We start from the raw sequence: 265,011 nt of genomic DNA, 5'->3' as shown, positions 1-265,011 counted from the left end.
AGCTGCTCCTCTGGGAATGCAGTGGGCAAAGGCTGCTGTGGTGTCCCAAAACCTCAGATTGTATCCAGGTAGGAATGCTTGGCTCCTCCCCTGGAGCATCTCTCAGTGGGATGATGGAATTTTCTCAGCCATGCAGGGACACCCACTGGCCCATGAACAGCAGATAATTAATAATTAATGGCCCATGAACAGCAGATAATTAATAATCAATGGCCCATGAACAGAAGAGATCTCCTGGAGGGAGGATGGGTTGTGGAAGAGATAAAGAAAATGAACAGAAGAGAACTGCCCCACCTCTGACAGATGGAAATAGAACACACACCCCCAATTCCCACCTGAGACAAAAACTCACAGTTTGGGGTTTTAGAACACAGTAATGTACACGGAGCAAGATGGAGGTTTTAGAGCAGAGGCTGATCCTTCACCTTCTTCTCCGTGGGTTTGGGTGGTATTTTGTTACTGGACAGAGAAGTTCACAACCTCCCCCTGTCCCGGGCTGTTCCAGCCCCTCCAGCCTGGCTGTGGGAGAGGGAGGATGAGGAGCAGCTCCCTGCAGGAGAAGGCTCCAGTGTCCCAGGGCATCCCCAGCCCTCAGCCAGGGCAGAATTTCTGCTGGGGCTGAAGGTGAACAAAGATCTGGGTTGAATAAAGGACTGAGGTGAATAAAGGGCTGAGGTGAATGAAGGAATGAAGGTGAATAAAGGGCTGAAGGTAAATGAAGAGCTGGAGGTGAATAAAGAAATGAAGGGGAATAAGGAGCTGAGGTGAATAAAGGACTGAGGTGAATAAAGGGATGAAGGTGAATAAAAAGGGCTGAAGGTGAATTAAGGGCTGAATGTGAATTAAGGGCTGAAGGTGAGTAAGGAGCTGAGGTGAATAAAGGGCTGAAGGTGAATAAAGAGCTGAAGGTGAATTAAGGACTGAGGTGAATTAAGGACTGAGGTGAATAAAGGGCTGAATGTGAATAAAGGGCTGAAGGTGAGTAAGGAGCTGAGGTGAATAAAAAGGGCTGAAGGTGAATAAAGGGCTGAAGTGAATTAAGGACTGAAGGCGAATAAAAAGGGCTGAAGGTGAATTAAGGACTGAAGTGAATTAAGGACTGAAGGCGAATAAAAAGGGCTGAAGGTGAATTAAGGACTGAAGTGAATTAAGGGCTGAAGGTGAATAAAGGGCTGAAGGTGAATAAAGGGCTGAAGGTGAATAAAGGACTGAAGTGAATTAAGGACTGAAGTGAATTAAGGACTGAAGTGAATTAAGGGCTGAAGGTGAATAAAGAGTTGAAGGTGAATAAAAAGGGCTGAAGGTGAGTAAGGAGCTGAGGTGAATAAAGGGCTGAAGGTGAATTAAGGGCTGAAGTGAATTAAGGACTGAAGTGAATTAAGGGCTGAAGGTGAATTAAGGACTGAACTGAATTAAGGGCTGAAGGTGAATAAAGCAGAGCGCTCAGGGTCAGGCCCAGCAGCACATCACCAGCAGCAGTGATCCCAAAATCCACACAAATCCTTTTGGGATTTTTTCCCTCTGCTCTCCCCGCCCTGCCGGGGCTGCAGCCCCCGTTCTGCCTGGCTCAGAGGTTCAGGGCAGGCTGGAGGGAATTTACATCGGGGAGGGGCACGGCGTCTGCTCCCGGCGGCTGCAGGGAGGTGCAGTCATTGATGGGCTCTTGTTTTAAAGATGAGCTGTGTAAAGGTAAAAGTTTTTATTGTTCACTTTTAAAATTATTTTTCATTTTTGGGAATATAATTTTTTTGGGGGGGGTATAGTATTTTTTTGTTGTTGTTTAAATTTTTATGGGATTATAGTTATTTTATTAGGGAGGTTTTTCTTTTATATTAATTTGATTTTTAATGGTTTTTATGTGTTATAGGGAAATAGAGGTTTTTTTATAGATTTATAAGGGGATTTTAGTTTTAAGATTTAGGTATATTTTTATTTTTTTTTTTGGGATTTAAATTATTTTTATTGATTTTGAGGATTTTATGTTGTTTTTTATATGTTTGTATTTTGTTTTTTTTATTTGAGGGAGGATTGAAGTACTGAAAGAGTTAATATTTTGTTTGAGGTTTATATTTTTATGGGTATTTTTATGTTTGTATTTTGGTTTTTTAATTTGAAGGAGGATTGAAGCACTGGAAGAGTTCATATTTTGTTTGGGGTTTGTGGTTGGTTATTGGGTGTTTGTGGTGGGAATTGTGCTTGGGGCTGTGTTGGGATCGGTTGTAGGGTTGGGTTTGGGTTTTTTGTATTTAATTTTACCTGCAGGGTTGTTTTGTGTGGGTTGCAGGTTGGTTTTGGGTTTTTTGTGTTTAATTTTACCTGCAGGGTTGTTTTGTGTGGGTTGCAGGTTGGTTTTGGGGTTTTTGTATTTAATTTTACCTGCAGGGTTGTTTTGTGTGGGTTGCAGGTTGGTTTTGGGGTTTTTTGTAATTAATTTTACCTGCAGGGTTGTTTTGTGTGGGTTGCAGGTTGGTTTTGGGGTTTTTTGTAATTAATTTTACCTGCAGGGTTGTTTTGTGTGGGTTGCAGGTTGGTTTGGGGTTTAGTTGGATGATTTTGGGTGCTGGCCGTGCTGGGGGAAGGGGATTTGGTGCCCCATGCTCAGAGCTGATCTCCCAGCGAGGCTTGGGCAGGTTCTGTTCTGTCCTGGAGGAGCAGGGCCTGGAGTGATGTCACAGCCCTGGAGTGATGTCATAGCCCTGGTGTGATGTCACAGCCCTGATGTGATGTCACAGCCTGAGAGGAACAGAGCCTGGAATGATGTCACAGCCCTGGAGTGATGTCACAGCCCTGGTGTGATGTCACAGCCTGGTGTGATGTCACAGCCCTGGAGTGATGTCACAGCCTGAGAGGAACAGAGCCTGGAATGATGTCACAGCCCTGGTGTGATGTCATAGCCCTGGTGTGATGTCACAGCCCTGGTGTGATGTCACAGCCCCAGTGTGATGTCACAGCTCCGGTGTGATGTCACAGCCCCGGTGTGACGTCACAGGATTTGTGTGATGTCACAGCCCCGGTGTGACGTCACAGGATTTGTGTGATGTCACAGCCCTGGTGTGATGTCACAGCTCCGGTGTGATGTCACAGCCCCGGTGTGACGTCACAGGATTTGTGTGATGTCACAGCCCCGGTGTGACGTCACAGGATTTGTGTGATGTCGCAGCCCCGGTGTGATGTCACAGCCCTGGTGTGATGTCACAGCCCTGGAGTGACGTCCCAGCATTTGTGTGATGTCACAGCCCCTGTGTGATGTCACAGCCCTGCAGGAGCAGGGCCCGTTCTGGAGGTGCCGTTCCGGTGCCACGTGCTGTTCCTGGCCCACCTCGCTGTTCCCAGCCCTGCTGGCCCTGCTGTGGCCCAGGCAGTAAAATGCAGCAGTGCCATAAAATGCAGCAATGCTGTAAGATGCAGTAATGCCGTAACATGCAGCAATGCTGTCGAATGCAGCAATTTGGTAAAATGATGTAAAATGCCATTCAAGTGCAGCAATGCAGCAATGCAGGAAAATGCAACAGTGCCGTAAAATGCAGCAATGCGGTAAAATGCAGTAATGCTGTAAAATGCAGCAATTCCGTAAAATTATGTTAAATGCCATTAAAGTGCAGCAATGCAGCAATGCGGGAAAATGCGGGGGAATGTGGTAAAATGCAGCAATGCAGTTACAGGCAGTAATGTGGCAAAATGCAGTAAAATGTGGTAATGTGCAGTAAGATGCAGTAAGATGCAGTAAGATGCAGTAAAATGCGGCAATGTGGTAACATGCAGCAGTGCAGTAAAAGGCAGTCATGTGGTAACATGCTGTGCAATGCAGCAATGCAGTAGCATGCAGCAATGCCACAGAAGGCAGTGGTGCAGTAAAATGTGGCCAGATGCAGTAAAATGCAGCAAATTGTGGCAATGTGGTAACATGCAGCAATGCAGTAAAGGGCAGTGATATGGTAAAATGCAATAAAATGCGGTGCATTGCAGCAATGCCGTGCAATGCAGCAATGCAGTAGCATGCAGCAATGCCACAGAAGGCAGCGGTGCAGTAAAATGTGGTCAGATGCAGTAAAATGCAGCAAATTGTGGCAATGTGATAACATGCAGCAATGCAGTAAAGGGCAGTGATATGGTAAAATGCAATAAAATGCGGTGCATTGCAGCAATGCCGTGCAATGCAGCAATGCAGTAGCATGCAGCAATGCCACTGAAGGCAGTGGTGCAGTAAAATGTGGTCAGATGCAGTGCAATGCAGCACATTGTGGCAATGTGGTGACATGCAGCAATGCGGTAAAGGGCAGTGACGCGGTGAAATGCAGTGCAATGCCGTGCAGTGCAGCAATGCAGCAAAACGCCAGTTTCCCCCAGCCCCTCTCCTGTCCCAGCTGTGAGGGGCTCGGCAGGGCTGGGAAACGTTAACCCTTTCTGTTCTGCAGCCCGAGCAGCAGCCCCGGAGCTGTCGGGGCCCAGAGCAGCGCCGCAGGACTGCCGAGGGCGCGCATCGCTGCCACGCTGGTCCCCGAACCCTCCCAGAGCTGCAGCAGCAGGGAACGGCCCCGGTGCCAAACGGGCTGTTCAGAGGGGCTGAAAGCTGGCACGGAACCCTCGGGAAGGCACGGGCGGAGCGGAGCACAGGGCTCGCAGCTGCAGGCTCGCGTTGGCCAGCAGAAGCGGGCGTGTGGCCACCCAGCCAGCCCCGGGCGGCCCTGGGGAGCTTTCTCCTCACCCCCGTGGGGAGGCAGGCAGCAGCTCCCGTTCTGCCCCCACGGGTCAGATTGTTCTGTGTGAGCCAGGGACGGGTCGGGTTTTATTCGGTGTGATTTGGGGGTTGTTCCGGGGGTTCAGTGTGATTCAGGGGTTGTTCAGGGGGTTCAGTGTGATTCAGGGGTTGTTCAGGGGGTTCAGTGTGATTGAGGGATTGTGCAGGGTGTTCAGTGTGATTCGGGGGTTGTTCAGGGTGTTCAGTGTGATTCAGGGGTTGTTCAGGGTGTTCAGTGTGATTCGGGGGTTGTTCAGGGGGTTCAGTGTGATTCGGGGGTTGTGCAGGGGGTTCAGTGTGATTCGGGGGTTGTGCAGGGTGTTCAGTGTGATTCAGGGGTTGTTCAGGGGGTTCAGTGTGATTCAGGGGTTGTGCAGGGTGTTCAGTGTGATTCAGGGGTTGTTCAGGGGGTTCAGTGTGATTCAGGGGTTGTTCCGGGGGTTCAGTGTGATTCAGGGGTTGTTCAGGGGGTTCAGATTCAGGGATGGTTCAGATTGTTCAGTGTTTCAGGGATTGTTCAGATAGTTCAGTGTGATTCAGGGGTTGTTCAGGGTGTTCAGTGTGATTCAGGGGTTGTTCAGGGGGTTCAGTGTGATTCAGGAATTATTCAGGGTGTTCAGTTTCAGGGATGGTTCAGATTGTTCAGTGTTTCAGGGATTGTTCAGGCTGTGTTCAGTTTCAGGGATTGTTCAGGGTGTTCAGTGTTTCAGGGATGGTTCCAGCTGTGTTCAGTTTCAGGGGTTGTTCAGGTTGTGTTCAGTGTGAGTCAGGGATGGGTCAGATTTTGTTCAGTGTTTCAGGGTTTGTTCACATTTTGTTCGGTGTTTCAAGGATGGTTCAGGTTGTGTTCAGTTTCAGGGATTGTTCAGATTGTGCAGTGTGTTTCAGGATTGTTCAGGTTGTGTTCAGTTTCAGGGATTGTTCAGATTGTTCAGTGTGATTCAGGGGTTGTTCAGGGTGTTTTCATTGTGTTTCAGGGGTTGTTCAGGGTGTGTTCAGTGTTTCCAGGGTTGTTCACATTTTGTTCAGTGTTTCAAGGATGGTTCAGGTTGTGTTCAGTTTCAGGGATTGTTCAGATTGTGCAGTGTGTTTCAGGATTGTTCAGGTTGTGTTCAGTTTCAGGGATTGTTCAGATTGTTCAGTGTGATTCAGGGGTTGTTCAGGGTGTTTTCATTGTGTTTCAGGGGTTGTTCAGGGTGTGTTCAGTGTTTCCAGGGTTGTTCACATTTTGTTCAGTGTTTCAGGGATGGTTCCGGCTGTGTCCAGTTTCAGGGGTTGTTCAGGGTGTTTTCATTGTGTTGCAGGGGTTGTTCACATTTTGTTCAGAGTTTCAGGAGTTGTTTGGGGTGTTCAGTGTGAGTCAGGGATTGTTCAGGTTGTGTTCAGTGTGATTCAGGGATTGTTTAGGCTGTGTTCAGTTTCAGGGATGGTTCAGATTGTTCAGTGTTTCAGGGATTGTTCAGTGTAATTCAGGGATTGTTCAGGGTGTTCAGTGTTTCAGGGGTTGTTCAGGCTGTGTTCAGTTTCAGGGGTTGTGCAGGGTGTTCAGTCTGTGTCAGGATTGTTCAGGCTGCGTTCAGTGTTTCAGGGGTTGTTCAGGTTGTGTTCAGTTTCAGGGATTGTGCAGGGTGTACACTGTGAGTCAGGGATGGTTCAGGTTGTGTTCAATGTGTTTCAGGGGTTGTTCAGGGTGTTTTCAGTGTTTCAGGGGTTGTTCACGTTTTGTTCAGAGTTTCAGGGGTTGTTCAGGGTGTTCAGTTTCAGGGATTGTGCAGGGTGTTCGGTGTTTCAGGGGTTGTTCAGGGTGTTCAGTGTGATTCAAGGATTGTTCATGTTGTGTTCAGTTTCAGGGATTGTGCAGGGTGTTCAGTGTGAGTCAGGGACGGTTCAGGTTGTGTTCACTGTGATTCAGGGTTTGGTTCAGATTTTGTTCTGTGTTTCAGGGGTTTTCACATTTTGTTCTGTTTCAGGTGTTTTTTCACATTTTGTTCAGAGTTTCAGGGGTTTTTTTTCACATTTTGTTCAGAGTTTCAGGGTGTTTCAGGGGTTGTTCACATTTTGTTCAGAGTTTCAGGGTGTTTCAGGGTTTTTTTTCACATTTTGTTCAGAGTTTCAGGGTGTTTCAGGGGTTGTTCACATTTTGTTCAGAGTTTCAGGGTGTTTCAGGGTTTTTTTTCACATTTTGTTCAGAGTTTCGGGGATGGTTTAGGGTGTTTTCATTGTGTTTCAGGGGTTGTTCACATTTTGTTCAGTGTTTCAGGGTGTTTCAGGGGTTTTTTTTTCACATTTTGTTCAGAGTTTCAGGGTGTTTCAGGGGTTGTTCACATTTTGTTCAGTGTTTCAGGGTTTTTTTCCACATTTTGTTCAGAGTTTCAGGGTGTTTCAGGGTTTTTTGTCACATTTTGTTCAGTTTCAGGGTGTTTCAGGGGTTTTTTTTTCACATTTTGTTCAGTGTTTCAGGGTGTTTCAGGGTTTTTTTTTTTCACATTTTGTTCAGTGTTTCAGGGTGTTTCAGGGTTTTTTTCACATTTTGTTCAGTGTTTCAGGGTGTTTCAGGGTTTTTTTTTCACATTTTGTTCAGTGTTTCAGGGTGTTTCAGGGTTTTTTTCACATTTTGTTCAGTGTTTCAGGGTGTTTCAGGGTTTTTTTCACATTTTGTTCAGTTTCAGGGTGTTTCAGGGTGTTTCAGGGTTTTTTTTTTCACATTTTGTTCAGTGTTTCAGGGTGTTTCAGGGTTTTTTTTCACATTTTGTTCAGAGTTTCAGGGTGTTTCAGGGTTTTTTTTCACATTTTGTTCAGAGTTTCAGGGTGTTTCAGGGTTTTTTTTTTCACATTTTGTTCAGTGTTTCAGGGTGTTTCAGGGGTTTTTTTTTCACATTTTGTTCAGAGTTTCAGGGTGTTTCAGGGTGTTTCAGGGGTTTTTTTTCACATTTTGTTCAGAGTTTCAGGGTGTTTCAGGGGTTTTTTTTCACATTTTGTTCAGAGTTTCAGGGTGTTTCAGGGTTTTTTGTCACATTTTGTTCAGAGTTTCAGGGTGTTTCAGGGTTTTTTGTCACATTTTGTTCAGTTTCAGGGTGTTTCAGGGTGTTTCAGGGTTTTTTTTTCACATTTTGTTCAGTGTTTCAGGGTGTTTCAGGGTTTTTTTCACATTTTGTTCAGAGTTTCAGGGTGTTTCAGGGTTTTTTTCACATTTTGTTCAGTTTCAGGGTGTTTCAGGGGTTTTTTTTTCACATTTTGTTCAGAGTTTCAGGGTGTTTCAGGGGGATGCCCTGCAGCAGTGCCCGGGCACAGCCCCTTCAGTGAGCTGAACCACTCAGCCCTGGCTCAGCACAGCCCAAACCTCCGAGCAGCCCTGTCCTTCCCGAGGGCTGCAGAGCCCTGGCAGAGAATTCCCAACCTTCCAGAGCCCTGGGAGAGGAGAATTCAGAATTCCCAACCTTCCAGAGCCCTGGGAGAGAATTCCCAACCTTCCAGAGCCCTGGGAGAGGAGAATTCAGAATTCCCAACCTTCCAGAGCCCTGGGAGAGAATTCCCAACCTTCCAGAGCCCTGGGAGAGGAGAATTCAGAATTCCCAACCTTCCAGAGCCCTGGCAGAGAATTCCCAACCTCCCAGAGCCCTGGCAGAGGAGAATTCAGAATTCCCAACCTTCCAGAGTCTTGGGAAAGGAGAATTCCCAACCTCCCAGAGCCCTGGGAGAGGAGAATTCCCAACCTTCCAGGGCCCTGGGAGAGGAGAATTCAGAATTCCCAACCTTCCAGAGCCCGGGAGAGGAGAATTCCCAACCCTCCCAGAGCCCTGGGAGAGAATTCCCAACCTTCCAGAGCTCTGTAACAGGGACATTCCCTGGGGTTCTGGGATCCTGGAATTCTGGGGTTCTGGGATTCTAGGGTCCTGGGGTTCTGGGATCCTGGAATTCTGGGGTTCTGGGATCCTGGTGTCCCGGGATCCTGTGATTCTGGGGTTCTGGGATCCTGGGGTTCTGAGGTTCTGGGATCCTGGGATCCTGGAATTCTGGGGTTCTGAGATCCTGTGATTCTGGGATTCTGGGATCCCGGGGTTCTGTGATTCTGGGGTTCTGGGATCCTGGTGTCCTGAAATTCTGGGATCCTGGTGTCCTGGGATTCCGGGGTTCTGGGATCCTGGTGTCCTGGGACTCCCCAGCCTCCCAGAGCTGTGCTGGCTGTTGGGAGTGCCCTGTGCTACCGGAGCTGTGTCCCAGCAGGGAGATTCCAGCTCCTGGCTCCTGAGAAGAGCCTTGTCCCAGCTCCAGGGACTCTCCTGAGCACAGCCCAGCCCGGGTGGGGCCGGGCCGAGCTCTGGGGCTGCTGCTCCACCCCCAGCCCATGTCCAGGGGTCTCCTGGAGGGAACCCCAGAGGGACCTGGGGGGGAAGGGACCCTCCAGCTCATCCAGCCTCACTCCTGCCATGGGCAGGGACAGTTCCACTCACCCAGGATGCCCAACCCGCAGCTGGAAGGGCTCCTGAAGGAATTTCTCTGGGCTCAGGGAGCCGTGCCCAGCCCCTTCTGCCCTCTGTGCCCAGCTGGGCAGGGCTGAGAGGGTTTGGGGAGGGACTGGGGACAAGGCCTGGAGGGACAGGAGCCAGGGAATGGCTCCCAGTGCCAGAGGGCAGGGCTAGATGGGAGATTGGGAATTGGGAATTGTTCCCTGTGAGGGTGGGCAGGCCCTGGCACAGGGTGCCCAGAGCAGCTGTGGCTGCCCCTGCATCCCTGGCAGTGCCCAAGGCCAGGCTGGACACTGGGGTTGGACACTGGGACAGTGGCAGTGTCCCTGCCACGGCAGGGGTGGCACTGGGTGGGCTCTGAGGTCCCTTCAGCCCAAACCATGCTGGGATGCTCGACTGGGGATGGGGTCCCTGCTGGTCCAGAGGGGCTCTCGTGCCCTGTTCCCATTGTCACACGGGGTTGGGGGGCACTGGGACACAGCTTGGGACAGTAGGGAGCCCAGGATGGGGTTAGTCCTGCCCTGGAGTAAGGAGAGAGTTCTGGGATGGGGTTAGTCCTGCTCTGGGTTGGGGTTAGTCCTGCTCTGGGATGGGGTTAGTCCTGCTCTGGAGCAGCAGAGAGCCCTTGGGTTGATTTAGTCCTGCTCTGGAATAAGGAGAGAGCCCTTGGGTAGATTTAGTCCTGTTCTGGAGCAGCAGAGAGCCCTTGGGTAGATTTAGTCCTGCTCTGGAATAAGGAGAGAGCCCTTGGGTAGATTTAGTCCTGCTCTGGAGCAGCAGGGAGCCCTTGGATAGATTTAGTCCTGCTCTGGAGCAGCAGGGAGCCCTTGGATAGATTTAGTCCTGCTCTGGAGTGAGCAGAGAGCCCTTGGGTAGATTTAGTCCTGCTCTGGAGTGAGCAGAGAGCCCTTGGATAGATTTAGTCCTGCTCTGGAGTGAGCAGAGAGCTCTGGGTTGGGGTTAGTCCTGCTCTGGAGTGAGCAGGGAGCCCTTGGGTAGATTTAGTCCTGCTCTGGAACAGCAGGGAGCCCTTGGGTAGATTTAGTCCTGCTCTGGAGTGAGCAGAGAGCCCTTGGGTAGATTTAGTCCTGCTCTGGAATAAGGAGAGAGCCCTTGGGTAGATTTAGTCCTGCTCTGGAGCAGCAGGAAGCCCTTGGGTAGATTTAGTCCTGCTCTGGAGTGAGCAGGGAGCCCTTGGATAGATTTAGTCCTGCTCTGGAGCAGCAGAGGTGGTTTCCAGCCCGGGCAGAGCTGTCAGGGCCCTGTGGTTTCTCCAGGCTGGGGAGCAGCCAGCAGGCAGCCCGGCCCCTGCTCCATTCATGCCTTCCCTGAATCACATTCCTGCGCCCTTACTCACCCTCTGGATCCTCCCTACACACAGGCAGGAGTTTGTTCCCGTCCCTGTCTCCCAAGCCCTGCCTCGCTGCGGGCCCCGGAGCCCGAGGCACGGAGCAGAGCCCGCTCTGCCTGCCCGGGCAGGGGGTGCCCTGGGGGGATTTCAGACCGAGCTGATCGTTAAAAGCGCGCCGAGGATGGGCTGGGCTCCATTTCCTGAGCGGGCCCTGCCTGCAAAGGGCCCCGCTGCACCCTCTGCAGCTTTTCTGTTTCCTTTGGGACTGTTTGAGGTGTGCGAGCTGTGTGTTATCAGTTATCTGTGTGTTATCTGTGTGTTATCAGTGTGTTATCTGTGTGTTACCTGTGTGTTATCAGTTACCTGTGTGTTACCTGTGTGTTATCTCTGTGTTATCTCTGTGTTATCAGTTATCTGTGTGATATCTGTGTGTTATCAGTGTGTTATCTGTGTGTTACCAGTTACCTGTGTGTTATCAGTGTGTTACCTGTGTGTTATCAGTTACCTGTGTGTTACCTGTGTGTTATCTGTGTGCGAGCTGTGTGTTATCAGTTATCTGTGTGATATCTGTGTGATAGCTGTGTGTTATCAGTGTGTTATCTGTGTGTTACCTGTGTGTTATCAGTTATCTGTGTGTTATCAGTGTGTGAGCTGTGTGCTATCTGTGTGTTATCAGTGTGTTACCAGTGTGTTATCAGTGTGTTATTTGTGTGTTACCAGTTACCTGTGTGTTACCTGTGTGTTATCTGTGTGTTATCTGTGTGCGAGCTGTGTGTTATCAGTTATCTGTGTGTTACCTGTGTGTTACCTGCGTGTTACCTGTGTGTTATCAGTGTGTTACCTGTGTGTTATCAGTTACCTGTGTGTTATCAGTTATCTCTGTGTTATCAGTGTGTTACCTGTGTGTTTTCAGTTACCTGTGTGTTATCTGTGTGTTATCAGTTATCTGTGTGTTATCTGTGTGTTACCTGTGTGCTCTCAGTGTGCTCTCAGTGTGCTCTCAGTGTGCTATCAGTGTGTTATATGTGTGTTATCTGTGTGCTATCAGTGTGTTATCAGTGTGTTATATGTGTGCTATCTATGTGTTATCTGTGTGCTATCAGTGTGTTATCAGTGTGTTATCAGTGTGTTATCTGTGTGCTATCAGTGTGTTATCAGTGTGTTATCTGTGTGCTATCAGTGTGTTATCAGTGTGTTATCAGTGTGTTATCTGTGTGCTATCAGTGTGTTATCAGTGTGTTATCTGTGTGCTATCAGTGTGTTATCAGTGTGTTATCAGTGTGCTATCAGTGTGTTAGCAGGAATGTCCCGGAGCAGCAGGAATGTCCCAGAGCAGCAGGAATGTCCAGGGGCAGAGCAGCAGGAATGTCCTAAAGCAGCAGGAATGTCCAGGAATGGGAGGAAGGTCCCAGAGCAGCAGGAATGTCCAGGAACAGCAGGAATGTCCCAGAGCAGCAGGAATGTCCAGGGGCAGAGCAGCAGGAATGTCCAGGAACAGCAGGAATGTCCCAGAGCAGCAGGAATGTCCCAGAGCAGCAGGAATGTCCTGGAGCAGCAGGAATGTCCCAGAGCAGCAGGAATGCCCCAAAGGCTGAGCAGCAGGAATGTCCCGGAGCAGCAGGAATGTCCAGGAACAGCAGGAATGTCCCAGAGCAGCAGGAATGTCCTGGAGCAGCAGGAATGTCCAGGAACAGCAGGAATGCCCCAAAGGCTGAGCAGCAGTGTCCCTGCAGAGCCACCGAGTGTGCAGAACCATGAATTCACTGCTCAGGATTTTCTTGTAGGAATCAGCAAATCCCACACTGGCTTGGCTTGGGAGGGACCTCAGAGCCCAGCCAGTGCCACCCCTGCCATGGCAGGGACACTGCCACTGTCCCAGGGTGTCCCAGTGCCCAGCCAGTGCCACCCCTGCCATGGCAGGGACACTGCCATTGTCCCAGGGTGTCCCAGTGCCCAGCCAGTGCCACCCCTGCCATGGCAGGGACACTGCCATTGTCCCAGGGTGTCCCAGTGCCCAGCCAGTGCCACCGCTGCCATGGCAGGGACACTGCCACTGTCCCAGGCTGTCCCAGCCCCATGCAGCCTGGCCCTGGGTATTTTATCAATCCCATTAAGACCTCATTGGCGAGATCAGTGGGGTTTTCAGGGCAGGCCCTGTCCCACTCCGTGGGTGCTGCCACCCGTGGTGCCCTGCTCCCGAGGACCGCCGGGACGCGTTGGTGCCGTTTCTCACGTCCCTTCCACGTTGCCACGGGCGGTTTTGCTGCCACAGAGACGCGTTTGTCTGGGGACGGAGATCCCTGAGCGCGGGGCAGTTGTGTTCCCGTCGCGGGGAGGGCGCTGCCGTGGCTGCAGAGATGCTGTGCGAGGATTTGCCTTTGCCTTGGCAGGCTCTGACTTTGCTCGCTGTTTGTTCGGTCCCTGGCAGACGCGACGCTGCTGCTGCTGCACTCTGGAATGCTCTCCTCTGACGTGTTTTCTTTGGGCACGGGCTCTAAGTGGTTAAAGCGATGGTCCTTGCGGAGTCCAGGATGTGAAATATTTATTGCTTCCCTGCTGAATCTCACGGGCTCTTGTGAAGCCATGCTCTCTCCACTCTGCAGTCAAGCGCTCCCAGAGCCGGAGGAAGCGCGGGCAGCGCGCTCCCCCTCCCTCGGCCGGGACCCAGCACGCCCTGCTGACCTCCCTCCATCCCTCCCTGCGCCCCTGCCTCCTGCTGCTGGCCTGCAGCACCAGCCTGGCACCCAGACACGCCTGGCTGCTGCCAGGACGGTGCCCGGCAGCCGCGGCGTTTGAACGACCCGAGCCCAGGGCTGAGCGTTCTCCCGCTGCTCGCCGGGGAACTGCTCAGGCACAGGGAGAGCCGAGGCTTCTTCAGGTGCTCAGGAGCATCCGCCAGGATGTAAATAAAATCCAGGTGAGAGGCACTGCTGGCATCTTGGCTGTCACCCGGAGAAGGGATTGCTTACAGGGCCACAGGGATGCTTTGGGTAGGAAGGACCTTAAAGGGCATCCAGTGCCACGGCAGGGACACCTGGCACTGTCCCAGGCTGCTCCCAGTGTCCAGCACTGCCAGGGATGGCGAGTCCACAAAAACTTCCCATTTGGTGGGCTTTAGAAGGAGTTGACAAAATTCCTTCCATCCACAGTCATGGGAAATCCAGCAGAAGGCAGTTCCATCCCCCAGCGCTCCTTGCAGGAGAACATCCATGGAGCTGAGCCGTGCCCACCCCGTGGGCTGGGGGTGAAGAATGCTCCCAAAGCCCAGTGATCCACTTGCAGAGAATTAATGCTCACCCTGTTTCCCTGGGTGCATCTGCAGCACTTTCCCTGGGATCATTATCCAGCCTGGAAGGGTAATCAAAGCCACGTGAAGGACATCTGGATCCACTGGTGGTTTATGTAGCACCTGGCCCTTATTAATAGTAATGAGGAAATGGCAGTTTGGGATTTCTTGACCTCACATGAAATTCATTTCTCTGGGCAAAGGTTGCTAACAGATGGCAGCAATTTGGGGCTCCGTTCATCATCTGTTGCACAGGCTTTATTGCTCTGGTTTGGCCCTCGCCTCTGCTGGGAACCGTCCCTTTTTCCACCTCGTCTCTTTATAGGGGTTGTCTTTTTCAAAGGAAGCCCTGAAACATCTTGTTGAGGCATGTTCTGTGCAGCTCCGGGGTTTAGGTACGGCCTGACACAACCAAGCCATCCTGTGGGGCATAAATCACTCTTTTACTAACTGTGCTGTAAACTTTTGTCTTTTTGAAGTCGCTGGTTCCTCCGGCGCTCTTGGCCCCCCTCCAGTTCGTTCTTTCACAAATACACTCCTGCACTCGGGCATGGAGCAGAGGGAAGAGCTGCAGGGGGACACAGCCTCGTGCCACGAGGGGCTGCAAACCTGGGGGCTGCTCAGCTGGAGGAGAGAAGGTTCTGTGGAGACTTCCCAGGAGGTGGACAGGGACACTTCGCTGGGGACTGTAGTGACAGGGCAAGAAGTGGTGGGCCCAGCCTGAAAGAGGGGAAATTTGGGTTAGATACTGGGAATCGGGATTTGTTCCCTGGCACAGGGTGCCCAGAGCAGCTGGGGCTGCCCCTGGATCCCTGGCAGTGCCCAAGGCCAGGCTGGGCACTGGGGCTGGGAGCACCTGGGACAGTGGGAGGTGTCCCTGCCATGGCAGGGCTGGGTTTGAGGTGGAGGAATTCCACGAAGGAATTCCGTGGAGGAATTGTTCCCAGTTATTGTTCAGTTCTCCTTTGAAGGCGTCCCGGGTGTGGCAGAGACAGGAGATCTCAGTGCCCCTGGCAAGGACAGCGGCTGAGGGTGTTTGGGTGTCTCCTCTCTGGCCAAGGGTCTCCTTGACAAATGGGACCAATTATGGCTCTGCTGCAAGAGCAAAGCCTTTTAACTGCAGAGTGTTTTTCCCTTTTTTTTTTTTTTTTTTTTTGTAGTTATAGCTGATTTGAAGCAGGCTTAGAAGCAAGATAAAGAAACCCAGAAAACGCAGGCCTGGCGCTGCTTGGCATCGCAGAAATGTCGTGGATTCGGGGCCTGGGGCGTGCTGAGGGTGGGTGCTGCTGGCCCAGACGTGGTGTCAGCCAGGGCAGCGATCCCTCCCCTGTGCCTGGTGGCTGCTGCACTGCGACATCACAGATTTACAACCTGCAGCCAGAAATCCCAGCGCTGCAGGCGGCCACGCAGCCGTGCCACGGCTCGGGGAGAACCGGTCCCTGGAATCGATCCATCCCCAGGGCTGCAGCAGAACTGTCCCACCTCAGAGCCTGCCTCTGCCAGGGGATATCAGTTCCAGCTGCAGCTCCGGCCTCGCGTGATGCTCCCGGCCTGAAACCTCTCGGGCTGTTTTTTTTATTTAGCAAAGTGAAATGGAAGTCGCGCCGACGGCCAGAATCGTCGCGTAGCCCAGAGTGGGTTTAGAGAGAAGGGCTGGCATTGTGTTTGTGATTTACTGCTGGAAACAGCCCTCCAGTCCCACCAGGCTGAAGCAGATGTGCTTAAATCCGCCGAGAATTAAACCAGCGCAGACACAGAAAACTCGGTGTTTGAACTGATGAGGTGTCCAAGGCCAGGGCTGGGAGCAGCCTGGGGCAGTGCCAGGTGTCCCTGCCAGGGCAGGGCTGGCACTGCCTGGGCCCTGAGGACCCATCCCACCCAAACCATTCCATGAGTGGATGCTTCCGAGCAAGCCCTGCTCGGGTGAACCTCAGTTTTGTTTTCTCTGCCCCTTTCCCTGTTGAATTTCACCCGGTGCAGGGGAGGGAGGTGCTTTCAGAGAGATCAGGGTTCCCTGGCCTGGAAAAGCCCCGTCGTCGGGCGCTGCCCCTCCCCACGTGGGGCTGGTTTGGAAGCAGCCCAGGTTTGCTTCAGCCCTGCAGATCACTGGCAGCTTGACCCTGCCCTGCTGGCAGCAGGAAGGAGCCCCTCAGGTGAGCTGAGCCCAGCAGGTGAGGCTGGCACAGGTGAGGCTGGCACAGCACCCTGCGCCCCGGGGCTGCGCCCTGGGCACTCCCTCCGGGCATCAGGACCAGGGCAGGGCAGCGCTGGCTGCTCTGGCTGGGGAAGGGCATTAAATCCCAGCCAGGGCCACCCCTGCCATGGCAGGGACACCCGGCACTGTCCCAGGCTGCTCCCAGCCCTGGCCTTGGGCACTGCCAGGGATCCAGGGGCAGGTGCCAGGGCCTGCCCGCCCTCCCAGCCAGGAATCCCTGCCCTGCTGGGCAAAGGCACAAGGCCTTGGTGTGGCAGGAGCTCAGGCTCCGTGTCCAGAAGGTCTCTCCCAGCTCTGCTGCCCGGAACAGCTGGAGCTGGCGGCGGGGTTTGGGGAGGGCCGGGGAATTCGAGGCTCTGCAGAGGTGTGGCTGGTGAGGTGTGACTGAGGTGTGGCTGGCGGTGATCTTCGGGTGTTTGTTTTGTTTCATAGTCACTTTGAGATTGTAAAAGTCTTTGTTTCTTAGCCCCCCACAGCCAAAGAAGGAGTCTGGAATGATCCGGATCGCGTCCTTAAGGTTGTGGGGTTTTTTTGTTGTTGTTTTTTTCTTTATCTATAATATTTTTTTCCTGATTTGTTGAGGTCTTTTTAGTAAGTTGTCTGTGGTGTTTTGGGTGGCGTTTACTCTTTGTATCAACAGTCACGTATAGTTAGTTTATAATTTTGTGTTAATACTTACTATCTATGTTAGATACTGAGTCTCTACCTTAAACCAAGAGAAGTGTTACTATCACACTAACACATGGAGGACAAGAGGAAGGAGAAGAAGGTCAGGATACGCTTAAATTCTTCTATCTCGACCCCCTGAATCACATTTTAAAAAATCTTAACATTTTACTTTTTTTACTTTGTGTTTATTTAGTCACCACACCACTCAAACTCTTTGGACTTGTAATTCCTCACACAAAATTGGCAGCTTTTTCTGTAGGTTAAAATGGAAGCCACGGGTGGTTTTGCCTCCATGCTTGTGCTTCCAAGGTTGTTTATTTCTCCTTATCTGTAACATTCTGTCTCTGACCTGCCCAGGTCTGTCCAGAAAGGAAGCCACGGCCACCTGCCCTGCCCTCTGGGCAGTGTTTACCTTTTATATCAGAAGTTACATACAGACTGTTTGTAACAATGCACCAATATCTGACATCTGTGTCCCCATCCTAAACCAATAGAAAAGTGTCACCACCACACCAAGACATGGAGGACAAGACGAAGGGAAAGAAGGCCAGGACACGCCCAAATCCCTCCATCTTGTACCCCCTGAACCCCATTCTAAAAATCCCAAAATTCTACTTTTCCACCCTGTGTTAGTTCAAATATCACACCACTCAAACCCTGGTGACTTGTAATTCCTCATACAAAGTTGGCAGCTTTTTCCACGGGCTAAAATGGAAGCCACAGGTGTTTTTGGCTCCATGTCAGGGTCTCGAGCCCGAGGGATGTCCTGGACCTTGGCCAGGCTCCCGTGCTGCACTGCCACACGGAGCAGACCGAAGGCAAAGGGACCTCGCACGCGCCCGAGAGCCAGCAGCTTTCAGATGGGCAGCTCAGGCAAGCAGACATCCAAAATAAACGTAGGAAATGGGGGTTTTGTAGAAAAACTTCCCCAAGCCTGGCAACTTCACTCTCCAAGGAGCGACTTTGTGCTCAGGAGAGAGTCACCCCTGGATGCCAAAGGTTCCCACATGGCAGAAATGGGGCAGGGTCTGAGGGTGGGCAGCCCTGGCACAGGGTGCCCAGAGCAGCTGGGGCTGCCCCTGCATCCCTGGCAGTGCCCAAGGCCAGGCTGGACACTGGGGCTGGGAGCAGCTGGGACAGTGGCAGTGTCCCTGCCATGGCAGGGGTGGAACAGGATGGAATTTAGGGTCCTTCTGCCATGGCAGAGTGGCACTGGGTGGGATTTAGGGTCCTTCTGCCATGGCAGGGGTGGAACAGGATGGGATTTAGGGTCCTTTCTCATGGCAGGGTGGCACTGGGTGGGATTTAGGGTCCTTGTGCCATGGCAGGGTGGCACTGGATGGATTTAGGGTCCTTTCTCATGGCAGGGTGGCACTGGATGGATTTAGGATCCTCTCTCATGGCAGGGTGGCACTGGGTGGGATTTAGGGTCCTTGTGCCATGGCAGGGTGGCACTGGGTGGATTTAGGGTCGTTTCTCATGGCAGGGTGGCACTGGGTGGATTTAGGGTCGTTTCTCATGGCAGGGTGGCACTGGGTGGATTTAGGGTCCTTCTGCCATGGCAGAGTGGCACTGGGTGGGATTTAGGGTCCTCTCTCATGGCAGGGTGGCACTGGATGGATTTAGGGTCCTTTCTCATGGCAGGGTGGCACTGGTTGGATTTAGGGTCCTCTCTCATGGCAGGGTGGCACTGGATGGATTTAGGGTCCTTTCTCATGGCAGGGTGGCACTGGGTGGGATTTAGGGTCCTTTCTCATGGCAGGGTGGCACTGGGTGGGATTTAGGGTCCTTTCTCATGGCAGGGTGGCACTGGGTGGGATTTAGGGTCCTTTCTCATGGCAGGGTGGCACTGGATGGGATTTAGGGTCCTTTCTCATGGCAGGGTGGCACTGGTTGGATTTAGGGTCCTCTCTCATGGCAGGGTGGCACTGGGTGGGATTTAGGGTCCTCTCTCATGGCAGGGTGGCACTGGATGGATTTAGGGTCCTCTCTCATGGCAGGGTGGCACTGGATGGATTTAGGGTCCTTTCTCATGGCAGGGTGGCACTGGATGGATTTAGGGTCGTTTCTCATGGCAGGGTGGCACTGGGTGGATTTAGGGTCCTTTCTCATGGCAGGGTGGCACTGGGTGGATTTAGGGTCCTCTCTCATGGCAGGGTGTTCCCCCTGGGGTTCCCATCCCGGGGCAGGGAGCGTGCAGGGCCCCGCCTGCCCTGGGGCAGCACGAGGGGCACAGCGGGAGTTGTGGGGGCTGAGCCGTGCGTGGGGTGTGCGGTGTGGGGTGTGGGGTGTGGGGAGTGGGATTTGGGGTGTGGGGTGTGGGGTGTGGGGTGTGGGATGTGGGATTTGGGGTGTGGGGTGTGGGGTGTGGGATGTGGGATTTGGGGTGTAGGATTTGGGCTGTAGGATTTTGAGTTCTGGGGGCTGAGCCGTGCATGGGGTGTGGGGTGTGGGATGTGGGATTTGGGGTGTGGGATGTGAGGTGTGGGATCTGGGACATGGGGTATAGGACATGGAGGATGGGATGTGGGATGTAGGACATGGGATGTGGGGTGTGGGATCTGGGATATGGGGTGTGGGGTGTGGGATGTGGGACATCGGATCTGGGATGTGAGACATGGGTGTAAGACATGGGATGTGGGTGTGGGATCTGGGATGTGGGGTGTGGGATGTGGGGTGTGGGACATGGGATGTGGGGTGTAGGATTTGGGACGTGGGATGTGGGGACATGGGATACGGGATATGGGGTGTGCGACGTGGGATGTGGGATGTGGGGTGTAGGATTTGGGATGTGGGATGTGGGGTGTGGGATCTGGGGTGTGAAGTGTGGGATCTGGGATATGGGGTGTGAGATCTGGGATGTGGGGTGTGGGGTGCGCGGTGTGGGATTTGAGACGTGGGATCTGGGATGTGGGATCTGGGACATGGCGTGTAGGACATGGAGGGTGGAATGTGGGGTGTGGGATTTAGGTTGTGGGATGTGGGATGTGGGATGTGGGGTGTGGGGTGCGCGGTGTGGGATCTGGGTTGTGGGATTTGGGATGTGGGATCTGGGACATGGGGTGTAGGACATGGAGGGTGGGATGGGGGATGTAGGACATGGGATGTGGGGTGTGAAGTGTGGGATGTGGGATGTGGGATGTGGGGTGTGGGGTGTGAAGTGTGGTATGTGGGATGTGGGGTGTGAAGTGTGGTATGTGGGATATGGGCTGTGGGATGTGGGGTGTGGGACATGGGATGTGGGATGTGGGGTGTAGGATTTGGGATGTGGGATGTGGGGTGTGAGATCTGGGGTGTGGGGTGTGGGGTGCGCGGTGTGGGATTTGAGATGTGGGATCTGGGATGTGGGATCTGGGACATGGCGTGTAGGACATGGAGGGTGGAATGTGGGGTGTGGGATTTAGGTTGTGGGATCTGGGATGTGGGGTGTGGGATGTGGGGTGGTGCAGCAGCACCTCCAGCGAGCAGCTGGCTGATGCCAGGGGCTTTTCCAGGGGCAGAGCAGCCCCGGAGGGGCAGAGCAGCCCCGGCTGCTCCCTGCGCTCTCTGCCAGGGACAGGACGGAGCCTCCCAGAGCCGGGCCCTCCTCGGGGGGCTCCCGGGGTGCAGGAGGGGCTCCGGGCGTGTTCTGAATTAGCCGGGAGCCCCTCTCCCCTCCGGAGATCAGAGGGGCCGCGCTGGGACACCACGAGCTGCCTTTTCCAAACAGGCCCGCAGCAGCTGCTGGAGCGGCCCCGGCCCGGGAAATCCACAGCAAACGGGGGCAGCGGCTCTCCCGGCTCCAGCCCGGGGCCAGCTGCTCCTTCTGCTCTGGAAATCCTGGGGATCCGCTTCCCCAGCTCTGGAAATCCTGGGGCTCTGCTTCCCCAGCTCTGGAAATCCCGGGGATCTGCTTCCCCAGCTCTGGGAAATCCTGGGGATCTGCTTCCCCAGCTCTGGAAATCCTGGGGATCTGCTTCCCAAGCTCTGGGAAATCCTGGGGATCTGCTTCTCCAGCTCTGGAAATCCTGGGGCTCCTGCTTCCCCAGGTCCCTCTCAGCTCTGGTAATTCCTGGTGCTCCTGCTTCGCCAGCTTTGTAAATCCTGGGGCTCCAGGTTCCTCAGGTCCCTCTCAGCTCTGTAAATCCTGGGGATCTGCTTCCCCAGCTCTGGAAATCCTGGGGATCCGCTTCCCCAGCTCTGGAAATCCTGGGGATCTGCTTCCCCAGCTCTGGAAATCCTGGGGCTCTGCTTCCCCAGCTCTGGAAATCCTGGGGATCTGCTTCTCCAGCTCTGGGAATCCTGGGGCTCTGCTTCCCCAGCTCTGGGAAATCCTGGGGATCTGCTTCCCCAGCTCTGGAAATCCTGGGGATCTGCTTCCCCAGCTCTGGGAAATCCCGGGGATCTGCTTCCCCAGCTCTGGAAATCCTGGGGATCTGCTTCACCAGCTCTGGAAATCCTGGGGATCTGCTTCACCAGCTCTGGAAATCCTGGGGATCCACTTCCCCAGCTCTGGAAATCCTGGGGATCCACTTCCCCAGCTCTGGAAATCCTGGGGATCTGCTTCCCCAGCTCTGGAAATCCCGGGGATCTGCTTCCCCAGCTCTGGAAATCCTGGGGATCTGCTTCCCCAGCTCTGGAAATCCCGGGGATCTGTTTCCCCAGCTCTGGAAATCCTGGGGCTCCTGCTTCCCCAGGTCCCTCTCAGCTCTGGTAATTCCTGGTGCTCCTGCTTCCCCAGCTTTGTAAATCCTGGGGCTCCAGGTTCCCCAGGTCCCTCTCAGCTCTGTAAATCCTGGGGATCTGCTTCCCCAGCTCTGGAAATCCTGGGGATCTGCTTCCCCAGCTCTGGAAATCCTGGGGATCCGCTTCCCCAGCTCTGGGAAATCCTGGGGATCTGCTTCCCCAGCTCTGGGAAATCCTGGGGCTCCAGGTTCCTCAGGTCCCTCTCAGCTCTGTAAATCCTGAGGATCCTGCTTCCTCAGTTCTGGTAAATCCTGGGGCTCCTGCTTCCTCAGATTCCTCTCAGCTTTGTAATTCCTGGGGCTCCTGCTTCCCCAGCTTTGTAAATCCTGGGGATCTGCTTCCCCAGGTCCCTCTCAGCTCTGGGGAATCTCCCAGCCCTTCTGGACGTGCTCTGCTGCTCTGTGGCTGGAGCGTGGAGCTGGGTTCACTGCCCCGTGCTCAGGGGAGGCAGCTGGGGCTTGTCCTGCCCTCCCAGGGGCTCCTTCTCCAGGGAGCAGGAGTGCTGGGAGTGCTGTGGGAGCCCCGGGGCACAGGGAGCCCAGGGTCACCCCCAGCCCTGGGGACCAGGGCAGGTTCCTCCCCACAGGCCACCCCAAAGGCCACCCCAAAGACACCCCAAAGGCCACCCCGCACCGTGGCACTGCTGGAGGGTCAATGTCACCCTCTCTGCTGCTACTTCCTGGACAGCAGCAGGAATTTCTCCCTGGGGAGGGCACTCAGGCCTTGGCAGGGGCTGCCCAGGGGGGTCTGGAGTGCCCATCCCTGGAGGTGGCACTCAGAGCTCTGGGGACAGGGTGGGGATGGGGCACAGCTGGGAGGGCTTTTCCAGCCCCAGGGACTCTGGGGCTCCTCCAGGAGTGGAATGCTGCCTGCCCCCGGTGTGTGCAGAGCTCCGAGCAGCACTGGAAGTGCTGAGCAGGGAGGAGGAGGAGGAGGAGGAGGAGGAGGAGGAGGAGGAGGAGGGTGAGGCTGGTGCCGTGACGAGGCAGCTCTGTGCCTCTGCCCGTGTCATCCCCTGACGTTTCCCTGCTCCGTGTGTGGGCCCAGCCTGGCGAGGGATGGTTCCCCGGGATTTTTGGGAAGGGCTTGCAGCTCCCCTGCATCTCGTGCTGCTGCTGCTGCTGCTGCTGCCAAGCCAGGAATGGCAAAAGCAGGATGGCAAGCCGGGAAATGCTTCCCTTTCGTCGGAAAAGCAGGGAGCGCTGCTGGGCCCCAGCTGCTCCTCGCCTGTGGAAATGTGTGAGCCCATGACTAGCAGAGCTGGGCACGAGAGCCAAGGGCACTGCGAGCCCTCCACCTCTGCCTGAAGCACACACTTACTCACCCAGAGAGCCACAAATGTCACCCATCCTCCCCAGCCCCCTGAATTCATATGCATTAGCCTTCCTGCAAAGCGTATTTTGGGAGCTGGCGGTTTCGTGGCAGCAGTGAGAGATGCTTTCCTCAGCCGTGCTCCTCGCTGTGCTCTGCCCTGCTCATCAGACTCCTCATTTCTCATTTAATCCCCTTTAACCACCTCATTCAGAGGAAATCTGCAGCTACAGAAATCAAACCGCGCACACGTTTTGTCATTCGGTGGTTCGGTTTGAGTTCGTTGGGAGCAAAGCCCACATTTCTTGATCCTGTTAGGAGTGCATTTATCACGCCAGGCCGTGGCCAGCGAGGGATCCATCTTGCTGAAATCTATTTTTAGCGCTCTGGCTGTGTCTGTCAGCTGTGGATGAGCATCCCAGCCCTGACCAGGGTTCCCCCATCCGGGAGGAGACGGAGCCTGGAGCAGCAGAGCGAGGCCCAGGGGCCCAGGGGTGCTGCCCAGGACCCACCACTGGGGCTTTGCCTCCTTCGTTTTCTGTCATTTTGTCTTCATGAAAGCAACGTTTCCTGAGAGGCTTTGTGGCCTGAGAGGTTTCCTTCTGTCCCTGTTCCCCACCCCTGTGCTGGAGCACAGGAGCATCACCCACAGTGTCCGGGATGTCCTCGGGGCTGGGGAATAGCAGGGCTCAGGGCTGGCACGGGTCTGGCACTTCCCAGGCTGGGGAATTGCTCAGGGCTCAGCACTGGCATGGATCTGGCACTTCCCAGATTGAGGAATTGCTCAGGGCTCAGGGCTGGCATGCATCTGGCACTTCCCAGATTGAGGAATTGCTCAGCACTGGCACAGATCTGGCACTGCCCAGATTGGGGAATTGCTCAGCACTGGCACGGATCTGGCACTTCCCAGATTGAGGAATTGCTCAGGGCTCAGGGCTGGCATGGATCTGGCACTTCCCAGGCTGGGGAATTGCTCAGCACTGGCACGGATCTGGCACTTCCCAGATTGAGGAATTGCTCAGGGCTCAGCACTGGCATGGATCTGGCACTTCCCAGATTGAGGAATTGCTCAGGGCTGGCATGGATCTGGCACTTCCCAGATTGAGGAATTGCTCAGGGCTCAGCGCTGGCATGGGTCTGACACTTCCCAGGCTGGGGAATTGCTCAGGGCTCAGGGCTGGCATGGGTCTGACACTTCCCAGGCTGGGGAATTGCTCAGGGCTGGCACAGATCTGGCACTTCCCAGATTGAGGAATTGCTCAGGGCTGGCACGGATCTGGTACTGCCCAGATTGGGGAATTGCTCAGCACTGGCACAGATTTGGCACTTGCCAGGCTGGGGAATTGCTCAGGGTTCAGCACTGGCACGGGTCTGGCACTTGCCAGGCCCTTCACCCCCCATGCAATATCTGCAATTTGGCCCCTTCTCATCCACGTCCTGGAGAAGAGCAGAGTGCTCCTCGCTGCTTCTCCCCAGCCAAAGAGAAGAGAACCCAGAGCTGCTCCATTCCATGTCTGCTGCATTGCATGTGTGTCTGTCCCATTCCATGTGTGACCCATTCCATGTGTGACCCATTCCATGTGTGACCCATGTCTGTCTGTCTGTCCCATTCCATGTGTGACCCATTCCATGTGTGACCCATTCCATGTGTGACCCATTCCATGTGTGACCCATGTCTGTCTGTCTGTCCCATTCCATGCCTGCTCCATTCCATGTGTGACCCATCCCAGCAGCTCCTGTCCCTGTGCCCTGTCCCTCATGGATAATGCAGGATTTGCCCAGGGTTTCTCCCATCCCAGCAGCTCCTGTCCATGTCCCTGATGGATAATGCAGGATTTTCCCAGGGTTTCTCCCATCCCAGCAGCTCCTGTCCATGTCCCTCATGGATAATGCAGGATTTTCCCAGAGATTCTCCCATCCCAGCAGCTCCTGTCCATGTCCCTGATGGATAATGCAGGATTTTCCCAGGGTTTCTCCCATCCCAGCAGCTCCTGCCCCTGTGCTCTCATCCCTCATGGATAATGCAGGATTTGCCCAGGGTTTCTCCCATCCCAGCAGCTCCTGTCCATGTCCCTCATGGATAATGCAGGATTTTCCCAGAGATTCTCCCATCCCAGCAGCTCCTGCTCCTGTCCATGTCCCTGATGGATAATGCAGGATTTTCCCAGGGTTTCTCCCATCCCAGCAGCTCCTGTCCATGTCCCTCATGGATAATGCAGGATTTTCCCAGGGTTTCTCCCATCCCAGCAGCTCCTGTCCTGCCCTGCCCGTGGCATTCCGTGGAGCCCCCGTGCCAGGCCAGCCCCGTGGGCAGCCAGAGCCCTGCTCCCGTGGCAAGCAGGCCTGGCCCAGCGGTGGCCATGGCCCAGCTCTGGCTCTCCTGGCATCACCTGGGGCTGCAGCAGCACCTGCCTTGGCAGCGCTCACCTCTGGCACACAGCCTCCCAGGCACAGCCTCCAGAGTCCTTGAGGACTGCATAAAATATTGGGAGAGTGTTCCAGGAAATGATGGAAGGCACGAGGAATTTAAATATTTTCCCGAGTTTTCTGTCCTCGCCCACATTCTGCCTTCACTGGCTCCCTCCTCTCCTCCTTTCCAGCGGGCTCAAGCCTTGGGCTGCAGTTTCCAAGGTCCTGCAGCACCCTGGAGCTGCTTTCACACTTCCTCCCTGCCGTGTCAGCCCAAGAGATGAGCAGCCCTGTGGCTGCTGGCAGCGTTTTCCCCCCTCCAGCAGCTGAAGCCACATCATTAATTAATGATTAATCCTCGGGCGCAGTTCGCTGCTGCCATCACCACCCCACAGCACTCTCCCCCAGGATGACTCCACACCTTCCTTCCTCCACACACGTCAGAGGAGCCTCGGGGGCTCAGTTTGGAGCCAGAATTACTCTTCCCTCCCCCACACAACATCCCGAACGTGCAGCAAGGACTGGGCTTGCTGCTCCTCACGCCCCAGCTGGCTCTGCAGAGCTCCTGGGGGCGATCTCCTGCAGCTGGCACGGATCTCTGGAGGTCTCAACAGCCCTGCAGGTGGTCCAGGGCAGGCCTGGAGGTGGCACTCGGTGCCCTGGGCTGGGGACAAGGTGGGGTCAGGCACAGCTTGGGCTCCATGGGCTGGGAGGGCTCTCCCTGCCCCAGTGATTCCTCCCCTGTCCAACCTCCTGCCCACCCCTTTCCTGGCTGCTTTCCTTCCAGCTTCGGCGTTGAGTTGCAGGCTCAGGGAGTTCAGACTGTGCAGCAGTTGGGTTTCACTGTGCACAGCCTCCTCTCTCCTGAAAGGAGCAGTGATGTGTACTTTTGTCATCTTTCTTCCCATGAGTCAGGTGGTTTTCCCTCAAAGCAGCCTTTTCAAAGTGTCTGAAACATTTCCATTCCTCGGGAGCACAACTGCTCCACTGCTTTTTCTGCACCTCTCCACTTTTGTGCAGAAATTGGAGATTTCTAAACGTAGGAAGTGGGGGTTTTGTATGAAAACTTCCCCAGGCCAATTCACCTGGTCAGTTCAGGTTTTGAATCGAGCACAATTCCATTCTGTATTCACCATTTGAGCCAGAAATATCCCTGGTGCTGTTGTGAGAGCGTGGTGGGACAAAGGATCCGTGGCTTTGAGTTCCCATTTCTGCACCCCAGGCTGTTGGAGATCACCTTGTCTCCAGCCCAGCCTGGTCATGTCTGGCCTCTGCTGGCTTTGGTTGAACTCAGCTGGGTTTGGTTTTACCTCTCCTGGCCCATCTCTGTTCTGCATTTCCAGCCTGCTCACCTGCAGCAGCCAAGCCAGGTCATTCCAAATCTTTAATTAATGCCTCTGCTGGGCTTTTCTCCCCCCCTGAGCACCTTCTCCCCTCTGCCTGTGCTCTCCAGAAGGGTTTGGCTCTGGTGTTCCCCTCTCCCCCTTGGCACCCTCGGCATTCCCAGCTCCACTTCCCTTTGCCACAGCCACCAAAAGCTCCTGGTACCAATCCCCTGCCAAAATCCTGTCATTTTTTGCTGTTCCCATCTCCTCTCAGCTTTTCTGTCCTTTTTCCTGTTTCTCACTGATGTGAGCTTCCCAGTCATTCCCCTTTTCCTTTTATTATTACCCCGGAAAATGCGATTGTGCCACTGGAATTTCCTTGTTGCTTCAAGATTTATGAAAAATGGATATCAGTAGGCAAAAAAAAAAAAAAAAAAAAACCCAAAACCTCTTCCAGCCCCAGTTCCCCAGCCTGCTGCCTTTGGGAAGGAGTGTTGGTCCTGAAGCTCTGGGCTGCAGGAGGGCAGAAATGCCCCCTGGATGAGGATGAGTTGCCCCAGCAGCTGTGACTTCATCCTTGTCCCCATCCTGAGGCCCCGGAGCTGACCCTGAGCGGGGTTTGGGAGGAGAAAACACTCGCAGCGTTCCCTGGGGAGCCCTTGCAAACCCAGCTCGAGCTGAAACCCTCCAAAAATGCTGAGCTTCACTTTGCACTTCGGAGTTTGTGCCTCAGCGGGGGCTCCTTTTGTCGCTGTGCTCCTCCATTCCACTGGCAGCCTTTGTCCGTGTCAGTTATCCATGGAAATCCCATGGACATCCCATGGACATCCCATGGACATCCCATGGACGTCCCATGGATATCCCACGGACATCCCATGGACATCCCATGGAAATCCCATGGACACCCCATGGATATCCCACGAATATCCCACAGATATCCCATGGAAATCCCATGGACATCCCATGGATATTCCACAGATATCCCATGGATATTCCATGGATAGCCCACGGATCCACTCCTTTTGAGGTCCTGGCAGTTATCCATGCACGTCCCATGGATATCCCACAGATATCCCATGGATATTCCATGGATATCCCATGGATCCATTCCTTTTGAGGTCCTGGCAGTTATCCATGGATATCCTATGGACATCCCACAGATATTCCATGGATATCCCATGGATAGCCCACAGATATCCCACAGATATCCCATGGAACCACTCCTTTTGAGGTCCTGGCAGTTATCCATGGATATCACATGGACATCCCACAGATATCCCATGGATATCCCATGGACATCCCATGGACATCCTATGGATCCATTCCTTTTGAGGTCCTGGCAGTTATCCATGGACATCCCATGGATATCCCATGGATTTCCTATGGATAGCCCATGGATCCACTCCTTTTGAGATCCTGGCAGTTATCCATGGATATCCTATGGACATCCCACAGATATTCCATGGATATCCCATGGATCCACTCCTTTTGAGGTCCTGGCAGTTATCCATGGATATCCTATGGACATCCCACAGATATTCCATGGATATCCCATGGATCCACTCCTTTTGAGATCCTGGCAGTTATCCATGGATATCCCATGGATATCCCACAGATATCCCACAGATATCCCATGGATATCCCACAGATATTCCATGGATATCCCATGGATCCACTCCTTTTGAGGTCCTGCCCTTGAGGTTTTACTTTCGCTAAGATGGAGAACAGGGTTTGTGTCTTCCCCCCCACCATCCATTCTCCTTTTCCTTTTCAAGTTCCTCTCTCTGGACACGTTCTGCAGGGATTTGGGGATTGATTTGGGGATTTGGGGATTTGGGGATGGGTTCGTGGCAGCGCCTGGGGCTGCCCTGCTGCCTGAGCTGGGCTCACACCCAGCGTTCTGTGGATCGTGAGTGCTCCCCACGCCAGCCCAGCCTCCAGAGCGTGTGTGAGACTCTGCACTGCCTCTGTATTAGTGACTCATCCCAACCCTTATGTCATCAGGAAGTGTCATTAGAGCGGGGTTATTTTTGTGCACGTAATTAGAATACGAAGCGGATGGATCCCTGAGGAATTCCTCCTGGATCCTCCAGCCCGCAGGTTCTTCCAGCAGAGCCCGTTTTCTCCCGGCTTTTACGAGGATGCAGAGCCACGGATCGCAGCGTGGCCCCGAGCTGGGCAAAAACCCTCCGGGGACAAACCCAGACCCGGGCAGGTCCCTCCCTTTTCCCGAGCAGGGGCTCTGCGCGCTGCCTCCGGGCGGATTTCACGCCTGTGTCCCGCGGTCACGAGTGATGCCTTCAGGCGATCCATCATCCTCTCAGCTGCCCCGAGCGTGTCCCGCCGTGTCCCCGAGCGTGTCCCGCCGTGTCCCCGTGCGTGTCCCGCCGTGTCCCCGTGCGTGTCCCCGGCCACGGCTGTCCCAACCCCTCGCGCTCAGCCGGCGGCTCCGGTGCCCCTGGAGCCCCGAGCGGTTTCTCCACGCCGTGAGGAGGCGGCGGAGCCCATCCCGGATTTCCGAGGTGCCCCTTTGTTGCGGATGCGTGGCGTTGCTCCCCGGCCGGGGCTGCCGCCTGCCCCAGCCTTGCCCGGAGCTCCCTGCGCAAACGTGTCCGTGGAGCCCGGGAGCAATTCCCAATTCCATCGCTGCTCCAAGCTGGAGCTGATCAAAGGCCACCAGTTCTGCCTCTTGGGTGGCTCCCGTCAGCGCAGGAGCCCGAGCCAGCCCGAGTTCCGCCCCTCAGCACGGACGGGGAAGAGGTGCCCGTGGAAGCGGGGCTCATGGCACGGGAGGGGAGCCAGGGCTGGCCCTCAGGACACCGTGTCACCCAAGTGCCGCCTGCCCCTCCTGCCCTGGCCGGAGCTGTGCGGCTCCGCCTCCAGCCCTGGCATCGCTTTGCCCGGCTTTGGGGCAGTTTTCCCGAAAAACGCAGGGGAAGAGCAGCCCCTGGACACACCCAGCGTGGCTGCAGAGCCCCTCTGCTGTCCCAGGACACAGGGGATGGCTCCCAGTGCCAGAGGGCAGGGCTGGACGGGAGATTGGGAACTGGGAATTCTTCCCTGGCAGGGTGGGCAGGGGCTGGGCTGGAATTCCCAGAGCAGCTGTGGCTGCCCCTGGATCCCTGGCAGTGCCCAAGGCCGGGCTGGACACTGGGACACCCTGGGACAGTGGCAGTGTCCCTGCCACGGCAGGGGTGGCACTGGGTGGGCTCCGAGGTCCCTGCAGCCCAAACCATTCCCTGATTCCATGAATTGGAGCTTTTGATGTTTTCTGGGCGCGGGGATGGCTCCTCTGCCCCGTCTGAGCAGCGGGAACGGGGACACCCCTCCCTCCGCCCCGTCCAGCCTGCACGAACTTCCCAGGCTCTTTCTGTAGGGACAGCGAAATCGGACCCTCCCCGTGTCCCCGCGGCTGCGGGGCAATCCCGGGACAGTCCCGGGACAGGGAAATCCGCTGCTCGCCTCGGGTGCTCCCCACAATCAGAGGTTTTGCTCCTGCCGGGGTTCGGAGGGGGGAAGCCCCCAGCGATGAGCCCAGGGCAGGGAAAGCAAAGCCGGGCTCATTCTCAGCCATAACGCCCGCTCGCAGCCTTTGTAATCCAAGCCGGCCGCGGCCCCGGGGTGGGAACCGGAGCCGTGGGAGTCCCGGGAGGGCGGAGGGTGGGCGGCGGTGCCGATGGAACAATCTGGAGCATCTTGAGCGCAGCTCCGGGACCCCCACGCGGGGCCCCGCGGGCGGAGGGCGGGGGGGGCAGCACATACCCCAGGACTGTGGAGATGGCGGATGAAAGCAAAAATGTCAGGCTTTGAAAGGAGCCGGGTGGAAAGGCGGCATTCTGTGTGGTAAACCGGGATTTTATTGTTTCCTGATCCCCGCTCGCGGTCCCGCAGCTGGGGGGATGGAGAGGAATGAAAACAAACAGCGCTCGGTGAAGGGCGAGCTCCGGCAGGCGGGGGAGCAGGAGCCGCTCGGGGGGCTGGGGGCAGCAGGAGCCCGGCCAGGGACCCCCCTGCCCTGGGAACGGCCCGAGCTGCCGGGCCCGACGCGCCCGTGGCGAGAAAAGGGCTCGGCTGCCCGGCCCCAGGTCACACTGCTGTCCCCGGGCTGCTGCCACCCTCATTGGGGACACAGCCTGGTCACACTGCTGTCCCCAGGCTGCTGCCACCCCCCCTGGGGACAGGGTCTGGTCACACTGCTGTCCCCGGGCTGCTGCCACCCTCATTGGGGACACAGCCTGGTCACACTGCTGTCCCCGGGCTGCTGCCACCCTCATTGGGGACAGGGTCTGGTCACACTGCTGTCCCCAGGCTGCTGCCACCCTCCCTGGGGACACAGCCTGGTCACACTGCTGTCCCCGGGCTGCTGCCACCCTCACTGGGGACAGGGTCTGGTCACACTGCTGTCCCCGGGCTGCTGCCACCCTCACTGGGGACACGGTGTGGTGACACTGCTGTCCCCGGGCTGCTGCCACCCTCACTGGGGACAGGGTCTGGTCACCCTGCTGTCCCCAGGCTGCTGCCACCCTCATTGGGGACACAGCCTGGTCACACTGCTGTCCCCAGGCTGCTGCCACCCTCCCTGGGGACAGGGTCTGGTCACACTGCTGTCCCCGGGCTGCTGCCACCCTCCCTGGGGACACAGCCTGGTCACACTGCTGTCCCCGGGCTGCTGCCACCCTCCCTGGGGACAGGGTCTGGTCACACTGCTGTCCCCAGGCTGCTGCCACCCTCATTGGGGACACAGCCTGGTCACACTGCTGTCCCCAGGCTGCTGCCACCCTCATTGGGGACAGGGTCTGGTCACACTGCTGTCCCCAGGCTGCTGCCACCCTCATTGGGGACAGGGTCTGGTCACACTGCTGTCCCCGGGCTGCTGCCACCCTCATTAGAGACAAGGTCTCGTCATATTGCTGCCCTGGCAGGGGCATGTGCCGGGTCCTGGAAGGGGGATGTGCAGGGTCCTGGCAGGGGGATGTGCCGGGTCCTGGCAGGGGCATGTGCCAGGTCCTGGAAGGGGGATATGCCCAGTCCTGGCAGGGGGACGTGCCTGGTCCTGACCTGGCAGGGAGATGTGCTGGGTCCTGGCAGGGGCATGTGCCAGGTCCTGCCCGGTGCTCCGGGATGTGCTGGGTCCTGGCAGGGGGATGTGCCGGGTCCTGGCAGGGGGATGTGCCGGGTCCTGGCAGGGGGATGTGCAGGTTCCTGCCCCGTGCTCGGGGATGTGCCAGGTCCTGGCAGGGGGATGTGCTGGGTCCTGGCAGGGGGATGTGCCGGGTCCTGCCCCGTGCTCGGGGATGTGCTGGGTCCTGGCAGGGGGATGTGCCCGGTTCTGCCCAGTGCTCGGGGATGTGCCAGGTCCTGGCAGGGGGATGTGCCGGGTCCTGCCCGGGCCGGCCGGACGCGCACAGGGACTCGTCCTTTCCTTCAGCACTAATGAGGGGCACTAAGGAGCCCGCTGGCCCCGGGGGTCACAGCCGCAGGACACGGCTGTCCCTGTCCCGGGGGGGCCAGCCCTGCGTTCACACCGAGGTGAGAACTCCCTGTGCAGCCCGGTGCCCTCTCCTCACCCCCCCGTGTCCCCCGGGCTCCCAGCCCCGGCCTTTGTGTGCCCGCTCCATGATCTGCTTTTGGACAATTCCACGCGAGCTTTTGGTGGGATGGGCCATGGGAGGGATCCAACCCACGGCACCGGATCCCAGAACCAGAATCCAGGCTGGAAAATCCCCGCCAGCCCCTCCAGCCCCGCTGTGCCCCATCCCCACCTTGTCCCCAGCCCGGGGCACTGAGTGCCACCTCCAGGAATCCCCTGGACCCCTGCAGGGATGGGCACCCAACCCTCGCCGGGCACTTCCAGGCCTGAGCCCCCTTTTCCAGGCAGGAATTGCAGCTGCCGTGCGGGAACAGGGGTGAAGGGGGTGCTGGCAGTGCGGCCCCAGGGCCCCGGCCCCTCTCCAGCGGGATTTCCTGGGCCGTTTGTCCGTCCCGGGGCGTGTCAGGCACACTCAGCTCTTCCCATCCCGTGTCCCGGAGCAGCGTGTGCCTCTGGGCGTGGGGAACAGGGATGGGGTTCATCCTCATCCTCTGGGCGTGGGGAACAGGGATGGGGTTCATCCTCATCCTCTGGGCGTGGGGAACAGGGATGGGGTTCATCCTCATCCTCTGGGTGAAGGGAACAGGGATGGGGTTCATCCTCATCCTCTGGGCGTGGGGAACAGGGATGGGGTTCATCCTCATCCTCTGGGTGAAGGGAACAGGGATGGGGTTCATCCTCATCCTCTGGGTGAAGGGAACAGGGATGGGGTTCATCCTCATCCTCTGGGTGAGGGGAACAGGGATGGGGTTCATCCTCATCCTCTGGGTGAAGGGAACAGGGATGGGGTTCATCCTCATCCTCTGGGTGAAGGGAACAGGGATGGGGTTCATCCTCATCCTCTGGGCGTGGGGAACAGGGATGGGGTTCATCCTCATCCTCTGGGTGAAGGGAACAGGGATGGGGTTCATCCTCATCCTCTGGGCGTGGGGAACAGGGATGGGGTTCATCCTCATCCTCTGGGTGAAGGGAACAGGGATGGGGTTCATCCTCATCCTCTGGGTGAAGGGAACAGGGATGGGGTTCATCCTCATCCTCTGGGCGTGGGGAGCAGGGATGGGGTTCATCCTCATCCTCTGGGTGTGTGTCCCCACCCCACACGGGGGGACAGGGATCTGTGGGAGCTGTGGGATCTGAAGGATCTATGGGGTCTGAGGGATCTGAGGGATCCGTGGGATCTCTGGGATCTGTGGGATCTCTGGGATCTGTGGGAGCTGTGAGATCTGAAGCATCTATGGGGTCTGAGGGATCTGAGGGATCTGTGGGATCTCTGGGATCTGTGGGAGCTGTGGGAGCTGTGGGAGCTGTGGGAGCTGTGGGATCTGAGGGATCTCTGGAAGCTGTGGGGGCTGTGGGATCTCTGGGATCTGTAAGACTGAGGGATCTCTGGGATCTGAGGTACATGAGGGATCTCTGAGATCTCTGGAAGCTGTGGGATCTGAGGGATCTCTGGGATCTGAGGGATCTCTGGGACCTGAGGGATGGATCTCTGGGATGAGTGGGATGTGAGGGATCTGTGGGATCTCCGGGATCTGTGGGACCTGAGGGATCCCTGGGAATGGGGCCGGTACGCCCTGCCTCCCTGCCTCAGTTGCCCTGAAGCTGTCCCTGCCGGGGCTGTCATTAATGCCTCACAAAGGTGATTAGCCTTCCCCACTAATGAGCCTTTCGTGGCTGCGGGGCGCGCTGCGGGCGGGGCTGGGGCCGGAGCCCGGGGAGGACGGGGAAATGGAATTTCCCCGCAGCAATGGGGTTCAGAGCCCGGCTGGGGGGCTGCTGCCGGGGCCCTGTTTTCTGCTTTAAACATTTCCCTGGCGGAGCGCTCGCGGGAGGGGGTGGATTATTTTTAGCTGGAATTACTCAGGCAGCAGCAGCAGCAGCAGCAGCAGCAGCAGTTCCATGCGCAGCTCCTCGGGAAGGGCCTCTCCTCCCTCCCTGGTGAACGTAAATAATTGTTAAATTACCGATGGAAAAAAACAAACAAAAACCAAAAAAAAAAACCAAAACAAAATGGCAAACGCGGCCCCAAACCCTGGAGAAATCCCTGGCGGGGAAGTGCAGCCCCGTGACTGCACTCGTGATGTGCAGGGCCAGAGGCTGTGCCGAGGGGGGGGATCCCAGAAATGGGGGGAATCCCAGAAATCAGTGGGGTCTGGGATCCCAGAAATGGGGGGGGATCCCAGAAATAAATGGGGGATCCCAGAAACACATGGGGTCTGCGATCCCAGAAATCAGTGGGGTCTAGGATCCCAGAAATGGGATGGGATCCCAGAAATAAATGGGGGGGGGATCCCAGAAATGGGGTGGGATCCCAGCAATAAATGGGGGGATCCCAGAAATCAGTGGGGTCTGGGATCCCAGAAATGGGATGGGATCCCAGAAACACATGGGGGGATCCCAGAAATCAATGGGGGGGATCCCAGAAATCAATGGGATGGGATCTCAGAAATGGGGTCTGGGATCCCAGAAATGGGATGGGATCCCAGAAACACATGGGGGGATCCCAGAAATCAGTGGGGGGATCCCAGAAATAAATGGGGGATCCCAGAAACACATGGGGGGATCCCAGAAATCAGTGGGGTCTAGGATCCCAGAAATGGGATGGGATCCCAGCAATAAATGGGGGGGGGGGATCCCAGAAATAAATGGGGGGATCCCAGAAATCAATGGGATGGGATCTCAGAAATGGGGTGGGATCTCAGAAATAGGATCTGGGATCCCAGAAATGGGATGGGATCCCAGAAACAAATGGGGGGATCCCAGAAATGGGATGGGATCCCAGAAATAAATGGGATGGGATCTCAGAAATAGGGTCTGGGATCCCAGAAATGGGGTCTGGAGCTCCCAGCAATGAATGGGGTCTGGGATCCCAGAAGTGGGTCTGGGGCTCCCAGAAGTGGGATGGGCTCCCAGAAGGGGCTCGGGGCTCCCAGAAATGGGCTCTGGGCTCCCAGAAGGGGCTCTGGGCTCCCAGAAGGGGCTCGGGGCTCCCAGAAATGGGCTCTGGGCTCCCAGAAGGGGCTCTGGGCTCCCAGAAGGGGCTCTGGGGCTCCCAGAAGCGGCTCTGGGCTCCCAGAAGGGGCTGTGGGCTCCCAGAAATGGGCTCTGGGCTCCCAGAAGCGGCTCTGGGCTCCCAGAAGGGGCTGTGGGCTCCCAGAAATGGGCTCTGGGCTCCCAGAAGCGGCTCTGGGCTCCCACAGACGGGCTCTGGGCTCCCAGAAATGGGCTCTGGGCTCCCAGAAGGGGCTGTGGGCTCCCAGAAGCGGCTCTGGGCTCCCAGAAATGGGCTCTGGGCTCCCAGAAATGGGCTCTGGGCTCCCAGAAGGGGCTCTGGGCTCCCAGAAGGGGCTCTGGGCTCCCAGAAGGGGCTGTGGGCTCCCAGAAGGGGCTCTGGGCTCCCAGAAGTGGGCTCTGGGCTCCCAGAAGGGGCTCGGGGCTCCCAGAAGCGGCTCGGGGCTCCCACAGTCGGGCTGTGGCCCCGCGGGCGGTGCCAGCCCGTGCCCCGCGCTGTCCCCGTGCCCAGCAGTGCCCTGAGGCTGGCAGAGCCCGGGAGCCAGCGCTGCCCCGAGCGGCCCCGCAGCATTGCAGCGTTTGCTGCAGCCCGGAGCCGTGCAGCGGCCCCGGGGCAGCATGCCCTGCCTGCAGACACTCCAGAGCCAGCTCTGCTCCCTCCCGTGCCGCGTGGGCTGCCTCAGCCTCATGCGAAGCAGCTTGAAATGCGCTTGGAGAAGTTCTTTTTTTTTTTTTTTTTTTTTTTTTTATCCCCTAAAATCAGCTGTCAAGGGTTTTCTGTTAAAATAGAAAGGCGTGTGAATTGAAATTCCTCTGTAGTTCATTATTTCTGCCCTGAATTAATTACTGTTCAGCCTTCCTGCGAGGGACTCGGATGTGCTGGTGGCGGCAGGCAGGAGGAGATTGCTGGTGGGGATGGGGACTCAACGACCCCACTGAGGTGTTTCCCAGCCCAAACTGCTGCCAGCTTCCAGGGGCAGGGCGGGGACGCTTGGAGCAGGAGCCGTGGGTGCTCCACGCCTGGCGTGGAGGGGCTGGGACAGTGCCGGGTGTCCCTGGCAGGGCTTGGAGCAGGATGAGCTTTAAGGTCCCTTCCCCCTCCGGCCTTTTTGGGGTTCTGTGGCGTCCCAGCGAGGCTGGTGAGGAAGCTCAGCCCGGCTGAAGCTCTGGCTCAGCCAGCAGTGCTGGAGGACCCGGAGCAGGGGGCTCAGAGCAGCTTCAGGCATCTCCAGGCACAGGCAAAGCTGCTGGCAGAGGAGGGAGGAGCTGCCCTCTGCTCCCCCCGTGCTGCAAACCCACTCAGGGCTGGGCATGCCCAGCCTGGGCCAGAGCAGGAGCAAACATCTGCCAGGGGGCTCTGAGGAGGAGATCTGGGGCAAACATCTGCCAGGGGGGCTCTGAGGAGGAGATCTGGGGCAATCAGGGGGGCTCTGAGGAGGAGATCTGGGTCAAACATCTGCCAGGGGGGCTCTGAGGAGATCTGGAGCAATCAGGGGGGCTCTGAGGAGATCTGGGGCAATCAGGGGGGCTCTGAGGAGGAGATCTGGGGCAATCAGGAGGGCTCTGAGGAGGAGATCTGGAGCAATCAGGGGGGCTTTGAGGAGGAGATCTGGGGCAAACATCTGCCAGGGGGGCTCTGAGGAGCTCTGGGGCAATCAGGAGGGCTCTGAGGAGGAGATCTGGAGCAATCAGGGGGGCTCTGAGGAGGAGATCTGGGGCAAACATCTGCCAGGGGGGCTCTGAGGAGCTCTGGGGCAATCAGGAGGGCTCTGAGGAGGAGATCTGGAGCAATCAGGGGGGCTCTGAGGAGGAGATCTGGGGCAAACATCTGCCAGGGGGACTCTGAGGAGGAGATCTGGGGCAAACATCTGCCAGGGGGGCTCTGAGGAGATCTGGAGCAATCAGGGGGGCTTTGAGGAGGAGCTCTGGAGCAATCAGGAGGGCTCTGAGGAGGAGATCTGGGGCAAACATCTGCCAGGGGGGCTCTGAGGAGGAGATCTGGAGCAATCAGGGGGGCTCTGAGGAGGAGATCTGGGTCAAACATCTGCCAGGGGGGCTCTGAGGAGGAGATCTGGGGCAATCAGGAAGGCTCTGAGGAGATCTGGGGCAATCAGGGGGGCTCTGAGGAGATCTGGAGCAATCAGGGGGGCTCTGAGGAGGAGATCTGGGGCAATCAGGGGGGCTCTGAGGAGCTCTGGAGCAATCAGGGGGGCTCTGAGGAGCAGCTCTGGCTGGGGTGGCCCAGGTGTTTCCTCCCACCGGGTTCTGCAGGGGCTCTGTCCACTCCTGTGCTCCCACAGCTCTGCCCCCGAGCAGGAACAGCCCCCAGAGCTGCCGGGAACACACTTCTGGTGTGGTTTCAGCTGCAAGGGCTGTGAGTTTCCTGTAGCCCTCCTGAGGTGTCGGCTCTGTGGTCACAGAGTCGGCGAATCCCTGGAGTGGTTTGGGTGGGAAGGGACCTTAAATCTCATCTCCTTCCAGCCCTGCCCTGGGCAGGGACACCTTGCACTGCTCCGGGCACACCCTTGGACACTTCCAGGATCCAGGGGCAGCCACAGCTGCTCCCCAGCCTGCCTGGGAAGGTTTTTCCCTCATGGAGAGCCCGAGGGCTGAGGCAGAGGAGCCACAGGGGAAGCCAAGGGCAGAGCAGGGCCGGGGCTGGGCTCTGTGTGTGCCCCCCAGCCCTGGGCACGGGGAGAACGCCTGAAGCTGCTGCTGTTCCTGGGGCAAGCCCCTGCAATATTCACGGGACACCGCAGTGTGATCAGAGCTCTCCAGCCGGGCCTGGTGACTCCTGGCGTGAGCTCAGGGGCTCAGGGGAGCCAGGCACTGGGTGAGGTGTGCCCCAGGAACCCTCAGCACTGCCCTGGCTGCTGGCCAGCCCTGCTTCCCCGGGGGTCCCTGCCAGGACCCCTCTGCTGGGGCACACGGGTGAGAGGCACAGGCCCCGCGTCCCCGTGCCCCTCCTTGCTGTGTGAGTGCTGTGCTTTCGGCAGCATTTGGGGCCTGGTGAGATGTTTGCTTGCCTAAACTGCTCATGTGAAACCTGCTGCCTCCTGGGTCATGGGGTGTGCGAGATCCCTTCGCCTCTAATCTGCTCCTGGGAAGAAGCTCCGTATTAAAACGGGGCAGAGCAGCTGGGGCTGCCCCTGGAGCCCTGGCAGTGCCCAGGGCCGGGCTGGACAGGGCTGGGAGCAGCCTGGCACAGTGGCAGTGTCCCTGCCATGGCAGGGCTGGCACTGGGTGGGCTCTGAGGTCTTCTCCCAGCCAAAGCAGGTCTGGGACGTTTCTGTGGTAAAAATCAGCGTCCGTGGATTTCTGAGTTCCTCAGGGAGCTCCAGGGACTTCTGGGGGGTCTTTGGTTCAACCTTCTGCTTGAAGCAGATGAACTCAGATGAACTGAAGGTCTTCTCCAGCCTAAACAATTCCCTGAATCCAGCAGGACTGCTGCTGGAGCTGGATCCAGTTGGTTCTGGCTTCACGTAGCTCTGGAAGCCTCCAGGGGCTGTGGGTCCTGTCCCTCTCTGGGGCAGCTTCTCTGCTGGCTCTGGGTTTCTTTTTTCTGCCTCTGTCGAGGTCGGGATTGAAGCTCTTGAGACAGAATTTCACGTCCGGACTCAGGTGTTTATTATTTCTTATCTGTTTTACAAGTCGTGAGTTCTACAGCGTTCTGCTAACAAAATGGCCAGCTATCTTTCCCTACACGGTCTCTTAAGGCTAATCTATCCAATTAAGAAATGACACCTAAATTATTTTCACCTCTAACCCAATGACTGATCCCTCAAAGTCCCCAGGGTGGGCTTTTCTGTCCAGTTACAAAAAAACACCCAAACCCATGGAGGAGAAGGTGAAGAAGGAGCAGCCACTGCCCTAAAACCTCAATTTAGCTCTCTCTATATTCCTATATCCTCAAACCCCAAACTCTAGGTTTTCCACCCTGTGACATCACACACTTCTAACCAACTCCACACCCGTAATCCCAGCGCTCTCAATCCATTTTGGAAACCTTCTCCAGGGCCTCAGGCCAAAGGCAGAGCTCTCCTGGGGTCAGAGTCTGCCAGCACAGAAAGGATAAAATTCCCAGCAGCCGGAACTCCAGCACTTTTCCAGTGTCCCTGTCCCACACACCCCTGTTCAAGGTGGTGCAGGAGAGGAGGAGGAGGCAGAAGGGAAATAAAAGGGAAATCCAGCTGTGCTCATCTGCCTGCTCCTGCCCCAGCAGGAAGCAGAGCCAGCACCTTTCCAGATGTGCATGGTCACACATCAGCTGGAGCTCCTGGCTGGGAATGGGGCAGGAATTCCTGTGGAGCAGCTGCCCACAGGGCTGGGGAGGCCTCCCTGGGGAGCCTTTCAAAGAGCAGCTGAAGAGGAGCCTGAGCAGCACCTGAGCCTGTTCCTTTCCTTTCCTTTCCTTTCCTTTCCTTTCCTTTCCTTTCCTTTCCTTTCCTTTCCTTTCCTTTCCTTTCCTTTCCTTTCCTTTCCTTTCCTTTCCTTCTCCTTCTCCTTCTCCTTCTCCTTCTCCTTCTCCTTCTCCTTCTCCTTCTCCTTCTCCTTCTCCTTCTCCTTCTCCTTCTCCTTCTCCTTCTCCTTCTCCTTCTCCTTCTCCTTCTCCTTCTCCTTCTCCTTCTCCTTCTCCTTCTCCTCTTTTCCTTTTCCAGAGCTGACCTTGCCCCAGAAAGGTGCTCCAGAAATCCCAGCCCAAAGTTCTGAAGGCTTTTTCCATCCCGTTCTCCTTTAAAGCTTTCCTCTGTCACAGTGGCTGTAGAAAATTTGGCAGCAGCTGCCCAGAGGGTGGGGGGCCCTGCAGCTGAACTGCTGCCCAGAGGGAGGGCATGGTGAAATCCTGTGGGCACTGCTTCCCTCCATCCCACCCTTCCCCTGGAGCTGATCCCTGCCCAGGGCACAGCTCGGCCTCTTCTCCCTGGAAATGGCATTTTAGGTCAAACCTGGCGGCTCTTGTGTGCAGGACTCGATAGGCCGGGGACAATAAATCGAAGTTGGCTCCCAAACATTTCAGGAGCCAGGTCAGAGGTTCCCTTGGTGGTTTTTCTAAATTGAAATCCATCTTCTGTGTCCTCCCCGGAGCAGTTTCCAGGAAGGACACGCAGTGAGCCAGTAATTCCCGGGTTTTCTGGGGCTGCAGCTCCAAACCAGAGCCAGAGAGGAGTTCACTGAGCTCCAGCTCAGCTCTGTTCCCAAACGGCATCCCCGAGTTTCCCACCCTGGGAGCTCCGTGGAGGAGCAGAGCCCAGCACAGCTGTGCCAGGGAAGGGGGACGCTGAGCCCAGAGCCCTGGCACAGGCTGGCTCCAGAGCCACAGGCACCTCAGCCCCGGGGGTTGTTGGCCCTTGGGACGGCCTCAGGCTGCGCCAGGGCACGGCTGGCTTGGAACCTGGGATCGTGGAGAGGGTGCTCAGACCCTGGCACTCCCCATCCCTGCAGGATGCCCTGTGGATGTGGCACTCTGGGGACAGGGGGCACTGGTGGCCTGGGCACTGCTGGCACGGTTGGGCTCCATGGTCTGGGAGGGATTTCCAGCCTCAGTGGCTCCACGGCTCCACGATCCCAGCCTGTCTTCGGGAGGACGCCGCGGGAGTTCAGCGCCGCCGAGGGTGGCGTTGGCCACCCGGGAGCTGCTTTGTCATTGTCACCGCTCTGGGGGTCAGGAGTGAGGGCTGCCGGGGCTGGGCAGCTCCAGCTGGGCCAGCACGTGTTTCGAGGAAGGCGACATTCAAGGCTCCACTGAACCCACAACTTTCAGATCCCCCTTTGAGCCCCGCGGGGCTCAGTCACCCCGGGAGCTGCGCGGGGAGGGGGAGCAGCCTGCCCTGTCCCCGTCCCCGTCCCCGTGCCCGTGCCAGCCCCCTCAGGATGTGCCGTGACCTCACGGGCTGCTGTGACGGCCGCGGTGTTTTCCAGGAGCCGTGTCACCCGCGGGTGAGGGACGTTCCCAGCCCCGCTGCTCCGCTGGCCGTGGAATGCAAATCAGCCCAGCCAGCTGCTGCCAGGCGGTGAGAAAGGATTGAAATGAAACATTCAGCTCTTCAGGCCCCTTCTCGAAGAATATCCGTGTAGCTGGTGTGAATCGAAGGGGAGCGCTGGTGACAAAAAGATCTCCTCTTGCCCGGCTGTGACGGGAGTGGGCACTGCCAGCCTGGGGGTCACGGTGTCCCTTGGTCCGAGGAGTGAGCACTCCTGGAGTGGTGGGGCAGGGGGACAAGGGGCAGGGCTGGGTGGGAGATTGGGAATTAGGAATTGCTCCCTGGCAGGGTCAGGAGGGTGCCCAGAGCAGCTGGGGATCCCTGGATCCCTGGCAGTGCCCAAGGCCAGGTTGGACATTGGGGCTGCAGCACCTGGGACAGGGAAAAGTGTCCCTGCCGTGGCAGGGGTGGCACTGGCTGGGCTCTGAGGTCCCCTCCCACCCAAACCAGGCTGGGATTCCATGATCTGCACAGCCCACTGTGGCCAAGGTGGGGACACGTGAGCTGGGCTGGTCGGGCGCTGTAAAATCCGCCCCCTCGCAGCTGAGGCAGATGTTTTGGGGCACAGAGTGAGCCCTGAGGTCTGACTCCGGGAACTGAGCTCTCACCTCTCCACCTGGAACGTGCTCAGGCCTTGGCAGGGGCTGCCCAGGCAGGTTTGGAGTCCCCAGAGCAAAGTCCAGGGAAGGCCTGGATGTGGCACTCAGTGCCCCGGGCTGGTGACAAGGACCGGGCACAGCCTGGAGCTGCTGATCTTGCAGCTCGCTTCCACCCTCAGTGGTTCTGGGACTCCAAACCACAAAAGCTCTGTGGCTTTTCCTTTCCTCACACCTGCCACCACCCGGAGTCTCCAGGGCTAAGAGGAGCACATCCCAGGACACGGGATGAGACCTGGGGGACGAGCTCAGAACCAGAACACATTCAAACCAGAGAACGTTCGAACCAGAAAACATTCAAACCAAAAAACATTCCAACCAGAACACATTAGAACCAGAAAACATTCCAACCAGAAAACATTCGAACCAAAAAATATTCGAACCAAAAAACATTCCAACCAGAAAACATTCGAACCAGAAAACATTCAAATCAGAGAACATTCGAACCAGAAAACATTCAAACCAAAAAATATTCGAACCAGAAAACATTCAAACCAGAAAACATTCAAACCAAAAAACATTCCAACCAGAACACATTAGAACCAGAAAACATTCCAACCAGAACACATTAGAACCAGAAAACATTCGAACCAGAAAACATTCCAACCAAAAAACATTTGAACCAGAGAACATTTAAACCAGAAAACATTTGAACCAGAAAACATTTGAATCAGAGAACATTTGAACCAGAGAACATTTGAACCAGAGAACATTCCAACCAGAGAACATTCCAACCAGAGAACATTTGAACCAGAGAACATTCCAACCAGAGAACATTCCAACCAGAGAACATTCCAACCAGAGAACATTCCAACCAGAAAACATTCGAACCAGAACACGTTCCCAGCCCCTCCTCGGCTCCCTGGTGGGGAAGGACAGCTCTGGCCCTGGCCCATCTCTGATGCCGGAGTCAGGGCCGGGTTTTTCCCTCTTTTCCTCCTTCATGGGCTCTTCTTCCTCCCCTGAGTGGCTGCTGAGGCTCAGGCTGAGGAGGAGGAGGAGGAGGAGGAGGAGGAGGAGGAGGAGGAGGAGGAGGAGGAGGAGGAGGAGGAGGAGGCCAGAGCTGGTTCCTCCACACCAAACCATGGGACAGGTGACAGCTGCCATTGTCCCCATCTGTGTCCCCCGGGCTGCACTGGGAGCCCTCCAGGCGTGGGCACATTTTGCCACAAATTTATGCAAATTCAGACACTCCTGCCTTTCTGTGTGCGGTTTGGGGTGGGTGTTGCAGGTGGATTTGTGTTTGGGGTGGGTGTTCCAGGTCTGATTTGGTGTTTGGGTGTGTTTTGGGGTTCCAGGTCTGATTTGGTGTTTGGGTGTGTTTTGGGGTTCCAGGTCAGATTTGTTGTTCAGGTGCATTTTGGGGTTCCAGGTCTGTTTGGGTGCGTTTTGGGGTTCCAGGTCGGATTCGGTGTTTGGGGTGGGTGTTGTAGGTCGGATTTGGTGTTTGGGTGTGTTTTGGGGTTCCAGGTCTGTTTGGGTGCGTTTTGGGGTTCCAGGTCTGATTTGGTGTTTGGGTGTGTTTTAGGGTTCCAGGTCTGATTTGGTGTTTGGGTGTGTTTTGGGGTGGGTGTTGCAGGTCGGATTCGGTGTTTGGGGTGGGTGTTGTAGGTCGGATTTGGTATTTGGGGTGGGTGTTTTGGGGTTCCAGGTCAGATTTGGTGTTAGGTGTGTTTTGGGGTGGGTGTTGCAGGTCAGATTTGTGTTTTTTGCGTGGGTGTTGCAGGTCGGATTTGGTGTTTGGGTGTGTTTTGGGGTTCCAGGTCTGATTTGGTGTTAGGGTGTGTTTTGGGGTGGGTGTTGCAGGTCGGATTTGGTGTTTGGGTGCATTTTGGGGTTCCAGGTCAGATTTGGTGTTTGGGGTGGGTGTTGCAGTTCAGATTTGGTGTTTGGGTGCATTTTGGGGTTCCAGGTCAGATTTGGTGTTTGGGGTGGGTGTTGCAGGTCGGATTTGGTGTTTGGGTGTGTTTTGGGGTTCCAGGTCTGATTTGGTGTTAGGGTGTGTTTTGGGGTGGGTGTTGCAGGTCGGATTTGGTGTTTGGGGTGGGTGTTGCAGGTCTCATTTGGCGTTTGGGGTGGGTGTTGCAGGTCGGACTCGGTGCTGGCTGCAGGGAAGGGAAGCTGTGTGCGGCACACGCAGCTCTGGGGGACGTTTCCTTGGAGAAGCTCCGCTCCCCGCTGCAGCCGTGTCCCCTGGCGCCCGTGGCACAGGGACATGTGACTCCCCAGGCACTGATGCAGTTCCAAAATGACAATTTTCCACACGGCTGGGTTTTCGTGTTCACACGAACACCGGCCTGGGGCTGCGGGGGACAGGGGGACGAGCCGGAGCTGTCACTGAGCAGCAGCTGGACCTGGGGCTGCTGTGGCACTGGCACGGGGCACCGGCTGTCACCGGGTCTGGGGTGTTGATGGTGACACCGTGTTTGGGTGTTGGCAGTGTCACCATGTCTGGGGTGTTGATGGTGTCACTGTGTCTCAGTGTTGGCAGTGTCACCATGTCTGGGGTGTTGATGGTGACACCGTGTTTGGGTGTTGGCAGTGTCACCATGTCTGGGATGTTGATGGTGTCACCGCTGCACAGGGTGCTGGCAGTGTCACCACGTCTGGGGTGCTGGCAGTGTCACCCTGTCTGGGTGTTGGCAGTGTCACCATTGTGTGGGGTGCTAACGGTGTCAACGTGTCTGGGTGTTGGCAGTGTCACCATGTCTGGGGTGCTGGCAGTGCCACCGTGTTTGAGTGTTGACGGTGTCACCGTGTCTGGGTGCTGGCAGTGTCACCGTGTTTGGGTGTTGGCAGTGTCACCATGTCTGGGGTGCTGGCAGTGCCACCGTGTTTGAGTGTTGACGGTGTCACCGTGTCTGGGTGCTGGCAGTGTCACCGCGTCTGGGATGTTGACGGTGTCACCGTGTCTCAGTGTTGGCAGTGTCACCATGTCTGGGATGTTGATGGTGTCACCGTGTCTCAGTGTTGGCAGTGTCACCGTGTTTGGGATGTTGACGGTGTCACCGTGTTTGAGTGTTGACAGTGTCACCGTGTCTGGGTGCTGGCGGTGTCACCATTGCACAGGGTGCTGGCAGTGTCACCGTGTCTGGGTGTTGGCAGTGTCACTGTGTCTGGGGTGCTGGCAGTGTCACCGTGTCTGGGTGCTGGCAGTGTCACTGTGTCTGGGTGTTGGCAGTGTCACCGTGTTTGGGTGTTGGCAGTGTCACCGTGTCTGGGTGCTGGCAGTGTCACCGTGTTTGGGTGTTGGCAGTGTCACCGTGTCTGGGTGCTGGCAGTGTCACTATGTCTGGGTGCTGGCAGTGTCACCGTGTCTGGGTGTTGGCAGTGTCACCGTGTCTGGGTGCTGGCAGTGTCACCGTGTCTGGGTGCTGGCAGTGTCACTGTGTTTGGGTGTTGGCAGTGTCACCATTGCACAGGGTGCTGGCAGTGTCACTGTGTTTGGGTGTTGGCAGTGTCACCGTGTCTGGGGTGCTGGCAGTGTCACTGTGTTTGGGTGTTGGCAGTGTCACCGTGTTTGAGTGTTGACGGTGTCACCGTGTCTGGGTGCTGGCAGTGTCACCATGTCTGGGTGTTGGCAGTGTCACCGTGTTTGGGTGCTGGCAGTGTCACTGTGTTTGGGTGTTGGCAGTGTCACCATGTCTGGGGTGCCGGCAGTGTCACCGTGTCTCAGTGTTGGCAGTGTCACCATGTCTGGGATGTTGACGGTGTCACCGTGTCTGGGGTGCTGGCAGTGTCACTGTGTCTGGGTGCTGGCAGTGTCACCGTGTCTGGGTGCTGGCAGTGTCACCGTGTCTGGGATGTTGATGGTGTCACCGTGTCTCAGTGTTGGCAGTGTCACTGTTGCACAGGGTGTTGGCAGTGTCACCATTGTGTGGGGTGTTAACGGTGTCACCGTGTTTGGGTGCTGGCAGTGTCACCATGTCTGGGTGTTGACGGTGTCACCATGTCTGGGGTGCTGGCAGTGTCACCATGTCTGGGGCGCTGGTGGTGTCACTGCTGTGCAGGAAGCCAGGGGTGTCACCACTGTGAGAGGTGCTGGGGGTGTCACCATGCACAGATCCCAGCTGTGTTCCCATGCACAGATCCCAGCTGTGTCACCGTGCACAGGTCCTGGCAGTGTCACCGTGCACAGGTCCCGGCCTCTGTGTGCTGCTAGCCAGGGCCCAGGGCCGCTAGCCAAGAGCTCTGTGTGCTGCTAGCCCTGCCCTGGAGCCCACAGGCCACTAGCCAAGGGCTCTGTGTGCTGCTAGCCATGGCCCAGGGCCGCTAGCCAAGGGCTCTGTGTGCTGCTAGCCATGGCCCAGGGCCGCTAGCCAAGGGCTCTGTGTGCTGCTAGCCGTGCCCCAGGGCCACTAGCCAAGGGCTCTGTGCTGCTAGCCGTGCCCCAGGGCCGCTAGCCAAGGGCTCTGTGTTGCTCGCCCTGCCCCAGGGCCGCTAGCCAAGGGCTCTGTGTTGCTAGCCGTGCCCCAGGGCCGCTAGCCAAGGGCTCTGTGTGCTGCTAGCCATGCCCCAGGGCCGCTAGCCAAGGGCTCTGTGTGCTGCTAGCCATGGCCCAGGGCCGCTAGCCAAGGGCTCTGTGTGCTGCTAGCCGTGCCCCAGGGCCGCTAGCCAAAGGCTCTGTGTGCTGCTAGCCAGGGCCCAGGGCCGCTAGCCAAGGGCTCTGTGTGCTGCTAGCCCTCCCCCAGGGCCGCTAGCCAAGGGCTCTGTGTGCTGCTAGCCATGGCCTAGGGCCACTAGCCAAGGGCTCTGTGTTGCTAGCCATGCCCAGGGCCGCTAGCCAAGGGCTCTGTGTGCTGCTAGCCGTGCCCCAGGGCTAGCTCTGTGTTGCTAGCCCTGCCCCAGGGCCGCTAGCCAAGGGCTCTGTGTTGCTAGCCGTGCCCCAGGGCCGCTAGCCAAGGGCTCTGTGTTGCTAGCCATGCTCCAGGGCCGCTAGCCACGGGCTCTGTGTTGCTAGCCCTGCCCCAGGGCCGCTAGCCATGGGCTCTGTGTTGCTAGCCGTGCCCCAGGGCCGCTAGCCAAGGGCTCTGTGTGCTGCTAGCCATGGCCCAGGGCCGCTAGCCAAGGGCTCTGTGTGCTGCTAGCCGTGCCCCAGGGCCGCTAGCCAAAGGCTCTGTGTGCTGCTAGCCAGGGCCCAGGGCCGCTAGCCAAGGGCTCTGTGTGCTGCTAGCCCTCCCCCAGGGCCGCTAGCCAAGGGCTCTGTGTGCTGCTAGCCATGGCCTAGGGCCACTAGCCAAGGGCTCTGTGTTGCTAGCCATGCCCCAGGGCCGCTAGCCAAGGGCTCTGTGTGCTGCTAGCCGTGCCCCAGGGCTAGCTCTGTGTTGCTAGCCCTGCCCCAGGGCCGCTAGCCAAGGGCTCTGTGTTGCTAGCCGTGCCCCAGGGCCGCTAGCCAAGGGCTCTGTGTTGCTAGCCATGCTCCAGGGCCGCTAGCCACGGGCTCTGTGTTGCTAGCCCTGCCCCAGGGCCGCTAGCCATGGGCTCTGTGTTGCTAGCCCTGCCCCAGGGCCGCTAGCCACGGGCTCTGTGTGTCTCCGCAGGCGCAGGCCGCGGGCTCGGCGCAGCCCTCGCCCACCCACGGCCGCCCGGGCGCGGCGCGCTCGGCCTCGGCCGGCTCCACGCCCACGCACGGGGCCCAGGACGCGCTGGCCGGACTCGGGGGCGACGTGCACGAGGCCTTCGCACCAGGTGACCACCCCGGGGCCGTGGGGAAAGGGATCGGGGTGGGAATTGTGCCCTGGGGAGGTGGGCACGGGGGTGACCACCACCCTGGAGCCCTGGCAGTGCCCAAGGCCACGCTGGGCACCGGGGCTGGGAGCAGCTGGGACAGTGGCAGTGTCCCTGCTGTGGCTGGGGTGGCACTGGGTGGGCTCTGGGGTCTCTCCCGACCCAAAGCAGTTGGATGCCGTGACCCCAAGGTGCTGCTGGCTGGGATGGCTCCGGGCTGGGCTTCTGATTCTCAGCGGAGAATTCCTGTGGGGAGCAGATCTGGGGGATTAAAGGGGGAAAACGGAGCTCTGGGGAGATCCTGGAGCCACTTCCAGGCCCTGAAGGAGCTCCAGGAGAGCTGCAGAGGGATTTGGGACAGGAGATGGAGGGACAGGAGCCAGGGAATGGCTCCCAGTGCCAGAGGGCAGGGCTGGATGGGAGATTGGGAATTGGGAATTGTTCCCTGGCAGGGTGGGGAAGGGCTGGGATGGAATTCCCAGAGCAGCTGTGGCTGCCCCTGGATCCCTGGCAGTGCCCGAGGCCAGGCTGGACCCTGGGACACCCTGGGACAGTGGCAGTGTCCCTGGAGGTTCTGGAACCAGGTGATCTTGAAGGTCCTTCCCACCCAGACCATTCCCTGCTCCCGTGTCCAGCACACACGGAACTCACCATGTCCAGGCACCCCTTTCCCGTGCCCTGGACCAAATCTGGGGGCACATTTGGAATCTTTCGAACTCAATGAAGTGAATTTCTGTGAAGATGATGTTACACCATCAACGGCTCCTTGCTGCCTCTCCCTGAGGCCTGCCCTTCCTCAGGAGCTGCTGAGATCCCCCTCTGTGAAACCTCGTGGTTCTCCCAGGTTTTCAACACCTGGCAGCATCCCAGACGTGTTGCAAGGAACCAGGTGTCGGTGGGGACCAAATCAAACCCACAGGCACCCCTCAGCGCACTGATTCTTCTCCAACAAAAACATCTCAGTTATTCCTGCTGCCTTTTGCATATCACAGGATCACAGGATCACAGAATCAATCACAGAATCACAGAATCACAGAATCACAGAATCACACAGAATCACACAGAATCACAGAATCACAGAATCACAGAATCACAGAATCACAGAGAATCACAGAATCACAGAATCACAGAATCAATCACAGAATCACAGAATCACACAGAATCACACAGAATCACACAGAATCACACAGGATCACAGAATCACAGAATCACAGAATCAATCACAGGATCACAGAATCACACAGGATCACAGAATCACACAGAATCACACAGAATCACACAGAATCACACAGAATCACAGAATCACACAGAATCACACAGAATCACAGAATCACACAGAATCACACAGGATCACAGAATCACACAGAATCACACAGAATCACACAGAACCACACAGGATCACAGAATCACAGAATCACAGAATCACACAGAATCACAGAATCCCAGGATCACAGAATCCCAGGATCACACAGGATCATAGGATCACAGGATCACAGAATCACACAGGATCACAGAATCACAGAATCACACAGAATCACACAGAATCACACAGAATCACACAGAATCACAGAATGGCAGAATCACAGAATCATAGAATCACACAGAATCACACAGAAGCACAGAATCACAGAATCAATCACAGGATCACAGAATCACACAGGATCACAGAATCACACAGAATCACACAGAATCACACAGAATCACACAGAATCACAGAATCACAGAATCACACAGAATCACACAGAATCACACAGAATCACAGAATCACAGAATCACAGAATCAATCACAGGATCACAGAATCACACAGGATCACAGAATCACACAGAATCACACAGAATCACACAGAATCACACAGAATCACACAGAATCACAGAATCACAGAATCACACAGAATCACAGAATCACAGAATCACACAGAACCACACAGGATCACAGAATCACAGAATCACAGAATCACAGAATCACAGAATCAATCACAGGATCACAGAATCACACAGGATCACAGAATCACACAGAATCACACAGAATCACACAGAATCACACAGAATCACAGAATCACAGAATCACACAGAATCACAGAATCACAGAATCACACAGAATCACACAGAATCACAGAATCACACAGAATCACACGGAATCACAGAATCACAGAATCATAGAATCACACAGAATCACACAGAATCACACAGAATCACACAGAATCACAGAATCCCGGGATCACAGAATCCCAGGATCACACAGGATCATAGGATCACAGGATCACAGAATCACACAGGATCACAGAATCACAGAATCACAGAATCACACAGAATCACAGAATCAATCACAGAATCACAGAATCATAGAATCACACAGAATCACACAGAATCACACAGAATCACACAGAATCACACAGAATCACACAGAATCACAGAATGGCAGAATCACAGAATCATAGAATCACACAGAATCACACAGAATCACAGAATCCCAGGATCACAGAATCCCAGGATCACACAGGATCATAGGATCACAGGATCACAGAATCACACAGGATCACAGAATCACAGAATCACACAGAATCACACAGAATTACAGAATCACAGAATCCCATGATCACAGAGGATCATAGGATCACAGGATCACAGAATCACAGACTCACAGAATCACAGAATAATGAGGTTGAAAGAGACCTCCAAGATCATCAAGCTAACCCATACCCTAACACCTCAACCAGACTACAGCACCAAGTGCCACGTCCAGCCTTTTTCTGAACACATCCAGAGATGGTGACTCCACCACCTCCCTGGGAAGACAATTCCAAAACTTTATTATTCTTTAGGTGAAACATTTTTTCCCTAATATCCAACCTGTACCTTCCCTGACACTGCTCGAGGCTGTGTCCCCTTGTTCTGTCAGCGCTGCCCGGTGGAAGAGACCGACCCCACCTGTCTGCACCTCCCTTCAGAGAGTTGTGGAGAGCAAGGTCACCCCTGAGTCTCCTTTTCTCCGGGCTGAACAACCCAAATATCCTCCAGACGCTGAGAAATGAGATGGTTCCACCTCTCGCTGTGGTGAGGGCACAGAGGACAGGGACACCACGGGCTCGTTTTTCCTCCCTCCACGAGCTGCCCCATTCGTGGGGGGGGAATTCTGGAGCAGGAAATATTTGAAGAGCTGAGACCCAGAGACCTTACAGTCTTGAGACTGGAAAAGTCTCCTCCTCAGATGATCTCTTGATCTTCCACTCAGTAGAGCATTACCAAGACTGGCACTGGGACGATGACAGGTTTAGAATAAAACACCCTGATGGTTTCTGGGTGAAAAGCTCGGATGCAGAGGCCAACATCGAATTAGAAAATCGATTCTGCTGTTGACAACCTTGGAGGAGAGGAAAACAGTCCCTGGGGAATCCTGGGATCCACCACTGCCCACAGCAAGGGGCAGTTCCTCTCCAGGTAACCACGCTGGGGCTGATTCTCGTGCAAGAGGAAAACCTGCTGACCAGACTCCGCAGTCATTTTCCTGGAACCATCCTTCCGGAAAGGCAGTCTGCACAATTAGCGCTCTTTCACATTAATCACACAAACAGGGCAAAGCCGAGGCCGACGGCGAGCACAGGAAACAGAATAAAACATCGATTTTTTTTTTTTTTTTTTTTTTTTTTCCCCACTTAATAAAATAACCGAGTGTCCCAGGCAGGAGACGTCTGGGTGGGCTTGGAGACATTGTCCAGCTGTTCCACAGCACGGACACCAGCCCACGTTGCTCCAGCCTGGCCTTGGCATTCCAGGGATGGGGCACAGCCCTGATCCCAGGGGCTGGTGGCCTTCAGGAGGCCCCCACGCCTGATCCCCGTGCCACTCCTGTGCCCGGGCACAGCCTGAGGGGCCACTGGTGGTCACTGGTGGCCAGCGGGGCTGAGCAGGGAGTGCCCCAGAGCGCGGGGTCACCGGGGGCCGGCGCAGAGCCGTGCCCTGAGGAGGAGGATTCCAACAGCCGTGGATCCCACCGGGAGCTCGGCAGCTCGGAGGGCGGCTGTGCCCGCGGGAGGAGCGGCCGGGGCTGCCACTGCCACTGCCATTGTCATTGCCATTGTCACTGTCATTGTCATTGTTACTGTCACTGTGACTGTCACCGTGACTGCCACTGTCACTGCCACTGCCAACAGTCACTGTCACTGTCACTGCCATTGTCACTGTCACTGCCATGGTCATTGTCATTGTCACTGCCATTGTCATTGTTACTGTCACTGTCACTGCCATTGTCACTGTCACTGCCACTGCCAACAGTCACTGTCACTGTCACTGCCATTGTCACTGTCATTGCCACCGCCATTGTTACTGTCACTGTCACTGCCATTGTCACTGTCACTGTCACTGCCATTGTCACCGCCATTGTTACTATCACTGTCACTGCCACTGCCACTGCCATTGTCACTGTCACTGTCATTGTCACTGTCACTGTCATTGCCACCGCCATTGTTACTGTCACTGTCACTGCCATTGTCACTGTCACTGTCACTGCCAACAGTCATTGTCAGTGTCACTGTCACTGTCACTGCCATTGTCACTGTCACTGTCCCTGTCACTGCTATTGTCACTGCCATTGTCACTGTCACTGTCACTGTCACTGCCACTGTCACTGTGACTGCCACTGCCACTGTTACTGTCACTGCCACTGTCACTGTCACTGTCACTGTCACTGTCATTGTCACTGCCACTGTCATTGTCACTGCCATTGTCACTGCCACAGTCACTGCCATTGTCACTGTCATTGTCACTGCCACTGTCACTGTCACTGTCACTGCTACAGTCACTGTCACTGTCACTGCCATGGCCGTTGTCACTGTCACTGCCACTGTCACTGCCACTGCCACTGCCATTGTCACTGTCACTGTCACTGTCACTGCCATTGCCACTGTCACTGCCACTGCCATTGTCATTGTCACTGTCACTGCCACTGTCACTGTCACTGTTATTGTCACTGTCAATGTCACTGTCACTGTCACTGCCACTGTTATTGTCACTGTCACTGTCACTGTCACTGTCACTGCCATTGTCACTGTCACTGTCATTGTCATTGTCACTGTCACTGCCATTGTCACTGTCACTGTCACTGTCACTGCCATTGCCACTGTCACTGCCACTGCCATTGTCATTGTCACTGTCACTGCCACTGTCACTGTCACTGCCATTGCCACTGTCACTGCCACTGCCATTGTCATTGTCACTGTCACTGCCACTGTCACTGTCACTGTTATTGTCACTGTCACTGTCACTGTCACTGCCACTGCCACAGGGTGATCGGGGCGCGGGGCAGAGTCCCAGGGTGAATCCCCATCTCCATCCCCCTGCTCTGGGAGCCAGCCCAGGCGGGGACAGGGAGGCTGGGGGGGGCACAGAGGCCGCAGGGCAGTGGCAGGGCAGCCCCTCCTGACCCTGCGCCTGCCCCTGCCAGGTACGAGGAGGAACCTGCGCAACGACCTGCTGGTGGCAGCTGACTCCATCACCAACACCGTGTCCTCGCTGGTGAAGGAGCTGCACTCAGGTGAGGGCTGAGCCAGGCCGTGCCGGGAGGAGAGCTGGAAGCCACAGGCTGAAGATCTGTCCTTGCATTTGTCTTCTGTTGAAACTGTTGTTCTATTAACTATTACTTCTCGTTAAAGCTAGGTTTGTTTTCTGTTGTTTTCTGCAACGTGAGGCTGTGTGTCCACGTGCCCAATGAAAAATCACTTTTAGAGCCAGCACCAGTGGCCTGGGCAGTGCTGGGTGATGATCTTAATGAGACAGTCACAAGCCAGAGCAGGTTTTTGGAGTGAGAGTCCCCAAATTCCTGCTTAGTCCTGCAGTACCTGGGCAGCAGGTGAGACCCTCTGCCGTGACCCTCCATCAGATGATGCAATCATGCCTCAATAACTGCACAGGAGGCCAATTTCATCCCTTGTCGTTAAACAGTGATGTGGAAAACAGATAATTACTCCCTCTGTGCCTCTTCCCCGTGCCAGGGGAGCTGAGCACCCCTCTGGGACTGAGGCAGGTCCTGCATCTCCCAGGGAAGCGTCCCCTGGCCCTGCAGCCTCGTCAGCACCATGCGCTCCCAGCCCGCTTTCAGGAGGGATTTCTTCATGGCAAGGGTTGCCAGGCTTTGAGAGGGGCTCCAGGGAAAGACTGAGCTCAGTGCCCTGGGCTGGTGGCAAACAGGGGGGCAGTGACAGGGTGGCCTCCGTGGCTGCCCTTTCGCAAGGTGAGGGGTCCCGTGGTTGAGTTTCTGGGCTGCCTTTGCTGCTGAGGGAACAGGGAAGTGCCCTGTGTCTGCTCCTGCTCCCTGCTCCCTGCTGGAGCCGGCAGCTGTGGCACCAAATCCCCCAGAATGTCTCTGCCTCGCTGGCCCTCGGGGCTCTGCCGTGCTGGATGGATGGGGGGGGTGTTTCAGTGGCCGGCAGTAAATCCCCCCTGCCAGCCCCGTGTCCTGGCAGCAGCGGCAGCTGGGGGCTAATGAAGTCGTCCATGGACGACACAGCACCAGCAGGGCCCTGGCAGGGCCACCAGCTCCCCCGTAAATCCCCTCAGCTCTGCCCCCGAGGCTCAAACACGGAGAGCAAACCTCTGCCCAGAGCCTGCGCCCGTTCCCTTTTTGCTTCCCAGAGCACAGCAAGTGCTGTAGAATCACAGAATTGTGGAATAACCCGAGCCAGAGCCACGGGGGTCGTGGAGTCCAGCTCCTGCCCCCGCCCAGGACACCCCAACAATCCCAGCCTGTGCCTGAGGGCATTGGCCAAAGCTTTCCCTGATCTCCATCCCAAAACCCCCTGACACGGCTCCAGCCGTCCCCAGGGTCCATCCCTGGCCACCAGCCGTGCCAGGGACCTCCAAAGCCGCGTGGGTCACCAGGGAGGGGGGATGGCATGGAGCTGCTGACAGGCTCGTGCTCGGGGGGGGTGCAGAGACCAAGGAGGGCTCCCCTGGAGGTGTCAGAAGCGGCGTGGTTTGTGTAAATGAGGAGGAGCATGAGTGATCCTCAGCTGATGGCAGCCGGCAGCACCTCACGCCTCGTGCCCCAGGGGGAGCGGTGGGAGCGGGCAGCTCCTGCAGCGAGGGGAGGGTGGGGATGCAGTGGGGCTGCAGCTCCCAGCCTGCCCTGACCTGCCCTGTCCCTGTCCCTGTCCTTGTCCCTGTCCCTGTCCCTGTCCCTGTCCCTGTCCCTGTCCTGCCCTGCCCTGCCCTGCCATGCCCTGTCCTGTCCCTGTCCCTGCCCTGTCCTGCCCTGCCCTGCCCTGCCCTGCCATGCCCTGTCCTGTCCCTGTCCCTGCCCTGTCCTGCCCTGTCCTTCTCTTCTCTTCCCTTCCCTGTCCCTGTCCTGCCCTGCCCTGTCCCTGTCCCTGTCCCTGTCCCTGTCCTGTCCTGCCCTGTCCTGCCCGGCCCTGTCCCTGTCCTGTCCCTGCCCTGTTCTTCTCTTCCCTTCCCTGTCCCTGTCCCTATCCCTGTCCCTGACCCTGTCCCTGTCCTTGTCCCTGTCCCTCCCCTGTCCCTTTCTCCATCCCTGTCCCTGTCCTGTCCCTGCTCCTGTCCCTGTCCTTGCCCTGTCCCTGCCCTGTCCCTGTCCCTGTCCCTGTCCCTGCCCTGTCCCTGTCCTTGTCCCTGTCCCTGTTCCTGCCCTTCTCCTGTCCTTCCCTTCCCTGTCCCTCTCCCTGTCCCTGTCCCTGCCCTGTCCCTGCCCTTGTCCCTGTCCCTCTCCTGTCCCTGTCTCCATCCCTGTTCCTGTCCTGTCCCTGCTCCTGTCCCCATCCCTGTCCCTGTCCCTCTCCTGTCCCTGTCCCCGTCCCTGTCCTTGCCCTGTCCCTGTCCCCATCCCTGTCCCTGCCCTGTCCCTGTCCCTGTCCCTGTCCCTGTCCCTGTCCCTGCCCTGTCCCTGTCCTTGCCCTGTCCCTGTCCTGTCCCTGCCCTGTCCCTGCCCTGTCCCTGTCCCTGCCCTGTCCCTGTCCCTGTCCCTGTCCCTGTCCTGTCCCTGTCCCTGCCCTGTCCCTGTCCCTGTCCCTGTCCCTGCCCTGTCCCTGTCCTGCCCAGGGCAGGGGGTTCCCCAGGAGGGGACACAGGCAGCAGCACCCCCCGTCCTCCCGGGGCTCCCCAGGGTGCCCTGACGGCCCCAGCCACCTTCTCCTGCCTTGGTGTCGGGGAGGGGTGGATGGAGATCAGGAAAGGATCTTCCCCAGAGGATGCTGGCACTGCCCAGATCCCCAGGGAATGGGCACGGCCCCGGGGCTGGCACTGCCCAGATCCCCAGGGAATGGGCACAGCCCCGAGGATGGCACTGCCCAGATCCTCAGGGAATGGGCACGGCCCTGGGGCTGGCACTGCCCAGATCCCCAGGGAATGGGCACAGCCCTGAGGATGGCACTGCCCAGATCCCCAGGGAATGGGCACAGCCCTGAGGATGGCACTGCCCAGATCCCCAGGGAATGGGCACAGCCCCGGGCTGGCACTGCCCAGATCCCCAGGGAATGGGCACAGCCCTGGGGCTGGCACTGCCCAGATCCCCAGGAATGGGCACAGCCCCGGGCTGGCACTGCCAGATCCCCAGGGAATGGGCACGGCCCTGGGGCTGGCACTGCCCAGATCCCCAGGGAATGGGCACAGCCCTGAGGCTGGCACTGCCCAGATCCTCAGGGAATGGGCACAGCCCCGGGCTGGCACTGCCCAGATCCCCAGGAATGGGCACAACCCGGAGGATGGCACTGCCCAGATCCCCAGGAATGGGCACAACCCGGAGGATGGCACTGCCCAGATCCCCAGGGAATGGGCACAGCCCTGGGGCTGGCACTGCCCAGATCCCCAGGGAATGGGCACGGCCCTGGGGCTGGCACTGCCCAGATCCCCAGGCTGTCAGAGCTCCAGGAGGGTTTGGCCAGCGCTGCCAGGGATGCCCGGGGTGGGATCTGGGGGGGTCTGGGCAGGGGCAGCAGTTGGACTCCATGATCGCCGCGGGTCCCTTCCAGCCCAGGACGTTCCATGGTTCTCTGATGGAGTTGTGGAGTCCCAGAATTTCAGAATCACAAAATCACTGAGGGTGAAAAGGATCTCCAAGCCCGCGGAGTCCTACTGTTCCCTCAGCACTGCCAAGGCCAGCAGTGCCCCACAGGTGCCACATGCACACAGGAGTGCCACTCTCACGCTCCCAGCGCTGCTGGGGAAAACACTGATCCCGTTTTTGCTCCATTTTCACTCCAGCTGAGCTCAGAAGGATGTGCTTCAGGAGGCGCTGCTCTGCAGGGAGCCCAGTCTGGCTGCTCCTGACCCAACGCTGAGCTCCAGCTCACAATTCTGGTTATTCCAGAGGTGTCTGCCTTTGTCCCTGATCTCCTCAGCTCTCCCTTCAAGGACCCAGTGCAGCAGAGTGACCCCGTGTGTCACCGTCCTGCTCTCAGAGCCACCAAGGACGTGTCTGCGAGGTCCCCTCTGGTCAGATCCACTGCAGACACCTCTGGTTCTCCAGCTGTTCTGTTCCTCCAGCTGCTTTAGCCCACCTAAAATGAATGTTTGGGTGACTTTAGCTAATGCTTCGGGTTTAGACACCGTATGCTTGTCCAACACGACCCCCAAGAAAACATTTTCCACCTGTTTGGTCGCTGTGCCAGTGGATGTTTGGCCAATCCCAAGAGATTTTAAAAAAAGCTGTATCAGGCACATTTATGGGATCATCCCCAAATAACCTTTAGAGTATGGGAACAGTGGGTTCCTCATCTTCCCAAGGCATCTTCCAAACCTCAAGAATTGCAGATCCCTGGCTCTATGCACATGAGCCATTGTGTCGAATTAAATTATGCAGGGGAAAATCAATCTTTGGTTGAAGATGTTACCCCCTATCACAGTAAATTCAAAAGTCAGACCTCATGGTGTGACCACACTGCTTCAGTTCAGCCTACATTTGACATTCCCCTGCAATTACCACCCGGAATGTTTTTCATTTGTGGAGATGGGGTTTGGCCTGCTGTCCCAGCACACATCCCAGCTGTGCCTTTCACTGGGGGGGTTCTCCCTGCCTTCGCTCTCACACCCCGTGCAGCAGTGACACCACCCTCAGGAGAGCCATCAGCTGTTTGCACAGGACTCGGCAAAGCGCTGGAATGAGATAAGAGCCACCACCTGCAGGAGAGTGGGACCTTCTGCTCCCACTCTGCTGCGCAAATACCCTGCCAGAAACTCACCTGGGTCAAACAGAGCAAGGCCACAGCTCCCGCCAGGAAACAGCTGAAATTCGGGAAGGATTTCTTCATGGGAAAGGCTGTCAGGCACTGGAAGGGGCTGCCCAGGGAGGTGATGGAATCCCCACCCCTGGAGGGGTTTAAAGGCCCTGTGCATGTGGCACCTGGGGACATGGGGCAGTGGTGGCCTTGGCAGGGCTGGGGGAACGACTGGACTCGATGGGCTGAGGGATTTTCCAACCCAAACGATTCCACGATTGCCTCTGTCCTCTCACCCACCTGTCTCATGTCTGCTTTTTCTCTTGTTGCTTTTTCCTGAAGCAGAGGAAGAAGACGAAGAAGAAACAGAGAAGCTGCAGAACGGGAAGGACCGAGGTGAGGGGACAAACCCATCTCAGAGCTCTGCAGCATTTTCTGATCACTCCTCTGTGGGTTCACTGGCTCCCTTTGCAGCCCCACGAGGGCCCCGGGTGCAGGTGGATGTCCCCAGGTGCAGGTGGATGGCCCTGGGTGCAGGTGGATGGCCCTGGATCAGGTGGCTCCAGGTGCAGGTGGATGGCCCTGGATCAGATGGATGGCTACAGGTACAGGTGGATAGCCCTGGATCAGATGGCTCCAGGTGCAGGTGGATGGCCCTGGGTGCAGGTGGGTTTCCCCAGGTGCATGGCTCTGGGGGCAGGTGTGTGGCTCTAGATCAGGTAGATGGCTCTGGGGATGGCTCTGGGTGCAGGTGGACGTCCCTGGGTGCAGGTGGCTCCAGGTGCAGGTGGATGGCCCTGGATCAGGTGGATGTCCCTGGGTGCAGGTGGCTCCAGGTGCAGGTGGATGGCCCTGGATCAGGTGGATGTCCCTGGGTGCAGGTGGCTCCAGGTGCAGGTGGATGGCCCTGGATCAGGTGGATGTCCCTGGGTGCAGGTGGATGTCCCCAGGTGCAGATAGATGGCTCTGGGGATGTCTCCAGGTGCAGGTGGCTCTGGGTGCAGGTGCATGGCCCCGGGTGCAGGTGGCTCTGGGTGCAGGTGGATGTCTCCAGGTGCAGGTGGATGGCCCTGGGTTTAGGTGGATGTCTCCAGGTGCAGGTGGATGTCTCCAGGTGCAGGTGGATGTCCCTGGATCAGGTGGATGGCTACAGGTACAGGTGGATGGCCCTGGATCAGGTGGCTCCAGGTGCAGGTGGATGGCCCTGGGTGCAGGTGGATGTCTCCAGGTGCAGGTAGATGGCTCTGGGGATGTCTCCAGGTGCAGGTAGATGGCTCTGGGGATGTCTCCAGGTGCAGGTAGATGTCCCTGGATGCAGGTGGATGGACCCAGGTGCACATGGATGGCCCTGGATCAGGTTGCTCTGGGTGCAGGTGGATGTCTCCAGGTGCAGGTGGATGTCTCCAGGTGCAGGTAGATGGCTCTGGAGATGGCCCTGGGTGCAGGTGGATGTCTCCAGGTGCAGGTAGATGGCTCTGGGGATGGCTCTGGGTGCAGGTGGATGTCTCCAGGTGCACATGGATGGCCCTGGATCAGGTTGCTCTGGGTGCAGGTGGATGTCTCCAGGTGCAGGTGGCTCTGGGTGCAGGTGGCTCTGGGTGCAGGTGGCTCTGGTGGAGCAGCCCCTCACGGGTGCCATGGCTGTGCCCTGGCACATGTCACCCCCCAGCCCCAGTCCCTGTCCCCAGCAGCTGCCACAGGCCGGCGTCACAGCCCTGTCCTGTGCTCAGCTTTTCTCACAGCAAAGGTCACACATGGAAATGGGAGCCAGGAGGAGGAGGAGGAGCTGCTCCAGGGGCTGGAGAAATCCAGCTCAGAGGGGTGAGAGAGCCCAGAGTGGGGCACTCACCAGGGCAGCCCCTGAGCGGTGCCACTGTCACCTGCCCAGCCCCTGCCCATGGTGACCTTGGCTGGATGAGTGTCCCTGAGCTGATGGGGATCCCAAAGTGACCTTGGCTGGACAAGTGTCCCTGAGCTGATGGGGATCCATCCCTTGGTGACCTTGGCTGGACAAGTGTCCCTGTGCCAATGGGGATCCATCCCTTGGTGACCTTGGCTGGACAAGTGTCCCTGTGCCGATGGGGATCCATCCCTTGGTGACCTTGGCTGGACAAGTGTCCCTGTGCCAATGGGGATCCATCCCAAAGTGACCTTGGCTGGACAAGTGTCCCTGTGCCGATGGGGATCCATCCCTTGGTGACCTCAGCTGGACAAGTGTCCCTGTGCTGATGGGGATCCATCCCGAAGTGACCTTGGCTGGACAAGTGTCCCTGTGCTGATGGGGACCCATCCCAAAGTGACCTTGGCTGGACAAGTGTCCCTGTGCCAATGGGGATCCCAGGGTGATCTTGGCTGGACAAGTGTCCCTGTGCTGATGGGGATCCATCCCAAAGTGACCTCAGCTGGACAAGTGTCCCTGTGCCAATGGGAATCCATCCCAAAGTGACCTCAGCTGGACAAGTGTCCCTGTGCCGATGGGGATCCCAAAGTGACCTTGGCTGGACAAGTGTCCCTGTGCCGATGGGGATCCCAAAGTGACCTTGGCTGGACAAGTGTCCCTGTGCCAATGGGGATCCCACAGAGGCAGTGCCATCCGTGCCTCAGGAGTCCCTCCCTTTCGTCCCAGTGTCCCTGGTGTCCCAGGCTTTCCCTCTGTGCTGAGGAACCCGTGGCACATTCCAGGAGTTATCCCCGAGCTCAGGGGGATCCTCGTGGCCTCAGGATTCTCAGGCACCGGAGCAGGGCAGCGTGAGGGAGGGAATGCCAGGATCTGCCAGCAGGAATCTCCTCCCGGGGACAGGACCTCACTCAGGGCTCTCTTGGCTTCTGCTTTCCATGTTTCAAACCCAAACAGAGGAGCAGCCTTGGCCGGGTGTGAATCAGCGCCGGCATTTGTCTCGCTCGAGCCAAACCCAATTGCAGCATCAACAAAGCAGGACTTTGAGCCTGGTTTTGTTACACACACGTTTCCTGCTGGCTCAGCTGCTGCGACGCTTCTCCCAGAAGTCATTTTCCTGAGTTTTCCCATGCGCTGGCTGCTGCAGAGCACCCAGGTGTTTGGAACTGCTCCGTTCCTTGCCCACCGGTTCCTGAACTCGGCGGGAAGTTGGATTTTGGCTGAAACGGGAGTTTGCAGAGCAGACCCGCCTCGGCTCCAAGTCACAGGGCCCTCTTTGCCCCAGAACATTCCTCATCACTGGCATATTTGAGATGCTTACCAGATGACCCGCACGGCTTTTTTTCCCAAATGTGCGTGGTGTCTGGCATGGGAAACGGGGACAGGGGCAGTCTGAGGCACGGAGGATGATGGATGGGAGCAGAGATGGAACACAAACTCTCCCCGTTACTCATCGCCGCAGCACGAAGCCGGCAAGGGACGGCCCAGACGTGTCCAAGAGCAGAGCTGGGTCCAAGAGGCTCCGTGTGGAATGTAAATATTATCCCTGCCAGGGAAAAAAAGCAGTTTATTGCAGTCCCAGAGGCGGTGAGGTAAACCCCTGGCAGGGAAATCGAGGAACGATCAATGTTGGAAGCGCAGGGCTGGGGGAGCTGCTCCAGACCCCGTGGCGAGGGGACAGCAGGGACGGGTGACACCAAAGCCAGGTCACCTGCAGGGAGCTGTGGCCAGGATGCTCCAGGGGTGGGGGCCTGACCCCGTGCCCACAGCGAGCCCTGGGTCAGCGCTGGCAGCAGCCCTGGCCCAGCAGCGTTGTCCTTCTGGGGTGAACAAGAGGAAAAAGCAGCTCAGGTGTTGCCCAGCTCCTGCACCCCAGGGCAAGGGAGGGGCTGGTTCCTCACAGGGGCTCCACTGCCGCGGATTCAGAGAATCATCCCAGAATGGTTTGCATGGGAAGGGAGCTCAGAGCCCATCCAGTGCCACCCCTGCCGTGGCAGGGACACCTGCCACTGTCCCAGGGTGCTCCCAGCCCTGCCCAGTCTGGCCCTGGGCACTGCCAGGGAGGGGGCACTTCTCTGGGCACCCTCTGCCAGGGCCTCAGCACCCTCCCAGGGAACAATTCCTGCCCAATATCCATCCCAAATCAACCTTCTTTTGATGTAAAGCCGCTCCTAGGGACAGCATCATCCTCGGGCTTCCTCACCGGTTTCTTCATGTAGTTATTTCCTATTTCCCTGCTATGCTTTCATCTTATTCCCAGTTAATGAACCCCAGCACTCCCCTCCCTGCCGGAGAGGCTGACCTTGGATGGAGCAGGCGTGGCTTTGGGGGCTGAAATCCTCCGGGAGGAGGATTTGTTACACACACACTTCCTGCTTCGATCTGTGTGACCAATCCCCCTCGGCCGCATCCCCCGCGGCTGGGGTCACGGAGCAGTGTCCCCAGAGGTGTCCCCAGAGGTGTCCCCGAGGGCTCCAGGCTCCGGAGGGCACAGAGCCTCCTCCATGCCCTCCTGGGGGTGAGACGCCGTGGCAGCTCAGCCTCGCTGCTCCCTGTGCTTCCCCCTGTGGATCCTGGTGCCTCCACGCCTTCCCCTCGGCCAGGTGTTATCCCAGGTGGGAGCAGCTGTGCCAGGGCCAGTCCCTGCTGGCCACGTCCTGCTGCTTCTCCCCCAGGCACCACGTCCCTCTTAGGGCCGGGACGGTGTCACCTGAGGCTCGCCACCTCCTTGTCCCTTCCTCAGTGCCCATTTGGGTTTTATAACCCTGAAACCACTGCAAGGGGGGCCAAGCACCTGGGCTCGGCTCAGACTGCTGGGAACGCAGAGTTTCCTCATCCATTGCATTTCCTGGACAAAAACACCCAGTTTGAAGTGGGGTCCCAGCCCTGGCACAGGGTGCCCAGAGCAGCCGGGGCTGCCCCTGGATCCCTGGCAGTGCCCAAGGCCAGGCTGGACACTGGGACAGTGGCGGTGTCCCTGCCATGGCAGGGGTGGCACTGGGAGGGCTCTGAGGTCACCTTCCCACCCAAACCATGCTGGCATTCCATGGAATGCACCTGCCCATCCTGGCCAGAACTGAGGTCCCGCATCCCCCTGTCCCCAGAGGACTGTCCCTGGCAGGTTTGGGGTGGCACCGAGCTGGGAGCGGTGGCTGTGCCCCTGGCACCTCAGCAGGCTGGAGAAACTGCCTGTGAGACCCCCGTGCAGCTCAGCAAGCCCTGGGAACGTGCCCAGGTGCCAGGCTGGGGCCACCCCCACACAGCCTGGCAGGGACAGCCGGGGACGGGGACACCGAGGTGACCCCGCGGCAGCGACGTGTCCTTGTCGGGGTCCGTGGCTCCTGGGCTGGCACGGCATTCCTGGCGAGGAGGGGACGGTCCTGCCCCTGTGCCTGGCACTGGTGAGGCCACCCAGGGCCCAGCGGGGCTGCCCAGGACAGCAGGGACGGGGCAGGACCATGGAGGTGACACCTGGAAGGGCTGAGGGCGCTGATCAAAGCCAAGCGTGTGAATAACTCCTGGGACAGACTCAGGGAAACTGAGGCACGATCTTCTCCGTGGTGCCTGGGGAGAAGACAAGGGACAGGAATAAAGGGAATTGTCGTTGGACATAAAAAATACCTTTTTACCCCGAGGCTGGTCAAGCATGGCTTGACCCGAGAGGCTGTGGGGTGTCCACCCCTGGGGACCCTCAGGGCACACGGGGGGAGCTCCTGGGCAGCCTGGGGGGCTGGCCCTGCCCTGGGGGCTGGGGCTGGGTGACCCCCAGGCTCAGGAGCAGGTTCCTGCCTGCCCGGACGTGCAGAGGAGCTGCTGGGCCTGTGCAGGTGTGCAGTCCTGGGGCAGATCCTTCATTTGTGGGAAATGAAACGCTCCCCTGGCCAACCTAAGGGAAAATATCCCCTTGCCAACCTAAAGGGAATGCTCCTTTTCCTAACCTAAGGGAAATGCTCCCCTTCCCAGCCTAAAGGAAATGCTCCTTTTCCTAACCTAAGGGAAATGCTCCCCTTCCCAGCCTAAAGGAAATGCTCCTTTTCCTAACCTAAGGGAAATGCTCCTCTTCCCAGCCTAAAGGAAACGCTCCCCTGGCCAACCTAAGGGAAAATATCCCCTTGCTAACCTAAAGGAAACACTCCCCTTCCTAACCTAAGGGAAATGCTCCCCTTCCCAACCTAAAGGAAATGCTCCCCTTCCTAACCTAAGGGAAATGCTCCCCTTCCCAACCTAAAGGAAATGCTCCCCTTCCTAACCTAAAGGAAATGCTCCTTTTCCTAACCTAAAGGAAATGCTCCTTTTCCTAACCTAAGGGAAATGCTCCCCTTCCCAACCTAATGGAAATGCTCCTCTTCCCAAACTAAAGGAAACTCTCCCCTTGCTAACCTAAAGGAAACTCTCTCCTTGCTAACCTAAAGGAAACGCTCCCCTTGCCAACCTAAGGGAAAATATCCCCTTGCCAACCTAAAGGAAATGCTCTCCTTCCTAACCTAAGGGAAATGCTCCCCTTGCCAACCTAAAGGAAATGCTCCTTTTCCTAACCTAAGGGAAACTCTCCCCTTCCCAACCTAAAGGAAACTCTCCCCTTCCCAACCTAAAGGAAACTCTCTCCTTCCCAACCTAAGGGAAACTCTCCCCTTGCCAACCTAAGGGAAACTCTCCCCTTGCTAACCTAAGGAAACTCTCCCCTTCCCAACCTAAAGGAAACTCTCCCCTTCCCAACCTAAAGGAAACTCTCCCCTTCCCAACCTAAAGGAAACTCTCTCCTTGCTAACCTAAAGGAAATTATCCCCTTCCCAACCTAAAGGAAACTCTCCCCTTCCCAACCTAAAGGAAACTCTCCCCTTGCTGACCTGCTCTTCCCTGTCTGCAGGTTAGGAGGGGCCGCAGGCTGGACAGCAGCTCAGGTAAGGACGGACACGTGTCCCACCTCCAGCAGCTCCTGGGGCTCCTGTCACCTCCTGCTCTTGTCCTGTTTCTGCACCAGGGAGGTCCCAGCTGCCCACCCCCCCCCCCCCCCCCCCGCAGGGCTCACTGGGGTGTTTCCCACGGGATTGTGGAATGGGTTGGGTGGGAAGGGAGCCTAAAGCTCACCCAGTGCCACCCCTGCCGTGGCAGGGACACTGCCACTGTCCCAGGGTGTCCCAGTGTCCAACCCGGCCTCGGGCACTGCCAGGGATCCAGGGGCAGCCACAGCTGCTCTGGGAATTCCATCCCAGCCCTTCCCCACCCTCCCAGGGAACAATTCCCAATTCCCAATCTCCCATCCATCCCTGCCCTCTGGCACTGGGAGCCATTCCCTGGCTCCTGTCCCTCCAGGCCTTGTCCCCAGTCCCTCTGCAGCTCTCCTGGAGCCCCTTCAGGCCCTGCCAGGGGCTCTGAGCTCTCCCCAGAGTGGGAAAACACCGACACCAGCTCTGCCAGCCTTATCTCCCATTTTATTGTCACTCCCGTAGCAGGAAACAGGAGCCCGTGGTGATGGACACTGTCCAGACAAACCAAAAACACATTGTGTGCCCCCCAGAAAGCCGGGGCCCTGAGTTAATAACGAGGCACAACAGATGGACAGACAGACAGGTGCACTGAGAGCAGGAGGGGCAGGGCTGGAGCCTGGAGTGTCTCCAGGGAGATCCTTATCTCCCCCACCTGAAAAGCTGCGAGGAGCAGGCTCGGGTTTCCACACCCTCTGGAAGTTTGCCATAATGCCCATCACCCCCCAGTCCCGGTGGGCAGGAGGCAGAAAATCCTCCCCTGGTGGAGGCAGAAAATCCTCCCCTGGTGGAGGCAGAAAATCCTCTCCTGGTGGAGGCAGAAAATCCTCCCCTGGGTGCACCAGGGCCAGGAGGGGATGGGGACAGGAGGGACCTTCCTCTGGGACCTCTTCCCTCTCCCCGGGTGATTGCAGGGAGCAGGCAGGAGAAATCCTTTCACTGCCCCCTGCCCAAGGTGGCCGTGGGCCAGGAGAATTTGGTGGATCCAAAGCAGGATTTTGTGGGATAAACCCAGCAGCAGCCCCCCAGCCAGCGCCCTCTGCAAAGTGAGGAAAGGGGATTTGCCCTTCCCGCCTCCCGGCCGCTCCGGCAGCGCAAGGAGAGAGCCCCAGAGGGGCTCGGGAGTCTCTCTGACACTTTTCACATTAGAAATTCAAGTCCTGCCTCATCTGGGAAACAATCTGGTAACTCAAGAAGGAGTGAAACTGCAGCGTCGGAAGGGGAGCCAGCGGTGCCACAGGGTGAGGCTTTTCCTCACCCCCTGAAAGGCTCTGGAGGAAGGGACAGGAGTGACCCTGCCACCCCCAGTGCTGGACGGGACAGGAGGAGCCTCAGTTCCCCCCCAGGCCCAGCGGGGCCCCAGCACCAGCCAGGAGCAGCACTGAGTGAGAGCCCACTGAGAAGTGAGGGAGAGGAACCAGCCAGGCCTCTCGATCCTGCAGACAGAAAGGGAAAGGACAAAAGAAAAGCAGAAATAATCCTTTACACTGTGGTGGCTCTTCCCCCAGGCAGGAATTCCCCATGGAAAGGGTGCAGGGGCTGCCCAGGGAGGTCTGGAGGTGTCCAGGGAAGGCCTGGATGTGGCTCTGGGCTGGGGACAAGGTGGGGATTGCACCTGGTGACCCTGGAGGTGTTCCCTCAGTGAATCCTCAAGTTCCTCCCAGTCCCGTGTGTGTGCCAGGAGCAGGGGGTGCTCCTGGTGGAGGGGGTGTCCAGCTCTGGCCACCCTTGGGCAGCAGCACCAGGGGCTTTCAGCCTTCCAACAGATCCTGAGGGGGGCAAAGCCCCCAGCCCCGACCTCACCTGGGCTGGCAGAGTCACCTGGGGACCTGCCCTGGCCTCAGGAGCTGCAGCAGGTCTGGGCTCAGCAGGACACTCGGCAGGTGCCACACTCGGGTCTGGCCAGGGGGGGACACGGGGGGGCACAGCCCCGGGCAGGGGGCTCAGGGGTCACGGAGCCAATGGAGCCACTGAGGCTGGAAAAGCTCTCTGGGACACCGAGCCAGCCATCCCAGCACTGCCCCGGCCACCAGTGTCCCCAAGTGCCACAGCCACAGGGCCTTGAAACCCCTCCAGGGATGGGGACCCCAGCCCTGCCTGGGCAGGACAGCCCTTTCCAGGTGGGAATTGTTCCCAAAATCCACCCTGAGCCTGCCCTGGCCCAGCCTGAGGCCATTTCCCCTTGGCCTGTCCCTGTTCCCTGGCAGCAGAGCCCGACCCCCCCTGGCTGTCCCCTCCTGGCAGGGAGTTGTGCAGAGCCACAGGGTCCCCCCTGAGCCTCCTTTTCTCCAGGCTGAGCCCCTTCCCAGCTCCCTCAGCCCCTCCTGGGGCTCCATTCCCTTCCCAGCTCCGTTCCCTTCCCATCCTGGGGCTCCATTCCCTCCCCAGCTCCCTGGAGAGCACCGGTGGCTCCAGGGCCAGGCAGGGTGTCTGTGGGATTTCCGTGGGATTTCTGTGGGATCTCTGCAGGATCTCTGTGGGATTTCCATGGGATTTCTGCAGGATCTCTGCAGGATCTCTGCCAGGATCTCTGTGGGATTTCCATGGGATTCCTGCAGGATCTCTGCAGGATCTCTGCCAGGATCTCTGTGGGACTTCCATGGGATTTCTGCAGGATCTCTGTGGGATTGCTGTGGGATCTTAGCGGGATTGTTGTGGGATTTCTGTGGGATCTCTGCAGGATCTCTGCCAGGATCTCTGTGGGATTTCCATGGGATTTCTGAAGGATCTCTGCAGGATTTCTGTGGGATCTCTGCAGGATCTCTGCCAGGATCTCTGTGGAATTTCCATGGGATTCCTGCAGGATCTCTGCAGGATCTCTGCGGGATCTCTGCGGGATCTCTGCAGACCCTGACGGGGTTCCTGGTGCCGCAGGCTCGGAGGTTGCCCTTCTCCTGCCATCGAGGGACGTGTCCCCCCTCAGAAGAGGCCGTTCCAGCCCATCCATCACCATCGTGCAACTGTGACCGATCTCCACCACGCGCTGCCGCCGCGGCCGCCCCGAGGGCAGCGGGAGCTGTCCCGAGGACCCTCGGCGGGCACTGCCCCCAGGCCATTGCATGTCCCCTCGGTGTGCTTCCCAACGGCGACCAGACCCGTCCCAGCCGGCTCAGCCGCTCACGGGAGGCTTCAAAAACAACAACAACAACAAAAAAAAAAAAAAACCCTGAAAGGACACTGCTGGTGGCTGCTCCCGCTCTGTGTGCTGCTCCCTTCCACAGTGCCACTGTCACTCGCCACGCTGGCCACTGCTCCTGCCTTCTGTCCCCCCCCCCCCGTGCACGGAGCAAAGGGCTGCAGGCCCTCCAGGGTCCCTCCTGCGCGGGGATTCAGCTCTTACAGACGCGCAGGGATGGGGCTGTGCTGGGCCACCGAGCTCTGCTGTTCGCGTGCCAAGCAGGGAATTGAGGGAGGAGCAGGCCCGGCTGAGAGGAGCACCGGCAGCAGGAGCTGGGCTCAGTTGTGGTGGCAATTAGGGAAATGAGGGAGCAGCGAGGGCGGCTCGCCCCGCTCCATCACCGCTGCCAAAAACGCGGCCAGCAGCCCGGGCAGCGGCGGTGCCCGCGCCTTGTCCCGTGGCGCTCGGGAATGTCGTTGTGAGTGCGAGGAGCCCAGGGCCCCCATGCATCCGTAAATATTCGTGGAGGGTGATGGATGAAGGGAGCCCAGAGCCCCCCTCCCCGGCTCTGCCCCCTCCCCACAGCGAGGGCTCCCCCTCACCGGGCGGGGACGGGGACGAGAAACACCCCGGTGGCCGCAGGCCTGGCTGGATGGAAGTGCTGGCAACGAGCCGCGAGGGGAGGGGAGCCAGGAGAGCCTGGAGGGGAGAGCAGCTTCAGCTGGAAAAGGGGGGACAGGGATGGGGACAGGGATGGGGATGGGGATGGGGATGGGGACAGGGATGGGGATGGGGATGGGGATGGGGATGGGGATGGGGACAAGGACAGGGATGGGGACAAGGACAGGGATGGGGACAGGGACGGGGATGGGGACAGGGATGGGGATGGGGATGGGGATGGGGATGGGGGTGGGGATGGGGACAAGGACAGGGATGGGGACAAGGACAGGGATGGGGACAGGGACGGGGATGGGAATAGGGACAAGGACAGGGATAAGGATGGGAATGGCAATAAGGACAGGGATAGGGATGGGGACAGGGACAAGGACAGGGATGGGAGCAAGGACAGGGATGGGGATGGGAATAAGGACAGGGATGGGGATGGGAATGGGGATAAGGACAGGGACAAGGACAGGGATAAGGATGGGAATGGCAATAAGGACAAGGATAGGGATGGGAATGGGGACAAGGACAGGGATGGGGATGGGAATGGGGACAAGGACAGGGATGGGGACAAGGACAAGGACAGGGATAAGGATGGGAATGGCAATAAGGACAAGGATATGGATGGCAATGGGGACAAGGACAGGGATGGGGACAGGGACAAGGACAGGGATAGGCATGGGAATGGCAATAAGGACAGGGATGAGGATGGGGACAAGGAGTAGGATGGGAGCAAGGACAGGGATGGGGAGAGGAATGGGGATGGGAATGGCAATAAGGACAGGGATGGGGAGAAGGGATGGGGATGAAGATGGGAATGGGGATAAGGACAGGGATGAGGATGGGGACAAGGACAGGAATAAGGATGGGAATGGGGATAAGGACAGGGATGGGAATGGGGACAAGGACAGGAATAAGCATGGGAATGGCAATAAGGACAGGGATGGGAATGGGGACAAGGACAAGGACAGGGATGGGGAGAGAGATGGGAGATGGAGATAGGAATGGGAATGCAGACAGGAACAGGGGTGAGGATGGGGAGATGGGGACCAGGACAGAGATAGGGACCACCTCACGTGGGTTTTCAGCCGAATTTGCTGCGCTCGGGCGTGCAGCATCTTTGGCTGCGTCGTGGGCCCAAGCACAGAACATGGGCATGTTTTCCCAGCTGGGGTGGGGGCGGCCACCAGGAGCTGGGGGTGTCACAGCTGCACGGGGGTCAGGGTCTGTCCCCCAGGCAGAGCTGAGAGGGGCCAGGGGGTCTCCCAGCACCTCCTGTAGGCAAGAGGCTGGGGGTGCCCACCAAGCCCTGCCGGGGGCACTGCCAGGGCAGGGACGGTGGCACCTGGGCTTGGTGTGGGAAGCCTGGTGGCATCCATGGCTTGGAGGGGATGGGAAGGAAGCTGCAGGGCCTCCCCAGCACCCCTGACACCCGGGAGAGCAGGATTGGGGTGCCCAGGGCCCTGTTGTGCCATGTCACCCAGGGGTGTCACTTAGGGAGGTAATTAACCCCGTTTTTAATTGCCCCCTGGGCTGAACACAGGCTGGGGCAGAGCCATGGGGCTCACGCCAGCTGCACCCTCCCGATCAGGATTGCCACTTGCAACTCCCTGGGGCAAAACCAACCCGAAGGAAAACGCACCTGAGAGCATTTTCCCACGGGCAGTCCCGGGGCAGAGCCGTTCCTGGCGCTGGTATTCCCGGGTGAATGCCAGGACAGGGACACCCCAATCAATCCCGGGATCGGGATTGTCCCCGGGATCAGGCAGGACTGTCCCTGGGATCAGGACTGTGCCCGGGATCAGGATTGTGCCCGGGATCAGGCAGGACTGTCCCCGGGATCAGGATTGTGCCCGGGATCAGGCAGGACTGTCCCCGGGATCAGGATTGTGCCCGGGATCAGGCAGGACTGTCCCTGGGATCAGGACTGTCCCTGGGATCAGGATTGTGCCCGGGAGCGAGCACGACTGTCCCCGGGATCAGGCAGGACTGTCCCCAAGAGCGAGATTGTCCCCGGGATCAGGATTGTCCCCTGTATCAGGACTGTCCCCGGGATCAGGCAGGACTGTCCCTGGGATCAGGACTGTCCCCGGGATCGGGATTGTCCCCCGGATCAGGACTGTCCCCGGGAGCCCTAGGAGCAGGACTGTCCCCGGGATCGGGATTGTCCCCTGTATCAAGACTGTCCCTGGGATCAGGACTGTCCCCGGAATCGGGATTGTCCCCGGGATCAGTTGTGTCCCCGGGAGCGGCTGGCGACGCCGCAGCCGATGCCGTAAGCACGGGGAATGTTTCCAGCAGCAGCCTGTGAGCAGGGAGACATGTTCTGTCATCCGCCAAATATTTAATAAATCCATCTCCTCCCTGCGGGGTGTCTTGTCCCTTCGCCATGTGGAAAAGGCCGGGATTCGATGAGAAAAGGGAAGCGAGGCTTTCCTGGGAAGCGCCTGCTCGGAGGCGGGAGCAGCTGCGGGCGCTGCAGAGCCGGAGATCCCGCATTGGTCATGGCCGCGGTCACCGGGAGCGCACAGAGCCGCCAGTGTTCGGCCCCGGCACAGCTGCCCCGCCGCCAGATGTGCCCCCCACCGCACAGCCGCACATCTGGCACGGGAGAGCGGGGTGGGGGGCACCAAGGTGGTGACAGAACCCCCAGCGCCTGCGGGCGCACCCCGGGCTCGGTGTCACCAAGGTGGTGACACCCGCAGCAGAACCCGGGCTCGGTGTCACCAAGGTGGTGACACCCTCAGCACAGCCCGGGCTCGGTGTCACCAAGGTGGTGACACCCGCAGCAGAACCCGCAGCGCACCCCGGGCTCGGTGTCACCAAGGTGGTGACACCCGCAGCGCACCCCGGGCTCGGTGTCACCAAGGTGGTGACACCCGCAGCGCACCCCGGGCTCGGTGTCGCCGCTGCCGCCCCGGACACGGAGCCGCCTCTGGGCCCCAGCCGGCCCCGGCCCCGGTTTGCGGACGGGTCACAGCCGGCACCGGCTCCCCGGGGATGCCCGGCGGCCGCTGCCAGCCCCAGCAGCGACACCCGGAGCCTCCCCCCAGCCTCTCCCACCATCCCGGCAGAAACCTGATCCCTCGGAATCCGCGGGGTCCCGGGCACAGGTGCGTCCCCTCCGCTCCCCAGCCCCGGTTTGGCACAGCCCCGCGCCCTTCCCGGCGCTCATGTGTTGTTTGAGTTAAACATCCTGGTGGGAAAGATGCAGAGCCTCCCCGAGCCGGGGGCTCCCGGCGCCGGGGCTGGGGCAGCTTTGTGCTCCTCGCTCCGGCGTGAGGAGGGGGGAAACCCGGGCACGGCAGGGCAGGGGCTGCCGCGGCACCCCCGGGACACCGGGGCGCTCCGGGACACCACCACCCGTGCCCACCCGTGCCCAGCACCGCGCTGGCGGCTCCTGCCCTGTCCCGTCTGTCCCCACCCGGGTCGGGCTCCGTTTGGGGACACGAAGCCACCGCGGTGCCGGCGGGGCCTGGGTGGGCACAGCCCCAGCCCGGGGCCCCCTCCCGCGGTGAGGGACCCCCACCCGCCCTGTCCCCCCCCCACGGGGGCGTGGGTGCCGTGCAGGCTCGGCCAGGCCCGACGTCCCCCCCGCTGCTCATCCCACAGGCCGGAACCCTCCCGCACCTCATTAGAGCCGTAATTAATCCCGATTATTCCCGCCTGCGGCTCCCGCTCCGAGTGGGCTCAGCCCCACGAAGACCCCAGGAACCCCATGGAGACCCCAAGGTCTGGCGCACCCCAAGGAGACCGCAGGGACCCCACAGAGACCCGAAAGACCCCAAGGGCCCCATGGAGAGCCCGAGAAGCTCAAGCACCCCAAGGAGACCCCGAACGCCTCATGGAGGCCCCGGGAATCTCTGTGCACCCCAAGGCGTCCTCAGGGACCCCCTGTACCCCAGGACCCCCACTGGCCTGGGGAGCAGGCCGGCCCCAGCCAGCCCCGTGCCCATGCAGCTCCAGCACCCACAGGCAGCCCCGGGGCAGGGGGCACAGCCGGGGGGCACAGCTGGGGGCACCCGGTGTCCCCCCGCACGGGGCCGGGGGCTCGGGTCCGCTGCTCGCCGAGCCCCCCCGTCCATCCCCGGATGGATCCCTTCATTGCTGACTCCCCTGCCCTTCATCCCAGCCCTCCTCCTCCTCCTGCCCACCAAGCAGGCGGCCGCAGGTGCCGGCAGCCCCAGGCTGTGCCCCACGGGGGTCCCGGCCCCGCCGAGCCCACCCCCCGCTCCCTGTGACACCCGCCGTGTCCCCGGGGACGAGGCACCGCCGCGTGCTCCCGGTGCCACCGGGCCCCGCGGCTGCTGCGTGCCAGGGGGGTGCCACAAGCCCCGGTGGCACCTGGGGACGTGGCAAGCACCGAGCCCCTTCCAGCGGGCCCCTCCCGGGGGCTCGGGGGGCTCGGGGGGCCCGGGCGGGCGGTGCCCGGGCTGCCAGCCATCGCTGCTGTGCAGGAATTGCATAACCGGGAGCCCTCGGAGCTGGAAACGAGGTCAGGCGGGAGGGGACAGCGGGGACAGCGGGGACAGCGGGGACAGCGGGGACCGGCCGCAGCTGCTCACCCTCCCCGGGCGGAGGCAGCGGCAGCCGCACGCCGGCAGTGGCACCGGGACATGGAACCGGGACACGGCACCGGGACACGGCACCGGGACATGGCACCGGGACATGGAACCGGGAATGGCACCGGGACACAGAACCGGGACACGGAACCGGGAGTGGCACCAGGAATGGCACCGGCAGTGGCACCGGGACACGGAACCGGGACACGGAACCAGGAATGGCACCAGGACACGGAACCGGGAGTGGCACCAGGAATGGCACTGGGACACGGCACCGGGAATGGCACCGGGACACGGAACCAGGAATGGCACCGGGAACAGCACCAGGACACCGCACCGGGAACGGCACTGGGACACAGCACCGGGACATGGCACCGGGACACGGAACCGGGAGTGGCACCAGGAATGGCACCAGGAATGGCACCGGGACACAGAACCGGGAGTGGCACCAGGAATGGCACCGGCAATGGCACTGGGACATGGCACCGGGAATGGCACCGGGACACGGAACCAGGAATGGCACCAGGACATGGCACCGGGACACAGCACCAGGACACAGAACCAGGACATGGAACCAGGAATGGCACTGGGAATGGCACTGGGACACGGCACCGGGAATGGCACCGGGAGTGGCACCGGGAGTGGCACCGGGAATGGCACCGGGAGTGGCACCGGGAATGGCACCGTGACGTCGCCCAGCAGTGGCAGTGCCAGGAGCTCGGGGCCACCGTGCCACCACACCTGCATCTCTCGGGATCCCTCTGGCTGTGGGACCATCACAGCCGCGTCCCTCGGGGCACCGGAGCCATGGTGGCACCGTGCCTCGGTCCCCTGGGGTCCCCTGACCACAGTGACATCACACCTATGTCCCTGTGAGGTCCCTCAGGCCGTGGTGCCATCACACCTGCATCCCTCGGGGCCACCATCCCTTGGCCACCACCGCTGCCACCCTCATTGCCCCACGTCACCCCTGAGCTCGCCAGCCACGTCCCCACACCCCGTGTCCCCAGGGCCTGCCAGAGGTGGCCGGGGACAGTACAGTCACAGCAGTGCCACCCTGGCACATGGTGACACCACCCAGCACACGGTGACACCGCCTGGCACACGGTGACACCACTGGGCACATGGTGACACCGCCCAGCACACGGTGACACCGCCAGGCACACGGTGACACCGCCTGGCACACGGTGACACCACTGGGCACATGGTGACACCACCCAGCACACGGTGACACCGCCTGGCACACGGTGACACCGCTGGGCACACGGTGACACCGCCTGGCACACGGTGACACCAGCTCTCCCCAGCCGTGTCACCAGCACCGGCTTAATTTGGAGCCCGCCCTCCAGGCGAGATTAATTAATCCGATCCCCGCCCCAGGGAACTGCCCGTGCCCCGGCAGCTGTCACCCTGTCACCCTGTCACTCTGTCACCGTGTCACCGGGCTGTGTCACCGGTGCCGAGGCTGAGCTGCCGGGGGGTTCCAGCATGGGGGGACCCCGGGAACCCCCAGCGGTTCCAGGGGACACATCCTGCCCTGGCACGTGGGGACAGGGCTGGAGCCGCCGCACGCTGCAGGCCGAGCTGCCCAGAGGCCACGGGGCTCCTCAGCCCGGCAGGGATCTCTGGAGCCCGGAGGGGACGGGAGCTGCGAGCCCCCGAGGAGCAGGATGGCTCTGCAGGAGCCTGGCGACACCAGGGCCTGCTGTGAAGGTGGATGAGCCGTGGCCATCCTCATCCTCCTCATCCTCCTCCTCCTCCTCTGCTCAGCCCGGCCCAGCCCAGCCCAGCCCAGTGTGGGGCTGTTCCCCAGGATGGGATCGGGGGGTGAATCCCAAATCCAGCCCACCAGGACCCTGCCCATGGGATCGGGGGGTAAATCCCAATCCCAGCCCATGGGATCAGGGGGTAAATCCCAATCCCAGCCCATGGGATATGGGGGGTAAATCCCAATCCCAGCCCATGGGATTGGGGGGTAAATCCCAATCCCAGCCCATGGGATCGTGGGGTAAATCCCAATCCCAGCCCATGGGATATGGGGGGTAAATCCCAATCCCAGCCCATGGGATTGGGGGGTAAATCCCAATCCCAGCCCGTGGGATCTGGGGGGTAAATCCCAATCCCAGCCCACCAGGACCCAGCCCATGGGATCTGGGGAGTGAATCCCAATCCCTGTCCATGGGATCAGGGGGTAAATCCCAATCCCAGCCCATGGTATATGGGGGGTAAATCCCAATCCCAGCCCATGGTATATGGGGGGTAAATCCCAATCCCAGCCCATGGGATCGGGGGGTAAATCCCAATCCCAGCCCATGGGATCGTGGGGTAAATCCCAATCCCAGCCCGTGGGATCTGGGGGGTAAATCCCAATCCCAGCCCACCAGGACCCAGCCCATGGGATCTGGGGAGTGAATCCCAATCCCTGTCCATGGGATCAGGGTGGTAAATCCCAATCCCTGTCCATGGGAGCTGGGGAGTGAATCCCAATCCCTGTCCATGGGATCAGGGGGGTAAATCCCAATCCCTGTCCATGGGAGCTGGGGAGTGAATCCCAATCCCTGTCCATGGGATCAGGGGGGTAAATCCCAATCCCTGTCCATGGGAGCTGGGGAGTGAATCCCAATCCCTGTCCATGGGATCAGGGGGTAAATCCCAATCCCAGCCCACCAGGACTCTGCCCATGGGATTTGAGGGTTTAATCCCAGCCCACCATGACCTTGCCCGTGAAATTTGAGGTTTAATCCCAGCCCAGCAGGACCCTGCCCGTGGGATTTGAGGGATCAATCCCAGTCCCCTGCTCTGGTCCAGGGCCACCTTCCCCTTTCCAGCCGGGATCCCCAGCACGCACAGGAGGCTCCTGCAGGGCACCCGTGGCAGTGAGCGGGGGCCTATCCCAGCAGGGAACACGCCATTAATTAGCATTGTTAATTAACGCGTTACTTTGCAGTGCCCCCCTGTGCCCCAGGAGCCTTCCAGCACGGAGGGCCAGGGGAGCTCTGCCCAGGGGGCCCCTCTCGGGGCTGCAATCCTGGCACAGGCAGGCAGGAACGGGGCTGCCAAAGCACAGCCAGCCGCTGCTGGGCCCTTCCACGCCCGTGCCGGGCTCTGTGGCACAACCCTGGGCGCCCAGACGGTGCCCGGGCGGTGCTGGATGCTCCGAGGGTCCCCCCAAAGTCACCCCGTCCTCAGCCTGGATCAAGCCCAGGTTTTTGTGGACTGAAAGCAGCACCTGTGCCAGGTGTTGGGAGCGGCAGCGTGAGCTCCCCACGGCCCCCCCCCCCCGGCTCCTCTGGAGTCTCCAGAGGTCCCCAGGCCCAGCCCTGAGCCCCCCGAGCCCCCTGAGCCCCCAGACCCCCCAGAGTCTCCAGAACCTCCCCAGGCCCAGCCCCCTGAGCCCCCTGAGCCCTGACTCCTCCAGAGCTCCTCAATCCCAGCCCTGAGCCCCCTGAGCCCCCAGACCCCCCAGAGTCTCCAGAACTCCCCAGGCCCAGCCCCGAGCCCCCCATGCCCCCTGCTCCCCCAGCTCCCCAGCTCCCCTGGCTCCTCAATCCCAGCCCTGAGCCCCCCAAGCCCCCCAAGCCCCCTGAGCTCCCCAAGCCCCCCAGCTCCCCAGTCCCAGCCCTGAGCCCCCCGAGCCCCCCGAGCCCCCTGGCTCCCCAAGCCCCCTGAGCCCCCCGAGCCCCCCAAGCCCCCTGAGCTCCCCAAGCCCCCCGGCTGCAGTCCCAGCCCTGAGCCCCCCGAGCCCCCTGGCTCCCCAAGCCCCCTGGCTCCCCAGTCCCAGCCCTGAGCCCCCCGAACCCCCTGAGCCCCCTGAGCCCCCCGAGCCCTCCGGCTCCCCGACTGCCCTGGCTCCTCAATCCCAGCCCTGAGGCCCCCGAGCCCCCCGAGCTCCCCAAGCCCCCCGGCTCCCCAGTCCCAGCCCCGAGCCCCCCGAGCCCCCCGAGCCCCCTGAGCCCCCTGAGCCCCCTGAGCCCCCAGCTCCCCCAGCTCCTCAATCCCAGCCCTGAGCCCCCTGAGCCCCCTGAGCCCCCAGGCCCCCCAGAGTCTCTGGATCTCCCCAGTCCCAGCCCTGAGCCCCCCGAGCCCCCCGGAGCCCCCGAGCCCCCCGAGCCCCCCGGCTCCCAGCAGCCGCTGGTCTCTCCCGGCAGTGCCCGGCTCTCCGAGCCCAGCCCCGCTCCCGCTGCTCCAGCAGCCCCCACCGGGCCCGCCAGAGGGAATTGAAGCCCCCCTCCCCAAAGAGCCCCCGCTCCCCGAGGCCTCCGTGCATCCCTGCCCGCTGGAATTCCCGGGGCTCCGCGCCCCCCACCCAGCTCGGGGCGCCCCGAGGGCCGCAGGCCAGCGCCCCACAGGGATGGCATCGGGGTCACCCTGGTGTCCCCCTGCAGCCCCGGAGCAGGCACGCCGTGGGCAGAACTCCCGAGATGTCCTGTCAGGGCCCAGGGGTCGTGCTGGCAGCAGGGACGGGACGCGGCTGGCACGAGTGTGGGGAGAGGGGGACGGGGCAAGGAGGGATGGCCTGGCCTGGCCTGGCCTGGATTGGATTGGCTTGGCTGGGCTTGGATTGGATTGGATTGGATTGGCTTGGCTTGGCCTGGCCTGGCTTGGCTTGAATTGGATTGGCATGGCACGGCTTGGATTGGATTGGATTGGATTGGATTGGATTGGATTGGATTGGATTGGCTTGGATTTGTTTGGCTTGGCTTGGATTAGGTTGGATTGGATTGGGTTGGATTGGATTGGATTGGATTGGATTGGATTGGCCTGGTTTGGCTTGGCTTGGCTGGGCTTGGCTTGGCTTGGCTTGAATTGGATTGGCATGGCACGGCTTGGATTGGATTGGCTTGAATTGGATTGGTTTGGATTGGATTGGTTTGGATTGGATGGATTGGATTGGATTGGATTGGATTGGCTTGGATTGGATTGGTTTGGATTGGTTTGGATTGGATTGGATTGGCATGGCACGGCCTGGCTTGGCTTGCCTTGGCACCGCACAGCTTTTGACCACACTTGGCTTGGCCTGGCCTGGCTTGGCCCAGCACAGCTTGGCACGGCTTGGCATGACACTGGACAGCCCTTGGCTTGGTCTGGTACGGCCTGGCTTGGCACGGTACGGCTTGGCATGGAATGGCTTGGCTTGGTCTTAGCATGGCAGAGCTTGGCATGGCTTGGCACGGCACAGCACAGCGCAGCCCTCTACCATCCCGGCTTGGCTCGGACCAGCCTGGCCTGGCCTGGCACAGCTCAGCTTGGCACAGCTTGCCTTGACATGGCACAGCCCTTGGCCACACTTGGCTCGACCCGGCCTGGCTTGGCACGGCAGGGTTTGGGATGGCACGGCAGGGTTTGGGATGGCACGGCAGGGTTTGGTTTGGCACGGCAGGGTTTGGGATGGCACACCGTGTGTTAGCACCGGGCTCCGTCCCTGCTCCGGCGCAGAAACTCAGCTCTGTGCCGTGCCGAGCCGTGCCATGCCGAGCCGTGCCATGCCCGTGCCGTGTCAAGCCGTGCCATGCCGTTCCGAGCCGTGCCTGTGCCATGCCATGCCGAACCGTGCCCGTGCTGTGCTGTGCCGTTCCAAGCCGAGCCGTGCCCGTGCCGTGCTGTTCCGAGCCGTGCCCGTGCCCGTGCCCGTGCCGAGCCGTGCTGTGCCCGTGCCCGTGCCGTGCTGTTCCGAGCCGTGCCCGTGCCCGTGCCGAGCCGTGCCGAGCTGCGCCCATTCCTGTGCCCGTGCCGTGCCGTTCCGAGCCGTGCCCGTGCCCGTGCCGAGCCGCGCCGTGCCGAGCCGTGCCCGCGGTGCCGGTGCGCGCGGCCGGCGGGCTCTAGGACCGCGCGGCGGGCTCGGTGCTGCAGTGGAGGCGGCGGCGCTGCGGGAGGAGGCCTGGCCGGGCAGCGCAGCGGCGGCGGCGGCTCGGCGGGGCTCGGCACGGCTCGGCGGGGCTCGGCGGGGCTCTGCGCCGGGCCCGCACCGGCCCAGGTAACCGGGACAGCGGGACACCGGCACCGCCGGGACGGCGGCACCGCCGGGACAGCGGCACCGGCACCGCCGGCCCGGCCCGGCCCGGCCCGGCTCGGCTCGGGCGCGCTCGCGTCCGCTCGGCTGCGTTCGGTTCAGTTCGGCTGATGCGTTCGGCGCGGTTCGGCTCCGCTCGGTTCGGTCCAGCTCCGTCCGGTTCGGTTCGGGTGGTGCCTTCGGAAGGGCTCGGGCCCACCCGGAGGGGGTTCGGGTTCCTCCGCAGGGGTTCGGGTCCCTGCGGCCGAGGTTCGGGTCCCTACGGCCGAGGTTCGGCTCCCTCCGGCGGACTTCGGCTCCCTCCGGCGGGGCTCGGCCCGGGCCGGCGCGGCCCCGGTGACTCCGCCGTCCCGGGCCCGCGGCAGGAAAACACGGCAGGGCCGGGCCCGCCGGGCCCCCCCGGCCCCGCGCCGCCCCCGCCCGGCCCGGCCCCGCTCGGCCCGGCCGTGCGAGCGGCGGTGGCCGCGCGGCCCGGCCGGCCCGGCCCCCGCGGCGCCGCCGTGTCCTTGAGCGCGGCGCGGGCGGCTGAAGGGCAGCGGGGCCCGGTGGCACCGCCGGCTGTCCCCCCCCCCGGTCCCCTCCCGGCCCGCGGTGTCACCGCCGCGTGCCCCCCCCCCCGCCCGTCCCCGGGCAGACTCGGGCCCGCGGCCGCCCCTGCCCTGCCCGCGGCGGGGCCGCCCGGGCCGGCCCTGCCCAAACTTGGGGGATTTTGCACCAAAAATCCCCCCCCCGGGGGAGGCGCAGCGCCGCGGGGCCCGCGGGCGGGGGCGGCGGGGCCGGGGCCTGGCGGGGCCGGGGGCTGCCGGTCCTGTCCTGCCCGTCCTGGTCCCCCCGCCGGGCCCGGCTCGGTCCCCCTTCCCTGTCGCTTCTCCCCCTTCCCTCTCTGTTCTCCCCCTTCCCTGTCGCTGCCCCCTCCGTGCTCTCCCACCCCTGCCTGTGCATCTCCCCCTCTCTTCCCGCTGCCCACTCACTGCCCGCTTCCTCATCACTTCCCCCCTCCCTGCTCGTTCTCCCCTTCCCTTTCCCTCTCACTTCCCCCTGCCTTCCTGCTCACTTCCCACCACCCTCTCACTCCCCCTGCCCCTCTGGTTTCTTATCTGGCTCTTCCTTCCACCTTCCCCACCGTTTCCTTTTTTGCTTTCCCCTTCCCTTCTTGCTTCTCGCCCTTTCCACTCACTTCCCCCTTCCCACTGGCTTCCCACTTCCGATTCACTTCCCCCCCGCTGCCTCCCTTCCCCCTCGCTTCCCCTCTCCCCTCCCTTCTCCTTCCCCCTCTCTCCCCTTTCCCTCCCACCGCCGTTTCCTCCCCCCCGCTTTCCGGGGTGTTTCGCCTGCGCAAACCTGTGGGCAAATGAGATTTTCCTCCTCTGCTCAGTTCCTCTTTCCGTGCTTCTGCCCTTTGTGTGACGTCGCCGGTGTCACCGCGGGACCGGCCGAGTTCCGTGCTGGCTGCCACGCCACGCCGGGCGGCCGCATCCATCCCGTGGTGGCCGGGAGCCCCCCCGGGACCCGGCCCCTCGTGCTGAGTCAGCTCCAAACTTCCCGGCAGAGCAGCTTTGGTGACACCGAGCAGCTTTGGTGACACCGAGCAGCTTCTGCTCCCTCGAGGAACGGTGCCACGCCAGTGCCCGCCGGTGGGCCCGGTGTGTCCTGGTGTGTCCTGGTGTGTCCTGGTGTCCCAGTGTGGCCCGGTGTGGCCTGGTGTGTCCTGGTGTGTCCCGGTGTGTCCTGGTGTCCCAGTGTGGCCCAGTGTGTGGCCCGGTGTGGCCCGGTGTGGCCCAGTGTGTCCCGGTGTCCCAATGTGGCCCAGTGTGGCCCAGTGTGGCCCGGTGTGGCCCGGTCTGTCTTGGTGTGGCCCAGTGTGGCCCGGTGTGGCCCAGTGTGTCCTGGTGTGTCCTGGTGTGTCCCGGTGTGTCCTGGTGTCCCAGTGTGGCCCAGTGTGTCCCGGTGTGGCCCGGTGTGGCCCGGTGTCCCAGTGTGGCCCAGTGTGGCCCAGTGTGGCCCGGTGTGGCCCGGTGTGTCCCGGTGTGTCCTGGTGTCCCGGTGTGTCCTGGTGTCCCAGTGTGGCCCGGTGTGTCCCGGTGTGTCCTGGTGTCCCGGTGTGGCCCAATGTGGCCCGGTGTGGCCCGGTGTGTCCCGGTGAGTCCCGGTGTCCCCCGATGACCCTGGCTGGCCATGCCCATGCCCCTAAAACCCGGTGGCAGCCGCCGCCGCGCCCCCAGGCCCCGCGCCGCGCCCCGGCAGCCACCCGCAGACCCTCGGGCGGCGCTTTTCGCGCAGGGAGTTTTATTTTGGCACGGCCCTGCCCCGCGCCTTCCCACGGGCCGTGCCCCGGCAGGCCGCGGCGCCCGAGGGCAGCGCGTGGGCCCGGCGCGTGCCGCGGTGTCGCGCCCGTTCCCGCGGCTCACCGCCCTTCCCGGCTCCCGGCCCAGCCCGATCCTGCCGTGCTCCTCCTGCCCCGGCGCGGCTCCCGGCCCTGCTCGGGGTCCCCGGGGGGCTCGGGGCTCTGCTCGTTGGCATCAGGTCCCTCCGGAGTTTCCTCCCCGGTAGCGGAGCACGTGGAGCTCCTGGGTGCTCCCGGTGAGGCCCTCCCGGTGCTGCAGCAGCCGCTTCGTTGTCCCCTGGCTCCATCCACGCTGTCCCACCTGCAGGGCTGGCCGCAGCCTGGCGCTGGGGTGCCACACAGGACTGTCCCGTCCCACCCCGGAACTTCCCATCCCATTATCCCATCCCATTATCCCATCCCATCCCAAACTTCCCATCCCATTATCCCATCCCATCCCATCCCAAACTTCCTATCCCATCCCATCCCATCCCATCCATCCCCTCCCAACATCCCACCCAATCTCACCCCACAACATCCAATTCCACCCCATAACATCCCATCCCAACATCCCACCCCATAACAACCCATCCCACTCCATCCCACCCCATCCCATCCCATCCATCCCACGCCATCCCATCCCATCCCATCCCAAACTTCCCATCCCATCCCATCCCAACATCCCACCCAATCTCACCCCACAACATCCAATACCACCCCATAACATCCCATCCCAACATCCCACCCCATCCCATCCCATCCCATCCCATCCCATCCCATCCACGTTGCTCCTGCTCTGGCAGACCCGGCTGTGGGGCTGTGCCCGGCTTTGGCTGTGCTGTGGAGCAGGGCAGGGCCTGGTGTCGGTCCCTGGGTGCCATGGGGTGCAGGAATCACCCCCAGGGGTGCCATGGGGTGCAGGAATCACCCCCAGGGGTGCCATGGGGTGCAGGAATCACCCCCAGGGGTGCCATGGGGTGCAGGAATCCCTCCTTGGGGTGCTCTGGGGTGCAGTGAATCCCTCCCTGGGGTGCCAGAATGACCCCTTGGGGTGCCATGGGGTGCAGGAATCACTCCCTGGGGTGCCATGAGTTGCCAGAATCACCCCCAGTATGCCATGGGGTGCAGGAATCACTCCCAGGGGTGCTCTGGGTGCAGGAATCACCCCATGGATTTCTCTGGGGTGCAGGAATCACCTCTTGGGGTGCCATGGGGTGCCAGAATCACCCCCGGGGGTGCTGTTGGGTGCAGGAATCACTCCCTGGGGTTCTGTGAGCTGCAGTGAATCACCCTCTGGGGTGCCATGGGGTGCAGGAATCACCCTCTGGGGTTCTCTGGGGTGCAGTGAATCCCTCCCAGGGGTGCCATGGGGTGCAGGAATCACTCTCTGGGATGCCATAGGGTGCAGAGGTGCCATGGGGTGCAGGAATCACTCCCAGGGGTGCCATGGGTTGCCAGAATCACCCCCTGGGGTTCTATGGGGTGCAGTGAATCCCTCCCCGGGGTGCCATGGGGTGCAGGAATCACTCCCAGCAGAGGCTTGGGGTGCCAGAATCACCCCCAGGGGTGCTATGGGTGCAGGAATCACCTCTTGGGGTGCCATGGGGTGCCAGAATCACCCCCAGGGGTTCTGTAAGCTGCAGTGAATCCCTCCCTGGGGAGCCTTGGGGTGCAGGAATCACCCCCTGGGGTGCTGTGGGGTGCCAGAATCACCCCCAGGGGTGTCATGGGGTGCCAGAATCACCCCCAGGGGTGCCTTGGGGTGCAGGAATCACCCCCAGGGGTGCCATGGGGTGCCAGAATCACCCCCAGTATGCCATGGGGTGCAGGAATCACTCCCAGGGGTGCTCTGGGTGCAGGAATCACCCCATGGATTTCTCTGGGGTGCAGGAATCACCTCTTGGGGTGCCATGGGGTGCCAGAATCACCCCCGGGGGTGCCATGGGGTGCCAGAATCACCCCCGGGGGTGCTGTTGGGTGCAGGAATCACTCCCTGGGGTTCTGTGAGCTGCAGTGAATCACCCTCTGGGGTGCCATGGGGTGCAGGAATCACCCTCTGGGGTTCTCTGGGGTGCAGTGAATCCCTCCCAGGGGTGCTGTGGGGTGCAGGAATCACTCTCTGGGATGCCATAGGGTGCAGAGGTGCCATGGGGTGCAGGAATCACTCCCAGGGGTGCCATGGGTTGCCAGAATCACCCCCTGGGGTTCTATGGGGTGCAGTGAATCCCTCCCCGGGGTGCCATGGGGTGCAGGAATCACTCCCAGCAGAGGCTTGGGGTGCCAGAATCACCCCCAGGGGTGCCATGGGGTGCAGGAATCACCTCTTGGGGTGCCATGGGGTGCCAGAATCACCCCCAGGGGTTCTGTAAGCTGCAGTGAATCACTCCCTGGGGAGCCTTGGGGTGCAGGAATCACCCCCTGGGGTTCTCTGGGATGCAGGAATCCCTCCCCGGGGTGCTATGGGGTGCCAGAATCACCCCCAGGGGTGCCATGGGGTGCCAGAATCACCCCCTTGGATGCCATGGGGTGCAGGAATCACTCCCAGAGGTGCTCTGGGTGCAGGAATCACCCCATGGATTTCTCTGGGGTGCAGGAATCACCTCTTGGGGTGCCATAGGGTGCAGGAATCACTCCCAGGGGAGCCTTGGGGTGCAGGAATCACCCCTTTGGATGCCATGGGGTGCAGCAATGACTCCCCGGGGTGCTGTGGGTGCAGTGACTCCATCCTTGGGCCGCACCACGGGGCTGGCTCAGCGCTGCTGAGCACCCCAGGGTCCCCCCTCCGGGCCAGCTCTGTTTTCAGGATCACCCCAGCTCTCGCTGGCACCTCGCCCCCCGCGTCCCCCAGGTGCCGGTGGCTCCCCGGGCTGTGGCACGTGTGGCCGGGCGCTCCTCCCGCAGAGGCCAAATATTTCACCCCTAAATTACAGCTCCGGAGATGAGGTCGAGGCCGCGGCGGTTTCGGCGCAGCCATCTGTCGGAGGCGAAATTGCGTAGCCCCGGGGACGCCCACCGTGTTCCTGCCCGCAGCCCCCACGCTGAGGGGGGCTCGGGGGGGCGCCCACCCCGCCGTGAGTCAGGGGTGGGGGGCGCAGAGGGTGGGGGGGTGACTCACGGCCGCCGCTCCTGTCCCCTCTGAGTCAATCCCGGAGTTGTTCCCTGCTGCTGGGGAAGGAGGAGGAGGAAAAAGGAGGAGGAGGAGGAGGAGGAGGAGCGCGGTGGTGGCAGTGACTCAAAGTGACAACAACAATAATAATACGCTGCGGCACTTGTCACGGGAGAGGCGCTTGGACGGGGTCCCTCGTGCGTCCCCACGGCCGCCGGCGCACGGGGGACCCCGGCCAAGGCGGGGGTGTCACCGCCGCACGCGGGGTCACCTCAGGACGGGGCGGGGGGGGGGGGGGGCACTGCGGTGACGGTATCCCCCGCTCGCCACCGGCACGGGGGGCTGCGGGGGACCCCGCTCGCCGTCACCTAAAATGGCCGGTTAGGTCCCCGCAGGCTCCCGGCTGCGGCACGGCACCGCCGAGGTCCCTAAATATATATATTTTTAAAAAAAAAAAAAAAAAAAAAAAAAAAAGAAAAGAAAAAAAAAAAAAAAAGGCGGGATTTCGGGTGGGTTTTCCATTTTCGTGCCGGTGGCTGCCGCGTGTCTCGCCCAGCCGGCGCAGGTAACCTACTTCGGAACGCCTCTGCCGCCGCGGCGAGCGTGACTCGCCGGTGCTGCCGTGCGGGAGCGGCTCCGCCGGCTGGGCTGGGGCCGCCGCTCGCCCGGCCCGAGCCGCAGGGCCAGCGCCGCCGGGGACGCGGCGGCCGCGGGGGCCGGCGGCCGCTCCCTCCCCGCCGGAGCGCCGGGCGCGGGTCCGTGACCGCCGCCGAGCCGAGCGGCGGCCGGGGGATGCCGCCAAGGACGGTACCGGCGGCCTGAGGCGAGGGCACGCCGCCGAGCCCCCCGACCCATCCCGTCCCGTCCCGTCCCGTCCCGTCCCGCACCGCCGCGGCGGGCGAGCGCAGCCGGGTAAGAGCGCGGGGAGCGGGGCCGGGTCCCGCACGGCCCCTCCGGCGGGGCCCCGCGGGGCGGGCAGCGGGAGGCGGCCGGGCCGCGGCGGCTCCCCGGCTTTGTTCGGCGGCCGGGGCTGCCGCGGGGTTTGTGCGCAGAACAACTATTTTTAGAGCGTTTGGAGACCATGTTGGCTGGAAGCGAATCAAAGCCGCGGGCTGCCCCCTTCGGCAGCGCCAACCGGGCTCGGCCGCCGCCGCACCGGGCGGCCGGGGGGGGGCTCGGCCGTGCCCCGGGGCTGCCGGAGGGACCCCGCTGCCGGGGGTGGGGGGGGGGGGGACCGGGGGCTGCGGGAGACCCCCGGCTGCGCGACCCCCGAGCCCCGCGGCGCCTCCGGGCGCGGGGGATCCCCCGAGGGCGCCCGGTGCAGCCGCGGTGTCCCCGGTGCCTCCCGCTGCACGTGTCCGGCCGTGCCGTGCCGTGCCGTGCCGTGCCGTGCCCGCCCCGGGGCTGTGCCGAGGCGCGGCGGGACCGGGGTCTCCGGGGGGTTCGGGGATGTTGGGGGGCTCCGCCAGCGGCACCCCGGGAGGCGACTCGGGGAGAACGGGGGGCCGAGGTGCCGCGCCGTGCCGCGCCGTGCCGTGGGGCTGGTGGCACAGCCGCTGACAGGGGGGCCAGTAGCGGTGGCCTGGGGGTGCGGGGGGTGCGGGGTGCCAGCCGTGGCCCCTCACCGAGGGGCCAAGCGCCGGGCCGGGGCCGAGTGTGCCCGCGGGGAGCTGGCGTGGGCACCGCTGTGCCACCAAGGGGATGGTGCCGGGGATGGGGCCGGGGCTTCCCCGGGGGCTCCCCGGGCTGGTGAGGGAAGGGGCCGGGGAGTCCCTCCCCAGCGCCCGCTGGCCGGCCTGGGGGTACAGCGTGCACCCCCCAGCCCCGTCTGGCCTCCTGCACCCCCAGGTCCCACACCCCAACCCTCCACCCCCAGCCGGGAGCCACCCCCCACTCCCCCTGCCCCACATCCTCCCCCCAGCCCAGCCTGCGAGAGGGGCGGGGAGGGCTGAGCTCCCCCATCTGTCCCCCAGCACCCCAAATCCCGGCGGTCCCCGTGCCTGTGTCGGGGGGCGGCTGCAGCCCCCCCCCCGTCCCCCCAGCAGCCCCCGCCGCTCCGGCCGCGGGCCGGGGGGATGCCTGGGGGTGGGAGAGGTGCCGAGAGCGGCGTCCTGCCCTCCCCGACCCCCCCCCCCGCCCGAGCCCCCCGCCCGCCGCTGGGAACGGCTGCGGCTGGAAAGCTCTAGAAACAAATTGCAGCTCCGGTGCCAAAGGCAACAGCAGCCCCGGCCATGGCGAATGCAGCGTTTGCCATAGCAACAGGTGCCGGCTGGCGCCTCCCCCCCCCGGCCCCCCGCAACCGGCACCCCGCAGCCGGGACCCCGCCTGTCCCGCACCCCGCAGCCTGTCCCGCACACCCCGCACCCCCCCCCCAGACCCCACGGCCGGCTCCCCCGCAACCAGCACCCACAACCCGCAGCCCCCGGCCCCCTGCACGCCCAGCCAGCACTCGGCCACCCCCAGTCCCGCACCCTTTGCACCCCACAACCTTACCCCCCCCTCCCTGCCAGCGCCCTCTGCCCCGCAGCCAGCGCCCCGCACACCCTGCACCCCAAAACCTGCCCTGTGCCCCCCGCGGCGTGTCCCGCACCCCGCATGCCCCTCGTACCCTGCACTCCACACCATGGAACCTGTGCCCCACAGCTGCACCCCACAGCATGGGCCCTGTGCCCCACAGCTGCACCCCACACCATGGACACTGTGCCCCACAGCTGCACCCCACACCATGGGCCCTGTGCCCCACAGCTGCGCCCCACACCACGGGCCCTGTGCCCCACAGCTGTGCCCCACACCACGGGCTCTGTGCCCCACAGCTGTGCCCCACACCATGGACACTGTGCCCCACAGCTGCACCCCACACCATGGACACTGTGCCCCACAGCTGTGTCCCACAGCATGGACACTGTGCCCCACACCCTGCACCCCACAGCATGGGCCCTGTGCCCCACAGCTGCACCCCACTCCATGGGCTCTGTGCCCCACAGCTGTGCCCCACACCATGGACACTGTGCCCCACAGCTGTGCCCCACGCCATGGGCTCTGTGCCCCACAGCTGCACCCCACAGCATGGGCCCTGTGCCCCACAGCTGTGCCCCACAGCATGGACACTGTGCCCCACACCCTGCACCCCACAGCATGGGCCCTGTGCCCCACAGCTGCACCCCACTCCATGGGCTCTGTGCCCCACAGCTGTGCCCCACACCATGGACACTGTGCCCCACAGCTGTGCCCCACGCCATGGGCTCTGTGCCCCACAGCTGCACCCCACAGCATGGGCCCTGTGCCCCACAGCTGCACCCCACTCCATGGGCTCTGTGCCCCACAGCTGTGCCCCACACCATGGACACTGTGCCCCACAGCTGTGCCCCACGCCATGGGCTCTGTGCCCCACAGCTGCACCCCACAGCATGGGCCCTGTGCCCCACAGCTGCGCCCCACGCCATGGGCTCTGTGCCCCACATCTGCACCCCTGTGGGCTCCCCACGCCTCACACCGTGCCCCCTGTGCCCCACGGCGCTCCACACGCTGCACCCCATGCCGTGCACCCCTTACCACGCACCCTGCGCTGACACTGCACCCCACACCATGCACCCCTCGCCCCCCTGTGCTCCCCTCACCCACACCGTGCCCCCCCTGTTGCCCCCGCGGCCGGGGCGGGCCGGGGGCACCTGCGGGGCGATGGCGGGGCAGGAGCCCAGCCCGGCCGAGTCAAGGCTGCGGCACGTTAATAATTGCCGGGGCTGGGGCCGGGCCGGGGGGCGGCGGGGCGGGAGCACCCCCTGACCCCCGTCCCTCTCCGCTTCCCGCAGGGGCAGGAGGATCCAGGCAGCGGCGGGGGACGGCTCCCGGACCCCTCCTCGGCGCAGCGGGGTCCGCTCAGGTGCTGAAGAGGCGGCGGCCGCCCGGCCCCACGATGCCGTCCAGCGGGAGCCTGGACGCCGGCAGCCCCGCGCCCAGCCGCGAGGCGCTCGACACGCACAAGGTACGGCCCCGCGGGAGCCGGGCCGGGGGGCTCGGGGCTTTGGCTCCTTCCCGGCCGGCAGGAGAAGGGCGTGCGGGGCTCTGTCTGCCGCAGGGCGGAGGGGAGAGCGGTGCGGGCGGGCGGGGGACGGGAGAGGCCTGAGCCGCGGGCGGGATTAGCGCGGATTGAGCTATTCCTGGCGCTGGGCAGCGCGGGGAGTGGATGGGGACAGAGACCTGCTGTCACCTCCCGGCCACGGGCAGAGCTGGGCCAAGGCGGCTGGCAGGGTGGGGGTGTCCCCAGGAGGGCTGTGTCCCCCAGGATGGGGGATGTCCTGGCCTTGGAGCGTGTGCTGAGTTCATGCCCTGTGCTGCCCTGTAAGCCTCGTGCCAGCCCTGCTCCCCCCTCGGGGGGTCCTGCCTGTTCCGGGGGTCCACGTGTGACACCAGGCTCAGGAGGGGCGCCCCAGCCATGTACATGGCTGGCAAAGCCGTTGCTCTTCCCGTGGGGCAGAGTGTCCAGCAGGGCAGGGCAGGGCTGGTCGTGGCGTGGGTACCGGGGCTGCGGCCAGCTGGACACCGTCCCACTGCGGGCACCGCCAGGCCGGGGCCATCCCCGTTCCTGCTGGCCAGCTGGGTCACACTGTTCTCGCACGTCGGTGCTCCCCATCCTGCAGCCACTGCTCCTGGGGCCGGAGGGGCCGGAGTGTCCACTGGGATGTGGCCGTGTGTCCACTGGGATGTGGCTGTGTGTCCTCTGGGATGTGGCCGTGTGTCCACTGGGATGTGGCCGTGTGTCCTCTGGGATGTGGCCGTGTGTCCACTGGGAAGTGGTCGTGTGTCCACTGGGATGTGGCCATGTGTCCTCTGGGATGTGGCCGTGTGTCCGCTGGGATGTGGTCATCTGTCCACTGGGATGTGGCCGTGTGTCCTCTGGGAAGTGGCCATGCGTCCTCTGGGATGTGGCCGTGTGTCCTGTGGGAAGTGGCCGTGTGTCCACTGGGATGTGGCCGTGTGTCCTCTGGGAAGTGGCCGTGTGTCCTCTGGGATGTGCCTGGCACGTTCTTGGCACGGCTGGGGGCACAGATACCGGGGGCAGGTCGGTCTTTCCTCGCCCCACAGTGTTGCCGGTGGGAGCCAGGAGCAGGGTGGATGCGCAGCCCCCGTGCTTTGGGGCGGTTCTGGGGGCACAGGGCAGAACCGGGGCAGTGCCCGCTGCAGCCTGGTACTCCCAGGAGCGGGGCAGAGCCCGCTGCAGCCCGGTACTCCCGGGAGCGGGGCAGTGCCCGCTGCAGCCCGGTACCCCCGGGAGCGGGGCAGAACTGGGGCAGTGCCCGCTGCAGCCCGGTACTCCCGGGAGCGGGGCAGAACCGGGGCAGTGCCCGCTGCAGCTCGGTACTCCCGGGAGCAGGGCAGAACCGGGGCAGTGCCCGCTGCAGCCCAGTACTCCCGGGATCGGGGCAGAACTGGGGCAGTGCCCGCTGCAGCCCGGTACCCCTGGGAGCAGGGCAGAACCGGGGCAGTGCCCACTGCAGCCCGGTACTCCCGGGAGCAGGGCAGAACCGGGGCAGTGCCCACTGCAGCCCGGTACTCCCGGGATTGGGGCAGAACCGGGGCAGTGCCCGCTGCAGCCCGGTACCCCCGGGAGCGGGGCAGTGCCCGCTGCAGCCCGGTACCCCCCGGGAGCGGGGCAGAACCGGGGCAGTGCCCGCTGCAGCCCGGCACCCCCGGGAGCGGGGCAGAACCGGGGCAGTGCCCGCTGCAGCCCGGTACTCCCGGGAGCGGGGCAGAATCGGGGCAGTGCCCGCTGCAGCCCGGTACCCCCGGGAGCGGGGCAGTGCCCGCTGCAGCCCGGTACCCCCCGGGAGCAGGGCAGAACTGGGGCAGTGCCCGCTGCAGCCCGGTACCCCCCGGGAGCAGGGCAGAACCGGGGCAGTGCCCGCTGCAGCCCGGTACTCCCGGGAGCGGGGCAGAACCGGGGCAGTGCCCCGGCGCTGGCAGCCGCGCTCGGCCGGGCGCTGTCCCGGGCTGACCCCGCGGGATGCGGCGTCGCCTCCCCCGCGGCCACGCGCCGAGGTCACCCTGCCGAGGGCGGCCGCTCGCCGCCCGCGGGGCCGGCGGGGCGAAGCCGCTCCCGGCGCCTCCGGCCCCGCGGGTCGGGCCGGTGCCGGTGGCTCCCGGCGGGGCCGAGCCCCGCTCCCAGCCGGGGCACGTCTCCGCAGGCGGTTTCCCCCCGGGGCCGCGGGCCGGGCAGCGGCGGCGCAGCCAGCACTGCGTCATGCCGCAGCTCAGCCCTCCGCGCTCGGCCGCCGTTCCCTCGGGGCTGTTGCTTGGCAGCGCGGCAGGAGCAGCACCGGGGACGTGCCACGGAGCCCCGCGCTCCGGGGAACGGGCACGGGGTGATGGATGGGCCGTGACTCAGCTCCCGGCGGGATGCGGGCGCCGAGGGGCTGCGGCACCGGCCCCGCGGCCGGGCTGGGGGGGCAGAGCCCCCCTGGAGCCCTCTGCCAGCCCTGCTGCCCCCCGGGCTGCACCCCCACTCCTGCCCTGCTTTTGGGGTGCCCCCGGGAGGGTTCCCTGTCCTGACAGGTGCTGGCAGCATGTCCCTCGATCCACAGCAGGGACCCTGCTGTCCCCCCACCGTGGCATCCCTCGAGCCTCGAGCTCTGTCCCTCCCACTTCTCACCCTGGAGCCCCCCTGGCCCCTCTGGCATCCCCAGCTGCATCCCCTCCTGGCCATGGCAGGCCTGGCTGCCACCTGGTGCCCATGACACCCCCAAATCTTTCATGTACATCCACTCAACGCTGCCAGAACCTGGAGTTGAACTGTGGCAAGGGACAACTGGCTGGGGCAGTGCCAGCAGCCAGGGTAGCCCTGGAGCAAAGGGACACGTGCCAGGGTCTCCTCAGGGCTGGCCTGCACCCCTGGGCTCCTTGGTGCTGCCCAGGCTTTGCAGCACAGCGAGGCACGGGGGGTCTGTGGGGCAGGGACCCCCAGAATCCCCCTCGGGGACTCCTGCACCAGGATGGCGCTGGATCTGGGATCCTGACATCGTCCTTGGACCTGCCCCAGAACTTTCCAGCAGGAAAGTTCCCCATGCCACGGGGAGCGGGGCTCGGCCCTGGCAGAGCCCCTGCGTGCTGTGGTGTCTCCTGCCCTCATTGAGTGCTGGCTGTGCCAGCAGGTGCCAGGGCTGGGGGGGGTCCCTGCACAGGGCTGGGGGGTCCTTGTGGGGCTGGGGGGGTCTGTGCAGGGGGCTGGAGGCTGCCCGGCCCCACAGGCAGGCGAGTGGGGCTGGGGCAAGCACGGTTTTGGAGGGACACCACGGGCCTGGGGACAGACCTACACGTGCATCCCACGTGCACCAAGACCGGGCAGGGGAGACGGGGCAGCCGTGGGCACAGGGCACGCAGCTGAGTCTGGGGAGGGTGGCACAGAGGGCGCTGGTTTGGGGACCACGGCTGGGGCCACCACGGCCACGGGGCACCGCAGCGCGTCCCAGCGCCGCGGGATCTTCGTGCTGGGCCCGCGGGGACGTTCCAGCCGCGTGCCGATGGCGCCCTGCCCCAGCTCAGGGGGCACGGGGCAGGAATGCGGCGGTGCCGGCGCCCGCCAGGGTGCGGGGCCGCGCGGCTGCAGCTGGATGCCGGCGCTGTCTGGCTGCCAGCCCCATCCCCTCCCTGGCCTCTCCCTCACCAGCCCCCCACCGGCCTCTCCTCCCTTCCCCTGCTCCCCCTCCGCGGCCTCTTCCTGCTTGGCTGCTGCCGCCGGGATCTTCTGGGGCTCAGGTGAAAGCGACCCCGTGCCGTGCCGGGGCCTCGCGCCCCCCCTTGCCCACCGTGTCCCCCCCGGCGCCGGGCGCGGGTCCCCGGAGCGGGGACGGGGCCCCCGGCGCTGCCGCGGCCCCGGCACGGGAGCAGGTTCATTTCCCGGAGCCGCGTTCCTGCTGCGCCGCCATGCTGGCACACGCGTGCTGCCAGCGCCGGGGCCGGGCCACCGCACCAGGGACAGGGCGCGGGGCGCTGCCAGCTGCTCTGGGGCACGGCGGGGTCCCCAAAGCGAGGGTGCCCGGCTCCCGCTGCTGGCCCTCGTCCCCGGGGAGCCGCGTGGCTGCCCGCGGGCCCGTGCTGCGAGGCGTCCGCTCGGCCCTTGCCGCGCTCCGTGGCGCAGGATTTGGCGGGTGGCGGCAGCGGGCACGTGTCCTGAGCCGGCCGCGGCACGGGGCAGGAGGGTCACCCGCCGTGCCACGGCCCGAGCGCGGCAGGAGCCGCTGTCACCCTTCTTAAGTGTCCTGGTGCTGCTGGCCCGGCCACGCCACGACGCTCCCACCCGGCCCGTGGCGCCGCGGCGCCGGCGATCCAGCGGGAGCGCAGCCGTGCCCGGCCCGGGCTGCCCGGCGGCCTAACCGCCCTCTCTGTGTCTGGCTCGCAGGGGGAAGAGGAGCCCGAGGAGAACCCGAGCAAGGAGGAGAAGCAGGAGCCGGGGACGCCCATGAGGAAAGCCGGGCGGCCCGGGCGGAAGCGCAAGCATGCCCAGGTGAGCCAGGTGGGGGGCGGTGGGCGTCCCCCGCGGGGCTGTCCCGCAGGGCTGGCACACCTCAGCTCCTGGCGTGCCAGCCTGGCTGCCCTGTGTGCCAGCGTGCTGAGCCAGAGGAGACCCGAGAGCAGTCGAGGGGCTGCGCCTCCCCTCCTGGCCCTCAGCGAGCCCTCCTGTGCCCGGCGGCACCATCCCGCTCCGTGTGGCTCCGCTCCAGGCCCCGCCGTGCAGTCGCTCCCTGCCTGGGTGGCTGGGACCCTGCTCCCCTCCCCGGGGCTGCCGGGCCCGGGGGGCAGAGCCCCCGAGCCAACGGGGGCCTCCGGGCTCGCTCAGCCCTCGCCGGGCCACGGGGCGCCGTGCCCGCCGGGGTCAGCTGGGAGTCACGGGGTGCTCGGGGCTTTCGGGGCTGTGCTGGGACAGGGCCCCGGGGGCTGAGGACACCCGTGGCTCGTCCCTTCCAGGCCATGGCGTGTCCCGGTGCCACCGGGGAGCCACCTCCTTGCGGGGTGGCCAGGTGGCGGCTGGCTGCTGCCACAAACTCGGCGGGAGTGGAGGAGCAGGTTCCTCGGATGCTGAAGGCCCGGAGGGAAGGTGCCCTTGGTCTCCAGGCTCAGAGAGTGTCCCCAGTCCTCATCCCCACAGGAGGGGACAGAGGGGTGACAAACAGGCCCAGGGCAATGGGTGGGCCAGGGCAACGAGCAGGGCCCGGGGGACAAACAGAGCTGAGGCATCTTCACCCTTAGAAGGCCGCAAATCCTCTCTGGAGGAGTTTCTGGCAGCCGGAAGGCTTCATCCTGTGCTGGGACGTTTCAGGTCCAGGCCGCCTGTCCCGACGGTCCCTGATCCCTGCCATGCCGGTGCCAGGGGCACGGCAAAGCCGGGGCAGCATCACCTGGGCCGGGGGCTGTGCGGGGCTGGCCGGGCTCGCGCCGGAACGTGCCGGGGAGGGGGAGCCGCTGCTGGAAGAACAATGCTGGCACGGGAGCAAGCGGAGAGCGCTGCGGCGACGGCCGGGCCTGGGAGCCTGCGGGGCTCCGGCCGGCGCAGCCGGCGGCCCCAGGAACCCCCCGGCACGACGGAGGAATGGCAGCAATGCCAGGGCAGCGGGCACAGCCCGCCCCGGGGGTGGGTGCCCGTCCCTGTGTGCCCCAACACAGCCGCGCTGTGCCGGTGCTGCTGCCGGTGCCAGAGCTGGTGCTGGTGTCAGAGCTGGCGCTGGTGCCAGAGCTGGTGCTGGTGTCAGAGCTGGCGCTGGTGCCAGAGCTGGTGCTGGTGGTGGTGCTGGTTCTGGTGCCAGCGCCAGAGCTGGTGCTGGTGCTGTTGCCAGAGCTGATGTCGGTGCTGGTGTCGGTGCTGGTGCCGGCGCTGGTGCCAGAGCTGGTGCCAGAGATGGTGCCAGAGCTAGTGCCGGTGCTGGTGCTGATGCTGGTGCCGGTGCTGGCCCTTTGGCCGGCAGCTCCCAGTGCCAAGAGAGCAGAGCTGGCGTGGCCAGCCCCGGGCACTGCCAGGGAAGCCCCTACGGACGTGAGCTACTAAAATTATCCTCCCTGAGGAGAGCCCGCTGCGCCGGGGGCACCGGAGCAGGCTGAGGGGAGCTGGCACACGCCACAGGCACCAGCCTGGCCCTGTGGGTGCCGGCCAGGGGCCCCCGGCAGTCGTGCCCAGGGTCCTGGTGGGCCGGCACGTGGCCGGTCAGCGGTGTGAGAGGGCACAGGGCGCTGGAGGGGGAGCTGGCAGGAGGCTGGCCGGGCACAGCCCTCTGGGGACGGGTGTCACGGCGTGGGCGAGCTGTGCCAGGCCACGCCGAGCTGTGCCGGGCCGTACCAGGCTGAGCCTGGCAGTGGCGTGCCACGGGAGCAGCGTCCCCAGTCCCAGCTGCGCCTGGCAGAGGGACACCCCTCAGCAGGGCGGCTCTGCCAGGGTGACAGGGTGACAGGGGCACCTTCCCCGGGCTGGGGTGGGCACGAGGGTCCCCGAGTGCCAACCCCTGTCATCCCTCTCCGGGGAGTGTCCCCAGTGTCCCCTGTGTCCCCAGAGCAGTGGGGAGGGCACGGGGCCGTGCAGAGCAGGCTCCTTGGTGGGGACTGTCCCCAGTGTCCCCTGTGTCCCCAGGGCAGTGGGGAGGGCACGGGGCCGTGCAGAGCAGGGTCCTTGGTGGGGACTGGGGACTGTCCCATGTCACCCTGTGTCCCTGAGCAGTGGGGAGGGCACAGGGCCGTGCAGAGCAGGCTCCTTGGCGGGGACTGTCCCCAGTGTCCCCTGTGTCCCCAGGACCGTGCAGAGCAGGCTCCTTGGCAGGGACTGTCCCCAGTGTCACCCTGTGTCCCCAGGACCGTGCAGAGCAGGCTCCTTGGCAGGGACTGTCCCCAGTGTCCCCTGTGTCCCCAGGGCCGTGCAGAGCAGGCTCCTTGGCCGGGGACTGTCCCCAGTGTCACCCTGTGTCCCCAGGGCAGTGGGGAGGGCACGGGGCCGTGCAGAGCAGGCTCCTTGGCAGGGACTGTCCCCAGTGTCACCCTGTGTCCTGGGGGCCGTGCAGAGCAGGGTCCTTGGCAGGGACTGTCTCCAGTGTCCCCTGTGTCCCCAGGGCAGTGGGGAGGGCACGGGGCCGTGCAGAGCAGGCTCCTTGGTGGGGACTGTCCCCAGTGTCACCCTGTGTCCCCAGGGCCGTGCAGAGCAGGCTCCTTGGCAGGGAGTGTCCCCAGTGTCCCCTGTGTCCCCAGGGCCGTGCAGAGCAGGCTCCTTGGCCGGGGCCCAGCGCAGGGGAGGGAGCAGCAGAAAGGCAGACCTTGTTCCCAGGGCCCGGCAGCCGGAGGAAGCGTGGGGTGGGTGGGCAGGAAGGCTCCGCCGCCGGCCCTTGGCGGGGACGGGGACGGGCAGGGGACAGGCCGGGGGTGGCTCCTGCCGCCCCCTTGCCCTCCCTGGCCCAGGCTGAGTGGCAGCACCGGGACGTGCTGAGCCGGGGTCCGCTGCTGGCCCAGGTAGGCAAGCTGGGGTGCCAGGTTTGGCCAGCCACAGAGGGGCTGCCAGCGGGTGTTGGCCGGGTGGGACGCACGGGGCCGTGCCAGGCCGGGTGTGCGGCGTGTCCCTGTCCCTGTCCTGGCAGGAGGGGACGCGGTGCCCGTCCTGCCCCGGTGTTCTCATCCCAGGACCCTCGCTGTCCGGTGGCACCGCCCGCCCGGCGCCGACGGCCGGTCCCGGTGCCGCTGCCAAAGCCTGGCAGCACCAAGGGCAGCCTGTGCCACGCGTGCCCGGCACCCCACACCGGCCGAGCCCCCGGGGCTGTCCCAGCGAGGGGCTGGGCTGAGCCCCACAGAGCCCCACAGAGCCCCCCTGCACCCCAAAGCCTTCCTGAGCCCCACAGACCCCCTGAACCCCACAGCCCCCCTGAGCCCCACAGCCTCCCTGAGCCCCACAGCCCCCCTGAGCCACTCAGCCCCCCCAGAGCCCACAGCCCCCCTGAGCCCCACAGGCCCCCTGAACCCCACATCCCCTCCAGAGCCCACAGCCCCCTTGAACCCCACAGCCTCCTTGCACCCCACAGCCTTCCTGAGCCCCACAGCCCCCCTGAACCTCACAGCCTCCCTGAGCCCCACAGCTTCCCAGCACCCTCAGCCGCCCTGCACCCCACAGCCTCCTGAGCCCCACAGCCTCCCTGAGCCCCACAGCCCCCCTGAACCCCACAGCCCCCCCAGAGCCCCCCTGCACCCCACAGCTCCCCTGCACCCCTACAGCCCCCCTGCACCCCACAGCCCCTCCAGAGCCCACTGCCCCCCTGCACCCCACAGCCTCCCTGAACCCCACAGCCCCCCTGAGCCCCACAGCCTCCTTGAACCCCACTGCCCCCCTGAACCCCCACGGCCCGCAGCCCCTGCGCCTGCTCTGGAGCACAGCGCCGGCCGTCCCGTTTCCTCCCGGGAAGCCCCACGGCCCCTGCGATTGTTCTCGGCGCGGATGCGGCCCCAGCAGAGGCGGGAGCGGGGCCAGGGGCGCCGGGACCCCGTGAGCTGCCTCGGGGAATGGCACCCGAGGCCCTCCAGGGACTGGGGTGCAACGGTGTCCTGGTCTGGGAACCATCCTGGTCTGGGAACCATCCTGGTCGGGACCTGTTCTGGTTTGGGTCCTGTCCTGGTTTAGAACCCGTCCTGGTTTAGCACCCGTCCTGGTTTGGGACCTGTCCTGGCTTAGGATCTTTCCTGGTTTGGGTCCTGTCCTGGTTTGGGTCCTGTCCTGGCTTAGGACCCGTCCTGGCTTAGGACCCGTCCTGGTTTAGGACCCGTCCTGATTTGGGACCCGTCCTGGTTTGGGACCTGTCCTGGCTTAGGCCCTGTCCTGGCTTAGGACCCATCTTGGCTTAGGACCCGTCCTGGTTTGGGTCCTGTCCTGGTTTGGGTCCTGTCCTGGCTCAGGACCCGTCCTGGTTTAGAACCCGTCCTGGTTTGGGTCTTGTCCTGGCTTAGGACCCATCCTGATTTGGGTCCCATCCTGGCTCAGGACCCGTCCTGGTTTAGAACCCGTCCTGGCTCAGGACCCGTCCTGGTTTGGGTCCCATCCTGGCTCAGGACCCGTCCTGGTTTAGGTCCCATCCTGATTTGGGTCCCGTCCTGGCTCAGGACCCGTCCTGCTTGCCGCTCCATGTGGGACTGACAGGGACTTTGCTCCCTGGCACCCATCGTGCCCGGTTCCAGCTCCCTGCGCCGCTCCCGGGCCACGCTGCGGTGTCCCCGCTGTCCCTGCTGCCACCCCCTGGCCCTGGTGGCTGTCTGGCCCTCCGGGGCTGCGCGTCCCCCGGCCGGGCACGCCAAGGTCCGGCCTCGGGCCCCTCAAAGCCCGGCCGTGCCCTCGTGCATGGACCGGCATGGCACCGCTGTCTGCTCGGGGCACCGGGCCCTCGCCGGGGGACAGGGGGACAGACCGGGGGACAGACCGGGGGACAAACCGGGGGGACAGAGGGGACAGGCCAGGGGGGAGAGGGAGGGACAGACCAGGGGGACAGAGGGGACAGACTGGGGGGGCAGGGGGGACAGGCCAGGAGGGGACAGGCCAGGAGGGGACAGGCCAGAGGGGACAGGGGGGACAGGCCAGGGGGGATAGGGGGGGACAGACCAGGAAGGGACAGGCCAGGGGGGACAGGCCAGGAAGGGACAGGCCAGGGGGGACAGGGGGGACAGGCTAGAATGGACAGGAGGGGACAGGCCAGAGGAGATAGGCCATGGGGGAACAGGCCATGGAGAACAGGCCAGGGGGGACAGGCCAGGGGGGACAGGGGGGACAGACCAGAGGGGACAGGCCAGGGGGGACAGGCCAGGGCATCCTGTGCCCTGTGGCACCCCTCAGGGACCTCACTGCCTGTCACCTGCCATCCCCCTCGAGCTTGTGCCTTGTTACACACCAAGGCCCCCCGGCTGTACCGCGTCCCCTCCCGGGCCCTGCCACCATCGTGGCACCTGTAGTTCACTGGGGACAGGCAGGAAGGGTCCCCTGCCCACCGTGCCACGCTGGCATCGTGCTGTGCCACCCTGTCATCGTGCCCTGGCTCTACACCGTGCCACCCCTCCTGTGCTGCGGGAGGACACCGGGGCCACCAGGAGGGAGCGGCAGCAGCTCCAGGGTCTGTCCGGGGGTGTCAGTGCCAGTGGGGTGACACCGGCTGTCACCCTGTGCCCAGCTGTCACTCTGTGCCCAGGTGTCACCCTGTGCCCAGGTGTCACCCTGTGCCTGTGCCCAGGAGTCACCCTGTGCCCAGCTGTCACCCTGTGCCCCGCTGTCACCCTGTGCCCAGGAGTCACCCTGTCCCTGTACCCAGCTGTCACCCTGTCCCTGTACCCAGGAGTCACTCTGTGCCCAGGAGTCACCCTGTCCCTGTGCCCTGCTGTCACCCTGTGCCCAGCTGGCACCCTGTGCCTGTGCCCAGGAGTCACCCTGTGCCCAGGAGTCACCCTGTGCCCAGCTGTCACCCTGTCCCTGTGCCCCACTGTCACCCTGTGCCCCGCTGTCACCCTGTGCCCAGCTGTCACCCTGTGCCCAGCTGTCACCCTGTCCCTGTGCCCCGCTGTCACCCTGTGCCCCACTGTCACCCTGTGCCCCGCTGTCACCCTGTGCCCAGCTGTCACCCTGTGCCCCGCTGTCACCCTGTGCCTGTGCCCCGCTGTCACCCTGTGCCCCGCTGTCACCCTGTGCCCTGCTGTCACCCTGTGCCCCACTGTCACCCTGTCCCTGTGCCCCGCTGTCACCCTGTGCCCCACTGTCACCCTGTGCCTGTGCCCCGCTGTCACCCTGTGCCCCACTGTCACCCTGTGCCCCACTGTCACCCTGTCCCTGTGCCCCGCTGTCACCCTGTGCCCCACTGTCACCCTGTCCCTGTGCCCCGCTGTCACCCTGTGCTCTGCTGTCACCCTGTGCCCAGGAGTCACCCTGTACCCAGCTGTCACCCTGTGCCCCGCTGTCACCCTGTGCCCTGTGTCACTCTGTGCCCCGCTGTCACCCTGTGCCCCGCTGTCACCCTGTGCCCTGTGTCACCCCGCTGTCCGGGGGCGCTGAGGGCCAGCTCTGAGGAAGGGGTGTCGTGGCACGGGGGCTGCACCCCCGGGAGGGCACCGAGGGGACACAGCGGGGCTGGCCCGGGCTGTGCCCGCCCTGCCAGGGCTGTGCCAGCGCCAGCTCGGCGGAGCCACAGCGGCACCTCCACTGTCCCTGCCACGGAAACCGCCGGGATGGGATGGATGGGATGGGATGGGATGGGATCAGGGGATGGGATGGGATGGGATGGATGGGATGGGATGGGATGGGATGGGATGGGATGGGATGGGATGGGATGGGATGGGATGGGCCGGGCCAAGCTGTGACTCCTGCTCCCGATGCTGGGCTCTGCCTGTCACACACACACTCACCTGTCACACACACACACACCTGTCACACACACCTGTCACACACAGTCACCTGTCACACGCACACACACACCTGTCACACACACACACACACACCTGTCACACACACACACACACACACCTGTCACACACAGTCACCTGTCACACACACACACCTGTCACACGCACATCTGTCACACACACACTGACCTGTAACACACTCACCTTTCACACACACACACTCAACTGTCACACACACACCTGTCACACACACCTGTCACACACACACTTGTCACACACTCACCTGTCACACACTCACATGTCACACACTCACACCTGTCACACATCTGTCACACACGCACACTCACCTGTAACACACTCACCTGTCACACACCTGTCACACACACACATACCTGTCACACACCTGTCACACACACACCTGTCACACACACACACACCTGTCACACACCTGTCACACACACACACCTGTCACACACACACACCTGTCACACACCTACCTGTCACACACACACACCTGTCACACACCTGTCACACACACACATACCTGTCACACACCTGTCACACACACACACCTGTCACACACACCCACCTGTCACACACACTCACCTGTCACACACCTGTCACACACGCACACCTGCACGTGTGTGTGTCACGAGCTTATCCCAGGGCCTCGCTCTGCCTGTCCCTGACACTCTCCCCTGTCCCGTGTGCCCATGCCAGTGGTGATGGGCACACCAAGGGCCCCCTGGCTGTCCCCTGGCTGTCCCCTGGCTGTCCGTCCTGAGGGTGCCACATCCCCGTGTCCTGCTCCTGAGGGTGCCACGTCCCCGTGTCCTGCTCCTGTGGTGCCACGTCCCCGTGTCCTGCTCCTGAGGGTGCCACGTCCCCGTGTCCTGCTCCTGAGGGTGCCACGTCCCCGTGTCCTGCTCCTGTGGTGCCACGTCCCCGTGTCCTGCTCCTGAGGGTGCCACGTCCCCGTGTCCTGCTCCTGTGGTGCCACGTCCCTGTGTCCTGCTCCTGTGGTGCCATGGCAGCATGTCCAGGTCCCTGCGGTGCCATGTCCCCGTGTCTTGCTCCTGAGGGTGCCACGTCCCTGTGTCCTGCTCCTGAGGGTGCCACGTCCCTGTGTCCTGCTCCTGAGGGTGCCACGTCCCCGTGTCCTGCTCCTGAGGGTGCCACGGTGCTGTATCCCAGTCCAAAAGGTGCCGTGTCCTTGTGTCCTGGTCCCGACTGTTCTGTGGCTCCATGTCCTGATCCTCACGGTGTGCCACCTTTTGTTACGGTCCGGAGGATGTCACGGCATTTTGTCACTGTCCCAAAGGTATCTTGTCACTCTGTCCTGGTCCTGAGGGTGCGGTGACATCGTCTCATGGTCTGAGGGTGTTGCTGTAACGTGTCCTGGCCCTGAGGCCATGGAAATGTGTCCCGGTCCGTGAGGATGTCACACGCACGGTGTGCCCCGGTCCCGAGAGCGCCCTGCTCCTCAGGGTGACACAGCAGCGTGTCCTGGTCACGAGGGTGTCACATCCACGTGTCCCGGCCCTGCTGCGACACCGCGTCCTGCTGCCAAGGCTCCAGGGCAAGCAGCAGCAGCCGTCACACGCGGGCCCGGGGCTTTTCAGGGTACCGAGCCCCCGTGGCAGCACCGAGCGCAGCCCTTCCCCTCCTCCCAGCAGGCGGAAAGCAGCGACACCCCCAAAGACACCGCGGCCGTCCCCAAGTGCCCCCCGCCGTGCCCGGAGGCCAGTCCCGCCGAGCCGCTGCCCAACGGGGACGTGGAGGGCGACGCGGAGGAGGCCGGGGCCAGCCCCAAGGGCGGCCGGCCCGAGGAGGACGAGACGGAGAGCCTGGCGGACGGAGAGACGGGCCGGGCGCTGGAGAACGGCCGCTGCACCCCCAAGGAGGGCCTGGACGCCCCGGGCGATGAGGGTGAGCTGGCCCCTTCCGACCCCCAGAAGAAACGCGGGAGGAGGAAACTCCTGGAGGCCACAGAGAAAAGTAAGAGCTCAGCCCCGGGGGGCTCCCCGCTCCAGGGGCCCGGCCCCCCTGGGACCCCCGGCCCCCCAGAGACCTCCAGCCCCAGAGACCCCTGACCCCAGGGACCCCTGATCCTCAGAGACCTCCAGCCCCAGAGACCCCTGACCCCAGGGACCCCTGATCCTCAGAGACCCCTGACCCCCAGAGATCCCCGGTCCCAGAGACCACTGACCCCCAGAGACCCCTGACCCCCAGAGACCCCCAGCCCCAAAGACGTCCGGCCCCCCAGGGATCCCTGGTCCCAGAGACCACCGACCCTCAGGGACCCCTGATCCTCAGAGACCCTTGACCCCCAGAGATCCCCGGTCCCAGAGACCACTGACCCCCAGAGACCCCCGGCCCCCAGAGACCCCTGACCCCCAGAAAACTCCAGCCCCAGAGACCCCTGACCCCCAGAGAACCCTGGTCCCCAGGGACCCCTGATCCTCAGAGACCCCTGACCCTCAGAGACCCCTGACCCCCAGAAACCTCCAGCCCCAGAGACCCCTGACCCCAGGGACCCCTGATCCTCAGAGACCCCTGACCCCCCTAGAGACCCCTGACCCCCAGAGACCCCCAGCCCCAGAGACCCCTGACCCCCAGGAACCCCCAGCCCCAGGGACCCCTGGCCACCAGGGATCCCCACTCCTGTAGAGACCCCTGACCCCCCCTAGAGACCCCTGACCCCCAGAGACCCCCAGCCCCAAAGGACCCCGGCCCCTCAGATACCCCTGACCCCCAGGGACCCCTGACCCTCAGAGACCCCTGACCCCCAGGGACCCCCGCTCCCCTAGAGACCCCTGACCCCCCCTAGAGACCCCTGACCCCCAGAGACCCCCGGTCCCAGAGACCACCGACCCCCAGAGACCCCTGACCCCAAAGAGACCCCTGACCCCCCAGAGACCCCTGACCCTCAGGGACCCCTGGTCCCAGAGACCACCGACACCCAGAGACCCCTGACCCCCAGGGACCCCTGGCTCTGCTGTCCCCCTCCATGAGGGCTCTGGGCTGGGCAGCGCTGCCGCAGGAGGAGGAGGAGGAGGAGGAGGAGGAGGAGGAAGGGCTGAGCCCCTCCATGCCATGCAGGATTTGGGGTGGGGGGGGACAATCCCCACGTGCTCATCCCGTCCCCCATCATCGCCTTTCCTGACAGCAGCAACAGGGACTGGGCTCCTGGTGCTCGGTGCCCCGCGGTGCCAGCCCATCCCTGTGCACCTGTGGCACCTCCCTGGCACCCGCGGCAGCCCTGCCCGTGCTGGGGGCCACGGTGCCCAGGAGGTGCTGGCCTCCGGGGACAGGCAGGGCACAGGGACCAGCGCCATGCTGAGGGGTCAGTGCCGGCTGTACCCGGCTGGGGCACGGGGGGTCCCGGGGCATTTCTGGGGCCGTGTCAGGGGGGACAGGGACAAGCTGGGGACAGCCCGCCGAGCAGCCTGTGATGCTGCAGGGCTGGAGCGCCTGTGCCGGGGTAAGGCTGAGGGAGCTGCGGGTGCTGAGCCCGGAGCAGAGCGGGCCCCGGGGATCGCGGGTGTGACAGCGGCAGGGAGGGCTCTGCAGGTGTCTCAGCGCTCCCGGGGACAGGAGCAGAGGCCAGGCTGGACCCCACACGGTCCCTCTGCACCTCGGGACAGCCTTCTCAGCGTTCCCAGCTCTGGCACTTGGGCCGTCCTGACTGGAATCATCACAGAGACTGACCGGCCAGCCATGCCAGCCAGTGCTGAGCAGGGAGGGATGGATGGACAGAGCAGCTGGGACGGAGCTGGAAGAGGCAGGAGTGGCTGGGGCAAGCAGGAATAGAGCTGGCAGAGGCAGGAATGGAGGTGGAAGGGGCTGGGATGGAGGTGGAAGAGGCAGGCATGGCTGGGGCAGGCAGGGATGGAGCTGGCAGAGGCAGGGATGGAAGTGGAAGAAGCTGGGATGGAGGTGCAAGAAGCTGGGATGGCTGGGGCAGACAGGGATGGCTGGGGCAGGCAGGGACGGAGCTGGAAGAGGCTGGGATGGAGTTGGAAGAGGCAGGCATGGCTGGGGCAGGCAGGGACGGCTGGGGCAGGCAGAGATGGAGCTGGCAGAGGCAGGGATGGAGGTGCAAGAAGCTGGAATGGCTGGGGCAGGCAGGGATGGAGCTGGAAGAGGCACGGACAGAGCTGGGGCAGGCAGGGACGGAGCTGAGGCAGGCAGGGACGGAGCTGGCAGAGGCAGGGATGGAGGTGGAAGAAGCTGGAATGGCTGGGGCAGGCAGGGATGGAGCTGGAAGAGGCAGGCATGGAGCTGGCAGAGGCAGGGATGGAGCTGGGGTAGGCAGGGATGGAGCTGGAAGAGGCAGGCATGGCTGGGGCAGGCAGGGACGGGGCTGGCAGAGGCACGGACAGAGCTGGCAGAGGCAGGGAGGGAGGTGGAAGAAGCTGGGATGACTGGGGCAGGCAGGGATGGAGCTGGAAGAGGCAGGCATGGCTGGGGCAGGCAGGGATGGCTGGGGCAGGCAGGGATGGCTGGGGCAGGCAGGGATGGAGCTGGCAGAGGCACGGACAGGGCTGGCAGAGGCACGGACAGGGCTGGCAGAGGCACGGACAGGGCTGGCAGAGGCACGGACAGGGCTGGCAGAGGCACGGACAGGGCTGGCAGAGGCAGGCATGGCGGGATGGATGCGCGGATGAGCCGCACGCTGCAGATGCTGCCGCAGTCACGAGGCGCAGCCGCGGGAGCGCCGCAGCCGCGGCGGGGGGAGCGGGGAGCGCGGCGGCTGGGGCGGGCCCCGGGCAGCCCGAGGGCAGCCGGACCCGGCTGCGGGTGCGGGGACGGCCGGCTGCGGTGTCCCAGCGGTCCCGGGGGCCCGGGGCGGCCGTCCCTTCCTCCCGCCCGCCCGCACGGAGCCGTTTCCAGCGCTCCGGCCGTGCCCGGGCCGGGGTCACCGGCACCTTCCAGCGCCGGGCTCGGCTCCTGCCGGGGTCCCGTGCCTGGGATGAGCCACGGGAAATGCCCGCTTCAGTCAGTGCCCCGCAGTCTGACCAGTCCCGGTGACAGAGGGGGGACCAGCATCTCAGAACAGGCCAGGCCCTCTCTCCCGTGCCTCAGTTTCCCCACCTGAGATCCCTGTGGGTGAGGATGGGGTGCCTGGGCACACCTGGAGTGCACACACGCTCTGCTCCCCGGCGTCCCAAGGTGTCCCCCAGCGTCCTGCAGCGTGCCACGCTGTCCTGCGATGTCCCCCCTTGTTCCCCCCGTGTCCCCTGGTGCCCCCCAGCACTCCGAGCACAGCTCTGGGCTGCTCTCCACCTCAGGGGCTCCAGCTGCCGCGGGGGGGCTGGATCCCCGTGTGCCAGGGGTAACCATCCCGGTGTCACACGGGGCTGGGGCCACCCCGGGCTCCGTGCCAGGGTGGCCAGTGGCCAGCAGGCAGGGCCAGGTGCTGAGGGAGCCCCCCCCGCACTCAGCAGTGCCCCGCTCCCCCCGGCGCTTCTCACCCCCCGAAACACTCGGGGATATTTTTAGCCGCTTTCCTGGCAGCGCCTCGGCAGACCCGCGGCGCGGATGTGCCGAGAGCACAGGAAGCAGCGGGGCTGCGCCGCTTCCCCTGCCCGCCGGGGGGGTCACTGCCCCGGACCCCCAAACCCGGCCGGGGCAGGAGCAGCGCCCGCCCGGGACCCGCGCCCGGTGCTGGGTGGGCTCCGGACGGGCCGGGTGGGCCCCGTGGAGTCCCCGGTGGGCCCCAGCGCCCCGCGCCCACGCCGGCTGACGGCCGCTCTCTGTTCCGTGCGCAGGCAAGGACGAGAAGGAGGAAAACAACTTCGACACGCTGAAAATGGAGGCAAGTACGGCCTGGGGCTGGATCCTGCCAGGCTGTGCCCGGGAGATGGGCAGAGCCCACCCCGGGAGATGGGCACAGCACACCCCAGGAGATGGGCAGAGCCCCACAGCCACCCCAGGGGATGGGCACAGCACACCCCAGGAGATGGGAACAGCCCCACAGCCACCCCAAGAGATGGGCAGAGCCCACCCCAGGAGATGGGCACAGCCCCACGCCCACCCCAGGAGATGGGCAGAGCCCCACAGCCACCCCAGGGGATGGGCACAGCCCCACAGCCACCCCAGGAGATGGGCAGAGCCCACCCCAAGAGATGGGAACAGCCCACCCCAGGAGATGGGCACAGCCCCACGCCCACCCCGGGAGATGGGAACAGCCCCACAGCCACCCCAAGAGATGGGCAGAGCCCCACGCCCACCCCAGGAGATGGGCAGAGCCCACCCCAGGAGATGGGAACAGCCCCACGCCCACCCCAGGAGATGGGAACAGCCCCACAGCCACCCCAAGAGATGGGCAGAGCCCCACAGCTACCCCAGGAGATGGGCAGAGCCCACCCCAGGAGATGGGCACGGCCCCACAGCCACCCCAAGAGATGGGCAGAGCCCCACGCCCACCCCAGGAGATGGGCAGAGCCCACCCCAGGAGATGGGCACGGCCCCACAGCCACCCCAAGAGATGGGCAGAGCCCCACGCCCACCCCAGGAGATGGGCAGAGTCCACCCCAGGAGACGGGCATGGCCCCACAGCCACCCCAAGAGATGGGCACAGCACACCCCAAGAGATGGGAACAGCCCCACAGCCACCCCAGGAGATGGGCAGAGCCCACCCCAGGAGATGGGCACAGCCCCACAGCCACCCCAGGAGATGGGCAGAGCCCACCCCAGGAGACAGGCACGGCCCCACAGCCCACCACGGCCTCCTCGTGCCCACAGGCACCATCTCTCCCTGCTCCCTGGGCACCGGTGGCCGTGGGGGAGCAGCAGGGCCCACATCCCCACAGGACGGGGGTCCTGGGCTCCCATGGCACGACACAGCCAGGCACGGGGCAGCTCTGGCTGCTGTGTGGGCACCAGGTGGCACCAGGATGTGCCGGGTCAGTGCCCCCCTCCATCCCTCCACGAGGGATGGTGCCTGCCCAGGCTGACCCCTCGCCTCCCCTCGGTTCCCTCTGGGCACAGCGCGTTGGATCTGTTTGGGGGGGGTCCGTGCCTGGATGGTGCCGGTGGTGCCCACCAAGGTGCAGCTGGGTGTGCTCTGATGCCATGGCATCCAGGTCATTGAATCCCAGACTGCTGGAAGGGGCCTCAAAGCTCATCCATGGCCAGGGACACCATCCGCTAGACCAAGCTGCTCCACGCCATGCCCACTCTGCCCTGGGACACTCCCACAGCGTCTCTGAGCACCCTGTGCCAGGGCGTCACCACCCCACGGGGAAGAACTTCTCCCCAGTATCGAATCTCTGGCCGCCAGGTCCCGCTGCACACGTGGGCCAGGCCCCGTTCCCGTGCCCACGTGAGCCCAGGCAGGCAGTGCCCGCCTTGCCCGTGTGCCCCCCGCAGCCCCCCGAGGCCGGGCCGCGGCCGGTGGCCTGACCCCGCTGTCTGTCTGTGGCAGGGCTCGCGCGGGCGGCTCCGCGGCGGGCTGGGCTGGGAGTCGAGCCTGCGGCAGCGGCCGATGCAGCGGCACACCTTCCAGGCCGGGGACCCCTACTACATCAGCAAGAGGAAGCGGGACGAGTGGCTGGCACGCTGGAAGCGGGAGGTGAGGGCGGGCACCGCGTGGCCACTGAGCCCCGAGGCTCCCGTGGCATCGGTGGGCGGCTCAGAGCCCGGGCCCGGGCTGGCCGGGCACACGGGGGGCGGTCGGGGCGCGCGGGGCCGTGCCCCGGGGCTGCTGGAAAGGGTGCTCGTGCTGCTGGTGGCACCTGAGCCTGGCGCCGTGGCTCCTTGCCCCTGTGGCCCCGGGGCCGCCCTCTCTCGGGGCGGCCGGCCCGTCCTTCTCCCGCGGGATGTGCTGCCCGTTCCTGACCCTTCCTGCCCCTTCCTGCCCCTTCCTGCCCCTTCCTGCCCATTCCTGATCGTTCCTGCCCCTACCTGTCCCTTCCTGTCCCTTCCTGCCCCTTCCTTGCCCGTTCCTGTCCCTTCCTGCCCCTTCCTGTCCCTTCCTGCCCGTTCCTGCCCATTCCTGATCGTTCCTGCCCCTTCCTGCCCGTTCCTGCCCCTTCCTGCCCCTTCCTGCCCCTTCCTGCCCCTTCCTGTCCCTTCCTGCCTTTTCCTGCCCCTTCCTGCCCGTTCCTGCCCCTTCCTGCCCCTTCCTGCCCATTCCTGCCCCTTCCTGCCCCTTCCTGCCCCTTCCTGCCCCTTCCTGTCCCTTCCTGCCCCTTCCTGCCCGTTCCTGCCCCTTCCTGCCCCTTCCTGCCCCTTCCTGTCCCTTCCTGCCTGTTCCTGTCCCTTCCTGCCCGTTCCTGCCCCTTTCCTGCCCCTTCCTGCCCCTTCCTGCCCATTCCTGCCCCTTCCTGCCCCTTCCTGCCCCTTCCTGTCCCTTCCTGCCTTTTCCTGCCCCTTCCTGCCCGTTCCTGCCCCTTCCTGCCCCTTCCTGCCCCTTCCTGCCCCTTCCTGCCCTGTCCTGCCCCTTCCTGCCCCTTCCTGCTCCTTCCTGCCCGTTCCTGTCCGTTCCTGCCCCTTCCTGCCCCTTCCTGCCCCTTCCTGCCCGTTCCTGCCCCTTCCTGCCCTGTCCTGCCCCTTCCTGCCCCTTCCTGCCCGTTCCTGCCCGTTCCTGCCCCTTCCTGCCCGTTCCTGCCCCTTCCTGCCCCTTCCTGCCCATTCCTGCCCCTTCCTGCCCCTTCCTGCCCGTTCCTGCCGGTTTCCTGAGGTCACCCCCTCTGTGCCACCCCCGCCCATGTCCCACTCTGGGGACACTCCTGACCGTCTGTCTCAGCTGGGGTCACCAACCCTGCTGCCGTGGGCACAGGGACAACCCAGCCCCCTCCAGCCTGCCCTCCTCTTCCTCACCCCTCAGCCTCTGATGGTGCAGCTGGCATGGGGACAGGGACATCCAGGGGCAGTGCAGTGACACCGATGTGGGGACAGGGACACCTGGGGTCAGTGCAGTGACACGGACACAGGGACACTCAGGATCAGGGTCAGTGCAGTGACATGGATATGGGGACAGGGACATCCAGGGTCAGTGCAGTGACACCGATTTGGGGACACGGACATCCAGGGTCAGTGCAGTGACATGGACACCTGGGGCCAGTGCAGGGACAAGGACACTCAGGGTCAATGCAGTGACACAGATTTGGGGACAGGGACACCCAGGGTCAGTGCAGTGACACAGATTTGAGGACAGGGACATCCAGGGTCAGTGCAGTGATATGGACACAGGGACACTCAGGATCAGGGTCAGTGCAGTGACATGGACATGGGGACAGGGACACCCGGGGTCAGTGCAGTGACAGGGACACTCAGTTTCAGGGTCAGTGCAGTGACAGGGACATGGGGACAGGGACACTCGGGGTCAGTGCAGTGACAGGGACACAGGGACACCCAGGGCAGGCGCTGTCCCTGTCACGCCCGCACTGGGAGCCCTTAGGCTGGGACCCCCCGCCAGTGCCAGCTGTGGAGCTGGGGATGGAGACGGGACCGTGGGGTTGGGATGGAGCTGAAGGGAATGGGGATGGGGATGAAGGAGGGAATGGGGTGGGGATGGGGCAGGAGCAGGGCTGGGGATGGGATGGGATGGGATGGGATGGGATGGGATGGGATGGGATGGGATGGGGATGGAATAGGGATGGAATAGGGATGGGGATGGGGATGGAATGGGGATGGGATGGGGATGGGAATGGGAATGGGGATGGGGATGGGGATGGGATGGGGATGGGGATGGGATGGGGATGGAATAGGGATGGAATAGGGATGGAATAGGGATGGGATGGGGATGGGGATGGGATGGGGATGGGGACAGGGATGGGGATGGGGATGGGGATGGGGATGGGATGGGATGGGGATGGGATGGGGATGGGATGGGGATGGAATAGGGATGGGAATGGGGATGGGGATGGGGATGAAGGAGGGAATGGGGTGGGGATGGGGCAGGAGCAGGGCTGGGGATGGGATGGGATGGGATGGGATGGGATGGGATGGGATGGGATCAGGGGATGGGATGGGATGGGGTGGGATGGGATGGGATGGGATCAGGGGATGGGATGGGATCAGGGGATGGGATGGGATGGGGTGGGATGGGATGGGATCAGGGGATGGGATGGGATCAGGGGATGGGATGGGGTGGGATGGAATAGGGATGGGATGGGGATGGGGATGGGGTCGGGGATGGGGATGGGGATGGGAATGGGGATGGGGATGGGATGGGGATGGAATAGGGATGGGAATGGGGATGGGGATGGGATGGGGATGGAATAGGGATGGAATAGGGATGGGGATGGGATGGGGATGGGATGGGGATGGAATAGGGATGGGAATGGGGATGGGGATGGGGATAGAATGGGGGTGGGATGGAATGGGGGTGGTGATGGGGCTGAGGATGAGGCTGAGGATGAGGCTGTGGGGGTGGGGGTGGGGTGGACAGGGCTGCCGGAGCTGCCGGTGGCCCCAGGGCAGGGAGCGCTGGGGACAATTGTCCAGCGGGGATATCCAGACGATGTCCCTTAACGACCGGCGATGGGACATTTCCTGTCCCCCCCGGGCAGAGCGGGGCCCCCAGCACTGGGGGGGGGGGGGGGGGACACGAGGTCCTGCTGCGACCCTGCCCCAGGACACTCGGGGTGTCACCTACCCCGTGTCCTTTAGCCCAGGGCCACTCGTGCCCCCAAACATCGCAGGTCCCCAAAGCCCGAGGCAGGCTGGAAGAAGCGGGGTGTCCCTGCTGCCACCCCATTGTCACCGGGGGGGGGCACGGAGAGGGTGATGTCACCCCATTGTCACCCGGAGAGCACCCTGAGGGTGGCCTTGTGCCACCGCAGTGCTCAGGGTCCCCTGCGGACCCCCCTGGTCCCGGGATGAGGCGGTGGCCCGGGGACCCCCGAGCAGGGGGTGGCAGGGCGGGGGTCCCGCTGCCCCCCCCCCCGGGGTGACACCACCCCCCCTTTGCACACAGGGGGGTCCCGGAGGCACCACGCCGTGGGACCCCCGGGACACCGGGGACACCGTGGGACCCCCGGGACACCGGGGACAGCAGGGACAGTGGGGACAGCAGGGACAGTGGGGACACGGGGACAGCAGGGCTGGCAGGGCAGGCGGGGGCAGGGCCTGTCCTGGGGTGCAGAGACCCCGAGCGTGTCCCGTCCGTACCGGGCCGAACCGGGACAGCGGGACAGTGCCAGCCCCGCACCAGTGCCTGTACTGGGCTGAACTGGGCAGTGTGACCTCAGACCAGTGCCCGTACTGGGCTGAACTGGGCAGTGTGACCTCAGACCAGTGCCCGTACTGGGCTGAACTGGGCAGTGTGACCTCAGACCAGTGACCACACCGGGCTGAACCGGGCAGTGTGACCGTACTGGGCTGAACTGGGCAGTGTGACCTCAGACCAGTGCCCGTACTGGGCTGAACTGGGCAGTGTGACCTCAGACCAGTGCCCGTACTGGGCTGAACTGGGCAGTGTGACCTCAGACCAGTGCCCGTACTGGGCTGAACTGGGCAGTGTGACCTCAGACCAGTGACTGTACTGGGCTGAACTGGGCAGTGTGACCTCAGACCAGTGACCACACCGGGCTGAACCGGGCAGTGTGACCGTACTGGGCTGAACTGGGCAGTGTGACCGCACCGGGCTGAACTGGGCAGTGTGACCTCAGACCAGTGACTGTACTGGGCTGAACTGGGCAGTGTGAGCACACCGGGCTGAACCGGGCAGTGTGTCCGTACCGGGCTGAACCGGGCAGTGTGACCGCACCGGGCTGAACCGGGCAGTGTGACCGCAGACCGGTGTCCATCCTGCCCCCGCCCCGTCCCCAGCCGGTGGCACTGGGGACACTGGTGCGGGGGCGGGGGCGGCTCCAGCCGTGCGGGGCGAGGCCCCCGGGGCGCCGCCGCCCCCGCCCCGTCCCGGCGCTCCGCACAAAGGCCGGGGGGCCGCGGCCCCGGGACAAAAGGCGGCGGCGGCGGCCCCGCGGCGTGAGGCGCTGCCCAGCCCGGACCGGAGCACGGCCGCGGGCCCGTGAGTACCGGGAGGGACGGGCCGGGACCGGGGCACCGGCGGGACGGCGGGGCTGGGGCGAGAAGCACCGGGAGCGGGACTGGGGCCAGCCCGGGAGGACACCGGGCGAGCGGCACCGGGCCGGGCAGCTCGGGGCCGTTCGGTTCCGTGCCGGCGGTCCGCTCGGCTTCTTTCGGTTCCGCTCGGCTTCGTTCGGTCCCGCTCGGAACCGTTCGGTTCCGCTCGGGACCGCTCGGCTCCGTCCCGGAGGCCGCTCGGGTGTCTTCGCTCCCGTGGGCTGCGCTCGGTTCCGCTCGGTTCTCCTGGAACCTTTCGGTGCCGCCCGGTGCCTTCGGTTCCGCTCCGTTCCCTCCGGGCCCGGCCCGGCCGCCGCTCGGGTCCCTTCGGCTCCTCTCGGTTCTGCTCGGGTGTTTTCGGTTCCGTTCGGTTCCACTCGGGCCCTTTCGGTTCCCCTTCGGTTCCGGTCCGGCCCGTGCCCCCCGCGCGCCCCCCGCGCGCCCCCCGCCGCAGCCAACCAGCCGGGCCGGGAGGCACCACGTGACCCGGAGCCCAGACAAAGGGCCGCCGGGCTGACCCGCACCGGCCCGGCCGGCTCCGCGCGTTCCGGCTCCGCGCGTTCCGCCCCGGCCGGGCCCGGCCGCTCCCCGCGGGTACGGCACCGGCACCGGCAGCGGCAGCACCGCGGGCCGGAGCGCCCGGGCCGCGCGGGGAGATCCCGCCGGGGCCGGAGGGATGGAAGGGGGGGGACCCGGACACGGCGGCATGGACGGGGATGAGCACAGAGGGTACCGGGATGCGCTCGGGGGGGGTCACGGCACGGGCCTCGGGACAGATCCCGGGGCTCAGCAGCGGGAAACTGAGGCACGGGAGCCGGCCCCCGGGCCGGTGCCATGCCCCGCGGCGTCCCCGCAGGCGGAGAAGAAGGCCAAGGTGATCGCCGTGATGAACGTGGTGGAGGAGCCGGCGCGGGCCGAGGCGCAGAAGGAGGAGGAGGCCAGCCCGCCGCCCGGGCCGCAGCAGCCCACCGACCCCGCCTCGCCCAGCGTGGCCACCACGCCCGAGCCCGCCGTGGCCGAGGCGGGCGACAAGAACGCCTCCAAGTCGGCCGACGACGAGCCCGAGTACGAGGTGAGCGCCGGGCCGGGCCGGGCGGAGCGGGGCCGGGCCGGGCGGAGCGGGGCCGGGCCCGGGGCCCGTGAGCCGCGCTGAGCCCCGCGCTGCCCGCAGGACGGGCGCGGCTTCGGCATCGGCGAGCTGGTGTGGGGCAAGCTGCGCGGCTTCTCCTGGTGGCCCGGCCGCATCGTGTCCTGGTGGATGACCGGCCGCAGCCGCGCCGCCGAGGGCACCCGCTGGGTCATGTGGTTCGGCGACGGCAAGTTCTCGGTGGTAAGTGGCGAGCCCGCGGCCGCGGCGGCGGCGGCCGTCCTCCCTCCGGTGTCGCCACGGCCGCCTCCTGTCCCCAGGTGTGCGTGGAGAAGCTGCTGCCCCTGAGCTCCTTCGCCAGCGCCTTCCACCAGGCCACCTACAACAAGCAGCCCATGTACCGCAAGGCCATCTACGAGGTGCTGCAGGTGAGGGGACACTGCCGAGAGATGGGGGGGACACTGCCGGGACATGGGGGGGACACTGCCGGGACATGGGGGGGACACTGCCGAGAGATGGGGGGGGACACTGCTGAGACATGGGGGACACTGCCGAGAGATGGGGGACACTGCCGAGACGTGGGGGACACTGCTGAGACGTGGGGGACACTGCCTGGACATGGGGTGACACTGCTGAGCCATGGGGTGACACTGCTTGGACATTGGGGGACACTGCTGAGCCATGGGGTGACACTGCCTGGACATGGGTGACACTGCTGAGCCATGGGGTGACACTGCCTGGACATGGGGGACACTGCTGAGCCATGGGTGACACTGCCTGGACATGGGGGACACTGCTTGGATCCTGCCTTTGGGGGTCTCGTACGGCGCTGGTGCCCCCGAGGCTGGGGTCTGGGCAGGGCAGGAGCAGCCGCAGGATGGGGACCCCGTGTGGGGTGGGTGACACCTGCACCCCCACAGGTGGCCAGCAGCCGGGCCGGGAAGATCTTCCCCGCGTGCCCCGAGAACGACGAGACGGACACGTCCAAGGTGGTGGAGATCCAGAACAAGCAGATGATCGAGTGGGCCCTGGGCGGCTTCCAGCCCTCGGGCCCCAAGGGGCTGGAGCCCCCCGAAGGTCAGCGGGGCTGGGTACTGGGGACGCTCCCGGGGGACACTGGCCATCATCTCGGGTGGCACGGGCCCGGCAGGGAGGTGCTGGGGGGCTGGGACCCTGCTGGGGGGACCGTGGTGATGTGACCCGCCGGGGGGGGGACGCCACTGATGACAGCACTGACCCGCAGAGGAGCGCAACCCCTACAAAGAAGTTTACACGGAGATGTGGGTGGAACCCGAAGCAGCCGCCTACGCACCGCCCCCACCCGCCAAAAAACCCCGGAAAAGCACAACCCAGGAGAAGCCCAAGGTCAAGGAGATCATCGACGAGCGCACCCGAGGTACCGGGGCTGCTACCGGGGCTGCCACCGGGGCTGGCCGTGCCCCCGTGCCCGCCGCTCCTCCCTCGGGGCTCGCTTCGGCCGTGCTCCCTGCGGGGCGGGGGACAAGAGCTGCTCCAGGCCGGGCCCCCTTCTCCCCCCGGCTCCTCCCTGCCGGGGGGGTCCCTCCCTGCACCCCCCTGGCCGGGGCAGCCCCCCTGACCGCGCTGTTCCCCCAGAGCGGCTGGTCTACGAGGTGCGGCAGAAGTGCAGGAACATCGAGGGTGAGCGCGGCGCTGCGGGCGGGCTGGGCTCCGTGCCCCAGGGCACGGGGGCACACAGGGCTGTGGGGCGGCAAGGCCAGGCCTGTCCCACCCCTGGGCCTGGCGGGCAGAGGGACAGCAGCTGGGACGTGGCAGTGGCCCACCCTGGGTGGTGGCAGGGACCCCCCAGGACACTGCCCGGGGCTGGAGGGCAGAGGGACTCGTGCTGCTGCTCCCAGGGCTGGTCCCAGCTCTGGTGGGACCCCAGCATGGGGTGAGTGTGTCCTGGGGACTGCAGGACAGGGCTGGGGTGTTCCCATGCCAGGGTGGAGTGCCAGGGCAATGATTGGGGTGTCCCCATGCCAGGGTGGGGTGCCAGGAAGTTGGCTTGGGGTGTCCCCACGCCGGGCTGGGGTGCCAGGGCAATGGTTGGGGTGTCCCCACGCTGGGCTGGGGTGCCAGGGTGATGGGTTACGGTGTCCCCACGCTGGGCTGGGGTGCCAGGGCAATGGTTGGGGTGTCCCCATGCCAGGGTGGAGTGCCAGGGAGAATGGCTCAGGGTGTCCCCTCGCTGGGGTGGGGTGCCAGGGCGATGGCCACACCAGGCTGGGGTGCCAGGGCGATGGTTGGGGTGTCTGCATGATGGGGTGGAGTGCCAGGGCAATGGGTCAGGGTGTCCCCACGCCGGGCTGGGGTGCCAGGGCAATGGGTCACGGTGTTCCCATGCCAGGGTGGGGTGCCAGGGCAATGTCTCCCCTTCTCCCCCAGACATCTGCATCTCCTGCGGGAGCCTCAACGTGACCCTGGAGCACCCTCTGTTCATCGGGGGGATGTGCCAAAACTGCAAGGTACGGCCTGGGGCACGGCCTGGGGGGCTCACAGGGTGTGCCCCACCCCGTGGCGGGGTCCCCAGCGTGCCCAGGCCCGCAGTGACGCCCCGGCTGTCCCCAGAACTGCTTCCTGGAGTGCGCGTACCAGTACGACGACGACGGCTACCAGTCCTACTGCACCATCTGCTGCGGTGGCCGCGAGGTCCTCATGTGTGGCAACAACAACTGCTGCAGGTGCCACGGGGCTGGGGGTGCCACGGGGCTGGGGGTGCCACGGGGCTGGGCTGGAACCAGCCAGCTTCCTCTGGGGCCCCACTCCTGTCCGGCGTGAGGCTGGGCAAGTTTGGTGTTGCCACGTTCCTGCTTTTGGTGATGCCAGTCCTGGTGTGGGACTGGGGAGTTTTGGTGACGTCCCAGTCTCAGTAAGGGACTGAGAAGGTTTGGTGATGCCACGGTCTTGGCACGGAGTTCAGCCGGTCGTGGTTTGGGGCTGGGATGTTTTGGCAGTGCTGTGGTCTGTGGCACTGGAGCAGGCGGGTATGGTGATGCCAGGGAGGTTCTGGTGATGCCAGGGTGGTTCTGGTGATGCCAGGGTGGTTCTGGTGGTGCCAGGGAGGTTCTGGTGGTGCCACTGTCCCCGTGTCAGGCTTTGATGTCCCAGTCTGGGTAGGGTATGGTGATGCCACAGTCCCACCATGGTCCTGTGTGAGACTGGGAGGTTCTGGTGATGCCAAGTCCTGGCATGGGAATTCGGTGATGCCATTAAGGAAATGACCCAGTCTGAGCATTCCTGAGCCTCCTGGGCTGTCACACTGCCAGTGCCAGACACTGTCACTGCTGTGGCCAGAGCCCCGTGGCTGCAGTGGCCCAGTGGCCCAGCTGGGCTCCCCACGGCCCCACGCCCAGTCAGACCCTGCTTCCCCACTGGCTCCAGCCCAGCTTGCCAATGGCAGAGTCTCAGATGTCTTGTTCAGTAAAGCCATTTATTCGTGGCACAGAAATACGAGCACAGCCCGAGCTGGTGCCTCTGAGGAGGGATCCCAACTAAAGAACCCCTCGGTTTTGTCCCCTCAGTGTCCCCCTCTGCACTGTTCCTCCAGAGTCCTCAGCTCCTGTGCACGCACCTGGCTGGCAGGCAGCTCTCTTGATCTCCTTTGTTATGTTATCCCAACCCCTGCTGGGTCTGCCCATTCACCCAGCTGGGTCACCCTTCCTCTCCTCTTTGTTATTCCAAAGCTCAGCAGTTCAAGCTGGGGCTCCACCCAGAGCTCAACCTCTGCAGCTCAATCTGCATTTCAATCCCACTACCTGGAGCAGGTTTATTCACCTCAGCACTAATCTGGGATATTCTGTGATGCCTCAGTCCTCATGTGCAGCTAGAGAGGTTCTGGTAGTGCCACAGACCTGTGGAACTCGGGTGCTGCCAGTCCTGCTGTGGGGCTTGGGAATGTTCTGGTGGTGCCACAGTCCCGGCATGGGAAGTTCTGGTGATGCTTCGGTGCTGGTGTAGGATTTCAGTGATGCCAGCCCTGGTTTGGGGCTGGGAGGATTTGTGATGTCCCGGTGTAGGACTGGAAAGATTTTCATGGTGCCACATTCCTGCCATGGGCTGTTGCTGATGCCAGTGCTGGTTTGGGGCTGGGGTGTTTTAATGATGCCACAGTCTCCATGTGTAGGGTCGGGAGATTTTGGTAATGTTCTGGTCCAGGTGTGGGATTGTGAGAGTTTTGGCAATGCCCTGGTCCTGCCACAGTCCTGGCACGGGGACTGGGTGATGCCAGCTGTGGTTTGAGACTGGGAGGCTTTGGTGGTGCCTCGGTCCTGGCTTGTGGGGTTGGGGGAAGTTTTGGTCATGACCCAGACTGGAGATGGCGTGGCCCTGCCACGGAGTTTTTGGTGATGCCAATCCAGGTGTGGGGCTGGGGAGGTTCTGGTGATGCCACAGTCCTGCCATGGGGTTTTGGCTGATGCCAGCTCTGGTTTGGGGTTGGGGAGGTTCTGGTGATGCCACAGTCCTGCCATGGGGTTTTGGCTGATGCCAGCTCTGGTTTGGGGCTGGGGAGGTTCTGGTGATGCCACAGTCCTGCCATGGGGTTTTGGCTGATGCCAGCTCTGGTTTGGGGCTGGGGAGGTTCTGGTGATGCCACAGTCCTGCCATGGGGTTTTGGCTGATGCCAGCTCTGGTTTGGGGCTGGGGAGGTTCTGGTGATGCCACAGTCCTGCCATGGGGTTTTGGCTGATGCCAGCTCTGGTTGGGGGCTGGGGAGGTTCTGGTGATGCCACAGTCCCGCTGCAGGGCTGGGGCAAGCTTTGGCAATGCCCCAGTCCCAGCACTGAGCTGGGAAATGCCCATGGTCTCAGCCCACGGGTGGGAGTGGGCAGCTCTGTGGGACCCCGGCCCTGGCACGAGCCCCGCCGCTGACCCTGGCTGCCACCTGTGCCAGGTGCTTCTGCGTGGAGTGCGTGGACCTGCTGGTGGGCCCGGGGGCGGCGCAGGCGGCCATCAAGGAGGACCCCTGGAACTGCTACATGTGCGGCCACAAGGGCGTCTACGGGCTGCTGCGGCGGCGGGAGGACTGGCCCTCGCGCCTCCAGATGTTCTTCGCCAACAACCACGACCAGGAGTTTGTGAGTGCCCCCTCCCCGCTGGCCCCCAGCCCCTCCTCGCTGACCCCCAAGCTCTCCCCACTGCCCCCAGCCCCTCCTCACTGACCCCTCAAGTTCTCCCCGCTGACCCCCCAAGCTCTCCCCACTGACCCCCCCAGCCCCTCCCCGCTCACCCCTCAGTCCCTCCCCACTGACCCCCCAGTCCCTCCCCGCTGACCCCCCAAGCTCTCCCCACTGCCCCCAGCCCCTCCCCACTGACCCCCCAAGCTCTCCCTGCTGACCCCCCCAGCCCCTCCCTGCTGACCCCCCCAGCCCCTCCCTGCTGGCCCCCAGCCCCTCCTCGCTGACCCCCCAAGCTCTCCCCACTGGCCCCCAGCCCCTCCTCACTGACCCCTCAAGTTCTCCCCACTGACCCCCAAGCTCTCCCCACTGACCCCCAAGCTCTCCCTGCTGACCCCCCCAGCCCCTCCCCACTGACCCCCAACCCCTCCTCACTGACCCTTCAAGTTCTCCCCACTGACCCCCCAAGCTCTCCCCACTGACCCCCCAAGTTCTCCCCGCTGACCCCCCAGCCCCTCCTCACTGACCCCCCCAGCCCCTCCTCACTGACCCTTCAAGTTCTCCCCACTGACCCTTCAAGTTCTCCCCACTGACCCCCCCAGCCCCTCCCTGCTGACCCCCCAAGCTCTCCCCTCTGACCCCCCAAGCTCTCCCCGCTGACCCCCCCAAGCTCTCCCTGCTGATCCCCAACCCCTCCTCACTGACCCTTCAAGTTCTCCCCACTGACCCCCCAAGCTCTCCCCGCTGACCCCCCAGTCCCTCCCCGATGACCCCCCAGTCCCTCCCCGCTGACCCCCCAAGCTCTCCCCACTGACCCCTCCAGCCCCTCCCTGCTCACCCCCCAGCCCCTCCCCACTGACCCCCCCAAGCTCTCCCCACTGACCCCCCCAAGCTCTCCCCGCTGATCCCCAGCCCCTCCCCACTGACCCCCCCAGCCCCTCCTTGCTGACCCCCCAAGCTCTCCCCACTGACCTCCAAGCTGTCCCCACTGACCCCCAGCCCCTCCCCACTGACCCCCAAGCTCTCCCTGTTGACCCCCCAAGCTCTCCCCACTGACCCCCCAACCTCTCCCCACTGACCCCCCCAGCCCCTCCTCACTGACCCCCAGCCCCTCCCCACTGACCCTTCAAGTTCTCCCCGCTGACCCTCAAGTTCTCCCCGCTGACCCTCAAGTTCTCCCCGCTGACCCCCCCAGCCCCTCCTCACTGACCCCCCCAGCCCCTCCCCACTCACCCCCCAGTCCCTCCCCACTGACCCCATCCCCCTGGCTCCAGGACCCCCCCAAGGTGTACCCGCCGGTGCCCGCTGAGAAGAGGAAGCCCATCCGGGTGCTGTCGCTCTTCGATGGCATCGCCACAGGTGGGTGGGGGTCCCTGGCCCCCTGGCCCTTGCAGGGGCTCCCCCAGGGCGTGTGTGGGATGGGGGTGACAGGAGCCGGTGGTCTCAGGCCGTGGGTGTGGCCGGGTCTGGGGGGGTTCCCGTGGGCAGCCCCCCCTGTCTGCTCCACCCCAGGGGTCACGCACAAGAGGGGAGCAGGCAGGGCTCAGCCCTGGGGATGGGACGGGGCTGGGGGGCCCCGTCGTGCGTGCACGGCCCACTCCCCGTGGCTCCCCACAGGCTTGCTGGTGCTGAAGGACCTGGGCATCCAGGTGGACAGGTACATCGCCTCCGAGGTGTGCGAGGACTCCATCACCGTGGGCATGGTGAGGCACCAGGGCAAGATCATGTACGTCGGGGACGTCCGCAACGTCACCCAGAAACACGTACGTGCCCTCCTGCGCCCCTCCCTGCCAGCGCCGGGGACCCCCAGAGCTCCAGGAGCAACCCTGGGGCCCGGGGTGGCAGTGTCAGGGCGTCCTGAGCGGGACCCCGTGGTCCTGGTGGGTCCCTCCCCGCGCCGGGAGCTCGGCCAGCGTCACGGCCCCCCGTCCCCCGGGCCGTGGCAGCGCCTGGCTCAGCCGGGCTCTCCTTTGCCTCTTGCAGATTCAGGAGTGGGGCCCCTTTGATCTGGTCATTGGGGGGAGCCCCTGCAACGACCTGTCCATCGTCAACCCGGCCAGGAAGGGTCTCTACGGTAGGAGAGGGCTGGGGCTCCGCAGGGGTGGGGCTGGCCCCCCAGGGCTGGCAGAGACCCCCCCCCCCAGCCCTGACCCCAGCCCTCCTCTCTCCTCCCAGAGGGCACCGGGCGCCTCTTCTTTGAGTTCTACCGCCTGCTGCACGAAGCCCGGCCCAAGGAGGGCGACGACCGGCCCTTCTTCTGGCTCTTTGAGAACGTGGTGGCCATGGGCGTGAGCGACAAGAGGGACATCTCGCGCTTCCTGGAGGTCAGTGCCCGCCTGGGGTCACCCCCCTCCGGCCCCGGGGACCCCCAGGTCCCAGCCCCACTGACCCTTCCCGCTCTCCCTCCCTCAGTCCAATCCCGTCATGATCGATGCCAAAGAAGTGTCCGCAGCGCACCGGGCACGGTACTTCTGGGGGAACCTGCCCGGCATGAACAGGTGGGTGAGAGCGGCCCCAAGCCGAGCCCCCGGCTGGCTCTGGGAGGGTGGGCTGCACCCCTGGGTCCTCCCTCAGCCCAGCTGTGGCTCTGGGGGTCCCCTGAGCCTGGTCAGGGCTGGGCAAGAGCGGGAGTCTGACAAAGAGGTGATGGCACCCCCTAGAAACCTGTGGTGGTTCCCCTTGTGGGGGTGGCTGGTCCTGTCCCAGCTCTCTTGTGCTGGAGGGGTGGCACTAAGCTGTCCTTTGTGTCCCTCTTGGGTGTTGGCTGCGGCAGCCCACAGCTACTGGCCACAGATGGGCTCCCACAGGAATTGCTTCTTGCCCGTGACCTGCCACAGACCCCCAAAACAGCCGTGGCCACCTTGTGACCCCCACAAACCCCAGCTGGAGACCTGCCCTGTGCCCAGAGCGGGGGGGACAGTATGGGGACACAGCGCTGCCACCCACTGCCCACCATCTCTTCCCCCCCAGGCCACTCGCGTCCACCGTCAACGATAAGCTGGAGCTGCAGGAGTGCCTGGAGCACGGCAGGATAGCAAAGGTCAGCCCGGGCTGGGTGGTGAGGGGGGCCTGAAGGGGCAGGAGCGGGGTTCCAGTGCTGTCAGCAGCAGTCCCAGGCTCCCTGGGGCGCAGGGTGGGGGTTTCAGGAGGGATCAGCGGCGGCTCCCGGGGTGGGAGTCCCCCGGGGGCTCCGTCCCGCCCCAGCCTGACCAGCCCGTGCCTCTTGCAGTTCAGCAAAGTGCGAACCATCACCACTCGCTCCAACTCCATCAAGCAGGGCAAGGACCAGCACTTCCCCGTGTTCATGAACGAGAAGGAGGACATCCTGTGGTGCACGGAGATGGAGAGGTAGCGGTGCCGGGGCCGGGGCAGCGCGCCGGGTCCCGCCCGCGCCAGGCCCCTGACCCCGACCCCTTCCCGTCCCGTCCTGTCCCGCAGGGTGTTTGGCTTCCCCGTGCACTACACGGACGTGTCCAACATGAGCCGCCTGGCCCGGCAGAGACTGCTCGGCAGGTCCTGGAGCGTGCCGGTGATCCGCCACCTCTTCGCGCCCCTGAAGGAATACTTCGCCTGCGTTTAGGGATGGGCAGGGACTGGTCACACGGAGCGAGTCGGAAACAAACCCATCCACGCCAAGAGAAGTGAACACACAGAATGAGAGAAGAGTCAGCACCCAGAAGAGAGACGGGATTTCGCAGCCCGACGGGAACCCAGCACACGTCTCCCCGAGCGAAAGGGGTCGGTGTCCTCTCCGGAATTTCCCAGGATCAGCTTTAGCTATTTAAAAACAAACAAAAACCACAAGAAGCAAACAAAAACGAAGACGGCGAAAGCAAACAACCGACAACAAAACGGAAGAAAAAAAAAAAAAAGAAAAAGAAAAGAAAACCAAAACCTTTTTTTTTTTTTTTTTTTTTGGGTAACCTTTTAATTTTCCGCTCTTTTCTGGCTGGGTTTTCCTGTCGGTTTGGTTTCCACTTCTCGGAGCAGCGGGCGAGACGAGATGCCGTCGCCAGCGCCGCTCTCGGAGAGGGGGAAACGGCAGCGGGAAAGCCCAGCGGGGAGGGAGGCGGAGGCAAAGGAGACCCGCTCTGCTCCGAGACCCGCTCCGAGACCGCTCCGAGACCGCTCCGCTCCGTCCGCGCCAGCGCCTGGCCGGCCCGGCCCCGGCCCCGGCCGCGCTCGGCGGCTCCAGCGCCCGGCGGCTGAGCCTCGCTCTGTTCCACCAGCACCGCTCTCCGGTGACATGGAGCCAGCCCGGCAGGGAGGCCGGGAACACACACACCACACACACACCTTTTCTACAGTATTTTGGGTGCCTACCATACGGAAACCTTGAAGAGAGCAGATCCTAGAAGCCGCTGTTACCTCTTGTTTACAGTTTATATATATATGATAGATATGAGATATAGATATATATATATATAAAAGGTACTGTTACTACTGTACAACCTGACTTCATAATGGTGCTTTACACAGCGGGGTGAGTCGAGACATCAGCTTCCACGTTGCCTTACGTGCCGGGCCTTTCCGAGCGAGCGGCAGGGCCGGGGCGGCCGGGCGGAAGCGTCTCCATCCCGAGTCATGCAATAACCTTTTTCTGTCCCGAACGGAAGCGCCTCGGCGGTGCCCCCCTGCCCCGCCGGCGCCACCCCACAGCGTACTGGTGCTCTTCTGCGTACGTGGTGTCCGGCAGGGCCCGTGCCGGGTGTCCCCCGGCCGTGCCCCTCGCCGCGGGCGCTGCCCGCCGGGGCGGCGTGGGGCACCGGGCTCTGGCCGAGGGCGGCGGCGGGGACGCCGGCAGGGCAGGGGGGACAGAGCGGTGCCGGAGCGCGGCCGGGGCGTTTCCGGCATGGCACGGGGATGGCCGCGGGTCCCGGACCCTGGTGCTACATCCGCGGGGCCGGGCCGGCGGCAGGAGGGCGATGCCCCGGAGAGCCCGGACGGGACCCCGGCGGCGTCGCCGCGGCCGCCGGGCCATCGCTCTCCTGCCCGCGCGTGGTTCGGAGCGAGCGTGTCCCCTCGGTGCCACGCGCCCCGCCGGGGGTGACGGGGCACCGCGGCGGCGGCGGCAGTGGCCCCGGCCGCAGGGGCCGGGAGCCGCGGTGTGAGCAGAGCGCGGGCAGGTGCTGGCAGTGCGGTGGATGGTGCTACTGCTCCGGCGGCCGCGGTGCCGCGGGTCCGGCCCCGGCGGGGCAGGGACCGGTGCTAGGGCGCGGGGAGGCTCCCGGGGGCCCGGGCCCGTCGCTGTCTCTTCTCTAACTGTGAAAGGTGCGGGCTCCGGGGCCGCGCTCGCTGCGGGGTGCTGGCTAATGGCAGCGAGCCGCGGCCCGCGCGCTCCGAGGTGCTGGGACCGACGGCGGCGGGGCCCCCGCCTCCCCTCCCTCCTGGTGCTACCGGGGGCTTGGGGGCCCCTCTGGGTGCGGGGGGCACGGGGAGCTGAGCTGGCGCAGGCGGCCGCGCCGGGGGCACCGCGGGGCTTGGCTTTGCCGGGGAGTGAAGGTGGCGAGGCAGGAGGGCGCTGGCCCCGGGCTCTGGGCTCCTGCTCGCTCCCGGGGCCAGATGGCACAGGATGGCACAGGATGGCACAGGACCGCTGCACCGGGCACAGGTCCTGCCTGCCTGCTGCTGTCTGAGCCCACACGGCCCCACGAGCCCGTGTGTGGGGCTGGCGTGGCCCTGGGCATCCTCTGTGGGGCACGGTGGGCACTGCGGGTCCTGCATGGCCCTGCAGCGCTGCTGCAGGTCCTGCATGGCTCCGTGCCCCTGGCTGTGGGTCCTGCATGGATCCACTGCGCTGGCTGTGGGTCCTGCACAGCCCCACAGAGCTGGGTGCCAGCGCTGCATGGCCCTGCAGCGCTGATTGCAGGCCCTGCAGCGCTGATTGCAGATCCTGCGTGGCCCTGTGGCGCTGGGTGCTGATCCTGCACGGTCTTGAGGTGCTGGGTGCTGGTCCTGCACGGCCCTGCAACGTTGTTGGCAGGTCCTGCAGGGCTCTGCGGCACTGGGTGCTGACCCTGCACGGTCCTGCAGCTCCAGGTGCTGGTCCTGCACAACGCCGTGGCTCTGGGTGCTGACCCCGCGTGGCCCTGCAGCTCCGGGTGCCGGTGCTGCCCCATCCTGTGGCGCTCTCGGGCGGGTTCTGCACGGCCACGCGCCGGGTTTGGGGGTCCCGGCGGACCCCCGGGGCCGCCCCGGCTCAGCCCAGCCCTGCAGCGCTCCCTGGGACCCCCCTGGCCCTGCTGCACCTTTGGGGGGCCGGGTCCCAGCGGGTGCTGCGGCGCGGGGGCCGGCGCGGCGCGGCGCTGGCACGGCCCAGCCGGTGCCGGTGCCGGTGCCCCGGCGCCGGTGGGAAGCAGGTTCCTGCTGGGAACAGGTGCCGGCGGCGGGGGGGGGGACCGTGGGGATGCCTGGGGCAAGAGTTCAGTTTTTAACGTACCCGACTCACGTCTTTTTTTAACAAAACAACCAGACAAATTCTGTTGCACAGCCCTAGATGAAAACTCAAAACAACACAGCAAGGCCTGAATTCCTTAAGATCCGCCGAGGGAGTGGGGACAAACACGGTGCTAAAACATTTTATTAAAAATATATATTGTTAAATTAAGTCTGCTGTCTGGACAATGACTGTTTTGTTTCTCGTAGTGGAGTTTCAAAGAGCACTATTATTTTACTCTTATATATTATTATTAAAAAAAAAAAACAAAAAAGAAAAAGGCATTTTAACTTTGTACTTGAAAACTAAATGAGAGATTTCCTGTGTTTTAGCCTAGTCATTGAAGTAGCTGACGCTTAACTATTTGTGAGAATCATGTACTCATCATCCCGAGGAATACGCGCGTAGAGCTGGTACCCTCCTTCCTCCCTTTGATTTGGCTCCGCCGCCACATTCCCGGCGCCGCCGCGGCCGCCCCGGCTGCTCTCCCTCCCCTTTTCCCGCCCCGACCCCCCCCCCGGTTTATTTTCTACTTCTCTCTCGGTTCGTTGCCCCTGTTTTTTTGTTGGTTTGTTTTTTTAGGGTCGCTTCTCTATTTATTGCCGCTGAACTGTGCATTTCACGGCCGGAGGTGCCGCGGGCGCCCGGCGCTGTTGTATCTGTGTGAGTATTGCTCGTGACATAGCTGTTCTGAACTAATAAAGGTCAATGCGTGCAGCAGATGTAGAAAGTCTGTCCGTCCCGCTTCCATCCCATCCTCCTTTTCTTTTTCTTTGGTGCCCAGAAGAGTATAATACAGACGAGCTCCTTTCTAATGTACTTGTGCTGGAGAACACTTGAATAAATGTCCTGTTTTGTGCAAAAAAAAAAAAAGAGAAAAAAAGAGGAAAAAAAAAAAAGACAGGAAAAAAAAAAAACAAAACGCCCTCTTGTGTTGTTGTCTGGTCTGTCTGTCGTGGTGGGGTGAGCCGGTGGTGGTGGGTCCTGGTGGGTGGGGACATCCAGGTGCTGATGGGGTCCTGGTGACAGTGAGGTCCTGGCAGGTGCTGGGGCTCTGGGGGGGCAGTGAGGTCCTGGCAGGTGCTGAAATCCAAAGGTCTGGTGGAGTCACAGGGCGTGGGGGGGTCCCAGCAGCAGTGGTGGTGGGGCCCTGGCAGAAGGTGGGATTTGGGGTGATTGTGGAGTCCCGGGGAGCCCTGATGGGGCCCTGGCAGAAGGTGGGATTTGGGGTGGTTGTGGAGTCCCGGGGAGCCCTGATGGGGCCCTGGCAGAAGGTGGGATTTGGGGTGATTGTGGAGTCCCGGGGAGCCCTGATGGGGCCCTGGCAGAAGGTGGGATTTGGGGTGGTTGTGGAGTCCTGGGGAGCCCTGGTGGGGCCCTGGCAGGCTGTGGGATTTGGGGTGATTGTGGAGTCCTGGGGAGCCCTGGTGGGGCCCTGGCAGGCTGTGGGATTTGGGGTGGTTGTGGAGTCCCGGGGAGCCCTGGTGGGGCCCTGGCAGGCTGTGGGATTTGGGGTGATTGTGGAGTCCTGGGGAGCCCTGGTGGGGCCCTGGCAGAAGGTGGGATTTGGGGTGATTGTGGAGTCCCGGGGAGCCCTGGATGGGCCCTGGCAGAAGGTGGGATTTGGGGTGATTGTGGAGTCCCGGGGAGCCCTGGGGTCCCTGTGGGTGGGGAGGGGGTGTCCAGGTGACAGTGGGGTCCCAGCCCTGAGGTGGTTGGGTTCCCAATGAGTGATGGGGTGCCAGGGGGGTCTCAATCCCAGGTGTGGGGGCTCTGGGTTGAGCCCAGCTCCCTTGGGCACCGGGGGCCTTGGCTCGTGCAGCCCTGGGGTGGGGGGGTGCAGAGCCCCCCAACAGAGTGGGAACCCCCCATGAGCTGTGGGTCAGGAAACTGCCTGGCGCAGCTCCTGCCTCAGTTTCCCCTCCAGCTGAGACTCCTGGGGCCTCCCCCAGTGCCAGCCCCCCAAGGTGCTGGGGCCTGGAGCGTGGTGGGTGGACGTGGGGTGGGCAAGCAGTGGCTGTGACAGGTGTGACAGGTGTGACAGGTGTGACAGCCTGGGGACCTGTGCTCTGCCTGGGATGGTGCCACAGGGCACTGCCAGGCTCTCCAGGCTGCTGAGGGCCGTGGCAACCTCAGACAGCACAAAAAGGCCCAGTGCTGCAGCTGGGATAACCCCCGGGATCAGTCCGGGCTGGGGCGTGGATGGATTCAAGAGCAGCCCTGGGAGAAGGTGTGGGGAAATGGATTTATAGAAAATGTTCAAAATCTGATAGAAGGCTCACGTAGCGTGTGTTTCTATGTAAGCTTTGAAATATGAAATGTTGACCTAGAAATGTTACGGAATGAGACAGACATTGTTGAGAGAGAAACTGAACTAGAAACAAGTTTTAAAGGATGGTCCTGTAAATAAGATTAGATACTTTAGGGAAATAGAACTATGAAAGATGTCCTGTAGTGAGAACCATGAGGGGTAATTTTAGATTATCAGTTTATAGGAATTTACGGCATGGTGTGGCTAAAGCTGATGGGCCAAGAAACGCTTACAGCAATGAGGAAATAGCTGCTGCACTGTTAGGGCCACAGAAAGGAGGAATTTATGGCAGGAAGGTTCCGGGCCTGGAAGAGGCAAGGTCTGGTGGGCAGGTCCTGGTTTCACACAGACATTTCCCCCCGTGGCTGCGTGTGGAGAGCAGCAGCTGCTCGCACACGAGTCCCAAACACCAGCCCAGGCAGCTGTGACCAGCAGTGGCCACCCCAGCCTCCCAAACATGCCTTGTGGCTACCTGAACCGGGACTGGGTGAACTGGTGCTGCTGCCCGGGTGGGAGGAAGGTAAATCCAGTAATATCTTACCTAAGAAAGCTCGGGAGGAAGGGTGTGGCGCTGGGAGTGGGTACCAAGAGGGAAAAACTCACCAGCCACGGGGGCATGGGGCAAGAACCCCAAGATGAGGAAGAAACTGATAAAACCAGCTGGGCACTGCGCAGAGCCAGCTCCAGCAGGGGCAGGTTGCCACCACTGACTCGTGGCCCAGAGACCCAAAAAGATCCAAAAGAAGAGTAACACCGAGCACGGGACTAATTAGCGTAAGAAGCAAAGGATGTATTTAAGCAATGGAAGATAGACTTCTAATTAACGAGAGAACTGTATAACTCGCATTTATTGTTAAGTAAAATCCACATTGCTGACTGTGGCATAGGGTCTCATTTGCAGCTCAGTTCAGGCAGAGGCTTCTCTCACTAACTGGATCTTAACAGGGCCAAACAGCAGCAGCACCTGGAGCTGCTGAGAGAGCCCAGAGGAGACCACGGAGCTGCTCCAGGGCTGGAGCCAGGCTGGGAGAGCTGGGGCTGCTCACCTGGAGAGGAGAAGGATCCAGGCAGAGCTCAGAGCCCCTGGCAGGGCCTGAAGGGGCTCCAGGAGAGCTGCAGAGGGACTGGGGACAAGGCCTGGAGGGACAGGAGCCAGGGAATGGCTCCCAGTGCCAGAGGGCAGGGCTGGATGGGAGATTGGGAATTGGGAATTGTTCCCTGTGAGGGTGGGCAGGCCCTGGCACAGGGTGCCCAGAGCAGCTGTGGCTGCCCCTGGATCCCTGGCAGTGCCCAAGGCCGGGGCACTGGGACACCCTGGGACAGTGGCAGTGTCCCTGCCATGGCAGGGGTGGCACTGGAGGGGCTCTGGGGTCCCTTCCCGCACAGACCTGCAACTCTGGTGACCAAACGTGTGCACTCCTGTCCCCGTGCCCAAGGGCAGCAGGACCGAGCCCAGCTGGAGGAGGGACCGACAGGGAGATGACAGGGACAAAAGCCACCCTGGGGAAGGAGTCGCCCCTGGCAGTGACGGGGGCTGCGGGGCTCTGTGGGAAGGACCTGGGGGTCCTGGCAGGGACAGAATGAAGGTGTGCCCCCCGTGCCCCCGACACAGGGGGGACAGCAAAGCCCCGGGGGCACCAAAGGGCTCAGTGGACAGGACCTGGCAGAGCCAGGCAGTGCCCGAGGACAGGGTGGCACAACTGGGGTGGGGTGGGATGGGATGGGATGGGATGGGATGGGATGGGATGGGATGGATGGGATGGGATGGGATGGGATGGGATGGGATGGGATGGGATGGGATGGGATGGATGGGATGGGATGGGATGGGATGGGATAGATGGGATGGGGTGGATGGGATGGGATGGATGGGATCAGGTGATGGGATGGGATGGGATGGATGGGATGGGGTGGGATGGGATGGGACGGGACGGAATGGGATGGGATGGGATGGGATGGGATGGGATGGGATGGGATGGGATGGGACAGGACAGGAAGTGGACATCGGGATGGGGGTGAAGCAGGAGGTCCCCCCATCTCCATGACCCAGCCCCGTGCCCCCGGTGCTGCACCACAGGCCAGGGGCCACAGCCTGTGGTGGTCAGTGGTCACTCCGGGTGTCCAGTGCCACAGGCTGCTCCCAGGGGAGGGAATGGGGACAGCACTGCCGTGTGCTGTCTCCACACGTCAGGAGCCTGAGACGGGCTGTGCCAGGAGCTCCTGGGGGCCGCCAGGACAGGCCAGGGGATACTGGGCTGGCAGCTGGTGGGATGTGCTGGGCTGTGCTGGGCTGTTACTGGTCACTACTGGGTGCTCCTGGGTGCTGCTGGACTTTCCTGGGCACGTCCCAGAGGGTCCTGGGCTCTCCCTGTCACCTTGGGAGGGGCGTGCGGGGATGCCCTGGGTGGCCACGGGGGGCGAGGGGATGGGGGAGGCCCTGGGGGTGCCGGGGGAGCCACGGGGGACCCCTGGGTGCCACAAGGGAGGGAGCTGGGGGGGGCTGCCGGGCAGGGTAGGGGAGCCCGGTGGGCAGGGGCAGGGGGCGAGGGGCTGTGGGTGGGGTCCGGGGGGGTCCCAGGGGGGCTCCCGGGGGGTCACCGGGGGTGTCACCGGGGTGTCACGGGGGGTTCCCGGAGGTGTCACGGGGGTGTCACCGGGGTGTCCCGGAGGTGTCACCGGGGTGTCACCGGGGTGTCCCGGGGGTGTCACGGGGGTGTCACGGGGGGTTCCCGGGGGTTCCCGGGGTGTCACGGGGGTGTCCAAGGGGGTTCCGGGGGTTCCCGGGGGGTCCAGGGGTCACCGGGGGTGTCACCGGGGTTCCCGGGGGTGTCACGGGGGTGTCACGGGAGGTTCCCGGGGGTTCCCGGGGTGTCACGGGGGGTCCAGGGGGGTGTCCCGGGGGTGTCACGGGGGGGTCCAGGGGTCACCGGGGGTGTCACCGGGGTGTCACGGGGGTTCCCGGGGGTGTCACGGGGGGGTCCCAGGGGGGTTCCCGGGGGTGTCACGGGGGGGTCCAGGGGTCACCGGGGTGTCACGGGGGTGTCCCGGGGGTGTCACGGGGGTGTCACCGGGGTGTCACGGGGGGTCCAGGGGTCACCGGGGGTGTCCCGGGGGTGTCACGGGGGTGTCACTGGGGTGTCACCGGGGTGTCACCGGGGTGTCACGGGGGTGTCACGGGGGGGTCCCGGGGGTCACCGGGGGTCTCCGCGCGCGCTCCGTCACCACGGCAACAGCGCGTGCAGGTGGCGGGGGGGGCGGAGCCCCGGGCCCTGGCCCCGCCCCCTCCGCCTGTCAGTCACGTCGCGCGCAGCCCACCCTGCTGGGGGCTCGGCCCCGCCCCCGGCCGCCAGGACGGGCGGCGATTGGTCCAGGCGCGGCGAGGCCCCGCCCCCGCGGCGCAGGTTCGGGTGAGAGGCGATCGCGGCCGGAGCGGCACCGGGAGCGGCACCGGAGCGGGAGGTACCGGCGGGGCCGGGCGGGGCCGGGCCGGGTTGGGTTCGGTTGGGTTGGGCTGAGCCGAGCCGGGCTGGGCCGGGCCGGGCCGGGCCGTGCTCGGCTTTTCCTTTCCCGCACCTGCGGACCTGGCTCGTTATCGCGACGGGTTGGACAATCGCGACAGGTGCGTGTGTCTCGACAGGCGCCAGTGAATCGGCAGGCGAGGATGGAGGGGAGCGCCCCGCCATCCCCGCCCGGGGCGCTCCGCGCGGTATCGCCGGGCAGAAAAGCTGCATGTGGCCGCCGCCCACCCATGGCGACACACCTGTCGCGACAGGCGATGTTGTCGCGACAGCGCGAGGGGTTCGCCTCGGCGGAGTGCAATGCCGGGCACGGCTGCTCGTCCTCGAGCGGGCCCGGCTCCCTCGTCGGCGCCCTGTCGCGATCGGAAGCGGAGCAGCAGGTGCGCGGGGCACGGCGGAGCGGGGACCCCGGGGCGGCGGGGCCGCGGGGCCGAGGGGCGGCGGGGGTCCCGCCGGGCCCGGCTCATTGTTCCGCCGGGTCTCCCGGGCGGCCCCGCCCCGGCTCGGAGCATCCTTTGTGCTGGGCGGCCCCGGGCTTTGTCTGCGGAGCCGCCCCGGGCCGGCGAGACCGGGACCCCCCGCGCCTCCGGACCCCGCTCGGGGACCCCCCGCACGCCCCGCACCGCGCTCCGGGGACCCACGGCAGCGGCACCGCCCCCGAGCCTCGCCCGGGCCCGGCCCAGCCCGGGGCTGCGCCCAGCCCAGCGCCGCACACCGGGGGCCGGCCCGGCGCTCCGGCGGGGACCCCCGGCCGGGCCCCCCCCGTCTGGCAGCAGCCCGGTTTCGGTGACCGCCGCTCCGGCCTCCTGCCGCAATGGCCTGGGGGTCAGCGCCGGGGGGTGACGGGGAGCGGCGATGGGACCCCCCCCCGTGTCTCCGCAGCCTGCGCCGGGACCCCGCGCAGCGCCCCGCGCCCGCTCGGGCGTGGCCGCGCAGTGCCCGTTCCCGTGCCCGTTCCCGTGCCCGGGCCGGGCCGGGCCGGGCCAAGGTGCCCGCGGGGACGAGGACCGCCCGCAGCATCCCGGGCTTGGCGGCAGCAGCTCTGACGGAGCATCCTTCTCCCGCCGATCGCCGTCCCCGCGGGTCCCCGGGTCCTTCCCGGGGCGGTGGCTCGGTGACACCGCAGCTCGTCCCGGCCCGGGGGCGGTCGGTGCGACCCCGGCAGCGGGACAGCGGCCGTAGCGGAGCCGGGGCAGGGCTGGGGGCCGCGGTGCGGGGACCCCCCCGCCGGGGCGTCTCTCGGGCGGGGAGCGATGCCCACCCAGCCGCCGCCTCTGGCCGGGGACAAGCAGCGGTCGCGGGTCGCTGTCACCGGAGCGGCGGTCACCAAGCCCAGCCTGACAAAGGGGAGCCCCCGCCGGCGGGGTGGGCGCAGGGTGGGGTCGGGCAGGGTGGGTGCCGGGGTCTCGCCGGCGCAGACAAAAGCGGGGGGCGGCGAGGGGGCCCCCCGGCCCCGCCGCGCCGCACAATGCGGCAGCCCCGGCACAAAGGCCGGGCCCGGCAGCCGCCCCGACCCCAACAGGTGCCCCCGGCAGCCCCCCCGGCCTGGGGGTCCCTTTGTCCCGCCGGGGTCACAGCTGTCCTCGCGGCAGCCGGCGGGGCCGGGGGGGCTGCGAGCCCCCCGAACGGTCGCGCCGCTTTGTGTGCCGGGAAGCGGAGCCGCGGCCGCCGCCCGCCGAGCTGGCCGAGCCGGGGGCTGCGGCGCGGGGTGGGCGGGGGTCCCCGGGGTGTCTGCCGGTGCCCCCCCCCCCCCGGCGCTGACGCTGCGTTTCTGCCCTGCTCGGAGCCCGTTGTCTGGCAGAAGCCTCTGGCCACCGCGCCAGCGCGGCCACCGCCGGGCGATGCTGGCTGTGCCACCGCGCTGCAGCGGCTGGCTGGAACGCGGGCAGGGCCCCGGTGCCACCGGGGCCGGTGCCGTGCTTGCACTGTGGCCCGGGCTGGGGGACAGAGGGACAGAGCCCCCGCGGACGCTCAGTCTGAGCCCGGGTGTAAGCTGGGGACGCTGGTGTGAGCTGGGGGGACTGAGTGGGAGCGCTGGGTGTGATCTGGGGGGCAGTGAGGGCGAAATGGCAGCGCTGGCGTGCCTGACAGGCCATCGTGGGCACCCAGCGCTGGGCACAGGCCCGGTGGCGTGGGGACGTCAGGGCTGTGCCGGGGGTGGCGGCCAGGGGTGGGAAGGGTGCCTGGAACAGCGGCACGAGGGCAGCGTGGTGGCAGCAGCGTGGGTGGCTCCACGGTGGCCGAGGCCACAGGCAGCAAGTGGAGCTGCCAGCTCTCCTCTGTGCGCGGTGAACAGCCCACGCTTGTGCCCCAGCAATGCCCTGTCCCCTTGCCAGCCCCACACCCCCTCTGCCAGGCCCCACACCCCTCCTGCCCACCCAGGGCAGCCCCCCCCCCGTGCCCCGCTCCCCCGCGCCGGGGGTCTCACGGTGCCCGGTGCTGTGGCACCGCTGGCAGTCGCGTGCTCCATGCTCCAGATCCGTCACCGCAGCCCGCTTTCATCTCGGGATGCGGCGTGCCGCCTCCCCCACGCCCCCTCTGCACTGTGCCACCCCCTCCTGCGTCTCCTGCCCGGCCCAGCCCTGCCCTGGGGTCCCAGGGGCTCACAGGGCCAGCGTGCCCCGCGGCGGCACTGTGGGCACCAGCTCGTCCCCTCTGGCCTCACCCCACCGAGGACGATCTCTGCCCCGATGTCTTGTCCCTGATGTCGGTCAGGGCGGGCCCTAACTGGTGTGGGGACTCGGAGGGTCCTTGGCTGGGGCTGACCCCCTTGTTCCTGTCGTCCCCCTCGTCCCCCACGGTGCAGCTCCGGGCCCAGGTGTCCCCAGCACAGCCCTCGCGATGGGGCAGCAGCTTCCCCATGTGCCTGAGGCAGAGCTGGGGGCAGGTGTGGGCACCCCTGGTGCCACTGCCCGGCGTGCCACAGTGGCCTGGCACGCTGCACGAGGTCGCTGCCACCCCGCCCTGGTCCCCTGGGGGCTCCTGAGCGGTGTCACAGCTGTGCATGCCGGTGACATTCCCGAGGGGGGGCCGCCTGCCGGACCCCGGCAGCTGCTGCTGCTGCTCTGTGCCGAGGTGAGGGCACCAGGACAAGGTGCCAGCTGGCACCGGGATCACCCAGGGCAGCCCCTGTGCAGCCAGGGCCAGGAGCCGGCCCACCAAGGGCTGCTGGTCCCCCCCCAGTGCAGCGGTGGTCCCGGGGAACACTTGTCCCCACCCCTGCAGCTGCGGTGGCCCGTGGCCTGGGAATGCCCAGCTGCCGGCAAAGCCCGGCCCAGCCTCACGGCCACCAAGGGCTCCTGCCAGCCCTGGTGCCCGAGAAGCCATGTGCTGCCCAGCAGGTGCTGGGGTGGGCACCGGAGATCCCTGGCACAGCTCAGGACGGTCCCTTCGGAGCTGCCCCGGTCTCAGCACCCGCCTGGGGCCGCCGTGGGGCTGTGGCAGCACCAGCCCCCCTCCCACCACGAGCTCCCTGCCCCGGCAGCAGCAGCCTCTGCCCACGGCTCAGTTCTGGCCCCTGGGGCCTGTCCCAGGGGCTGGGTGGGCACCAGGGGCCGTTCCCGCAGCGCTGCCCGGTGCCAGCGTCGTGTCAGCCGTGCCCGACTGCCCCACGCTGCCCGTGGGTGCTGGGGCTCTGTCTCGTGGAGGGGTCCCTGCAGCGGGGACAGTGAGGCAGGGGTCTCTTTGTGGGTCTCTGCAGTGAGGTCTCTGCTCTGGGGGTTCTGGCGGGGTCCCAGCCCACCTCGTGCCCCCCGGGTGGGCACAGCTGGCACGTGCCGTCCCTGCTCTGACGGGTCGATGGTGTTTGACCTTCACCAAATGATTTATTGATCCTGTCTGGGGATGCCCCTCGCTGCCGGGGGCTCAGGCAGTGCTGAGGCAGGGCGGGGGTCTCTGGCAGAGCTGGCACCTCACGGGGCAGTGGGCAGAGACTGAGTGATGCCAGCCCTGGTGCTGTCCGTGCCAGTCCCGGTCACTCGCGGGGACAAGGTGGGCAGCCTGCCCCGGGCGTGGGCGCTGTCACTTTGTGGGGACGCCCACGGCACACGTGGCAATGGCAGCAGAGGGTGGCAGGGACGGGGTCTGGCAGCCCTGCCCGGGCGCTGGGCCTGCAGGGGGGTGGCACTGGCCGGGGTGCAGCCTGGATGTCACTGCAGCGGGGCTCTCGGCAGGGAGGCAGCCCCAGCTCCGTGCCAGGCCCCTCCTCTGCACGGATTTCCCGGGATAATCCATCGCCGTGGCCCGTGCAGGATGCGCAGCCGCGGGGCTCAGCCCTGCCCACACCGGGGCACCTCCGGCCGGGGCGGGCAGCGGAGCGACCCCCAGCCGCGGGGGGCTCCCGGTGGTCACCCCGCCGCCGCCTCTGCCCCGCAGCACCATGATGGCCAACGCGGCCACCATGCGGATCCTCATCAAGGGGGGCAAGGTGGTGAACGACGACTGCACCCTCGAGGCCGACGTCTACATCGAGAACGGCATCATCCAGCAAGTGGGGCGCGAGCTGATGATCCCCGGCGGCGCCAAGGTCATCGACGCCACCGGCAAGCTCGTCATCCCGGGCGGCATCGACACCAGCACCCACTTCCACCAGACCTTCATGAACGCCACCTGCGTCGATGACTTCTACCACGGCACCAAGGTAGCCCCGCGGCTACCCCGAGCCCTGCCCTGCGGGCTCTGCTGCCCGCCCTGGGGGCTCCCTGCGGGCACGGATTGGTGCAGGCAGCTCGCAGCCCCGCGGGCATCCCAGGATCGTTGTGGCGTGGCACCGCCTGTCCCCGTGTCCCCATCCATCATGTCCCCCCGCTGTGACAACCCTCCTCCCGCGCTGCGGCCGTGGCACCCTGTGCCAGCTCGGGCACCTCCCCGTGCCGGTGGCACTGTGTACTGAGTGTTGCCGCCTGGGAGCGTCAAGGCGCCAGCCCAGGATTGTCCCTGCAGCTTGTCCCACTGTCCCCAGCGCCCACACAGAGCAGCCATTGTGCCAGGCCCGCGCTGGCCGTGCCTGTCCCCAGGGTGTCCCCAGGGTGCCCGGTGTCCCTGGGCAGGGGGCTCGGCGCTGTGCTGGAGGGAAGGGGCCTGTGCAATGCCCAGGGGCGCCGCATGCCAGGCCTGCTCCCTGTCGCTGTCACCCGCCTCGTGGCACCTCCCGAGAGGGCCGATGGGCAAAGGAGCTTTGGGGATTAGCGGGGCCGGGTGAGCCGGGGACAGCGGCGGTGCCACCGCGCCTGCACCGCCGCCCACGCTGCCGCGGGGGGGGGGGGGGGGCTCCCCGCGGCCCCGTCCCACGCGGGGCTCTGTGCCGGGGGGCTGCTGGCTCCCTCAGCACCCCAAACCCGGGGGTTGGGCTGGGGGGGGGGCAGTGGGTGCCCCGGTGGTGGCAGGATGGGGCTCTCCAGATGTGCCGTGCGCCCAGATGTGCTGCTGCAGAGGGGCAGCCATTGCTGGGGGCGGGGGGGTTACAGGGGTCGCTGCCTGCACCCAGGACCCCCGCATGGCTGTGGGCAATGCCCACACCTGGCACCTGCCCGGCGCCTGGGGGCTCACCTGGCTCAGGGCAGGGCAGGGGCGGTGCCAGGGGGGTGAGCCCTGACCCCTCCCTGTGCCCCCCGCGCAGGCAGCGCTGGTGGGGGGCACGACGATGATCATCGGGCACGTCCTGCCCGACAAGGAGACGTCGCTGCTGGACGCCTACGAGAAGTGCCGCAGCCTGGCCGACCCCAAGGTGTGCTGCGACTACGCCTTGCACATGGGCATCACCTGGTGGGCGCCCAAGGTGAGCGTGGCACGGCTCCGGGAGCAGCTGCCGGGGCTAATTCCCAGCCCCGCTGATCCCATTAGCTGCCCGGGGGGGTGGGCTGAGCCCCCAGGATGCCTTTTGAGCTGCCCTGAGCCGGGCTCAGCGGGGCAGGGGCTCAGGGGTGCCCCGGGGCAAGGGGTCCCGGTGGGGCTGAGCCCCTGGCTGGGGCAGGGAAGGTGCTGCTGCTGCTCCGTGGAGGGAAGCAGGGTGCCCGGGGCTGGTGGTCCCAGCCCGGGGGGACCCCAACCCGCAGCAGGACCCCCCATGGTGGGGGCAGGCAGGACTGGTGACCAGAGCCCCCATCCCACGGCAGACTCAGCCCCTGCAATCCCCTCAAAGCTGCTGGAGCGGGATCAGACCTGGCTCCCGGCTGTGCTGCGGGGAGACCCCAGCCCTGACCCCCCCCCCTTCCAGCAGAGCAGGGGCAGAGGGATGGAGCGGGTACCCCCTGGGGGCAGGAAAATCCCTTCTGCTCCCCCCCCCCAGCATCTGTCACTCCCCACGTCACCCACAAATCCAGGTCCCCGCGTGCCCAGGGGGTGGCCGGGGCCCCTCGTGGAGGGAGGCCCCGCTTTGACCCCGCTCCTGGCGCAGGTGAAGGCGGAGATGGAGACGCTGGTGCGGGAGAAGGGGGTGAACTCCTTCCAGATGTTCATGACCTACAAGGACCTGTACATGCTGCGGGACAGCGAGCTCTACCAGGTCCTGCGCGCCTGCCGCGACATCGGCGCCATCGCCCGCGTCCACGCCGAGAACGGCGAGCTGGTGGCCGAGGTGAGGGCAGCGTCCGGGGGCAGGGCGGTGGGCGCCCAGCTGGGGCAGCAGAACCTTCACCCCGACCCCCCCAAATTCCCCAGGGAGCCAAGGAAGCGCTGGATCTGGGCATTACGGGGCCAGAGGGCATCGAGATCAGCCGGCCTGAGGAGGTAGGTGACGGCAGGCGGCACCGCGTCGCTGCAGCGGCGGCACGGGATGTGGCCGGGATGCTCCGGGGCACCCGCCTAGCTGCCAGCACGCGTCCGTGTGTCACCCGCGCGCCCGCCGGTGCCACCGTCGTGCGTCAGGTGTGTCACACCGCCCGCTCTCTCTGCAGCTGGAGGCTGAGGCCACGCACCGCGTCATCACCATCGCCAACCGGGTGAGTGTCCTGGGCGTCGCCCGGCTCGGGGTGGGCGTCGCGGCCCCACGGGGGTCCCTGTGCCTCCGTCGGGGTGCAGGGACCCCGCAGGGGGCTGGGTGCCGTGGAGACAGCGCCACCGACCCCCTCTCCGCAGACCCACTGCCCTGTGTACCTGGTGAACGTCTCCAGCATGTCCGCGGGGGATGTCATCGCCGCTGCCAAGATGCAGGGTAGGGGACACGGGGGGCACCTCCCTCCCCAGCACAGCCGTGGGCAAGGGGCACCCGTGTGGGCGCGGGGAAACCCCCTGGCCCAGCACACGCGTGGGCTTGGAGGGATGGGGACACGGGCTGCGGAGCTGTGGGCATGCGGACAGACACACGGACGGACACACGGACACGGAGAGACACAGGCACGGAGAGACACACGGACACCCACAGACGTGGGCACGGACAGACACACGGACAGACAGACGGACAGACACACAGACAGACAGACACACGGATACCCACAGACATGGGCACGGACAGACACACGGGCAGACACACGGACACCCACAGACATGGGCACAGACAGACACACGGACACAGGCAAACACAGGCACGGGCAGACACACGGACACCCACAGACATGGGCACAGACAGACACATGGACAGACAGACGGACAGACACACAGACAGACAGACACATGGATACCCACAGACATGGGCACGGACAGACACATGGACAGACACATGGACACCCACAGACATGGGCATGGACAGACACACAGACAGACACACGGACACAGGCAAACACAGGCACGGGCAGACACACGGACACCCACAGACATGGGCACAAACAGACACATGGACAGACAGACGGACAGACACACAGACAGACACATGGATACCCACAGACATGGGCACAGACAGACACATGGACACAGGCAAACACAGGCACAGACAGACACACAGACAGAGACATGGACATGGATAGACACACGGGGACAGACACACAGGGACAGACACATGGGCAGGGACAGACACACGGACACGGACAGACACACAGACACATGGACACGGACAGACACAGGTACCCACAGACACACAGGGACAGACACACAGGCACGGACAGAGGTATGGGGACAGACACACGGACATGGACAGAGACACAGGGACAGACACACGGGGACAGACACATGAACACGGGGGCAGACACATGGGTATGGACAGACAGACACACGGGCATGGATACATGGCACACACACCTGAGCACACACCTGAGCACACACCTGAGCACACACAGGTCACACATGGCACACACACAGGTCACACAGGTCACACAGGTCACACACAGGTCACACAGGTCACACAGGTCACACCTGAACACACACAGGTCACACACAGGTCACACACACAGGTCACACAGATCACACACAGGTCACACACACTGAGCACACACAGGTCACGCACAGGTCACACACAGGTCACACCTGAGCACACACATGTCACATATGGCACACACACAGGGGACACACACAAGTCGCACATGGCACACACAGGTCACACACAGGGCACACCTGAGCACACACAGGTCACACACAGGTCACACACAGGTCACACAGGTCACACACACAGGTCACACACAGGTCACACACCTGAGCACACACAGGTCACACACAGGTCACACACAGGTCACACAGGTCACACACACAGGTCACACACAGGTCACACACAGGTCACACACAGGTCACACACAGGTCACACACCTGAGCACACACAGGTCACACACAGGACACACCTGAGCACACACACAGGTCACACACAGGTCACATATGGCACACAGACAGGGGACACACACAAATCACACATGGCACACACAGGTCACACAGGTCACACACAGGTCACACAGGTCACACACAGGTCACACAGGTCACACACAGGTCACCTGAGCACACACACAGGTCACACACAGGTCACACACAGGACACACCTGAGCACACACAGGTCACACACGGCACACACACTGAGCACACACCTGAGCACACACCTGAGCACACGCAGGTCACACACAGGTCACACACAGGTCACACACAAGACACACCTGAGCACACACCTGAGCACACACCTGAGCACACACAGGTCACACACAAGACACACCTGAGCACACACCTGAGCACACACCTGAGCACACACATGTCACACACAGGTCACATACAGGTCACACACAAGACACACCTGAGCACACACCTGAGCACATACAGGTCACACACAGATCACACACAGGTCACATACAGGTCACACACAAGACACACCTGAGCACACACCTGAGCACACACCTGAGCACACACCTGAGCACACACATGTCACACACAGGTCACATACAGGTCACACACAAGACACACCTGAGCACACACCTGAGCACACACAGGTCACACACAGGTCACACACAGGTCACATACAGGTCACACACAAGACACACAGGTCACACACAGGTCACACACCTGAGCACACACACAGGTCACACACAGGTCACACACAGGTCACACACAGGTCACACACAGGTCACACACAGGTCACACACAAGACACACAGGTCACACACAGGTCACATACAGGTCACACACAAGACACACCTGAGCACACACCTGAGCACACACAGGTCACACACAGGTCACACACGGGTCACACAGGTCACACACATGGCACACACCGGACAGAGCGCTCCCGCCCCGACGGGAGCACGGCCACGCCGGCACGGGCAGCGCCCACACGCGTGCCCCCGCACGCCCGCCTGTAGCACACGCGTGTGCCTCCCCCGGCAGGGAAGGTGGTGTACGCGGAGACGACCACGGCGCACGCCACGCTCACCGGGCTGCACTACTACCACCAGGACTGGTTCCACGCCGCCGCCTACGTCACCGTGCCGCCGCTGCGCCTCGACACCAACACCTCCGCCTACCTCATGAGCCTGCTCGCCAAGTGAGGCCTGCCCCGGGCGCCTCTCCCTGCCCCGGGGCACACGGCCCCGCCGCTTGCCAGCGCTGTCTGGGCATCCCGGTGCCCGGCACAGCCACGTGTCCCCCCCGGGTGCCCGGCTGTGCCACCGCCCCAAGCACTCTGCTCCCCTGTGCTCCCCTCGAGGCACCTCGTCCTCTGGGCACCCCACGTGGTGGGCATCGTGCTCCCTGTGCACCCCTGGGGACACGCTCTGCGGGCCCTGCGCTTCCCAAGTGCTCGCTGAGCTCCTGGGCTGTGCGTGCTGCACTCACCCACTCCCTGCTCGGGTGCCACTTTCCCCGGGCACCCTGATCTCCAGGCACCCCCTGGTGCGGGTGCCCCATTCCTTGGGTGCCCCATTCCCTGGGTGCCCCATTCCCTCGGTACCCCATTCCCTGGACACTCATCTCCCTGGGCACCCTGATCTCCAGGCACCCCCTGGTGTGGGTGCCCCATTCCCTGGGCACCTCATTCCCTGGACATCTTGCTTCCTGGGCACCCTGAGCACCAGGCACCCCGTGGTGTGGGTGCCCCCTTCCCTGGGTGCCCCATTCCCTGGACACTCATCTCCCCGGGCACCCTGATCTCCAGGCACCCCCTGGTGTGGGTGCCCCATTCCCTGGGTGCCCCATTCCCTCGGTGCCCCATTCCCTCGGTGCCCCATTCCCTGGACACTCATCTCCCTGGGCACCCTGATCTCCAGGCACCCCCTGGTGTGGGTGCCCCATTCCCTGGGCACCTCATTCCCTGGGTGCCCCATTCCCTCGGTACCCCATTCCCTGGACACTCATCTCCCTGGGCACCCTGATCTCCAGGCACCCCCTGGTGTGGGTGCCCCATTCCCTGGGTGCCCCATTCCCTCGGTGCCCCATTCCCTGGACACTCATCTCCCTGGGCACCCTGATCTCCAGGCACCCCCTAGTGTGGGTGCCACATTCCCTGGGCACCTCATTCCCTGGTTGCCCCCTTCCCTGGGTGCCCCATTCCCTGGACATCTTGCTTCCTGGGCACCCTGATCTCCAGGCACCCCCTGGTGTGGGTGCCCCATTCCCTGGGCACCTCATTCCCTGGACATCTTGCTTCCTGGGCACCCTGAGCACCAGGCACCCCGTGGTGTGGGTGCCCCCTTCCCTGGGTGCCCCATTCCCTGGACACTCAGCTCCCTGGGCACCCTGATCTCCAGGCACCCCCTGGTGTGGGTGCCCCCTTCCCTGGGTGCCCCATTCCCTGGGTGCCCCATTCCCTGGGCACTGAGCTCCCCCGGCACCCCATGGCAGGGGTCCCCCATTCCCTGGTTTCTGGGCTCCCGGGGCACCCCAAGCAGCCCTGGCAGTGCCACACCCCCCCCGCCCAGCCTGCTCTGTCCCCCACAGCGACACGTTGAACATCGTGGCCTCGGACCACCGGCCCTTCAGCACCAAGCAGAAGGCCATGGGCAAGGAGGACTTCACCAAGATCCCGCACGGTGTCAGCGGGGTGCAGGACCGCATGAACATCATCTGGGAGCGTGGCGTGGTACGGCACTGGTGCTGGGGGCTCGCAGGGGCCCGGCTGGGACAGCCCACGGGGTGTTCACCCCCTGGCACGGGGGCGGCGGGCAAGGAGCTCCCCAGAGCACCCCAGCGGGGCCTGGCAAGGCCTGACCCCGCAGCACGCCTGGGGTTTTTGGGGGACTGGGGGGGGGTGACAGGGAGCGTCACGGCCCAGCCCATCCTCACCCCGCTCCGGCGGCAGGTGGGGGGCAAGATGGATGAGAACCGCTTCGTGGCCGTGACCAGCTCCAACGCTGCCAAGATCCACAACCTGTACCCCCGCAAGGGCCGGATCATCCCCGGCGCTGACGCCGACGTCGTGGTCTGGGACCCCGAGGCCACCAAGTAGGTGCAGCCCACGGCGGGGGGAGGCCGGGGAAGGCTCCCTGTGCCCCCAGCAGCCACTGAGGGCCCCGTCCCCCCCTGCCCAGGACCATCTCTGCCAGCACCCAGGTGCAGGGCGGGGACATCAACCTGTACGAGAACATGCGGTGCCACGGGGTGCCCCTGGTCACCATCAGCCGCGGGCGCGTGGTCTACGAGAACGGCGTCTTCATGTGCGCCGAGGGCACCGGCAAGTTCTGCCCGCTGCGCTCCTTCCCCGACATCGCCTACAAGAAACTGGTGCAGCGGGAGAAGGTACGGGGGGCAGCGGTGGCCGTGCCAGAGCGGTGCCGTGGCTGTGCCAGAGCGGTGCCGTGGCCGTGCCAGAGCAGTGCCATGTCCGTGCCAGAGCGGTGCCGTGGCTGTGCCATAGCGGTGCCGTGGCCGTGCCAGAGCAGTGCTGTGGCTGTGCCAGAGTGGTGCCATGGCCATGCCTCGGCTGTACCATGGCTGTGCCAGAGCAGTGCCATGGCTGTGCCAGAGCGGTGCCGTAGCTGTGCCGTGGCTGTGCCAGAGCAGTGCCATGGCTGTGCCGTGGCTGTGCCAGAGCGGTGCCGTGGCTGTGCCAGAGCCATGCCGTGGCTGTGCCAGAGCAGTGCCGTGGCTGTGCCAGAGCCATGCCATGGCTGTGCCAGAGCAGTGCCGTGGCTGTGCCAAGGTTGTGCCATAGCAGTGCCATGGCTGAGCCGTGGCTGTGCCATAGCAATGCCGTGGCTGTGCCAGAGCAGTGCCGTGGCTGTGCCATAGCAATGCCATGGCTGTGCCATGGCTGTGCCATAGCAGTGCCGTGGCTGTGCCGTGGCTGTGCCAGAGCAGTGCCGTGGCTGTGCCAGAGCGGTGCCGTGGCTGTGCCATAGCAGTGCCGTGGCTGTGCCGTGGCTGTGCCAGAGCAGTGCCGTGGCTGTGCCAGAGCGGTGCCGTGGCTGTGCCATAGCAGTGCCGTGGCTGTGCCGTGGCTGTGCCAGAGCAGTGCCGTGGCTGTGCCAGAGCGGTGCCGTGGCTGTGCCAGAGCAGTGCCGTGGCTGTGCCAGAGCAGTGCCGTGGCTGTGCCATAGCGGTGCCATCGCCGTGCCGCAGCGATGCCACGGTTCGGGACAGGGCTGCACCGTGCTGGCTGCTGGAGGGGACAGGGGGCAGTGGCTGTGCCAGAGGCGGCTCTGTGCCAGGCCGATGCCACGCCGTGCCTGAGCCTGTGCCAGGAGTGCAGAGCAGGGTCAGTGTGTGACAAAGGACCCCCCCCCGGCTCCTTGCCAGCGCTGGCAGTGCACGAGGACAGGTGCCCCAACAGGTGTGTGGCCCGTGGCCGTTTCAAGGCATGCGCTGACCATCAAGGCTCGCCGTGCCCCCACCCAGGCTCTGCCCTTTGCTGGCTCTCCCAGGGCAGCCCCACAGCTCACGGCGGCCCCCGGCGCACCGGGACAGGGACACGAGCGGCTGGGGCTGCCCGGCGGTGACAGCCGGGAGCTCTGGCTGTCCCTGTCACTGGGGACCCGCGGTGCCCCCTCGCTGTGGCTGTAGGGGACAGGCTGGGGGACAGCGCGGTGCTGGTGCTGCAAGGGAAGGGGCACTGGGGGCTCACAGGCAGGGGATGGCCAGCGCTGGGGCGCTTGTCGGGAGCTCCGTGTGCCTGGGGGGGCGCAGGGCATCGCATGGGCTTGGCTTGGCTTGGCTTGGCTCGGCTTGGCTTGGCTTTGCCCGGGGGGACGGGGCGAGGGGCTGCTCTGCCAGGGCCACCCACCTCCCCCAGCCCCTGCTCCTGCCCTGCACTGCTTGGCACCGGGAGCCCCACCGCCCGCCCAGCAGCTCTCCGAGAGCCCCCTCCCCAGCCGCAGCCCCCTGCCCAGCCCCAGCACGCCCCGGCCCCTTCCCCCCGCCCCCGCCCGGCCGATCCGCACCCCGCTGCCGGGCCCTGGCGCCCCGCTGGCCCCGCTGGCCCGGCCGCAGCTGATGCTCTCTCCGCTCTCTCTCTCGCTCCCGGCAGAGTCTGAAGCTGCGGGGTGTGGATCGCACCCCGTACCTGGGGGACGTGGCCGTGGTTGTGCATGCCGGGAAAAAAGAGACGGGGACGCCCCTGGCCGATACGCCCACCCGGCCGGCCACGCGACACGGGGGCATGAGGGACCTGCACGAGTCCAGCTTCAGCCTGTCCGGTAAGAGCGGGGCCGCAGAGGGCCCCGGGGCTCGCCCGCAGCCCCCCTCCGGTGGCTTCTGGCACCAGCCAGGCCCTTGTCCCCCCCCCCCCCCGCCCCCCCCCGGGGTGTCCCCGTTGTCCCCGCCACCTCGCAGGGCGCTCCCGCTGCCAGCGCAGGGTGTGCCGGCATCCCTCCGCTAGGGCTGTCCTGTCACCCCCTCCTCCAGGCTGTCCCCGTCCCCCTGCAGGGCTCCCCCAAAGCCCCCCAGCCGTCCCCGCGCCCCCAGCCCAAGCGCAGCCCCCCCCTGTCCCGGGCAGGGCCGTGGCAGAGCAGGCGATGCCCCGGTCCCGGAGCTGCGGCCCCCGGCCCGCGCCCCCCGCTCCGCGCACCGTCCGTCGTGCGGCCGCGCCGGTGGGGCGGGCCGGGGGCTGCGCCAGCGGGGGGGCACCGGGGCTCTGTGGGACGGGCGGGGCCGCGCGCTGCACCGGGCAGCCCCCCCCCCCCCCCCCCGGGGGCTCGGGGCCGTTCCGTGCCGGCCGGCGCCGCCCGGGGCTCCGCTGGCACCGGCGGCTCCTCCGCTGGCACCGGCGGCTCCGTCCTCGGGCGGGGCGCGGGCACGGGGGGGCAGCGCTGGCACAGGGCAGGGCGGCGGGAGGCGCTGGTCAGTGGGGTCAGTGCTGGTCAGTGGGGTCAGTACGGGTCAGTGGGGTCAGTACGGGTCAGTGGGGTCAGTGTTGGTCAGGGCTGAGTCAGCGCTGGTCATTGAGGTCAGTGCTGGTCACTGCTGATCAGCTCTGGTCAGGGCTGGTCACTGCTGGTCAGTGCTGGGTCAGTGCTGGTCACTGCTGGTCAGCGCTGGTCACTGCTGGTCAGCACTTGTCAGCACTGGTCACTGCTGGTCAGCACTTGTCAGCGCTGGTCACTGCTGGTCAGCACTGGTCACTGCTGGTCAGCGCTGGTCAGTGAGGTCAGTGCTGGTCAGTGCTGGTCACTGCTGGTCAGCATTGGTCACTGCTGGTCACTGCTGGTCAGCACTGGTCAGGGCTGGTCACTGCTGGTCAGCATTGGTCACTGCTGATCAGCGCTGGTCACTGCTGGTCAGCACTGGTCACTGCTGGTCAGCGCTGGTCACTGCTGGTCAGCGCTGGTCAGCACTGGTCAGTGCTGGTCAGCACTGGTCAGCACTGGTCACTGCTGGTCAGCGCTGGTCAGCACTGGTCACTGCTGGTCAGCGCTGGTCACTGCTGGTCATTGCTGGTCAGCACTGGTCACTGCTGGTCAGCGCTGGTCAGCACTGGTCACTGCTGGTCAGCGCTGGTCAGCGCTGGTCAGAGCTCCCCACGTGCAGCGCAGCCGCGGTGGGACGGGGGGCACAAAGCCCCCGCTGTCCCCGTGGTGCCGGCGGCGCTGGGGTGCCAGGGGGTCACGGGGCTGTGCCCGGCCACCCCCCCGGCCCCTGCCGACCGCCCGTCCGTGTGTCCGGCAGGTTCTCAGATCGATGACCACGTTCCAAAACGAGCCTCGGCCCGGATTCTCGCTCCCCCCGGGGGCCGGTCGAGCGGCATCTGGTAGAGCCGGGGACCTGTCCCCCGAGTGAGGAGCAGGCGCCGCGCCCCCGGACCCGGGCCCGGCTCCGGCGGGGCTCCCCTCGCCGCGGGGGCCCCGCCCGGTCCCCGTGCTGCCGGCGGGGCCGTGCCGGCGGCGGGGCCGTGCGCGGGGGCCGCGGAGGGCCGGGGGGCAGTGGGTGCACCCCGCCCCCCGGCCCTTTTCTGTTTGCACGTTGGATTTGGATCAGTGAATTTTTGACTTGTTTGTGCATCACGTGGAAATACTCTGAAGTGGTTTGTGTCACTAGCGTAGGGGAGACGCAGGGACGACCCCCCCCACACACACACACCCCTTTCTGCCCCATCCCTGAAGCCCGTCCCAAACCCACCCCCCCATCCTGAGCCCATTCCTGCCCCTTCCATCGCCAGCTCTCCGTCCCCCATCCCTGACCCCCCATCTCCATCCCTGACCCCCCATCCCCCATCCCTGACCCCCCATCGCCATCCCTGACCCCCCATCTCCATCCCTGACCCCCATCCCCATCCCTGACCCCCCATCCCCCATCCCTGACCCCCCCATCTCCATCCCTGACCCCCCATCCCCCATCCCTGACCCCCCCATCTCCATCCCTGACCCCCCATCCCCATCCCTGACCCCCCATCCCCCATCCCTGACCCCCCCATCTCCATCCCTGACCCCCCATCTCCACCCCTGACCCCCCATCTCCATCCTGACCCCTCCTTCCCAGCCCCCCATTTCCTGCTCTCCATCCCCCACCCCTGACCCCCCATCTCCACCCCTGACCCCCCATCTCCATCCTTGACCCCCCATCCCCATCCCTGACCCTCCATCCCCCATCCCTGACCCCCCATCTCCATCCTTGACCCCCCATCCCCATCCCTCACCCCCCATCCCCCATCCCTCACCCCCCATCTCCATCCCTGACCCCCCATCCCCATCCTTGACCCCCCATCTCCATCCTGACCCCTCCTTCCCAGCCCCCCATTTCCTGCTCTCTGTCCCCCATCCCTGACCCCCCATCTCCACCCCTGACCCCCATCTCCCTCCCTGACCCTTGTCACCAGCCCCCATCCCCGACCCCCACCTGCACCCCCATTTCTGCCCCCCTGCAAGCCCCAAAGCTCCAGCCATGCCCCCCATCCCCATCCCTGCGCCTCCCCATCCCCACACGCCCCTTCCTCCCCACCTTGAGCCCCCCCTGCCCCGCAGTGAGTGGTGTCACACACCTGTGTCACACACCTGTGTCACACGAGTGTCACACCTGGGTCACACACCTGGGTCACACATCTGGGTCACACCTGCACAGGCCCAGGGGGTGTTTGCACACGCATGTGCACAGGTGAACCCCTGGGTGTGGTCACCTCCCAGGTCCCCCCTCACCTGCCAGGTGCGGTCCCAGGTCATTGCTCACCTGCCAGGTTAGGTCCTGGTCACCTCCCAGGTCCCCCCTCACCTGCCAGGTGGGGTCCCAGGTCAGTGCTCACCTGCCAGGTGAGGTCCTGGTCACCTCCCAGGTCACTGCTCACCTGCCAGGTGTGGTCCCAGGTCCCCCCCTCACCTGCCAGGTGAGGTCCTGGTCACCTCCCAGGTCACTGCTCACCTGCCAGGTGTGGTCCCAGGTCAGTGCTCACCTGCCAGGTGGGGTCCCAGGTCCCCCCTCACCTGCCAGCCCCCAGCCCTGCCCCCCGGGCCCGTGTGTGTGTGTGCCCCCCCCAGGGGTCCCTCTGCCCTGGTTTTTGGGGTGTCCCGGCCCTGGTCCCTCCCGCCCCCCGTCCCTGTGCCCTCCCCCTGTAGGTGCCTGTAGGTGTTTGGGGGCCGGCGGGCCCTGGGGGGGTCCCGAGCCCCCCGGGGGTCCCGCACGGCCGATTTAGGAACATGCCGTCCTGTGTGCTCATTAAAGACCGTTCACAGCGCTGGCCGCGCCTCTCTGGGGCCGGGGCGGACGGGGCAGGGACGGGACAGGGACGGGGATGGGGGACAGGGGGGTCAGGGACGGGGACAGGAGAGGGACAGGGACAGGGGCATGGACGGGGACAGGGATGGGGCAGGGACAGGGACGGGGCAGGGATGGGACAGGGATGGGGACAGGGACAGGGATGGGGTCAGGGGGCAGGGACAGGGGTCAGGGGCCAGTGGGGCAGGGATGGGGTCAGGGACGGGGCAGGGACAGGGCAGGGATGGGGGACAGGGGCAGGGGGCAGCGGGGCAGGGATGGGGCAGGGACGGGGTCAGGGATGGGGACAGGGGTCAGGGACAGGGATGGGGTCAGGGGTGGGGTCAGGGACAGGGATGGGGGGTCAGGGATTGGGGACAGGGATGGGACAGGGATGGGGCAGGGACAGGGGCAGGGATGGGGGGTCAGGGATGGTGTCAGGGGTCAGGGGTGGGGCAGGGATGGGCTCAGGGACGGGGGGCAGTGGGTCAGGGGTCAGGGGGGCAGCCTTAGGGACCCCACAGCCACGGCCCCGGGGCGAAGGACCCCCCCCTCTTCTGCACTGGGGACAGGAAGGGCCCTGACACGGGGGGACACGGGGACACAGAGGGGATCATGGGGACACGGGGGGACACAGGGACACAGAGGGGACACAGGGACACGGGGACATGGGGACATGGGGAGAGACACAGGGGGACATGGGGGGGGACATGGGGGGGACATGAGGACACGGGGGGACACAGGGGGACACAGGGACACAAGGGGACACAGGGACACAGAGGGGACCATGGGGACATGGGGACATAGGGGGGACACGGGGACACGGGGAGAGACACAGGGGGACACAGGGACATGGGGGGACATGGGGACACAGAGGGGACATGGGGACACGGGGGGACATGGGGACATGGGGAGAGACACGGGGGGACACGGGGGGGGACATGGGGGGGACATGAGGACAGGGGGGGACACAGGGGGACATGGGGACACAGGGACACGGGGGGACACGGGGGGACACAGAGGGGACCATGGGGACACAGGGACACGGAGGGACATGGGGACACGGGGGGACATGGGGACATGGGGAGAGACACAGAGGGACACGGGGACACGGGGGGACACAGGGGGGACATGGGGACACGGGGAGACACAGGGGGACACAGGGACACAGAGGGGACCATGGGGACACGGGCAGACACGCCTGGGGACACGGGGAGGACATGCGTGAAGGTTTGGGGACACGCGTGGGGACACGTGTGGGGACACGGTAAGACAAGGCGGGTCACGCTCAGGCCCTGTCACCCTCTGCTGAGGAGCACAGGGGGGTGTGGGGGGTCCTGGGGGTCCTGGACGGGCTCTGGGGTCTCTGGGTGTGCCCGGGTCACTGCGGGTCCCACGGGCCCCCAGGAGCCGGGGCTGGGGGGGGCCCGGGGGGAGCCCGGGAGAACCCCGAGGGGTCCTGGGGAGGGTCCGGAGGGGTCCTGGGGAGTCCCGAGGGGTCCTGGGGAGGGTCCGGAGGGGTCCTGGGGAATCCCGAGGGGTTCTGGGGAGGGTCCGGAGGGGGCCCGGGGGTTCTTAGAGGGGGGGTCGTGGGGGGCTCTGGGTGGGGGCCCCAGGAGGAGCCTTGAAGGGTCACAGAACGGTCCCGGGGAGGGTCTCTGACAGTGCTGGGGGTGTTATGAGGGGCTCTGGGGTGTTATGGGGGGCTCTGGGGTGTTTAGGGGGGCTCTGGGGGTGTTATGGGGGGTCTGGGGTGTTTGGGGGGTCTGGGGTGTTATGGGGGGCTCTGGGGGTTTTATGGGGGGCTCTGGGGGTGTTATGGGGGGCTCTGGGATGTTTTGGGGGCTCTGGGGGTGTTTAGGGGGGCTCTGGGGGTGTTATGGGGGGCTCTGGGGGTTTTATGGGGGGGTCTGGAGGTGTTATGGGGGGCTCTGGGGTGTTTAGGGGGGCTCTGGGGGTGTTATGGGGGGCTCTGGGGTGTTATGGGGGGGTCTGAGGGTGTTATGGGGGGCTCTGGGATGTTTTGGGGGCTCTGGGGGTGTTTCGGGGGGCTCTGGGGGTGTTATGGGGGGCTCTGGGGTGTTTGGGGGTCCCCGGGGGCTCTGGGGGTGCAGAGGCCGCCGCCCGCCACCAGGGGGCGCTGGTCGGGCCCGTTGCCATGGCGACGGGGGCTCGGCCGTGTCCGCTGTCACGGCCGGAGGGGGCGTGGCCAGACGCGTTGCCATGGCAGCAAATAGGGGCGTGACCGGCCCCGTTGCCGATGGCGTAGGGGGCGTGGCCAACCCGTTTCAACGCTCGTGGGGGCGTGGTCATGCCCGTTGCCATGGCGGCGGGGGCGGGGCGGGGCGGTTGGCACCGCCCGCGGGGGGGCGGCGCAGGCGCGGTCGGTCCGTGCGGTTCCGGCCCGGTCCCGGTCCCGGTCCCGGTCCCGGAGCAGCGGAGCGGGGGCAGCGGAGCGGCGGCGGCCGCGGCCGAGCGGTGAGTGCGGCGGGACCGCCCGGAGGGGCACGGGAGGGAGCGGGCAGCGCTGCTGCCATCGCCCGCATCCCCGCACCGGCCGCCGCCGCCCGGCAGGACCGGCCGGGGGGGCCGCGGGGCCTTCGGGGATGGAGCGGCGGCGCCGGGCCGGGAACGGGGCAGGAGAAGCGAGGCCAGAGGGGCGAGGGGCCTCCGGAGATGGAGCGTGCGGAGGGGAGGGGGGCGCCGCTTCGTGCGGTGACGCCGGGGATGGAGCGGTTGCGGCCGGGCCGCGAACGGGTCCGGGCCGAGCGGCGAGGCCGAGCGGTCCCGCGGGGCCGGTGGCGGCGAGGCCCGGCCTGACTCAGCGGCGGCCGCTCCTGCGCCCCGGCTGCGGCTCCCGCGGCGCCGCGGGCATGGCACGGTGCGGTCCCGGTACGGAACGGCCCCGGCGTGTCACGGCTCGGCGCCGGTACGGCGCGCCGGGAGCTGTAGTCTCGGCTCTGGCACCGGGGCGTCGCTGCCGGTACCGGCCGTCGTCGGGGCCCGGGCATCACCCGGAGACCTCCGGTCTCGGGGGGGTCCTGCGGGACCCGGGCCGCCGCCGCTCGGGCACTGCCGGTGCCGCCGGTCCCGTCCCGCGGGTGCCGCTGCGGGTGATGCTGCCGGGACGCCGCCGCGGCGGTGCGGGGCGGCAGGTGGCTGTCAGCGCGACACACCGGGCGTGACGCGCTCTCGGTCCTCGGACTCATGGCGGCACGGCGGCGGCGGTGTCACCGGTGCGGCCGTGTCACCGGTAAGGTGACGGCGTCACCGACTCGCGCCTCTCGGGCCGGGGCCGGGGCCCTTCTCTGCGCTCCCCCGCCGTTCCCGGGGCGTCCAGCCCCATCTCCCGCCGGGGATCCTCCCGAGCGGCCCCTCTGACACCCCGCAGGGGGACGCGGCTCCCGGTGAGCGCTTTCGGTGCCTCCCGTGCCGCGTGCGGGGACACTGCGGACAGCCCTGCCCGGCGGCCTGCCCCGGCCGGGGGTGTCCCGCGGCCAGCCCGGCCCGGCCCGGCTCGGCTCGGCTCGGCTCATCCCGCGGCATTAATATTTCAGGAGCGGGGGGAGGGCTGCGCTCTGCACATGCTCCCGCCGCCGCCGTACCGACTTATTTAGGTTAGCGGGAGCCGAGCGCGGCGGGGGGATTTGGGCGCTCGGGCACTCGCTCTGCGCCCCGAGCATCGCCGCCGGGAGCCGCCTGCTCCCGGTGCGTGAACGGCCGCTTCGCCTCGCCGCGGGACGGGCGCTGCCACCGGGAAACGGTGCTGGGGCCGGAGCCGGTACGGGGCTGGGGATGGAGCCGGTGCGAGGCCGGGAGCTGCCGGCCCCCCCAAACGCACCCGTGCCCGGCGGAGCGCGGCCGTGGCACGGGGATGCTCTGCTCGGGGGTGGGAGGCACCGGGGGGGGAACGTGGGCGAGCGGCCCTCGCCGCTAGCGCCCGGGCCACCGTGCCCGCTGCCAGATCCCCGGCAGCCCCGGGGCGGCTCCGCACGGCGCTCGGCCCCCGCCGGGCTGTCTGCCACCCCCCTCGCGTGTTTGTCACTTGAGAAGCCACCGGGACGGCTCCCAAAATAGATCCCGCCAGTCGCAGCAGCCCAGTTCGCACCGGCACCGCCGCGCTTGCTCGGCTCCCGGTGCCCGCCGTCGGTGCCGCCCTCGGCCGCCGCGCTGGCACCTCACGGCCTCACTCTGCTCCCGTTTGTTTGGGCAGAGCGGCCCGGGCGGGCTGCGGCGTGGGACCGGGCCCGGACGACCTCTGCGTGCGCCCCGGCAGCGCCGCGGGACGGGCACGGACGCACGCCCGGGGGGCTTCGGTCGCCGTCGGGCCGTGATTAGCAGCTCCTGCCCGGACAATTAAAATGCAGCGGTAAGCGTCCCCCGCCTGGCCGGGCGCCCGGCAACAACCCCTCTCCTCTCGGCCTGCCGGGAATCTGTGTTTGGGGGCTCGGTTCTTATTTTCGTTAGGTTTTTTTTTTGGCAAGAGCCGGCGGCAAACCGGCTGGGCCGGAGGCTCCCGGCCCTGGGCGCGTCCGTCACCCGGCGTCGGGGCGGCAGCGGGTCGGAGGGTGCCGCAGGCCCTGGCTGCCCTGTCATTACACCGGGGCGTGCTCGGCGGGCGTTTGGGAGGGTGGCGACGGACTGGGTGGCACCGCGAGCCCCGGGCGGCGTCCCCGCTCCGCCACCGGGACGCGCCGGTGCCTGGCGGGGTCGGGGTTCTCCCGGTGGGTCGAGGTGCTCCCGGCGGGATCACGGTTCTCTCCGCGTGTCAGGGCCCCCGGTGTGGATCAGGGTGCTCCCCGCGTGTCCGGGTTCGCCCCCGCGCTCTCACGTGTGCCGGCGTGTGCGGGACTCGAGGTGCGGCTGGCGCGGCGACACCCCGCTTCGTCCCGGCGGGGAACCTGGGGGTCCCTGTCCCCTGCGCCGTCCCCCACGAGCGCCCCGGAGGCAGGATGCCGCAGAGCCCCGGCGGCCGTGCCGGCTCCCGCGGGCATCCCCCGCTCGGCGCGGGCGCGGCGTGGCCCCACGGCTCGCGGTGGGGCCCTGCTCCGGCAGCTGCCCCGTTCTTTGGGGAAGGGCCGGCGATGGCGGGGGGTGTCAGCCGCTCCTCGCCGTGCGGGCAGGCAGCCCCTGCCCCCTGCCCGGTGCGGCGCTGCCGCCCCCGCCGCAGCCCCGTGCCCCGGCGCGGCGGTACCGGCAGCCGCGGCACCGCAGTGCGCGTGGCTCTGGCTCAGCGCCGCGCATGACTCAGCTCCGCTGCCGGAGCCAGGGGAGGGGGAGGCGATGGGGAGAGCCCTGGGGGGACCCCTGCCCGCACCCCACTGCCGCCATGCCGCGAAACGGGCTGCGGGACGGGCTGCGGCTCCCGCCGGTGCCGGGAGCGGGTCGGTGCGCACCTCGCCGCGCCGGGGGCGGCGGCGCGGGGGCCTCGGTTCCAGCTGCTGCGGCGGCGGCTAAAAATACCGACCCCCCCCCCCCCCCCCGCCCGCGGCTGCGTGCGGTAACACGGCGCGGTGGGACGGGGGTCCCGGGGGTCCCGGCGGCGGCAGGGGACGGATCGGCTCGGCTGCCGGTGGGGTTCCACCGGCCGTGCGACATCGCCGGTGCTGAGTCACCGCGGTGCTGAACCCCAGAGCGGGGGGACTGCGGCCACCGGGACCTTCTGCCCCCCAAACGGGCGCTGGGGGGTGGCAGCACCCCCGGGCGGCAGCGCCCCACAGGCCCCCGGGCCGCAGCTGTGCGCTGGCACCGTCCCCCCCCTCGTTCCCCCGGGCCGTGCCACGGCAAGGGGGGCTCGGGGGGCTGCAACCCCCCCTGCCCCCGCCTGGCAGCTGGCCCGGGCCCGCGGCCCCCCTCGCCCAGGAGGGAAGCGGATTAACGCCGCCGCTGCCGCCGCTGCTGTGCGGGGGGGGCCGCGGGAGCACCGGGACCCCCGGCCCCGGGAAGGGGCAGCGGGGCCGCTCCTCGGTCGCTGCCCTGAAGCGTTTTGTGCGGGACAGTGAGACTGGAGCTCAGTGCCCCCCACTCTGCTGGGGCTCCCTGTGCCCTGCCGTGCTGGGACTGCGGCCGGGGGGTCCTGGAGCCCCCAGCCATCTGGGCGTAGGCTGCCTGCCGGCAGATGTTGCCCCTCTAAGCCCTGCTCTAATGGACCCCGATCCCGATCCCGGCAGATTAGGCAGCACCGGGGGCCGGAGAGGGGGGCCCTAAGCTGCTTATGGGCACCAGCCCCCAGGAGCCCCGAGGGCTCACCCAGGGCAGCAGCCCCTCGGTGCAGGGGCAGTGCCCTCAGCTGTGCCTGCGTCCTGGGACCCCTTCCCCCTGAGCCACATCCTGCTCTGTATCTCCACCCAATACCCCAAACCTGGCTCCCCTGGGTACCCCTGTTCAGGCCGGGGCTCCACCTGGCCAGGTGGGCCACAGCGGGGCTTCTGGGGGCCCTCATGCCCCCCTGCCATACCTTGGGGTGCACCTGGAGTGGGGGGGAGGTCCCCACAGGCTGCACTGTGGCAGCCTGGCCCTGCTGTCCCTTGGTGTTGGAGCACAGTTGGGATGAGCACCCCGGATCCCAGTGCTCCCAGTGCTGGAGTGTGGGTGGGATGGGCACCCTGGATCCCAGTGCTCCCAGTGCTGGAGTGTGGGTGGGATGGATGCCCCGGATCCCAGTGCTCCCAGTGCTGGAGTGTGGGTGGGATGGACGCCCCGGATCCCAGTGTTGGAGTGTGGGTGGGATGGATGCCCTGGATCCCAGTGCTCCCAGTGCTGGAGTGTGGGTGGGATGGATGCCCCGGATCCCAGTGCTCCCAGTGCTGGAGTGTGGGTGGGATGGATGCCCCGGATCCCAGTGCTCCCAGTGCTGGAGTGTGGGTGGGATGGATGCCCCGGATCCCAGTGCTCCTAGTGCTGGAGTGTGGGTGGGATGGATGCCCCGGATCCCAGTGCTCCTAGTGCTGGAGTGTGGGTGGGATGGATGCCCTGGGTCCCAGTGCTCCCAGTGCTGGAGTCCAGGTGGGATGGACACCCCGGGTCCCAGTGCTCCCAGTGCTGGAGTGTGGGTGGGATGGATGCCCCGGATCCCAGTGCTCCTAGTGCTGGAGTGTGGGTGGGATGGATGCCCCGGATCCCAGTGCTCCTAGTGCTGGAGTGTGGGAGGGATGGGCACCCTGGATCCCAGTGCTCCTAGTGCTGGAGTGTGGGAGGGATGGGCACCCTGGATCCCAGTGCTCCTAGTGCTGGAGTGTGGGTGGGATGGATGCCCTGGGTCCCAGTGCTCCCAGTGCTGGAGTGCGGGTGGGATGGGCACCCTGGGTCCCAGTGCTCCCAGTGCTGGAGTGTGGGTGGGATGGGCACCCTGGGTCCCAGTGCTCCCAGTGCTGGAGTGTGGGTGGGATGGACGCCCCGGATCCCAGTGCTCCCAGTGCTGGAGTCCAGGTGGGATGGGCACCCCGGGTCCCAGTGCTCCCAGTGCTGGAGTCCAGGTAGGATGGATGCCCCAGGTGCGGGGTTGGGGTGCCCGGGGTGCCCGTGTGACCCCTGTCTCTTGGCAGCTGGGGCATGGCCGTCAATGTGTACTCGACGTCGGTGACCAGCGAGAACCTGAGCCGCCATGACATGCTGGCCTGGGTCAACGACTCCCTGCAGCTCAACTACACCAAGATCGAGCAGCTCTGCTCAGGTGGGCGTGTGGGGCGGCGTGGGGGACGTGGGGGGTGCCGTCAGGGTGCCCCCAGCCCCCCTTGACCGTGCCTCGGGCCGGCGCAGGGGCTGCCTATTGCCAGTTCATGGACATGCTGTTCCCCGGCTGCGTGCACCTGCGGAAGGTGAAGTTCCAGGCCAAGCTGGAGCACGAGTACATCCACAACTTCAAGGTGCTGCAGGCCGCCTTCAAGAAGATGGGAGTGGACAAAGTAGGTCCATGGGGACGGCGGGGGCTGCCCCTGCCCCGGGGGAGGTGGCCGTGCCGGTGTCCCCGCCGTGCCGGTGTCCCCACCGAGCCGGGGCCACGCCGGGAGCGCCGCCCCACCGGCCCCTCCGCCTCCCCCTAGATCATCGCGGTGGAGCGGCTGGTGAAGGGCAAGTTCCAGGACAATTTTGAGTTCATCCAGTGGTTCAAGAAATTCTTTGACGCCAACTACGACGGCAAGGAGTACAACCCGCTGCTGGCGCGGCAGGGCCAGGACGTCGCGCCCCCCCCTAACCCAGGTGATCACATCTACAACAAACCCAAGAAACCCATTGGCACCGCAGGTAATGTCCGGGGCCCCCCAGCGAGCGCTGCCCCCCGCCCTCTGCACCCCGTGGCGCGCCGGCCGTGGCCGGGCGTCCCCCCGACCCCTGCCTGCGCCCCGCTCTGCTGCCTGCCTGCCTGCCTGCGCCGGGAGGGCTGGGCGGGTCTGCAGGGACACCGGCACGGCGGAGCGCGGCGATCCCGGCGGCCTCCGCCTGCCTGCTCAGCCCGGGCGGGGGCGGTTCGTCGCCCCGGGGCCCCCCTGGCTGCCATCCCCCCCGTGCCGTGCAGCTCCCGTGGGCGCTGGGGGCTCCCTGTGCTGGCCCGGTGGGAGCTGCCGGGGTCTGGGGCCTCCTCAGATCCCGTGCCGAACCCCAAACGAGCCACGAGCACCCTTAGAGGGCCCGGGGGCGAGACTTGCCAGGGGAAACTGAGGCAGGGGGGGAGGCTGAAGTTGGGAGAGCCCGGAGCCGTGGCTGTGCACAGGGTATCTGCCTGCCCTTGCTGCCCACCGCTGCCCCCCACTCAACGTGCGGGCAGCCCCCCCAGCCGGCATTAACCCATTGGTGGCCGTGTGCTGTCAAGTCCCCCAGAGGACCTCCCCCACGGGCCCCAAGAACACCCCGAACCCAGCCCGCCTCGGCAACGTGCCCAGCGGCATCCTACGGAAAAACTCGCCTGCCGCCCGCAACGGCGGCACCGAGGCTGACGCGCAGATCCTGGAGCTCAACCAGCAGGTGGGGAGGGGGGTCCCTGCCGGGGGGCTGGGGGGCGCCGCGGGGCTGGGGGGGCCGAAGGTTGCGGCCGTTTCCCTGTCCCGCAGCTGATGGACCTGAAGCTGACGGTGGACGGGCTGGAGAAGGAGCGGGATTTCTACTTCAGCAAACTGCGGGACATTGAGCTCATCTGCCAGGAGCACGAGAACGAGAACAGCCCCATCATCACCGGCATCGTCAGCGTCCTCTATGCCACGGAGGTGAGGGCCGGGCACCTCGGGACGGCCCCGGAGCCGCTGGGACTTCCCTGGACGGGGAGGGGCTCCCTTCCTCCCCCCCCTCAAGTTGTCCCGGCCTCGTTCACTCCGTGCGCTGCCGGGAGGGGTTTGGGCTTTGCCAAAGCCTCCCGCCGTGCCAGGCGGAGCTTGGTGTGCCCGCCGGTGCCACCCGTGCGCCGACGGCGGCCGCGGTTCCCCGCAGGAGGGCTTTGCCCCACCGGAGGACGACGAGCTGGAGGAGCAGCCGCCAGAGGACCAGGACGAGTACTAGCCCCGGCCCGCGCCCGCGCCCCCCCGCGCCGCCCCCACCACAGACACGGGAGGTCCGAGCCCGCGCCTCGCCCCGCACTGTCACACGCCGCGGCGGTCTCCGGCAGCGCCAGGGGGAAGCCACCATCTCCATACCCAGCCGGCATCCCCGGGCGAGGAGCGCGGCCGCGCCGGGGGCCGGGGCCGGGCAGGGCTCAGGCGCCGTGCCGGGGCCCGGCCCGCGCCGCCCCCTCCCCATATTTATTTCTGTTGTCCCCCGGGTGCGAGCGAGCGCCGCGTCCGCCCCGGTGTCCTGCGTGCCCACGGCGAGAGTGAGAGGGAAGGCCGCGGCCTCGGGGCCCGGCCCGGGGGGCCGAGCACTGCTCACCTTGCTGGCAGCCCCCGGGACCCCCGTGGCAGAGCGAGCGCCGGCCCGGCAGCCTGTCGGGGCGGGAGGCCACGGAGCCGAGGAGGGAGATGTCGGTTCGGGCTCCCGGGAAGGAGGAAAGGAAAGCCCAGCCCGGCGCGGCCGCGGCAGCGGGGGGCACCTGCAGCCACGGGGGTCCCGGAGAGGGGGCCTGTCCCCGCCAGGGCACGGAACGGCAGCGGGCCCTCTCCTCTCGCCTGTGGCCCCCGCGGGGCCGGGGCTGGGCTGGGTCACCGCGAGGGCTCGCGGCGCCCGCCCGCCCCGGCTGCCACGTCCCCGTCGCATCGCTTGTCTGCTCCATCGCTCCGGTCGCAACGCTGCATCCGTGTTCGGTTTTATTTAAATAAACTCGTGTGGTAACACTGCGTGCTGCCCGTGCTGGGGGCCGCTGCAAGCTCTGGGACTCGGACCCTCGCAGGAGGCCGGCAAGCTGGAGCGGAGCCGGGTGCAGGCTCGGGGAGCGCAGCGTGTGAGGAGGGCCGGGACGGGAAATTGGGTGTCGGGTTTGGTTAGAGATTCACGCGGCTTGGAAAAGCCCGCAGAGATCCCGGCAGCTGCTCCTGCCCCGGCCCGGGCGGGATTTAAGGGAGCGGGAGCGGATCTTGAAAGCAGCAGAGCCAGCGGGGAGCAAAGCACCGGCGGGGACAAAGAGCCCGCGAGTTTATTCTGTCCTTGACCACGAAAACCAGGGGAGAGCGCGAACGCAGTCCCCCACTACCACAAATTATGCAGTCGAGTTTCCCGCATTTGGGGAAATCGCAGGGGTCAGCACACCCGGAGTGCAAGGGATGAGCCTCGCCCTGGGAAAACCACCTGCCTGATCATGGTGTCTCCCCTGCCAGGTAAGTATGACTCCCGCACCGCCCCGCCCGCACCGCCCGCCCGCCCCACGCCCCGCAAACACACGCCCGGCCCCGCCCCGGCCCCGCTCCCGCCCGGCCCCGCTCCCGCCCGGCCCGCACGGCCCGGCCCGCACGGCCCGGCCCGCGCAGCGCCCGTGGACGCGCCAGGGCAGCGCGGGCTTGGCGCGGGCTGGGGCCCGGCATGCCGCGCGCCGCACGCTCATCTGCATGGACACGCCCATGTCGCCCACCTGCACCGCCCCCTCCCCGCTGTGATTTGCATGGTCACGCCCCCTCGCCAAACTCCACCTCGGCCCGCCCCTCGTGGCAGCGCCCCCTGGCGGCCCGGCGGAGCGGGACCGCCCCTGCCGGGAGCGTCCGGATCCTACCGAACGGAACCGGATCCCGAACTGATCCCGATCCCGAAGGGATCCAGACCCGGCACGGGGAGCGAGCACGGCGCCGTTTAACCCGATGCTGCTCGGCAGCCCGTGCCAGGTCTGGGACAGAATCTCCGGAAAAGACCAGGACAGAGGGCACGGGCATTCCCAGGTGGTGCTGCAGAAATGACCACAGCTGCTGCCAGGGGCGGCGCAGAGGCACAGGGCGAGGCCCATGGCAGGGAGCAGCCCCTGAGCTGGGATTAACTCCCTCCGAAATAGCACGGGCTGGGTTGCGGGCAGGACGGGCTGAGCCTGGACAGAAGGAAAAATCGGAAGGGGAAGAGATTGGGCCGGAGTGAAGGGGACCGCAGGCATCTCCTCTCGCCCCGGCCAATCCCTGGGTTCCACTTAAGCCGGGGAATGGAGCCGTGGGTTTTCCAGTGGATACTGGAGTATCTCGTTCCGTAGTTACTGCCTGTGAGGGAGCTCGCTGTGAGTAAAAGGTCGCTGTTGTTGCTGCAGTGGGAGGAAATCCCTCAGGGCAGGAAATCCCTCGGACATCCCATGGAATTCGGGACCGGGAACACAAAGTGACCCCATCGCTTTCCCCACGTGCCCGAGTGCCCTTTGCCACTGCTCGGGCGGGGTTTGCTGTGAAAGGAAAATGCACAATTCACTTTTGCAAAGGACTCTGTCTGGTTTGCATGTTCCTCTGGGAAATGCATGGAAGGTGCAGCTCTGCCCATTCAGCCAGGGAAAGTTTTAGGCGATATGTTTCTCTTTAAGCTAGGTCTTGTATCAGCTCTCAGAGAATTTATTACACTTGACATAGTTTAGCTACCCCGAGTCGCATAAAATTAGCAGGATGGCTTCTGAGGTAGTGTTGGAAACAGAAAAAGGTTTAATAAAAGGCAAAATAACAAAGCTCTTACAGAGAAAAACTGAGCCAGGGGCAAGAGGTCCTTGCTTCTACTAAAACACCCTACAAACGCAATTATTTCCTTTGTTCTCTTCTTTTTCTAGCGAATTACCTAAGTGAAACTTTTTAGCCTTTGTCTAATTAGGTAACCTTAGGTTTGAGGTGAAGCCTTAAAGGTCTTATGAGGTGTCTTTTGACCAAATTGGGGAAAGAAACTTGGAGGCTTTTTGCCTTTTTAAACAGACACAGAAGGATTTAATCACTCCCTCAGCAGAGAGCACATTCCTACATTTAAGTGCCCTCATAGCACCGGTTTGGGCTTTGGGAATCCTGGGGCAAGAGAGAAACGTGAGTCTGCTAAAAGCTGAGCTGAACCCGGGAGCCCAAGCGGTGAGAAAAGGCCAGCCCCGGTAGGACGAGAGGCCCAGCGAGGACTGGAAATGTTCACAGGCTCTTTTGTACAGCTCGGGTTATTGCCAATTCGAATTTGCCTCTCTGGTGCCCCGAGAAGAAGCCGAAATCACCGGGACAGACGGGTGCGGGAGTTACGGGGAGCCCGGCCCAGAGCGCCGATGTTCCCGGCGCTGTCCCCGATCCCGACGCCCTCCCGGCCCGGTCCCGACGCCAGGACGCACTTTGGGGCTCGGTGTGACAGACGTCTTCTCTCGCAGCCCCGGGGCTCAACAGAGCCGCCTCTCCCTTGCCCTCGAGAGGGAAGATGCGGCTCTAAGGGGGAAACGACATCTCGAGGTTTGAATAAAGCCTGCAGGTTTTTAGCTGTCCATCAGTGCCTGCAGACAGAGCCGTGTGACCGACCCGCTTCTCCCGGGAACGCCGCACGCCCGGCTCGCCGCTACTCCGAGGGAAAGGAGAAAGCCGAGAGGAGCGGGCTGCGCGGGGGAGAGGCACCGGGAGGGGCACGGCAGCTCCGGGAGGGGCACGGCAGCTCCGGGAGGGGCACGGCAGCACCGGGAGGGGCACGGCAGGAGCGGGAGAGGCACGGCAGCACCGGGAGGGGCACGGCAGCACCGGGAGGGGCACGGCAGGACCGGGAGAGGCACGGCAGGACCGGGAGGGGCACGGCAGCACCGGGAGAGGCACGGCAGCTCCAGGAGGGGTACGGCAGCACCGGGAGGGGCACGGCAGGACCGGGAGAGGCACGGCAGCACCGGGAGGGGCACGGCAGGAGCGGGAGGGGCACGGCAGGAGCGGGAGGGGCACGGCAGGAGCGGGCAGTACCCGGGGAAATGTAATCCCGGCCGCGGGAGGTCGTGGCCGCTGAGCCATTGGCCGCTGGCGGGGAACAGAACCCGGCCCGAAGGGAGGGAAGAGCCGCGGGCTCGGGGCAGCGGCTCCCGCGGCACCCGGGGCTCCCGGCGGGGCCCGGCCCGGGCGGCTCCGAGGAGCGGCGGGGCCGGCCCGGAGAGGGGCGGGGCGAGCGGGGCTGTGGGGCGTGTCCATGCAGATGAGCGTGCGGCGCGCGGCATGCCGGGCCCCAGCCCGCGCCAAGCCCGCGCTGCCCTGGCGCGTCCGCGGGCGCTGCGCGGGCCGGGCCGTGCGGGCCGGGCCGTGCGGGCCGGGCGGGAGCGGGGCCGGGCGGGAGCGGGGCCGGGGCGGGGCCGGGCGTGTGTTTGCGGGGCGTGGGGCGGGCGGGCGGTGCGGGCGGGGCGGTGCGGGAGTCATACTTACCTGGCAGGGGAGACACCATGATCAGGCAGGTGGTTTTCCCAGGGCGAGGCTCATCCCTTGCACTCCGGGTGTGCTGACCCCTGCGATTTCCCCAAATGCGGGAAACTCGACTGCATAATTTGTGGTAGTGGGGGACTGCGTTCGCGCTCTCCCCTGGTTTTCGTGGTCAAGGACAGAATAAACTCGCGGGCTCTTTGTCCCCGCGGTGCTTTGGTCCCCGCTGGCTCTGCTGCTTTCAGGATCCGCTCCCGCTCCCTTAAATCCCGCCCGGGCCGGGGCAGGAGCAGCTGCCGGGATCTCTGCGGGCTTTTCCAAGCCGCGTGAATCTCTAACCAAACCCGACACCCAATTTCCCGTCCCGGCCCTCCTCACACGCTGCGCTCCCCGAGCCTGCACCCGGCTCCGCTCCAGCTTGCCGGCCTCCTGCGAGGGTCCGAGTCCCAGAGCTTGCAGCGGCCCCCAGCACGGGCAGCACGCAGTGTTACCACACGAGTTTATTTAAATAAAACCGAACACGGATGCAGCGTTGCGACCGGAGCGATGGAGCAGACAAGCGATGCGACGGGGACGTGGCAGCCGGGGCGGGCGGGCGCCGCGAGCCCTCGCGGTGACCCAGCCCAGCCCCGGCCCCGCGGGGGCCACAGGCGAGAGGAGAGGGCCCGCTGCCGTTCCGTGCCCTGGCGGGGACAGGCCCCCTCTCCGGGACCCCCGTGGCTGCAGGTGCCCCCCGCTGCCGCGGCCGCGCCGGGCTGGGCTTTCCTTTCCTCCTTCCCGGGAGCCCGAACCGACATCTCCCTCCTCGGCTCCGTGGCCTCCCGCCCCGACAGGCTGCCGGGCCGGCGCTCGCTCTGCCACGGGGGTCCCGGGGGCTCCCAGCAAGGTGAGCAGTGCTCGGCCCCCCGGGCCGGGCCCCGAGGCCGCGGCCTTCCCTCTCACTCTCGCCGTGGGCACGCAGGACACCGGGGCGGACGCGGCGCTCGCTCGCACCCGGGGGACAACAGAAATAAATATGGGGAGGGGGCGGCGCGGGCCGGGCCCCGGCACGGCGCCTGAGCCCTGCCCGGCCCCGGCCCCCCGGCGCGGCCGCGCTCCTCGCCCGGGGATGCCGGCTGGGTATGGAGATGGTGGCTTCCCCCTGGCGCTGCCGGAGACCGCCGCGGCGTGTGACAGTGCGGGGCGAGGCGCGGGCTCGGACCTCCCGTGTCTGTGGTGGGGGCGGCGCGGGGGGCGCGGGCGCGGGCCGGGGCTAGTACTCGTCCTGGTCCTCTGGCGGCTGCTCCTCCAGCTCGTCGTCCTCCGGTGGGGCAAAGCCCTCCTGCGGGGAACCGCGGCCGCCGTCGGCGCACGGGTGGCACCGGCGGGCACACCAAGCTCCGCCTGGCACGGCGGGAGGCTTTGGCAAAGCCCAAACCCCTCCCGGCAGCGCACGGAGTGAACGAGGCCGGGACAACTTGAGGGGGGGGGGGGAAGGGAGCCCCTCCCCGCCCAGGGAAGTCCCAGCGGCTCCGGGGCCGTCCCGAGGTGCCCGGCCCTCACCTCCGTGGCATAGAGGACGCTGACGATGCCGGTGATGATGGGGCTGTTCTCGTTCTCGTGCTCCTGGCAGATGAGCTCAATGTCCCGCAGTTTGCTGAAGTAGAAATCCCGCTCCTTCTCCAGCCCGTCCACCGTCAGCTTCAGGTCCATCAGCTGCGGGACAGGGAAACGGCCGCAACCTTCGGCCCCCCCAGCCCCGCGGCGCCCCCCAGCCCCCCGGCAGGGACCCCCTCCCCACCTGCTGGTTGAGCTCCAGGATCTGCGCGTCAGCCTCGGTGCCGCCGTTGCGGGCGGCAGGCGAGTTTTTCCGTAGGATGCCGCTGGGCACGTTGCCGAGGCGGGCTGGGTTCGGGGTGTTCTTGGGGCCCGTGGGGGAGGTCCTCTGGGGGACTTGACAGCACACGGCCACCAATGGGTTAATGCCGGCTGGGGGGGCTGCCCGCACGTTGAGTGGGGGGCAGCGGTGGGCAGCAAGGGCAGGCAGATACCCTGTGCACAGCCACGGCTCCGGGCTCTCCCAACTTCAGCCTCCCCCCCTGCCTCAGTTTCCCCTGGCAAGTCTCGCCCCCGGGCCCTCTAAGGGTGCTTCGTGGCTCGTTTGGGGTTCGGCACGGGATCTGAGGAGGCCCCAGACCCCGGCAGCTCCCACCGGGCCAGCACAGGGAGCCCCCAGCGCCCACGGGAGCTGCACGGCACGGGGGGGATGGCAGCCAGGGGGGCCCCGGGGCGACGAACCGCCCCCGCCCGGGCTGAGCAGGCAGGCGGAGGCCGCCGGGATCGCCGCGCTCCGCCGTGCCGGTGTCCCTGCAGACCCGCCCAGCCCTCCCGGCGCAGGCAGGCAGGCAGGCAGCAGAGCGGGGCGCAGGCAGGGGTCGGGGGGACGCCCGGCCACGGCCGGCGCGCCACGGGGTGCAGAGGGCGGGGGGCAGCGCTCGCTGGGGGGCCCCGGACATTACCTGCGGTGCCAATGGGTTTCTTGGGTTTGTTGTAGATGTGATCACCTGGGTTAGGGGGGGGCGCGACGTCCTGGCCCTGCCGCGCCAGCAGCGGGTTGTACTCCTTGCCGTCGTAGTTGGCGTCAAAGAATTTCTTGAACCACTGGATGAACTCAAAATTGTCCTGGAACTTGCCCTTCACCAGCCGCTCCACCGCGATGATCTAGGGGCCGAGGTTGGAGCGCCTGGCACCGAATCGGGCCGGGGAAACCGATAAGGGCTCAACGGCCGGTGGGATCGGGCAGGTGGCCCCAAGTGGCCCGGGACCCTCAGCAAGGCTCGGAGGGCAGAGAGGCTCGGGAACAGCCGGGGATCCACGGGCGGCCAGGAGACGCAGGAAATGGCCAGCGGATCCCTACAGGGAGGGAGAGCGGATGATCCCGGCGTGTCCTAGGCGGGAGCAGGGGAGCACCGCGGTGTCCCCCGGTGTCCCCGCCGGGGAAGGGGCGAGGTGCCGGTGCCGCTGGCCGGGCAGTGCCTGGGGCAGAGTTAGCACAGCACGGGCCGGGCTAGGGGGAATTCGTGAAATATCGGCTCAGCAGCGGGATAAACGAAGCCTTTCTTTGACCAGCGAAAACCAGGGGAGAGCGCGAACGCAGTCCCCCACTACCACAAATTATGCAGTCGAGTTTCCCGCATTTGGGGAAATCGCAGGGGTCAGCACACCCGGAGTGCAAGGGATGAGCCTCGCCCTGGGAAAACCACCTGCCTGATCATGGTGTCTCCCCTGCCAGGTAAGTATGACTCCCGCGCCGCCCCGCCCGCACCGCCCGCCCGCCCCACGCCCCGCAAACACACGCCCGGCCCCGCCCCGGCCCCGCTCCCGCCCGGCCCCGCTCCCGCCCGGCCCGCACGGCCCGGCCCGCACGGCCCGGCCCGCGCAGCGCCCGCGGACGCGCCAGGGCAGCGCGGGCTTGGCGCGGGCTGGGGCCCGGCATGCCGCGCGCCGCACGCTCATCTGCATGGACACGCCCTGCCTGCTGGCAAAGCTCCGCCCCTGCCGGCTCGGGGCCGTTCTGCCCGCGTTGGCGCGAGGAGCGTGGACACGCCCCCTTCGTCTGCGTCACCAGCCTAGCTCCTCCCTCAAGCCCCGCCTGTTTCGCCTCATAGAGGCCGCTCTGTGGGCGGGGTCTCGGGGGAGGCGGTGCGCGCTGGTCCCGCCCCGCGGGGGGCGGGGCCGTGCCGTTCCCGGTCACGCCTCCCGGCGAGGCGGGGCGGGGACGTGGCAGCCGGCACGAGCGGCGCGAGTCCCCGGGCGCAGCCAATCGGCGGCGGCGGCGCGCGCACGCGCCCTGGCCCCGCCCCGGCGCCGCCCGTGGCGCTCCGGGTCTCGATGGCGGCGGCGAGAGCGGCCCCGGGCCCGGGCACGGCCGGCGCCGGTCCCGGCCGCTGGGAGGTGGTCCGCAAAGGCCGGCGGGGGCCCGCGGGCGGCGCCGGCAGCCGCCGCGCCCTGGGAGAGGCCAACGCCGGCCGCGCTCTGCCGCTGCCCGGTGAGTGTCGGCGCCCGCGGGCCGCCGGTGCGGCGGGCCGAGGTGCCGTGGCTCGGGCGGCGCTGTGTGTGGGGGACCGGGGCCCTTGCGTGGCGCGGCCGGAGGTCCGCGGCGGGTCCCGGGGAGAGGCGGGTGTAGCTGCCGGCTCGCGTGGGGTTCTCCGGCGGCCCCGCCGGTCCCGGAGCGGCCGCCGGGGCCGGGCGGGCTCCTCGGGGCTCGGCGGCGGCGGCGCAGCGGGGTCTGTGTTAGGCCGCGGGGGCGCCGTGCACCGGCCCGGGCCCGTGCGCACGGCGGGCAGCGTGCGGGGCGCTCCGTGCGCCCCACGGCCGTGGCCGTCCCCTCGCGTCCCCCGTGTCACCGCTGCCCTGTGCTCTGCCCAGCGCCCATCGCCACCTCCAGCACCATCTTCCAGCTGGGCTTCGAGCGGCCGCTGCGCAAGCAGAACAAGGAGCAGGTGCCCCCGGCCGCCGAGCCGCCGCCGCGGAAGCAGCACGCCGGGAAGAGCGGGAAGAAGCCGTCGGGGAGCGACGCTGGGGCCCAGCCGGGCCGGTGCCGCTCGCTGGAGGAAGCCTTGAGAGCCGTGAGTGTGCCCGGCCGGGTCCCCGCGGAGCGCCGGGAGCGCCGGGCCGCCGTTCCCGCTGCTGCCGCGGGTGCCGGGAGCCGTGCAGGGCAGGCCCCGTCCCGCTTCAGCCTCACGCTTCAGCCGTGCTGGAGGCGGGAGCCGGAGCGGCGGGAGGCGGCTGCAGGGGGGTTCCCGGTCCCCCGAGTCACCGCCGTGTCTGGGAGGAGCCCCCAGGCAGCCTGGTGGTGGCTGGAGCCTCCTGCCCGTGCCGCTGGCGGGGCCCTGGCAGTCGCTCCTGCGTGCTCTGGCCGGCTCTGCAGAACCTCTCTGCGTCTGTCCCGCCTGTCCTGGTCGTGCCTGAGCACGGAGGGTTCCAGAAGCGGCCGAGGCAGGCTGGCTCCGGGTGGTGTCCCCGGGCTGCTCGGCTTGTCCCTGTCCCCTCATGCCCTGGGGCCTCCACTCCCCCCAGGCGAGGGGGTTCCCTCTCTGCGCCGGCTGGGGATTCTCTGCATCCTTCCAGTGGCTCTCCAGATGCAGCTCCTGCAGGACTGTGTGGCATTCCCGCGTTCCCCAGGGCAGCCAGAGCTCAGCGGGGACACACACGGCGTGGCCCTGTCACCTCACGGATGGGGCTTTAGGGACAGGTTTCGTTTCCTGCCGTGGCACCAGCTGGTTTGTGTGGCATTCCTCTCACGAGGCGGGGCTGAGGCAAGGTGCCCAAGGGCCCCTGGCAGAGTGTGGCAGTGGGAATCCGCCCGCTGGGAGCTCTCACGGGGTCCGAGCCTTGCGGCGAGCCCTGACGGAGCGGCCCCGCAGAGCATCCAGGTGCAAAAGCAGGGGATGGACGTGTCTGGGTGGCAGCGGAGGAGAGGGGTGGGAGCTGCTGCTGCTGCACACCTGGTTTTGTTGGTCAGGTGGCTTCGGTCGCTCGTGGCTGTTTCCTCCCTGGAGGACTCTGGGTGTGGAGTGCGGGCCAGCCGTGGCTGGGGTCACCGTGGGCCTGTGCTTGCCAGGCTGCAGCCGTGAGCAAGTCCTTGGTTCGGGCTGACGGGCTCACTGGCTGGGGGCCAGCTGCCCCGGGCAATGCTCTGGAGCTCTGGCAGCAGGGCTTTTCCATGTGGGATAGAGGTGGAAGCATTTCCCTCCGTGGCCCCTTAGGAGTCAGAGTGAACCTTTCTCCTCCCCTGTGCTTTTTGCCCGGGTCTGTTCATCCTGGTTGAGTTTGTGTGTCTGTCACTTGCAGCTGGACCTGGTGGATCTGCAGAAGGAGCTGCAGAAGAGCCGGAGTGTGTTCCCCGAGAACCCCTCAGTGTGGGTGAAGGACCTGGCTGGGTACCTCAACTACAAGCTGCAGGCACCCCGGAGCGACCCCGTGCTGAGCCAGCACCCCCACGGTCCGTGTGCTGCTGCCCCTGTGGTCCTTTGTGACCAAAGCGGGGAGGATTTGCTCGGCTCTGGGCTGTCCCCCCTGACCTGCTTCCTCTTAGCCACAAGCACAGTGACATTGCCCATTCAGCTGGCAAGCTGGGGGCTTCCCCAGCCACCCCTTGTGCGCAGGGATATCCCTGAGCTCTGGGGTTTGGGAGCTCGCTCTCAGCTGTCCGCCCTCAGTGCTGGAGGGATGTTGAGGCAGGATTTCCCTTTCCTGCCTGGTCACGCTGAGAACGTGTCATTTCGGGTGGCAAGGGGGAGGGGAACAAAGCGTCCTGTCCATCCCACAGCGTCAGCATTCCATGGGAAGCCGTCCCTTAGGGCAGGGTTAGCTGCCTCTGACACGGAGTCCCTGGGGAGGAGGCCAGGGCTGCCAGGCTGGGATGAGGATGAGGATGAGGCACTCCCTGCCTCACACTGGGTCAGTTCCTCCAGCTCTGCTGGAGCTCTCCAGAGCAGGGTCTCACTAAACTCTTCCCTCTCTCGTGCCACCCCAGACTACCCGTACTGCCTGGTGAGCAAGGAGCTGAGGAACATCATCCGCTCCCTGCTGGCAAAGGCGTCGGATTTCCTGGAGCTCTTCTTTGACCACTGCATCTACACCATGCTGCAGGAGCTGGACAAGGCCCAAGGTCAGCACCCCCGGGGCTCCCTGTCCCCCCTCTGGTGTCTGCTCCTCGTTGCCTCTTTGTAATTCCTCCACGGGGGCCGTGGCTGAGCAGGACCTCCCCCACCTCCGTTCCAGGGGAGTCGCTGCACGGCTACAGGATCTGCATCCAGGCCCTTCTCCTGTACAGGCCCCGGATTGCCACCGCCAACCTGGGCAAGGTGAGCTGGGCTGAGCCACGTTTGTGGCTGCTCTAAACCTGGGGGGCTGCTCCTGCATCCCACTGCACAAAGCCCTTGTACCTCTCCACCCGCCCCTGGGAGAGACTGGTGTCCCCAGTGGGTTCTGCCTGCCCTGCCCAGCAGCCCTGCACCCCCAGAGCTGGGTTTGGGGTTTCCCCTGCACCCCCAGATCTGGGTTTGGGGTTTCCCCTGCACCCCCAGAGCTGGATTTGGGGCTTCCCCTGTCCCTCTGCACCCCCAGAGCTGGGTTTGGGGTTTCTCCTGTCCCCTTGCACCCCCAGAGCTGGGTTTGGGGCTTCCCCTGCACCCCCAGAGCTGGGTTTGGGGCTTTCCCTGTCCCCCTGCACCCCCAGAGCTGGGTTTGGGGTTTCCCCTGCACCCCCAGAGCTGGGTTTGGGGTTTCCCCTGTCGCCCTGCACCCCCAGAGCTGGGTTTTGGGTTTCTCCTGTCCCCCCGCACCCCCAGAGCTGGGTTTGGGGTTTCCCCTGCACCCCCAGAGCTGGGTTTGGGGTTTCCCCTGCACCCCCAGAGCTGGGTTTGGGGTTCCCTCTGTTGCCCCAGAATGGCTCCTGGCCTCACCTGGAGCTGTGGGTCCCTTGCAGGGGCTGGGGGCTGGGCGCTGCTGGTCCCAGGGCTCCAGGCTTGGTTGGGCTGGGCTGGGTTGCCCTTTCCCCAGCTGAGGTGTCCTGTCCTGCCGCAGTACCTGGAGGTGCTGCGCTCCCCACCAGAACCGGCCGGCGAAGTGCCTGACCGTGCTCTGGGCGCTGGGCCAGGCCGGCTTCCCTGACCTCCAGGAGGGCCTGAAAGGTGAGAGCCGCCAGCAGCGGCGTGGGATCCCCTCCTGGGGCTGCCTGGGATCACCCCCACGCCTGCTGCTGGTGCTGCTTGTGGGCTGGGAAGAGGTTGGGAGGGATCCCTGAGGTCTGCAGTGCGTCCCCCAGCCGGGACGGGGGAATGGCGGGGTGCCGAGAGGAGCCGTCCCGCTGGAAGGACAGGGAGCGTGCTGCTGAGGGCTGAGGCCCTTCCCAAGGGACCTGCCTGCCTGCCCCAGCGCAGGCACAGCCCAGCCAGAGCCCTCCCTCCTCTCCCTGCAGTGTGGCTCGGCGTCATGCTCCCGGTGCTCGGCATCAAGTCCCTCTCGCCGTACGCCGTTTCCTACCTGGACCGGCTCCTGATGTGAGTGACCCCTGTGTCCTCACGGCTACCAGGGCCCGCGCTGCCCTTGCCACACCCCGCTAGCTCACGGTTCCCTTCTGCAGGATGCACCCCAACCTCACCAAAGGCTTCGGCATGATCGGCCCCAAGGACTTCTTCCCCCTCCTGGACTTCGCCTTCATGCCCAACAACTCGCTGTCCCCCAGGTGCGCTGATCCACCCTGGCACGCCCGTGCCACACGCCGGGCCCGCGGTGCCCCCCGGTGCCAGCCTGGTGCCCGCTGGCCCCCGGCAGCCTCTCGCTCTCCCCCAGCCTGCAGGAGCAGCTGCGGCGCCTCTACCCCCGCCTGAAGGTGCTGGCCCTGGGCGCCCGGCCCGAGGCGGCCCTGCACACCTACTTCCCCTCCTTCCTGTCCCGCGCCACGCCCGCCTGCCCGCCGGCCATGAAGGAGGAGGTGAGCCCGGCAGGGGCACGGCTGCCTTTGGCGGTCCACGACTGCCTTTGGCAGTCCACGGAGCCCTTTGGTGGTCCACGGAGCCCTTTGGTGGTCCGTGGAACCCTTTGGTGGTCCGTGGAGCCCTTTGGTGGTCCCTGGAGCCCTTTGGCAGTCCCTGGAGCCCTTTGGCGGTCCCTGGAGCCCTTTGGTGGTCCACGGAGCCATTTGGTGGTCCACGGAGCCCTTTGGTGGTCCACGGAGCCCTTTGGTGGTCCCTGGAGCCCTTTGGCGGTCCGTGGAACCCTTTGGTGGTCCCTGGAGCCCTTTGGTGGTCCCTGGAGCCCTTTGGTGGTCCCTGGAGCCCTTTGGCGGTCCCTGGAGCCCTTTGGTGGTCCGTGGAGCCCTTTGGTGGTCCACGGAGCCCTTTGGCGGTCCCTGGAGCCCTTTGGCGGTCCGTAGAACCCTTTGGTGGTCCACGGAGCCCTTTGGTGGTCCACGTAGCCCTTTGGTGGTCCACGGAGCCCTTTGGCGGTCCACAGAGCCCTTTGGTGGTCCACAGAGCCTTTTGGTGGTCCACGGAGCCCTTTGGCGGTCCCTGGAGCCATTTGGTGGTCCATGGAGCCGTTTGGTAGTCCATGGAGCCGTTTGGTGGTCCATGGAGCCCTTTGGCGGTCCCTGGAGCCATTTGGTGATCCACGGAGCCCTTTGGTGATCCATGGAGCCGTTTGGTGGTCCATGGAGCCGTTTGGTAGTCCATGGAGCCGTTTGGTGGTCCATGGAGCTGTTTGGTGGTCCGTGGAGCCGTGCCAGGACGGACGTGTGCCGTCAGGAGGGTGGTGATGGCAGCGCAGGGGCCGTGCTGCCTGCTCCCAGGGGATAGGAGCCAGCAAATCCTGGCGTGGTTTGGGTGGGAAGGGCCCTCGGAGACCATCCAGTGCCACCCCGCTCTGTGGGCAGGGGTGCTGCAGCTGCGCTCGGTGCCTCAGGAGCTGGCTGGCTGTGGCACGTGTGGGGGTGTCTGGTGTGCTGGGCAGAGGGTCACCCCTGCTGTGCCCCCTGCCCAGCTTCTGACCTCCATGAGCCAGTGCCTGAGCCTGGACCCACTGAGCTTCAGCGTCTGGAGGCAGCTCTACACCAAACACCTCGCTCAGTCCAGGTCAGTCCAGACTGTGGCTCCAAGGGGGGGCCAGTGCTCACCTACAGAACCTTTGGCACACCTAAATTCCTTCTGGGAGCTCCTGACCAAGCCCCGTGTTCTCCTTCCCCCCCCAGTTTGCTGCTGAACCACCTCCTGGAGTCCTGGGAGAGCAGCAGCAAGAAGGTAGGGGTGAGCTGTGGGCTGGGAGGGGGTCCCCGTGCTGCTGGAGAGCTCCCTGGGCTGGCAGTGTCCCCGTGGGACCTGCGCTTGCCCTCCTGCTGCTCTGTGGGGACCGGGGGGGTCCTGACACAGCTGCTGCGTCCCCAAGGTGCAGCAGTCACTGCAGGAAACAGTTCGCTCCTTCAAAGTGACAAATGAGGAGCTGGCAGCCAGGGGGGCCAGAGGGGACCGGGATGTGGCCGCCTGTGACGCCGCCTGCAAGGTGAGGGACAGGAGGGGCAGGCGCTGCCCGGCAGCACCCGGGGCCACATCTCAGCTCCGTGCTGGGGCTCGGTTGGCCCCTCCTGCTGCGGGCACGCACGCAGGACACGCTGGGGACAGATGTGCTGGTCCCCGTCCAACCCCTCCAGCTGTCAGCAGATGTCTCTGTCCCGGCTGGGAAGCCGGGGGGGGGCAGCACGGCTGTGCTGGGGCCTCCCCGGTGTCGGTGACAGTGACAGGGCCTCGTCCTCCCCGCCAGGAGCTGCTGTGCAAGATGAAGGGCCGGGGCTTCCCCTGGTCACGGCTGCTGCTCGTCCTGCTGGTCGTCGCCGCCGGCTTCTTCCTGCACGACGTGCACACACACGGCTCCTTCCAGGGTACGCTGGGGACTCCTGGAATAATCCCGGTTGCACAAATCCTCTGGGAGCATCAGGCATCCCCCAGCACTGCCAAGGCCACCCCTGTCCCACGTCCCCACAAGTGCCACATCCACACAGCTTTTAAACCCTCCCGTGGGGTGGAAACTCCACCATTGCCCTGGGCAGCCTGCACAGCCCTTTCTGTGAAGAAACTGGTTTTTGTTTACGGCCTAAACCTTCCCTGTCACAAGCTTGAGGCTTTTTCCCCTTGCTCAGAAGTGATCCTCCTCCCGTGGCCGTTCCCCTGAGTAAAGCTGCTCCGTGTCCCTGCCTTTGTCCTGTGGCTGCTGTGGGCAGTGGGGCCTGTCCGTCTGTCCAGCTGGGCGCTCCCAGGGGACGCAGGCGCTGCAGGCAGGCTGCCTGTTCCCCTTTGGGAGGGTCTCCCTGCTCAGGGGATTCTGTCCGTCTGTCCCCTCCTGGAGGGTCTCCCGAGGGGTTCCACAGCACAGCCCGAGCCGTGCGTCCCCACGGAGCCCCTGGGGACAGACGGACGCGTGTCCCCACGGCTCAAGGAACGCTCTTGTCTCTTGCAGCCTCGTCTTCTGCTCGGCTGCTCCGCTCCTCCGGCGTCCTGCCCGCCTCCCAGCTGGCCTGGCAGAAGGTGTCCCGTGGCTGCCTGCAGGGCTACAGGTCCGTGACACGGCGTGGCTGGCTGGGGCCAGCGCGTGAGGCTGTCGGGCAGCGCAGCGAGGGCCTGGCAGGGAGCCGGGAGCTGATCCCCAGCCCTGCCTGGAAGCGCTTGGAGCTCACACGGGAGCTCTCCCCCGCTCGCCCCGTGGTGGCAGCCCCGTGGCCGTGTGCTCTGCGGGTGCCGCTGGCGCCGTGCTCCATCTGAGGACTCCCTTGCAGGTGGCTGGAGCGCGGCCTGGCCCAGCACGGTTCCGTGGCTGCGTCCGTCCTGTGGCCGCAGCTGGAGCTGCTCTGGAAAACCAGCGGTGAGGTGGCCCGGGCCGTGTCCCAGCAGTGCTGCTCCCTGCTCTCCTGGCTCCATGGCAGCCTGCCCTGGCTCGGCGACTGGGTGAGCGGGGGCTCCCAGGGCTGGAGGGGACAGGGAATGCCACTGCGGGGTTTGTAGGGCCGGGAAAGCTGTCTCAGGGGGAGGCCTGAAGTAGGATGGTGTCGTGTTTGCCACTGCTCCTGGCAGGAGCCCCCTGTGCTGGTGTTCTGGGGAGGGGACAGCCCCACGGCAGGTCTCTGATGCCGTCTGTCCCGTGGCACCAGCCCACCCCAGCTGTCTCCAGTGACTGCGGGAGGGAGAGGGCCCAGAACACTCCCTGGTGCTCCAGAAGCCGGCATCTTGGTGGCATGGGCGTCTCACAGAGCGTGGGTGCCCTGCCTGCTGAGTGCTGGGGAACGTGGGCAGAGCTGACGGGCGCTGGAGAAGGGAGGGATGGGCTGGGATGGCCTGGCCGCAGCCTCCGCGTGTGCCCGGGAGGGGCTGGCGTTCACCCCGCGCCGTCTCTGCTCCCGCAGCTGCAGAGCCGTCTGCCCGAGGCGCTGCTGCACGTGGCCGAGTGCGCGCGGGAGCTGCTGCTGTTCGTGCTGCGCAGCTGCCTGCTGCCGCCGCTGCAGGGCCTGGCTGCGGCGCTGCAGCGGGGCTGGCAGCGCTGCCTCGACTCCTGCAGGTGAGCAGCCCCCGCCGCGCCTTCCCCCCGGGCTCCCCGGCGGCTGCTGCGGTTGTGTGCCAGCCGGGGGGTGTCCCCTAGTGCTGGCGCCAGGGCCGGTGTGGCCCCTGTGTCCCCCGTGTCATTCATCCCTCCTGGCTCTGACCCCCCCGCCCCCCGTAATCCCTTGTCCTTGCTTTTCCAGCGGGGACGTGACGTGGCAGTGCGTGAGGGACCACTTGATGAGCTTCACCTACTCTTCCTGGATCTACCTGCAAAACGCAACCCTGGCCCTCAAAAACTGGGCCCTGGCCATGATTTCTGGGCGCTGAGCTGCTCCCCGGGGGTCACCCCGCCTCCCCGAGCTCTGCAGCACCCGCAGTGCAGCAGGACGCGGGACAGCGGCACCGAGGGCCATGCCCACAGGAACTTTGGGGTCAAATCGGGGCTTTTGGGGAGGTTTTTTTTTTTGGGGGGGCTGGGGAGACACACATCCAGGTTTTTCCACACCCTGTGACTGCTTTGGCTTTCCCTGTCCCGCTGTCCCTGGGTGGGTGGTCCCCATCCCCTTGTGTTTTGCCTGCTTACAGGATCAGGGGTGGACACCTGGAGCCCCTCACCTTCCCACCCCTTCCCACCAATGAATGAACTGATCTATTTTATTATTTTTTTTTCCTTACAATCGCTCCGTATGCTTTATATTTCTTGCAAATTCCTCGACCCCCACCTCTGCCCGTGTGGGTGTGTCACCTGTGTGGGTGTGTCACCCGTGTGGGTGTGCACGGGGCTTGGGAGCGCCTGTGTTCTCACAGGTGTGTGTGCAGGGACCGGTGTGTGCCTCTGTGCTCACCCACGTGTGGGCACGTACAGGTGGCCGTGCTCCATGCACACCTAAGCTCCGTGTACGTGTGTGTGCACAGCCGTGTCCGGTCACACCCCTGTGTCCGGTCACACCCACTGTCCACTCACACCCCCTGTCCACTCACACCCCAATGTCCACTCACACCCCAGTGTCCACTCACACCCAATGTCCACTCACACCCCAGTGTCCACTCACACCCCAATGTCCACTCACACCCAGTGTCCACTCACACCCCCTGTCCACTCACACCCCGTGTCCACTCACACCCACTGTCCACTCACACCCCAATGTCCACTCACACCCAGTGTCCACTCACACCCCCTGTCCACTCACACCCCGTGTCCACTCACACCCCCGTGTCCACTCACACCCCAGTGTCCACTCACACCCAATGTCCACTCACACCCCTGTCCACTCACACCCAATGTCCACTCACACCCCAGTGTCCACTCACACCCAATGTCCACTCACACCCCAGTGTCCACTCACACCCCAATGTCCACTCACACCCAATGTCCACTCACACCCAGTGTCCACTCACACCCCGTGTCCACTCACACCCCAGTGTCCACTCACACCCAGTGTCCGGTCACACCCAGTGTCCACTCACATCCAGTGTCCACTCACACCCACTGTCCACTCACACCCCAGTGTCCACTCACACCCACTGTCCACTCACACCCAGTGTCCACTCACACCCCCGTGTCCACTCACACCCCCGTGTCCACTCACACCCCAGTGTCCACTCACACCCCGTGTCCACTCACACCCGCTGTCCACTCACACCCCAGTGTCCACTCACACCCAATGTCCGGTCTCACCTCTGGGGGCGTGGCCATGCAATGAAGGGGCGTGGTCATAGAACAAAAGGGGCGTGGTCGGCCCCATTGGAGGCGTGGCCTGTCCCCTGCCAGGGAGGGGCGTGGTCGGGAGGAGCTGCGGCCCCAGTGCCGCTGCGGCCGTTGCCGAGGCGCCAGCCAATGGGCGGGCACGTTGCTGCGAGGCGGCAGCCAATGGCCGCGCGCGTTGCTGTTGCCGGGCGGCCCGTACCGGCCGTCCCGCGGCCGTCCCGGGGCGATGCCGGTCCCGGCCCTGCCGGGCCATGGAGATCCGCTGCGGGGGTCTGCTCTTCAGCTCCCGCTTCGACTCGGGCAACCTGGCGCACGTAGAGCAGGTGCGGCCTACAGAGCCGGGGGGCGGCCCCGCCGCCCGCGCCAACGCTCTCCCCGCCGCCGACTACGAGTTCAACGTGTGGACGCGGCCCGACTGCGCCCACACCGAGTATGAGAACGGCAACAGGTACCGCTGGGCGGGGGCACCGGGCAGGGGCGATTGGTACCGGCGGGGGGCCGGGGTCCGCAGGGATTCGCCGGGAAAGGCTGTGGCGGGGGCCCGGCAGTGGCCGGTGCGCCGGGGCTGCGGCTGGAAGGGGCGGCGGTGGGGCTGGGGGAGCCGGCGCCGTCAGAGGTGCCCCGGGAGGGGGCTCGGGGGGTCCGACAGGCTCTGGCGGCACCGGGCGGTGCCGGGTCGGTGCCTCGGGAGGAGGGAGCGGTGAGGAAAAGGGGCTGGGGGCGCGCTGGGAGGGGGTGCGGGCGGGGCGGTTCCGCCGCCGCCGGGGCTCTGGCAGCCTCTTGGCGGGGCCGGCTGCGGGCAGGGGCACCGGAGAGCTCGGGGACCCCCGGGCAGGGGCTGAGGCGGCGCCGCTCCCCCCCCCCTCCCCAGGTCCTGGTTCTACTTCAGCGTGCGCGGGGGGGCCCCGGGGAAGCTGATCAAGCTGCACATCCTGAACATGAACAAGCAGAGCCGGCTGTACGCGCAGGGCATGACCCCCTTCGTGCGCACGCTGCCCGTGCGCCCGCGCTGGGAGCGCATCCGGCAGCGGCCCAGCTTCCAGGTGAGAGCCGGGAGGGCTCCCGGGAGCGGCCGGGCACTCGGGCACGCTGTGCTCGGGGCAGCCCCGGGGGCACGGCCGCGCTTCGCTTCCCGCGCCGGGCCGAGCCCCGCGTTCCGCTGGGTTGGTGGAGCGGCCGGTTTGTTCCCGGCGTCGCCAAGGAGCGGCACCAGCCGCTGTGCCACGGGGCTAGCCAAGGGCCACGGGCACCCCCAGTGCCTGCTGGCGGCCAGCGGGGAGCAGCAGGGGCTGTGCTGGGGTGGCTGTGCCCCTGAGCCATGCCCAGCCCTGTCCGTGGCAGGTGGTGGAGACGCAGTTCGTGCTGTCCTTCGTGCACCGCTTCCTGGAGCACCGCGGGGCCACCACCTACTTTGCCTTCTGCTACCCCTTCTCCTACACCGAGTGCCAGGACATGCTGGCACAGCTGGACGGCCGCTTCCAGGACTGCAGGCACATGTCCCCCAGCAGGTGTGCCCCCCCTACCTTCTCCTTCCTGGCTTTTGTCCCACCTTCCCGGCCCTCACACCTTTCCCGGCCTGTGCCTGCTTGGGTTTTTTCCCCTGGGGAAGCTCTGTCTGCAGCAGGGGAGTCTCTGTGCCCTCCCCGTAGCTGCCTGGCCCGTGCAGCTCTGTGCCCCAGCTCTGCACAAGCAGCGGCAGCAGCTCGCCCTCAGCTACCCACGGGATTCCAGAGGATCCCTTGTTGTTCTGGAGCCCAGTCCCTCCTGGCGGGATGAATCCCTCAGTGCCCTGTCCCTCCTGCTGGGAGCCATTATCTCCCCGATGGGGTGACCTGACCTTCTGTGGGTCTGTCTGTGCCTGAGCTGATCCCCCACGGCTTCCACAGCTGGTGGGGTTGGGCAGGGCAAACCCCAGCCCTCCTTACCCTGAAGGAACGGCCGCTCGTGCTCCCAGCAGGCTCCGAGGGCATCTAGCAGCAAACAGCCCAGATGTGGGAGTGGGCCTTGTGGGGCTGGGGGGCCTTGTGGGGCTGGGGGGCCTTGTGGGGCTGGGGGGCCTTGTGGGGCTGGGGCTGCTCAGCTCCCGGGGCGCAGAGCTCAGGCTGTGAGTGTGGGCAGCATTCCCAGCCCAACCCTTGCTCCCGGGGCTGGCTGAGATCCCTTCTCACCCACAGCCCCCTCGACTCGGTCTACTACCACCGGGAGCTGCTCTGCCACTCTCTGGACAAGCTGCGTGTGGACCTGCTGACCATCACCTCGTGCCATGGCATGCAGGAGAAGCGGGAGCCCCGGCTGGACAAGCTTTTCCCGGACACCAGCACGCCCCGGCCTCACTGCTTCACTGGAAAGAGGGTGAGAGACCATGCCAGCCTCGGAGCAGGGCTGGGCTGGGCTGGGCTGGGCTGGGCTGGGAGGCCAGCAGCCCCCGTGGTGTGTTGGCACCTTACCACGACCCCCGTGTCTGTGACCAGAATGGCGTCGTGGCCCCAAGGGCTGGAGCATTTGTGCAGCAAAGTCTGTGAAAACCCCTCGCTATTGCAGTATCCTGGGGCAGGCAGGACACCCCCCTCACCCCGTCTGTTTGTCCCCAGGTGTTTTTCCTCAGCAGCAGAGTCCACCCAGGAGAAACCCCCTCCAGCTTCGTCTTCAACGGCTTCCTGGACTTCATCCTGCGGGAGGAGGATCCCCGTGCCCAAATGCTGCGGCGCATGTTTGTCTTCAAGCTCATCCCCATGCTGAACCCCGACGGGGTGCTGCGGGGCCACTACCGGTGAGTGGCCGGGCTCTCCTGCCCGGGAGCCTGCTCTGTGTTTCATTTGGGTGGGAAAAGTCCTCCGAGAGCAGAGTCCAACCATTCCCCCAAGGAGAAGAAGCAGGAGCAGTTTATTGGAATGTTGGTTGGTAGATGTGAGCAAAAAGGTGAGCGTCCTTCACTGATGGGGAGGAAATATCCTTCACCAAGGATATGGCAAAGGCTGTGAGTTTGCTGAAGAAGGGATCTCAGAAAGCTGATTCTGTGCTTTTTGTAAGATTTATAAAAATCATGGAACTCTGGATTCATTTGGGTTGGAAAAGCCCTGTGAGACCACTGAGTCCAACCATCCCCAGCACTGCTCAGGCCACGAGTGCCCCCTGTCCCCAAGTGCCACATCCACAGGGTTTTGAAACCCCTCCAGGGATGGAGAATCTACCCTTGCCCAGGGCAGCCAGTGCTACAGCAGGACAGCCCTTTCCATAAAGAAAGTGCTCCCAATATCCAACCTAAACTTTCCCTGGTTCAACTCAAGGCTGGTCCCTCTGGTCCTGTCCCTTGCTCTCTGAAAGCAGAACCCAACCCCTCCACATGGCCCCATTCTCCTGTCAGGGAGCTGCAGGGACTCACAAGGTCCCCCCTGAGCCTCCTTTTCTCCAGGCTGAGCCCTTCCAGCTCCCTCAGCCCCCTCCTGGTGCTCCAGCCCCTTCCCAGCTCCGCTGGTCTCTGGGGAGGATCGTGCAGGACTGCGCCACACTGTGCAGCGTCAGCGCTCTGGCAGCTTCTGGCCATTGTTCTGGCCATTGTTCTGGCCATTGTGGCCATTTTTGGACAGAGCCCAAAGCCCTCGGCGCTCCAAGGCGAGCTCAGCTCTGCTGGGGCGCCCTGGAAGGGGCTGAGGTCTCGGCTCTCCCTGCAGGACCGACTCGCGCGGGGTGAACCTGAACCGGCAGTACCTGCACCCCGACGCCGAGCTGCACCCCGCCGTGTACGGGGCCAAGGCCGTCCTGCTCTACCACCACATCCACAGCCGCGTCCTGCCCGGCTCTCCGGACTGGAGGACGTTTGTCTCCCCTCTCAGCACCAGCCCGCTGAGCATGAAATCTCCCAACTGTCCCGTCCCGGCCGTGGAGGCCGCGTTATCGGAGCTGGAGAAAACCAACAACCTCCGCAACTCCCCCGGCGCCTGGCGTGCCGGCGCCCGCTCCTGCCTGGCTGGCGCTGGCCCCAGGACGCTGGCCCAGGATGCCCAGCTGTCAGACAGCACAGAGCGGGCCACCTGGATCCTCCCATCGAGCCACAGCACCGAGCACTGTGAGGAGGGGCCGTGGACGCCTCCCCCAGCCCCCGTCCCCGAAGCTGCTGAGCCCCCAGAGCCCATTGCACCCCGGGACAGTGGCCTGGCCTACTACGTGGACCTGCACGGCCACGCGTCCAAGCGCGGCTGCTTCATGTACGGCAACAGCTTCAGTGACGAGAACGACCAGGTGAGGGCACGGCCAGAGCCCGGGGCTGCTGCGGCTACCAGGACCCTCCTGCTGCTCTGCCCGCTGCCAGGGGTCCCAGTGCTGCTGGGAGAGGGGCGTGGAATCCCTGTCACAGTCCCTTCCTTTTCTTCTCCTTTCCTTCCTTCCTCCTCCTTTCTTCTTCCTCCTCCTCTCTCTCCTCCTCCAGTCTGGTGAGCAGGGCAGCAGGAGGTCTCAGATTCCCCCTGGGAGCTGGCGTGGGTCAGCAGGGTGTCCTCCCAGCTGGCTGTCAGGAGAGCCCATCGGGGGGTGGGCAGCATGCCCTGGGTTCAGCTGGAGCTTGTGAGGCCCTGAAACAGGGCAGAGGGGGCCCCGGTGCAACCCTGCGCTCAGCACTGGTCCCACCGGAGCAGGATGAGCAGCCAAGGGCCCCCGGTCACCCCTGTTGCTCCCTGCACTCTGCAGGTGGAGAACATGCTGTTCCCCAAACTGATCTCCCTGAACTCCCCTCACTTCGACTTCACGGGCTGCAACTTCTCGGAGAAGAACATGTACGCCCGGGACAAGCGGGACGGGCAGTCCAAGGAGGGCAGCGGCCGCGTGGCCATCTACAAGGCCCTGGGCATCATCCACAGGTAGGGCAGCTCCGGGGCCACCCTGGTGGCACTAAGTGCTTGTGCTGGGTGGGAGGTGTTGGACGAAGGGGGAACCAGTTCCGTGGGACAGACACCTGAGTGGCCCCGGGGCGGGTCAGCAGAGGCTGGGCCTGGTGGTGCCGTGTTCCTGAGATGCAGGCTCAGCCAGGCTCCTTTCCTTCCTGTTCCTCCCCACACCTCCTGCAGGTGCTCTGGCTTCTTCTCCCTGCTCTTGCACAGCTTTCTGAGCAGAATTCTCCTCTTTCCTGGGTGTTCCTGTCTGTACTGAGCTGTAATTAAGTAGGGCTGCGGTGGGCACAGCATCACCTTGGCCGTGTGTGAGATTCCAGCCTCAGCCCATCAGTGATCCCATGAGCTGGGGATTCCTGTGATCCACCCCTCTCCCACGTGGGATGGGATATTCCTGTCCTGTTCCTGTGCTGGGAGCACGCCACGGGGTGAGGCAGCCAGACCCACAGACCAGAGTTTCTCTGTTTCCTCAGTGCTTGCTGTGCCCAGCACCAGTGCAGCCCCACAGGAACACACACACACACGTGGGCTTTGGGCTTGGGTCACTGGGGAGCTTTGTTCTGTGACTGACCTGGAGCAGCCAGGTTGTTGATCCAGCAGCGACATCCCAAAAAGTGCTGGGAGTGCTCACAGTGCACGTGTGGGCCCTCAGGCAGACTGGGACAGAGCTGCTCAGGTTTTCTGCTCTGCTGGCCCTGCAGCTGTCTCTGGGCCGTGGGGCAGATGGGAGCCATCCCAGCTGGCAGCTCCTAGCCCACACTTCTCCATCCCTCCTCCTTCAGGAAGAAGTGCTCCAAGGCACCTTGAGGGTCAGGGGAAGGCTGTAGCTGCCCACTCCCTGGATTATTGGTGTTGACAGGAGATAATTCCCTTTCTGTACCCATCAAGGACCCCCCCATTCCCCATCACCTTCCAGAGGTGACCAAGAGGTCTCCTCACAGGGACCTTGGCGCTTTGGGTGCCACCCTCAGACATCCATCCCGAATTCCCATCCTGCAGATCTCTGGTACATCCCTGCATCCCCACACAGGGCATGGGCCGTTCCTGCCATCGGAGGGTGCTGTCCTCAAACCCCCCCATTTTCCCTGCACTTCCATGTCCTTTGGAGCAGGACCCCCTTCCTGGCGCAAGGGAACCCCCTTTCCAGTGCCCTGAATCTGCTGAAGTGGCTCTCCCAGGGGAATAATGTGGGATAACCCCAGCCCTGCTGTGGGTTTGTGGGGTAACAGGGGCTCCCTCGTGCCCCACAGCTACACCCTGGAGTGCAACTACAACACGGGGCGCTCGGTGAACAGCATCCCGGGGGCCTGCCACGACAACGGCCGGGCCAGCCCCCCGCCACCGCCCGCCTTCCCCTCCCGATACACCGTGGAACTCTTCGAGCAGGTACGGGGGCGCGGGGCAGCCTGTGGGGGAACGAGATCCCGAGGGTGGGCTGGGATGTGGGGCTGGGGCTTCTTTCCTCCACTTGCTTTGCTGTCCCAAGCTCCAGGGAGCTGCCCCTCTCCACAGTGCCCCCACTCCCTGGCATTCTCTTCCTGGAATCCCCCCTTCCTGATGCCCTCATCTCCCCTCGTGTGGCCCCCTTCTCCTGGTGGCTTCCTCTCCCTGTGACCCCCTCACTACTGCTCCTCTCTCCAGTGCCCCCCACTGTATCCTTCCTTCTGTGTCCCCCTTGCTTCCCCTCTCCCTGTGCTCCCCTTCTCACCGTGTGCCTCTCCCTTGTGCCGCACACTGTCCCTTTCCCCCTCTCTCCCCGTGCCCCCCTCACCTGTGCCCTCTCCCGGGCAGGTGGGCCGGGCGGTGGCGGTGGCGGCCCTGGACATGGCCGACTGCAACCCCTGGCCGCGGATCGTGCTCTCGGAGCACGCCTGCCTGGGCAACCTGCGCGCCTGGATGCTGAGGCACGTGCGGGGGCTGCGCGGCACCGGCGGGGGCCCGCGGAGGAGAGGAGGTGCCAGGACCCCCCCCAGGAGCTCCACGTAAGGGCTGGCTGGGGCGAGCGTGGGAGCTGCAGGATAACGGCACTTAGAGATGATAAATGTCCCCAAGTGAGTCACCTGCCAGGGTCACCTGCCCTGGCCCTAGCTCTTCCCAGCTCGGGGAACTGCAGTTGTCGGTCCCTCTGCTCCGAGCCATCAGCAGAGAAGGGCAGAGAGTGAGCTGGTTGGGATTTGCCTGCCCCAGTAATCTGGGAGGTCTCTCCTGCATCACGTCCAGCACTGGACTGGGATGGGAGAGGCTGAGGGAGCTGGGAGGCTCAACCTGAAGAAGAGGAAGCTCAAGGGGACGCTCTTGCTCTCCACAGTTCCCTGACAGCAGGGTGGAGCCAGGTGGGGGTTGAGCTCTGCTCCCAAGGAACAGGGGCAGGACAAGGGGAAATGGCCTCGAGTTGTGCCAGGTGGAGTTCAGGCTGGATGTTGGGAACAATTCCTTCATGGGAAGGGCTGTCCCTCCCTGGCACAGCTGCCCAGGGCAGGGGTGGCGTCTCCATTTCTGGAAGGATTTAAAAGCCCTGTGGATGTGGCACATGGGGCCATGGGTCAGTGGTGGGCTGGGCAGTGCTGGGGGAGGGTTGGACACCATGATGTCTAAGGCCTTTTCCAAACTCAGCAATTCCTTTATTTGGGACTGGGGGTGAGGAAGTGGGAACCCTGAGACAACGCTGCTGGGACAGCGATGTACAGCGCTGGGTCTGCAGCTCTCAGGGACGGTCCTGGTGACATCCTCGTCCCCAGCTGTTCACCAGCTCCTGAGGAGAAGTCCAGGGCTCTGCCAGAGCTGGTGCTGCAGCCGCTCAGCACTCGGTGCTGGGCTCTGCTGGTGGGTGGAGGGTGCAATGGGGAGCCCCCTCACCGTGCTGGGCTGACCCCCTTCTCTCACCCCTCCAGCGGGCTGCCCACCTCGGCCTCTGACAACGCACTGGCCCGTGCCAGGAGCTTCAGCAACGGCACCAGTGGGAGCGGGGGCAGCCAGCAGGACTCCCCCCGGATCCGAGCCTCCCCCAGCTTCACCTTCGGCAGCCCCAGGCCCCCGGCCTCGCAGAGCCCCGTGAGTGGCGGCAGCATCCCGGCCCTGGGCAGAGGTAAGCCAGGCTGGGGGCCCCTCGCACGCCTGCTGCGCCGCCTGTCCAGCTGCTGTGCGGGACCACGGCCCTGAGGGAGCACGGCGTGTCCTGGGCTCGGACACAGTGACAGTGGCTTTGTGTGGAACAGTGAGTGTGAGGGGCCTGTCCCCACAGGAGGGTCCTGAGCGGGCTCGGGGCTGACGCTGCACAGCAAGGCCTGCAGTTTTACAGCCCAGCTGAGCTCCTGCTCCACAGCCCTTCAGCCCTGGCTGGGCAGGAGCTGCTGCTGCTGCACTGGGATGTGGGGGACCCTGGGCACTGCGGCTGCAGGGAGATGCCCCCCCTCCAGTGCCGGGACCAAGGGGCTTCTGGAGAAGCCAGCACAGAAAACCTTTGCTCAACTTCCCACTGCTCCCAAGCATTCCTGAGGCCAGCAGGGACACACCAAAGTGCCTTTCCCCTCTTTAGGCACTGGCTGCGCAACAGTGGGTTGTGACCTGTGGCTGTGGTGAGGTGAGGTGAGCTGGCAGGGGGCACCAGGGGGTTTCCAACATGCAGAGTCCCCTCTGGTGGGGTGCCATAGTCAGGCAAGACACTGGCTATGCCCCCTGTGCTAGCATTGTCACCGTGAGGGGCAGGCAGTGGCAGGGGGAGCCCCGCAGCCCTGTGCTCCCATACACTGTGGGGCTCAGCCCTGGGGGCACCGTGCTCCAAAGCCTCCTGTGCCCAGGGCTGGGGGTGTGAGCTGGGGGCAGGTGCCTCCCTGTGTGCCCGAAGCCGTGTTTGTGTTGAGCTCTGTGTTCCTCTGGTGTCCGTTGTGTTGTCCTCGGGGTTTGCTGCCCAGCCCTCTGTCATGACTGTGTCTTGTCTGCCATGAGAACATGGTGGGGAGGAAATAAAAGGCTGATGTTCTCATGGGCACGTTGTTCCGTCTGTTCCTTTGGCCGGGCCCGCCCGGAGCGACCCCTGGCCCCATCCCTGGCTGAAGGGACTGGGGACAGTTGGGGGCGTGAGCAGGAACAGACCGTGTGACCCGCAGGGGCAGAGCCTGGTCCGTGGTGTCCCCAGGACCGACGGGCTGGGGTCTCCTGCCTCCTGTGCTGCCCCCTGGCACGGCCTCCTGCAGCACGGTGACCAGCAGAGTGAGTGCCCCACGGGACACTGCACCCTCACGCTGCCTGGCACTGGGACCAGGACCCGGCTCTTCCTCCCCTGCCCTGGGCATCAGCTGGACCTGCTTCCTGCCTGGCCACTCCAGACCTCCCCGCCTGCAGCTGCTGGCAGCTCTCCCACCACCTTCTCCCACAGTGCCACCACTCTGCACCTCCGAGGGGCCCAGCGCTGTCAGCACCACTGGGTCTGCACGGGGATCAGGGCCCAGGGGTGCTCTGAGCCCTGGCTGTGCCTTCCAAGCCCCACGCTGGTGCCCTCAGGCTGGCTGTGCCACCCCAGGCAGCGGGGAAGGAGCTGAGTGCGCTTGGAGGTGTGATAGGGTGGGGGCACCATGGCACAGGGTGGAGACCCTGGTGCCCTGGTCTTGTCCCACCCTCCCCCTTCTTCCCCATGTCCCACTCCAGCCTGGCCACACCCTGGGGAGCCCAGACCTGTGTTCATGCTGGGGTGAGGGGGTCTGCCAGACCCCCAGTGACACCCTCAGCTGCTGTTGGCCTTTGCTGGCTGAGGTTGGCACCAGTCGTGCTGTTTCAGTCCAGGTGAAGCCAGCTGCCACCTGCCAGTACCTCCACCAGCAGCAGGGGCTGCGGCCCGTCCTGCCCAGCAGAGGCTCCTGTTGCAGGGTCTGGCCCTGGCTTCACCCCAGCGGGCAGTGTGCCCCCCCAGCTCACTTCTGTGAGGTGGGGAGGTAACTGGGTTGGGTAGAGACCTTACCTGAGGCAACTCAGGTCTGTACCTTCAGTGCTGTCCACTGCAGCCAGGCCCCCAAACACCTTCCTTTTCCCCCAGCTCCCCTGGCTGAGCTGTCCCATGCCCCAGGACATACCCTGGTTCAGAGGGCACAGCCGTGCCCCCAGCTCCTCACTCCTGGCTAAGCCTGGCCAGCATGGTCACACCAGTGCCATGGGAAACCAAGGCAGGAGCTTGGCTGGAGCTGGGGCATGCTGCACTGGCAGCACGAGCTGGGACTGAGCTCTGTGCCCGTCACATCCTCCTGTCAGCACCCAGCCCCTCCCAGGGCGACCCCTCGGTGCTGGGCTGTGCCGAGCAGCCTGGCCCTGGCACAGCTGGCAGGGAGGGGCACGGGGTGCGTGGCACTGCAGGGCACAGCGGCACTAGGCTGTGCCACTGTGCCCCACGACGGCTCCAGCCCAGCTGGTGACCCCGCCGTGGCACCGAGCCCCTCGCCAGCACGGGCTGAGCTCTGTCTCCTCTGTCACACAGGGACTCTGCCCAAGGGCACCGGGCACGGAGCGCGGGAGGCGCAGCGAGGCGTGCAGCAGCTCCAGCACATGGCACCTCTGCAGGTACCAGAGGCACCGGCAGGGAGGGGACCTGGGCAAGGGGCTGCCCTAATGGCTCTGCTGGGGGGGACATGTTTGGGGGGCTGCCCCAAAGACTGGGAGCCTCCCCACCTGAGGGGCTCTGCCAGATATTTCTGTCCCACACACCTTTCCCCAGGAGATGGGGAATCCCCCATGGGGAAAAGTGGCACTGATCCTCTTCCCCTCCCTCCACAGGTGCTCCCCGTGAAGCTGAATGCCCGGAGAGCCCCGGAAAGGCCTGGGTAGGTGCTGCTGCCAGCTGCAGCGTGGGCTCACCTCAGAGCCCCTGCCAGGCAGGGAGAGCTGCGTGACCAGACACCCCAGGCAGGGGGCTGTGGGCCACGACAGGAGCTTTGTGCCCCGCTGACACCGGTCTCTGTCCCACAGGGCTCTGCCCGGAGGGCCCCGTGCTGAGCACCGAGGGACCCTTCCCGCGCCGGGGCAGAGGCCTGTACCCCGGGCTCCGGCCCCGCCGTACCGGGGAGCCGCGGCGCGGGCAGGGCTCCTCCGGCCCTGCTCCGCCCCGTGCCTGCAGCACCTGGGCAAGGCCACCGCGGCCCCCCTGTCCCTGCCCGCGCCGCTGTCCCCCGGCACGGCGCCCCAGCACCGCTCCCCCCTTGCCCATCTCCTGCCGACAGCTCCTCTCCTCCTGCGCTGAGCCCCCGCCCGGCCCCGCCGTGCTCCCAGCCCAGCCCCGGGCCGACGGGGGTTCATGACGTGACACGGTTTTGTCGCGTATCATCGTGTTCCCGTTAAAGCCGGTTTGGAAGAAGCTCGGCCTCGCGCCTCTCGGGAGGGAGGGAGGGAGGGACGGGCGGCGGGAGTCATGGCGGTGCGGGCCTCACGGGCTCCTCACTCCTGCTTCTTGGGGTTGTTGACGGCCACGTAGTGGTAGAGGACGACCAGCAGGAAGAGCGAGACGCCCAGCATGTTGGCGAAGATGGCGAGCTGCACGTCCGTGATCATCCTGCGGGGCGGGGGGAACCGCGCACGCTGGCAGCCTGCGGGGGGACCCGCCGCCGCCGGGACCCGCTGACGGCCCCGCACCGCCTGCCCCTGCCCGGGCCCCCGGTGCCCCGGTTACCACCTTGCCCGGGCTCCCCGGTGCCCCGGTTACCACCTTGTCCGGGCTCCCTGGTGCCCCGGCTCCCACCCCTGCCCGGGCCCCCCGGTGCCCCGGTTACCACCTTGTCCGGGCCGCCCGGTGCCCCGCTCTCCCCCCGGTTCCTGCTCCAGTCCGGACCCCCCGGTGCCCCGGTTACCACCTTGTCCGGGCCCCCCGGTGCCCCGGTTACCACCTTGTCCGGGCTCCCCGGTGCCCCGCTCTCCCCTCGGTTCCTGCTCCAGTCCGGGCCCCCCGGTGCCCCGGTTACCACCTTGTCCGGGCCCCCCGGTGCCCCGCTCTCCCCTCGGTTCCTGCTCCAGTCCGGGCCGCCCGGTGCCCCGCTCTCCCCCCGGTTCCCGGCCCTGCCCGGGCCCCCCGGTGCCCCGCTCTCCCCCCGGTTCCCGGGTCCCCCGGTGCCCCGCTCTCCCCCCGGTTCCCGGCCCTGCTCTCCCCCCGGTGCCCCGCTCTCCCCCCGGTTCCCGGCCCTGCTCTCCCCCCGGTGCCCTGCTCTCCCCCCGGTTCCCGGCCCTGCTCTCCCCCCGGTGCCCCGCTCTCCCCCCGGTTCCCGGTCCCCCGGTGCCCCGCTCTCCCCCGGTCCCCCGGTGCCCCGCTCTCCCCCCGGTTCCCGGCCCCCCTGTGCCCCGCTCTCCCCCCGGTTCCCGGCCCCGCTCTCCCCCCGGTTCCCCGCGCTCACGCTCCGGCCCCGCCGCTCCGACACGTCTCCCTGCGCGCGCCACTTCCGGCCGCGGGGCACGGCGGGAGGCGCCTGGCCCCGGCTGTGACGTCACGGCAACCGGGCCCCGGCCAAGCGGCGGGCTCGTGGCTCCGGTGACGTCACAGCGCCCGGCCCGGCCCGCGGTGACGTCACGCCTCGGGCCCGCCCCTCGCGCCCCGCCCCCTGGCGGCCGCCGCCGGCTCCGTACAAGGCGCGGCGCGAGGGCGGGGCGGGGCCGAGCGGGCCCGGGGCGGCCGCGGGCAATTAGCGCTAATGACAGCAGCGACAGCTCGTGCGGCTGGGGACGGCGGCGGCGCCGCGGGGCTTCCGCGGGACGGGCTCCGCTGGCCTTGGCAGAGACGCGCTGGGGCGTCTGGAGGCACGCCCGGAGCTGCAGCGTACTGCAGCGTGCTGGGGTGGGCTGGGGGCTCTGGGGGCGTGCGGAGGGGTCCCGGCAGCGAGACCCCCCCGGGGTCCTGCCCGCTCCCCGTCCCTGTGCCCGCCACGCTCGGCCGCAGAGCCCCAGCGCGGTCTGGAGTGGCCTGGGACACGGCAAAGACACGGCCCCCGTGGCCCCCGCAGCTCCCCATGGCCCCCCATAGCCCCCCACAGACCCCCGTGGCCCCCGCAGCTCCCCATGGCCCCCCATAGCCCCCCACAGACCCCCGTGGCCCCCGCAGCTCCCCATGGCCCCCCATAGCCCCCCACAGACCCCCATAGCCCCCCGCAGCTCCCCATGGCCCCCCATAGCTCCCCGCAGCTCCCCATGGCCCCCCATAGCTCCCCACAGACCCCCGTGGCCCCCGCAGCTCCCCATGGCCCCCACAGCTCTCCACGGCTCCCCATGGCCCCCCGTGGCTCCCGCAGCTCCCCATGGCCCCTCTTAGCCCCCCGCAGTTCCCCATGTCTCCCCATGGCCCCCCGCAGCTCCCCATGGCCCCCCATGGCCCCCCACAGCCCCCCATGGCCCCCCGTAGCCCCCCACAGACCCCCATAGCCCCCCGCAGCTCCCCATGGCCCCCCATGCCCCCATCCCTGTGCCTCCACAGCCCCCCCATGGCCCCCCGCAGTTCCCCATGTCTCCCCATGGCCCCCCGCAGTTCCCCATGTCTCCCCATGGCCCCCACGGCCCCCCATAGCCCCCCACAGCCCCCCATGGCCCCCACGGCCCCCCATGGCCCCCACGGCCCCTGAGGGCCCAGGGGAGGTGACACCATCCCCCCTCGGGAGCACCAGGGCTGGCACCTGGCCCAGCCCAGCCCCGGGCCCCTTCCCCGGTGTGTCCCTCCCCCGCATCCCCCTCCCCCCTCCAGCTGCCGCCAGCTGTTTGTGCTTAACCCTCTCTCGCGGCTCCCCGGGGGCGGGGGGTTCCCGCGCCCTGACGTCACCGCGGGGCCGGGGCCAAGGCGTGATGTCACCGGGAGGCCGTGACGTCACCGCGAGGTCCGGGGAAGCCATGGCATCACCGTGGGCTCAGAGCCACGGCGGCGCGGGGCGACCGCTGGCCTCCCAGTGTCCCCAGTGTCCCCCGTGCGGTGTCAGGGTGGGGCTGGGGGCTCGGTACCGGCACCGGGACGTGTCACCCGGCACGGGGTCACGGGCACGCGGGGACGTGGCACTGCGGGACGCGGCGCCGGTGCCGGGACACTGTGGCTGCCGTGCCCAGCGCGGGGGTGAGGAGCGAGGCCACCGGCGCTCGGGGAGACCGTGCGAAGCCGGTGGCGGAGCCGGCGCTAGCGGCGGAGCGGCGGCCGCGGGGGGACCGATGGCCGCGGCGTGCGCCGGTGCCGCGGCGGTAGCCCCGGCCGCCTCGCTGGCCGCCCGCGCCCTGGCCCCCTGCCCGGCCTCCCTGGCTGCCCCGGCCCCGGCCCGGCCTAACGAGGAGCAGATGTGGCGGCGGCGGGGCCGGCGGGGGCCGCGGTGCCCGGCGCGGCTCGGGCGGGGGCCGCGGCGGGCAGGAAGCGGGGGGCCCCGGGGACCCCGCCGGCGGGCAGCGGCGGCGGGGCGGCTCTGGTGGCGAGGGGCTGGCCGAGGGGCGGCCGGGGGGAGGGCAGAGCCGAGCCGAGCCGTGCCGAGCCGCCCAGAGCCGCGGAGCCGCGACGGGACACCACATGCGGTCCTGAGCCGCGCCGGACCGGGCTGACCGAGCCGAGCGGAGCCGAGCGGAGCCGCCCCAGCCCAGCATGGCACCCTGGCTCTGGCCGTGCCTCCTGGCCGCGCAGGCCCTGGCCGCCAACTTTCCCTCCCGGTATAGCCTCTACACCGGCGGGGCCGCCCCGCTCGCCCCCGGCCCGGCCGCGGCCCACAGCGGTGCCCGGGCCGCCAGCCGGCACAGGTAGGAGCCACGAGCACCGGGACGCACCGGGGCAGCGGGGACACGGGCTGCAGCCCCCCCCCCAGCGATGCCACGGGAATCCCGGCGCCGGGCAGGCACCGGCACGTGCCACGTCCAGCCCGGGGGCGGCGGGAGGGGCGGCGGGTCCCCTAAGCGGGGGCGTCACCCCCGGGCCCGGGACGGGTGGGCAGTGGGCGCACGTGGAGGGTCGGGGTGCAGCATTCCGGGCCGGTCCTTCCTCGGCATCCACGCGTGGGTCAGCGCTGCCGGAGAGGCGAACGGGGGCCCGGACCTACCCTGTCCCCATCCCCGTCCTGTCTCGTACCGTGGGCAGCGTGGGGCCGTTGCGGGGGGCGCGGGGCTGGGCACGGCCCCGCGCTGGGTCGGGGTCACAACACATTCACCGCGGACACATCAGCGCTGCAGCACCGCGGCCGCGGCTGCCCCGGCCCCACGGTGGCCCCGGGGGGATGGCAGGACCTGGCCGCAGCGTGGGGTCCCCGGGGCGCGGCCGTGGGGCACGGGCACGGTGGAGCCTTTACCTGCGGCTCTGGGGGCTCAGGGGGGCTCTCCGCGGGTGGGGGTGTGCAGCGCTGCATCCCCGCGGCCCGGGGAGCACGGGGGGTGTCCCCAAATCCAGCCCTGCCAGGGGAGCTCTGGTCCCGTCCCACGCCTGGGATGGGGACAGCCCCGGTGCGGGGCGGTGGGACCCCAGGGCAGCCCGGGGGTCCCGGGGCCTCGCGGCTGCGGGGCTGGGATGGCGGGGGGAGAAGAGGGGGGGGCTGTCGGTCGGCGCAGGAATTCCCGGCGGCCCCCGGGGAGGAGCTGGAATCCAGCCGGGGCCTGAGGGGAACCAGCCGGGCTGACGGGAACCGGCCGCCGCACCGGGGCCCCGCGGCGGGGACCCAGGGCCGGGGGCCGCTCCCCGGGGAACTGCCCAGTGGGGCTGGGGGGCCCGAGCGGGGCCCGGGCTTCGGGTCCCGACCATATAAGGCTGCGACGGGGTCCCTGCAACGGGGCCAGGCCGGAGTCCCACGCGGGGGGGCCGGGGTCCCCGCAGCCTGTGGCGCTGCGCTGGGGACCAGCGTGTGGCTGCCGCGGCTGCTCCTGCCCCCGCGGCGCTGAGGGGCAGGGAACACGGCGTCAGTGATGGGGCAGCACGCACGGCGCCCGTCCCCGGGCCAGGCAGCGCAGGATGCACGGTGCGATGGTGTGTGGGCACCCTGCTCCTGGCAGAGCCCCATCCCTGCGGGGCTCCCGAGGGCTGGGGGCTGCAGCCGTTTCTGCAGGGTCGCCAGGCATGGCTGAGAGGCTGCGCTGGGGCAAGACCCGGACCATTAACCCGCCGCAGTGGGCCATGACGGTGCTACCGGTGGGGCTGGTTGGGCAAGCACAGGAGCGCGCCGGGGGATCCGGGGAGTGGCCAGAGGGGCCGGAGTGTGCTGGGGGATCCGGGATGTGCCTGGGGAGCTGGAATGTGCCGGGGAAGGCCTGGGGCAGGGGCTGTTGCTGTGTCTCTGCCGGGGTGATGCCTGGTGCCTACTCAATGCCTGGCGTGTGCCGGGATGCTGTGCACGGTGTGTGCCGGAACGGCGCCCGCTGTGTGCTGGCACGATGCTAGGTCCGTGCTAGGGCAGTGCCGGTGGCTGCTCTGTGCCGGGATGATGCCTCCTGGATGCCAGGACAGCAGGCGGTGTGTGCCCAGATGGTGCCCAGCGTGTGCCACGCTCGGTCCGTGCCAGGACAACGCCTGGTGCGTGCCGGGGCGATGCCGTGTGCCGGCGCGTTCCGGCTGCGTGCCCTGAGCCCTTCCCTCCGGCAGGAACTGGTGTGCCTACGTGGTGACACGCAGCGTGAGCTGCGTGGTGGAGGATGGCGTCGAGAGCTTCATCAAGCCAGACTACCAGCCCTGCGCCTGGGGGCAGCTCCAGTGCCCCCGAGTCCTGGCGTGAGTGGGGCTGGGGGGCTCTGGAGGGGTTCGGGGCGTGCTGGGGGGGCCAGCGCAGAGCCAGGGCGAACCGCGGCCGCCGCCACTGGTGTTTACCCACCCTGGGGTCATGTTTACTTTTGCGCAAGAGTCAGTGACCTCAAGCGGTGCCGGAGGGTGACCGGACACTGTCCCCCCCGTCACGTGCAGCCAAAGCCCCGGGGCAGCCCGCAGCTCTCTGGACCAGCGCTGGGACGACGCTGGTGTCGGGCTGGTCCTGGTGACAGGGTGACAGGGCTGGGCAGGGGCAGCCCCTCGGCCGCTGAGCAGACACCGGCGCTGCTGGGTCAAGCCGCAGCCCGTGCTGGCTCTGGTTCTCTGGGGCAGCCCCACGCCCCTCCTGGCCTCCCCCCAAGCCCCGTCCCCGCCGCCCGCAGGTACCGCAGCTTCCTACGGCCCCGCTACAAGGTGTCCCAGCGCACGGTGTCGGAGCTGGCCTGGCGCTGCTGCCAGGGCTACTCGGGGCCGGACTGCAGCGAGGGGCCTTCTCCAGCATCCCCCCAGCCCACCGGCCGTCCCCCGCCCCGCCCCGGCCGCCCCACGCTCTCTGGCTTCGGCAACCCCCTCAGCGGCCTGGGGGGTGAAGGTAGTGCTGGGGCGGGGGATGCGCTGGTGGGGAACGTGCCGTGGCCGTGACCCTGACCCTGGCGGTGCACGGCAGGCGGCGGAGACACGGAGAAGGTGCGGCGGCTGGAGGAGCAGGTGCGGCGGCTGAGCGAGCAGCTGGAGGAGCTGCGGGCCGGGCAGGAGCCGCCCCGGGCGGCTGTGGAGGGGCAGCCCCGGGGCGAGCAGCCGGCTGACGCGGCCGCCCCCGCCGAAGTGCGGGAGGCGCTGAGCCACCTCCAGCGGCGCCTGGAGGAGCTGGAGACCCGCCTGCACCGCACCGAGGGCGGCCGGGACGGCCCAGGGGCTCCGGGGGGCCCAGGGACGGCGGCGCTGTACGAGCTGGAGCAGCGGCTGCAGGAGATGTGCGCTGCCTGCACGACCGGCACCGAGGGGCTGCGGCGGCAGGCGGCCGAGGACCGGGAGCGGATGCGGGCGCTGGAGAAGCTGGTGAGCTCGGTGGACCAGCGCAACAAGGATGCGGTGGAGTCGGTGCAGAGGCACATCAGCAGCCTGAGCAGCCGCCTGGCCCCCGCCCCTGCGGCTCCCCCGTCCCCGGACGTGCTCCGTCGCCTGGCCGAGCTAGAGCGGCGGCTGGAGGGGCTGCCGGTGCCGGCGGCGGGGCCGGGGCAGGGACCGGTGCTGGCGCGGCGGCTGGCCGAGCTGGAGGGGCGGCTGAACGCTTCGCGCGCCGGCCCGTGGCCCTCCGAGCCCGAGGGGCGGCCGGGGGGGCTGCCGGGGCGCCTGGCCAACCTCAGCCGGGCGGTGGAGGGGCTGGCGGCCAGCGGGGCACAGCGCGGCGCCCGCCTGGACCAGCTCGAGGGGCTGCTGGCCCGCTGCGGCCACCCGTGCCCGGGGCAGGACGGGGAGCTCGGCCCCCACCTCCGGCAGCCAGAGGACGCCGAGGGTCTCTGGGAGGACGGGCTGACCGGGACCCTGGGAGGGCTGCTGGGGGTGCGGGGGGAGGCGCTGGCCGAGGAGCTGGAGCAGCTCCGCAACCGGACAGGGCGGCTGGAGGCGGCTCTGGAGGACCTGAGCGGTGACCCCTGCTCCCGGCCCTGCGCCTCGCCGCCCCCCCGGGAGCCGGAGCAGCTCCCGGCCGGCCCCGCGGAGCCGGAGGAGCCGGATGCCCCGCTGGAGGGCTTCGGCGTCTTCGGGGGCACGTCCCCGTCGGAGCTGCGGGCGCTGCGGGGGGATCTGGCAGCAGCGCTGGCGGGCCTGAGCGGGCTCAATGCCACGGTGGAGGGGCTGCAGGACGCGCTGGAGGAGCAGGACGCCCGGCAGCGCCAGCTGAGCGCCCTCACCGACCGCGTGGTGGCCGAGCTGGACCAGGCGGCGGCGGCGTCGGCGGCGCGACAGGCCGAGAGCGAGGAGCGGCTGGAGGCGCTGGCGCGGGAGCTGGCGCGGGCCGGGGGCTGCCCCGCGGGGCTGGAACCACGCGTGGCCAAGCTGGAGGGGGTCTGCGAGCAGCTGGAGGCGGTGGCCGGGGGGCTGCGGGGCGTCCGCGAGGGGCTGGGCCGGCACGTGGCGGGGCTGTGGGGCGCCGTGCGGGACCTGAACGCCACGGCCCGCGGCCAGGCCGCCCTGCTGGACAAGGCGCTGGAGCTGCCGCCCCGGCTCGGCGCCCTCAACGCCAGCCTGGGCCACCTGCGCGGGGAGCTGCAGCGCCTGGCACGGCTGGAGCGACACGGTGCGGGGACACGGGGGGCTGCGGGGGGGCGTGGGGCACTGCAGGGATACGGAGAGCTGGGAGGGTACGGGGTTGGGGGCATATGGGGCACCGCAGGGGCTGGGGGGGACAGGGCATGGAGGGCATGTGGGGCTGTGGGAACGGTGGTGGAGGTGTGGGGACATGGGGATGTGGGGACATGGAAATATGGGGACACAGGGATGTGGGGATGTGGGGACATGGAAATGTGGGGACACAGGGATGTGGGGACACAGGGATGTGGGGATGTGGGGACATGGGGACACAGGGATGTGGGGACACGGGGATGTGGGGACATGGAAATATGGGGACACAGGGATGTGTGGACACAGGGATGTGGGGACATGGAAATATGGGGACACAGGGATGTGGGGACACGGGGATATGGGGACACAGGGATGTGGGGATGTGGGGACACGGGGATGTGGGAATGTGTGGACACAGGGATGTGGGGACATGGAAATATGGGGACACAAGGATGTGGGGACACGGGGATGTGGGGACATGGAAATATGGGGACACAGGGATGTGGGGATGTGGGGACACGGGGATGTGGGGACACGGGGATGTGGGGACACGAGGATGTGGGGATGTGGGGACACAGGGATGTGGGGATGTGGGGACACGGGGATGTGGGGACACAGGGTCACCAGGGAGTGCTGCAGTGGGGTGTGGGGAGGCAGGGGCTTGGCTGGGTGATGCTGTGGTGTGGGGCACAGGACCACAGGAGGATCCTGGTTGTGGGGCTGCAGTGTGTGGGGACAAGGGGACGTCACGCATGGGGACACCGGCCGTGGGGCCAAGGTGGCTCTAACACCCTCCTCCCTGCAGGCCCCCCTGGCCCCCCTGGACCTGCTGGCCCCATGGGCGAGACAGGCCCTCCTGGCCCCACTGGGCCCCCTGGCAAGGATGGAGAACAGGGTCCCATGGGCCCCCCCGGTAAGGCTCAGCCCCCCCATGTGCCCCCGACCACGCAGGTGTGGCTGGACCCTGTCCCCGGGGGTCCTGCCCCAAGCTGGCCCTGCAGCAGCCCCTCCTCATCTTTCCTGCAGGGCTGCCTGGAGAGAGAGGTAGGACTGGGGGGCTTGGGGTATGGGGAGGAGCGTGGAGGACCGGGGGGCATGTGGGGAGCTGGGGGGGGGCTGGGGGCTTGCAAGGGGAGCAGGGAGAAGTCTGGGCTGGCATGGGGAGGCACAGGGTGGCTGGGGAGCAGGGGGCACTGGGGCCGTGGTGGAGTCATGGTCAAGGAGGGCACGGGCGCTGAAGGGGTGGGTGTGGAGGGGCCGTGGGGCGTGCCGGGCTTGGGGGACGGGGGCTGCTGGGCCGCAGAGGGTACCAGGGCGGCAGGGGGCTGAGGGGTGAGGGAAGGGGGCACAGGGGTGCCACATCCTGACCCCGTGCCCAGGCGAGGCCGGGGAGCCGGGCTCGGTGCCCCGCGTGGCTTTCTCGGCGGCCCTGAGCACCCAGCGCACGGAGCCGGGCACCGTCCCCTTCGACCAGGTGCTGCTCAACGACGGCGGTGCCTACGATCCCGAGACAGGTGAGGGCACGATGGGGGCGCTCTGGGGGGCTCTGGGGTGGTTCTGGGGTCAGGGATGTCGCAGTAGGGGCTGTGGCGTAGGCGGGGGCTGCAGAGTCACGGGGTGCGTGATGCTGCGTGCGATGGTGGCCAGGGGTTCTCGGATGGTGTCGTGCCTGTCCCGGGACGGCCCACCGACCTCGGGGTGCTGCAGGAGATCCGGCTCTGGGGGCACCAGGGCTCCCGGCCGGTCCCTGACCCCCTCTTCCTGCCTCAGGCACGTTCACGGTGCCGGTGCCCGGGCGGTACCTGGTGAGCGTGGTGCTCACGGGGCACCGGGGCGAGGCGCTGGAGGCCGTCCTGTCCCGCTCCGGCCACGGCATCGCCCGCCTGGACTCGGCCGGCTTCCAGCCCGAGGGGCTGGAGAAGGGGCCCGTGGCCGCGCAGGCCCCCAGCCCCGGTGCCCTGGGCGTCTTCAGCCTCCTGCTGCCGCTGGCGGCCGGCGAGACGCTGTGCGTGGACCTGGTGTCGGGGCGCCTGGCGCACGCCCCCGACGAGCCCCTCACCGTCTTCAGCGCCGCGCTGCTCTACGACTCCGAGGAGCCCTAGAGCTGCCGGGTCCCCCGCGGGGGCACAGCCAGGCCGGGGGGTCCCCACACCCTGCCGGGACCCCCACCCCCACCCCCTTATTTATCAGCACCCCCAGCCCTCGCTGTCCCACCGTCACACACTCCTGCCCCACACCGCCCGCCCGGGCTGCCCTGGCCCCCCACGCCGCCCCCGGCCCCCCACTGCCCCCCACAATAAAGATGCGGCACCGGGTTTTGTACCCGTGGCTCCAGTTCCATCCCTCGCCCGTGGGGGGACGGGGTGGGCAGGGGGCTGGCGGCTGCCGAGGGTCACCGTGCACCGAGCCCAGCTTTGCACGGCGAGGGTGGGGGGGTTGGAGGGGGCGTGGAGGGCGTTTCCAGCTCTTTTGGTTGTGGTGTGACTGGGATGGAGGTGCTGGGACCTCCCAGGTGCTGTAGCCGTGTCCTGCTGTGCTGGGGCACCCCCCAGGCACCCCGTGCCCCCAGGGGAGGGGTGTGCTAGAGGGGGCTGGCCTGGCAGGGGTGACAGGCAGGTCCCTGCCCGAGGAGGAATCCACCTCTGGGGGTGCCTTCATCCCCTGCTGTCGGGTCAGCCCCATTCTTCCACTTCAGGGCTGTTGGCTGGGCTGGCCGGGGCTCAGGGTGCTGTGCCCAGCACGGTGCCCTGGCAGGGGCAGGAGGGAGCGCTGGGAGGTCCCGGGGTGTCGGTGGCAGAATAGGCTCCAGCCTGGGTCCGGGGCACTGGCACCAGTGGAGATCTAGGTGGTTTTGGTCATGGTTCCTGTGCAGACACTTTGGTGCAGAAAGATCAGGATCTGGGGCCAGGCAGAGGGGGGGTCCAGCCCCAGTCTGTGCCCCCACTGTGGGAGCTCACTAATGGTGAGGCTGGGACTGAGCCTTTTGTCCTCAGGTGCCATTGGCATCTTCAGTGCCATCAACAGGCGAGCACCAATGGCATTGTCTGTCTGTCTGTCTGTCTGTGTCTGGGTTCTTTAACAGCTCATTGGGGTTGGTGTGGGACAGGGTCAGCGTTCTGTTAATGCAGCTCCACTGCTGGTGATGTGTAAAAAATGTGTGAGAAAATATCATCAAATCCCAGGATGGTTTCGGTGAAAAGAGACCTTCAGGACCACCCAGTGCCACCCCTGCCATGGCAGGGACACCTCCCACTGTCCCAGGCTGCTCCCATTCCCATTCTCTCCCTGGATCCTTCTCCTCTCCAGGTGAGCACCCCCAGCTCTCCCAGCCTGGCTCCAGAGCAGAGGGGCTCCAGCCCTCGGAGCATCTCTGTGACCTCCTCTGGACCCACTTTTATCAGCTGAACTTCAGGATCAGTGGGATCCCTGCTCGCAGCCAGCCATCCTGGCGCTGCACAGCCGGGCTCTGGTTCTGCCCTGCCCTGGGGCAGCAAATCCCAACGTGAGCAGAATCTTTGGGAAATTGTTTCTCTGGGGTGGCATTCCCATAGTCAGCAGAAGGTGGAGATCCAGAGCCGTGACAGTAAGTCTTGGAGAGGAGGGAACTGAAAGCTAGGAAGGGCTCAGTCTTTCTGTGTTGTCCCTCCACTTGGAAGATTCTCTGTCCCACCCTGGGATCATCCCTGGGCGATGACGGCTCTGGCCCCTCATTGCCCGTGGGGTGCAAAGGGAAGGAGAGATTCCTGCTGGTGACTTTCTAGGATTTACTGGTCTTAGAAGGATCATTGTCCTCCTGACCATGAGAAGAAAGAGTTCTATAAGGAAAATGGGTGTGAGAGTCTTCCTACAACTCCTAGAATCATGGAAAAGCCCCTGACACCATGGAGTATTCCTGACCATCCCCCAGCACTGCCCAGGCCACCAGTGACCCCTGTCCCCAAGTGCCACATCCACAGGGCTTTAAATTCCCCCAGAGATGGGTTCTCCACCCCTGCCTGGGCAGCTGTGCCAGGGCAGGACAGCCCTTTCCAGGTGGGAATTGTTCCCAACATCCACCCTGAGCCTGCCCTGGCCCAGCCTGAGGCCATTTCCCCTTGGCCTGTCCCTGTTCCCTGGCAGCAGAGCCCGACCCCGCTGGCTGTCCCCTCCTGGCAGGGAGTTGTGCAGAGCCACAAGGTCCCCCCTGAGCCTCCTTTTCTCCAGGCTGAGCCCCTTCCCAGCTCCCTCAGCCCCTCCTGGGGCTCTGGACGCTGCGCCCTTCCAGGCCCATGGGACTGTTGTGACCTGCCCGTTCTAAGCTGGATCACTTTCAAGGTTACTGGAGGGTTAATCCCCTGCAGGCTCTGGGGATGGGCAGAGCAGAGCTGTGCGGTGCTGCAGGCTCCTCTTGGCAGAGTAGGATGGGGCTGAGGCAGCTGAGGAAGATTATCCTTTATCCATTGTTCATTTAACCCTCATTATCCATGAATGCTCTCCAGAAGGGGAGGTGGACAATGAGCCACTGAGGAGGGGAAGCTCAGCTGGGTCTGCTGCATCTGCAGCTGCTGGGAACTGAGAGGGGTCCTAATTACCCCTGATAATTAGCTGGAGTTCTGGCTGCTGAGAATTTCGGACTTTCTGTGCTGACAGACTCTGACCCCAGGAGAGCTCTGCATTTGGAGGCCCTGGAGAAGGTTTCCAAAATGGATTGAGAGCGCTGGGATTACGGGTGTGGAGCTGGTTAGAAGTGTGTGATGTCACAGGGTGGAAAACCTAGAGTTTGGGGTTTTAGAATACAGTAATATAGAGAAAGCTAAATTGAGGTTTTAGGGCAGTGGCTGCTCCTTCTTCACCTTCTCCTCCATGGGTTTGGGTGTTTTTTTGTAACTGGACAGAAAAGCCCACCCTGGGGTCTTTGAGGGATCAGTCATTGGGTTAGAAGTGAAAATAATTTAGGTGTCATTTCTTAATTGGATACTTTAGCCTTAAAAGACCCTGTACCAAGAGATTGTTGGCCATGTTGTGCCTTGTTAGTGAAAGACTGCAGAACTCACCGATGTGAGACTGTAACATAAATAAAAAATAATAAACACCTGAGTCTGAACACAAATTATTGCCTGGCGTGCCTTCAATCCTGACCTCGACAGAGGTAGGAAAAATAAGCTGAAAGCCGGCAGCTGAGGACGGGAGGGAGCCCAGGTGTGCAGGGCTGTCCCACCTCGGCATCATTAACCCCTGGCTTGCCGTTCCTGGGGAGAACTGGAATGGAGTGAGCACGTGAAACTCAAACCAAGGCTGGGATGTTGGGCGTGTTACTCGCCCCCAGGTGCACCGAGGAGCCAGCCCAGGGATCAGCACCCCCTGGCCTCAGGAATTAAGTCCCCCTTGACCTCAGCTCAGGGCTGGGGAACGCAGGGAGCCACGGGATGGCGTTGGGCATTTCCAGAGCTGCAATTCCAAGACATCCAGAGTCTCACTCCCGCGGTGCAAAGGCACCATGATGGCAGCTGCAGAGAAAATGCCGCAGACACCGACAGCATCACATTTCCAAGAGAGGGAACAGCCCTTTTCCTCCTCCAAACTGAGATTAGCAAACAGCTGGGGCCTGGGCTGTCCTGTCGTGGGGGAGTATTAAAGGAAGCTCTGGCACCAGGCTCTCAGATTTATGGCACAGATCAATCACAACATCTCGTGTCTCAAGAGGGACCCAGACAAAGAAACTCCCCGGGGTTTAATGGAATCACAGAATGAGTTGGGATGGAAGAGAACTTAGGGCTCGTCTCGTTCCACCCCCTGCCATGGGCAGGAGCACCTTCCACTAGAACAGGTTGCTCCAGGCACCTGAAGTGTGTCTGCATGTCCACATGTCCACGTGTGTGTTTGGTTTATATTTCCTCATTTTTCATACTACTCAGGATTTTCTACACCTGGGTCAGGGGTCTCATCAGCTCTTCTGGACATCTCAGCCCTCACTCTAGAGAAGCTGCAGGCTGTATAAAGGAAGTTCACTAGATTAGATACCAGAAAGATGGTTTCTTTAACATTTAGGGGGAATTGAATATCCTTTAAAAGTGACATAACAGATTCAAAGGAGAAGAAGGAAAGGAGAGGCTGGAAAACCTCATCTTTTTCTTTTAACAAACTGGGTGTAATTACTAACAAACTCTTAAAACATACTACTGGAACTAGGACACAGGGTAGGATGAAGGAACCATAAACCATACATATCTTGAACGGACTCTAGTACTTTTGTAAACGCTTTATAAATCACTATCACCAAGCTCAGCACAATAGCTATTTTAATCTGTGTTCTTTTACTGTAAAAACTACGTGTAAGGGACAATAATTCTAGTGACTAAAAAAGCACTAAAACTTCAAAGAACTTTAGAGACTAGAACTATATGAAGGCCTCTACTCTAAGAGACATTCCAAATTTAAGTAACATGGCTACTGACTGCTTTAACCCACTGCAGAGTAAGCACAACCAACATGCAATCAATAATTTAATGTTGGTGCAATAACTGGTAACAAATAGCAGCGTCAGCTGGTGCCTCTGAGAAGGGACCCAGAGCAAGGAGCCCCTGGGCTCTGCCCCCTCCCAGCCTGAGCAGGGGAAAGTCTGGGGGCTCCTGCTGGGTCCCCACAGCATCACTGCAAGCACCAAACAGAGCAGAGTTAAGGATTGTGATAGGGCAGAAAGATTTTAAATCACAAAGGATTCTCAAAAGTCATTTAATATCCATGGTAAACTCTCTGGCTGGGGCAGTCTCCATCCAACAGGCTGCTCCAGCTGGGGTGCACGTTCCTGGCACTGCCAAGGCGCTTCCTGAAGAGCCTCCCTGTCCCCAAAGCCTTGCACAGCTCATCAGTTACAGCCCCTGTGAGCAGACCCTCTGCCAGGTCCCACGGGCTGTGAGCCCTTGGAGTTGGAGGAGTTGTAGGAGTTGTAGGAGTTGTAGGAAGACTCTCACACCCATTTTCCACAGGCTGTGAGCCCCATCTCCAGGCAGAGCTGCCTCAAGCCAGGCTCTCCCAGCTCCTCTTGTCCCCTGGGCTCTGCCCATGGGAGCTCTGCTCTCCTGTCATCAGGGAACGCTGTTCCCAGCACAGGGGGCATTCCCCAGAGTCCCTGCACAGCTTGGCACGGGGGGCTCCAGGCAGAGCTCCTCAGAGAAGCCCTGTTGCTGAGGGTGCAGAGGGGACCCCTGGACTCCTGATCTCCTCCTCGGAGAGGAGCCCTGGCGAGGCTGGACCCAGTCTTAGCCTCAGATTCTCTAGGGTTTAAGTAACTTTGTCCCAGAAGACCAAAGATTGCAAAGCAGCTATATTTGTGTAAAAGGAATTATTTATTATGACAAATGGTTAGAGGAAAGATCTTAATCAGAATTATTTACTACACAGTATGCAAGCCCAAACTGCTCAGTAGTGTACAGTGTAGCATCGTGCACTCTGTCAAAGCAGTTCTATTAAAATAATTGCACTAAAGCAAGCAAAAAGAAACAATTATTGAGCAGAGATTGGTGTAACTCACTGCACCAGCTGTGCACGTCTCTTTCTCTTAACTACCTGAGGAGCATCCTTGGAGGGTTTCTGCTTCTCAGGGGAGAAACCTTCATACCCTGCAAGAAGGAACATGTCAGGAGAACCTCCCAGCTGAGAGAGGACTGGGCTTTCACAGTGCAAAGTGACACGGCTGCCAGCCACAACAGGGCTCCAGGTCAGCTCGGCAGCTCACTGCGCAGAGCAGAGCATCCTGCTGCACTGCTGGAAAGGGAAGCAGCCCCAGGCCTTCCCTCTGACTCCCAGCTCAGTCTGAAAACTGAGAACTTCTGCCAAGTTGGGCAGCCCTTTGTGATTTTTTTTTTTTTTTTTTTTTTTTTTGGCAGTATAAACAGCTAAATATTCCTTGGCAGAGTTGCCTTTCCCCTCGTTGTCCACAGTCCACCACCATTTTGAGTTGCCCCCAACCTGTCCCCTCATCTCCCTTCTCCTGCTGAGCTGTCCCTCCCTGCACAGACCCGGGCACTGTCAGCGCTGGCCTTTGCTCACAGCACACTGTCCCCGTGGCCGTGACAAAATCCCCACACGTGGCTGTGACAATCTCCCCACACGTGGCCATGACAATCCTGCTCTTCCCAGGGCATCCCTGCTCACGCCACCCCCGCCCAAAGCAGCCCCAGGGTCTGGGCTGGTGCTGAGTCGTTTTCCTCCTCCCAGCTGTGTCAAAGCCCCCCAGCCCTGCTCCGTGCTGGGAGGGGTTTGGGGTCCTGCCCCTGGTCCCTGGGTCCCCGCAGCACCCCTGGGATGGCCCCGTGAAAAATGCATATTTTATGATTGGCTTTTCACAGATATTACAATGGATGTTATATGTGTGATGTTAGAAATGTGCTGCGTTAATTCTCTTGAGTGGTGTGTTAAATATATTTCTAGGTTATAACACAATGTTAAAATAGAAACTCTGCTGTGTAAGATACTTTTTAGCTAGCTCAAGAAACAGATGAGATAATCAAGAAATTCTTTGCACAGAGATAACAGTGAAAGGGCACATAAAGAGTTACAGCCTCCTTATCAGCAAAGACATCTCTTCTCTCTGTCTTTATGGAACCACCAGGATTAAGGGGAAGAAGTTGACAAAAACCAGAAAAATTCTTAATTTGCAAGGGATTTATGCACCATGTATGAGATGTATGAATATGCAACAGGCTGTTGCTTTTAAGGGTTGTTCCTTTGTTCACAAGGTGTGTTTTTGGCAGCTCAGAGCCCAAAAACATCCGGACGTCCGAAATTCTTTGCTTTTTATTGTCTTGTAATTGTCCTAACTGTAAATTTTTATTACTCTGATTGTATTACTATTTTTATAACCACTTTATTATTATTAAACCTTAAAAAATTCTGAAAACAAGCGATTGGCGTTTGTCACAGGCCTGTCCTTGCAGGGTGGGCGTGGGACGGGGCTGGGTGAGGGAACAGCTCCGTCAGGCTGGGGCTGAGCTGCTCTGGGCATCCCTTCTCACGCTGGTGATGCTCTTCTCCCCCGCCGGGCAGAGGCACCAGCCCTGCCGGGTTCCAGGTGTTCCTTCCTCCCTTCCCATGCCCTCCCAGGCGCCTGCTGTGTGCCTCTCTGAGCACCTGGAGCCACCTGTGAGCTCCTGGGCCCTCGCCTGTGGGAACCCAGGGCAGGGGGAATATTCCTCTGTCTGCTCCGGGGTGTCCTGGCCCCCGGGGGAGCACTGACCCTGACCCTCAGTCACGGAGAAAACTTCCAAAGCCTCAAGGTGAACCAGGAACCACAAAAGTGTGAAATGGATTGTGGAGATTGTAGAGAGTAGTGCAGTGTGTCACATGGCTGAGAAATTTAGGGTTTGGGATTTTTAGGATGTTATAGATGGGCTCAAAATGGAGGGTGTAGGGTGTTGTCTTGAGTTCCCTTCTTCTTTCTTCTTGGCTTTGGGTGGCATCTTGTAATTGGGTAGAAAAATCCGCATTGCGGGCCTTGAGGGGTCAGTTACTGGGTTAGAAAGGAAAATAATTCAGGTGTCACTTCTTAATTGGTTAGCTTAGTTTTTGATTAGACTTAAAGGCCTTGTAACAAGAGATTGTTGGCCGTTTTTGTGCTGCTTTTCCTGCACGCAGAGTCTGGTGCAGACAGCGCTGAAGTTTTGATAACAGTAAACAGAAGCTGAAGACCAAAGAAGTCCAGTGTGCCTCTGGTTCCTGACACAGAACTGCTCCAGGAGGGTCTCCCCTGCCGGGGGAGCCCCCAGGAGTTGCCCAGCTTGGGTAAACTCACACTCCCCCCCAGTGGTTCTGTCTCTCAGTCCTGGGCTGCCTCAGAGCTTCAGTCAGTTCTCCCAGCCCAGGAATCCACGGCCAGCACGTTCCCACACCTCGTACCTGCTTTTGTGTGAGTGGACACGGGAGCTTAATCATCTCTCTGGGTCTGCCATCCACTGCCCCTTCCCCAGCAGGAAGCCCGAATATTTCCCTCTCCTTTTGGCCCAGCTGAGGCTGGGGTGAAGCAGCTGCTCCCTGTTCACCCAGGCACTGCCACCTCAGGACGAACAGAGCCAGCTCCTCAGACTGGAGCAGGAATTTTGTACCTCGGTACCTTTTGTTCCAGTCTGTTCAGACCCAAAATTCTCCGCAGATTCAAGGGGTCGCGCCTTCAACCACCGAAAAACAGCAGAACTCTAAAAGCACTTCCTCATCTACTTTTCTTTTTTTAGGTATCTCAGGGCTCCTTCCCTCCTCCACGAAGAAATCACCAGGCACCAGAACCCCTTTCCTTTTCTGTGGATCATCCTCCTGGAAGGAAATGAAACAGTTTCCCCCAGGTTCATATAAATAACATTACTTTTAAAATTCAAACAGTTTCCTGTTGCTGTGCCAGTGCAGCAAACCAGGCCCAGGTGATGGTTTCAGTTATGGACAGAACGCAGCAATTCCTCAAGAAAAACCACAAGTTCTCCTCATTCTGAAAAAAAAGTCCTCCGATACCGTGTGCACATTTGCTATCCTCTCACCCGACACAAATTTACATGTAGGAAAATGTACTTTTGGAAGTAGTTTTTAGGCACACACACGGAGTGACCACCATTACCAGCACCACTGCCCAGGAATCTTATGCAGACACAAAAATAAAGCAGCATTTCAGCTGACATTTGCCCTCTGGACACCTGCTCCTGGTGTAGGGTTTCAGCTTTTCAGCCCAACAGCCCGTTCAGACAGGTACCAGCAGCACAGGGGGGAGATGAGGTCCCTGGGGACGCAGAGCTCCCTGAATTCCTCTTTTTGAGGAGATCCCGTGTGCACACAGCAGCAACCCAGAGTGATCAGCTCCTTCTGAGCGTGTCTGTGCTCCAGACTCGGGCTCTGGCACCGACTGCCTCTTTGGTGGCTGCAAAAGAAACCCCTGAAGGTCCTTAAGGGAATTTCCAGACATTAAACACTGCCCGTAGCACAGCACAGAGCCCAGGATTTCACACAATTCCTCTCTTAATCTTCTAAAATTAAGAAGATTCAACAACTAACTCTGTCATCGGCCTTTTCTCTGTCTCCCAGGTCAGCGAAGCCTCAAATCACCCCCAATGTTCCCAACTCCACAGCTTCGGCCAAGAGTGTCCCCTCGCCGTGCTGGACCTGCCAAAAACAGTCCAAAAACCCCTTTACCTGCAGCCCCCTCACCAGGGAGCCCAGATGCCTCCATGCCTGGCGAGACCCCAAACCCTCCCATGCCCTTTTCGGGTGCCCTCAGTCCCCTGCACACCTCGGATGAGACCCCAGGTGCCTCAGTTTCCCCGCCGGGAAGCGCTGCCCCCGCAGTGCGACTGAGAGGTCTGGGGCAGTCACAGACCCCGGTCCCCGACGCTGAACCCGCCCCGGGAATTTGGACGCTCCTTGGGCTCCTCCTCGCTCCAAGGACGCGGCTCAGCCCGCCCGGGGCTGCCGGGGGGCGTTGGGAGCGGGGAGGGCCCGGCGGGGACGGCCCAGGGTCACACCGGGGCCACCGGGCGGCCGAGGAGACTTTCCGTGACTCACGGGGGGTGGCACGTGTCTGTGCCCGCGTCCGTGTGTCTGTCTGTCCCCGTGTGTCCCTCTGTCCATCTGTCCCTGTGCCTGCCTGTCCCCGTGTGTCCATGTCTGTGTGTCCATCTGTCCGTGTGTCCATCTGTCCCCGTGTGTCCATCTGTCCGTGTGTCCATCTGTCCATGTGTCCATGTCCATCTATCTGTGTGTCCATCTGTCCCCGTGTGTCCATCTGTCCGTGTGTCCATCTGTCCATGTGTCCATCTGTCCCCATATGTCCATCTGTCCCTATGTCCATCTGTCCGTGTGTCCATCTGTCCGTGTGTCCATGTCCATCTGTCCGTGTGTCCATCTGTCCATGTGTCCATCTGTCCCCATATGTCCATCTGTCCCTATGTCCATCTGTCCGTGTGTCCATCTGTCCGTGTGTCCATGTCCATCTGTCCGTGTGTCCATCTGTCCGTGTGTCCATGTCCATCTGTCCGTGTGTCCATCTGTCCATGTGTCCATCTGTCCCCGTGTGTCCATCTGTCCCTATGTCCATCTGTCCATGTGTCCATCTGTCCCCGTGTGTCCATCTGTCCGTGTGTCCATCTGTCCATCCGTCCATGTCCATCTGTCCCTGTGTGTCCATGTCCCTATGTCCATCTGTCCGTGTGTCCATCTGTCCATCTGTCCGTGTGTCCATCTGTCCCCATGTGTCCATGTCCATCTGTCCCTGTGTCCGTCTGTCCCCGTGTGTCCATCTGTCCATCTGTCCGTGTGTCCATGTCCATCTGTCCGTGTGTCCATCTGTCCATGTGTCCATGTCCATCTGTCTGTGTGTCCATCTGTCCATGTGTCCATCTGTCCGTGTGTCCATGTCCATCTGTCCGTGTGTCCATCTGTCCCTGTGTGTCCATCTGTCCATGTGTCCATCTGTCCATCTGTGTGTCCATCTGTCCGTGTGTCCATGTCCATCTGTCCGTGTGTCCATCTGTCCGTGTGTCCCCGTGTCCATCTGTCCATCTGTCCCTGTGTGTCCATCTGTCCATCTGTCCGTATGTCCATCTGTCCGTGTGTCCATCTGTCTGTGTGTCCATGTCCATCTGTCCCCATGTGTCCATCTGTCTGTGTGTCTATCTGTCCCTGTGTGTCCATCTGTCCATCTGTCCGTGTGTCCATCTGCCTGTGTGTCCATCTGTCCCTATGTCCATCTGTCCGTGTGTCCATCTGTCCGTGTGTCCATGTCCATCTGTCCGTGTGTCCATGTCCATCTGTCCGTGTGTCCATCTGTCCGTGTGTCCATGTCCATCTGTCCATCTGTCCGTGTGTCCATGTCCATCTGTCCGTGTGTCCATCTGTCCCCGTGTGTCCATCTGTCCGTGTGTCCATCTGTCCGTGTGTCCATGTCCATCTGTCCGTGTGTCCATCTGCCTGTGTGTCCATCTGTCCGTGTGTCCATCTGTCCCCATGTGTCCATGTCCATCTGTCCCCGTATGTCCATCTGTCCGTGTGTCCATGTCCATCTGTCCCCGTGTGTCCATCTGTCCGTGTGTCCATCTGTCCATTTGTCCATGTCCATCTGTCTGTGTGTCCATCTGTCCCCGTGTATCCCTCTGTCCGTGTGTCCATCTGCCCCCTGTGTCCATCTGTCCGTGTGTCCATCTGTCCATGTGTCCATGTCCATCTGTCCATGTGACCATCTGTCCCCGTGTATCCATCGGTCCGTGTGTGTCCATCTGTCCCTAAGTCCATCTGTCCCTATGTCCATCTGTCCGTGTGTCCATCTGTCCATCTGTCCGTGTGTCCATCTGTCCCCGTGTGCCCATGTCCCTATGTCCATCTGTCCGTGTGTCCATCTGTCCGTGTGTCCATGTCCCTATGTCCATCTGTCCACCTGTCCATCTGTCCGTGTGTCCATGTCCATCCGTCCGCGTGTCCTTCTGTCCGTGTGTCCATCTGTCCCTATGTCCATCTGTCCCTGTGTGTCCATGTGTCCGTGTGTCCATCTGTCCCCGTGTGTCCATCTGTCCGTGTGTCCATGTCCATCTGTCCATCTGTCCGTGTGTCCATGTCCATCTGTCCGTGTGTCCATCTGCCTGTGTGTCCATCTGTCCGTGTGTCCATCTGTCCCCATGTGTCCATGTCCATCTGTCCCCGTGTGTCCATCTGTCCGTGTGTCCATGTCCATCTGCCTGTGTGTCCATCTGTCCCTATGTGCATCTGTCCGTGTGTCCATCTGTCCATTTGTCCATGTCCATCTGTCTGTGTGTCCATCTGTCCCCGTGTATCCCTCTGTCCGTGTGTCCATCTCTCCCTATGTCCATCTGTCCGTGTGTCCATGTCCATGTGACCATGTCCATCTGTCCCCGTGTGTCCATCTGTCCCCGTGTGTCCATCTGTCCGTGTGTGTCCATCTGTCCCTATGTCCATCTGTCCGTTTGTCCATGTCCATCTGTCCCCATGTGTCCATCTGTCCCTGTGTCCATCTGTCCATCTGTCCGTGTGTCCATCTGTCCGTGTGTCCATGTCCATCTGTCCGTGTGTCCATCTGTCCGTGTGTTCATGTCCATCTGTCCGTGTGTCCATCTGTCCGTTTGTCCATGTCCATCTGTCCCCATGTGTCCATCTGTCCCTGTGTCCATCTCTACCCGTGTGTCCATCTGTCCATGTGTCCATCTGTCCATCTGTCCGTGTGTCCATCTGTCCCCGTGTGTCCATCTGTCCATCTGTCCGTGTGTCCATGTCCATCTGTCCGTGTGTCCGTCTGTCCCCGTGTGTCCATGTCCCTATGTCCATCTGTCCATCTGTCCGTGTGTCCATGTCCATCCGTCCGCGTGTCCTTCTGTCCGTGTGTCCATCTGTCCCTATGTCCATCTGTCCCTATGTCCATCTGTCCCCGTGTGTCCATGTGTCCGTGTGTCCATCTGTCCCTATGTCCATCTGTCCGTGTGTCCATGTCCATCTGTCCATCTGTCCGTGTGTCCATGTGTCCCTATGTCCATCTGTCCGTGTGTCCATGTCCCTATGTCCATCTGTCCCCGTGTGTCCATCTGTCCGTGTGTCCATGTGTCCCTATGTCCATCTGTCCGTGTGTCCGTCTGTCCCTATGTCCATCTGTCCCCGTGTGTCCATCTGTCCGTGTGTCCATGTGTCCCTATGTCCGTCTGTCCGTGTGTCCGTCTGTCCCCGTGCCCCGTCCCGCCGTGCGCGCGCCCAGCACCGGGGAGGGGCGTGGCCGGGGCGGCCCCGAATGGCCACGCCCCCGCGAGGGCCCGGCGCGGCGGCGGGCGCTGATTGGCGGCGGCGCGAGGGGGCGGGGCCAAAGCTGTGCCGGAGCCCGGTGCGGTTCCGTCCCCGTCCCTGTCCCCGTCCCTGTCCCCGTCTCTGTCCCCGTCCCGGTCCCGGTCCCGGTGCCGGTCCCGGTCCCGGTGCCGGTGCCTGTCCCGCAGCGCAGCGGCCCGGGATGGCGGCAGAGGCGGGCGGCGCCGCGGGGAAGCGGCGGATCCTGTGCGTGGGGCTGGTGTGCCTGGACATCATCAGCGTCGTGGAGGCTTTCCCGGCCGAGGATTCCGACACCAGGTACCGGCAGCGGGGGGGATCCTCCGGTGTCCCCCAGGCCGGCCCCGCGCCCACCGCGCCTCTCGCCCCGCAGGTGCCTGTCACAGCGGTGGCAGCGCGGCGGGAACGCCTCCAACTCCTGCACGGTGCTGTCGCTGCTGGGAGCCCCCTGCGCCTTCATGGGCTCGCTGGCCCCCGGCCCCGCCGCTGAGTAAGTGAGGTGCGGGGACTCCCGCGCCGGCGGGGCGCCGGGCCGACCCGCCCCGACACTTCACCGGCCGGCCCCTCCGCGTTGCTGCCGCCGGCCTCGACCCTCGGCGCGGCCGCGGTTCCCCGGCTGCCCGCCCGCCTCCGCCGTCACCGGCAGCGCCCGCCGCTCCCGCGGCGCCCCTCACCCCGCTCTCTGTCCCCCCAAAAGCTTCATCGCGGCGGATTTCCAGCGCCGGGGCGTGGACACCTCGCACGTGGCGTGGCAGCCCCGCGGAGAGGTGCCCTGCGCCTGCTGCCTCGTCAACGCCGCCAGCGGCTCCCGCACCATCGTCCTGCACGACACGTAAGGGCCGCAGCCCCGGCCCCGCCGCCCGCGGGCGCCGCTGGGCTCTGCCAGCTCCGTTTCAAGGGTCCCTCCCGCTGCCTGCCGGGGGCTACCGAGTGCCGGATGGGGCGAGCGGCCGTAATCCCGCAGACACTGTCACCGCCGATGTCCCTGCCGCCCTGTCACCTCGGTGCCGCTGCCGGGACTGGTGCTGGTGTCTCCACACGGCCACACTGGGGCAGGGCAGGCGGCACGGCCCCGCGGGGACAACCTGGCTCCCCCAGCCGTGCCAAAGGGTCACGGGCGGTTAGGCACGGCTGACCACCAGGCCCCAGCGTGGCCACCGCTGCGCTGCCCTTCGAATCCAGCTCAGGGTCCCAAGCGCCGTCATTAATGATTCACTCGGGCACTGCCTCCTCGGGGACCTCTGTCCCGCTGGCGTGGGGCCCTCCACGGCCCCGGGAGCTGCCCTTCGCCCCGGGCAAGTGCCAGGCGGAGGGTCCCCATCTCCCACCTGGCCTCCATCCCACAGGAACCTGCCTGACGTGACAGCCCGCGACTTCGAGCGGGTCGACCTTTCCCAGTACAGGTGGATCCACTTCGAGGTGAGCCCGAGGCTCGGCTCGGGGGGTTCTAGGGTCTGGGGGATCACCGGCGCTGGGGAAAATCCCTCGGGTGTAGGTGAGCCTGGGACAGGAGGGAGTCCCTCGGTCTGGAGGACATCCCCAGTGAGGGAGCATCCCCGGCACCGAGGGGGCCTCCCGGGACTGGCGATCCCCCGGTGATGCCGGAGCCGTGCCCGTGTCCGCAGGCCCGGAACGCGGCGGAGCAGGGCGCGATGCTGGAGCGGGTGGAGCGGCACAACCGGGCGGCGGCGCCGGGGCGGCGGGTCGGGATCTCGGTGGAGCTGGAGAAGCCGCGGGAGGAGCTGCTGCCGCTGATGGGGCGAGGACACGTGGTGCGGGGCTGGGGCGATGGGGCGGGATCGCCTGTCCCGATCGCCTGTCCCGATCACCTGTCCCGATCGCCTGTCCCGATCAGCTGTCCCGATCGCCTGTCCCGATCGCCTGTCCCGGCCGCGGCCAAAGGCGTGGCGAGAGCGGTCAGATCTGCGGGGGGCGCGGCCCGGCGGGAGTTGGGAGTCCTGGTCCGGGAGAGTCAGGCTCGGGGGGTGCAGGGGTGGGGGGTTTGGGTCTAGGGGTGCAGGTGGGGGTCTGTGAGGTCAGGCGGGTTTGGGGATGCCACCAGGACACAGATCTAATCGCACCTGGCTGGGGGTACCGGGGTCTGCCCCCGCCCCAGCCCCTCTCCCACAGGTGTTCATCAGCAAGGACCTGGCCCGGCACTTCGGGTACCAGTCGGCCCCCGAGGCGCTGCGGGGGCTGCGGGGGCGCATCCAGCCAGGGTAGGGGTGTACCTGAGAGGGGCCGGGGGCACACGGTGTGCCCCAGACCCACCTCACACTCCCCCAGGGCCACGCTGATCTGCGCCTGGGCCGAGGAGGGGGCTGATGCCTTGGGGCCCGACGGGGAGCTGGTGCACTCGGACGCCTTCCCCCCAGAGACCCTCGTGGACACGCTGGGGGCTGGGGACACCTTCAACGCCGCCGTCATCTTTGCGCTCGCAGAAGGTGGGCACAAACACGGCACGGCCACAACGCGGCCACGGTTCAGTTTGGCACGGCCACGGCACAGCCACAGCACGGCCACATCTCATCCTGGGCCCCATCCCCAGGGAGGACCCTGCAGGATGCTCTCACCTTCGGCTGCCGGATCGCGGGTAGGAAATGTGGGATCCAGGGCTTCGATGGCATTGTCTGAGCGTGTGCCTGGAGACCTCTGCACGCCCCAGGCACACCAGTGCACCCAGCAACATCTCCACGGCACCCAGCAAGCCCCCAATAAAACCCCACATGCACCACTACTGCCTCCCGTGTCCCCTGGCTGTGCCCCCCTTGCCCTGGCTGGGGTCCCACTGCCCCAGGGATGCACTGACCACAGCCAAGGTCACCAGCAGTGCCTCTATTTCTCCATCCAATGCATTACAGAGGAGACCACACGACCCCAGCCCTTCCTGGCCCCAGCAGCCTGGCCAGGGGCCATCCCCGTGCCAGTCTGTGCCCTGAGCAGGGCAGGGAGCAGCTGGGGCATTGCATCCCACAGCTCCCACTGCCTACCCCTCCCCATGGTCCCTCCAGGCTGGGGCTGCCTGCTCCTCAGGGGCTTCAGCCTCAGGAGCTTCATCTTCCTCTGCGGCATCACTACTGGGGGCTTTGGCCCCAGGGACAACTTCTGCCTTCAAGGCCTCAGCATTGGGAGAGTCCACCTCGAGGGATTCCATCCTGGGGGCTCCATCCTCAGGGGCTCCATCCTCAGGGGCTCCATCCTCAAGGGCTCCAGTCTGGGGGTCTCCAGCCTCGGTTGCTGCCTGTCCTGGACTTTTCAACCCCACGTCCTGCCTGGGCATCTCTGTGCCCCCCCCAGGCACAGCCCCAATCCCTGCCTGCTGCTCTGGTGGGGGCTGTCCTGGGGGACCCTTGTCCTGACCAGGCAAGAGCACCTCGGGGGGGTCCAGCAGCTCAGAGGGGTCCAGCAGCCCATCCCCATTCAGGTCCTGCCTTGCCAAGGCTTGGTCCACCAGTGCAGCCACCTACAGGGATGGGGAACAGGATGAGGGCTCGTCCCAGAGGCTCAGTGGGGCATGAGGAGCCATCCCTGTGGGACCCACCATGTCAGGGTCTGGCTGCCCCCCAGCCTGTGCCAGCACCGTGCCAAGTAACTGCAGCAGCTCCAGCCCATCCAGGCGCCTGCTCTGGTCGTGGTCATGGAGCACGAAGAGGTAGAGCAGGGCTGTGGGGCACAGGGTGCTGTGGGGCCGGGGTCCCTGGCCCCACCAGCCCCTCAGCCCCCCGTCACCGCCCCGGTGGCCTTACCCTGCTCCCGTGTCATGGCCTCCACGTCCTGCTCCGGGGGCCCCAGGCTCCGCACTGCGCTCCACAGCAGCCTGGGGGGAGCAGGGCTGGGGTGGGAAGCACTGCACCTGCCTCATGGCCATGGCCCACCTTGCCCCACGGCCAGCTGGGCACTGTCCATGCCCCCCACCCGGCACTGTGCCCCCCAGCCCCGGGCCGTGGTGGGGGTCCCAGTGCTGCGGGGATCCCCAGGGCAGGGACTCACAGCAGTGCAGGCGACTCCGGGCTCAGCAGGTCGGGATATGGATCCACGATTGTGGCCACGGGGGGCTCAGGCCTGGCCAAGAGAGAGGGGCTTGGTTACCTGTGCCCCTGGGGGGCTGCCCACTCCGGCCTGACGCCCCCCACCCACGGCCCCGGCAGATCCATGAGTCCCAGCCCTCACCGTGCAGCTCGGACCGCTGTGCTTGCCCCTCCCCTGGCCACCTTGTCCTCCACCCGCACCTGTGTCCCTGTAGCCATGAACTCTGCCTCCGGAACCGTGCCCCCCTACCTGTTGGTGCCCGCCCTGGGGGCGGCCCAGGCCGCCGGCCCCAGCAGCAGCAGCAGCAGCAGCATCACCGGCGGCTTCCTCATCCCGCGACCTCGGGCTGCGGCGGGACGAGAACACCGGGATCGGGGCTGGCCCTGCCGGGGGGGTCGGTGGGAGGGCCCGTGGGAACCCGGCGCTGGGAGAGGGGCCGGGGCTCCGGGAGCTGCCCCGGTTCTAGCACGGCGGGAACGCGCTCGCACGGGTGGGAAGGTGCGCGGGGAACGCAGAGCGCTTGGACCTGCCGGCGCTGCCCACCCGGTGCAGCCCCCGGTACCCACTCACCCCGCAGACGCCCAACTCGGTACCGCCGGTGCCCCCCGGTACCCACTCACCCAGCGCCGTTCGCGTGTCGGTGCCGCCCGCCCCGCCCCGGGGCCACGTAGCCGACACGTCTCGGCCCTGCCACCGCGGCCGGGAGCGGCCCCGCCCGGCCCTACCCGGCCCGCGGGGAGCACGGATTCAGCCCCACGCAGGGCGCCCCGGGGCAGCGCCGGGAGTAACCGGGACCCGGCCCCTCCAAACCGGGGCCCGGGATGGGCGCGTCCTCACAGCACGGACGGGGCCACGCCGGTGGGTGAGACCCCGCTAAACCCCCCACGGTCCCGGGCAGAGCCGGGCCAGCCCAGCATCACCGAGCCCCGGGCCCCCGCAGCAGCACCGGCCCGTGCCGGGACACACGGGCCCCGCGGGCAGCCAGCCCCGGTGGCACAGAGCGGCCCCGAGGGCACACCCCGGGGCCCCGAGCGCCCCAGCCCCGCTCCCCCAGCACACGCGGACAACACTGCCTTCATGCTCCAGTTTAATGGCAGCAGCAGGGCGGGGAGCCGGCAGGACCCCCTTCTCCCGGGGTAGGAGACGCCCCTGTCCCGGGGCCAGCCCTGCACTGCTGCCAGCACAGTCCCACAGGGACGGCGCCCTGCGTGCCTCCCTGGACCCGCATCTGCTCCCCGAGCGCCAGCGGGGACAGCGGGGCCAGGGCTGGTCCCTCGTGTCCTTCACAGTCTGTGTGGGGTAGGTAGAGGCTGGGAGGTTCGCTCCTGGTGCCAGGGGGTCCCTCCGGGGGCCAGGGGGCTACAGGAAGCCTGGGAAGGCGAGCTGCAGCAGCAAGATGGTGGCCACGATGAGGCCGGCACAGAGCAGCAGCAGCAGCCAGACAGGGAGGGAGCCTGTGGGACAGGGACGGGTGAGAGGAGGCCGCAGCCCCCCCGGGCAGAGGAGGAGCAGAGGAGCTCAGCCCCACGGGCAGCCCCCTGGACGTACGGCGGGTGGGCAGCAGGTGCACTTTGCAGCGGCTGTCCACGGCCACGCTGAGCAGGGCGGCCTCGTGGCCCCCCAGCAGCTCCCGCCCGGGCCGGCTCTCGGGGACGAAGGCCACGTCCGTCACCACGATGCCGTGGGCCTCCTTCACGTAGTACAGTCGCTGGGGGGGACACGGGAGGTGAGGGGCTGCGCGGGGGCCAGCGGGGCTGCCCCACACCCCCGCCCCAGCTCACCTGCAGTGAGAAGGCAATGTGGATGGCCACGGAGCCGGTGACTGTGCCCAGCCCCAGGAAGGTGCCCGAATCACTGTGGGGGGAGGGTAGTGAGTGGGGGCTGCCGTGGCCCCCACCCCGTACCCACTGGCCCTGGGCTACCTGATGGAGAGGCAGGAGACCACCTCGGAGCCGCAGGGCCGCGTCAGCAGCGGCAGGAAGCTCTTCCCATCCCACTTGGTCAGGTAGCAGGGCGGGGGGCGGCGCTCGCGCTTGTGGGGCACCTGCACTGTGTAGAGCCGCAGAGCCCCGGCGCTGCCCTCCACGGCCCCAAACCTGCCGCAGGGGAGAGGGGCACGGGGGCAAGGTGGGGCACGTGGGATGCAGCCCCTCGCCACCACCACCACCACCACTCTCCCAGTCCAAACCCGGCCCCAGCCCCCTCCCCATACAGCTGCCAACAGAGCCCAGGAGTCCCCTTCCCACAGACCCAGCAGGAGCAGTGGCAGGGCAGGGCAGCAGGCAGGGGTGGCCCATTCCCCACCCCACTCGCCCCCTCCCACACCCTGCCCTGTGACCCAGCCCCACCTGTGATGACCATGGCCCCAGCCCCATAGCCCAGCCCCAGCCCCGTGCCCCTCCCTGTGCCCCCAGCCAGTCCCAGTGCCCAAACCCCAGCCCCCTGACCTGCCCCCAGCCCTATCTGCAGCTCCCTGGCCCCAGCCCCAGCCCTCACCGGCAGGCCTGGTAGCGATAGGCCTTGTCGGGGATGCCAGGCAGGTTCTCGTGCCAGCGCAGCCCTGTCACCAGCTGGTCCTGCTGCCACACGCAGCACTGGAAGTCCCTCCCCGCCGTCACCACCTGCTGCACACAGCACAGGGGTCTGAGGCCCCCCTCCAGCAGTGCCAGGGAACTGGGGAGCCACCTGACACCCACCTTGTTGTCAGGGCCCAGCGCGATGTCCTCGATTTCCCCGTCGTGGGCTCTGAACTCCAACGTCTTCTTCATGCTGGGGAACTGCAGGGGCAGAGCTGGCGTGGGCGCTGGGCAGGGCCAGGCCCTGCTGCGGTCCCGGGCAGGTGTGGGGCAGCAGCGTCAGGTGGGGGGCAGCAGGTGACGTCCATCCTGCCACCCCTGCCCGACCCTGCTGCCATCGGCACGGCGACGGCGGCCACCGCTCCTCCGTGCCTGTCCCAGCTCCCCCTGCCCACGCGCATTCCCCCACGTCCCCCCAGCTCCCCGCGCCCGCCCCGGCTCCCCACGCTCACCTCCGCTCTGCCGTGCCCCCCGGCCCTGCTGCCCGCCCGCCCCGTGTCCCCCCGGCGCGCCGTGCCCACCTCCCAGAGGCGCAGGAAGCCGTCGGCCCCGCCGGTGGCGAGCAGGGCTCCGTCGGCGCTGAAGCGCACGGCCTTCTGCAGGGCGTCGGGGCTGAAGTCGGTGCGCACGCGCTGCAGGCTCTCCACGCGCACCTCGCGGGCCCGGCCCGGCGCGACGCCCGGGGCCCCGCCGCCGGCCCCGCGCCGCCGCCGCGCGCCCCTGTCCCCGCTGCCTGCGGGCCGGGACGCGGCTGGCACGGGGCTCCGAGGCGCTGCCCCTCCCCGGAGCGCCCCGCAGCCCCACAGCTCCCACGGCTGGCACGGGAGGGCTCGGGGCAGGCACGAGGCGGCGGGGGGCTTCCATCCCCAGAGCTCCCCACGCACAGGATAGGCACTGGAGGGGCCCAGGGGGTTCCAGGACAGCAGCCAAATCCCAAAGCTCCCCATGGCACCCAGGACAGGCACTGGAGGGGCCCAGGGGGCTCCAGGACAGCGGCCAAATCCCAAAGCTCCCCACGGCACCCAGGACAGGCATTGGATGGGCCCAGGGGAGTCCAGGACAGCAGCCAAATCCCAAAGCTCCCCACGGCACCCAGGACAGGCATTGGATGGGCCCAGGGGAGTCCAGGACAGCGGCCAAACCCCAAAGCTCCACACGGCACCCCAGGCAGGCACTGGAGGGGCCCAGGGGGCTCCAGGACAGCAGCCAAACCCCAAAGCTCCCCACGGCACCCCAGGCAGGCACTGGAGGGGCCCAGGGGGCTCCAGGACAGCGTCCAAACCCCAAAGCTCCACATGGCACCCCAGGACAGGCACTGGAGGGGCCCAGGGGGCTCCAGGACAGCGGCCAAACCCCAGAGCTCCCCACGGCACCCCAGGCAGGCACAGGGGGCAGGTCCATGACAGTGATGGAGGGCTTCAGGGCAATGCCCATTCCCACGCCAGCCCACAGACCCCCAGCTCCCACCCACTCCCTGCCCTCCAGCACCCAGGGCAGGCACAGGGAAGATCCAGGCTGGGCATGGGAAGTCCACAGCCCACAGCACCCCACAGCCCCCCACACTCTGGCCACAGCATCCGGGGGTGGGGGGCACAGGGCAGTGTCTCATCCCCAAAGCTCGCCATGGTACCCAGGGCAAGCACAGGGAAGAAGGTTCAGGACAGGCAGGCAGGGGTTCAAGGCAGTGCCCCATCCGCAAAGCCACCCCACAGACCCCCACTCCTGCCCCATGGCACCCAAGGCAGGCAAGGGCAGGGCATTCAGGGCGGGCACAGGGGAGATCCAGGGTGGGCATGGGTCGTTCACAGGATGCCTTATCTCCACAAAACCCTTCAGCCCTCCCCACGGCACCCAGGGCGGGCGGGAGGGGAATCCAGGGCCACCCCCAAAGCACAGCACAGCCCCGGGGCAAGCGCCTGGCACCGGGTGCCGGCGAAGCGGTGTCTCACCGTCCTTCCCGGCGGTGCCGGCGCCCTCGGGCTCCTGCAGGCTGAAGCGCAGGATGTGGCAGCTGTTGTCCTGCCCGGCGGCGATGACGTCCCCGGCCAGCGCCATGGTCATGGTGGCGCGGGTCTCGGTGTCGTGGCAGTGCAGCAGCGAGGCGCTGAGCCGGCCCCCGATCTGCTCCAGCTGCAGGAAGTGCTGCGGGCCGGGAGGCCGGGCGGTCACGGCCCCGCCGCGGGGGCTGCCCGGGGACCCCCGCCGCACCCCGCAGCCCGCACCCCCCTCCGGCCCCGCCGTGTCGGAGCCGCCGCGGCCCTGCCGGCACTCCCGGGCCCTTCCACCCCCTCAGCCGCCCGCGCCCCGCTCTCCCCGCAGCCCTGTCCCCGCTCCCCCGCACCACGCCATTGCGGATGCCGGTCTTGGCGGCGCCTCCGCCGCCGGCGGTGATGGCGAGCGGCCGCCGCGGGTGCAGGCGGACGGTGTAGAGCGGGAACGGCGCCCGGTACAGCTCGGCGGGACGCCGGGGCGCCATGACACCGGCGTGACGTCAGCGCGCCGTGACATCACACGCCGTTGCGTCACGCCCCGTCACCCGGCGGGGGTGTGGCTAACCGGGCGCGAGACCGCGGGGAGGGGGCGTGGCCACGAGATCACGTGGGCCGCGGCTACCGGGGCTACCGGGGCCAGCGGGGCCGGCCCGGTGCTTGGGGAGGGGCAAGGACCGGGGGCTCCCGGGGGGATGCGGGGTCCCCGGCCCCACGTGGGACAGCGGGGCCGGCCCGGTGCCTGGGGAAACGGCGGCTCCCGGGGAGACCCCACTGACTGGAGAAACGGGGCACCCCACTCGCCGCCGGGGCTGACAGGGCTTCCGTGGCCTTCCGGGGAACAGCAGGCACGGCCCGCTGCGGGGGAGTCCCGGCGCAGAGCAGGGAGTGCGCTGTTCCTTGGGACCCTCCAACACCTGTGCTCCAGAACCATTTATTGGGGGGACGCCAAACACAAAGACGGGTGACAGGGGTTGCGGGGGCACCCTGAGGGGTCCGGGCAGCCCCCAGCCCTGGAGCGGTGTGTAAGGCACGTGGCTGGGCCGGGGGTACCAGACAACGTCCCAGCCTGGAGAGGGGGGCACCGCTCCAACACGCCCCAGCCGTGGTCCCAGAGCCCCCCGGAGGGGCAGCCCACCAGCGTCCCTCCTGTTCTTCGGCACGCCCCGGCTGTCTGTGGATGCCACACGAGGGTTTGAACCCCCGGAGCAGGGGGCTGGCCAGGACCCCCATGCTGGGGCCATCAGAAGGAGGTTTCCTGCACGGCGTAGACGGGGGCACCGGCACTGCGGACGTACCCCTGTCCCTCCTCCCCCTGCCAGTCGGGGCCGGGGGGGGACAGGCCATTGGGCACCCCCTGGCTCTTCTCCGTGCTGTCCGCATGGCCGGGGGCCTGTGGGGACAGAGCGGGGGGCAGGGAAGGCACAGAGGATGCAGCAGGGGCAGGGGGGGTGCCCCCCATGTCCCCCTCCCCCCGGGGTGCTGGGCGTCTGTCCCTCACCTGGGCAGGGTCGCCTCCCCCGCAGCAGAGCCACCGCCGGATTTTGGGGGGCAGGCAGCAGAGCAGCCACGGCAGCACGGGGGAGATGGTGCGGGGGTCCAGGGCCGCTGCCGGCGTGGGGCCTGGGGGTACAGGGCCGTCAGTGGGGCAGGGGCAGCACGGCGGCCCCCCCGGCCCCCCCACACTCACCGGTGAGCAGGCTGACCAGGACCCCCACCAGGACGACCGTGGTGGAGTTGTGGGCACTGTACCACATGTAGGACAGGCTGTAGAAGCGCTGCAGCCCCATGGGGCTGGGGGACACGGCGTCAGGAGGCGGTGCAGCGGCACCTCCCCGCCCCGCACACCCAGCCCCCAAACCCCCGTCCCACCCACCTCGGGGGTGCTGATGTGGGGGGCAGCAGCGTGGTAGCCAGGACGGCGCTGAGGTTGCCCACGGTGGGCAGCGCTGTGCTGTTGGCCGGGGGGACCCCCTTGGCCCCTCCTGTGCTCTGCAGAAAGCTGCCGATGCCTATCCAGAAGGCCATGGCCAGTCCGGCCAGCAGCCCCACGACGGCTCCCTGTGACGGGCCACAAAGAAAGGCACTGGCCCCCGTGTGGACTCAGGGTGCCCCACACGGCCCCGCACACCCGCGCGGGGCTGGGGGACGCTGGCCCGCCCAGGGGACACTCACCGTGGGGTTGGCGCAGGGGAAGAACATGCCGAGGCAGAAGAGCCCCAGGAGCGGACCCCCCACCATGCCGAAGATGCTGATGGCCGCCTGCGGGGACACGGCCTTCAGCACCAGCCCCACAGCCCTGAGGTGCCAGAGCGGGGTCACTCACCCCAGCTGGGGTGCCAGAGCAGGGTCACCCACCCCAGCTGGGTGCCACAGCCCGGTCACTCACCCCAGCTGGGTGCCACAGCGGGGTCACTCACCCCAGCTGGGTGCCACAGCGGGGTCACTCACCCCAGCTGGGGTGGCACAGCTGGGTCACTCACCCCAGCTGGGTGCCAGAGCAGGGTCACTCACCCCAGCTGGGGTGGCACAGCTGGGTCACTCACCCCAGCTGGGTGCCAGAGAGGGGTCACTCACCCCAGCTGGGGTGGCACAGCTGGGTCACTCACCCCAGCTGGGGTGCCAGAGCGGGGTCACTCACCCCAGCTGGGTGCCAGAGTGGGGTCACCCACCCCAGCTGTGGTGGCACAGCCCAGTCACCCACCCCATCTGGGGTGCCAGGGCTGCTGCAGCCCCGTGCCTACCTGCAGCACAGGTCCCAGCATGGAGGACACATACGCCATCCCCAGGCACAGCAGCCCATAACCGAGAGCTGGGGAGGGGAGTGGGGAGTCATGGTAGTGCTGGGGACGCCCCCCACCATGCCAGCCCCTGGCCACCCCCCACCCACTCACCCAGCAGCTTGGAGAGCAGCGTGGCCCGCGACTCCGACAGCCCCGGGAAGTGCGGCCGCACCAGGTCCTCCATGGTCACCGTGGCCAGCGAGTTGAAGGCGGAGGAGATGGTGCTGGGGAGGAGAGGGAGCAGGAGGGGGCTCGGCCAGGACACCTGGGCCACCGCCCCCGGGCCGCCCACTCACCTGAGGGCCCCACTGAAGAGGCAGGCGACAAAGAGCCCGGGCAGCCCCGGCAGGTCCCGCAGCACGTCCATCACGAAGAACAGCACCAGCTGCGGCAGGAGGTCAGTGCAGGGCTTGGGGCAGCAGGGGACACGGGAGGGGCTCTAAACCCACCTGGTCAGAGGAGGCAGGGCGCTGGCTGGGCGCCAGCGGGTGCTCCAGGTTGTAGACGAACATGACGAGGCCAATGAGGCAGCTGAGGCAGAGCACAATCTGCTGGCAGGGGAACACGGCGTAGCAGGAGCTGCGGGCGTCGCGGGGCCGTCAGACACGGGCGGTGGCGGGGGGGCCCGTCCCGGCTGCGGGGACCCCCAGTCCCAGCCCCACTCACAGCTTGGCCTCCCGCTCGCTGCGGGCGCAGAGGTAGCGCTGCACCTGCGCCTGGTTCACCCCGTACAGCGACAGCATCATGAAGACCCCGCCCACAGACAGCGACCAGAAGGTGTGACGTTCCAGGGGGTTGGGGTCCAGGCTGTGGGGAGGACCGGGGGGCTCATGGTGACGGGTCCTCACTGGCCACCCCATACCCCATGGGAAAGAGGGTAACAGGGATGGACCACGCCACCGCTCCAGCGTCCCTTTCCCCCACCCCAGGCTGCCCCAAGTGTCCCCACAGCACGACAGGGGGGGGTCCCAGGAGGCGACTCACTCAATGCCGGCGATCTTGCCCTCCTGCTCAGCCACGCGCCAGACACGGGCCATGCCCCCCACCCGCCATGCACCCACCACGATGACGGCAACCTGCCCCGCCAGCATCACCAGCGTCTGGAACACATCTGTCCAGATGACGGCCTTCAGGCCACCCTGATGGGGACACACGATGCCCGTCACCACAGGATGACAGTGCTCACCCTGGCACGGCAGGGGCGCAGGGCACCCGCGGCAGCAGGGACTCACCAGCGTGGTGTAGAGCGTGCAGACCAGCCCCATGGTCAGCACCGCGCTCCAGAGGTCAAAGCCCGTCACTGGAAGTGGCAGAGGACATCAATGGGGTGAGGGGCGGCGGCCCAGGGCACGGCCCCACACCTGCCCTCATCATACCTGCGTTGAGGGCCAGCGCGGGCGCGTAGAGCACCACCCCCATGTAGATGACCTGCGGGGAGGGAGAGCGGTGCTGAGCCACGCCCAACGCCCCAAACTCTGTAGCCCCCACACCCCCGGCTCCACTCACCATCTGGAAGATGAAGGTGACGGTGCCGAAGACCCGCACTGTCTTGTTGAAGCGCAGCTCCAGGTACTGCGAGGAGAGAGGTCAGGGCACCCGACTGCAGGCTGCTCTGAGCTCCCCACAGCCCCCTCGTGTCCCCCCTGCCCTCCCCGTGTCCCCCCTGCCCTCCCCGTGTCCCCTCTGCCCTCCCCGTGTCCCCTCTGTGCCCCCCTGTGTCCCCTCAGCCCTCCCCGTGTCCCCTCTGCCCTCCCCGTGTCTCCCCTGCCCTCCCCGTGTCCCCTCTGCCCTCCTCGTGTCCCCCCCTTCCCTCCCCGTGTTCCCCCTGCCCTCCCCATATTCCTCCTGCCCTCCTCATGTCCCCTCTGCTCTCCCCGTGTCCCCTCTGCCCCCTCGTGTCCCCTCAGCCCTCGTGTCCCCTCAGCCCTCCTCGTGTCCCCTCTGCCCTCCCTGTGTCCCCCCTACCCTCCTTGTGTCACCTCTGCCCTCCTCATGTCCCCCTTCCCTCCCCGTGTCCCCCCTGCCCTCCCCGTGTCCCCTCTGCCCCCTCGTGTCCCCTCAGCCTTCCCCGTGTCCCCTCTGCCCTCCCCGTGTCCCCTCTGTGCCCCCCTGTGTCCCCTCAGCCCTCCCCGTGTCCCCCTGCCCTCCTCATGTCCCCCCTGCCCTCCTCGTGTCCCCTCTGTGCCCCCCTGTGTCCCCTCAGCCCTCCTCGTGTCCCCTCTGCCCTCCCTGTGTCCCCCCTACCCTCCTTGTGTCACCTCTGCCCTCCTCATGTCCCCCCTGCCCTCCCCGTGTCCCCCCTGCCCTCTCCATGTCCCCTCAGCCCTCCTCGTGTCCCCTCTGCCCTCCCTGTGTCCCCCCTGCCCTCCCCGTGTCCCCTCTGCCCTCCCCGTGTCCCCCCTGCCCTCCCCGTGTCCCCTCTGTGCCCCCCTGTGTCCCCTCAGCCCTCCCCGTGTCCCCCCTGCCCTCCCCGTGTCCCCCCTACCCTCCTTGTGTCACCTCTGCCCTCCTCATGTCCCCCCTGCCCTCCCCGTGTCCCTTCTGCCCCCTCGTGTCCCCTCTGTGCCCCCCTGTGTCCCCTCTGTGCCCCCCTGTGTCCCCTCAGCCCTCCCCGTGTCCCCTCTGCCCTCCCCGTGTCCCCCCTGCCCTCCTCATGTCCCCCCCTTCCCTCCCCGTGTTCCCCCTGCCCTCCCCATATTCCTCCTGCCCTCCTCATGTCCCCTCTGCTCTCCCCGTGTCCCCTCTGCCCCCTCGTGTCCCCTCTGCCCTCCCCGTGTCCCCTCAGCCCTCCTCGTGTCCCCTCTGCCCTCCCTGTGTCCCCCCTACCCTCCTTGTGTCACCTCTGCCCTCCTCATGTCCCCCTTCCCTCCCCGTGTCCCCCCTGCCCTCCCCGTGTCCCCTCTGCCCTCCCCGTGTCCCCTCTGCCCTCCCCGTGTCCCCTCTGTGCCCCCCTGTGTCCCCTCTGCCCTCCCCGTGTCCCCCTGCCCTCCCCGTGTCCCCCCTGCTCACCTCGTAGGTGCTGGTGATGCGCAGACGGTAGAAGACGGGGATGAAGATGTGCGCCGGGATGAGCAGCCCCAGGAAATAGGAGCAGCCAAGGAACCAGTACTCGGTGCCAAAGCGAAAGATCTCAGCTGGCACGCCCAGGATGGCCACAGCTGACTGGAAGGAGGCCAGCAGGGACAGGGCGACGGGCAGGCAGCCCATGTCACGGTTGGCTAGCAGGAACTCCTGCACCGTGCGCTGCCGGTCGCCGCTCAGGGCGTAGAACAGCCCGATGGCCGAGGACAGCACCAGCAGCAGCGCGAAGATGCTGTAGTCGATGGCCGTGAACTCCATGGTGAGCGCGTCCCCGCGCCGCCGCCCCGCCGCTGCCCAGCCGCCCCCGCCCCGCCGGCCTCATGGGCACACCTGAGCCCGGCGGCGCGTCCTGACCGGCACCGGCCTGGCCCTGGCAGATGCAGGAGGGATGTGTCAGCGCTGCGGGGACCTTCGCTCACTCTGTCTCGGCCTCAAGGACCCAGAGCGGGGAGAGCGGCCAGTCCCTCCTCCCCCTCCTCCTCCTCCTCCTCCTCCTCCTCCTCCTCCTCCCTCTGGGCCGGGCTTGGTCCCCCCCGGCCACCCCACCTGCCCCGCTGAAGGAAACTGGAGAGTCTTCAAAGAGCACCAAGACAATGGCTGCAAAAACAGTCCCACCCTGGCCCCCCGCAGCACCGGCACCACCAGTCCCGGCAGAACGGGCCAAGCTCAACACAGCTGCCTCCGGTGCAGGACAGCCCCAATCCCACCTGAGCCAAACACAACACGACCACCCCCGGAGCTGAACAGCCTCGAGCCCGCGGTGCCACTCCCACCCGAGCGAAACGCAACCTGGCCCAACCACCCACCCCAGCATTGCACAGCCACACCAAACCCGGCAGCACCGGTCCCACCAGCACCAAAGGCAACCCAGCCCGAGCACTCCAGCAGCCCACGGCCCTGTCAGAACTGCCCCCAGTGCACAGGAACGCACAGAGGGGAGCTGGCAGCCTCAGGGTTCTGGGCATCAGCCAGGCGGAGCAGACGCCTGAGCACCCACCGGCTCTGGCACCCTGACCCTGCTGACGGGGACCCCCAGAGCCCCCTGTGCTCTGGCTCCTGTGGAACAGGAGGGGACGGCCGGGCCTGCCCCTGCCTGCCCCCACATCCAGAGCACTGCGACTGCGGGCACCTGGGAGCAGCAGGTGCCACAGACAGGGCTGTGGATACCCCCCCTTGCTGGCCTGGGAGGGGGTGCAGGCTGCGGGGGACCCTCTGTCCCAGCAGGGCAGCGTCAGGGGCACAGGCAGGACAAGTCTGGACTGGGGGGTGGCAGCCATGGAGTGGCACAGTGCCCACCATGATCCCATCGTGATCCCTGGAGGAATTCTTGCCTGGGAATGCTTGGTGGGATTAGGCTGAGCCCCTCTGGCACAGCCTGCCTGGGCCTGCCTGCCACTGGGCCGGGGGCAGCTGAGCTGGCACGGGGTTCTGCAGCACCGGCAGCGCCAGCAGTGTCTGGGTGGGGAATGGGGTGAGAGGGCAGTGTCTCGGCCGCCACCAGCCCTGGCCTGTCCCTGACCAGGACAGGCTCCACGTGCAGCAGCTCATGGCCAGGGTCCAAGGTCACTCCCCGCATTCCCCCATGCAGACTAAACATGGGAGGTTACGCCGCGTCCCCAGCGGGCACGCCACAGCCCCAGCCTCCTGGACGGCCCTGGCCCAAGGCTCCCATGCCCCAGAGACCCCTCGGTGCCCCCGAGGCTCTGCTGCCTCCAGCCCTGGTGTCCCCACACCCCCATCACCTGCTGGTCCCATGCCCTGCTGGCCCGGTCACCCCACTGAGGGTCTGCCGCCCCCTCACCCAGACGGTCCCGGAATGCGCCCCACGAAACCCAGCAGTCCCAGCCCCAGGCCCCGCTCTCGCAGACCTAGGGTGTCCCGTGTCCCCGCGTGGTGAGCCCGCTGCCCCGTCCCTGCCGTCCTCAGCCTGCCTCCCGCGGTGCCCCGCTCCTCTCGCTCCATCACACCCTTCCTTGCCGCCCCGTGAACGCGGGGACGCCGCTGGAGCCGCCGCTGCCCAGCGCCGTCCCCGACGCCCTCATCCCGGGGCTCCCAGGGGCTCTACTCGCCTTCCCCGGTGTCCGCGGTGTCCCTAACACTGGGGTCTGCTCCCCGTCCCCGATGTCCCCATCCCGGGGTTCTGCTCCCCGTCCCCGGTGTGGCCAGAGCCCCCATCCCGGGAGCCGGCCCCCCGGCCCCCGCTGCCCGCAGAGCGCCCGGTCCCGGTGGCGGGTGGCGGCGGTGACCTTGTCCCGGCGGCCCCGGTGCGACACTCACCGGCGGCGGCACTCGCCCCATGTGCCGCCGCAGCCGGGGCGCGCCGGGATGACGCCGCGGGCAGGCGGGGCCGCTCCCGCCGCCGCTTCCGCACGGCCGCCGCTGACGGCGTCACCGCGGGGCTCCCGTCCGCATCCCCGGCCCCATCCCGGCCCCGCCGCTGCGGGGGCCCCTCCGCGGTTCGGGTCCAGGGGGCGCCCGGGCCGGGCCGGCGGGGGGAGAACGGGCACGGAGCTGCCCCCGCCCGCTCGGGGCTCCCCGCCGCGGCGCGGGGATGCTCGGGGCTGGCGGGGCCGCGGGCGCGTTCGCGCTGCTGCTGCTGCCGCTGCTGCTGCCCCGGGCCGCCCGCGGGGTCGCGGTGAGCAACGGGGACCGGGGCCGGGCTCACGGAAGCGAGGGGAGGGCCGGAAACGGGGGGCTCCGGTGGGCAGAGGATGTCACGGGTCAGAGGTGCCGAGAGGTCAGGGAGTGCCCGGAACGGGGATGGGAGGTCGGGGGGGGGAACCGAGGGTCGGTGAGTGCCCGATCGGGGGTGTCCTGAGGTCGGGGGTGCCCGGCTTGGAGGTGCCCGGGCGTCAGGGAAGCCGTGGGTTGCCCTAAGGCGGTACCCGGGGCTCGGGTCACGCTCGGGGGTCGGGGATAGCCGGGGGTCGCGGGATGCTCGGGAGCTGGGGCTGCCCCTGTGCCGGCGCTGCCCATGGCCCCCCGACCTCCCCAGGTGTGCGGGCTCTGCCCGGGGCCGCCGCGGAACGGCTCCATCGTGGCCCGGTTCTGTGAGTCCCGGCGCGACACCGAGAGCGACGGGCGCTGCTGCCGGGAGCGGGGCCCGACCCCAGGGCGGCTTCTGGGGTACGGGGGGCCCCGGGGAGGACGGGGATGCACAGGCTGGGGGAGAATCTGGGGTGCTGGGAGGGTCGGGGGCCATGTGGTGGGAGTGCTGGGGGGATGGAGGGTGCCGGGATGGGTTTTTGGGTTCGCAGCGGTGTCAGAGGAATGGCGGGGCTGGGCAATGCCTGGATGGAGCCTCCTGGGTGGTGGTGCGGGGGCACCAGGTACAGGCTGGGGCTGAGATGGGTCACAAGAGCGTCAGGGGAAAGTGTGGGGGACACGCATGCTACTGTGTCCCCAACCACTGCCCCTTCCCAGGCTGGACCTGAGCAACTGCTCCCTGCACAGTGTCCCCCCGGGACTGGCCGAGGCCACCACTGCCATCGTCCTGTGAGTTTCCCCGGGCCCCCTTTGGCCTCTGCGAGGAGCTGGGCCGGGCTGGGAGAGGGGGTTGGGGCAGGTTTGGTGGGACATTCCCCTGGGCCCAGGCCAGCACACCATGCCCTGCTGGTCCCGGGGGCAGCTCCCTTCCCTCGTGGCTGTCAGTAACAGTCCACAGGGTCTGACCAAACAGAAACCACCCCCGTTTTTAAACGGGGAGCCCTGGGACCTGTCTGTGCAGGCAGCCTCACCCCTGTTCCCAGCAGGAACATGGGACAAATCCTTCTGGAGCTCTGTCATGTCACATGTGCATTGTCACAGGACAGCCCTCCAGTGGGGGCCTGTGCTGGCACGTGAGAGATGAGCCACATGGTCACATCACGGCTTTTGCCACAGTCCCACACAGTGTCCTCATCCCCAGGACAGGAGCCAGGGAGGTGCCACGTCCAGGGCACTGGCAGGGCTCAGGGCTCAGTGTCCAAATGAGCCCAGTGAGCCGTGGTGGCCCTCAGGGCACCGTGACACCTCAGCTCCTCAGTGTTTTTGTTAATGACCAAGCGCTCCCTCACCCCTCACCGTGCGTGACACCTCAGCTCATTTTTGTTAATGACCAAGCGGCCCCTCAGCAGCTCCACACAGACCTTTGATCCCCAGCCGTAGGGCTGCACTCCCAGGGCCTCGGGTGGGCAGGGGGGGTTGTGGGTGCATGGGAACCGCCTGAGTTCAGTGAGGTGCTGGGTGCCTGCCAGGCTGGGGGCGCCGGATGGGACTGAAGGTCCGTGTGCTCGCAGGGACTTGACCGAGAACCCGCTGACAACTCTCCCCAACGGTTCCTTCCTGGGCTTCATCCACCTGCAGAGCCTGTGAGTGCTGGGGGAGTCGGGGGCCGGGGGGTCACTGCGGCGCCGGTGCTGAGCTCTGCCCGCAGCGCGGTGCCGCTGGCGCTGCAGTGCCCAGGCGGGAGCGACGCCTGGCAGGACGTGACGGCGGACAGGAGCAGCCGGCTGTGCCAGGGACAGAGGAACGCCTGCAACAGCTCTGTGGGGCTCGGTATGGTGGGGGACTGTGGCCCTGGCAGTGGGTGCATGGGGCTGGCAGTGGGGTCTGGCCGTGGTCCCTGACCCCCTGCTCTGCCCTGCCAGCCTGGCCATGTCCTGAAAACTCTGTGTGTGCCCCTGACGGCCCCGGCCTCATCCAGTGCCTCTGTGCCAGTCCCTTCCATGGCTACAAGTGCCTGCGTGAGGTGAGTGCCTGTGGGACTGAGCCTCTCTCTGGCCGGGCCCTGGGCGGAGCAGCAGGGAGCAGTGATGCTCACTCCTGGTCCCGGGCAGGACACGTTCCCGATGCTTCTCTTTGGAGGAATCCTGGGCACTGCCACCGTGTCCCTGTCCCTGCTGCTGTGGGGCACCCAGCGGAGGAAGGCCAAGACCCCCTGAGCAGGGCAGGGGGCCGTGCCTGGGCTGGAAGCTCTGTGGCCAGAGGATCAATAAAGCTGCAGGTCCTCACTGTGTGTCCGTCTGGCTCCTTCCCGGGGGAAGGGTGGGTGTGTGGTGGAACCCACGGGAGGGGGGCAATGCAAATTCCCACTGTTATAGATACATGTTATAATACTGGCTTTTTGCAAATATTAAAATGGATTTATAGACGTAGTGTTAAAGTAACTTTCTTATAAAGACATGTTTTTTACTTCTGTTGTTAGTTAAGATTAGACATAGTAGTGAAAGGGCTGATATCAGTGTGCTTGTGTTAAAACGCCTGCTTGGATGGGATAACATCCAGTGAACACAGGATGAGGACACCTGCTACAGATCTGCCAACGATCAGCACTCACTGTCTGAAGGCAGTGTGGACCAAGGCCCGAACTGGAAGTGATAAAGGAGCCAAAACCACAGCCAGGAAACACGCAAGCTCTAAAAAGGTGGACCCAAGGAAGGGTCGTGTAAAATAGATCCTGGAATATGTAAACTCGTTTATGGATATGCATAAGGATCTACGAACATGCAACAGACTGATTTAAGGGAAAAGGTGTTTAAGGGACATCCCCGAAGGCAATGGCGTGGTCTTGGCTGAGCACCAAGATGCACCCGGCCGCAATAACCTTTGCTTTATGGCATGTGCCCGCTGTCGTCCTTTATTAAACTGGTAACACTTTCACAGGAGAGTGAACGTACTTTTCACCACGCTGGCTCGGGCCAGAACGGCGGTGAGCGGGAGGAGCAAGCGTCTGACCGGGAGCCAGCTGGGCTCCGACAGCTTGGCAGATAAGCAATAGGCCCACAAGTACAAAAATAGCTACTCTCTAGCTTGAATCTGTCATTAACCACAGAAAACCAGGGGAGAGCGCGAACGCAGTCCCCCACTACCACAAATTATGCAGTCGAGTTTCCCGCATTTGGGGAAATCGCAGGGGTCAGCACACCCGGAGTGCAAGGGATGAGCCTCGCCCTGGGAAAACCACCTGCCTGATCATGGTGTCTCCCCTGCCAGGTAAGTATGACTCCCGCACCGCCCCGCCCGCACCGCCCGCCCGCCCCACGCCCCGCAAACACACGCCCGGCCCCGCCCCGGCCCCGCTCCCGCCCGGCCCCGCTCCCGCCCGGCCCGCACGGCCCGGCCCGCACGGCCCGGCCCGCGCAGCGCCCGCGGACGCGCCAGGGCAGCGCGGGCTTGGCGCGGGCTGGGGCCCGGCATGCCGCGCGCCGCACGCTCATCTGCATGGACACGCCCCCACCGCCCCGCTCGCCCCGCCCCTCTCCGGGCCGGCCCCGCCGCTCCTCGGAGCCGCCCGGGCCGGGCCCCGCCGGGAGCCCCGGGTGCCGCGGGAGCCGCTGCCCCGAGCCCGCGGCTCTTCCCTCCCTTCGGGCCGGGTTCTGTTCCCCGCCAGCGGCCAATGGCTCAGCGGCCACGACCTCCCGCGGCCGGGATTACCTTTTCCCCGGGTACTGCCCGCTCCTGCCGTGCCCCTCCCGGAGCTGCCGTGCCCCTCCCGGTCCTGCCGTGCCCCTCCCGGAGCTGCCGTGCCTCTCCCGGTCCTGCCGTGCCCCTCCCGGTGCTGCCGTGCCCCTCCCGGTCCTGCCGTGCCTCTCCCGCTCCTGCCGTGCCTCTCCCGGTGCTGCCGTGCCCCTCCCGGTGCTGCCGTGCCCCTCCCGGAGCTGCCGTGCCCCTCCCGGTCCTGCCGTGCCCCTCCCGGAGCTGCCGTGCCTCTCCCGGTCCTGCCGTGCCTCTCCCGGTCCTGCCGTGCCCCTCCCGGTGCTGCCGTGCCCCTCCCGGTGCCTCTCCCCCGCGCAGCCCGCTCCTCTCGGCTTTCTCTTTTCCCTCGGAGTAGCGGCGAGCCGGGCGTGCGGCGTTCCCGGGAGAAGCGGTCGGTCACACGGCTCTGTCTGCAGGCACTGATGGACAGCTAAAAACCTGCAGGCTTTATTCAAACCTCGAGATGTCGTTTCCCCCTTAGAGCTGCATCTTCCCTCTCGAGGGCAAGGAAGAGGCGGCTCTGTTGAGCCCCGGGGCTGCGAGAGAAGACGTCTGTCACACCGAGCCCCAAAGTGCGTCCTGGCGTCGGGACCGGGCCGGGAGGGCGTCGGGATCGGGGACAGCGCCGGGAACATCGGCGCTCTGGGCCGGGCTCCCCGTAACTCCCGCACCCGTCTGTCCCGGTGATTTCGGCTTCTTCTGGGGCACCAGAGAGGCAAATTCGAATTGGCAATAACCCGAGCTGTACAAAAGAGCCTGTGAACATTTCCAGTCCTCGCTGGGCCTCTCGTCCTACCGGGGCTGGTCTTTTCTCACCGCTTGGGCTCCCGGGTTCAGCTCAGCTTTTAGCAGACTCACGTTTCTCTCTTGCCCCAGGATTCCCAAAGCCCAAACCGGTGCTATGAGGGCACTTAAATGTAGGAATGTGCTCTCTGCTGAGGGAGTGATTAAATCCTTCTGTGTCTGTTTAAAAAGGCAAAAAGCCTCCAAGTTTCTTTCACCAATTTGGTCAAAAGACACCTCATAAGACCTTTAAGACTTCACCTCAAACCTAAGGTTACCTAATTAGACAAAGGCTAAAAAGTTTCACTTAGGTAATTCACTAGAAAAAGAAGAGAACAAAGGAAATAATTGCGTTTGTGGGGTGTTTTAGTAGAAGCAAGGACCTCTTGCCCCTGGCTCAGTTTTTCTCTGTAAGAGCTTTGTTATTTTGCCTTTTATTAAACCTTTTTCTGTTTCCAACACTACCTCAGAAGCCATCCTGCTAATTTTATGCGACTCGGGGTAGCTAAACTATGTCAAGTGTAATAAATTCTCTGAGAGCTGATACAAGACCTAGCTTAAAGAGAAACATATCGCCTAAAACTTTCCCTGGCTGAATGGGCAGAGCTGCACCTTCCATGCATTTCCCAGAGGAACATGCAAACCAGACAGAGTCCTTTGCAAAAGTGAATTGTGCATTTTCCTTTCACAGCAAACCCCGCCCGAGCAGTGGCAAAGGGCACTCGGGCACGTGGGGAAAGCGATGGGGTCACTTTGTGTTCCCGGTCCCGAATTCCATGGGATGTCCGAGGGATTTCCTGCCCTGAGGGATTTCCTCCCACTGCAGCAACAACAGCGACCTTTTACTCACAGCAAGCTCCCTCACAGCCAGTAACTACGGAGCGAGATACTCCAGTATCCACTGGAAAACCCACGGCTCCATTCCCCGGCTTAAGTGGAACCCAGGGATTGGCCGGGGCGAGAGGAGATGCCTGCGGTCCCCTTCACTCCGGCCCAATCTCTTCCCCTTCCGATTTTTCCTTCTGTCCAGGCTCAGCCCGTCCTGCCCGCAACCCAGCCCGTGCTATTTCGGAGGGAGTTAATCCCAGCTCAGGGGCTGCTCCCTGCCATGGGCCTCGCCCTGTGCCTCTGCGCCGCCCCCGGCAGCAGCTGTGGTCATTTCTGCAGCACCACCTGGGAATGCCCGTGCCCTCCGTCCTGGTCTTTTCCGGAGATTCTGTCCCAGACCCGGCACGGGCTGCCGAGCAGCATCGGGTTAAACGGCGCCGTGCTCGCTTCCCGTGCCGGGTCTGGATCCCTTCGGGACTGGGATCTGTTCGGGATCTGGTTCCGTTCGGGTTCCGGTTCCGTTCGGGTTCCGGTTCCGTTCGGGATCGGGATCAGTTCGGGTTCCGGTTCCGTTCGGGATCCGGTTCCGTTCGGGTTCCGGTTCCGTTCGGGAGGTTCCGGACGCTCCCGGCAGGGGCGGTCCCGCTCCGCCGCGCCGCCAGGGGGCGCTGCCACGAGGGGCGGCCCGAGGCGGAGTTTGGAGAGGGGGCGTGGCCATGCAAATCACAGCGGGGAGGGGGCGATGCTGTGCATGTGGGCGACATGGGCGTGTCCATGCAGATAAGCGTGCGGCGCGCGGCATGCCGGGCCCCAGCCCGCGCCAAGCCCGCGCTGCCCTGGCGCGTCCGCGGGCGCTGCGCGGGCCGGGCCGTGCGGGCCGGGCCGTGCGGGCCGGGCGGGAGCGGGGCCGGGCGGGAGCGGGGCCGGGGCGGGGCCGGGCGTGTGTTTGCGGGGCGTGGGGCGGGCGGGCGGTGCGGGCGGGGCGGTGCGGGAGTCATACTTACCTGGCAGGGGAGACACCATGATCAGGCAGGTGGTTTTCCCAGGGCGAGGCTCATCCCTTGCACTCCGGGTGTGCTGACCCCTGCGATTTCCCCAAATGCGGGAAACTCGACTGCATAATTTGTGGTAGTGGGGGACTGCGTTCGCGCTCTCCCCTGGTTTTCTGTGGTTAATGACAGATTCAGTAATCGGTATTTCTTAACAGGAGATGCTGGTTTCCTCTTTCTGTGCCGCTTTTCCTGCTGTGGCATTGCACGGGTGATGAGTTTTCTCCCAGCGGCCGGCCGTTCGATGGTCGCACTCTCTGCCTGCCCGGGCCCGTCGCTGTCCCGTCCGTGCAGAAGCGGCAGAAGTTCGCAGCCCCTCAGGAGCAGTCGGGCTTCGCCGCTTTTGCCTCCTGGCTCCCGGCCGAGCACGCTCGAAGCGGCTCCGGCCCGCCCCGCGCTCGCCTGCGGCAGACGGCGAGACTCGGGTTTGCCTTTACGGACCACTCTGCGCCCCGCTGCCGACGGTGGCACGGCTGGGAGGAGAGATTCCGTCCTGCCCGGGTTTGGGCAACTGACACAGAGAAAGCAATCAGAGCTCAGCAGCACCTTTGGATGCTCGTTGAGCACGTTTTCTTTATTACGGCGTGCCGGGCGCGTGAGGGACAGATCCTGCCTTTCCTTGGTTGTGAGAGGGAAGATGTGCTCTAATGTCTTTACAAATAATTTCATGGGTGAAGCTATGGGTGGTAACGGCTGTGAAACGGGTCCGAATGTCTCTGCTGACTTTGGGCAGCAGGTTTGTTGCAGAGCCCAGACAGCCTGGCTCCTGAAGGAGTCTGCACAAGGCTGAGCTCCTGAACTTTGGGGTAAAATAACGAGTTCGAGGGGGGAATACGTGGTAAGTGGGTCGGGAAGGCTGCACCTTCCTGGTACCTCAGCCAATGGGGAAAGGAAGAGGGCAACATGCAGCTGGGAGTTAGGATAAAAGGAGGCTGCACCCTCCAAAAACCTGGGAGAGAAAACCCCACGGACGTGTGCTCCAGTGGACTCTTGGCCTTTATTCAAATAAAGTTGAAAAATTCCTCTGTCTCCTTTCTGGACATAAACCTCTGGCGTTTGTAGATTTTTCTGACAGTTACAAAGTTATTTCCGTTATCTAGCATTACAGCGTGTTTATTAATTTAATTTCTAAGACATCATTTACATTTTCTTAAAAATGCTTTTCGTAACTTCGCCTACACATTTTGAGTTATTTCATGGTCTCTGCTGTTATCTTGCATCATAAACAGTTCCTTACAGGCTTTTCTAGTGGTCATTCCGAAGCTGACTTGGTTTTTGGTAAACTTTATCTTGGCAGCTCCTCTTTTCTCGTTAGCTCCAGCACTTGTCCTCTTCAGACCGGGTTTTTCTACATTCGCAGCTAAAAGCATCCTTTGTTGTGCTATCTCGTTTGTTACAGTTGAGCATAACACTGTACACAGTTTATTCTGCGAGAAAGGGGATGAATTTCCTTTTATATCAGCTCCCATGGCTCACAAGGACGGGTCAAATTCCTGCCGCTGGAAGTCCGGCAGCACTCGCGGACTCGGTAGGAGTGACCCAGACAGCGATCACCGAGCGGGACTGGCATCTCCGCGCCTTCTGCCTCGCGGGGGCCCGCTCGGAACCGCTCTCCGCCAGGTGATTCCCTGGGCCCGCAGACCCGGGGTGGGACGGGCCGGGACGCGGCAGTCCAGAGCCCCCCTCGGGAGCCGCTCTCCAATTCCAGCAGGGAACAACCCGGGCACCGGCAGCGCCGGTTTGCGGAGGGCACGGCGGGAGATGCTCCAGGACCCCCGGCTATCCCTAAGCCACCTACCGGGGACGGGACGGGGACACGGTGACCGCCTCCGCTCACGCGGTTCAGCGCTGCCACCCAAACACAGCAGCAGCCAGAGCCCGGCGCTGCGGTGCCCGCACAGACGGGGTTCTACAGATTGTAGGCGAATGATTTCAGATTTCTATTCTTCAACCAGAAAACCAGGGGAGAGCGCGAACGCAGTCCCCCACTACCACAAATTATGCAGTCGAGTTTCCCGCATTTGGGGAAATCGCAGGGGTCAGCACACCCGGAGTGCAAGGGATGAGCCTCGCCCTGGGAAAACCACCTGCCTGATCATGGTGTCTCCCCTGCCAGGTAAGTATGACTCCCGCACCGCCCCGCCCGCACCGCCCGCCCGCCCCACGCCCCGCAAACACACGCCCGGCCCCGCCCCGGCCCCGCTCCCGCCCGGCCCCGCTCCCGCCCGGCCCGCACGGCCCGGCCCGCACGGCCCGGCCCGCGCAGCGCCCGCGGACGCGCCAGGGCAGCGCGGGCTTGGCGCGGGCTGGGGCCCGGCATGCCGCGCGCCGCACGCTTATCTGCATGGACACGCCCACTCAGCGGTACCTGCGCCGCTATTGCCGCTTCTGCCGCGCGCTCCTATTGCCCCGCCCCCTCTCGCTGACCGGAACCGGTCCCGGTCCCGCTCCGGGTCTGGGTCCAGGTCCCGGTCCCGGTCCCGGTCCCGCTCCGGGTCTGGGTCCAGGTCCCGGTCCCGGTCCCGGTCCCGGTCCAGGTCGCGGTGCCGGTCCGGGTCGCGGTCCCGGTGCCGTCGTGCCGTTCAGGACTCGGTGCCAGGGCACAGCGGGGCCGGGCTCAGAGCCGCAGCAGCGGCGGAGCGTGGCCACCACGGTACCGAGAGCAGGAGCGGTGCCGTGGGGCAGCGCAGGGGCTGCGGGCCAGGGGGACCCGGTGTGCCTCGGGGACACAGACAGCTCCGTGCTGGCTGACACCGAATCGTTAAAACCGGAAATCACGGCAGAGACTCTCTAACTAGGCAAAGTTAGAAAGCGGTATGTTTATTACACCAGCGGGCAGCTCGGGGGGGGGTCGTTCCCGAAATGCGTGACCGCACCGAACGAGGATTTTTGCCTTCTATTTATTTCCCAAATTAATACATACCCATAACACCGGCACCTCCCATCCCCGCTCGGTATTAAAATGAGGTTATTAGTCCTTCACACGTGCGCAGTTCTTCTCTTGAGTTCTTCTCTTGAATTGGGTCGGTGGTCTCAAATTGGGTCAGTGGTGCCAGGGATGAAGTCAGGCAGGTCTCTGTGACCTTCTGGCAGGATCCGAGGCCACCTGCTCCGTGATGCATTGACACAGGGTCCAGGTGCTGGGCATTGTTCTGCTGGTTTCAGTATGTTCCTATAATGGTTCACTTGCTCCACTTCCTTCTGCAAATAAGCTCATAATACAACAACTAGCTTTAGCTTAAGCATCTAATAATCATTAACCTGTCGCTGGTGTATCTAACTTCGATATGCATCGGTTGTAACCCTCAGCTAACACCTTAACCCTTTTAAAATCATGACTGAAGCCTGCGAAGGGAAAGGGACACCGGGGAGACTGGCAGGGCAGCAGGGGCCTCGCTGGGTGGAAATGGCTCGTCCTGGGCTCCAGCACAGGCCCCCAGGCTGGCACCCACGGGGTCCAGAGCCCTTCACGGCCCAGCCACCCCCAGCCCCGCGGCGGTCGGGGCGCTGGCAGCAGCACAGTGAGAGCAGATGCCCGTGGAGGGGATGGCCACGTGTTGTCCCGGTTTTTAAAAGTGTTAAGTTTCCTTTTATAGTTCTTTTGAGAGTCTTAAAGTTCTCATAAAACTTCTTCAGTTTTCTGATCTGTTTACATATTTCTACTGGAGTTCTCACACACTGTTCATGTAAACAATGATTCTTTTGCATTCTTCTTTGTGAGAAGAGAGAACTGATGGACTGTTAGTTTGACCAGTGTGGCTGGAGAGGTGGTAATTCCATCCTCCAATCCACAGTCACCTCTAGAATTCTATAAATACCAGATACTCATATAAGACACTCTTTTTTAGCCTTTAAACTTACCAAACGTTTGTGTACTTCATGTCCAATAACAACAGCCACGAGCACACCGTGCCGTGGAAATGCCCACGCACCCTCCAAGGGGAAGCAAGGGGTCCTCAAACCCCGGTATTCATTTCAGCCCAGAGCCACCAGCTCCCGTGACCCCTCGGGGCCTTGCACACCCAAAGCCAACGCCATGGCCCAGCTCCTCTCCTGTCCCTGCTGGCTGGGTGTAAGAGGCCGTCTGAAGCCCCCACATTTGCCACGAGGAGAAACCCCTTCCCCCCATACAGATCCAGCTTGGAGGGAGCGGCAGTGCGGGTGTAACTGCTGTACCTTAGGTTGGCTGTTCCGAACAAGGCCTGGCAAGAACTTGGCAAGGAGTTGGCAAGGACCTGGCATGGACCCAGCAAGGAACGGCCCGCTGCATATTCACCCACTCTCCACCATTTAAGCCCAATGAACTTTTGGGGTGACTCCCGTGGTCTCTCACTGAAGACCCCTCATCTGCCTCGTCACCACTGTGACAGACGGAGATCGAAAACCCCCTCCCAAGGACTGAGACTGAGACCCCTACCACAGGGAGTGGGGAAACCACTGATGACATGACCTGTTCTTCTTCAGTGATTCCAATGGACTTATTCTTCATTGTGTTCGTCCTGCCTCGGTGGTTTCTGTGGACTCACCTGTTCCCCCGCAGCAATCACAATAGACTGTCATTCTCCTGCATGTTCCCCCCTCTCTCCTCTGTGGACTATAACTGGACCCCTGAGCTGACCAGAACTTCGGAGACTCCCCCGACACGACAGACGGATCCCCATCGTCCGGACCACTGAGGATCTCGCCTGTGTTGGTAGCTATTCCCATAGCCCTCTTCTCTCTCTCTCTCTACCCTTTAATCTCCTTTCTGATCCCCACTATCACATTTACTGTTCTGGCCCATAATAAAGGTGCATTTGTTGTGATTAACTGGCAGTCCCTTGTTGTTTGCCTTTTTTGCACTTTGGGATCGGTGAGAAGAACCATCAGGACACCCCGCAATAAGCGGATCGTGACACTGGGGTCTCAGTGATGTGCCGGCTGCTCGTGGGCTGGGGGTGCCCATGCAGGACCGTGGCACGTGCTGTCCATGTGCAGAACGAAGGCAGGGAGCAGAAATGCCCTTTCACAAAGTCCAGCACAAACTTCTCCCATTGCGTGGAAGACCTGGAGCAAAGCAACCTGAGGCTGTGTCTCAGCTTTCAGATGGGTAGCAACGGCTTCTGAACATGGAGGATGAGTAGGGAACCCCCTGGGGCGGCATCAGGGTCTTGTTGGGTTTGTCACTGTTGGTGTTTGTGTCTATGAGGGTTCAGCTGATCCAGCCTGGAAGCAAACTGGACCGTGAGAGTCCGGAAACGAGGCTTGGATGGGGCAGACGGGGCAGAGGAACAATCCTGAGTGCACGAAGGGATGGGGAGGAAGAGGAGGGGAGGGGGAAGGGCTTTGACAGAGGCTGTCCGTCACTACGCAGCCCATGCTCTAGCAGACAAGTAGGGGCAATGGGACACCCGGGCTGCAGCGATGAGGGACCGTGAGCTCCCGGGCACCAGGGACCCCTGTGCCGCAGCTCCCGGAGGAGAGCAAGGTGATGGGAGCCGCCCTTCCCCAGCAGTGACGTGCCAATGGCCAGCGAACACACCAGCGGCCCTGCCAGCCGACAGCGCAGGGACAGGACAGGGACCGAGCCGGGCCGTCAGCGCTCGGCGGGACCGGGCAAACGAGGGACCAGCCCCGGGAAGGAGCGGCAGCGCTGGAGCCGCCCGGGTGACCCTCCCGCGGGTCCGGGGGCACGGAGACCGCGGAGCCCCGGCGCGGGCGGGGAGGTGGGGCCGGCCGGGCGGGGAGGTGACCACGCAGCTCCGGCCACGGCCGGCGGGAGCGCCCGGGACCGGCAACGGCGCTGTCACGGTGGGGGCGTGTCCATGCAGATGAGCGTGCGGCGCGCGGCATGCCGGGCCCCATCCCGCGCCAAGCCCGCGCTGCCCTGGCGCGTCCGCGGGCGCTGCGCGGGCCGGGCCGTGCGGGCCGGGCCGTGCGGGCCGGGCGGGAGCGGGGCCGGGCGGGAGCGGGGCCGGGGCGGGGCCGGGCGTGTGTTTGCGGGGCGTGGGGCGGGCGGGCGGTGCGGGCGGGGCGGTGCGGGAGTCATACTTACCTGGCAGGGGAGACACCATGATCAGGCAGGTGGTTTTCCCAGGGCGAGGCTCATCCCTTGCACTCCGGGTGTGCTGACCCCTGCGATTTCCCCAAATGCGGGAAACTCGACTGCATAATTTGTGGTAGTGGGGGACTGCGTTCGCGCTCTCCCCTGGTTTTCTGGTTGAAAAAACAGATGAAGAATACAGGACGCGTGTCTAACTATAATATCGGTAGTTGCCCGCTCCCGTCTATTCTGGGGCAGTTATCGCAGTCCACGTCCGCGGATTCCCCGTCCGGGCCGGTGGCCAGCCCGACTCCGCCCGGGCTCTGGTGCTCGCCTGCCCCAGCATCTCCGGCCGTGCCCCGCGAGCCGGCGGCCGGGCCGTGGCTCGGTGCTTTCCCCCGAGCCCGCTGTCGCCGCGCGGAGCCCCGCGGCCGGTGCGCCAGGTGCCGCCGCTCCGCCCCGGGGGCGGCCCCGGCGCGGCCCCGCCCCGGATCCTCCCGCCGCCGCTGCAGCCGGGCGGCGCGCACCCCGCTCGGCCGCCGCCGCCGCGGAGTCGCCGGAGCGCACGTGGCGGCGCCATGGCCCGGCTGGTGCTGCAGGACGGGTCGGTGCTGCCCGGCCGCCCCTTCGGGGCCGTCGGGGCCGCCGCCGCGGGGGAAGTCGGTGAGTCTGGCCGGGGGGCCGGGCCGGCGCTGGGATGTCGTGGGGCGGCCCGAGACGGGCGCCAGCGCGGGAGGGAGAAAGAACGAGAAGGAGAGGATCCGTCCCGGCCCGGGGACTCCCTCCGCTCGGGGCCTCTCCGTGCGGCCTGTCCGGGGCGCGGGGTCGGGACCGGCCCGGCCGTGCCCGGCTCGGTGCCCCCCCATCAGCCCATGCCATCCCCCGCAGTGTTCCAGACTGGCATGGTGGGCTACCCCGAGGCCCTCACCGACCCCTCCTACAAGGCGCAGATCCTGGTGCTTACCTACCCGCTGGTCGGTAACTACGGAGTGCCCCGGGACGAGCCCGACGCCTTCGGCCTCAGCAGGGTGAGCAGGGGCCCCGAGGGGCTGTGTGTCCTGCCGTGGTACCGCCGTGGCGGTGGCACAACGGGACGCTGCAGGGTGCCAGGGCGGCACGGGTGGCACGAGGTGCCAGGGCGGGACGGTGCCAGGGCACAGCGAGTGGCACATGGTGGCACGAAGAGGTTTGACCCCGACGCTGCGGGGCCCAGGGCCGCAGTGGGGCCCGACATGGCGAGGACCGGGACCAGGCACTGGGGAGACCCCAGAGCGCTGGGATCGGGGTGTCCTCGCAGCCCGTGGGGTGCGGGGCTGTGTGTTTCCTCACCGGGGCTCTGTTGCAAGGTGGGAATCTGGAACGCCTGTGACAAGGCAGGGCTGGGGCTGGGCAAGGGGCTGCTCGAGGCCCCAGCCCCCTCCCAGCCCCTTGGCCTCCACGCCGCCCGTGCTGGGGCAGAGTCCAGCCCTGCTGCGGCCGTGCCCTGCCGGCCTCCCCGCGCCCACCCTGCAGGGTCTTGCTGTTAGCAGCCCTCTCTGGGCCTGTGCTGTGGGTCTCTGCTGTGGCCTGTGCTCCCGGGAAACAGTGCCCTGATCCCATGGCATGGGACATACCGGCGAGGCTGAACCTCGCTGGCGAGGCCGTGGGTGGTGGGAGTGGTGCTCGGATTGTGCCGCAGCCGTGCCAAGCTGAGCGGTCCCGTGGCACGGGCCGTGTTGGTGCGTGGGCAGCGGGCTGCGGTCCAGCAGCGCTGTGCGGGCCCAGACAGCCCATTCTGGGGCTCCCTGATCCAGGGACTTTGCTGGACTTAGGCTCAGCCTTGCTGCGATAGGTGTGGGACAAGGTGGGGGCAAGTGACAGCCCAGCACTGGCAGGGCTGGTCCTGTGCTGTGGGAATGGGGTCCGTGTTCCATGGGGTTTCTCCTGGGCTGGTGACCCTCTGCCTTGCCCTGATCACCCTCTGTCCCCCCAGTGGTTTGAGTCCAGCAAGATCCATGTGGCCGCGCTGGTGGTGGGCGAGTGCTCAGAGACCCCCAGCCACTGGAGCGCATCCCAGTCCCTGGACCAGTGGCTGAAGGAGCAGAACATCCCTGGGCTGGAAGGTGGGACTGGGGAGACAGCAGAGTAGGGTGGGGTGCGGGGGCTGTGGGTCTGCACGTTCTGGAACCAGACCCGTCTCTGTTGGATTTTGCCCACCTGGGGTTTGAGCCTCTGTTGGCGTTTGGGGGCGATGCTGCTGCTGGGGCACAGGGTCCAGCTGGGTGGGCCGGGGCCGTGGGGTTGGGTCTCACAGCCCACTTGCAGGGGTGGATACCCGGGCGCTGACAAAGAAGATCCGCGAGAACGGGACGCTGCTGGGGAAGCTGGTGCCGGATGGGACCCCCGAGGGGAGCCTCTCCTTTGAGGACCCCAACAAGAAGCACCTGGTGCAGGAGGTGTCGCTGAAGGTGTGGTGGGGAGTCTGAGCGGGGCCGGGGGGCAGTGGAGGGGCTGTGGGGCCCCTCGCTGCTGCGGGAGGCTGGCCCCAGCAGGAGCCAGGGTGATGCACTCCCTCCCCTCAGGCACCACGGGTGTTCAACCCGGGCGGGTCCCTGCGTGTCACGGCCCTCGACTGCGGCCTGAAGAACAACCAAATACGGTGTCTGTGCAAGCGGGGGGCCGCTGTCACTGTGGTGCCCTGGAACCACCCCCTGGACCCTGCAGGTGAGATGGCAGTGGTTGGGGACAATCTGGGGTCCCACCAGGGGGGTTGGGGAGAATGGGGTCTGGCACTGTCTGCATGTTTGGTGCTGGGGACAGCAGGCACCTGTGTCCTTCTCGCTGCTGTGGGGTGGGGAGCCTTGGTGCCATCATTCCCGGCGGCTTTGGGGCTTGGGCCCTCAGTGTGGCACCACAGGAGCAGGGCCATGGGCTTGGGATGCCTTGCTGTGGTTGGCATGGGGGACCCTGGACTGTGGTATTGGTGTGGCTCGGGGCAGGGTGCGCCGTGGGGGACTGGCAGGGCCTTGTTGCCACTTGGATGGGTGTTGTGGGGTCAGAACACCTTGGTTGTAACCCTGCTGGGGTGTCGGGGGAGCCGCAGGCTCAGGGTGCTTCTCTGCTGGTAGCCAGGAGTGCCTGCTGTGAGCCTGTGCAGACCTTGGGGGCCCCTCTGTAATGTTGAGGGGCTGGGGGGCCCCACTCTGACCCTGCTGCTCTCTTGACACAGACTTTGACGGGCTGTTCATCAGCAATGGCCCTGGGGACCCACAGCTCTGCCAGGAGACAGTGTCCAACCTCTGCCAGCTGCTGGATGCACCCCAGCCCAAGCCCATTTTTGGCATCTGCCTGGGACACCAGCTGCTCGCCCTGGCGCTCGGTGCCCGTACCTACAAGATGAAGTGAGTGGGGGCCCAGAGCCGCCGCGGGGGTCCCGGCTGCCGGGGCTGCCTGACAGCTGTGCCGCCACGCAGGTACGGGAACCGCGGGCACAACCAGCCCTGCCTGCACGAGGACACGCAGCGCTGCTTCAGCACGGCGCAGAACCACGGCTTCGCGGTGCAGGCGGGCAGCCTCCCGCCCGGCTGGGCGCCGCTCTTCACCAACGCCAACGACGGCTCCAACGAGGGCCTCGTCCACCAGCACAAGCCCTTCTTCAGGTGTGCGTGGGGCCTGGGGTTGGGGGGCTGTGGCTGTGGGATGTGCCCTGTCTGACCCCCTCCACAGTGTCCAGTTTCACCCCGAGCACTGCGCCGGCCCCACGGACCTGGAGGGTCTCTTTGATGTCTTCGTGGAGGTGGCACGGGACCTGCGGGACGGGAACGGCACCGCCCGGACAGGTGGGTGTGGGTGTGAGGGACAGCTGGGACATGGGCCAAGGGCTGCGGGACGGGGCTGTGCATGGGGGTGCCCTGTCCCCAGCGTGCCACATCTCCCCCCAGTGCGGGAGCGCCTGCGGGAGTGGCTGACCTACACCAAGGCACCCGCGGGGGACTTGGAGGCAGCCCGGCCCCGCAAGGTGCTGATCCTGGGCTCCGGTGGCCTTTCCATCGGGCAGGCAGGCGAGTTTGATTACTCGGGGTCACAGGTGAGTGCCAGCCCCAGGGCTTGGGGGCAGTAGGGGCCACAGGGGTGGCAGGGGCCCGGGGCCACCAGCAGTGACCCCTCTGCTCCCCATGAGGCCATCAAAGCACTGAAGGAGGAGAACATCCAGACGGTGCTGATCAACCCCAACATCGCCACCGTGCAGACCTCCAAGGGGCTGGCAGACAAGGTGTACTTCCTGCCCATCACCCCTGAGTACGTCACCCAGGTGAGCACCCCGGGATGCTGGATGGGAGAGGGCGACTTGGGAATGCAGGGATGGCAGAGCTGGGGGATGAGCGTGGGGCTGGGCTGGAGGATGACCTAGAGCCTGGTGCATGTAGGGCTGCGTGGGGTTGGAAGGGACTTGAGGGGCTGCACAGGGGAGAAGGCAGCTGGAAAGCACAGGACCCACCGTGGCTTCTGTCCCGCCTCCCCGTGCCCCCCAGGTGATCCGGAACGAGCGGCCTGATGGGGTGCTGCTGACCTTCGGGGGGCAGACAGCCCTCAACTGTGGCGTGGAGCTGACCAAGGCGGGTGTTCTGGAGCGTTACCGTGTGCGGGTGCTGGGCACCCCTGTTGCCTCCATTGAGATGACAGAGGATCGCAAGGTCTTCGCGGAGAAGATGGAGGAGATCGGGGAGCACGTGGCGCCCAGCGAGGCTGCTGCCTCCCTGGAGCAGGTCTGGGCAGTCTGGGGGGCTGTGGGGCAGGGCAGGGTCCTGTCCTTCCTGTTCCTACCGTGACCCCATTGTTCCTTGCAGGCACAGGCTGCAGCTGAGCGTTTGGGGTACCCGGTGCTGGTGCGCTCCGCCTACGCCCTGGGGGGGCTGGGCTCCGGCTTTGCCAACAGCCGGGAGGAGCTGGTGGCTCTGGTGAGCCAGGCCTTCACCCACACCTCCCAGGTGCTGGTGGACAAGTCCCTGAAAGGCTGGAAGGAGATTGAGTACGAGGTGGTGCGAGATGCCTACAACAACTGCATCACGGTACGGGATGGAGGGAGGCCTCTGGGCTGCTGCGGAGGGACAGACGTGGGGCAGGGGCTGGGGGCTCGCACTGCACCTTGTCCCCAGGGAGGGCTCCCCAGTGCCTCCGGTGGTGCTGGCACAGCTGCTGTGGGCCACTGGGAGCTGCGCCCTGTGAACCAGAGCCCTGCACCCCTGTGCTGGGGTATCCACCCCGTGGAACACCCCGTGTATTCCAGTCCTGACTGGGCAGGGGAGGATGTGGTGGGAACTGGGAGGAACGCACCACAGACAGCACGTGGAGCAGTGACCCCCCTATTGCCAGGTGTGCAACATGGAGAACCTGGACCCGCTGGGGATCCACACGGGCGAGTCCATTGTGGTGGCGCCCAGCCAGACCCTCAATGACACCGAGTACTTCATGCTGAGGCGCACAGCCATCAAGGTGGTGCAGCACCTGGGCATCGTGGGCGAGTGCAACATCCAGTTTGCCCTCAACCCTGAGTCAGAGCAGGTACTTGCAGCTCCCTGCGGGTTCTGCCTCCCTCTCCCGATCCCCAGCCAGCTCTGCCCTGGGGGATCTGGGTCCTGCCCCAGCTGTCCCACGAGGCTGTGCCGCAGCAGGCCGCCGTGCTGCAGCATCTCTGGGACACCGTGGGTCTGGCCGTGTCACCGGCTTGGCCTGTTCCACGGCACCCACTGACCTGCCCGCCTGCTGCCCGCAGTACTACATCATCGAGATGAACGCCCGGCTCTCCCGCAGCTCGGCCCTGGCCAGCAAGGCCACTGGTTACCCGCTGGCCTACGTGGCTGCCAAACTTGCCTTGGGCATCCCCCTGCCCCTCCTCAGGTAAGGTACCACCACAGTGTGGGACAAGGTGCTGCCCTGGTGGGACGGCCCCAGCTGCTGACCCCTGTCACCTCCTCAGGAACTCCGTCACCAACTCCACCACGGCCAGCTTTGAGCCCAGCCTGGACTACTGCGTGGTGAAGATCCCTCGCTGGGACCTCAGCAAGTTCCTGCGCGTCAGCACCAAGATCGGCAGCTCCATGAAGAGCGTGGGTGAGCGCAGGGGGACAGCACTGCTGGGGCACGTGGCGCGCACAGGATCCGCCTGCTCACCCCACCTTCTGCAGGGGAGGTCATGGCCATTGGGAGGAACTTTGAGGAGGCGTTCCAGAAGGCTCTGAGGATGGTGGACGAGAACTGCGTGGGCTTTGATCACACAGTGAAGCCGGTCTCAGACATGGTGAGCGCTGGGGTTTGGATGTCTGTGCTGGCTGTGCCATTCTGGGGAGAGGGGTAGCCACCTGCTTCCCTCGGCCACACTCAACCTTGGCCTGGCAGGAGCTGGAGACGCCAACAGACAAGCGAATCTTCGTGCTGGCAGCGGCGCTGCGGGCCGGGTACTCCATCGAGCGGCTCTATGAGCTGACCAAGATTGACCGCTGGTTCCTGCACAAGATGAAGAACATCACGGACCACGCGGTGCTGCTGGAGTCGTACCGTGGTGAGCAGGGCACCATGCCGCCCGCCGTGCTCAAGCGTGCCAAGCAGCTCGGCTTCTCTGATAAGCAGGTGGCCCTGGCCGTGCTCAGGTGAGATGGGGAGGGGACGGCCCTGTTCTGCTCCCTGCCTCGGTCCTGGCGCTCACCCGGCTCTCTGCAGCACCGAGCTGGCCGTGCGGAAGATGCGGCGCGACCTGAAGATCCTGCCAGCGGTGAAGCAGATCGACACTGTGGCAGCAGAGTGGCCAGCACAAACCAACTACCTGTACCTGACTTACAATGGCTCTGAGCACGACCTGGCCTTCCGTGAGCCCCACGTCATGGTCATTGGCTCCGGCGTCTACCGCATCGGCAGCAGTGTCGAGTTTGACTGGTGTGCTGTTGGCTGCATCCAGGAGCTCCGCAAGGTCAGACGGGCCCCAGCACCCTGTGGAGTGAGGGGTGGGTGTCCCTGGTCAGAGAATGGGCCTGGGTAGGGGTTGGAGGCTCTGGGTTCACCTTGTCCCACCCCCAATAGATGGGCTTCAAGACAATCATGGTGAACTACAACCCTGAGACAGTGAGCACAGATTATGACATGTGTGATCGCCTCTACTTCGACGAGATCTCCTTTGAGGTGAGGGGGCCGGGGCCCTGACAGCTGTGGGGCTGGGTGAGGCCCGCCATAGCTCTGTCCCAGCTGTGCCCCTGCCCCGCACTGTGCTGCAGGTGGTGATGGACATCTACGAGCTGGAGAACCCTGAGGGTGTGATCCTGTCCATGGGCGGGCAGCTGCCCAATAACATCGCCATGGCCCTGCACCGGCAGCAGTGCCGCATCCTGGGCACCTCCCCGGAGGCCATAGACTCGGCCGAGAACCGCTTCAAGTTCTCCCGCCTGCTCGACTCCATCGGCATCAGCCAGCCCCTCTGGAAGGAGCTCTCCAACATGGAGGTGGGGCCCAGCGAACAGGAGAGGGCTGCCCCAGGGTGCGCTCCGCGTGTGCGCTGAGCTCCGTCTCTCCCGCAGTCAGCCAAGCACTTCTGCTGCAAGGTGGGGTACCCCTGCGTCGTGCGCCCTTCCTACGTGCTGAGCGGTGCCGCCATGAACGTGGCGTACTCGGACAGCGATCTGGAGAAGTTCCTGAGCAACGCTGTGGCCGTGTCCAAGGAGCAGCCTGTTGTCATTTCCAAGTTCATCCAGGAGGCCAAGGTCCATCCGGGAGGCTGCTCCAGCCCTGGGATGCCCCCTGAAAGCCCCAGCCCGCACCCCAGGGACAGGCTGTGACCATGTTCCCGCTCACAGGAGATTGACGTGGACGCGGTGGCCTGTGACGGTGTGGTGGTGGCCATCGCCATCTCGGAGCACGTGGAGAACGCTGGGGTGCACTCGGGCGATGCCACACTGGTGACCCCCCCGCAGGACATCACCCCCAAGACGCTGGAGCGCATCAAGGCCATTGTCCACGCCATTGGGCAGGAGCTGCAGGTCACAGGGCCCTTCAACCTGCAGCTCATCGCCAAGGTACTGGGGACTGCACGGCCAGGGGAGAACAGCCCACATCCCCAGCCCTGCCTCATTCCATCCCCTCTCTCCCAGGATGACCAGCTGAAGGTGATAGAGTGCAATGTTCGTGTCTCCCGCTCCTTCCCCTTTGTCTCCAAGACCCTGGGTGTGGACTTGGTGGCTCTGGCCAGCCAGGTGATCATGGGTGAGGATGTGGAGCCTGTGGGGCTGATGACGGGCACAGGCATCGTTGGTGTCAAGGTGAGTGGGGGCCATGGGGCCAGGCTGGGGTGTGGGGACAGGCATACTCAGGCAGCCCCTGAGCATCCCCTTGCCCCCAGGTGCCCCAGTTCTCCTTCTCACGCCTGGCGGGCGCTGATGTGGTGCTGGGTGTGGAGATGACCAGCACAGGCGAGGTTGCCTGCTTTGGGGAGAACCGCTGCGAGGCGTACCTGAAGGCCATGCTCAGCACCGGCTTCAAGATCCCCAAGAAGAACATTCTGCTGACCATAGGCAGCTACAAGGTATGTGGGGTAAAACTGATGGGAGGCTGGGGTTCCCTCTCTGCCCTCTGACCCGGCCCCGGTTCGTTTCAGAACAAGAGTGAGCTGCTGCCCACGGTGCGGACGCTGGAGAACCTTGGCTACAACCTGTATGCCAGCCTCGGCACTGCCGACTTCTACACCGAGCATGGCATCAAGGTCAGGGCTGGGGGCCTGCAGGGCCAGGGCCACTCCCGGGCTGTGACAGAGCCCTGACAGGGTCACTGCCTGCAGGTGAAGGCTGTGGACTGGCACTTCGAGGAGGCAGACAGCAGCGAGGCTGGTGCCCGGGAGACCCAGCGCAGCATCCTGGACTACCTGGCCGAGAACCACTTTGAGATGGTCATTAACCTCTCTATGCGCAACTCGGGGGGCCGCCGGCTCTCCTCCTTCGTCACCAAGGGGTACCGCACCCGGCGCCTGGCTGTCGACTACTCCGTGCCCCTCATCATCGACATCAAGTGCACGAAGCTCTTCGTAGAGGTGGGCTGGGGCACCTGGGGACCGTGGGTGCAAGGAGGAAAGGGAGCAAAGCAGGGTTGCAGGAGTCCTGTGGGGCAGGCTGTGTGTGTGGGTGCCACTGTGCAGGGGTTGCTTTTGGGGTGCACCTCGGACAGGCATCATCACCCTGACCCCTGCTCCTGACCCTGGGTCCTGCCTCACGGCTGCTCTTCCTGCAGGCACTGGGCCAGATTGGGGCAGCCCCCCCATTGAAGATGCATGTGGACTGCATGACATCCCAGAAACTCATCCGTCTGCCAGGTGGGTGTTCAGTGGCCCCAGGGGCGCAGCACGGAACAGGGACAGCGCTGGGAGCCGGGCTGGGCACACCTGCAGGTGCTGTGGAGAGAGATGTTTCCATGCTGCGCTGGTGGGATGGCCCTCATCTCTCATGTCCCCTGTGGCCAGCAGCTGCCAGTGCTGACCCTGACACTCCCCAGGCCTGATCGATGTCCACGTCCACCTCCGTGAGCCGGGAGGCACCCACAAGGAGGACTTTGCATCAGGCACGGCAGCCGCCCTGGCCGGGGGGGTCACTATGGTGTGTGCCATGCCCAACACAAACCCTGCTGTCACCGATGCCACCTCTTTCGCCTTGGCACAGAAGGTGAGGAGCTGCTGCCAGCCTGATGCTCACATCCCCTCCTGTGCCAGCCATGGTGGGCTCACTGTCCACGGTGAGCTCGTTGCTGGTGGCAGGACTGGTCCCACCACAGCACCCACTGCCTCTTGTCCTGCAGCTGGCTGAGGCCGGGGCCCGCTGCGATTTTGCTCTCTTCCTGGGGGCTTCCTCGGACAATGCTGGCACGCTGGGCCCCCTGGCTGGGGCAGCCGCTGGGCTCAAGATGTACCTGAACGACACCTTCTCCAGCCTGCGGATGGACGACATATCGCTGTGGATGGAGGTGAGCGGGAGGGCAGGGGCTGGCACGGGGCAGATCTGGTCCTGGCACCGATGCCCACGAGCCCCGTTCCCCCTAGCACCTGGAGCAGTGGCCGCGGCACCTGCCCATCGTGGCACACGCAGAGCGGCAGACGGTGGCCGCCGTGCTGATGGTGGCCCAGCTCTACCAGCGCCCTGTCCACATCTGTCACGTGGCCCGCAGGGAGGAGGTGAGCAGGGCGAACTCTGGGTTCCAGGGATGGAGCACGGGGCCCTGTGGGTTCCCCACTAACCACGGCTGCTCCAGATCCTCCTCATCAAGGCGGCCAAGCAGAGGGGCATCCCGGTGACGTGCGAGGTGGCCCCGCACCACCTCTTCCTGAGCCAGGACGACCTGGGGCGCCTGGGGAAGGGCCGTGCAGCCGTGCGGCCAGAGCTGGGCACCCGCCAGGACGTGGAGGCGCTCTGGGAGAACATGGACATCATCGACTGCTTTGCCACTGACCACGGTAAGTCCCCAGGGATGGTGGCCATGGGGCAGGGAAAGCGGTGGGGACAGCCCCCGGTGACCAGCCCCATCGTGCAGCACCCCACACGCTGGAGGAGAAGCAGGGGCAGGAGCCGCCCCCCGGGTACCCTGGCCTGGAGACGATGCTGCCGCTGCTGCTGACGGCCGTCTCTGAGGGGAGACTCAGCGTGGAGGACATCGTCCAGCGCCTCTATGAGAACCCTCGCAAGATCTTCGGGCTACCAGCGCAGGAGGACACCTATGTGGAGGTGTGTCCTTGCCCACCCACCCCAGGTCCAGCCCCCACCCTTCTGCCTCTGACCCGCTGTCCTGGCAGGTGGACCTGGAGCAGGAATGGATCATCCCCAGCAGCACAGTCTTCTCCAAGGCCCGTTGGACCCCCTTTGAGGGCATGCAGGTCAAGGGGACAGTGCGGAGGGTAGTCCTGCGTGGGGAGGTTGCCTACATCGATGGGCAGGTAAGGTCCTAGGTGCTTTTCTTCCTGTATTGAGGGTCACAGAGGGGGTCTCCCAATGCTGACCCCATTTCCCTAATCCCATTCCTGCCTTGGCTGCAGGTGCTGGTGCCCCCTGGCTATGGACAGGACGTGAAGAAGTGGACCTCAGGAGCTGCACTGCTGCCACATGGTGCCCCCACCAAGGAGAGTGTGAAGGTACTGGGGTGTACAGACCTGACAGGGGGTCCCTCTCTGCCCTAGCTCCAGCTTGGTCTCTCGTTTCAGACCCCTGAGCCGTCCCGGCACGTGGCTGGTGACGTGCTGCGTGGACGAGCCCCCAGCCCCCGCCGGCCCGGCCCTGGGGGTGAGGGACGCTTCCACCTCCCGCCCTGCATCCACCGAGCCCCGGACCCCGGGCTGCCAGGTAGGGGGGTGGGCGGGCAGCGGGCACGCTGCCTGGGGGCCGGGTCTGGGACCGTGGCTGGGCGGCCCCGCTGACGCCAGCCCTTGTGTCCCGTTCAGCATTCCAGAGGCTGGGAGCCGCGCACCGCCCGGGCGCCCGAGGCACCGGTAATGTCGGGGCGGGGACTCACTACTGGCACTAACTGCAGCCCATGAGTGCATCCCCTCCCCCAGGTGCCGTGCAGCCCCGGGCTGCCTGCGCTGCCCACCCTGGGCCCCTTCTGGCACCCAGCGCCAGGACTGGGCGCTGTAGGACAGGGCACGGCCATGCCGCCCTCTCCCCTCCTGCCCCAGCCGGCACGGCACCTCGGGGACCCCTCGCCGCCAGTGTGAACTGGGGGGTGGCCAGTTGGGAATTGCGGGGTGTGCAGGGAGAGGGTCACAGCGCAACGTGGGGCTTGGACTGCCTGTCTCTGGTTGACCATCACCCTGGCCTCAGGCCCATCTTGATTTCACCTGGTGTTGCCAAGTGCCAGGAGGGCTGTGCCACACTGGCAGCACGCTGGGACAAGAGCGGGGTGTCACCTCTCCCCACAACCCCTAACAGCACTGCTCCCCTCTCCCACCCAGACGAGGACGCTCGTGAGAAGGGCAGCAGGAAGGCAGCGGAACTGGGTGAGTGCAGCAGGGGCCCACAGTGGGGATCCGGGATCCGTGGCTGGGCTCCTCAGGGCACCACCGTGGGTTGACCAGCTACTCTCGGTGCCACAGATTCAGCGCCAGTCCAGGACAGCCACTTCCACCCACTGGGCCCTGTCCCACGCCAAGCGTCCCCTCAGCGCGCCCCCCAGACCTCCCTGGCGCTGCACGCCGCCGCCGCCCTGGTCGGGCAGCACGTCCTCTCTGTCCAGCAGTTCTCCAAGGATCAGGTGCCCAGCTGGGCGGGCGCAGGGGCTGTGGGTGCTCCGGTGCTTCCTGTGCCCCGGCTGAGCCCTGGTGCCACCTGTCCCCGCAGCTGTCCCACCTGTTCAACGTGGCACACACCCTGCGCTTGCTGGTGCAGAAGGAGCGGAGCGTGGAGATCCTCAAGGTGAGCGCACAGCTGTCCCCTGGGCACCCCGAGGGAGCCCCGTACCAGGCGGGGTGCCAGGGCTCCCCGAGGTGACAGCCCGGCCCTGCAGGGGAAGGTGATGGCGACCATGTTCTACGAGGTGAGCACACGGACCAGCAGCTCCTTCGCAGCAGCCATGAGCCGGCTGGGCGGCTCTGTCCTGTCCTTCTCCGAGGCCACCTCCTCGGTGCAGAAGGGCGAGTCGCTGGCTGACTCTGTGCAGACCATGTGCTGCTACGCCGACGTGCTGGTGCTGCGGCACCCCCAGCCTGGCGCCGTCGAGGTGAGAGGGGCTGAGGGAAGCTGCCTCCTCTCCCGGAGGCACTGGGGGCTCCGCCCCAAGGGCAGGGATGGTGACCTGCGCTGTGGGGCAGGGACGTGGTCCCCGGCTGGGCCGGGGTTGGGTCCTGCTGCCATGGGGCTGGTGGGAACCGTGTCCTGCCTGCGCTCACCTGCCCTGCCTTGCCGGTGCTCCCAGCTGGCCGCCAGGCACTGCCGCAAGCCGGTGATCAACGCCGGGGATGGGGTGGGGGAGCACCCCACGCAGGCGCTGCTGGACGTCTTCACCATCCGCGAGGAGCTGGGCACAGTCAACGGGATGACGGTGAGGAGCAGGGGCCAGGCGGCACGGCCGGGGGGTCAGGGCGCCCTGTGTAGGCGCTGAGGGGCCGTGGACAGGCTGGGCTGACCGCTCTCCCCAGATCACCATGGTGGGTGACCTGAAGCACGGGCGCACGGTGCACTCCCTGGCCCGCCTGCTCACCCTGTACCGCGTCAACCTGCGCTACGTGACCCCTCCGGGGCTCCGCATGCCCTCCGACATCACCAGCTTCGTGGCCTCCAGGGGCATCCAGCAGGTGAGGAGCAGGGTGGGGGGCTGGCCCCCACACGCTCTCTGGCTCTGCGGCCCCCCCTGACCTTACGGTGCTGCCGCAGGAGGAGTTCGGGAGCATCGAGGAAGCGCTGCCGGACACAGATGTGCTCTACATGACCCGCATCCAGAAGGAGCGCTTCCAACGGGCCGAGGAGTACGAGGCTGTGAGTGAGGGGGTCCTGCTGCCCTCCGGGGGCCCGGGCACTGCCCTGCCCCAGCTCAGGGCTCTGCGTGTTCCCTCAGTGCTTCGGGCAGTTCATCCTCACGCCCCACATCATGACCCGGGCCAAGGAGAGGATGGTGGTGATGCACCCCCTGCCCCGTGTCAACGAGATCAGGTGGGGACAGGGGAACAGGGCTAGGGCGGCTGCAGGGTACTGGGGAGGTTTGGGGGGAGTGTCTGGGAGAAGGGGTATGAAATACACAGGGCAGAAGGGGGGTGCTCGGGGCACCGGTGCTGCTGGCACACCGGCAGGGCCACGGCAGCTGCGGTGTGCTGGGGGTGTCCGGGAAGGCGCCGGGGCTCAGGGGCGGGAGGACTGCGGGGTGCTGGGCAGGGCTGGGGAGAGCTCAGAGCCAGGGCGGCTGCCGTGGCTGGGCTTGGGGGACAGGCTCGCCCGGGGACCCCGGGGCGGGCTCGGGGACCCCGGGGCGGGCTCGGGGACCCCGGGGCGGGCTCGGGGACCCCGGGGCGGGCTCGGGGACCCCGGGGCGGGCTCGGGGACCCCGGGGCGGGCTCGGGGACCCCGGGGCGGGCTCGGGGACCCCGGGGCGGGCTCGGGGACCGGACGGTGCCCGCTGATGACGTCATTCCGCAGCGTGGAGGTGGACTCGGACCCGCGCGCCGCGTACTTCCGGCAGGCGGAGAACGGGATGTACATCCGCATGGCGCTGCTGGCCACGGTGCTGGGCCGCTACTGACCAATAAACGCTCTCGGTCGCGACACGGCATCGCGCCGCGACACGCGTCACCGCGCCGCGACGCGCGGGACCATGGCGGCGCTGTGGAGGGGCTGCGGGCGGCTGCTGGCGCGGCGGCCCGGGGCGGCGCAGGCGCTCACAGCCGGTAAGGGACGGGCCGGGCCCCCGCGGCGGCCGCGCCCTGAGACTCCCGGCCCCGCACGCAGCCCTTCCTGCCCGGAGCGCGGCCCCCGGCGCTGCCGGCACACGGCCGCGCTCCCCGGGCCCCGGCACACAGGCTGCCCCTGCACAAGCCCCTCCGCCCGCGCACGGCCCCGCAGCCCCTCGCCCCGCTCTGTGGGCACCGTCACCGCGCAGGAGGCAGGGCAGGGGCGCTCCAGCGCCTCAGGGGTCTGCCTTAGGGGGGGAGAGGTGCTGGCACGCCCCGGGCTCAGCAAGGACCCCCGTGTGTCACACCAGGGGCAGAGCCCTGGCCCGCTCCCGGCTCAGGACGTCTCTGTCAGGGGTCTGTGCTGCAGCCAGAGCGCTCGTGGGGACAGCAAGGAAGCGCAGCCCTCACCCCCAGACCTGGGGGGACACTGTCCCGGGGCCCCCTCACCTGGAGGGGACGGGTGCTGAGCTGCGGCGCTGGGAATTCACCGGGGCTCGGCTCCTCCGCGTTTGCCGGCACTCAGCGGTGAAGGCACAGAGGTGCTGCCTGAGGAGAGGCTCCCGGGGCTCTGCAAGGGGGTTGAATCTCCCTAACGCTGCTGCTGCTTGCAGGGCTGTGAGGTGCCAGGAATCTGCCCTGCTGTTGGCTCGAGGATTTGCAGCCCTGGGGCACCAGGCAGCTCTGCCCTGCAGCTCTGCCCCGCTCCTCTGCTCCCTCCCCCCAGCCCCCCTGAGGCTGACGCTGGTGGTGGGAGAGCGCGTCCTGCTGGTTCCGCGTGTTCTCGGGGCTGTGTGGTGGCTGTGCCGCGCTGATGGGTGGGAGCTGGGGGGTTCCTGCGTGCTCCTTGCAGCCTCCCCCCTGTCACCACCACTTCGCCCCTGCCCTGCCACTGCTGCCCCTGCCCTCCTGCTCCCACCAGCCCAGGATGCTGGCAAAGCACAACCCCGGGGTCTGGGGGTGCCCTGCTGAGCTGGGGGCTCCCCTGGCTGTGCAGTCACTGGCCCTCAGCCCTGATGGCCGCGGGGGGGTGGCACGGTGCCCCCCCTGCCTGGCTGCTGGGGCCCTGCCAGGCCGCTTAACTGTTCCTGCTGTTATTTTTATCGATGTCATGGAGTCTATTGCTGGCAGCACGTCCCCCTGTGCTTGGCGGGAGGCCAGTGTGGAGCTGGGAGGGGCTCCCCAGGGCTGGCCCTGCCCGCCGTGGCCCCGGGCTGGCTCCTCGGCTCTGCTCTGCCTCTTGCTGCTCCAGGAGCTGTGACACAGCCCCTGCCCCGGGGCTCTGTCAGCCTGCAGGGCTGCGGGGCTGAGCCGTGGCAGGCACGGCCCTCTGTGGGTGCTGGGCTGCTGCTGGATGTGGTTCCACCAGCTCAGGAGTTTCTGCCCTCGGGCTGGGCTCTCCTTGCTGCGGCGGGTGCCCAGCTCCAGCCAGGGGTGCGTGAACGCTCCTGCTCTCCCCGGAGCTTCCACATCATGGCCGGGCTCAGCCCCTCAACTGCTGCCCGTGCAGTGGTCCCGGGTCCTGTGCCCTGTGCCAGGTCCACCCCAGCCTCCAGCCCTGCCTTCTCTTGCTGCTCCCAGAGACCCCAGTGCTGCCTGCCAGCTGGGGCCAGGCCAGGGAGCTGCTGGCAGCTGGCCGTGCCCACTGTGCCCAGCCACACTTGCTGGCCGAGCTGCGCTCCGAGGGCTCCGGGGTCAGGCATGGCTTTGCCTCCTGCATCCTGGGCGCTGGGCCAGGCTGTCAGCAGGGCCTGGACACAGTGGGCAGTAGCACGTGCCTGCAGCTGTGACCCTCCTGTCCCTCTCTGCCTGTGGAGAGCAGTCCTCTGCTCCTGCCCTGGCCATGCCATGGCCATGAAGACGGTGCCCTGCTTAGCTTTGGGCCCCATTCAGAGTGCTCTGGTCACAAGAACATCAATCTGGGGGTTGGCTGGGCACCCTGGGCACCAGGTTTGGCTGGGATGAAAGCTCCAGCCCTGCACAGGAGCTGTGGCTGGGCTGTGCTGGTGGCACCCTGGGCAGGCACTGTTGCCAGAGTCATTGCAGGGGGCTGGATCTGGCTGCATCCCCAGGCCCAGGAAGGGATGCACAGACGGGTCTGTCCCTCCCGGCACAGCCTCATCACTTCTGGGCACTGTACCCAGAGCCTTTGGCACTGGATGAGTAACAGCAGTGCCTGCTGTGTTCTGCATGAGCGCCGTGCCCCTGCACCCAGCTCCAGGGAGTGCTGTTCTAGGGGAGTGCAGCTGCCGGGAGTGCAGCTGCTGGGAGTGCAGCTCCGGGGAGTGCAGCTCCGGGGAGTGCAGCTGCTGGGAGTGCAGCTCCGGGGAGTGCAGCTGCTGGGAATGCAGCTCTGGGGAGTGCAGCTGCTGGGAGTGCAGCTCTGGGGAATGCAGCTCCAGGGAGTGCAGCTGCTGGGAGTGCAGCTGCTGGGAATGCAGCTCCAGGGAGTGCAGCTCCGGGGAGTGCTGCCGTGCAAGCAGCCGCTGCTCTGGCTGTGCTGTGCTGGAGTCCAGCGCCTGCCTCCACCCCCTGCCCGGTCCTGTTGTGGCCCGTGAGCTGGTGGGGCTGCTCTGCCATCATGGGGGGTGTGTGGGGTCTCTCGAGGCTGGGGGACAGACCCTCAGATCCTGGGGCTGGTCTGGGATGGGAGATGGAGCCTGTGGAGCAGCAGGTGGTGCTGCTGGGAGTGCAGCAGCTCTGTGGGGCTGCAGAGCCTGGGCCAGCCCTGTGGGTGAGCTTCAGGGACCACATGCCATGGTGTGGGGACAGGGAGCTGGGCCCGTGTCCATGAGGGACCACTGATGAAGTCCCTGGGGCAGGGCTGGTACCGAGCTGCTCATGGCTGGGGCTGTTGGGGCAGGGGCTGCTGGGGCTGGCGCCCATCAGGCTGAGGGTTTGCTGGGCTCAGGGCTTCCGAGGACGGAGCAGAGCGGCAGTGGGGCTGGAGACCTGCCAGGGAACCGTCTCAGGGGAGTGGGGAGAGGGAGCAGGAGCCGCCAGGGCCGGGGGAGCAGCTGGAGGGGGCAGCACTGGGCCAGCTGAGTTGCGTCGAAGGGGTCAGGGGTGTAGGATGGAGCAGGAGCTGCCAGAGACCCAGCCGGGCAGCACCCCACCGGGGACACTGATCAAGAAACAGGGCCAGGAGCTGTGCCAGCAGCCAGCTGTGGCAAGGGGCTGGGGCAGCAGGGAGCACGTTCTGCCCATCCTGGCTGGTGGGGGATGCAGGCAGAGAGCTGATCTCCAGGGAGGGGATCACAGTCGCCAGAGCCTGCCCGGTGTCCAGGGAGAGATTTGGGGGTGCTGTGGGAAAGGCTGCGGTGGGGAGCATGGGCAGCAGCAGCAGCTGGGCAGGCTCTGCTCTGCTCTGGGAGCACCGTGGAGCCTGCGTGACGGGTCTGCCCCATGTCCGGGTCACAGGGAGGAGGTGCAGCTGGGACCGTTCTGACCAGAGATGCTGCGGTGAGAGCCCTGAGGTACTTGGCAGAGCGGGGCGCCTGTGCCATGGGGTTTGGTGCAGGCATTGGCAGAGCAGGGCGCCTGTGCCATGGGGTTTGGTGCAGGCATTGGCAGAGCGGGGCTCCTGTGCCGTGGGGTTTGGTGCAGGCTGGGGAGCTGCAGCTGGGACAGAGCTGGCAGGGCTGGAACAGGCTCAGGCATCCTGGGGCAGGGGGCCCAGCTGCGGGCAGGTCACACGGGGGTCTGACCTGCCTAAATGGGCTGTGCTGGTTGCAGGGGCCCTCATGGGAGCTGGGGATGTGATTGCACAGCAGCTGGTGGAGCAGCGGGGGCTGCACGGGCACCACTGCCCCCGCACCCTGAAAATGATGGCCATTGGCCTCTGCTTTGTGGTGAGTGGGGATGGGATGGGATGGGATGGGATGGGATGGGATGGGATGGGATGGGATGGGATGGCTCCTTCAGCAGGGTGGGACTGTGGTGGTGGACTGTGAGTTGGGCCATCCTGGTGCCACCTCCAGCAGCCATGGGCAGGGCCAGTTCTATGGAGCAGGAGCAGCATAGGATGAGCTTGTCTTTGTGGTCCAGAGCTGGAGCAGGGCCGGGTAACCTGCCCTGGAGGCCCCCAACCCTGACCCCTGTGACCAGTGAAGGCAGATGATGCTCTTCACCCCCTGGCTCCTGCAGGGCCCTGTTGTGGGCAGCTGGTACAGGATCCTGGACTGGCTCATCCCAGGGAATACAAAAGTTGTGGCTGTGAAGAAGGTGATCCTGGACCAGGTTGGTGTGACATGGGTGAGGTGTTGTGTGGGACTGGGGTGGTGGGGACAGGACAGTCCCTGTGGCAAGTTTCCAGCCTGCTCTGGGAGCCCAGTTCCTGAGCTGGGCCCAGCCTCACTGCCGTGGAGGGCTGGGGTGGGCATTTTGGCAGAGGCTGCCCATGGCCAGGCTGGCTCCAAGCACCACAAGCTCCTCAGCATCAGCCGGGGCTCCTCTCTCGCAGGGGGGTTTCGCTCCGTGCTTCCTTGGCTGCTTCCTGGCTGTCACAGGGGCCACGAACGGGCTGTCGGTGCAGGAGAACTGGTCCAAGATCCAGCAGGTATGTGCTGCTGCCCTGGGCACCTGTGGGGCCCTGGCAGCTCCTCCCTGTGTGGTGGCCCTGACAGCTGCTCCCATTTGGGTCCCATGGCCCTAGGCATTTTGGGTGGCCAGTGCTGCCAGTCCAAGTTCTGGTGCCAGGGCCAGTTCCTCTGGCATGGGTGTCCTGTGGGCGAGTACTGGGGTCCCACCTGGGCCAGACACGGGTGCCATGGGTGTGCTGTCCAGCCCTGCTCCTGGCTGGGTCTCCAGAGCAATTACTGAGATGACTCCCATTAACAGTAATTGCTGGAAACCAGTGTGAACACTGAGTCAGCGTGTCCAGTGTGAGTCACTGGGGAGTGGGTGCCCACCTGCCACAGGATGAGGCACACTGGGGTGGTCGCGTGGCTGCCAGGAGCGGCAGCACCAGCCTCTCTCACTGCTGCTGCCCGAGCTGCCTGTGAATGGCCCCAGCCTGGCTGGAGCTCTGCCTGAGTGCCACCACCCAGGGTTCATTCTTCTGCGTGGGGGCACCCAGTCACCAGCCTGCTCCACACTGGGCTGCCAGCACGTGCCCCTCATCCTGCCCCAGAGTGCAGGAAGGAGACCCCGGGGCAGGATCACATCACCTCTGCTTTCATCAGGCTCTATGCAAACCACAGCCGGAGCACGGGGTGCTCCAAGGCACCCTAAGGGCACACGTGAGCAGATCATGGGCACACGCAGCACTCTTGAGTGCTCCCATCCATCTTCCCCTGCTGCATCCTGACCAGCTCATGCCATGGATCTTGCCTTGCAGGGAATCCTGCCGTGGTTGGTGATTCGTGTGAGCTGTGGCTCCTGGAAGCCCTGGCCTGGCAGGGGGTGATGGGCTGGGGGTGGGCAGCAGCGCTGGCAGCACCTTCACCCCCTGGCTTGGGGCGCATCCGCCTCTCCCCACGCAGAGGAAGCGTCAGCAGAGCATCCATCACCCCGCGCCCGCTCACCCCGTCCTGGGCTGCTGGCCAGCGCCAGGAGGAGCCCGGCCTCCTGGCTGAGTCACGGCCAAGCTGCAGGAGGGACTTGTCCTGCTGCCACGGGACAGGGATGCGACACGGCCGAGGCTGTGGCACGAGGACAAGGCAGCACCTCGGGCTTCCAGAGCAGTTGCCCCAGCTCCTCTCCATTTCTGCTGTGTGGTGCCCAGGAGGGGCCTGGGGGAGCACTGAGCTGGAAAGGGGCTCACAGCCCACACTGGGGAGGCCAAGCCATGGGCCCATGTGCCCTGGCTATGGCACACAGGGCTCTCAGTGGGGATGGTTCTGGTCACCCTCTCCCTGCCGCCCTCATGGCTGTGGGAAGACATGGGCAGGGCTGCAGGGGCTCCGTGCCCAGCAGTGCAGAGGACTCCAGTGTGGAGCTGGGGGACCAGTGGCAAGGATGGGGCCCCTCTGCGTGCTCACACCTCCTTTTTCTTCCAGGACTACATGGATGCCCTGATGACCAATTACTGTGTGAGTGCTGGCACATCTGTGTCCCTGTCCTGTCTCCTCCATGGGGCTGCCGTGGGCTCTGTGGGACAGCCTGAGTGCCAGGCAGGGGTGGGTGTGGGACAGGGACCCTGGCAGGGCTCCTCATCACTCCTCCCCTTCTCTGCCCAGATCTGGCCGCCCGTGCAAATTGCGAACTTCTACTTTGTGCCTCTGCAGCACAGGTAGTGTTGCGGCCCCAGTGCCCAGTCCCTGCCCCCTGAGCCGGCAGCTGCAGACCCTGTCCCCTCTGTCTCCAGGCTGGTTGTTGTCCAGTGTGTTGCCATCGTTTGGAACTGCTACCTGTCCTGGAAAGCGAATCGGATGTGAGGCACGAGCCGTGTCCCGTGCCTGTGCCCAGCCTGTGCGCTCCTGACCCCACCACAGCTCAGAGCCCTGGCCGTGGGCACGCGTGGCCGCGGGCAGACTGGGACACACAGGGTCCTGCAGCAGCCATCCCGCTCTTTTCTCAGGGGAACACCATCCCCTATGGCCACAGCCCCCACTGCCCCAGGGAGAAGATGGTGCCAGGACAGGCCTGGATCTGCTCTAGCCATGCTGTGCAGCAACTCTGCCCACGATGCTCTCTGTCTGTGCTCAGCCATTTCCGAGCCCTGCACACAGGGTGCTCCTGCCCTGAGCATCACTCTGACCTTCCCCATGGCACATCCCAAGGGAAAAGAGGAGTGGAAATGGAGCAGGGCTGGCCCTGGGCTGGCTGTGCCATGGGCACAGAGCTGGGGTCACTGCAGGCTGGGGATGCTCTCCCCGAAAACAGGGTTTGCTGTGGCTCTGCTGTGGACAGTCAAAGCATCAATAAACAGTGGTCTTCACTTTTGATTCCCATGGCCCTGGGGCTTGTGGCCCAGCATGCCCCCAGGCTCTCAAGATGCTGTTCCAGAGCAACCATTCTGTTATGGATCAACAGGTCCACTCTGCCTCATCTCAAGGCACTGAGCATGGGGCTAGGGACTGCAGGCTGGGGTGGTCTGCCCCACTGGCTAGAGAAGGGACTCTGACAGAGGGTGGATGGTGGTTTAGGGGGTCATCAGGTCCTACTGAAGCTGTTCCATGGGCTGTGATGGTGCCTCCACAGCTGCAGAGCAGTGAAACGAGGTCGATGGAGCCAAAGTCCTGATGCTGGGTGCAGAGTCTCCCCAGGGTCAGGGCTTGCTTGGTCCGGGGTTTGTGCATCCAGGGAGGGTTCAGAAAGGGTTGAGGGTAGTGCTGGAGCTGGGTCTGGGCCAGGGCCACAATCCACCTGCGCATGTCTGAGACGAGCCTGCCTGTCATGCCAGAGAGAAGCCCCGTGGAGCTGCCACTGCCTGCACTGCTGCCCCTGGGGGTGTGTGTCCATGCTCACCCTGCAGTGGCAGCGAGCACACACAGCGTCCCACACACACAGTGTCCAGCTCCCACAGTGTTCCTGCCCAGCACATCCCGACCAGTGGCTCCAAGTGGAGCTGGTGGCACCACAGGAGTTCCTCTGACCTCTGTGGAGCCCTGAGCCCTGGCCCCCTCACCTGCACCACTGCAGCCTCACACAGCAGGACAGAGCCATCCCCATGCTGCCAGCAGCACCTGGGCTCTGCCGGCGTGGCCTTCATGGAGGGTGTTCACCGTCTGTCCTCCACCCTCATCCTCCCCACGGTCTGGTTCTGTGCTGACCCCAGCTTTGGGGCTGCTCCAGCTGGGTGGGTACAACCTGGAACACAGAGGAGGCAAATCCTGCACAGGCCTGAGGGGTGAGGCAGGGCACAGGAGGGGCTGCAGCTGCAGCCCTCTTCCCCCCCAGCAGTGCTCAGTGGAGCAGCACAGGACTGGGGCCAGGTGATGGGGCCATGCACGGACGGCACCAGTACTTGGGGAGCCTCGGGTTCTGTGTGGGGCTCAGGCCCTCTACAGCCACTGGGGTGGGTGCTGTGGGTGGCAGGAATTTGCAGCTCTGAGGTGCTGAGCCTCTTGCAGCTCCCTCTGGGGGTGCAGGAGGCTCTCGCTGTCAGCAATGAGAGAGCTGCGAGCATGGCAAGAGCCACGTGGAATGAGCCACTTGTCCCCAGGAGCAGCCGCCCCAGCATGGGGCTGCCAGGGCTCGGGGGGCCGAGCCCAGCCCCTGCTGAGGGCTCTGCCCTGCCGCTGCAGGAAGCGGTGCCGGGTGCCAGCCTTCCTGCCGGATCACGTCATGGGGGCACGACACCATGTGCTGCTCGCTGCGGGCAGGGCCGTGCCCCGCCACCCCTGTGCCACCTGGGGTGGGACACACCGTGCGAGGGGCCGGGCTGAGCCCCTGTGCCCGGCTCTGCCCCACACCGGCTCTGCCCCACTGATCTGGCCCCTGCAGCAGCGTCGGCGCTGGGTGTCAGCTCAGCTACACTCGGCCGGCAGCAAGCAGGGCGCTCGGGGGGCTGCCGGCAGCGGTGTGGGGCACTCGGGGGGATGCCAGCAGTGTGGCGCACTCAGGGGGGCTGCCAGCAGTAGTGTGGAGCCCCAGCAGCCACCTCACCATTTGGCAGCGGTGCCGGTGCCCCGACGGAACACCCTGCATCCAGCACGGCGCTGCCAGCTCCGGTGCCTTCGTTCTATGACTCACAGGACTTGGCCGGTGCTACCGCTGCGCTCGGGGCGTCTGCGGCCTCGGGCCCGCGGTTTGACCTCGGCACCGCCCGCTCTGCCCGGGACGCTGAGCCACAGCCAGGCTGGGGGTCCCACCTGTGACCGCCCTGTCCCGGAGCTGCCGGTGCTCGGGGTATCCCCACCTAACCCAGGGATCCCCCCCGCCCCGATCCCTGCTTGGACGCCGCTGCTCGACGCGGCCGTTCCGCCCGGGAACGCGAGGGCTCCACGCCGAGAAGCCGCGGCTCAGCCCGGTACAGCTCACTGAGGGCTCACCGGGAGCTCACCTGTATGGCTCACCGGCCCCGGTGCCCCAGCTCGTCCCGGCCGTTCAGCACCGCGGACAGCGGCGGAGAATGAGGCCGGGGATGCTGCAGAGCCGGGAGAGGGATCGGGGGGACCGGGGGACCGGGGAAGCAAGGGTTAGCACGGCCCAAGGCACCTGCTCTCACCGGCCCCGGCCCCGCCATGCCTCTCCGGTGGGCGTCAGAAAAGAACCGGAGTGGTGGCTCCCGAAACCGGCGAGAGCGGGCTCTGCCGCTCCGCCCCTCTGTCCCTCAACCCCGTCCCGCCGCCGGGTGCCCGCTCCCCGCCGCTCCGGTGCCCCCCTCTCCCCCGCCCCCGCCGCCCGGTGCGTGCCCGGCGCTGACGTCAGCCCGGGCTCCCGGACCGATATAACCCCCGGCCGCGCCGCCGGCTCAGCTCCCGCGGGACGGATCGCGCTCGCCGCGCCGCCAGCACCGGCAGGAACAGGGCACGGGCAGAGCGCACCGGGTACGGGACGGGGGCTTGGGAACCGGGCAGGGGCAGCACCGGGGCCGGGGCGAGCAGAGGGGGCGGAACGGGGCGGCCGGGCGCCGAGGGGGCTCCGCGCGCGGGACCGTCCCCGCGCCGCCGGGGCCGCGGTTCCCGTCGGGCCTCCGCCGCCGCCCCGGTCTCTGCTGTGGCGCTAAGCCCCTGCCCCGCAGGTGCAGAGGGACCGAGGATGCGGCGGGCACTGCTCACCCTCCTGCTGCTGCTCGCCCGCCCGCCGCCCGCCGCCGCCCGCCCCGCCACCACCGACGGCTCCATCTCGGCGGCCGGGACCGGGGCTCAGGACCAGCCGCTCTGGCCGCCGCTGGCGCCGCCGCCCCCGGGGCCGTGGCGAGGGCGGCGGGACGAGCCGCCGCTCTCCATCGACCTCACGTTCCACCTCCTGCGGCACCTCTTGCTGCTCGCCCGCGCCCAGAGCCAGCGCGCCCGCGCCGATTCCAACCGCCGCATCCTCGACGCCGTGGGGCGCTGAACCCCAGATCCCGGAATCCCCGGATACCCCGAACCCCCCGTGACCCCGGGGCTGCACCGGCCTCCAGCCACCGCCTCGGCCTCTGCACTGTAGGGCGCTCAGCACCAACACCGGCACGGGCTGAACCCGCCTCAGCTCCAGCGCTGGGGCGAGCGGGGGCGGGACCGGCCCCGGGAGCGGTCCGCACCGATTTTGTAATAAAACGTGGTGGAAACCCGAGGCGTGAGCGAGTGCGGGGTGGGGGCAGCTGGGGCTGTGCAGGGCCAGGGACAAACTGGGAGCGTGCTCACTGGGAATGGGTTCACCAGGAACTGGGAATGGGCTCACCAGGAATGAAGAAAGGGCTCACCAGGGATGGGGAATGGGGAATAGGCTCAGTGGGAGCGAAGGAATGGACTCACCAGGAACTGGGAATGGGTTTGTCAGGAACTGGGAATGGGCTCACCAGGAATGAAGAAAGGGTTCTCCAGGGATGGGGAAACAACTCATTGGGAGTGATGGAAGGGGTTTAGCAGGAAGGGACAAACAGACTCACTGGGAATAGGGAAAGGGCTCACTGGAAAGGGACTGAGGGCTCAGGAGTAGGAGACAGGATGAGCTGGGCCAGGGCTGGGTAGGAGCAGGTGGGCCAGCAGCACAAACCCCCAGCTCTGGGAACAAGGCTGTGAGTGCTCTGGGTCAGGGGGTGACACACCATGTTCTTCGAGGGGAGGAGATGCTCACAGCCCCCCAAGAGTGGGAGCAGTAGGAAGCAAATGGGGCAGAGGGATGGGAACAATGGGTACTCACCACCAGTGAGCCAGGCACAGGGGGGCTACACCCACCTGCCCACAAGTGGGGACATGAGCAGGGAAGCAGTCCTTCCCCAGGATGGTGGGCAAGGCTGGGAGCTGTGGGAGGGACAGACACAGGCCCTTTGGGAGGATATGGCCACGATGTGGGAGCTCCAGGAGTGGGGGGAAACCTCTGTGGGACACTCGGTGATGCTGAGTGGGCCAGGGCTGGAGTTGTGGGCGGGGAGGGGGGTACTGTGGTGGTCTGTGTTCCTTGGCCCTCAACCAAGAGGACAGGGATGAAACCTTCTGAGGCAGCTGGGGGAGGTTCAGCCTCCTTGTGGCTGGCCCTGGTCCTCACCACTTGGTCTGTGGAAGGTGACCCTGCCTGTGGCCACGGATGGGACTGGATGTCCCTTCCCAGCTAAACCAGCCAGAAATTCTTTGATAACATCCCCACAGCTGCTGGAAGGGCAGCATAGCAGGGCTGGAGCAGGAAGTACGGTTTCTGACGGTGTGCTTGGAAGGACAGCAGTGGAGTCAGTGCTCAGGGCAGGCAGGGCTGCAGGGCTTTGTAACACCGGCAGAGCGTGCAGCCCTCCGATTTCACAGGAGCTGCTTTCAGTGCCTCTGGTAGGGGGCTGCTCCAAGGGGCAAAGGAGTTGGGGAGCACAGCCTTTGGGAACGAGCTCAAGGCTGGAGATTCCCCACTCCAGGCCCTGCTCCAGCTGCTCATGCTGTGGCCACTGGGACTTGAATGGGGAAATTCCACCAGAGCATCAGTACCCTGGAGCTGGAAGGCCATGCTGGCAAGAAGGATTGTAGTGGGACGATCCCTCCTAGGAGATATTTATACCAGATTGGACACTGACTAGGACAGCCTGCTTCAGCCAACCCTGACAAGCAGGGCTGGGGCTGGTGGGGATCTGGGGACCTCCTGCCCCTCACACAGCCATGGGTGTCTTCTCAGCTGGAGGGACCACAACCCATCTGGGCAGCCCATTCCGGGCACCCTGTGTGATCAACCTAGCTGCAAAAAAAAACCCAAATCTTTGGAGGCCAGTTTGTGCCTGTTGCTTCTGGTCCTGTCACTGGGTTCCACTGGGGAGAGCCTGGCTCCCTCCTCTTTCCCTCCCATTAGGCAAGTATACATGTAGGTACCCCAAAACATTCCAGTTCTTCCTCATGCAGCAGATGCTCCAGTCCCTTTGTCATTGCTTTGACCCTTTCCTGAGCTCCAGATGTCACACCCTTCTTGCTCCAGGAAGCCCCAGCCTGGCCAGGATGCTGCATCCCCAGCTCTCCACACTTCATGGAGGGGAGGGCTCCCCTCTCCCTTCATCCTCCCCAGCCATGGGCTGTTCTCCACCTGGATCCACTGGGAAGGGATGTCACTGCTGCCTCCCTGGCTCAGTGTCACCACTGAGGATTTTCTTGTCCCTCATGTCCCTCATGTCCCTCAGTAGGACACTTATGATTAGTAATAACATCATGA

The 265,011-nt window shown here is 65.0% G+C and overlaps 18 protein-coding genes, 2 long non-coding RNA genes and 7 other non-coding genes across 46 annotated transcripts in view; 16 read left to right on the top strand and 11 right to left on the bottom strand.

Annotated features, from left to right (window-relative positions):
- DTNB (dystrobrevin beta) overlaps window positions 1–68,347 on the top strand; it is a 188,488-nt gene extending 120,141 nt beyond the window's left edge. For 5 of the 7 annotated variants that reach the window (XM_054002118.1, XM_054002116.1, XM_054002114.1 and 2 more), the window contains 5 exons: window positions 47,275–47,422; window positions 52,902–52,991; window positions 57,964–58,017; window positions 64,386–64,419; window positions 67,378–68,347. In XM_054002118.1, coding sequence (XP_053858093.1) covers window positions 47,275–47,422; window positions 52,902–52,991; window positions 57,964–58,017; window positions 64,386–64,390 — 297 coding nt within the window. In that variant the 3' untranslated portion in view covers window positions 64,391–64,419; window positions 67,378–68,347. Of the gene's footprint in view, window positions 1–15,001; window positions 15,749–47,274; window positions 47,423–52,901; window positions 52,992–57,963; window positions 58,018–64,385; window positions 64,420–67,377 lie in introns of those variants that run through there. The other 2 variants (XM_054002115.1, XM_054002119.1) reach the window with 2 other exon arrangements.
- A 10,406-nt stretch (window positions 68,348–78,753) lies between these two features.
- On the top strand, window positions 78,754–125,265 carry DNMT3A (DNA methyltransferase 3 alpha). Of its 4 annotated transcripts, none has more exons than XM_054002063.1 (23): window positions 78,754–78,820; window positions 88,095–88,267; window positions 92,678–92,782; window positions 101,340–101,664; window positions 105,441–105,487; window positions 107,099–107,245; window positions 112,565–112,780; window positions 112,880–113,038; window positions 113,116–113,223; window positions 113,716–113,872; window positions 114,039–114,191; window positions 114,410–114,454; window positions 115,202–115,281; window positions 115,385–115,497; window positions 117,708–117,891; window positions 119,205–119,289; window positions 119,548–119,693; window positions 119,914–120,004; window positions 120,106–120,254; window positions 120,343–120,428; window positions 120,901–120,970; window positions 121,160–121,278; window positions 121,369–125,265. In XM_054002063.1, exons 2-23 carry the CDS (start codon window positions 88,199–88,201, stop codon window positions 121,508–121,510), a joined length of 2,796 nt encoding a protein of 931 aa, XP_053858038.1. In that variant the 5' UTR covers window positions 78,754–78,820; window positions 88,095–88,198; the 3' UTR covers window positions 121,511–125,265. The 4 variants fall into 4 exon arrangements, with proteins under 4 accessions (XP_053858038.1, XP_053858036.1, XP_053858037.1 ...); XM_054002061.1 differs by lacking the exon at window positions 78,754–78,820 and adding an exon at window positions 84,041–84,250 and having other exon boundaries at window positions 101,343–101,664; XM_054002062.1 differs by lacking the exon at window positions 78,754–78,820 and adding an exon at window positions 84,041–84,250 and having other exon boundaries at window positions 101,340–101,595.
- On the bottom strand, window positions 81,121–82,160 carry LOC128821139 (uncharacterized). Its single transcript, XR_008441021.1, has 2 exons — window positions 81,985–82,160; window positions 81,121–81,526 (listed from the first exon to the last, which is right to left on the bottom strand). It is a non-coding gene; the product is annotated as an uncharacterized LOC128821139 (long non-coding RNA).
- A 4,798-nt stretch (window positions 125,266–130,063) lies between the features above and the next one.
- DPYSL5 (dihydropyrimidinase like 5) lies at window positions 130,064–146,732 on the top strand. Of its 2 annotated transcripts, none has more exons than XM_054002064.1 (13): window positions 130,064–130,133; window positions 134,567–134,831; window positions 135,810–135,968; window positions 136,587–136,766; window positions 136,850–136,918; window positions 137,086–137,130; window positions 137,267–137,342; window positions 139,918–140,074; window positions 141,466–141,607; window positions 141,827–141,969; window positions 142,056–142,263; window positions 143,990–144,158; window positions 145,627–146,732. In XM_054002064.1, the coding sequence occupies exons 2-13, from the start codon at window positions 134,571–134,573 to the stop codon at window positions 145,710–145,712; spliced, it is 1,695 nt and encodes a 564-aa protein (XP_053858039.1). In that variant the 5' UTR covers window positions 130,064–130,133; window positions 134,567–134,570; the 3' UTR covers window positions 145,713–146,732. The 2 variants fall into 2 exon arrangements, with proteins under 2 accessions (XP_053858039.1, XP_053858040.1); XM_054002065.1 differs by lacking the exon at window positions 130,064–130,133 and adding an exon at window positions 130,269–130,293.
- A 487-nt stretch (window positions 146,733–147,219) lies between these two features.
- On the top strand, window positions 147,220–147,622 carry LOC128821138 (uncharacterized). Its single transcript, XR_008441020.1, has 2 exons — window positions 147,220–147,254; window positions 147,298–147,622. It is a non-coding gene; the product is annotated as an uncharacterized LOC128821138 (long non-coding RNA).
- A 2,378-nt stretch (window positions 147,623–150,000) lies between these two features.
- Window positions 150,001–157,901, top strand: LOC128821137 (microtubule-associated protein RP/EB family member 3). 4 transcript variants are annotated; one of them, XM_054002068.1, is made up of 8 exons: window positions 151,280–151,423; window positions 151,856–152,011; window positions 155,187–155,314; window positions 155,401–155,546; window positions 155,685–155,841; window positions 156,452–156,603; window positions 156,690–156,842; window positions 157,063–157,901. In XM_054002068.1, the coding sequence occupies exons 2-8, from the start codon at window positions 152,004–152,006 to the stop codon at window positions 157,129–157,131; spliced, it is 813 nt and encodes a 270-aa protein (XP_053858043.1). In that variant the 5' UTR covers window positions 151,280–151,423; window positions 151,856–152,003; the 3' UTR covers window positions 157,132–157,901. The 4 variants fall into 4 exon arrangements, with proteins under 4 accessions (XP_053858044.1, XP_053858043.1, XP_053858041.1 ...); XM_054002066.1 differs by having other exon boundaries at window positions 151,281–151,423; window positions 155,685–155,886; XM_054002069.1 differs by lacking the exons at window positions 151,280–151,423; window positions 151,856–152,011 and adding an exon at window positions 150,001–150,120 and having other exon boundaries at window positions 155,685–155,886.
- Window positions 157,902–158,222: 321 nt separating this feature from the next.
- LOC128821193 (U1 spliceosomal RNA) lies at window positions 158,223–158,386 on the bottom strand. The gene has a single exon (XR_008441031.1). It is a non-coding gene; the product is annotated as a U1 spliceosomal RNA (small nuclear RNA).
- Window positions 158,387–161,361: 2,975 nt separating this feature from the next.
- On the top strand, window positions 161,362–161,525 carry LOC128821192 (U1 spliceosomal RNA). Its single transcript, XR_008441030.1, has one exon. It is a non-coding gene; the product is annotated as a U1 spliceosomal RNA (small nuclear RNA).
- A 320-nt stretch (window positions 161,526–161,845) lies between these two features.
- Window positions 161,846–164,864, bottom strand: LOC128821142 (microtubule-associated protein RP/EB family member 3-like). Its single transcript, XM_054002075.1, has 5 exons — window positions 164,769–164,864; window positions 163,862–164,063; window positions 163,144–163,295; window positions 162,906–163,058; window positions 161,846–162,684 (listed from the first exon to the last, which is right to left on the bottom strand). Exons 1-5 carry the CDS (start codon window positions 164,862–164,864, stop codon window positions 162,616–162,618), a joined length of 672 nt encoding a protein of 223 aa, XP_053858050.1. The 3' UTR covers window positions 161,846–162,615.
- LOC128821191 (U1 spliceosomal RNA) lies at window positions 164,479–164,642 on the bottom strand. The gene has a single exon (XR_008441029.1). It is a non-coding gene; the product is annotated as a U1 spliceosomal RNA (small nuclear RNA).
- Window positions 164,865–165,233: 369 nt separating the features above from the next.
- Window positions 165,234–174,088, top strand: TMEM214 (transmembrane protein 214). The gene is given in 18 exon segments (XM_054002154.1): window positions 165,234–165,390; window positions 165,771–165,970; window positions 167,196–167,346; window positions 167,881–168,015; window positions 168,129–168,211; window positions 168,933–168,953; window positions 168,955–169,039; window positions 169,327–169,408; window positions 169,492–169,593; window positions 169,701–169,842; window positions 170,889–170,980; window positions 171,097–171,145; window positions 171,291–171,404; window positions 171,663–171,780; window positions 172,356–172,452; window positions 172,672–172,840; window positions 173,296–173,447; window positions 173,632–174,088. Coding segments are annotated over 18 exon segments (2,076 nt in total). The 3' UTR covers window positions 173,759–174,088.
- Window positions 174,089–175,303: 1,215 nt separating this feature from the next.
- Window positions 175,304–186,359, top strand: AGBL5 (AGBL carboxypeptidase 5). Its single transcript, XM_054002144.1, has 13 exons — window positions 175,304–175,587; window positions 176,011–176,182; window positions 176,481–176,647; window positions 177,314–177,491; window positions 177,731–177,909; window positions 178,811–179,378; window positions 179,823–179,992; window positions 181,273–181,408; window positions 181,814–182,004; window positions 182,914–183,107; window positions 185,487–185,569; window positions 185,783–185,829; window positions 185,975–186,359. Exons 1-13 carry the CDS (start codon window positions 175,391–175,393, stop codon window positions 186,243–186,245), a joined length of 2,553 nt encoding a protein of 850 aa, XP_053858119.1. The 5' UTR covers window positions 175,304–175,390; the 3' UTR covers window positions 186,246–186,359.
- OST4 (oligosaccharyltransferase complex subunit 4, non-catalytic) lies at window positions 186,314–187,495 on the bottom strand. The gene is made up of 2 exons (XM_054002145.1): window positions 187,387–187,495; window positions 186,314–186,554 (listed from the first exon to the last, which is right to left on the bottom strand). The coding sequence occupies exon 2, from the start codon at window positions 186,551–186,553 to the stop codon at window positions 186,440–186,442; it is 114 nt and encodes a 37-aa protein (XP_053858120.1). The 5' UTR covers window position 186,554; window positions 187,387–187,495; the 3' UTR covers window positions 186,314–186,439.
- Window positions 187,496–189,469: 1,974 nt separating this feature from the next.
- On the top strand, window positions 189,470–196,388 carry EMILIN1 (elastin microfibril interfacer 1). 2 transcript variants are annotated; one of them, XM_054002157.1, is made up of 8 exons: window positions 189,470–189,742; window positions 191,565–191,690; window positions 192,107–192,315; window positions 192,391–194,022; window positions 194,872–194,979; window positions 195,093–195,110; window positions 195,446–195,580; window positions 195,837–196,388. In XM_054002157.1, exons 1-8 carry the CDS (start codon window positions 189,591–189,593, stop codon window positions 196,166–196,168), a joined length of 2,712 nt encoding a protein of 903 aa, XP_053858132.1. In that variant the 5' UTR covers window positions 189,470–189,590; the 3' UTR covers window positions 196,169–196,388. The 2 variants fall into 2 exon arrangements, with proteins under 2 accessions (XP_053858132.1, XP_053858131.1); XM_054002156.1 differs by lacking the exon at window positions 189,470–189,742 and adding an exon at window positions 190,556–191,495.
- Window positions 196,389–204,861: 8,473 nt separating this feature from the next.
- On the bottom strand, window positions 204,862–206,164 carry LOC128821163 (uncharacterized). Its single transcript, XM_054002127.1, has 2 exons — window positions 205,077–206,164; window positions 204,862–204,942 (listed from the first exon to the last, which is right to left on the bottom strand). The coding sequence occupies exon 1, from the start codon at window positions 206,113–206,115 to the stop codon at window positions 205,108–205,110; it is 1,008 nt and encodes a 335-aa protein (XP_053858102.1). The 5' UTR covers window positions 206,116–206,164; the 3' UTR covers window positions 204,862–204,942; window positions 205,077–205,107.
- A 2,716-nt stretch (window positions 206,165–208,880) lies between these two features.
- KHK (ketohexokinase) lies at window positions 208,881–211,634 on the top strand. Of its 2 annotated transcripts, XM_054002128.1 has the most exons (8): window positions 208,881–209,135; window positions 209,209–209,325; window positions 209,533–209,667; window positions 210,182–210,254; window positions 210,461–210,607; window positions 210,966–211,054; window positions 211,122–211,279; window positions 211,384–211,631. In XM_054002128.1, exons 1-8 carry the CDS (start codon window positions 209,020–209,022, stop codon window positions 211,467–211,469), a joined length of 921 nt encoding a protein of 306 aa, XP_053858103.1. In that variant the 5' UTR covers window positions 208,881–209,019; the 3' UTR covers window positions 211,470–211,631. The 2 variants fall into 2 exon arrangements, with proteins under 2 accessions (XP_053858103.1, XP_053858104.1); XM_054002129.1 differs by lacking the exon at window positions 210,461–210,607 and having other exon boundaries at window positions 211,384–211,634.
- Window positions 211,635–211,655: 21 nt separating this feature from the next.
- On the bottom strand, window positions 211,656–213,861 carry CGREF1 (cell growth regulator with EF-hand domain 1). Its single transcript, XM_054002130.1, has 5 exons — window positions 213,114–213,861; window positions 212,826–212,897; window positions 212,582–212,652; window positions 212,377–212,498; window positions 211,656–212,298 (listed from the first exon to the last, which is right to left on the bottom strand). The coding sequence occupies exons 1-5, from the start codon at window positions 213,194–213,196 to the stop codon at window positions 211,822–211,824; spliced, it is 825 nt and encodes a 274-aa protein (XP_053858105.1). The 5' UTR covers window positions 213,197–213,861; the 3' UTR covers window positions 211,656–211,821.
- Window positions 213,862–213,934: 73 nt separating this feature from the next.
- On the bottom strand, window positions 213,935–217,960 carry PREB (prolactin regulatory element binding). 2 transcript variants are annotated; one of them, XM_054002125.1, is made up of 9 exons: window positions 217,782–217,960; window positions 217,390–217,582; window positions 215,962–216,173; window positions 215,561–215,641; window positions 215,361–215,488; window positions 214,787–214,960; window positions 214,646–214,718; window positions 214,413–214,572; window positions 213,935–214,318 (listed from the first exon to the last, which is right to left on the bottom strand). In XM_054002125.1, the coding sequence occupies exons 1-9, from the start codon at window positions 217,914–217,916 to the stop codon at window positions 214,224–214,226; spliced, it is 1,251 nt and encodes a 416-aa protein (XP_053858100.1). In that variant the 5' UTR covers window positions 217,917–217,960; the 3' UTR covers window positions 213,935–214,223. The 2 variants fall into 2 exon arrangements, with proteins under 2 accessions (XP_053858100.1, XP_053858101.1); XM_054002126.1 differs by having other exon boundaries at window positions 215,361–215,485.
- Window positions 217,961–218,346: 386 nt separating this feature from the next.
- On the bottom strand, window positions 218,347–223,711 carry SLC5A6 (solute carrier family 5 member 6). Its single transcript, XM_054002146.1, has 15 exons — window positions 223,221–223,711; window positions 221,718–221,783; window positions 221,588–221,639; window positions 221,444–221,511; window positions 221,196–221,350; window positions 220,878–221,018; window positions 220,661–220,790; window positions 220,508–220,596; window positions 220,323–220,435; window positions 220,173–220,240; window positions 219,604–219,690; window positions 219,305–219,489; window positions 219,119–219,222; window positions 218,930–219,051; window positions 218,347–218,821 (listed from the first exon to the last, which is right to left on the bottom strand). Exons 1-15 carry the CDS (start codon window positions 223,548–223,550, stop codon window positions 218,672–218,674), a joined length of 1,860 nt encoding a protein of 619 aa, XP_053858121.1. The 5' UTR covers window positions 223,551–223,711; the 3' UTR covers window positions 218,347–218,671.
- A 2,004-nt stretch (window positions 223,712–225,715) lies between these two features.
- ATRAID (all-trans retinoic acid induced differentiation factor) lies at window positions 225,716–228,283 on the top strand. Its single transcript, XM_054002148.1, has 7 exons — window positions 225,716–225,927; window positions 226,288–226,418; window positions 226,716–226,787; window positions 227,570–227,641; window positions 227,707–227,828; window positions 227,921–228,021; window positions 228,110–228,283. Exons 1-7 carry the CDS (start codon window positions 225,844–225,846, stop codon window positions 228,212–228,214), a joined length of 687 nt encoding a protein of 228 aa, XP_053858123.1. The 5' UTR covers window positions 225,716–225,843; the 3' UTR covers window positions 228,215–228,283.
- An 826-nt stretch (window positions 228,284–229,109) lies between these two features.
- On the bottom strand, window positions 229,110–229,273 carry LOC128821197 (U1 spliceosomal RNA). The gene has a single exon (XR_008441035.1). It is a non-coding gene; the product is annotated as a U1 spliceosomal RNA (small nuclear RNA).
- A 3,082-nt stretch (window positions 229,274–232,355) lies between these two features.
- LOC128821196 (U1 spliceosomal RNA) lies at window positions 232,356–232,519 on the top strand. The gene has a single exon (XR_008441034.1). It is a non-coding gene; the product is annotated as a U1 spliceosomal RNA (small nuclear RNA).
- A 1,849-nt stretch (window positions 232,520–234,368) lies between these two features.
- On the bottom strand, window positions 234,369–234,532 carry LOC128821195 (U1 spliceosomal RNA). Its single transcript, XR_008441033.1, has one exon. It is a non-coding gene; the product is annotated as a U1 spliceosomal RNA (small nuclear RNA).
- A 3,902-nt stretch (window positions 234,533–238,434) lies between these two features.
- Window positions 238,435–238,598, top strand: LOC128821194 (U1 spliceosomal RNA). Its single transcript, XR_008441032.1, has one exon. It is a non-coding gene; the product is annotated as a U1 spliceosomal RNA (small nuclear RNA).
- Window positions 238,599–238,980: 382 nt separating this feature from the next.
- Window positions 238,981–252,680, top strand: CAD (carbamoyl-phosphate synthetase 2, aspartate transcarbamylase, and dihydroorotase). Of its 2 annotated transcripts, XM_054002106.1 has the most exons (45): window positions 238,981–239,093; window positions 239,319–239,458; window positions 240,403–240,532; window positions 240,735–240,877; window positions 240,992–241,133; window positions 241,639–241,810; window positions 241,883–242,068; window positions 242,136–242,248; window positions 242,351–242,496; window positions 242,590–242,721; window positions 242,942–243,175; window positions 243,257–243,478; window positions 243,783–243,971; window positions 244,183–244,307; window positions 244,387–244,520; window positions 244,595–244,707; window positions 244,806–245,056; window positions 245,127–245,373; window positions 245,484–245,582; window positions 245,675–245,899; window positions 245,975–246,157; window positions 246,251–246,469; window positions 246,545–246,712; window positions 246,793–246,975; window positions 247,048–247,152; window positions 247,228–247,476; window positions 247,674–247,755; window positions 247,935–248,101; window positions 248,235–248,399; window positions 248,476–248,607; window positions 248,685–248,886; window positions 248,964–249,154; window positions 249,223–249,363; window positions 249,463–249,558; window positions 249,628–249,766; window positions 249,865–249,912; window positions 250,375–250,419; window positions 250,516–250,673; window positions 250,760–250,834; window positions 250,926–251,138; window positions 251,334–251,459; window positions 251,557–251,712; window positions 251,792–251,893; window positions 251,973–252,067; window positions 252,548–252,680. In XM_054002106.1, the coding sequence occupies exons 1-45, from the start codon at window positions 239,009–239,011 to the stop codon at window positions 252,648–252,650; spliced, it is 6,771 nt and encodes a 2,256-aa protein (XP_053858081.1). In that variant the 5' UTR covers window positions 238,981–239,008; the 3' UTR covers window positions 252,651–252,680. The 2 variants fall into 2 exon arrangements, with proteins under 2 accessions (XP_053858081.1, XP_053858082.1); XM_054002107.1 differs by lacking the exon at window positions 249,865–249,912.
- MPV17 (mitochondrial inner membrane protein MPV17) lies at window positions 252,642–259,921 on the top strand. Of its 3 annotated transcripts, XM_054002110.1 has the most exons (7): window positions 252,650–252,795; window positions 256,534–256,649; window positions 256,945–257,037; window positions 257,261–257,356; window positions 258,798–258,830; window positions 258,978–259,030; window positions 259,106–259,274. In XM_054002110.1, exons 1-7 carry the CDS (start codon window positions 252,723–252,725, stop codon window positions 259,173–259,175), a joined length of 534 nt encoding a protein of 177 aa, XP_053858085.1. In that variant the 5' UTR covers window positions 252,650–252,722; the 3' UTR covers window positions 259,176–259,274. The 3 variants fall into 3 exon arrangements, with proteins under 3 accessions (XP_053858084.1, XP_053858083.1, XP_053858085.1); XM_054002108.1 differs by lacking the exon at window positions 258,978–259,030 and having other exon boundaries at window positions 252,646–252,795; window positions 259,106–259,921; XM_054002109.1 differs by lacking the exons at window positions 256,945–257,037; window positions 258,978–259,030 and having other exon boundaries at window positions 252,642–252,795; window positions 259,106–259,921.
- A 1,328-nt stretch (window positions 259,922–261,249) lies between these two features.
- UCN (urocortin) lies at window positions 261,250–262,960 on the top strand. The gene is made up of 2 exons (XM_054002111.1): window positions 261,250–262,232; window positions 262,427–262,960. Exons 1-2 carry the CDS (start codon window positions 261,815–261,817, stop codon window positions 262,741–262,743), a joined length of 735 nt encoding a protein of 244 aa, XP_053858086.1. The 5' UTR covers window positions 261,250–261,814; the 3' UTR covers window positions 262,744–262,960.
- The last annotated feature ends 2,051 nt before the right edge of the window (window positions 262,961–265,011 follow it).

This window comes from Vidua macroura, chromosome 35, assembly GCF_024509145.1.
Source record: "Vidua macroura isolate BioBank_ID:100142 chromosome 35, ASM2450914v1, whole genome shotgun sequence".
Classification (NCBI taxonomy): Eukaryota; Metazoa; Chordata; class Aves; order Passeriformes; family Viduidae; genus Vidua; species Vidua macroura.
Note: the sequence above shows the minus strand (reverse complement) of the source record. Positions and strands in the feature narration are given on the sequence as shown.

Excerpts from the sequence above, each read along its gene's own strand:
- DNMT3A (XM_054002059.1), top strand. The coding sequence starts at position 84,118 with ATGAGGTCGAGGCCGCGGCGGTTTCGGCGCAGCCATCTGTCGGAGGCG. Across the intron at positions 105,488-107,098 it reads TCGACACGCTGAAAATGGAG|GGCTCGCGCGGGCGGCTCCG; the intron begins GCAAGTACGGCC and ends TGTCTGTGGCAG. Across the intron at positions 115,282-115,384 it reads GGATGTGCCAAAACTGCAAG|AACTGCTTCCTGGAGTGCGC; the intron begins GTACGGCCTGGG and ends GGCTGTCCCCAG.
- DPYSL5 (XM_054002064.1), top strand. The coding sequence starts at position 134,571 with ATGATGGCCAACGCGGCCACCATGCGGATCCTCATCAAGGGGGGCAAG. Across the intron at positions 142,264-143,989 it reads AACTGGTGCAGCGGGAGAAG|AGTCTGAAGCTGCGGGGTGT; the intron begins GTACGGGGGGCA and ends CGCTCCCGGCAG. Across the intron at positions 144,159-145,626 it reads GTCCAGCTTCAGCCTGTCCG|GTTCTCAGATCGATGACCAC; the intron begins GTAAGAGCGGGG and ends TGTGTCCGGCAG.
- LOC128821137 (XM_054002066.1), top strand. Across the intron at positions 155,315-155,400 it reads GATCGAGCAGCTCTGCTCAG|GGGCTGCCTATTGCCAGTTC; the intron begins GTGGGCGTGTGG and ends GGGCCGGCGCAG. Across the intron at positions 155,547-155,684 it reads AGAAGATGGGAGTGGACAAA|ATCATCGCGGTGGAGCGGCT; the intron begins GTAGGTCCATGG and ends GCCTCCCCCTAG.
- LOC128821142 (XM_054002075.1), bottom strand. The coding sequence starts at position 164,864 with ATGCAGATGAGCGTGCGGCGCGCGGCATGCCGGGCCCCAGCCCGCGCC. Across the intron at positions 163,059-163,143 it reads TCCTGGAGCTCAACCAGCAG|CTGATGGACCTGAAGCTGAC; the intron begins GTGGGGAGGGGG and ends CCTGTCCCGCAG. Across the intron at positions 162,685-162,905 it reads GCGTCCTCTATGCCACGGAG|GAGGGCTTTGCCCCACCGGA; the intron begins GTGAGGGCCGGG and ends GGTTCCCCGCAG.
- AGBL5 (XM_054002144.1), top strand. The coding sequence starts at position 175,391 with ATGGAGATCCGCTGCGGGGGTCTGCTCTTCAGCTCCCGCTTCGACTCG. Across the intron at positions 176,648-177,313 it reads AGGCACATGTCCCCCAGCAG|CCCCCTCGACTCGGTCTACT; the intron begins GTGTGCCCCCCC and ends TCTCACCCACAG. Across the intron at positions 183,108-185,486 it reads CATCCCGGCCCTGGGCAGAG|GGACTCTGCCCAAGGGCACC; the intron begins GTAAGCCAGGCT and ends TCTGTCACACAG.
- OST4 (XM_054002145.1), bottom strand. The coding sequence starts at position 186,553 with ATGATCACGGACGTGCAGCTCGCCATCTTCGCCAACATGCTGGGCGTC.
- EMILIN1 (XM_054002156.1), top strand. The coding sequence starts at position 191,308 with ATGCTGTGCACGGTGTGTGCCGGAACGGCGCCCGCTGTGTGCTGGCAC. Across the intron at positions 191,691-192,106 it reads CAGTGCCCCCGAGTCCTGGC|GTACCGCAGCTTCCTACGGC; the intron begins GTGAGTGGGGCT and ends CGCCGCCCGCAG. Across the intron at positions 192,316-192,390 it reads CAGCGGCCTGGGGGGTGAAG|GCGGCGGAGACACGGAGAAG; the intron begins GTAGTGCTGGGG and ends GGTGCACGGCAG.
- LOC128821163 (XM_054002127.1), bottom strand. The coding sequence starts at position 206,115 with ATGGACATAGGGACAGATGGACACACGGGGACAGATGGACACATGGAC.
- KHK (XM_054002128.1), top strand. The coding sequence starts at position 209,020 with ATGGCGGCAGAGGCGGGCGGCGCCGCGGGGAAGCGGCGGATCCTGTGC. Across the intron at positions 209,136-209,208 it reads GCCGAGGATTCCGACACCAG|GTGCCTGTCACAGCGGTGGC; the intron begins GTACCGGCAGCG and ends CTCGCCCCGCAG. Across the intron at positions 210,255-210,460 it reads ACAGGTGGATCCACTTCGAG|GCCCGGAACGCGGCGGAGCA; the intron begins GTGAGCCCGAGG and ends CCGTGTCCGCAG.
- CGREF1 (XM_054002130.1), bottom strand. The coding sequence starts at position 213,196 with ATGAGGAAGCCGCCGGTGATGCTGCTGCTGCTGCTGCTGCTGGGGCCG. Across the intron at positions 212,653-212,825 it reads CCGGAGTCGCCTGCACTGCT|GCTGCTGTGGAGCGCAGTGC; the intron begins GTGAGTCCCTGC and ends TGCTCCCCCCAG. Across the intron at positions 212,499-212,581 it reads GGCCATGACACGGGAGCAGG|CCCTGCTCTACCTCTTCGTG; the intron begins GTAAGGCCACCG and ends TGTGCCCCACAG.
- PREB (XM_054002125.1), bottom strand. The coding sequence starts at position 217,916 with ATGGCGCCCCGGCGTCCCGCCGAGCTGTACCGGGCGCCGTTCCCGCTC. Across the intron at positions 216,174-217,389 it reads CGGCACCGCCGGGAAGGACG|GCAGCGGGGACAGGGGCGCG; the intron begins GTGAGACACCGC and ends CCCGGCCCGCAG. Across the intron at positions 215,489-215,560 it reads CGCTGGGCCCTGACAACAAG|CAGGTGGTGACGGCGGGGAG; the intron begins GTGGGTGTCAGG and ends TGCTGTGTGCAG.
- SLC5A6 (XM_054002146.1), bottom strand. The coding sequence starts at position 223,550 with ATGGAGTTCACGGCCATCGACTACAGCATCTTCGCGCTGCTGCTGGTG. Across the intron at positions 221,640-221,717 it reads TCACCTTCATCTTCCAGATG|GTCATCTACATGGGGGTGGT; the intron begins GTGAGTGGAGCC and ends CCCTCCCCGCAG. Across the intron at positions 219,691-220,172 it reads TGCTGGGACCTGTGCTGCAG|GCGGCCATCAGCATCTTCGG; the intron begins GTAGGCACGGGG and ends GTGTCCCCGCAG.
- ATRAID (XM_054002148.1), top strand. The coding sequence starts at position 225,844 with ATGCTCGGGGCTGGCGGGGCCGCGGGCGCGTTCGCGCTGCTGCTGCTG. Across the intron at positions 226,419-226,715 it reads ACCCCAGGGCGGCTTCTGGG|GCTGGACCTGAGCAACTGCT; the intron begins GTACGGGGGGCC and ends GCCCCTTCCCAG. Across the intron at positions 228,022-228,109 it reads GCTACAAGTGCCTGCGTGAG|GACACGTTCCCGATGCTTCT; the intron begins GTGAGTGCCTGT and ends GGTCCCGGGCAG.
- CAD (XM_054002106.1), top strand. The coding sequence starts at position 239,009 with ATGGCCCGGCTGGTGCTGCAGGACGGGTCGGTGCTGCCCGGCCGCCCC. Across the intron at positions 239,094-239,318 it reads CGCCGCCGCGGGGGAAGTCG|TGTTCCAGACTGGCATGGTG; the intron begins GTGAGTCTGGCC and ends CATCCCCCGCAG. Across the intron at positions 248,400-248,475 it reads ACATATCGCTGTGGATGGAG|CACCTGGAGCAGTGGCCGCG; the intron begins GTGAGCGGGAGG and ends CGTTCCCCCTAG.
- MPV17 (XM_054002108.1), top strand. The coding sequence starts at position 252,723 with ATGGCGGCGCTGTGGAGGGGCTGCGGGCGGCTGCTGGCGCGGCGGCCC. Across the intron at positions 257,038-257,260 it reads AGAAGGTGATCCTGGACCAG|GGGGGTTTCGCTCCGTGCTT; the intron begins GTTGGTGTGACA and ends CCTCTCTCGCAG. Across the intron at positions 258,831-259,105 it reads CCCTGATGACCAATTACTGT|GCTGGTTGTTGTCCAGTGTG; the intron begins GTGAGTGCTGGC and ends CTCTGTCTCCAG.
- UCN (XM_054002111.1), top strand. The coding sequence starts at position 261,815 with ATGAGGCCGGGGATGCTGCAGAGCCGGGAGAGGGATCGGGGGGACCGG. Across the intron at positions 262,233-262,426 it reads GCACGGGCAGAGCGCACCGG|GTGCAGAGGGACCGAGGATG; the intron begins GTACGGGACGGG and ends CCTGCCCCGCAG.